The 288358-nt window shown below is 39.9% G+C and overlaps 1 protein-coding gene and 2 pseudogenes across 3 annotated transcripts; 2 read left to right on the top strand and 1 right to left on the bottom strand.

The window, feature by feature from the left end:
• The first annotated feature begins 17430 nt into the window (after positions 1-17430).
• Positions 17431-17530, top strand: LOC126057522 (uncharacterized; annotated as a pseudogene).
• Positions 17531-91456: 73926 nt separating this feature from the next.
• On the bottom strand, positions 91457-138692 carry LOC126057331 (asparagine--tRNA ligase, cytoplasmic-like; annotated as a pseudogene).
• A 13417-nt stretch (positions 138693-152109) lies between these two features.
• On the top strand, positions 152110-242316 carry SMAD1 (SMAD family member 1). 3 transcript variants are annotated; one of them, XM_049905438.1, is made up of 7 exons: positions 152110-152126; positions 190469-191046; positions 223102-223359; positions 225724-225840; positions 229872-230093; positions 236851-237107; positions 240957-242316. In XM_049905438.1, exons 2-7 carry the CDS (start codon positions 190647-190649, stop codon positions 241098-241100), a joined length of 1398 nt encoding a protein of 465 aa, XP_049761395.1. In that variant the 5' UTR covers positions 152110-152126; positions 190469-190646; the 3' UTR covers positions 241101-242316. The 3 variants fall into 3 exon arrangements, with proteins under 3 accessions (XP_049761395.1, XP_049761393.1, XP_049761394.1); XM_049905436.1 differs by lacking the exon at positions 152110-152126 and adding an exon at positions 152328-152416; XM_049905437.1 differs by lacking the exon at positions 152110-152126 and adding an exon at positions 153385-153473.
• The last annotated feature ends 46042 nt before the right edge of the window (positions 242317-288358 follow it).

The raw sequence follows: 288358 nt of genomic DNA, 5'->3' as shown, positions 1-288358 counted from the left end.
AGAGAAGTATCCTATATGGCCCTGCCGAATACCACATTGCTTCTTAAAGTAATGTAAACGTTGTAGCCAGAGGTATAAATTCTACATTTGCATTCACTTCTTGTCTGTAGACTCAGAACGGGAAATATCGCAAAAGAAATATATTTAATATATCAGGGCCCCTTTCGAAAGATTTTTCCTTCGTGACCTAGATTTTCAGCTTAAACTATCAGATACACCAGATGCCGGAAGATGCTTGCAATTCAGTTAGAAGTCTTGGGATTCTGTTTCCTTATATACAAAGGGAAAAATGAACAGTGTCTTAGTTATCTAGTGCTGCTATAACAGAAATACCATAAGTAGATGGCTTTAACAAAGAGAAATTTATTCTCTCACAGTCTAGGAGGCTAGAAGTCAAAATTCAGAGCACCAGCTCTGGGGGAAGGCTTTCTCTCTCTGTCGGTTCTGGAGGAAGGTCCTTCTCATCAATCTTCCCCTTGGACGTGCTCTGCTTCCGGCACTGATTTCTTGGTGATTTGGAGTCCCCATGTCTCTCTGCTTGCTTCTCTCTTTTATATCTAAAAAGAGATTGGTTTAAGACACAACCTAATCTTGTAGACTGAGTCTCACCTCATTAACATAACTACCTCTAATCCTGCCTCATTAACGTCATAGAGGTAGGATTTACAACACGTAGGATAATCACATCAGATGATAAAATGGTGGACAGTCACATAATACTGGGAATCATGGCCTGGCCAAGTTGACATATATTTTGGGGGGACAAAATTCAATCCATGACAGATGGAAAATTATTTAATTAAAACACAGCATCACAGTTTTTTTTTTTTTTCTTTTTTCCTGAGTAATTTCTAGTAGTGGTGCATCTAAAACACAGAAAAAAATCTCAGAGCAACTGGACTTCTTCTTTGTTCTCTCTCTCATTCTCCTAATTTTCAATCCCCCTTTTTTTTTCTCACTTACACATTTTTCAACTCTTTAAAAAATTGCTTTCTTTACCCTGTCTTTTTGTCCCTAGGTTCATCAGCAGTATTACTTCCTCCTCATTACGGCAACAATGAAGAGATGTCTGAATAAGTTACATGGTCACTCACTGAGAAGCTTGATCACCGTTTAGAAACCATGATGATAAGAGTATTTTCTGATATTTTTCTTCAGAATAATGTGCCCAGACAACTTATTTCATTGTCTTTCTTCATAAATCCTTAATTTCTCCCAAATGGCTTACATGATGACGATTCTTTGATCTCAGTGTCTCCCATACCCAGCCCTATTAATTTATGATATTAGTCCTGGCTAGGGAATATCCTTTACCTCACAGCCAAAAATAAGGTGGACACTTTTGGCCCACAACTTTGGTTTAATTTATGCACAAGCAGAAACAACAGACTCAATGGGGTCCAGCTGCTCTGCTGAGGGTACTTACCCTATGTCCACTTCTCTGATCCCTGGAGAAATGGGTTCCCTACTGGGTTTTGGGTATCACCACAAATGTCTACTGGTGACTGATTAGAACTTCTCCCAGACAAAAAGAAATGATCTTTCTTTTGAATGCTGTGAATGTAAACTCATGTATAACCAAACTCTAAATCTCAATTCAAAAACATCATTTTCAAAAGTAACAATTGCTGCTTCTTAATTCTTAACAGGAATTTTCAGATAACAGCGTGAATCGGAATCATCTGAGGTTCCTTGGTACAGTGCAAATTCCTGTGTCCTACTTTGGACCAATGAAAAAGACTCTTTATGTAACCTATTCAATGTATTATTGAATAGGAATTCTCTTATTCAATGTATTATTTTCTGTTTTCTTAGTTGTCACTGTGACATTGTGAAAATGTCATGTCAGAAGCATCTGACCTCCTCATCTAACTTCACAAGGAGGAAGGAGAGTCAAGATCAACAGCCCAAGGTTGATTCCTATTAGGTGGAGGTCAGGCATGCCTCCTCTCTCCTCCATCTTTACCAATTCTCACACCAACTATTACATTCTACTGGGTTTGATAATTCATTGCAATGGCCGCAAAGAACTCACAGACCATACTCACTGTTACGGGGAGTAACAGGTTACAACTTAAGTTCAGGAATGCTCAGGATACAGTTCTCCCATCAGGACAGCCCACAAGCACACCTCTCTCTGGCCCCTTGGCCTCTGCCCTGCTCCGGCAAGTCTTACAAAGCTGTTTTCATTCTGCTGATAAGTGCCCTGAGGTACCCCACTCCACTAGTAAGCCTTGCCCCGAAGCAAAAGCACTCAGCTCTAGCTCCATGGGTCAATAAACCTAGCTCCACCCCATTCCACCAGCAAGCCTCCTGCCCAAAAACACTCAGCTTTTTCACTCTGTGGGCAGGGCTGTCTTCTGGTGGCCTCCTGGTTCTGCTGCCCCTGCTGCCACCGTTTCTCTACCACTGCTTCTCACCATCTTCAGTGTTATATTTCTATGTCTTTGGTCTCCTGGTTTCAGGAGCTTCTCAGCTCAGGGATCATGGGTGCATGCTACACTCCTGGCTCTTCTTTCCTGATGGTGGTGAGATCTTCTCCTCCTGCCACTGGGATGGCTCATTTTAAGCCTCATGGAATGGCAAAATTGACCAATCCACCTGTTAGGGTTCCATAGACCTTATTAGCATGGTCACACCCAATCATTTGGTGGAAGTTACAAAGACCATGTCTAGAAGGACCATATTAAGTAATTCTTGCACTACAGGCATAGACATCAGACAGACTTCACAATACTGACCCCATACACATACACAATCGATAAGGAAAGCAACAAGAAATCTGTAAACTCAGCTCTATAAGAACTCTGAAAAGCAAACAGAGAGTTGCAGCAATTAACTGTACACTGAAACAATAACAAAAAGGTAGTTTTTAAATGATAAAAAAAAAAAAATTTCCAAAGATCTCAACCTCTTTCCCTCCCAGGTGGCAGCAGCCTCAGTGATGGCTGCAGTGGAGACAGACCACTCACTGCACTCTCAGAGAGGGGCTCAATCTCTGACTGTGGAGCAAGCAGTGTAGACTTTTCTGGTGGACTGTTTAGTGCGTCTGTTCTGATATGTCTGGGAGATGCCTTAAGGAGTGAAGCCTTGGTTTGGCCTGATTCAGAACTCACACAGAGAGGGGGGCTAAGCGGGAAGCAACAACTAAACACCATGCTCACCCTTAATTGCCTGGGACTAAATGGTGTGAGTAAAGCAGATGATTAACTCCTAAGAACAGAACAGAACCCAGTGACGATTTCCTGCAGAAATTAATTTTTCAAAAGTACTGTATACATAGGTACACACTCATGCTTAGAGCTAACACATTGTAAAATTCTAATATCCTGGTTTCAACAATCACAAGCCATACAAAGAAACTGGAAATAATGGCCCATTCAAAAGAACAAGATGAAGGCAACAGAATTCATCTGTGTGGAAACATGGATAGTGGACAGACTACAAGATTTTAAAACAATAGCATTAAAGATTCTCAGTGAACTAAAGGAAAACACAGACAAATAACTAAAGGAAACCAGGAAAATGACACATGAACAAAATGAGAATATCAATAGTGAGATGGACACTATAAAAAGGAATCGAACAGAATTACTGGAGTTTAAAAATAAAATAACTGAAATAAAAGATTCAGTGGAGAAGATCAACAACAGATTTAAGCTGGCAGAAGAAAGAATCCATGAACTAGAGGATAACGCAATCAAAATTATTGAGTCTGAAGAACAAAAAAGAGAAAAGGATCAATAAACCTGAGAAAAGGATCAAGAAAGCTGAGCAAAGCCTAATGGATTATGGAACACCATGAGCAAAGCCTAGTGGATTATGGAACACCATCAGGTGAACCACAATACCCATCATGGGAGTCCTAGAAGGAGAAGACAGAAAAAGAACAGAAAGAATATTTATAGAAACTGACAGAAAACTCCCCAAATTTGATGAAAGATGAAAGTACACATTTAAGGAGATCAACAAACTCCAAGTAGGGTAAATCCCCAGAGACCCACACTGGGACACATTATACTCAATCTCAGAAACCAAGGACAAAGTGAGAATCGAGAAAGCCGCAAGAGAAAAGTAAATCATTAAATTCAACGCATCCTTCATCAAATTAAGCACCAATTAATTTCACCTCAGAAACATGGAGCCCAGAAGGCAGTGAGTTGACATATTTGAAGTGCTGAAAGAAAAAAAAAATCTCAACCAAGAATTGTTTATCCAGCAAAACTGCCTTTTAAGAATGACAGTAAAATTAAGACATTCCCCGATAAACAAAAACCAAGGGAGTTTGTGATGGCCAGACCTGCCCTGCAAAAGTACTAAAGGGAGTTCTGTAGATAGAATGTAAAGAACACTAGAAAATAACTAAAAAAAAAAAAAATTTTTTTTCTAGTAATCTCATGGGCAAATCTAATGGCCAATTTTATCGTATTTTTGGTTTGTAACTTTGGTAGTTACATCATACCAGAGTTGTAAAAAAAAACACAAATGCATAAAATATAATTATAAATTTATGTTATTGTCCACATAATGTATAAAGATATAATTTACGATAACAACAACATAAAGAGGGGGAGGAGTGGTATGGGAAGACAGTTTTTGTATGTCATTGAAGTTAAGTTAGTATCAATTTAAACTAGTTTCTCATAAATTTAAGACGTTAAGTGTAATCTTTATGGTAACCTCTAAGAAAACTGCCAAAAATATACACACAAAAGGAAAGGAGAAGGAAATCAAATTGGTTCAGTATGAAAAATCAACTAAACATAAATGAGGGTAGTATTGGAGGAAAAGAGGGAAAAAAACAAGGTATAAGACACATATTATGGATTGAACTGTTTCCCCCAAAAATATGTGTGTAGTAAATCCTAAGCTCTATGCCTGTGGTTATAACCCTGTTTGGGAATCAGTTGTCATTGTTATGCTAATGAGGCAGGATCACTGAAGAACATATCTTGAGTCAATCTCTTTTGAGATATAAAAGAAATTAAACAAGAAAGGTAGGAAGCAGAGACAGGGGAAGAGAGCTGTCAAGCCACATGAAGATTGCCCAGGAGAAGAAAACCAGAGGAGACAAGGACACTCCTTCAGAGCCGACAAAGAGAAAAAGTCTTCCCCTAGAGCTGGTGCCCTGAATTTGGATTTCTAGCTTCCCAAAATGTGAGAAAATAAATTTCTATTTGTTAAAGCCACTCACTTGTGGTTCTTCTCTTATAACAGCACTAGATAACTAAGACAACATACACACAAAAAAACAAATATCAAAACCACAGAAGTATGTCCTCTCTTATTGGTATTACCTTAAATTTAAAGTCTCCACTCAAAAGGCAGAGAGTGGCATAATGAATTTTTTTCTTAAAGAAACCATGATCCTTCCATATGCTGTCCCTAAGAGATACATCCTGGAACCAAGACACAAATAGGTTGAAAATGAAAGGATGAAAACAATATTCCATGCAAATAGTAACTAAGAGAGACCTGGGGTGACTATATTGATATCAGGCAAATCAGACTGTAAGTCAAAATATGTTATAAGAGTCAAAGTAGGGTATTGTATACTGATTAAAGGGTCCATTTTTGAAAAAGATACGATTGTACATATTTATGCACCTAACATCAGAGCCCCAAAATATGTAAGTTGAAAGAGAGAAATAGACTATCTACAATAATAGTTGGAGACATTAATATACCACTTACAATAACGGATAGAACATCTAGAAAGAAGACCAATAAGGAAATAGAAGATTTGAACAACACTACATACCAATAGATCTAAGACATATATAGAAAACTCCACCCAACAACCACAAAATACGCATTCCTCTCCAGTGCTCATGGATCATTCTCCAGTATAGATCATATGCTAGGCCACAAAACAAGTCTCAACAAATTTAAAAAAGATTGAAATCAAACAAAGTATCTTCTCTGATCACAATGGAACGAAACTAGAAATTAATAGCATAAAAAAAAACTGGAAAATACAGAAATATGTTGAAACCGAACAATATACTATTAAACAACCAATGGATCAGGAAGAAATCAAGAAAAAAACTGGAAAATAGTTAGGGTTGAATGAAAATGAAAGCACAATATACCAAAGCTTATGGGATGAAGTGAAGGCAGTGTTCAAAGGAAAATTTATAGCAGTAAATGCCTACGAGAAAAGAAAAAAGATCTCAAATCAATAACCTAACTTTGCAACTTGAGGAACTAGAAAAATAAGAGCAAACGAAGTTCAATGCTAAAAGAAGGAAGAAAATAACAAAGATTAGGGTGTAGACAAACGACATGAAGGAAAAAAAGAAAATGGAGGATAGCAACACATAAAACCAGAAGTTGGTTCTTTGAAAAGATCAATAAAATTTAGCTAGACTGATAATGGAGAGAGAGAGGATGCAAATAACCAAAATGAGAAATGAAAATGGGAACATAACAACCAACCCTATAGAAATAAAAAAAAGATCATAAGCGAATGCTATGAACAAATGTTCAGCAACAAATTAGATAACTTACATGAAATGGACAATTTCTTAGAAACACACAAACTACCTAAATTCACTCAAGAAAAAATACAAAATCTCCACAAATTCCCCTCCCTCTCCAAAAAAAATGGTCTGGATCAGATGGCTTCACTGGGGAATTCTACAAATATTTAAAGAAAAGTTGACACCAATCCTTAAATTTTCCAGGAGGAGGGAACACTTCCTAACACACTCTATGAGATCAGCATGACACTGGTACCAAAACCAGATGAGAAAACTACAGGCCAATATCCTTTATGAATATATATATGCAAAAATCCTCAACAAAATACTAGCAAATTGAGTCCAATATCATATTAAAAATACTATACACCATGACTAAGTGGGATTTATTCCAAGAATGCAAATGTGGCTCAACATCAGAAAATTAATCAATGTAATATGCCACATTAATAAAATGATGTAAAAGAACCGCATGATCATCTTAAAGGCATTTGACAAAATCCAATACCCTTTCATAACAAAAAGAACTAGGAAAAAGAGGGAAATTTCTCAATCCGATAAAGGGCATTTATGAAAAATCCATAGCTAACATCAGATTGGGTGGAGGAAGGCCTTAAGATCAGAAGTAAGACAAGGATGCCTGTTCTAACCACTGCTGTTCACTATTGTGCTGGAAGCCCTAGCCAAAGCAATTAAGCAAGAAAAAGGAATAAAATATATCCAAATCACGAAGAAAGAAGAAAACTATCTCTATTTTCAGATGACATAATCCTATATATACAAACTCCCAAAGAATCCACAAGGAAGTTACTAGAGCTAATAAATAAGTTCAGCAAAGTTTCAGGATACAGGGTCAACACACGAAAATCAACTAGGTTTCTTTACACCAGCAGTGAGCAACCTGAAAATGAAATTAAGGAAACAAGTCCATTTACAATAGCATCTAAAAGATTAAATGCCTAGGAATAATTTTAACCAGGGCAGTAAAAGACATGTATGCTGATAACTATAAAACATTGCAGAAAGAAATTAAAGAAGAAGTGAGTAAATGGAAATATATCCCATGTTCATGTACTGGAAGACTTAATATTGTGTTTTTTTTTTTAAGTAAATGGAAATATATCCCAAGTTCATGTATTGGAAGACTTAATATTGTTAAGATATCAATACTGTCCAAATCAATACCATTTACAGTAGCCCCCAAGAAGATAAAATACTCAGGAATAGATCTCACTAGAAATGTAAAAGACCTACACAAGGAAAACTAAGACACTGCTGCCAGAAACCAAAAGAGACCTACCTTGGATCTCCTTATGGGAAAGAATGAAATTGGACCCATACCTCACAATATATGTAAAAATTAACTCCAAATACAATCAATCAATTTTCTAAATGTAGGAACTAAAATAAAATTCTTGAACAAAACATAGGGGTAATACTTCAGGGCCTAGTTTTTGACAATAGAATCTTAGATATGACACCAAAAGCACACTCATCAAAAGACAAGATAAGTAAATTGGACCTCATCAAAATTAAACATTTTTCTGCATCAATGGGCTTTATCAAAAAATGAAGAGACAATACACAGAATGGGAGGAAATATTTGAGAACCATTTATCTGATAAGGGTTTAATACCCAAAATACATAAAGAACTCCTACAACTCAACAACAAAAAGATAACTCAATCAAAAAATGGGCAAAAGATTTGAACAGACATTTCATCAAAGAAGATATAGAAATGACAAATAAGCACATGAAAAGATACTCAATGTCACTAAGGAAATGCAATGCAAAACCACGATATGAGATACCCCTTCACACTCACTAGGATGGCTATTATCAGAAAAACTAAAAACAGATGTTGGCAAGGACATGGAGAAATTGAAACCCTCATGTATTGCTGGTGGGAATATAAAATGACACAGCCACTATGGAAAACAGTCTAATGATTTCTCAAAAAGTTAGACATATAATTATCATATGACCCAGAAATTCCACTGCTAGGTATATACCCAAAAGATTTCAAAGCAAGGACTCAAACAGATTCTTGTATACCAATGTTCATTATAGCATTATTCACAATAGTCAAAAGGTAGAAACAACCCAAGTGTCCATTAACAGATGAAAGGATAAACAAAATTCAGCCATAAGGAGAAAAGAAATTCTGATACACACCAGAACATAGATGAACCTTGAAAACATTATGTTAAATGAAGTTAGACACAAAAGGACAAATATTGTACAATCCTACTTACGTAAAATATCTAGAATAGGCAAATGCATAGAAACCAAAGTTTATCAGTGGTGGGTGGGAGAGGGAAATAGGGAGTTATTGCTTAAGGAATACTGAGTTTCTGTTAAAGGCGATACAAAAATTTTGGAAATGAATAATGGTGATGATTGCACAACATAGTGAAAATAATTTGTCACTGAATTGTGCACGTAAAAATTTTTGAAATGGAAAATCTCTTGTTATATATATTTTACCACAATAAAATTAAAAATGAAAACATACCATAATCTACTACTTAATTTTATTCTGGTATTCTAATTCGGAAACCCTGGTGGTGCAGTGTTTAAGTGCCATGGCTGCTAACCAAAAGATCAGCAGTTGGATCTCATTTCTTTCCAATCAGTGCCCTCACCAACAGAGAACACTGGAAGAGGAAATCACCAAATCAATACCATTTACAGTAGCCCCCAAGAAGATAAAATACTCAGGAATAAATCTTACTAGAAATGTAAAGACCTACACAAGGAAAACTAAGACACTGCTGCCAGAAACCAAAAGAGACCTACCTAAGTGGAAAAACATGCCTTGCTCATGGATAAGAAGACTCAACATTGTAAAAATGTCTATTCTACCAAAAGCAATCTATACATACAATGCACTTCTAATCCAAATTCCAATGCCATTTTTTAATGACACGGAGAAACAAATCATCAACTTCATATAGAAGGGAAAGAGGCCCCGGATAAGTAAAGCACTACTGAAAAAGAAGAACAAAGTGGGAGGCCTCACACTACTTAATTTTAGAACATATTATCCTGCCACAGTAGTCAAAAGAGCCTGGTACAGGTACAACAACAGATACATGGACCAACGGAACAGAATTGAGAATCCAGACATAAATCCGTGCACATATAAGCAGCTGATATTTGACAAAGGTCCGAAGTTGGTTAAGTGGGGAAAAGATAGCCTGTTTAACAAATGGTGCTGGCGTAACTGGATATCCATCTAAATTGTACATATAGGATCTGCTGAATTGGTGTATGTTTTGCTGTGTATATTCTCATCAACAACAACAAACTAAATAAAATTTAGAAAAAAAAAAAAAGAATGCTATCCAGCCATTTTGGGCTCCTCACGCCTCTGGACCAACAGGCAAAGAAGGGAGTTACTGTATTGACCGGTGTATTCTTTATTACCCAGGGGAAATCAGATTGATATTACATAATGGAGGTAAAGAAGATTATGTCTGGAATACAGGAGATCCCTTAAGATGTCTTTTATTATTATACCCTGTGATTAAAGCCGATGGAAAACTACAGCAACCAAATTCCAATATGATTGCTAATTGCTCAGGCCTTTCAGGAATGAAGGTTTAAGTCACCCTACCAGGCAAAGAATGACAACCAGCTGAAGTGCTTACTGAGGGCGAAGGGAATACAGAACGGGTGGTAGAAGAAGATAGTTCTAATTACCAGTTATAACCACCTCACTGGTTACAGAAATGAGGACTGTAATTGTTATGAATATTTCTGCCTTGTATGTGTGCATCAAATATTCTTGTTTTCTTCACTTATAAAATATAAGATGTAAACAGTGCTAGTGTGTTTTCGGTTGTAAACATGTTAGGTGCAAGTATGACTTTGTAATTGTCTTTATTTAGAGATTGTGTATGGTTTAAGGAGATGTGTACAGGTACCAAGTTAACAAGAGGTGGACTGTGATGGTTAAGGCTGTGTGTCAACTTGGCTGGGTCATGATTCTCAGTGGTTTGGCGGTTATGTAATGATGTACTTATGCAGTTAGTGATACAATGTAATCACCTCCATTTTTTTTTTTTAATGTGATCAGCCAATCAGTTGTAAGGGGCGTTTCCTTGAGTGTGTGGCCTGCATCTGATATATATGGATGTTCTGGCAAAGCTTGCTGGCTTTTGCTCTCTCTGGATCCTGCATTTGACTCGTCGTCATCTGATCTCTGGTTTTTGGGATTTGAGCCAGCAGCCTGCCATCTCACCTGCCAATCTTGGATTATCAGCCTCTGTAGCCCATGAGCCAGCAACTTGCCACCTGACCTGCCAATCTTGAGTTTGTCAAGCCCCACAGCTACGTGAATCAGGGGAAGTCTCCAGCCTGATGCCCGACTCACAGACTTGGGACTTGTCAGCCTCTACAGCCACCTGAGCCATTTCCTTGAGATAAATCTCTCTCTATATATATACATACTTCGCTGATTTTGCTTTTGTAGAGAATCCAGCCTGACATGTAGTAAACATGAAAAATTTCTTCTAAAACATTTCTAAGTTGTACTTACTGAATAACTTTCTACATACATGTTCTGATCTGTTCCTAAATATAAGACTTATTTCTTATTTACATGCATGATTGAACAATGACAATCCTGTTTGTTAATGATAAATTTCAAAATGCATAATAAAACGAGACTCCTGGGAGTAAAAAGAAGGAAAGGACATGATGGGCAAGGCCGTTTCTCGAAATTGAAAAATGCACTTGAGCAAGGCATCAAAATATGGATAATAAGGGTGGAATGGGAAGTAGCAAAAAAAAGGAAGGAGGAAGCAGCAGAGCACATCAAGTGAGGGGGATGGCATTTGCCAGATTCTCACTTACACTTATTATCTGAGGCCAAGCACAAAGAAGATGAGGAAGAACATTGACTTCATGAAGGTGATTTCCTCTCAAGGGAGGTTTCTAATCTAAAACACAGAGCTGGATTTCCCCAGTGTACAGGCTACCTACTGGAAGTTAATTAGGCGATGTTGTTATCTCCTTTAATTAAACTACCCATGTGTCTATTTTACTTGATGAAGAGTCTAATGCATACAAATTTAAGTACTAAGACTTTCTGTAGATACATTTATGCGTGTTGTTTATTTTTAATCACGCCTACATCTGTATATGTCGGATTAACTTTTAATACAATTAGCTATCATATTTTACTGTGTGTATGTATATTCAGCCTTCATAAAATTATAATTCATTCTAGTTCCTGAAAATATTAGAGAAATCCAAGTTATGTGTGACCAATTTACACCAAAAAAAAAAAAAAAAAGTGCTGATTTAACTGAATATGCTAAAATTTATTTGGCCAAAGGTATTGATTGCAAACATTCCAAAATCTTCACTTGAACATTAATTATGTAATGTGTAGCCAACAGTAATGTGATGAAAGAATTCGGAGTGGTATATTGAATTGTCAAAAACCTGTACCAGTAACGATGTAATAATGATAACAATCATGGCAATGATAAGGATGGTGATGATGGCTAAACTTATTAGCGTTTGCCGTCTACCTGGAGTGCTTTTTTATCTTGTTAGTAAGTACACCACTACATAGAGACAAATGGCTTCTAATTGTTTTCAAAATAGTGAGAATTTCTACCTTGATGAAATAAGCTAATGCATAATATGTAAATGCAGTATGCACTTATGGCCATTAATGTCCTCACTGAAGTTCTAGTGTTTGTAAGGAGGTAAAAAAAAAAAAAAAAACTGAATGAAAATCGAAGAGAAATGATTTATATGTGTGTGTGTGTGTGTGAAAATGAGGAAAATAAAAACATTGTGAACATGCACAGTCTATTACCTAGTTTCCAGTTATTTAATATATTATGTGTAATTATATATTACAATTCAAAGTGAATGAAAGACATCAGCTGTATAATGTGCAATTTTTATTTGGAAGATTTCTCTGAGCCTTAATTTTGTCATCTGTAAAATGGGAGAAAAACATTGCAAATATAAATTGATCTAGACATAACTCATCATAATACTCTCTGTACTTACTTACAAATTTGCCATGGCTATATCTAAATTTGGCTAATATTATCAGATAGATCAAGCTAACTTTAATTTATAGTTATTATCAAAAGAGCAGATGACTATGCTGTAGAAACAAACTCTGAAGATTTTGTATTAATTGGAAAAGTAATAAAAGAAATATGGTAAAAACTTAATTGCATATATTTAAGGAGGGTTATAATTGTCTTCCTATTTAGTCTTAGGCATAAAAGACCAAATACATATACAACACACACATACTTGTTCATTCATTTATTTATAATTGTGTTACTCTTATATTGTCAGTCTTTACAATTTTTTTTCTTTTCTCATTTTATTAATTCCCTAGCACCAAAGACCACAGATTTATTGCTATCACAGATTTTATCACACTAAGGTCTTCATCAGTGTCCCTTCCTTGCTTCCTACTTCCCCCTTCATTCCAACCACCTTATCTGAGGTTTGAGGCAAAGTCCCTGAAGTAGAAGCTTCCAGCTGCTTCCAGAAGAGAAGCCGCAGTATTCTGGCCACCAAAGGCCTTCAAGTAGTGATAACCGACCCATGCAATTGTGGTTGGTTTGCTGCTATGAGGAGGTTCTCTTGACCTTTCTCAGAATGCCACATTTATTAAGTTAAGGGCAGGTGGAGATGGAGCATCAGAAGGAAAATATGCTGGAAGTCCAAAGTACGGGGTGGAGATAGGGCAAGGAGAGAGGGCTTAGAAATAATGTGCTTCTGGGCTTCTTGGTTGCTCATTTAGGGGAGGAAAGGTGAAAGCAAAAAACCAGAAAGTTTAGGTTTAGAAAAGGAGCCAAATCTGTGCTGGAAATACAAGACACTGACAGGAAAGGCAGGGAGAATGCTGGGGTGCTGAGAATGGTGACTCCATTCCTTTCACAGTTCACTAAAAGAATTAAAACAAATCTCATGTTTGAAATTCTTTTAACAGAGGTCAAACCATGAGTAGGGCTGTTTGTTGTTGTGTGTCGTCAAGGCCATTCCAACTCGTAGCGACCCTATGTGACAGAGCATAACTGCCCCCATAGGGTTCCTTAAGCTGTAATCTTTATGGTATCAGATCGCCAGGTCTTTCTCACGTGGAGCCACTGGGTGTGTTCGAACCTCTAACCTTTTGATTAACAGCCAAGCACTTAACCGTTGCTCCACCAGGGCTCCTTGAATAGGCTTAGAAATGTCAATATCTACATTGATAGGCTTTTGATGAACAGCTTAGGGTTCTGAAAAGAAATGGGTGGCACACTCAAATTAGGATAAATTGACTGTTTACAAAGGTGTGGACAGGGTAGGGGAAATCTTGCAGAAGCTCGCATTTAGCAGCATCCCTAGATGTGAGGGGCTGGGTAAGAGATTCCTTACCAGAATCCAGAAGGAGAGAGTTGAGTTAGGAAGGCTGCATAGAGATGAGCAGTCACCTTTCGTTGAGGGACACAATCAGTGTGAAAGACACTTGCCAAGAGGGAGTTAGGAGAATGAATACCCCAACTTGCCTTCCTCTGTCCTTTAGTGTCCTGCCAGGGCTCCCCATTGGCTCAACCCAATTGAAAATCAGAGGGCAAGGGAACCCCTTGATGCCATCTATACAGATCTTTATAGATTTCCATTCCTTCTTTCAATGTACTGTGTTCATTTTTCCTCCCAGCTTCATTTCATGTCTGATATGATAAACATGTCCTTTATAACATTATACAAGCCACTCATAAAAATATTGACAGGACAGCATGTGGCTGGGTTGCTTGATGACTCTTGGCAGGACCAATAGAAATTATTCCATTCAGTTAAAATATGAGACTTCACTTAAAAACAATGCATTGTAAGTTCCTTGAATGCTAAGACCATGTCACAGATTTCTTTGCATCTCACATGGCAAAGAAATCAGTAAAAATCATTAAAGGAAAGCTGTGTTCTGAAATACGAAGCTGTAGGGAAGGTTTGAGAAGGTGGTACATGTATTGCCTGCAGTTTTAGGGTACTATTCAAACAGCTTCTCTGTTAACGATGGGTCTGTCATAATCCCAGATCTTCTCAATTGATATGCTAGTCCATGCTTTCCATGTGTCAGTAACACTGGTGAACATATCCCAGCTAAAATGCAGTGGACACTGGGGATCTAATCGGACACTGAGAATTTTAGAAAATAAACACATTTAAGGCAGAATTCATCATTATTAAATCAGAAATCATGCCATCTATAATGGAGGGTTTTAAGATGAGAAATATCCATCCACCACTGAAGTCTAGAAACTAGAGTAAAAATAAAGAGAAATTTGAGTTATGTCCCTAACCTCTGAGAATACCAGTAGCAGCTATTTCTATGCCATCTCTCAAAATATTGGAATACCACAACATCAAAGGGCAGCCCAAGTCCTCCTTCAAACCACATTAAAGAGCATCTTAGGATACCATAGGTTGTTAATATGGTAGGTCAGGTAGGCACTTACAGGAAAAAACATCTCTAGTTTTGCCCTGAAAAGCCTTATGCTCTGACACCAACGTTATCAGAGGTTCTACTATGTTTTATCTGACACCCGTCTGTCCGTTTGTCATACTGTGGTGGTTTGCATGTTGCTGGGTTGCTGGAAGGTATGCCACCTATATTTCAAATACCAGCAGGGTCACTCTTGGTGGATAAGTTTCAGCAGAGCTTCCAGACTAAGACAGACTAGGAAGAAAGACCTGATGATCTACTTCCAAAAATTAGTCAATGAAAACCTTGTGGAACACAAGAGAATGTTGTCTGATATACTGCTGGAAGACAAGACCCTAGACTGGAAGGCACTCAAAATACCAGTGGCTGCAGCAATGGACCTTAGCATGCCAATGATTGTAAAGATGGCACAGGACTGGCAACGATTCATTCTGTTGTACAGGTGGTCACCAAGAGCAGAGCCAGTGGTGTCACTAGGGGTTGTGGGGAGTGCAAACTGCACCAGATGACACTGCCAGAGGGGGTGACACCAAAATGACTGCCTATCAAATTTCTGTGCAATGTTTCAGCAGAAACATTACTTTTTAATAAAAATGTCCCTGTAATTAATTATAACAAAAAAATTTTTTTCCGTAAGTCCAGCTTAAATGTATCAATATACCTACAAGGCTAAAACTCTATGCTAATTTACTGTTTGAACCTTCTAATGCTGTCTGGTCAGAGCTGTCATTATTGCCCAATTACAGTGACGCTGCAAATCACACGGTTTCATCTGCAGGCGCTACCAGCACAAGCCGTTGTTTTCGTTGCTGCCGATGATCTTATAGTCTCTGATTTGTCAAATTTCCTGGTGTTTTAGCTACAATATTCTGGTAATTAGTATTTGTGAACCTGTATCGATAACTTTTCTGAGAAGGAAGTAGTAATTAAAGGAAAAGGAGGAGTGATATACGGGAATTATGATTTACAAGTAACATTAATACAAAAAAACATTACTAAAGATTCTGTATGGTCTGGTACGGGAGGAAGTCCATGGAGAGGGCATGGCACCATGAGTTGCCTCACCAGGTGACACCAACCCTAGTGATGCCACTGAGTACAGCTGACTCCAAGTCAAACAACAACAACAACTATATTCTATGTAGAATATCTTGAAGTAATAATATACAGAATATCTTGAAGTGCATTGACATAACCTAAAAAAACCCACTGCCATTGAGTCGATTCACATTGAGATAAAGAACCCTGAAAATTATGTTAACTTGAAAAATAATAACGAACAGTGAGCACTTACTGACAGGAACAGCATTGATTTATATGCATTATCTCATTTAATAGTAACAGCAATGTTATAAGAAATATTCTAGAATTATTCCCAATTTACTATCAAGTAAACTGAGACATAGAGAGGTTAATAAACTTGCTTGTAATTTAGTCAAGAGCTAAAGCTTCAGTCCAGCATTGTATAACAATCTAGTTCATTTAGACTCACTGTGTATTAGTCTTAAAAAAAAAAAAAAAAAAAAGACCCGTTGCCAGGTCTCCTGAAAAAGAGAAACTAGGACAGTATTAAATGCACAAGGATTCTTTTAGAGAAAAAGAGGAGAGAGCAGAGAGGCTGGGAGAACCATCAGAGCGCAATGCAGGTTTAACCTCGAGTGCAGGAGAGAGGGGCAGTCAGTTGAAGGTCTTCGACTGCCTCACAGTCCCAGGAAGTTTCCATACGGCATTGGGAGTTGTTGTGTAGGACTTTATCTTAGAATTAATAGACAGATACTCAGGTTTGTCATGCATAAATTCATTTAGTTTACTGCAAGATAGTCATGGCAGGGCATGCAAGTAAGACCTCACAATATTTATTCAGAACCAGAGAATCTGAATCAACAATGTTAGCCAATGGTTAGAGTCCAAATCTTTAGACTTTAGGCTTTTACCTTTTAAGAATGGTCTCGGGAGAAAGCTTGACCACAACTCGAACTTGGTGGAAGTTACTCATAGCTGGGGTCTGAAGTTGGTGGTGGCAGGTAGAATCTCAGCCGGCTCTCAGTCTTCAGAGAGAACAAGAGAGTAAAGAAAGATTCCTTTGCCTCTCTCTGCCTTCTCTCAGTGCCCAGGCCCACTGCCATCAAGTTGATTCAGTGAGTGAGCAGAAATTCAGGGTTTATCTGTGAAATTCTCACCTTGGCCCCACACAATAAAGGCCGGTGCAACCTCAAAGACAAGTATGTCATGTCTTCTCTCCAGGGTTAGAGATTAGATGAAGGTCACATCTTTTCTTCAAGATTAGAGATTAGGGGGATTGTTTAGACTTATGTCTCAAGGCTAGTTTGCAAAGATTAACTATGTTATTTTCTTCTATCACAGCATGCTAAGTCAAAGTCGACTTCAAGGTTGTTTACATTATTCACATACTTCACATACTTCTAAGTTCAGAAACTCTAAATAATTTTCTAATGATTTATAGGTTTCACTTGCTTCGGCAGCACGTATAAAATTGGAATAATACAGAAAAGATTAGCATGACCCCTGCACAAGGATGACACACAAATTCGTGAAGCATTCCATATTTTGGGGGGGAACACTGGAGGCCTAGTGGCTAAGTGTTTCAGATGCTAACCAAAAGGCTGGCAGTTCAAATTCACCAGGCACTCCTTGGAAACTCTGTGGGACAGTTCTACTGTGTCCTCTAGGGTCGCTATAAGTTGGAATCAGCTTGATGGCAATGGGCTTGGTTTTTTTTTTTTGATTTTAATAACTTATAGTTAATGTTAGAAAGCTTCAAGAAGGAAGACCATAAGTTCATATAATGAATGCTTATATAGATGGATTCTTAAAGCGTAATTGTGGCTTATACCTCATGCGAATTGACAGCCTTATGGAAACATACGGGAGTCTTCCAGCCAAATCCCGTAGTCAGAGAAGTTCCGAGCCCCCCAGAAATGAGTCTGCTGTAGTCAGTCATGGACAGGGAGCAGCCGTGGGGAGTGTGGCCTTGGTAAAGAAGCAGCAATGGAGTGGAGAGGGCAGAAGCTGGGCCTGGAGTCAGGGTCCACTGTGCACATTCACAGGCCGCTGCACACTGCCTCACGGGTAGCCTCAAAAGAGAGGCATTTAATTTGTTATTTAAGGTGTAAAATATACATCTTATCAGAAGGATTTTCATTAATCAACAAGGATAATTCAGAAGCCCCAGCCTGAGCTGCTGGAACAGGTAACTAATTCTAGAAGCTGCCAACGCAGAAGGACACCGCTCCGTGGACTCAGGGTCCAGTTTCCATAAAGAAACTGAAGGCAACCCTAGCACACTGAAGGGTATAGTTTCCTACCAGCATTTGTGATAAAATCACTTCAAGAATATCATTAAACCTCCAATGAATTTTCTTCTGATGACAGTTTCCTGGATCCTCTGAATAGGATTTGGGAGAGGAGTTTCCCTGGCCATATTCCAGAAAGTTCCCAAAGAGGAATTTCCTATGCCTCAGATCTCGTGAAAACAAGCAGAAAATTTCCAGGAATGCACCCTAGCTGAGCATAACGCTGCTAAAAACATTGCCCTTTTAATCTTCTTTTTCTCATATTTTTCATCTTGCCCAAATCAAGCCAAAATATAGTCTCTCATGAAATAAAGAAAACTATGACAGAACCTTTATTTTGTTGAAACCTGAGGAGGGTTGACTTATTTGTTCATTTTGACCACTGTCCTGCACCTACTTAGGGACTTGGCCTGAACTAAAAGGTGAAAATTTCTTTTTTCCTGGGAAACATAAGATCACTGTGCAATTCATGTGTCATTTTCCAGCCCTTAACATCTCTGTGACCACACTCAGGTCTCAGGACGTAGCTCCTGCTTCTCTCTCCTCCTCCACACAGTCCCAGGGAGCAGGTTGGAGAAGAGTGAAGAGATGGTGGGAGGGGGCAAGCAGACAATATCTGGTATGACTTCTATTTGTGCTCAACAAGAATGTAATGGCAGAAGGAGCTCAGTAGAAGGGAATACAACTGGACCCTTAGATCCCAAAGAAAAACTGTCCCAATTTCTCAACTCAGCTAAAGGCCAGCCTGTACAGCTGTGGTCCTGAGGCGTTATTCCGCTTAAAGGAATTGAGGTAGAAGGCTGACCAGAACTCTAACCAACGATTTAAGCCTTCAACTTAAAGGCATTTTTGCATTTAGTTCTACCTCTTGAAAGATGAATTATCTGGCCAAATTGTCATTTTAAAAATATATTTTTATTTATATAAGGACAGGTAATTTTTTATGATTAATATCTTGAAAGTAGTACTTATTTTTACTATATCTATAGAGCCAAAAAGTATTTTCCCTTTCATGGCATACCATTGTCTTTTGCAAAGGAGAAGGAGAGCAGAAATTTCACAGCATTTAATGCTCTTTTTTTAAAGCAGCTTTAAACCTTCCAAGTACTGCATAAAAAATGAATTTCAATCCTTCCCCATCATCTCAAATGTATTGGGATTGTGTGTGTGTGGGTGAAAGTGGAGGGGTGAGGAAAGGATGATGGCAAGGGAGAGCTTACCAGCCAGGAGGTCAGAAGCTATAAATATTTTGTGCAACAAACCAGAGGTCAAAGCCAATGCCGAAAGAGCCACAGAATTCCAGGTTGAGGGCCGACCTTGGAATGCTTGGAGTTTCTGTTCAGACATGCTTCTTTCCTCTCTTCCTCCCTCCCCTCAATCCCAGCCAGAAATTAGAGGCTTCAAACCATTTACTTAGGAGAATTTAAGAAATTCCACTAGTTCCTGGTTTTGACCAGATTAGAAAATACAGAAAAAGAAGAGTCTTAAAAAAATTATAGTTCTGGAGCTGTTGAACAAAATCAAGAAATGTAGAATAATAATAACACTTTAGCTCTTACACAGAGCTTTTCATCTTCAATGGATGCAAGAAACATAAACAAGTTTCACTGCAGTGCTATGAAGAAGGTGAGTAAATATTATTATCTCTGTTTCATGGTTGGAGGTCAGTCCATGGATGGCACAAACATTAAGTGCTCAACTACTAGATGAAAGGTTGATGGTTCAAACCCACACGAGAAGACAAGCCTAGCAATCTGCTCCAACTCTGCAAACATGGGGTCAACGTGAGTTGGCATCTACTCAAGGGCAGCTATCAACAGCAAACAATAGCTTGAGGAACTGAGACCAAGGCAAAGTAACCAGCCCACTGAGGCCAAAATGGAGATTTGGAAGATGACCTCATGGAATTTGCTGGGTATGGCTGGTCTGATCTTGCCTCCTATCTTTTTCCTCTGATGCCTAGACATGGCAGTTAGTTTAACTTTCTTTGGAATCCTCAGTTTAACAGCAGGCAGGCTCTGAAGTATATCTGCTCCTCATATGGGAAGCGGGATTGTGCAGTGGATGAGGGGACAGGCTTGGGAATGAGGCAGGACTGGGTTAGAATTTCACTTCTACCAGTTGCGTTGTGACCTTGACTATGATTCATTTTCCTCATTTATTAAATGGAGAGCCATTGCAGCTTGCTTTCCATCCTAACCACAGAAACCAAGGTTTTCTCTTCTGTCTTCCAGCCACTCCCCAAAGTTACCAGGACCCTGCCTCCTCCATTCTTCTTCTTTTCTCATTCTAAAGTCTATTAATTGGAAGGGAGGTGAGCGACCAGAATTAATTAGGCAGATCATTAAATACACAGAAGCCCAGGTCCCACCCCTGGAGAGTCTGATTCAGAAAGTGCCCTAGAATTGTATTTTACTATATTAATTTTTTAAAAAGCATCCCAGCTAATTCTGATACAGCCCACATCTGATGCAGTAACCAAGTCTCTCAGGACCCTCAGCTCCAGGGCTAAGGAACCTCTAGAAGGGTTTTCAGCACTACGCTGACCCCCCGTCTTCTCACCCACACCCCTACTCCCTCCTACAGAAACTCCTCATGCCACCACTAGCTCAGGAGCTAGTCGAGATCTGGTTTTCTTCTGAAACGTCAATGGGTACATCTAAGTGAGTCTGGTCATCTCTGAAGTCTAGCTCTTTCTGCCACTGTCCTCAGTGTGTTTAGTTTAATTGACCAGATAAAGTAGGCATTTATTGTCCTGGCCTGGAAACCTGCCACCATCATAACATTTCTATGGCATGTGAATTCTCAGTTTCAAACGTTTCATTTATGCATAATCCTTTGGAAGATAAACCCATCCACCAAGGCAGAAATTCTCAAAAGTACAAAAGCAGGTTCATTGCAACATTGGGGTTATATAGTCTTTTGGGATTTTGACACCCTATTTTATTAAAATTGATTTGTTAGGCTAGCCTCTAGTTAATCCTGTTTTCTTTATTGATAGCAATTTATGCCTCAATCTCAACTGAGTTTGATAATCCTATAGTAAAGCCCACCATATGCCAGATACTTGGAAGGCCCCGAGGAAAGAGATGGACAAGAAGTAATCTTCCCAGAAGGAGCCCTCCATCTCTCGAACCCAATTCACAATGAAAAGCTTGCTCTTCTTCTCTAATCTTTCTCTCTCTCTGTCCTCAAGAACCTCTTGAGTTCCACCTTTTTTTGCTGTCTTGTTTACTGTTTTGTGGTACATTCCATCTGAATCCCTCTACACCATGGACCAGCCTTTCCAAATCAATGCACCTCACTTCTAATCCTTATTCTCTTCTAGAATGTTGGATAGTGGAGGGAAGCAGAGTGATGCTAACTGATAATCCAGAAGAGGAAGGACTACAGAACAGAGGCATTGCTTTTGCAAGGGGAGGAGGCTCCTGTGTCAATCAAAGGACTTACGTGCACCTGAAAATAACCTTTACTTCTTTATTTGAATGTAATACAGTATATTTTCATTTAGCAAATAATTTTGAGTTCCTGTCTATGCTGGGCACAATCACAAACACCAGCGAACAAGGTTGAATGAGACAGTGCCTGCCCTCAAGGTGCTCACAGCCTAGGGAAGGAGAAACAGAAAAAACCACCAACTAAAATATGATCTTATAAGTATGCTGGAAAAAAGTGTGTATACACTGGGAAAACAGAGGAGGGAAGAATTAAGATAAGGGAGGAGAAAAACCATAGTGGATAGGATGCCACTTTGGGCAGAGACTTGAAACTTAAATTCATTAACAATGGAAAGGAATATAAACCCAAGGGAATGTATGAACAGTGATCTGGAAGCACAAAAAGGCTGGGAACACTGACCTCTCTCTTAAACCATTTGACCACCCAAGAAGCCACTTGAATAAAAGAAGCACAGAGCCTCTGAGAATATAAACACATTTAAATAATTTTTTCAAACTTTAATGTTTTAAAACCAATTTTCAGCATCACACTCAAATTCCAGAGAAATAATTTCAGTATTTCCACTTGAGGTCCTGCTTTAGTAATAATTATTAAATAATTACATGATCTAATTCCAACATTCCTCTGTCAGTTTGTCATACTGTGGTGGTTTGTGTGTTGCTATGATGCTGGAAGCTATGCCACTGGTATTTCAAATACCAGCAGTTGCTCATATGCAAGTTCAAGTTGAAGCTGAAGAAAATTAGAGCAAGTCCACAAAAAACAAAATACAACCTTGAGTATATCCCACCTGAATTTAGAGACCATCTCAAGAATAGATTTGGCACATTGAACACTAATGACTGAAGACCAGGTGAATTGTGGAATGACATCAAGGACATCATATATGAAGAAAGCAAGAGATCATTAAAAAGCAGGAAAGAAAGAAAAGACCAAAATGGATGTCAGAAGAGACTCTGAAATTTGCTCTTGAACATACAGTAGTTAAAGTGAACAGAAGAAATGATGAAGTAAAACAGCTGAACAGAAGCTTTCCAAGGGTGGCTCAAGAAGACAAAGCAAAGTGCTATAATGATATGTGCAAAGACCTGGAGATATAAAACCAAATGAGAAGAAGATGCTCAGCATTTCTAAAGCCGAAAGAACTAAAGAAAAAATTCAAGCCTTGAGTTCCAATATTGAAGGCTTCTAGGGGGAAGACACTGAACGACACAGGAAGCATCAAAAGAGGTTGGAAGGAATACACAGAATCACTGTACCAAAAAGAATTGGTTGACATTCAACCATTTCAGAACGTAGCATATGACCAAGACCAATGGTACTGAGAGAAGAAGTCCAAGCTGCGCTGAAGGCATTGGCGAAAAACAAAACTCCAGGAATTGAGGGAATACCAATTGAGATGTTTCAACAAAAAGATGCAACGCTGGAGATGCTCACTCATCTTGGCCAAGAAATTTGGAAGACATCTACCTGGCCAACCAACTGGAAAAGATCCATATTTATCCCCATCCCAAAGAAAGGCGATGCAACAGAATGTGGAAATTAGTAAACAATAATATTAATAGCACACACAAGTAAAATTTTGATGAAGATGATTCCAAAGTGGTTGCAGCAGTACATCTACAGGGAAATACCAGAAATTCAAGCCAGATTCAGAAGAGGACATGGAATGAGGGATATCATTGCTGACATCAGATGGATTTTGGCTGAAAGCAGAGAATATCAGAAAGTTGTTTACCTGTGTTTTATTGACTATGCAAAGGCATTCTACTATGTGGATCATAACAAATTATGAATGACACTGCAAAGAATGGGAATTCCAGAACACTTAATCGTGCTCATGAGGAACCTGTGCATAGATCAAGAAGCAGTCATTCTAACAGGACAAGTGTATATTGGGTGGTTTAAAGTCAGAAAAGCTATGTGTCAGGGTTGCATCCTTTTACTATACTTATTCAAACTGTATGCTGAGCAAATAATCTAAGAAGTTGCACTATATGAAGAGGAATGTGGCATCAAGATTAGATGAAGACTCATTAACAACCTGAGATATGCAGATGTCACAACCTTACTTGTTGAAAGTGAAGAGGACTTGAAGCACTTACAGATGAAGATCAAAGACCACAGCCTTCAGTATGGATTACAGCTCAACATAAAAAAAAAAAAAAAATCCTCACAACTGGACCAGTGATAAAAAGAGAAAATATTGATGTTATGAAGGATTTCACTTTACTTGGATTCACAATCAACAGCCATGCAAGCAGCAGTCAAGAAAACAAACGATGTATTGCATTGGGCAAATCTGCTACAAGAGATCTCTTAACGTGTTTAAAAGCAAAGATGTCACTTTGAGGACTGAGGTGAGCCTGACCCAAGCCATTGTATTTTCAATTGCCTCTTTTTTTTTTTTTTCACATGCAAGCAAAAGCTGGACAATGAATAAGAAAGACCGAAGAACGATTGATACCTTTGAATTACTGTGTTGGTAAAGAATATTATATATACCATGGACTGGTAGAAGAAAGAACAAATCTATTCAGGAAAAAGTACAGGCAGAATACTTCTTAGAAGCAAGGATGGCGAGATTTCGTCTCAAGTACTTTGGACATGTTATCAGGAGGGACCAGTCCCTGGAGAATGACATCTTGCTTGGTAAGGTAGAGGGTCAGCAAAAAAGAGGAAGACCCTCAAAAGATGGACTGACACTGGCTACAACAATGAGCTCAAGCATAACAATGATTGTGAGGATGGCACAGGATGAAGCAGTGTTTTGTTCTATCGTAGATGGGGTTGCAATGAGTCTGAACCTACTCAACCACACCTAACAACAACAACATGGTCCCATCAATAATTTTCTATAGCTTTTCATATCTTGTGATGTTCTTTGCTGTCATTTTTGTTGGCTATTCCTTACACTCACCTTAGAAGTTAGCATTTTTACTGGCATTTTATAGCTGAGGAAACAGGCATGAAAAGTTTTGGAGAATTTCTAAGTTTACAAAACAAGTATTATATAAGAATCAAACTAGAATTGCTTCATAATATATTCCAATACAGAAATATATTTCTGTATTCCTTAACATAGAAAACCTGTGTGAACAGATGGTTAGTTAAGAGTTAGAGGGTTGGACTTTAATTTTATTACTATTATAATCTCACTGAAAAAAAAAATCTCTTAACCTTCTTGAACTTATCTTTATAAGACGGGGCTATTAATGCTTGCTCTTGGTCCTCTTCCCAGATACACTGAAAATATAAAACCCCACCCATTGCCGGCAAGTCGATTCCAACTCACAGTGACCCTGTAGGAAAGAGTAGAACTGTCGCATAGGGTTTCCAAGGAGCAACTGGTGGATTCAAACTGCAGACTTTTTTATTAGCAGCCATAGCTCTTAATCGCTGTGCCACCAGGGTTTCCCTGAAAATATAAATGAGATATTATTGACGTGATGCTTTGTCTGCAGAAGCAAAGTAAAATATAAATACAAGGCATTATCTTTATCACTAGAAATGCAATAATACAGCTGTGCCACAGCATCAAGACTACCAGAGGCAAGATGAATAAAAAAAAAAAATTAAGATATGACTTCAAATATGAATAACAAACAGGTGAGAATTTGTATTGTTTTATTTTGAAGAACAACTAATCTTACTTGGGGCACTGGTGGCGTGGTGGATAAGTGCTTGGCTGCTAACCAAAAGGTCAGCATTTCGAATTCACTAGCTGCTCCTTGGAAACCCTATGGGGCAGTTCTTTTCTGACCTATAGGGTGGCTATGAGTCAGAGTCAACTCAATGGCAACAGGTTTGGTTTTTGGTTTTTAATCTTATTTATCTTTAAAAAAGAAAGAAAGAAAGCCTGTACTGCATTTGAAGCCTAGAAATCTGAAAGTGGGATCAGCTTGACTACCTACAAGTTATATGATCTTGGGTAGAACAGTTTCTCCTCAATTTCCAACCCTGTAATATAAAGACACACATTGTAAGGATTAAATGTGAGTGAAAACATTCCCTAAACCCAAAAGTTCTGTATAACGTAATTATTATATTGTACTTCATCAGTTTTGAAAGCAGACAACTTTAGAGGCAAAGAAACCGAGGCCCAAAGACAGGTGGAGAGTGGCAGAGCCTGAGTTAGAACCCAGGGCTCTTCTGTCCCAGCCCAGTGATCTAGCGTGGCTTGCTGCCTGCCTTTGTCTGATTATTCTGGGTTCTTAGCAAAGCAGAACAAAGTGAAGCCACTCTCGAGCAGGGTAATGCCACCATCTGAATTAGTAGTCCTTAAACAAGTTCTTCTCAGGTTGGCAGTGCCAGGAGTTTAATGATAGAAAATGGAGAAAAACAAACATTTAGTTGGGATACTTGGAAACAACCGTCCTTTTGTTTACCTGGATCTCCTTCATTCCGTAAATTATTTCTTTCGACCACCCCAGCTGACCTACTTCAGTTTACTTAATTTCTCATCCTGAAGAATGTTCTTATTATGTTGGCTCCTAAAGAAAAAAGTTCTCTTTGGGGGAAGATTTGAACGCTTCTCAGTGCTGAGTTTGGGAGGAGGGCAGAGATGAGGGTAATCTACCACCTCTACTCTGTGACCAGAATAGGCCCTTGTCATTTAGCCCAGAGCCAGGGTCACTTAGGTGCAGCTCCACACCTGCACTGATCTCCCTATCCCTAGGGTAGTCCTAGCCAAGTCAAGTTTAATGATCCAATCCCAAGAGCAGCTTTTAATTTCTGTAGGGTGGGCGGTAGCAGGGAGGACATTTGGCACAGACAAGACACACAGTCGTGTGTGTGTTCAAGTACTCATGAACAGCTGCACCAAGGAGCTGCTAAAAATCTCAATAACAAGATTTACTTAAAAAAAAAAAAAAGCTTTACAAACAGATTCCACAGAATGAGCCCATTCTGTGGACTCTCTGGGACTGGACCCACACTAAGGACTTAACTCAATTTTCCCAGTGCTGAGTCTACGTTGGTGAGATCCCAAGCCAGCCTGCCTAGAGACCTTGGAGATAATAAGCCCAGCCAGGAGTGCCAGCCAAACCTGCTGGAAGCTGGCCCTGCCACAAATGGAGCTGGAGGTTGGATTATTTCTGCTGGAATTTTCTCTTTTTGAAAGACTGGAAGGAATGCAGCAATAATTAGAAGTCTTGGAGAAGACAGATCCCCCATAACCTATGATATGATGTTACTGTTAATTCATCATTGTTATCATCTTTGCAGCACAATTATCACTGGAGATACGAGTATTGGTAACATACTAGGCATTTAAGAGTAGGCACTGCTGACCAAAATGGAAATAAACAACGAAATAGATTGCTCTTTTATTGAAACGCCAACAGTCCTTGATGTTTGTTTTTGTGTGTGGTGTGTAAGCGTGGAGCTCAGTAGTAACACATAGAGTTTAACTTTCATCCCTGAGGGCCTACCAAGTGCACTGTATAATAGTAAATTCAACCTGGACAGTGCTATGCAAGAACATAACTAAAGCATGAAAGAGCTGAAAGAATACAGATTTATCTTCTCTAAGGTCTCTGAGTTAGACGCCACTTAAGAAAAATGTGAATAAGTGATATTTCAAAAAAACTGTTCACATGGTTATGTAGACAAGTGTGTGTGATAATTCGAGTGTGGAAATTAATTTTATACACTATACTCAATTAAATTAACACAATTCTAAATCTTGTTAATCCTTATCTTTCCTCTTTCAACCTCCATTTTACCTTATTAATTCTGTTAATTCATTTTGAATATGTTTTTGGTTTTTTTTTTTTTATTGAATTGGTGGCTCACATGGAACATGTACGAAGATAGACCACATTCTGGGCCATAGAACACATGAAACAAATTTAAAAGAATAGAAATCATACAAAGGATTTTTCTCACATCACACTGGAATTAAAATTCCATCAATGACAGAAAGATAATTGAGAAATTCCAAAATGTTTAAAGATTGAACAATATATTTCTCAATAACACGTGGGTCAGAGAAGACGCCTCAAGAGAAGTTTTTTAATATTTTAAACTAAATGAAAATACAATTTGTCACAATGTGTGAGATGCAGGGAAGGCAGTGCTTAGAGAGGCATTTACACCTCTGAATGAATATACTAGAAAGAAAGACATATAATCAAGAATCTAAATTTCCACCTTAGGGAACTAGAGAAAGAAGACTAATTTAAGCCTAAAACAAGCAAAAGAAAAGAAATAATAAAAACTGAAGTCAAAATCAGTGCAATTGAAAATAGGAAATCAATTTTTTTAAAAAGCTGGTTCTTTGGGGAAAAAATCAACAAAATTGATAAACCTCTAGCCAAGGTAATCAAGAGGAAAAGAAAAAAAAAAGAGGAGAGAAAAAAGACACACTTTACAACAACAGAAATGAAAGAGGAGTCGTCAGTACTGATCCCATAGACATTAAAATGATAACTAAGGAATATTTGGGGGTATAAGGAGTCCTGGTGGTGCAACAGTTAAGTGAAACATCAGTGGTTTGAACTTACAGCCACTCCATGGGATAAAAGACCTGGAGTTCTGCTCCTGTAAAGATTACAGCCTAGGAGACCCTGTGAGACAGTTTTACTCTGTCCTATACAGTCCCTCATAGCTACTTATAGTGACCCTACAGGACAGAGTAGAACTGCCCCATAGGGTTTCCAAGGAGTACCTGGTGGATTCGTACTGCCAACCTTTTGGTTAGCAGCCATAGCTCTTAACCACTACGCCACCAGGGTTTCCTATGAGTTGAAATCTACTGGATGGCAACAGGTTGTTTTTTTTTTTTAATAGGGTCACTATGAATTGGAATTAACTCAACACCACCCAACAACAATGACAACAATCCTGTGGAGTATACAATTAACTTCACCCAAAGAATTTGGTCTCTGTCTCTGCTTTAATAGGTAATCTCTAAACTCTTGGAATTTTCCTTAATGATTGGAGTCTTTGTTATTCATGCAGGGGCTCCAGACCACACCTACCTGACAAGTTATGCTCATAAGATCACTCTTTGGTGGGGGCTGATAATGCCAAAGAGACACACCATGTGATATCAGCCAAATCTCAGTGTACGGGGGCTGGAGGTTGAGTTCAATTAATCATGCCTAAGTAATGGCACTGAGTAAAAATTCTGGACCCTGAAGCTCAGGTGAGCTTCCTGGTTAGTAAAAGACATTGATGCTGGGAAGGGGGGTGCTTCCCTTGGATTTGGTGGCTTTGCACTGGGGACCCTCCCAGACCTTGCCTAATGCATCTCTTCATTTGTGCCCTATTTGCTACAATAAAATAGTAATAATAAATTTGTACTTTCTTGATTTACATGAGTTGCTCTAGTGAATTATCAAACCTGAGGGGGTAGTAGAAATCCCCAAATTTGTAGTCAGTATGTCAAAAGTGAGAGTGTCATGAGAATTCTTGAGCTTATGTCTGGTGCCCTGCGAGAGTAGTAGGAACTCCGAAATTGTAGCCAGCAGATCAGAAGTGGGGGCATTATGGGGGCCCCTGAGCTTGTGGCTGGCGTCTGACTTCTTTGGCAGACTAGGAAGTCTGGAAGATGGTGCCATTTGACTAGTGAGATCTGACCTAACTCCTGTGGTTAGGGTCAGAATAATTGCATTTACAGTTGATGTCAGAGAGGCTATTTACAGTGTGTGTCAAAAGAAGAGACACAAAAACATTATAACTATGAACAACTCTATGCACCAAAATTTGATCATTTAGATTAAATGGACAAATTACTTGAAAAGAATCAGCAACCAAAACTTAAACCCCAAAACCGAACTCATTGCTGTGAGGTCAACTCCAACTCTTAGTGACCCTACAGAATAGAGTAGAACTGCCTCCATAGGGTTTCCAAGACTGTAAATCTTTACAGACATAGACTGCCACATCTTTCTCCTGTGGAGTGGCTGGCAGGTTCAAACCACTGATCTTTCAGTTAGCATCCAAGTGCTTTCATAACCATTGCACCACCAGGGCTCCTTAACCAAAACTTACACAAGTAGAAATAGATACTTTCAATAGGCTACCCTATCCAGCCCCTGACATGCTTGGTAAGGTAGAAAGAGGGTCAGCAAAAAAGAGGAAGAGCTTTAACGAGATGAATTGACTCAGTGGCTGCAACAATGGGCTCAAACACAGCAACAATTTTGAGGATGGTGCAAGACAGAACAGTGTTTTGTTCAGTTGTACACAGGGTTGCTATGAGTTGGATCCAATTTGATGGCACCTAATGACAACAACAACATTGTAGAAATTGAATCGACAATTAATAACCTTCTGAAAAAGAAGGCAGCTATGTGACAAAGATTAGCATCTTTTCACATGGCTGCAAGCCAAGGAATACTTGGGGCTAGCCTAGCTGGGAGAGGCAAAAAAAAAAAAATCTTCCCCAGAGCCTTCAGAGACAATCTACCCCTGCTGGCACCCTGAATTTGGAATACTATTCTCGAAAACCATGAAACAATAAATTTCTGTTATAAGCCACACAACTTGTGGTAATTTGTTATGGCAGCCCTAGTAAATTACGCGTTAACAGGCTAAAGAAAAAAAATCACATCATATATCATAAGATGTATCTATTGATGCAGGAAAAGCATGTAACAAAATCCAGCACTCACTCATGATAAAACTCTTGGCAAACTTAGAGGGGGGACTTTCTCAACTTGATAAGGAGCATCTACAAAAAAAAAACTTACACCTAACTTCTTATTTCATAGTGAGAAATGATATGTTGAACTCCTAAGATTGGGAACAAGGCAAAGATGTCCCCTCTCACCACACTTGTTTGACACCATACTAGAAGTCCTCCAGCTAGTGCAATAAGGCAAGAAAAGAAATAAAGGGTATACGTATTGGGAAAGGTGAATAAAACTATCTTTGTTCCAGATGATATGATGGCCTATGTAGAAAATCCCAAAGAATAGACAAAAGAACTCCTGGAGTCAATAAGCAGATATGGCAAGATCACGAGATACAAGGTTAATATATGAAAGTCAATTGCTTTTCTGTATGCAGCAATGAATAATTAGAAATAAAAAATTAAAATATGATGTTATTTACAGTGGTGCAAAAGAATGCTTAGACATAAATGTAACACAATATACACAAGATCTACATGTGAAAAACTGTAAAAGTCTGATGAAAGAATCAAAGATCTAAATAAATGAGGAGGTATTCTTTGTTCATCAACAGGAAGATGGTATTGTTAAGATGTCAATTCTTCCCAACTTGATCTATATAGCCAATGCAATTCTAATCAAATTAATCAAAATCCCAGCAAGTTATATTTTGGATATTGACAAACTGATCCTAAAGTTTATGTTTCAAATGACACAGAATAACCAACAGAATACTGAGGAAGGTGAACAAAGTTGGACAAATGACACTACCAGATGAAAAGTTTTACTATAAAGCTATAAATATCAAGTACTGGCAAATGAATAGACACATAAATCAATGGAACAGAATAGAGGGCCCAGAAATAGAGTTACACAAATATAGTAAACTGATTTTGACAAAGGATCAAGGGCAATTCAATGAAGAAAGAATAATCTTTTTAACAAATGGTGCTGGAACAAATAGACATCCATGAGCAAAAATAATAATAATCTAGACACATGAATTAACATCTTTCAAAAAATTAACAAAAAATAGACCATAAACACAAATGTAAAATCTCAAAACTATAAAACTTCTATATTATAACGTAGGATAAAATTTAGGTGACCTTAGGCTTGGCAATAAATTTTTAGAAATTTTTAGAAAGAAAGATCAATGAAAGAAAAAGTTGACAAGTTGGACTTTATTAAAATTAAAAATTTTAATTCCTGGGATTCTCTAGAGAAGCAAAACTAGTGTCTGTTCTGCAAAAGACACTGTTAAGAGAATGAAAAGACAAGCCACGTACTGCGAGAAAATATTTGCAAAACACACATCTGATGAAGGACTGGTACTCAAAATATAAAAAGAACACTTGAAATGCAAAAATAAGAAAAAAAAGAAGAAAACTAACAACCAACTTACAAAATGGGCGAAAGATTTGAACAGACACCTCCCCAAAGAAGATACACAGATAAGAGATAAGCATATGAAAAGACACTCAACATCATTATTCATTAGGTAATTGCAAATTAAAACAAGGAGATACTGCTACGCATCTACTAGAATGCATAAAATCCCCAAAACTCGCAATACAAAATACTGGCAAGGATCTAGAGAAACAGGGACTCCCATTCATTGCTAGTGGGAATGCAAATAGGTACAACCACTTTGGAAGGCAGTTTGACAGTTTCTTAAAAAGGTTAACTTAGTCTTACCACCAAGGGTGGATTAACCAGTATATGCAGTATGCACTGGTTTACAGTAAGCAATGTATGCACATGCTTAATCGTGCTTACTAACTAATCTGTAGTGCAATATTTCACCTGGTTTTCACCACATCGAAGAAATCTTCGGCTGGGTTCTCTAGAGAAGCTAAACGAGAGAGAGAGATAGTCATCTCCACGAAATAGCTCACGTGGTTGTGGAGGCTGACAAGTCCCAAAGTCCATGGGGCAGGCGTCATTTGGAGGCTTCTCCTGACTCACGTGGTTGCAGTGTTACGTGGTAGAAACCCCAGGTTTTGCTTGGCGTGATCCATATCGGCCAATAAATGAGAGACCAAGGTGGGAAAGTGTAAAGGTGCCTTTATTTTATTGCGCAAGGAAGGAAGCAATCAGGGCTACTGCTTCCAAGACTCCTTCAAGAGGGTGAGGGAAAAAAGTTACTTTTAATGGGTTTACAAGTGCTGAGTTCATACGAGTTACGTCAGCAACATTCTTAATCATACAATGCAGGTGCCAGGATTTCAATGAGCAGGCCAAGCAAAGGAACTGGAATTCTGTCTCAGATTTTGAGGCCGTCCAAGCAATGAAACTGAAAATGGCAAGGCTGGCCAAGCAATCTGCAGTGGAATTTTCTGCAGCCTGGGGACCTCTGTATTAGCAGTGTCTGCAAACCCAGATTCAACAGGTCAGACGGCAGGCTGCTGGCTCACAGGCTCTGGAATCCCAGAGTCAGGAGGTCGGCAACAAGCTGCTGGTTCAAGTCCCAAAAACCAGTGGTAGGATGATGATGAGCCAGAAACAGCAAGCAAGCATCAAAGATGTGGTCAAAACTAGGTGAAACCGTGCAGTTTAGATTAGAAAGTAAGCATAATTAATATGTGTAGCTTGCTTATTGGGTAATCTGTCCCTGCTTACCACACAATCCAGCAATCATGTCCCCAGGTATTTACTCTAATGAGATGAAAGCGTAAGTCTACACAAAAATCTATACACAAATGTTTCTAGTAGCATTATTCATAATCATCAAAAACTAGAACAACCAATTGTGCTTTGTTATGGGCTAAATTATGCGCCCCCCAAAATATGTGTTGTAATTCTGTTTGGAAATAGTAGGGTTTTCATTGTTATGTTCATTAGGTCACACATGTTAAAATCTAATGACTTCTGAGTTATAAAAAGAGCAGGTTAGACACAGAGACGTGCACACATGGGGGAAGACAGATGCCGTGTGAGGGTCACCTACAAGCCTAGGTACCAAGGAACGCCCAGGGCTACTGACAGGAAGCAATAGACAAGGCCAAGACCCTGATTTGTGCATTTAGTCTCCAGAACTGTGAAAAAATTAATACCTGTTTTTAAAAGCCAACTACTTGTGATATTTGCATTATAGCAGCACTAGGAAACTAACAAATCCTTCAATAGGTGAACTGATAAACTGTAGTACATCTATAAATAGAATATTATTCAGTAATAAAAAGAGATAAGCTATCAAGCCACAAAAAGATATAAAGGAACCTTAAATGCATATAAAAAAAATATACGCATAAACATATACATACATATTTTTTATTACCCTTTAGGTGAAATTTTACAGAGCAAATTAGCTTCTCATTAAACAATTAACACACAAATTGTTTTGTGACATTGGTTGCCAAACCCACGATGTGTCAACACTCTCCCCTTCTCCACTGTGGGTTCCCTGTTTCCATTCTTCCAGTTTTCCTGTCCCTTCCTGCCTTCTCATCTTTGCTTTTGGACTGGAGTGCCCATTTAGTCTTGTATACACGATTGAACTACAAAGCACATTCCTGAAGTGTATTGTTTTTTGCCCTATAGACCTGTCTAATAGGGTCTCTATGATTCAATATCAACTCGAAGGCAGCAGGATTTTTTGGTTTAATCTTTGGCTGAAGGGTGAACCTTGGGAGTGACTTTTGTATTGAGTTAAAAGGGTGTCGAGGGATGCTCTTGGTGTTTCTCCAGTCTCTGTCAGACCAGCAAGTCTGGTCTTTTCTTTGTGAATTTGAATTTTGTTCTCCATTTTGCTTCTGCTCTGCCTGGGACTCTCCATTGTTTAAATGCATATTGTTAAGTGAAAGACGCCACTCTGAAAAGGCTATATACTGATTCCAATTACATGACATTCTGGAAAAGACAAAACAATAGAGCCAGTAAAAAGAATGGTGGTTGCTAGGAGTTTGAAGTGAGGGAAGGAGGGATGAACAGGGAATTTTAAGGGTGCTGAAACTATTCTGTATGATACTGCATTTTGGGGGTAGAAGAAGGGCAGGGTATGAGCATTCTAACATTCCAGGACTCCAAGATTTCTAATAGTTATAACTAAGGAAGCTGAAGTCCACTTAACAAAGCTGTCATTGTAATGTGTTCCAAGACACTAACACTCTTCATTCCTTTGCAGAAATGAAGACAATGACAAGGACTTTAAACTCAGCACCGAAGTGTACAAAGAACGCTGCATTTGGGAGGAAAAAAAAAAAAAATCCATCAAGTAAGTTCATTTTTGTCTCATTTGGCAAGCATTTATTTTCCAGACTCTTTAGTTTGATTTTGGAGAGTATGGAAGCCTGTGGGGCTCTTAGCAAATACGCTGTTCCTTTGTACAAAGATGGCAACTAAGGCCAGTAGCTTTGTAAATCCTACTTCAAGCTATTGTTCCTCAGCTTTGTAGGACGGAAGATTCTAAAGAAGGAGTAGAAAAAAAAATTGTCAAAAGAAAGCAAAAAGCCAAACCAAACCCACTGCCCTACAGTTGATTCCGACTCATAGCAACTCTATAGGGCAGAGTAGAGCTGCCCCATAGAGTTTCCAAGGAGCACGTGGCAGATTCGAACTGCTGACCTTTTGGTTAGCAGCTGTAGCACTTAACCACTACAGCACCAGGGTTAACAAAACACCTGTAAATTTCCCCCATGCTTTACAGAGCTTCGATATGTGTTAGTGAAGGGACCTAAGTCGCCAGTTTCAAACCCACATTTTACAAATCTACAAACTAAGACTCAAGAAGTATATGAATTAGCCCCATTTCACAGAACTAACTAGGAGTATAACCACAATCCTTGGTTCGTGACTCAGGGTCACATTTCTGACACCCAGCCCAAAGGCTCTTTTCACTACCATGCTGTCTCTTGCTGCCCACAGTCAGGACAGGTACTAGATTAACTCATGATTTCCTTGTATTGACGCCATTAATACTATGCTCACAATGGCTCCACACAACACCACTGTGAGTGCAAAAACATCCTCATGGTTCCGCCTCTTACAGCCCAAGTTGTCTTTGAGATAATCCTAGTTCTAAATGGAATGTTTAAACAAAGTAGTCATTATCAAGGGTAATTATACCCTACAGCCCAGGGAAATGACCGTATTCAACATTAGAAGAAAATTTATCTATGATTCAATTTATCAACATGTCACCAAAGTTAAAAAGTGGTAAGTAAAGCATAGGATGAAATAGCATAGAGAAGTGAAACTTCGACTCACGTGAAAGAGTGAGGCTGGTTGCTGTAAAACCTGTAGAAGAATTCTTTTCAGCAAAACTCAGAAAGATTCGGCACATAATGATCCACTTATGAAGAATTTTACAATCTACACATCACTCCCAGATCCCTCCTGCCATCCCCACTGTTTTTGCCTTTGTGCAAGCCTTTGTCCCCTCTTAGTTGCTTTATTGCAGGAGTTTTCTAATTAGTCCCCTGCCTCCACTCTTGTCCCCTACCAATCTATCTGTCACATTGCCAAAAGAGACTTTTTTTAAATGCCATTCTTTCAGTGGTTCTCCATGGCCTATAGCACGAAGACCAAACTACCAACCATGGTGTATTGGAAATTCCCCATTTCCCTTCCAGATCCACTTTCCACCCTTCTCCACTCTGCTCTGACCTTGGGAGTCTCGTCTCTGCAGACTGTGTTACCTGGGCTCCCTTGTTTTCCAGCTTCCAGTTGGGTTTGGTCAATGGGAGGTGTTATGGCTTGAACTGTAACTGAAAAAATGTGTGTTGTAAATCCTAAACTCAGTGCCTGTGCTTATAATCCCATTTGGGAAAGGGTTGTCTTTGTTACATTAATGAGGCAGAATTAGTGTAGGGTGTGCCTTAAGTCAGTCGCTTCTGAGGTATAAAAAGAACAGATTGGGCATAGAGAATCAAGCAGAGATGGGGGGAAGAAAGATGCCAAGCCACATGAAAATCACCCAGGAGCAAAAGCTCGAAAGAATCAAGAACCTTCCTCTAGAACTGACAGAGAGAAAAAGCCTTCCCTTAGAGCCAGCACCCTGAATTCAGACTTCTATCCTCCTAAACTATGAGAAAATAAATTTCTGTTTGTAAAAGTCACTCATTTGTGGTATTTCTGTTATAGCAGCACTAGATAACTAAGATGGGGCCATAAACAAGAGATGAGAGGGTAAGAGAAGAGAAGTGTTGGGTACTTATTCCCCATTGGCCACCTTCCTCTGCTTAAATCTATAGTTCCTATTAGGCAGCCCCTTTCTATGTTAAACCCATTGCCATGGGGTTGATTCTAACTCATAACAAACCTATAGAAGAGAGTAGAACTGCCCCATAGATTTTCCAAGGAGAAGCTGGTGGATTCGAACTGCTGACCTTTTGGTTAGCAGCCAAGCTCTTAACCACTGCTCCACCAGGCTCTTTTCTATGCTAAATTCTGATAAGTCAGTATTTCTTACAGGGGGACAATTTTGCCCTCCCCCCCGAGGGGGACATTTGACAATGCCTGGAAATATTTTTATTGTCACAATTGGGGAAGCTGAGGGTATTTCTAAACATCCTACATATGATACACAAGATAGCCTCCTACACCAAATGATTATGCAGTCCAACATGTCAATATTGCCATCGTTGAGAAACCTTTGTAACTTGTAACTTGCCCTGGTCCATTTGGTCCTTGGAGTGTTATGGCTGACAACTATAGCTAGACTCAGGGTGCTTTAGCATACTTTATTGATTCCCTTATTGATTCCCTTTTGAGTATGCCATCTATTTCCCACAGGGCCCCTGCCTAGCTACAAATCGCAAACAAAGCCCACCATGGTAAGACCTACTCTGTTCCATCTTTCCTAAAGCTCCAGAATTCTATGCTCCAGCTACATCAAACCACTTACCATCACCAGGACATTCCAGCTTCTTTCAAGGTTTGTTTACAATGAGTTATCTGTCTGGCGTTTCCTCTACCTAGCTTCCACCCAAACTAGGCCAGCTCAGCTCAAGTGTATCTACAAAATCTTTTCAGAAAATCTCCAGCCCATACTATTCTAGGTCAAGCTGACCTTTACATTCTTGGGCTCCCACAGTACCCTAGGTGGATACACGTATCATACGTCTCAACTTTCTATTGCATGTGTGTTATTGTGTATGTTATGTTTTTGTTTTTATTTTTTATTTTTACAATTCTCTCTACTATACCCCTGGGAGTCCTTTGATTGCACAAATGGTTTCGTGCTGGAAAGGTGGAGGTCCAAACCCACCCAGGGGCACCTCAGAAGACATACCTGGTGATTTGCTTCGGAAGAGTCACAGCCTTAAAAACCCTATGGAGCAGGTCTACTCCGCACACATGGGGCCACCATGAGTAGTAATTGACATGTCAGCAACAATCAACAAAACTAGATCCCTAGCACCTAACACAGGCCCAGCACATAGTAGACACTCAGTAAATTTTGGGTGTACAAAATCATTCAATCTATTCATTCAACAAATATTTTTTTAGTGTCTACCGCGTGCCAAGGTGTACTCAGAACTGGGAATACAGCAGTGAATAAAATAGTCAAAAATACCTGCCCTCCTGAGCTTACATTCTAATGGAGGAGACAGACAGTAAACTAGATGAACAAGTAAAATACATAGTAGAAGGGAAAGGGGTATAGGAAGAGTTTGGTAGAGGTGGGAATAGGTAAGGAAGCCTGGGAAGTTCTCACAGAGAAAGTGACATTCGTGGGGATGTACCAATTGAGTTAAGACCTGAAAAGTGAGTGTTATGGGTTGAATTATGTTCCCCCCCAAAATATGTGTCAACTTAGCTAGTCCATGATTCCCAGTATTGTATGATTGTCCACCATTTTTTCACATGATGTGATTTTCCTATGTGTTGTAAATCCTACCTCTATGATGTTAATGAGGTGGAATTAGTAGCAGTTATGTTAATGAGGCAGGACTCAATCTACAAGATTAGGTTGTGTCTTTTATTAATCTCTTTTGAAATATAAAAGAGAGAAGCTAGCAGAGAGATGGGGGGGACCTCATACTACCAAGGAAGTAGTGCCAGGAGCAAAACATGTCCTTTGGAGCCGGGGTCCCTTCACAAAGAAACTCCTAGGCCTCAGGAAGATTGATGACATGGACCTTCCCCCAGAGCTGATGGAGAGAAAGACTTCCCCTGGAGCTGGCACCCTGAATTCAGACTCCTAGCCTACTAGACTGTGAGAGAATAAAGCCATCTGCTTGTGATATTTCTGTTATAGCAGCACTAGGTGACTAAGATGGAGCAACATTTTTGAGAATTATCCCATTTTAGGTGGAAGAGCCAAACGGTACAGATCTAATGCTGATCTAGTGCCATTACCCTGCACCACAACTGCCTTCCATATGAGCCAAATGGAGACAGTAAATCTGTAATTTTGCCAGTCCCCCAGGTGGCTCTCTTGCCCACCTTTAAGTGATTTCTTTCAGACATCAACTATGAGCTCAAAGAATGTCAGAGGATAGGGGAAAAATTGTTCTCCCTGAACAGGAGAAGGTTGGTAGAAATGTTCTCCTCACTTGAAAGAAAGGAAACAACTAGGTAATTACCACATACCCTTATGCAGGCTCTGTAGTTATTACAGTCATGCCTGGAAGAGTTTAATCTTTCTCTCTTTGACACAAAAAAACCCACCTAACTGGAGTTGCTCTTTAGTAAACAAATCAAAGATCAGAAGCCAAAATATGTGACTTGCTCTGATTTCTCTCTCTCTCTCTTCCACACACACGCACATACAGTACTAAATTATCACATTGGAGCATTAACAGTTTGCTTTCTATCTCCAAGAAGCCAGCTCAGCTTTGCTCTGTCTACAAGTTTCAGATGCATTAGCCTCCCCACAGGATGGGCACCAATAGGTATATTTATTTGCTGTTTTTCCTCAGGCATCGCTCAAAAATCTAAAGAAAGACTGCTGCTTCTGAAGACTTTTGAGTTTGCCTGATTGTAGATGAGTTGAGATTGTAGTCCCAGGTTCTTGAGCCCATTACCTGAAAGAAAAATTAGACCAAATAAAAAAGAATTCAGGCAGCAGTCGAGAAAATGTATTAACAAAGACCAGTACTCTTAGATGCTGCATTTTACTGCCTTTAGCTATGTTCTCGGTCAAACTGTGTCAGGGAACATAAATGCTTTAACTTATGGGGTAGACTAATGGGAATTCCATAGGCTAATATGATTCAAAGGAGTTTACATTATTCTAATGTATCAGCAAACATATATTTTGAAACAATACAGATATTAATACATGACACATCATTTTATGTTCTGTCAAAGACCTTCTCCATACTTAAAAGTAAATTTACGAGGCCTTGAGTATTCTACGATGCAGTTCTCACCGCTAGCTTTTGTACCTGTAAGGGCATGGAAGCAAAAAGATCAGCCGGGGACAAAGAGAATGCGAGTCCCCGTGAAATTGAAGTCCTGGATCCACTTCCGGGTGTCACATTACCAAACAGGAGAAGATAAAGATGGGTACTCTAACCAGGCTGGGCTAGAAGGAGCCATTTCCATGATTTGGAAAGAAATTGAGTTTGCAAAAATGAAAGTAACATAAGAGGCAAGAAATAAGATAGAGGAAACTCAATTTTCATAGTGTAGAGAAGAGAACACTTAGAGGGCATTTGAATGTGTTCTGCAAATAATTCTAAGGAAACAGAAATCTCAATAAAGTGGTTAAGATCATTAAAGGGTAGAGTGGATGATCTCAGTTTAAGGAAGTCAATATGTGAAGACACGACAAATCAAAGTTCTTGCTTAGCAAACAAAGATTTATCTTTCTTTGTCAGACAGGCTGGGTTCAGATTCCAATCCTGCCATTTGCAAGCTGTGTGACCTTGGGCACATTTGTTAACCTCTCTAAGACTCAGTTGTTAAGAGGATCAAATGAGGTGAAGCATATTTATCAATCAGCTTGGCATATAGTATGCAGTCCATAAATGGTAGCTGCTGCTGCTTCTACTACTAACTACTGTCATTTTATTATTAGTCCCCCTTAACTATAGGGTCCCTGTGACCCAGAATCGACTCGACTGCAAAGATTTTTTTTACTTGACCCTGTCCCTACCCACCCACTTATATTTTCATCCCTCACACTTTATTTAACTGCATTATAATCTAGAAGGAGAATAATCAAGTCACAAGACTAACACACCCAGGTAATGCTCAGATCAGAAAGTTTAATTGCCTCAAAATCTGGAGTTCATGTTTTTTATGATGTGTTTCTTATGAAAGAATTGTTCTACTGGAAGATGACCTCATCTCTAACTTTCTAAAATAACGAAGGTCATCTGGACATCTGGTATGAAGCTCCAACTCTTCCTTAACATGAATTTGTTTTTTAATCTCTACAATTATGTTTATATTCTTTTATCTCAGAGAAAAAAGTACTCTTCCTCCTCCTCTGAGGCTACCTTTCCCAAATGTTCTAGTGTCCTTCAGAAAATTGCTTCCACATTTTCCCTATTTTTCTTTCTAGTTGCCTTAAAAATATCACACAATGTCTTTTAAGCTTTTGTAAAAAGTTGTGCATGCAGAATATCCAAGTAGAAAAAGAGTCACCCAAAATTCCACCACCTGAATCCCTTCCATTAACATTGTATGGATATTATTTCATGAATGTCTTTATGTTTACACATGGAAAGGAAGAACAATAAATAAGTGTAGTTCCTAAAAAAACAAACTACTTTTTAATTTAAAATATTAAATTTATGTTTACTTAAAATTCATAGGTGTCTTAGTTATCTAGAGCTGCTATAACAGAAATACCACAAGTGGGTGGTTTTAGCAAACACAAATTTGTTTTCTCACAGTTTAGGAGGCTAGAAGTTCAAATTCAGTGCACTGGCTCTAGGAGAAGACTCCCTCTCTGTCTATTCTGAGGGAAGGTCCTTGTTTCTTTTTCCTCTTCTATTCCTAGGTTCCTTGGTGATCATGCAAGGTGTATCTTCCTCTCTGTGCTTGCTTGCTTGCTTGCTTAATCTGCTCTTTTATATCTCAAAAGAGAGTGATTTAAAACACATCCTACACTAATACTTCTCATTAACATAACAAATAAAACTAATTCCCAAATGGGATTATAACCACAGGTATATGGGTCAGGATTTACAATACACATTTTGTGAGGATAGAGTTCAGTCCATGACATTAGACAATATAAAAAAGAACTGCAGTGATAGATAAATATTTCCTTACTAAAATAAATACTATTTCTTAAGAAAAACTTCTAAAATTTTGAAAAAATGACAAGAACTTTGAACCATCTGCTTTTTTTATGGAATACTGTTGTTAGGTGCCGTCTAGTTGGTCCAACTCATAGCAATCCTATGTACAACAGAACGAAACACTGCCTTGTCTTGTGCCATCCTCAGGATCATTGTTATGCTTGAGCCCATTGTTGTAGCCGCTGTGTCAATTCATCTCATTGAGGGTCTTCTTTTTCTTGGACCCTCTACTTTGCCAAGCATGACGTCCTTCTCCAGGGACTGGTCCCTCTTGATAACATGTTCAAAGTAAGTGAGACAAAGTCTTGCCATCCTTGCTTCTAAGGAGCATTCTGTCTGTACTTCCAAGACATATGGAATAATAGGAGTTGGATTTATCCTCCTACTTTGAATAAATTTTTAAAAAATGAAATATATAGAACAATGATGGCTTTTAGGCATCAGACAACAGTGCAGAACAGTGATTCCTGAAAGAAGGAAAACAAATGAGGGAAGCCCTATGATTACCTCAGCTAACTTCCCAGAGAGAGATTTCGGGTACCAGCACAGAGAGGGAGCACCCAAACTTAAGACAGAAATCTTAGTGCAGAGAGGCCAAGGTGGTTAGAATTCATAGAACAGAGTCTCAGAGAGGGTAAGCCTTCTGAGAGAAAAACCTCCAGAGATCTGCAGAGGGTTTCAGTTGAATCTTTAGTTGATTACTGATCAGTGCATGCATTGAGGAAACTATCAATGGCAGGGAAAGAACCACTAGAAAGGAGCAGAAGGAACTCCTCAGAAATCACACAAGGTTGGGAATAGCGCATCTTTCCACTAGCTAAAGTGGAAAGACCCCTAACTCTTCAGACGATCAATTAGAGCTGTCAAAGGAGTATTACCTCAGTAACCAGCCAATTAGGCTTAACTCAAGGCTGTTTCAGACCCACCTACAAAGTTGCAAAGGAAGCCTCTGAAAGATCAAATGGTTTTCAGGTAACTTGCCTGCATCCCAGAACAAAACCTAATGCCCGTAGGTCAAAAGGTGAATAGATAAATTATGGTATCCATAAATCGGAATACTAGTGAGCCCTAAAAAGGAACAAACTATTGGCACATGCAACAACATGAATGAATCTCAAAATTCTTCTTCTAAGTGAAATCGGAAAGACAAAAAGAATACATACTGTATGATTTTATTTATATAAATATAAAATTCAAACTAATCTATAGTGATAGGAAACAGACTAATGGTTGCCTGAAACCAGGAATGGAAGATGAAGGGGCATGAGGAAACTTCGGTGGGTGATAGAAAAAAAAATTTTTTATTGTGGTGGTTTTTCGTCAGCGTATTCATATGTCAAATCTCATCTACGTGATCACTTTAAATATGTGCAGTTTATAGTATATGAATTATGGCTTAGTAAACTTGAAAAAAAAAAAAGGAAAAAGTAGTTCGAGTCATTTTACTTTTTACAAAATGTTTTCGTTTCAGACCTAATTATTAACACCCTCCTACGAAAGATAAAGAAATTAGTCACCATACCTTTATGCTCACCTTCTGCTTTTTGTTATTTTTGTATTGTCTAGATTTATGACATTTACATGATATTCTGTAATCATATGTTCTACTCTGGCTTTATTTTAGTTCTTGCTTTAAATGAGGATGATGCTGTCCTGAGTCTTTTTTACCATTGCTTCACCATTCCCGAATTCTTTATACTGATACTTTTCTGGCTTGATTTATTCAATCCGTATGCTGAGCAAATAATTCAAGAAGCTGGACTATCGGAAGAAGAATGGGGCATCAGGATTGGAGGAAGACTCATTAACACACTCCAAAATGCAGATGACACAGCCTTGCTTGCTGAAAGTGAAGAGGACTTAAAGCACTTACTGATGAAGATCAAAGACCACAGCCTTCGGTATGGATTATGACTCAACATAAAGAAAACAAAAATCCCCACAACTGGACCAATAAGCAACATCATGATAAACAGAGAAAAGATTGAAGTTATCAAGGATTTCATTTTACTTGGATCCATGATCAATGCCCATGGAAACGGAAGTCAAGGAATCAAACAAGGTATTGCATCGGGTAAATCTGCTGCAAAAAACCTCTTTCAAATCTTAAAAAGCAAAGATGTTACTTTGAGAACTGAGGTGCACCTGACCCAAGCCATGGTGCTTTCAATTGCCTCATATGCGTGCAAAAGAAGGACAATGAAAAAGGGAGATCAAAGAAGAGTTGACACACTTGAATTATGGTGTTGGCAAAGAATATTGAATACACCATGAACTGCCAGAAGAATGAACAAATCTGTCATGCAGGACATACAGCCATAATGCTCCTTAGCAACTAGGATGGCAAGACTTTGTCTCACATACTTTGGACATGTTATAGAAGGGACAAATTCCTGGAAAAGGACATCATGCCTGGTAAAGCAGAGGGTCCGTGGAAAAGAGGAAGGCCTTCAACAAGATGGATTGACACAATGACTGCAACTTGGGGTCAAATTAGCAACAATAGTGAGGATAGTGCAGGACCAGACAACATTTCGTTCTGTTATACATAGGGTGGCTATAAGTTGAAGCCGACTGGATGGCACCTAACAACAACAACTTGCTTGATTCAATTTTACAATCAAGTAATTTCTTTTTTTAAGAGTAAATACAAAGACTGTGACCTGATTAATCAAAATTTTAAGGAAGTTTGACTTGGTTACATTTTGTTTGATTTATTAGACATTACTTTTTTGTCTTCTGGTAATAAATATTTCTGTGGAGAAGTTTTTTTTTTTTATTCCCCTCCCCTCAGCTCTAGGTGATTAAGATTTTCTGTCTGAATGTCTGAGGAAATTTTTGTTATATTTGAATTGACTCTATGTTGATCTTTCTATATCATCTTTGGCTAAAATGTGGAGTATTGTTTTAATCTGCACCTTCATGTCTTCTATTTCAGGGAAATTTTTCTGTATTACATTGTGGTATACCTTCTCTGTGTGTGGGATTCTTCACTTTAGGAGATACCCTTATATTAGATCATCTTTGTCTCCTATATCTATTACCTTCTCTGTAATTTCTTTATTCTTTCAAAAATAACTTCTCTGTACATTCACATAATTATCACAAGTCTTTCCTACATTTTTTCTATGCCTGTACCATTCCATAGGAAACCCTGGTGGCATAGTGGTTAAGATCTATGACTGCTAACTAAAAGGCTGGCAATTCAAATCCACCAGGCACTCCTTGGAAACTCTATGGGGCAGTTCTACTCTGTCCTATAGGGTCGCTATGAGTCAGAATCGACTCGATGGCAATGGGTTTTGGTTTTTTTGGTATACCATTGCTTAAAATTTCTCGTTTATTGGTTCTGAAATAGAATTATTAATTTCTTCAATTTTTTTTTTTTCCCCTTTGCTCTTCAATCTCGGCTTTCATTTTTGTCTTGTGGTTATTTTCTGGACCTTGAATTCTTGTACTGCTGTGTTCACGTTCTTATAAGCTTCTTCACATGTGAAGTACTTATGGGGAATTATCCTCTGTTTCATGGATTACGTTTTCAACCACATTGTGTTCTTCATCTCTATTTTGAATATTATATGCCTTGTTTTCTTTTTTTTTTTTTTCCCCACCTATAAAATATTTTCAGGGTTGACTGCCGTTTTTTGTATTGTTTTGCTTTTTATCTTATTCTTACATAGGTTGGGAAGTTTTGCCAAGAACTTCTATTTATTCTGGGGGTGAATTTTCTTTTATTCCCTCTGTATTTATTTTGATAATTGTTTCGACTTCTCTTTTGTGTTCATCAAATACAATTTAGAAACTCAAGAGGAGAAGAAAAATCTATTGTATTTTCCATTACATTTACTCCTTACGGTGTTATTTCTTCTCTCAAGATTTTTTAAAATTTCTTCTTTTTAACTTTCTTTCTATTTTAAAAACCTCCTGTAGCCATTCTTTTAGAGTAGGCCTGCTGGCAACAAAATTATCTTAGATTTTCTTCTTCTGAGAATGTCTTGATTTCTCACCTTTATTCCTGAAATGTGTTTTCATGGATACAGAATTCTGGGTTGAAAGTTCTTTTCTTTCAGCACTTAAAAAATATTATGCCACTTTCTTCTGGTTTCTATAGTTTCTGACGAGAATATTGAAGTTATTTAAATTGTTTTTCACCTACCAGCAAGGTGTTGATTTTCTTGCGCTGCCTTAAAATTTTTTCTTTGTCTTTAGTTTTCAGGGATTTGAATACGATGTGTCTAGGCATTAATTTCTTTGGTTTTATCTTGTTTGAGGTTCTCTGTTTCTTGAGTCTGTAGATTTATGTCTTTGGCCAAATTAAGAAAACTTTCAGCCATTATCTCTTTTAATTTTTTTTAATTTTTATTTTTTTATTGTACTTTAGATGAAGGTTTACAGAACAAACTAGTTTCTCATTAAACAATTAATACACATATTATTTTGTGACATTGGCTGCCAACCCTGCAACATGTCAACACTCTCCCCTTCTTAACCTTGGATTCCCCATTGCCAGCTTTCCTGTCCCCTCCTGCCTTAGCGTCCTGTGCCCCTTTAGTCTCATTTTGTTTTATGGGCTCGTCTAATCTTTGTCTGAAGGATTAACCTTGGGAGTGACTTCAGTACTGTGTAAAAAGTGTGTCTGGGGGCCATACTCTTGGAGTTTCTCCAATCTCTGTCAGGCCAGTAAGTCTGGTCTTTGTTCTTTGTAAGTTAGAATTTTGTTCTACATTTTTCTTCAGCTCTGTCCAGGACCCTCTATTGTAATCCCTGTCAGAACAGTCGGTGGTGGAGCTGGGCACCATCTAGTTGTGCTGGATTCAATATGGTGGAGGCTGTGGTGTTTGTGGTCCATTAGTCTATTGGACTGATCTTTCCCTTGTATCTTTGGTTTTCTTCATTATCCCTTGCTCCAGATGAGGTGAGAACAGTGGAGTATCTTAGATGGCCACTCACAAGCTTTCAAGACTCCAGACTCTACTCACCAAAGTAGAATGTAGAACATTTTCCTTATAAACTATGTTATGCCAATTGAGTTAGATGTTCCCTGAGACCATAGTTCCCACAGCCTTCTCACCCCAGTAATTTGGGCCTCGAGGGAGTTTGGAAGTGTCTGTGGAGCTCCCATGACCTTGCCTTGGACAAGTTGTGCTAGCTTCCCCAGTATTGCATACTGTCTTACCCTTCACCAAAGTAACCATTCAGTGTTTTTCCCTTCCATCCCTCCCCTCCCTCATAACCCTCAACGATTGTTTGTTTTTGTATGTAAACTTTTTCATGAGTTTTTATAGTGTGGTCTCATACAATATTTGCCCTTTTGTCACTGACTTTTTTCACTCAGCATAATGCCCACCAGATTCATCTAGTTGTGAGATGCTTCATGGATTCGTCATTGTTCTTTATAGTTGCGTAATATTCCATTCAGTGTAATGTGCCATAGTTTGTTTATCCTTTCATCTGTTGATGGGCACCTAGGTTCCTTCCATCTTTTTGCTATAGTGACCAATGCTGCAATGAATGTGTGTGTACATATGTCTATTTGTGTGACTGCTCTTATTTCTCTAGTATATATTCCTAGGACTGGGATTAATGGATCATATGGTATTTCTATTTCTAGCTTTCTAAGGAAGCACCATATCATTTACTAAAATGGTTGTATCATTTTGCATTCCCACCAGCAGTGCATAAGCATTCCAATCTCCCCTCAGCCTCTCCAAAATTTGTTATTTTCTGTTTTTTTTGATTTGTGCCAGTAATGTCAGGGTGAGATGGTATCTCATTGTGGTTTTGATAGGCATTTCTCTAACAGTTACAGATTGTGAGCATTTTCTCATGTATCTGTTAGCCGCTTGAATGTCTTCTTTGGTGCAGTGTCTGTTCATATCCTTCGCCCGTTTTTTAATTGGATTATTTGCCTTTTTCTTGTAGAGGTGTTGGATTTTCCTGTAGATTTTAGAGATTAGACCTTTGTCAGATTTGTCATAGCCAATATTTTTTTTTCCCAGGCTGTACGTTCTCTTTTCACTCTTTTGGTGAAGTCTTTTGATGAGCGTAAGTGTTTAATTTTTAGAAGATTCCAGTTATCTAGCTTATCTTCTGATGTTTGTGTATTGTTAATTATGGTTTGTATCCTGTTAATGCCGTATATTAGGGTCTCTAGAGTTGACCCTATTGTTTCTTCTATGATCTTTATAGCATTTGGTACTATATTTAGATTTTTGATCCATTTTGAATTGGTTTTCTATATAGTGTGAGGTACGGGTCGTGTTTCATTTTTTTGGAGATGGAAGTCCAGTTTTGCCAGCAGCATGTGTTAAAAAGACTGTCTTTTCCCTTTTTGTTGGACTTTGGGACTTTGTTGAAGATCAGGTGACCATAGGTGGATGGATTTACATCTGGGTTCTCAATTCCGTTCCATTGGCCTATGTGTTTGTTGCTATACCAGTATCAGGCTGTTTTGACTACTGTAACTGTGTAGTAGGTTTGAGGTCAGGTAGTGCAAGTCCTCCTACTTTATTTTCCTTATTCAGTAGTGCTTTACTTATCTGGAGCCTCTTCCCTTTCCATATAAAGTTAACAATTAGTTTTTCCATCTCTTTAAAGAATGTCGTTGGTATTTGGATCAAGATTCCATTGTATTTGTAGATTGCTTTGGATAGAATAGTCATTTTCACAATGTTGAGTCTACCTATCCATGAGCATGGTAAGTTTTTCCATTTATGTAGGTCTCCTTTGGTTTCTTGCAGTAGTATTTTGTAGCTTTTTTTGTAAAGCAGTTTTATATCCCTGGTTAATTTCTAAGTATTTTATTTTTTAAGGGCTATTGTGTATAGTACTGTTTTCCTGATTTCCTTTTTGTAGTTCTCTTTATTAGTATATAGGAATCCAACTGATTTTTGAATGTTTATCTTCTATCCTACTACTCTGCTGAATCTTTCTATTAGTTCCAGTAGCTTTCTCGTGGAGTCATTTGGGTTTTCTATGTATAGTATCATATCATCTGCAAATTGGGACAGATTTACACCTTCCTTAGCAATTTGGATGCCCTATATTTCTTTTTCTTGCTCTAGCTAGGATTTCCAGCACAACGTTGAATAGGGGTGGTGATAAAGGGGATCCTTGTCTTGTTCCTGTTCTCAAGTGGAATGTTTTCAGCTTCTCTCTATTGAGAATGATGTTGGCTGTTGGTTTTGTATAAAAATAACAACCAAACCTGCTGCCATTGAGTCGATTCCAACTTGTAGAGAACCTATAATGACACTGTAGGACAGAGTAGAACTGCCCCATTGAGTTTCCAAGGAGTACCTGGTGGATTTGAAATGCTGACCTTTTGGTTAGCAGCCATAGCACTTAACCACTATGCCATCAGGGTTTCCTGGTTTTGTATAGATGCCCTTAATTGTGTTGAGGAATTTCCCTTCTATACCTATTTTATTGAGAGTTTTTATCGGGAATGGTTGTTTGACTTTGTTGAAAACCTTTGCTGTGTTGATTGAGATTATCATGTGATTATTTTATTTGATTTATGTGGTGGATTAGATTGATTGATTTTCTAATCTTGAATCATCCTTGCATACCTGGTATGAATCCCACTTGGCTGTTGTGTATTATTTTTTTGATATGATGCTGAATTCTATTGGCTAGAATTTTGTTGAGAATTTTTGCACCTATATTCACGAGAGATTTTGGTCTGTAATTTTCTTTTTTCGTGTTGTCTTTGCCTGCTTTTCGTATCAGGGTTATGCTAGCTTCATAGAATGAATACGGAAGTATCCCTTCCTTTTCTATGTTCTGAAATAGTTTGAGAAGTACTGGTGTAAGCTCTTCTCTGAATGTTTGGTAGAATTCTCCAGTGAAACCACCTGGGCCAAGGCTTTTTTTAGTGGGAGTTTTTTTTTTTTTTTTTTGAATTACCTTTCAATCTCTTCTCTTGTTACAGATCTGTTCTGATTTTCAACTTCAGTTTGTGTTAGTTTGAGTAGGTAGTGTGTTTCTAGAAATTTGTCCATTTCCTCTAGGTTTTCAAGTTTGTTGGAGTATAGTTTTTCATAATACTCTGTTACATCTTTTTATTTCAGTTGGGTCTGTTGTTATATCCCCCACTTCATTTCTTATTTGGGTTATTTGTGTCCTTTCCTGTTTTGCTTTTGTCAGTTTGGCCAGTGGTTTATCAATTTTGTTGATCCTTTCAAAGAACCAACTTTTGGTTTTGTTGGTTCTTTCTATTGCTTTTCTATTCTCTATTTCATTTATTTCTGCTCTGATCTTTATTATTATTATTTTCTTTCTTCTGGTGGCTGTGGGCTTCTTTTGCTCTTCTCTTTCTATTTGTTTGAGTTGTGTGGCTAATGTTTTGATTTTGTCCCTTTCTTCTTTTTTGATGTGTGCATCTATTGCTGTAAATTAATCTCTGAGCACTGCCTTTGCTGTGTTCCAAAGGTTTTGGTATGATGTGTTTTCTTTCTCATTTGACTCTAGGAATTTTTTGATTCTGTCTTTGATTTCTTCTATTACCCAGCAGTTTTTAAGCAGGGTGTTATTCAGTTTCCATGTATTTGATTTTCGTTCCTTGTTCTTCCTATTGTTAATTTCTGCTTTGATGGCATTGTGGCCAGAGATGATACTCAATGTTTTGGATTTTGTTAAGGGTTGCTTTTTGGCTAAACATGTGGTCTACTCTGGAGAATGTTCCATGTATGTTGGAAAAGACTGTGTACTTTGCTGCTGTTAGGTGAAGTGTTCTATATACGTCTATGAGGTCAAATTGGTTAATTGTGGCGTTTAGATCTTCTGTATCTTTGGCAAGTTTCTTTCTAGATGTTCTGTCCTTTATCGAGAATGGTGCGTTGAAATCTCCTACTGTTATTGTGGAACTATCAATTTCTCTTTTCAATGCCGTTAGAGTTTATTTTATGCATTTTGGAGCCCCATCATTGGATGTGTAGATATTTATTATGGTTATGTCCTCATAGTGGATTTTTCCTTTAGTCATTATATAATGCCCTTCTTTGTCTTTTTGGTGGATTTTGTTTTAAAGTCTATTTTATCTGAGATTAGTATTGCCATTCCTGCTCTTTTTTGGTAGCTGTTTGCTTGATATATTTTTTTCCATCCTTTGGTTTTTAATAAATTTATGTCTTTGTTTCTAAGATGTGTCTCTTTTAGACAGCATATTGATGGGTCCTCTTTTTTATCCACTCTTGTCACTCTTTGTCTCTTTATGGGTGCATTTAACCCATTTACATTCAGTGTGATAATTGATAGGTGTGAGTTTATTGCTGTCATTTTGTAGTGCTTTTTTTTTTTTTTGTGGTGCTGACATTTCCTTTGATCCTCTTACTCTTCTGTGCTGAATTCCTTTTGTGTATTTTTGTTTGTTTTTTTATTTTTGTAGATTATGTTTTTACTGAGATTTTATGCTTTTCTTCTTTTTTTGTGATGAGCAGGTTTGCTAACTTTCTTTGTGATTACCTTGAAATTTACCCCATCTTCCTGAGTTTAAACCAGGCTTTTATTACTTGATAATGCCGTGACTTCTTGTCCATTTGAAAGTTCTGTAGCTACACCATTTATTCCTTCTTTCATTGTTCTGATGTTGTTGTCATGTACAGACTGACATTTCCAGCTCCCTGTTGTAAATTTCTTCATTTTGTTTTATCCTTGGGAGTTCATTATCTAGGTAGGTATCCAGCCAATGCTGTCTTATGTGCTAGATTCAGATTGTTGTCTGATGTTGTTGGTTCTCAAACTGAAGGACTCCCGTTAACAATTCTTGTAAGCTTGGTTTGGTTTTTACATATACCTTTAATCTCTGTTTATCTGGATATGTACTAATTTCTCCATCACATTTGAGTGAGAGCTTTGCAAGACATATTATTCTTGGTTAGCAGTTTTTTTCTTTGAAGATTTTATATATGTCATCCCATTAACTTCTTGCCTGCATGGTTTCTGCCAAGTAATCAGAGCCTTGGTCTTGTTTTTTCCCCTCTGTATGTGACTTTTCATTTTTTCTCAAGCTGCTCTCAGAATTCTTTCTATGTCTTTGGTACTAGTGAGTGTGATTATGATACGTATTGGTGTTTTTCTTTTGGGGGTCTATCCTATCTGGGGTTCATTGATCTTCTTTGGTAGTCGGCCTTTCGTCTTTCATGATATTAGGGAAATTTTCCGTCTGCAAATCTTATTGATTCTCTCTGTGTTTTGTTTTCTCCCCCGTTCTGAAACTCTGATCACATGCAATCCCACATAGTTCTCAGAGTTTCTTCATTTTTCTTTGTTCTTTTGTCTGATTTTTCCTCAGTGAGGTATCCAAGGATTTGTCTTCCATTTTGATGATCCTGTATTCCATTGTTTCAAATTTGCTCCTAAAACCTTCTATTGCACTGTCCATTTCTGAAATCTTGTTTACCTTTTGGATTTCTAATTGCTGTTTTTTTATGATTTCTATTTGTTTGTTTATTTTGACATTTTTTTCCTGTATTGTTTTCCTGATTTGTTCTGTTGTTTCATCTGTCTTTTCCATGATTTTGTCAATTTTTTTTTCCTCATTTTTTCAGCACTTTTCTTCTTCTGTTGGAGAATCGTGGATATTAGAGTTCTGAATTCCCTGTCAGGTAGTTCCAGTGACTTTCCTTCCAGCAGAAGGTCATCTGGTGTTTTATTTTGGTCACTTTCTGGAGCCGTGTTCTCTTGGTTTTTTGTTTTAATATGTTTTGATAGTGTCTGCTGTCTCTGGGACTTTCAGGAATTATTTTTTTGATTTATTGATTGTATATTTGATTGTTTCATCCTGCTTTTTTGTTTTGTTTGCTTATGTCTGGGCAGACGAGCTGGGTGTGTTTTGTTGCTTGCTTGTCTGTGGGCATGATACATCTCACCACCTTGTCCAGGTGGGCAGGGACTGTCACTCAGCTATGGGGCAGCAGGGCAGGTGCAGTGGTGGTGGAGGGATGGTGACGGGTAGTTTGTGGCACAAACTGGGGACAACAGGGCAGGGCTGGGGGGCAATACAGAGCTGGGGCTGGGTGACTGCATTGGTACCTCTGAGGGGCATAGCAGTTGGTGCATGGTGCAGATAGGCAGGAGGGAAAAGAGAGGGTGTGATGTGCAGAGTTAAGTAGGTGGGTGAAGGAGAGAAAGAAAAGAGAGAAACAAAGGTTAAAAAAGAAGAGAAAAGGCAAAAAAGAAATAAAAAAGCAAATAAAATGGTGGTACAGTAGGATTTGGTGGGTGGGGCGAGGGCAGACCCCATGAGACCATATGCTCATGGCTCTCTAGCTGAGCAGTGTGGCTTAGTTGTCAAGAAGCATGAGTGGCCCGTGGGGCTAGGTGGGAGGGAGAAAGGAAAGGAAAGAGGGGAAAGAGAGAGAAGAAACCAACAATCAAACAAATTAATAATAAAAATGGCAACAAAAAAATATATATGGTGGTGGGGTGCCAGCCATCGGGGGTGGAGTGGAATTTGGGTGGTGGCAATCTGGTGTCTCTCTCACTGGGTGCCACACCCCAGCCTATCAGGAAGGGGCAAAGGCAGCACAAGGCCTCAGTGGGAGGGAGAAGGAAAAGGAGAAGGGGAAAGATAAAGAAAAACATGGCACTGAGGAAGCTGGCATGCGGGTGCGGTACAGACCCAGGGAGGCTGTGTGCCAGAGGTTCTGCAGCCAAGCATTACAGCACAGCCCACCAAGAAGTTGGGGGTCATGCACTGGGTGGGTGGATGAGAGAAAGGAAAGGAAGGGAGAGAGAAGAAACAATAACCAAAAAACAAAAAAGACAAGAAAAAAACAAAACTAACAATAAATAAAATGATGCTGAGGGTCAATGATGGTAGCACAGACCCATGGAGGCCATGTGCAGTGACTTTCCAACTGAACTGGGCAGCACAGCCCCTCCAGAAGGGGTAGGAGTATGCACAGGGCTGGGTGGGTAGGAGAAAGGAAAGGAAGGAAAAGAGAGAGAGAGAAGAAACAGAAGAAAAGGAAAAGAAAGAACAAAGCAAACAAATCAAATAATCACAGCTTGTCAAGAACAGGAGGGGATGGCACATGGGGCTAGCTGGGTGGGGGAAAGGAAAGGAAGGGAGAGAGAGAAGCAACAAAAAAGCAAAAAAAAAAAAAAAAAAAAGAAGAAAAGAAAAAATACAAGCCAAAAAACAAATGAACAAACAAAAAAATGTCACTGAAGGGGCCAGCTGGTGGGGACAGGGCTGATGCTGGTGGCAGTGAGCTAGTGTCTCTGTGGCCAAGCATTGTGGCCTGTTGGCAAGCAGCAGGAGCCACATAGAGGGAAGAAGGATGGGGGGTAGAAAACACCTATCCCTGGTTACCGGGTGCTCTGTCTCCTGTTGGGAGCTCTGTGAAGTTGGCTTCTTGCATCCCCTGTCTGAGTTCTTTGGTGGCTGTAGCCCAAGATGGCAAATACAGCCACATTAGCTAGTGTGGGACCTCCATTCTGTAGGTCTCCTCATTCTCTGTTCTCTGTCAATTTCTTATTCCATTCTGTTCTTGATCAAGTTCTTTATTCCATCATTTGGTACTTAGGGTACCAGGATTGATGTTTGTATCTGTTTTACTTAGTTTTTCAGGTCTTTGCTGTGGAGGGACAGTATGGTGCTTCTGTCTATAGCAACATGTTGGCTCTGCCTCTCTTTTAATGTTTTTTTTAGCCCTGCCTTCTTTCTCCAATCTTTTCGGGACTCAGGTGACATAAATATTAGACCTTTTATTATAGTCCCATAGATCCCTGAGTTGCTGTTTTTGTTTTTTTTTTTGTTGTTGTTCTCAGCCTATCTTCTCACTATTGTTCAGATTGGATAATTTTTATTGTTCTATCTTATAGTTCACTGTTTTTGTTGTTGTTTTGCTTTTTCCCCTTTTTTCTCTCACTTCTGCTGCTGGGCTCATTCATTGAGTTTTTAAAATTTTTGATTATTGCATTTTTTAGTTCTAAAATTTCCATTTGGCTTCATAGCTAAGGCTTTCTTTTTCTTTTGTTTCAACTATGTATGTAATTGTTCACTAAAGCATTTTACGGTGGCTGCTTCGAACTTTGGGTTGATGTCTGTTGATTGTCACTTCTCATTCAAGTTGAAATTTTCTTGGTTCTTGGTATGTCAAGTGATTTTGGATTGTATCTTGGACACTTTAGGTATTATGTTATGAGGATCTGAATATCATTTAAATCTTCTGTTTTAATAGGCCTCTTCTGACATTGCACTGGTGAGGAGAGATCCCACCTTGTTACTTTTAGGTGGAGGCAAAAGTCCAGCTCTTCCACTCAGCTTTGGTTGGCACCCTAGGTAGGGAAGGAAGCCTAATTATTGCTGTGCAGGGGTGGGAATTCTACCCTGGCTGGAAAAGGGAAAGGAACTTGGTTACTGCTCCCCACATGGCCTCCACTGACACTAAGGTGGGGATTTGGACACCACTGGAAAAGTGGTGAAAACCCCAGCTTTCCAGCTAATCTTCTCTGACACAAACCTATTGGAGAAGGGAAGGAATGCCTCATTACCACTGGGTAGTGGTAGAAATCTTTACTGACACCATTGGAGGGGCCCTCACTGCCCCTGGTCAAGGGTGGTAGTCTAGGCTCCTCACTCAGCCTTTACTGATGGGGATTTGATGAAGCTGAAGTTTATTCCATGGTGTCTGGTTGGAATGGGGAGAAGTGTGTCTACTCCATATTGTCTTGTTTGTCTTTCATTTAGATCAACAAGCTGAGAGCTAGATATTGGGTTTAGTCCCTTTTCTATGATCTAAGATTATGGAAGTGTGGTAGAGGGAGATCTCTGGGAAACTGTGAGCTGCCTTAATTAGAGGATCTGTAGTTTGTACTCTTTTAAGATTTTGTTAAATGTCATATAGCGGACTTTTGTCTACTTCCTGAATGAAAACTTTTGCCATTGGAGGATACCCTTGATTAGTTTCCCTAAGTGAGGATTTACATCCAAGAGAGCCTGTCCTGGTTGTTTACTTACTTTACCTAGCTCTTCCTCATAGCCTTTCCTACATGAACCCCAAAAACAACAACAAAATTTTTTTGAAGAAGTAGGTGAAGTATAAAATCCAATCAATCTTCTCTAACTCTTACAGTGCTAGTGAAGACTTTCAAAATTTTGTTGACTTACCATTACTGTTTCTGAGCTGTTGACTATTTTAGGCCAGGGTTTCTTAACCTTGATACTATTGGCTTTTTGGTCTAGATAACGCCTTTTGTGTGGGGGCTGTCCTGTGAATTATGAGATATTTGACAACATCTTTGGGCTCTACCCACTAGATATCAGTATCCCACATGCCCCCTCCCACCCTTTGCAAGACTCAAAAATTTCTGCAGACATTGTCAAATGTTCCCTGAGCAGTATAACCAGTCCCAGTTGAGAACTACTGAGTCAGAAGTAATGCTATACCATTCTCTCCCAAATCCTTTTGCGTTTATGTCAGGAGATTGCATACTTTTTCCAATTTGTTTGCTCTCAAATAGCTTTTGTGGCCTTTCTGCTGAGTTTTATTCAATTTATTTGGTACTGATGGAGGGAAATCAGGTGATGAGACTTCTCTGTACTTCATTTCTAGTTTATTCAGATTTTTACCCTTTTAACCTTTATTGCATTGGTATTCTCTAATATGCAGAATAAAACAAATTACTACATATGACCTTGCTAGCTCCTCTGGGTCTTCATGTTTTTCCAAGTACTTCAAATAAGTTGTTGAGTGGCATCTGTTATTGCCAGTCATCTTAAAGAATGTGGCTCCTCTGAGATGCAAAGGAATGCATCTGAGATACAGTCTTTAGGAAAAGTTTATTTTTCTAAATAATTTCCTAATCACAGTTAGTTCCTTAATTTTTAGCCACGGCAATGTCTTTATATCTTTGACTTCTGCCTGGATCGTAGTAATGCCTTAGAGATCTCATCTGCTTTGATAGCTTCAACTCTTACTGTAAAAATCACTAAAGGAATGTCTTTAACATCTTACCTGTGCTCTGCTTCAATTGCTCTACTTTCACAAAATATCCATATGTATACTCCAAATTTGACACACTTGAACAAAACACACTAACTTTTTCTGAAATCAGATTCTATTCTGATTTCTTTATTTCTACAATGAGCCTAGCTATTCTTTTTTATTCCCACTTCAACTACTCTAATACTTCCTTCGTCAGCTCATGCCTGGGTATCTGAAATAGCTTCCTACTTGGCTTCCTACAGGAAACTCTGGTGGTGTAGTAGTTAAGAGCTACTGCTGCTAACCAAAAGGTCAGCAGTTTGAACCCACCAGGTGTTCCTTGGAAACTCTATGGGGCATTCTACTCTACCCTATAGGGTCAATATGAGATGGAATCAACTCTATGGCAAAGGGCTTGGGTTGTTTTTTTTGTTTTTTGTTTTTTTGTCTTCCTGTAGCTAGTCTATCACATACCATCTGGTATCAGATCAATCTTACTAAAATTCTACTTTTATAATATCATATTTATGCTCAAACCAAAACTAAACTAACAAAAACTTCAATTATCATCTTCTATCATTAATTTAATTATGTCACCCAAAAATATCTGTAAACTTGGCAAGGCCATGATTTCCAGTACTGTGTGATTGTCCATCATTTTGTATCTGATGTGATTCTCATACGTGTTGTAAACTTTATGTTGATGAGATGGGATTAGCAGCAGTTATGTTAATGAGACAGGACTCAATCTACAATATAGGATTGTGTCTTGAGCCAATCTCTTTTGAGATATAAAAGAGAGAAGCAAGCAGATAGTCAGGGGGACCTCATACCACCAAGAAAGTAGTTCCAGGAGAGGAATGCGACTTTTGGATCCAGGGTCCCTGTGTTGAGAAGCTCCTAGTCCAAGGGAAGAGTGATGACAGGACCTTCCTCCAGAACCGACAGAGAAAGAGCTGGCTCTCTGATTTTGGACTTCTAGCTTCCCAGACTGTGAGAGAATACATTTCTCTTTGTTAAAGCCATCCGCTTGTGGTATTTCTGGTACAGCAGTGCTAGATAACCAAGACTTCTTCTTTTACTCCTTTAATTTCAGATTGAAGTCCCAGAAAGAATCCGTATATACACAATAGTATTTAAGATTATACTTCACAGCCAAACTAGATGGTGGATTTAAATGTTAGTGTGTAAACTGGCAGAACAATCTTCTCATGTTATTCCAATTTGATTTGCCACAAAACCACATAAACTAGCTTAGAGCAGCAGAAAGGGAATGATCACTTCTACAGTAACTGCTCTGAGTCCAAATACCATTTTAGCATTTATCCAAATATTTAGTGTTCTGAAATTATTGCTAATATATACTCACAAAGGAACATGGATAAATGGATACAGGTTGATTTGCTGGTATGTACGTGCTTGTGGTTGAAGTTTTTCTTTCTTTTATTTGGAATCCATGGAGTAGCATAGTGTTTTGTTTTGTTATATTTTTTAATAAGGAAAAGAACTTAAGAGTTAAAATGCAGAATGTATTTATATTTTCACTTTTAAGTTGGATTCAAAGGCTTGTTGTTGTATGCTGTCAAGTTGATTCCAATTTATAGAGACCCTAAATGACAGAGTAGAACTGCCTTCAGAGGGTTACCTAGGCTATAAATCTTTATGGGTGCTGAGTGCCGGGCCTTTTCTTCTGCAGTGCCGCTGGTGGTTTCAAACCACTGACCTTTTGGTTAGCAGTCAGGTGCTTAACCATTGTACAACAAGGGCTCCTTCCCCCCTCCACCCCCCATTGCCGTTGAGTCGATTCCGACTCATAACAACCTTATAGGATAGGGCAGAACTGCCCCATGGGGTTTCCAAGGAGTGGCTGCTAGATTTGAATTGCTGACCTTTTGGTTACCAGTCGAGCTCTTAGCCACTGCACCACCAGTGTGCTTTCCAGGGCTCCTTAGGAGTGTTTTATTCCATGAATGAATCTATGAATGTTTTTAACATAAATATTGACAGAGGCAGTCTACATTATCACCCAGTAAACTGTCAGTGATCAATCTTTTCTTTAAGAAAAGACATCTGATAACTTTAAAAGTTTGGCCTTGAAATCTAGTTCCAAAGAGGTCTCAAGGTCTGTCGCAGTCCCTCTCCTATAAATTCTTTCTTATTCAATCCAAAATTGAAGAGTATAAAACTAAGTGTCTTAAGTACTATGGTTAGCTGCTATTAGAGGAACATTGTTGCTTAAACTTTGTGGAGGTCTGCCTACTTACCAGCCTCATCTTATCCCACTGTCCTTCTCCATCCTTATACTATAGCCACATAGTCTTTTCAGTTCTTCAAGCCTTACAGCTGCTTTGCATTTCAAAAGAGCCTCATGCTTTTCTCATTTCTAGAATGTTCCCCCATCTGACTGTACCTTTATCATTTATTCCCACTCATTATTCATGTCTTAATTTAAGTGTCAAATCCTGATTGATTTTTTGAAAAGGTGAAACAAAGAGAATTTCTCCTCTTTCCTACTATAAGTGATTTGAAAACAAAAAGAAAAAACAAACTTTGTTTTACACATATCTAGGAGATATACCGAGTTTTTATATAAATAACGTGCACCTTCTACGTTTGTTTGCCAGCCACACCCTCCCCCCATGAGGTATTCTCGTAAGAGTGCTATCCTAATTTTTTTTTTTTTTACAGCAACGTAGTAAAAAAAATTGGCATAGTGGTGCTTATAAAAATATCTCAAGGTGGGAGGGCATGGTTAGCAGACAAACATAGAAGGTACCCATTATTTGCATAAAAATGCAGCAGGTAACCCTGAACTACAAAAAATGAGGAAGAAATGCCAGATACAGGGGCAATAAGATGGAGGTACGGAAAGATACAGAGAGATGACTTTTTAAAAGGTAATATTTATCATGCTCTTACAGTTGTGTTGAGCCCTGTTCTATGTGTTTTTTCATGTATTAACTCAAGTACTAGCCCTCACAGCATTCAATGAGGTAAATGCTATTATTACTACCTTTTTACTGTGGAACCAGAGTCATGCAGCTATTATGTGGCAGAACTATAATTTGAAGTCAGAGCTGCACTTCACTGCCTCTGCACTGTGAGTAGCTTGCAAGTAGCCAGTTTATGAAGAATTTCCTTTATTCAAAGGTGAGTACTAATCACAAAAAAATCACACTGAACCTATGCAATAATACTTCAAAAAAAAAAAAACTGTTGAAGGAATAGGAAAAACAAATAACATGAATGACAGATAAATTATATACACCAGAAGAATATTGCTATGATTCAGGAAACAATTGTGACCAAATACATTGCCATGAATTGAAAGCATTTAATGAAGGAATTGCCTAAATTTAAACAAGACCTCCAAGTAGATATACAAGAGTTTAGAGAAAATGTGCCAAGGGAACATTAAAAAAAAAAAAAAGATGAGCGGAAGAGAAAAGTAAAATCATATTAGAAATAAGGGTCACATTAAAATAAAGGAGCATGGTCCTTACAGAAAACATGGGATATGAAAGAGAAGATTAGGAAAACAAATAAAGTAAAATGTATTAAAGAAAAGACAATAGATATGGAGATAAAATGAAGACTAAACATCCGTAATTGATATACCTGAAAAACAAACAAAATAACTGAACTAAAACACTAGAACATAGATATTAATTATTTTTACATTTCCAGAAATAAAATAAGACATGAATAAAAGTCTGAAAAGGCACATTCATGCCTTCGGAAAAATTGACAAAGATGACCAATGATACCATAGTTAAGTTTCTAGATTTCAAATATTGAAAAAGGATTCTTGATTTCCAGGTTAAAGTGTTGTATAGAGCCCACATCTCCGAAAAGGCAGGTGCCAGGATGGGATTCAACATGTAAGAAACTTATTGGAGGAACACCTGTGAAAGAAAATGGGGAGGGAGCCAGAGGAGACAGAAGGAGCCCTCAGTTCATATTGTAGTTGTAATCTTTGTGAAGGAGAGAGGGAAGAAAGGAAGGAGAGAAGGAAGGAAGACCTTAGATTTTAGTGGAGTTTTAAGAAATTTTTGGCAAGGCTGATGGGCAGTACTTGAGCCAAAATTGTCTATTAGAGGAGTAGGGATCTGTATCTACTAGGAATGGGTCTGCCTTAGTATCCCTGGCACACTCTCTCATTGGCTAGAAGCAGCTGGTAGGAAAGAATGAACTCCTTACAAACACAGCTTTGGATTTCTGAGCAGCAGCTGGAGACTCCAGTTAACTATACTCCCTGCAGTGGGATCTGAGAAGTGCATTTTCATGACTGCTACAGATGGAATTATGCATTACTCTCCATTCCTTTCTAAACTTCATTAGAACAATGGTAAAGGAATAAAAAGGCAAAAATCCAGAAAAATAAAGAGAATGGGAGAAAAGGCAATAGGACAGCTTATGTCAACAATATTTTAGAACTGATAATTGACATTACCACCAGAGAACACTGAAACTTAAGTCTGTATATGTGTGAAGTTCACAGGAAACAAAATGATTTCATTCATAGTAACTCATACATTGAAAGTAACACTTCTGAAGACAGATGTGTTGGACTGATTGTAAGTTCCTACAAAGAGCACTTCAACCTCTCCATCCTCTCTCCTACACCAAATAGCCATATGACCTCCTCTCCTTTGCCTCAGCAGAAACAGATTTACTTGAAAAGACATACTGTGGACTTGGGGACATCAGTCATACCTTGAAGGTAGAGTGCCACAAGTCTACTTACTGAGAGGTGGAACCACCACTCCAATATTCTATAAAGTCCCAGAATTCTAGTAACCAGGCTTAACCCTGGCCCACTCCCAAATGCAACTGGAGGATTCCTCTTCAGCGAAATTGACTGTTACAAGAGAAAAGGCTACTAAAGAATAAACCAAGCCTCTCCTAATTGCATGCCAGTGAGGCTTACCAAAACCCACCAATGCATATAGAATCTCAACCCACTTTTCAGTGCTTCATTCTTAAAATGGACCAATAGCCAAGAATCATTATACATTTGAAGAAAGCTCTAACACAAGACAGAACAAAACAAAACAAAAATATGGGAATATAAAATGAAAGGAGCAGAAGAAATCTTCCAGAATACATTACATCCATGAAACAAGAACACGTACCTACATGTACATTTATATATGGAACATTCAGAGAACAAAAAAGAACTCCTTGAAAGGAATCATCAGTAGTAGAAATTTCCAAAAGAAAATTTAAGAAACAAGAGAATGGGGGGAAAAAAGGGAGAGATGAAACATGAAAAAGAAAACTAATAGATTGTCTAGCAACTCATGTAAAAATATTTTTATTTCCAGCAAATAAAAAAAAAAATTTTTTTTTTAAGAGTAGAGAAAATTGAAGGGAAGAAATTATTAAATAACAATATTTTTTTCCTCAGAATTGAAGTACAGTGTTTTCCATATGGCAAGGGCACTAGAAGACAACAAAGTAATTTCTTCAGTATTGTATTTATTTCCAACCTAGAGTTCCAGAGACAGCCAAATGATAAAGTGTGAGGCATACAAGGTGTCAAGAATTGTCTTCCCAAGCACACTTTCCCAGAAAGCTAATGAGACAGGGGCCTGACAAAATGAGGAAGATGTCCAGGACATAGGCACTTCAGACAGGAAAGGGAATCTCAAGGATGATGATGAGGGAAGTTCTAGGCTGAGAGCTTGGCAGAGCCCTAGAAACACACGGCCCAGACTGGAAAAGAAAGGCACTGGATTACACAGGAGATGTTTTCAAGAAGCAAATGAAGTGCGTAGGATACTTGATATGTTTGAACATATTTGAAGGAAGTTTCAGTTTTGTTAAGAGATGAGGCTGCCACATGGAAAATTACATAAACAAAAAAGCGGAAATATTTAACTCTAGAAGACAAAACAAAAACCAAAAGTTGTATGAGAGGAAATTTAATCATTGTGTACTCTATAGCTCAGCTGTGAGTAATAGCTACATAGTCATAATATGACCACTGACTATTGATTTAGCCTCAAATAATAAGGAAGAGGAGGAAAAGTTTATAGTTGTATGTACTTTTTTGTGCATGGATGCTGTGTGTTGGGTTGGGTTGTAGAAAATCAATGGATAATATCTATAACTAAAAAATTATAAATAACATCACTTATTAGTACAGAGATACACACCAAAAGAAACATTTAAAAGAGCTGAAAGTTGACACCTCAGAGTAATGGGACTTGTAAGTGGAAATAAATGGGGCAGGCAAAAATTAGCATATGAAAAATAATGAATACTTAGAAAATTTAGTTAAGAATTTATGTTAGCCATAAGGGGAAATTATCGGATGACTTCAGAACTCTCCATATCAACATATTATGGAAGGAACTGGAACAGTGCCCCAAAATGTTTAAGGAAGAAATCATGATTCAAAATTTTTATTCCCAGCTAAACTGTCTTTTGAATATAAAGGCAACAGACAAATATTTTTGAACCTATAAGAATCCAGGAGCTCTGGTGCAGCAGTGATTAAGAGCTTGGCTGCTGACCAAAAGATTGGCAGTTCAAATCCACCATTAGCACCTTGGAAGCTATATGTGGCAGCTCTACTCTGTCCTATAGGGTGGCTGTGAGTCAGCATTGACTTGATGGCAACAGGTTTTGTTTGTTTGTTTGTTTGTTTTTAATAACAAGTCAAGGAATAACAATCTCAGGAGCACTTTGAAGGGGTCAAACTTCAGCCAATCAAATGATGAGTGAAAAACTATAGCCAAAAGATTGACAGAAAGCATTTAACATACTCAATTGGTAAAACTAAAGCAAATTGTGAGGATAATGGTCCGGAACAGACTAAATATGTTATAAATCATGACAAAGTAGAATTAAATAACTAAAAATGTTGGAGGAGAGGAGGAGACAAGTTGAAAGAGAAAATTGCAAAATCATCCATCTTATGTGACCAGAGGTAAAAATGTAAAGATAATTAAAGTAATGCAAGTATATTTTACTTCAAAGTATAAAAAAAACACTAAGAAAACAGTGCAATCAACTAAAACGGGTGGTGCAGGGGTAGGAGGTAAAGAGGGAGAGAGGAAATATGCTAATTTTGTCATCACAGTGGCTTTACATCAATTTTCTAAAAGTCGCTTGGCAAACTGGCCATTCAGTAAGTTGGCTTTTGGTGAATTGGCTTGAATTCTGCTTGAATGTTGCTGTTTACCATTGAGTCGATTCCTATTCATAGTGACCCTATAGGACAGAGTAGATCTGCCCCATATGCTTTCCTAGGCCGCAATCTTTACCTGAGCAGATAGCCAGGTCTTTTCACCTGAAGAACAGCTGCTGGATTCAAACCCACGACCTTTCGGTTAGCAGCTGAGATCTTAACCATTACACTACCAGAGCTCCTTGAATAAAAGTAAATGCTGTCTAAAGAAATTGGGTATTAAATATTTTACATAAAATTATAGGTAATAATGATAGCCACTAAAAGACAAAAAAAAAAAAAAAAAAACCCCACTGATGTCAAGTCTATTCCAATTCTTATCAACCCTATAGTAAAGTAGAACCGCCCCTTAGGGTTTCCAAAGCTGTAAATCTTTACAGAAGCAGACTGCCACTTCTTTCTCCCATGGGGCAGCTTTATTTTGTTTAGAAAGTTTAAAAGACTTAAACCATCTAAGTAATCAGGTATATCACACACGCATACACACACACAAGGAAAGGAAAGAGTGAAAAATTTTGTTTTCAAACAATAAAACAAAAAGTATAACAAAATATGGCAAAACTAAACACAAATAAATACATCTGCATTCTAGTAAGTATACATGGGCTAAAAGTCACCCATTAAAAAAAAAAATTGGATTAAAAAACATTCAGCTACATCTTGGGTACAGACTCCGACAGGAGAGTTTACTAACAGTTGTGGAGTCAGGCTGCCTAGATTTAAATCTATGCATTTGGGGCAATTAATTTCTCAGTGCTCAGTTTCCTTCTTAATAAAATAGGGCTATTAACTAAACTCACAGCATTCTTGGGAAGGTTCAGCAAGTTAATATACGCAATCCACTTAGGCAGGTACCTGCCAGGTAGTAAAAGTGCAATAAACATTAGCTCTTGTTATTGTTGCATGAGAAACACTTAAACCAAAATGATTCAGAAAGCCTGAGTCGATTGAACGCCAATACATAGAAAGCAAGGGCTTGGATCTTTGTGTCAGGAAAGATTGAGATCAGAGAGGAGCTTTAAGAAGACAAATAAGGGCACAATATAATGATAATAAAGGAGCCCTGGTGGTGCAGTGGTTAACCACTCCACTGCTAATCGAAAGGTTGGTTCGAACCCACCAGCTACTCTGAGGGAGAAAAGACCTGGTGATCTGCTCCAGGAGAAGACTTCAGCCTAGATAACATACAACACAACATAATGATAATAAGTGCAATATTAATATTCATAAAGCAAAAAATACAGAAATATAGGGAGAAATTGGCAGGAACCATTAGGGTTAGGAACACCAGGTCAAGATGGTTTCTACTGGAAAAAAAAAATTGTTGCTCCCAGAGTATTTCTTTAATGTGTGTCCTACCCACCAGACTGTGACCTCCCTGAGGGCACAGACCACATCAGCCTTTTTACCCAGAACCTAGCAAAGTGTCTGGCATTTAATAGGACTTTAATAAGTATTTATTGAATGGGTATATATTAATTCATGAATGAGGCCAGTTGATCAGGATTTCCTCAAATAAAGAGAGCAAGAAAAGTTTCACAGTCCGATCAATTGTGATTTCTAAAAATAAACAGACAACTAATCCCAAAATGCAAAATAGCGAAGAAAGCATATAAATAAAGATCATTACTCTAAGGAATATACACGTCTAGCTATAAATAACTCTCCTTCTCATACTGAACTCTATTAAATCACAGCTAAGTCTAGTTCTCCAGCTTTCTTTATCTGGAGAAAAAAAGTTTCAACTATTTTTCAACTCATGGTGTTAAGATCTCTGGACCATGTTCACAGATTCAAGCACAGCGTTTGCCGTTTTACAGCTGTCTGCAGCTTCAGCTGTCAGTTGAAAAAAAAAGAAGCCTTTAATTCACAGGCTTTCTGCCGTTTGCTCTCTCCAGCTCACTGTTGTCTGTTGCTTGCAGCTTCTGCTTCCCACTGCAATTCTGTTTCTTTTCTTTTCAGATCCAAACATAACAGCTGAGGAACAGGTAGACAGAGATCACTTTCCCATACTCTTCGTGACCCCATGACTGCCTTTTCCAGTCATGAGAATTGTACCAGGTACACCATTGTTCAGAGACATGTCAATTTGTTCACCAAAGCCATTTTTTATCTCCTGGGCATACCAGTTTCCAGTTGCCATCAAGTCGGCTCCAACTCATGGCCACCCCACGCGCATCAGAGTCGAACTATGCTCCTTCGAGTTTTTAACAGCTGATTTTTTGGAAGTAGATTACCAGGCCTTTCTTCTGAAATGTGTTTGGTGATCTTTCAGTTAGCAGCCGAGACAAGTATCCCTTAGCACCACCCAGGCACTCCCCTGGGAATACATCTAGGCAATATTTCCCAGGCTCCTTTACTGTTAGGCAGACACATGACTAGTTCTGGTCAGTGGAATGTGAACAGAAATAAGGTGCCTCTCTTATGCCTTGTCTGGTGGCTGGATGCAGAGACCTGGTTACTTCTAAGACCCTGGAGGATGGTAAAGCCACAGAATTGAAAGAAACCTAGGTCCCTGACTTGTCACTTGAAGGAAAGCTACCTAGGAGAGCCTCCCAACAAGGGACACCTGCGTTGGACTGTTTCAGGTCAAAAAACAAAAAAATTATTGTTTTAAACTTTAAAATGTTGTTGTCTTTCTTACAATTCAGAAACTAATGCCTTGAAGTGGGGTACTGTCATAATAAGAACCTCAGATATGTGAGTTAGGTGGTGGATGGTGACAGAAAGAGTGCTAGAGGCTGGAATAATGGAGACTATGTTATGCAGTGGCAAGACCCTTTGAAAAGTTGTCACTGCAATAACTTGAAGGCAGACTATGTGCTCACTGAATCAGAAGCTTTAGGGGAAGTAGCTAGAAATTATTTGAGTGTTAGTGTGTGTTGGCTATAATTGGCTGTCTTTGGTAATGTTTTATAGGAAAGAAATGAGCCCTGGAATGAATTGACTGATTTGCAAGCTGAGATAAAAGGGAATACCCATTGCCAATGAGTAAATTCATACTCATAGTGACCCTATAAAAAAAAAACCAAACCCGTTGCTGTCGAGTCTCTTCTGACACAGCACAGTGGTGAAGCGTTCAGCTGCTAAACAAACAGTCAGCAGTTCAAATCCACCAGCGACTCCTTGGAAACCCTATGGGGCAGTTCTACTCTGTCGTACAGGGTCACTATGAGTCAAAAGAGTGACCCTATAGGACAGGGTAAAACTGCCCCATAGGGTTTCCAAGGCTATATAACCTTTACGGAAGCAGACTGCCACATTCTCTCCCCTGCTGAGTGGCTGGTGGGTTGGAACCCCCAACCTTTCAGTTAAAAGCTGAGTGTTAACTACTGTGCCATAGACATAGGGTAGAGGCCATTAAGTTAGGCCTTTAGGTAGAGGTCTTCCTTGTAGGCTTCTGGATATTATCCTATCACTGACAGCATTGTACTTCAGGATAGCTCTTGAAATGTTCTTTTTGACAATGAATGCAACGCCATTCCTCTTTGAGTTGTCATTCCCAGCATAATAGACTATATGATTGTCTGATTCAAAATGACAATACCAGTCCATTTCAGTTCACTAATGCCTAGGATATCGATGTTTATGTGTTCCATTTCATTTTTGACGATTTCTAATTTTCCTAGATTCATACTTCATACATTCTAGGTTCCCATTATCAATGGATATTTACAGCTGTTTGTTCTCATTTTGAGTCATACCACATCAGCAAATGAAGGTCTTGAAAGCTTTACCATCCACGTCATTAAGGTCGACTCTTCTTTAAGGAGGCACCTCTCTCCCAGTTATCTTTTGAGTGCCTTCCAACCTGGGGGGCTCATCTTCCAGCACTGTATCAGACAATGTTCCGCTGCTATTCATAAGGTTTTCACTGGCTAATGCTTTTCAGAGATAGACTGCCGGGTTGTTCTTCCTAGTCTGTCTTAGTCTGGAAGCTCAACTGAAACCTGTCCTCCATGGGTGACCCTGCTGGTATCTGAATACTGGTGGCATGGCTTCAAGCATCACAGCAACACACAAGCTCCCACAGTACAACAAACTGACAGACACGACTATTATTCAAAAACGCACCAAACACTAGGGCCAAAGATGAAGAAATAGAAGGTTTTTATCAGCTACTGCAGTCTGAAATTGATTGAACATGCAATCAAGATGCATTGATAATTACTGGCTATTGCTGATAATTACTGGCTGTTGGAGTGCAAAAGTTGGAAACGAAGAAGGATCAGTAGTTGGAAAATATGGCCTTGGTGATAGAAACAATGCTGGAGATCAAAGGATAGAATTTTGCAAGACCAACAACTTCTTCATTGCAAATACCTTCTTTCACCAACATAAACGGGGTTTTTTTTTTTTTTATACACATGGACCTCGCCAGATGGAACACGCAAGAATCAAATTGACTACATCTGTGGAAAGAGATGATGGAAAAGCTCAATATCATCAGTCAGAACAAGGCCAGGGGTCATCAATTCTCCATATGCAAGTTCAAGCTGAAACTGAAGAAATCAGAGCAAGTCCATGAAACCCAAAATATGAACTTGAGTATATCCCACCTGAATTTAGAGACCATCTGAAGAATCGATTTGATGCATTGAGCACTGGTGACCAAAGACCAGGTGAATTGTGGAATGACATCAAGGACATCATACATGAAGAAAGCAAGAGGTCATTGAAAAGACAGGAAAGAAAGAAAAGACCAAGATGTGTGCTGGAGACTATGAAACTTGCTCTCGAACTTCGAGCAGCTAAAGCAAAAGGAAGAATTGATGATGTAAAAGAACTGAACAGAAGATTTCAAAGGGCGGCTCAAGAAGACGATGTAAAGTATTATAATGACATGTGCAAAGAGCTGGAGATGGAAAACCAAAAGGGAAGAACACGCTCAGTGTTTCTCAAGCTGAAAGAACTGAAGAAAAAATTCAAGGCTCGAGTTGCAATAGTGAAGGATTCTGTGGGGAAAATATCAAATGATGCAGGAAGCATCAAAAGAAGATGGAAGGAATACACAGAGTCAATACACCAAAAAGAATTAGTCGATGTTCAACCATTTCAAGAGGTGGCATATGATCAGGAACCGATGGTACTGAAGGAAGAAGTCCAAGCTGCTCTGAAGGCATTGGCAAAAAACAAGGCTCCAGGAATTGATGGAATATCAATTGAGATGTTTCAACAAACGGATGCAGCACTGGACGTGCTCACTTTTATGCCAAGAAATATGAAAGAGAGCTTCCTGGCCAACTGACTGGAAGAGATCCATATTTATGCTTATTCGCAAAAAAGGTAATCCAAACGAATGTGGAAATTATCGAACAATTACATTAATATCACACACAAGGAAAATTTTGCTGAAGATCATTCAAAAATGGCTACAGCAGTATATCGACAGGGAACTGCCAGAAATTCAGGCTGGTTTCAGAAGAGGTCGTGGACCCAGGGATATCATTCCTGATGTCAGATGGATCCTGGCTGAAAGCAGAGAATACCAGAAGGATGTTTACCTGTGTTTTATTGACTATGCAAAGACATTCGACTGTGTGGCTCATAACAAATTACGGATAACGTTGTGAAGGATGGGAATTCCAGAACACTTAGTTGTGCTCATGAGGAAACTTTACATAGACCAAGAGGCAGTTGTTTGGACAGAACAAGGGGATACTGATTGGTTTGAAGTCAGGAAAGGTGTGCGTCAGGGTTGTATTCTTTCACCATACCTATTTATTCAATCTGTATGCTGAGCAAATAATCTGAGAAGCTGGACTATATGAAGAAGAACGGGGTATCAGAGTTGGAGGAAGACTCATTAACGACCTGCATTATGCAGATGACACAACCTTGCTTGCTGAAAGTGAAGAGGACTTGAAGCACTTGCTAATGAAGATCAAAGACCACAGCCTTCAGTATGGATTACACCTCAACATAAAGAAAACAAAAATCCTCACAACTGGACCAATGAGCAACATCATGATAAACGGAGAAAAGATTGAAGTTATCAAGGATTTCATTTTACTTGTATCCACGATCAACAGCCATGGAAGCAGCAGTCAAGAAATCAAAAGACGCATCGCACCGGGTAGATCTGCTGCAAAAGACCTCTTTAAAGTATTGAAGAGCAAAGATGTCACCCTGAAGACTAAGGTGTGCCTGACCCAAGCCATGGTATTTTCAATGGCATCATATGCACGTGAAAGCTGGGCAATGAATAAGGAAGACCGAAGAAGAATTGATGTCTTTGAATTGTGGTGTTGGCAAAGAATATTGAATATACCATGGACTGCCAGAAGAACGAATAAATCTGTCTTGGAAGAAGTACAGCTAGAATGCTCCTTGGAAGCAAGGATGGCGAGACTGCGTCTTACATACTTTAGACATATTGTCAGGAGGGATCAGTCTCTGGAGAAGGACATCATGCTTGGCAAAGTACAGGGTCAGCAGAAAAGAGGAAGACCCTCAACGAGGTGAATTGACACAGTGGCTGCAACAATGGGCTCAAAGTAACAACGATTGTAAGGATGGAGCAGGACCGGGCAGTGTTTTGTTCTGTTGTGCATAGGGTCTCTGTGAGTCCGAGTCAATTCAATGGCACCTAACAACTAGGTGGAGGACAAAGGTAAAGAAACAAAGAAATAAAGGTATTTTTAAAATTATGGCTAAGAACTTTGGGTGTGATCACTGGTACAAAGAACTGAAGACAAACTGAAAGATCAGGTAATTATTAAGTTTTTAAGGAATCTTACTATCAAAGAATCCATGACCATCCAAAAAAATGTCTTTGTTTGAGCTGTAAAACAACATCTGATCCCCAAACTCGCTCCAACAGGAAGCAGTCTAAGCAGCTGTGAAGGTCCTACGGAGAAATATTCACCAGTGCCCACTTCTGATGTAGCTACAAAGAAGATGATGACAAGACAGAGCCTCTAAGGGGGTTGAGCCAGGGACCATGAAGAACAGTGGACAAGAGAGTTCCCAACAGAACTGAATTGGGTTTAATCAAACAGGGTAGAGAACTTTCAAAAGGTCTGCACAGTGGGATTTCAAAAATGCGTGGGCCAGTGCCTGCTTTGTGTCTTCCATTCTTTACCTTTCCAAATAAACTAGTTGCTGCCCAGTCAATTCCAATTCACGACGCCCTCATATGTGTCAGAGTAGAGTTGTGCTCCCTAGGGTTTTCAGTGTCTGATTTTTTGGAAGTAGATTGCCAGGCCATTCTTCTGAGATATCTCTGGGAGGACTTGAACCACCAACCTGTTGGTTAACAGCCAAGCATTTAATGGTTTGCACCACCCAGGGACTCCAGGGCACAGGTCCCCAAATAGTATATGGGCTTATTGCTTATGTCTGTTTTCATGCTACAGAGCTGAATAGTTGTGACAGAGACCATATGACTCACAAAGCTTAAAATATTTACTATCTGGCCCTTTACAGAAAAATTTGCCAAGCCCTACCTAGGAAACGACAGAACCACTGGATAGTAAGAGCCTGGCTCCCTCAGTTACCTCTACCACTTGGAGGAGAGCCAATGGACCAGGAACATCTGTGTTGAATTATTGCCTAAGCTAGAAATAAATTTTTGTCATAGTAAGCCATTGACATTTGAGGGGTTACTTGTTACCACATTTCATTCACCCTAATACAATCATGAAGGCGTATGTTGCCTTTCTGAGTAAAATTTAGCTTGCGTAGGAAAGCTGAAAGATTACCTTTCACTGCAGCACTTTGGAACATGGCTTCCGCCATGATTCAGTTATACATCAAGGCATCCATCCATTCATTCATCCTCAAGCATTTATTGAATATTTATTATGTGCCAGCACTGTGCTGAGGATACAGTGATAAGTAAAAACACACACGAACTTTGCCGTCATAGACAATGGCTAGAGTGGGCAGCCACTGCACCCTTTAGATGTGACGTAAGCTTTCCCACTTCACTATAGTCCCCATTGAGTCTGCTTCACTTATTTACCTGTCAGGTTCCCATAGCATTTATGATTTTCACTCCACACATTATAATCAATGAAAGGACATTATAGCTGGAGTGTAGCAAATGAAGGGGAAAGTGTGGCTGGAAGTGGCTGAAGAGGTAGTTACAGGAAAAAGAGAAATAATAATAACAGTAACCGTAATTAAGGAGCTCTGGTGGTGCAACAGTTAAGCTGAAAGGTCAAAACTCATCAGCGGCTCCGTAGGAGGAAGCACCTGGTGATCTGCTCCCGTAAAGATTAGGGCCAATGCAGACCCCAAATCCTCATAAAAAGACCAGACTTAATGGTCTGACTGAGACTAGAGGAATCCCGGTGGTCATGGTCCCCAAGCCTGTTGGCCCAGGACAGGAACCATTCCCAAAGACAACTCATCAGACTTGGAAGGGACCGGACAATGTGTTGGAGAGAGATGCTGACGAAGAGTGAGCTACTTGTATCAGGTGGACACTTGAGACTGTGTTGGCATGTCCTGTCTGGAGGGGAGATAGGAGGGTAGAGAGGGTTAGAAACTGGCAAAATCGTCACGAAAGGAGAGACTGGAAGGAGGGAGCGGGCTGCCTCATTAGGGGGAGAGTAAGTGGGAGTATGGAGTAAGGTGTATATAAGCTTATATGTGACAGACTGACTTGATTTGTAAACTTTCACTTAAAGCACAATAAGAATTGTTTAAAAAAAAAGTAGGAAGACATTAAAGATAAAAAAAAAAAAGATTAGAGCCAAGAAAACCCTATGGTGCAGCTTTACTCTGTCCTGTAGGGGTCGCTATGAGTCAGGATCAACTTGACAGCACACAACAACAACAACGGTAATTAACTCATTAAACAAACGTTTAGTGAGCCAGGCAATAAGATCAGCTCTAACAAGCTGAACTGTGTCTTCAGATCTTAATTCAGGGTCTGCTTGGTTTTTCCTCAGTTGTTTCGTTCCTCAATTTGTATTTAAGGACCACTGAAAAGGAAGTATGGCAGCCCTGGGTTCAAATCTTGACTTTATTTATTAGCTCTATGATCTTGGAAAGCTAATTTTCCATCCAATAAATGATGGATGGTTGGATGGATGGATGGATGGATGGATGGATGGATGGATGGATGGATGGATGGATGGATGGATGGATGGATGGATGGATGGATTTCCCCATACTTTTGCCCATCACACTTGACCTAAGAGATAGTGTTTTCTTGCTTCACCTATGGGCTACAAGATCTTGGACGTGACTTGCTTACCAAGACCCATGGGTAGTCTGGTAATTCAAATCTACCTACTCCTTATCACAGATCCTGGACTCTCCTTGTGAAATTGAATCTGTGGTATTTACTTTTCTGTATCAGTTAAACTGAAGGCCAAAGCTCAGGCTTTGATTTTCTTCTTCCTAGACCGCCAGATTTCCTAAGTATTTTCTATTTTTTTTTTCTTCCCACCACCACTACCAGTAGCCTACTCCAGCCAACATCACCTCTCGCTTGATTTCCCTGAAACCAGTTTTTTTCTCAACATAGTTGGCAGTGTGATCTTCTAAAAACAAACCCGTTGACATCAAGTCTATTTCAACCTATAGTGACCCTATACTGAAGATTTTATCATGTCTTTTCTCTGCTTAAAACCTTTCTATGATTTCCCTTGGCTCTTAGGATAAAGCCCACACTCCCTAAATGATCTTCAGGATTATGCAGGTGCTAGTAGTTCACACTTACAGAGGTGGAGCACATCAGGTATTAGGAATTTTTTAAATCTTCTTGAGCATTTTAAACACATGAAAAAGACAGATTTTTCAGTATAGTTCCTTTTTTTAGCTGCACAAGAAATGCAGAAATATTAGAAAATATAAATGAGCAAAAATAAAAGCATGTATTAAACTAAAACTAACCAAAAATCCAAAACACCCAGAAAAAAACCCAACTATTAACACTTTGGAGTCCTGGTGATGCAGTGGAAGAATTCAGCTGCCAACCAGAATCAACCAGGTGCTCCTTGGAAACCCTACGGGGCAGTTTCACTCTGTCCTATAGGGTTGCAATGAGTCGTGGCTCCATGGCAACTGGTTTGGCTTGGTTTGTTAATATTTTGGTGTAGAAAAATTTATATTTCTACCCAAGTAAATATAGGCACGGAGCCCTGGTGGTGCAGTGGCTAAAAGCTCGGCCGCTAACCAAAAGGTCGGCAGTTTGAAACCACCAGCCACTCCTTGGAAACCCTATGAAGCAGTTTTACTCTGTTTACAGGGCCGCTGTGAGTTGGAATCAATGGCTAGGAACAGGTTTAAATATAGGAATTTTTTAAGAATTGGATTATAGGTTACATATTCTTCTATAATCTTTGCATCATTTAATATATTATGAAAATTTATCAGCGTCAGTAAGAATCATGTTTAATGGCTGTGGAGTGTCCCATTGTATGGCTACACTAGAATTTAACTAATCCTGTTGTCGTGTGGCGTCGAATAGATTCTGACTCATAGAGACCCTATAGGACAGGGTAGAACTGCCTCATTGGGTTTCCAAAGCTGTAATCTTTACAGGAGCAGATCGCCAGGTTTTTTTCTCCCTAGGAGCCATTGGTGGGTTCAAACCACCAACCTTTCGGTTAGCAGCCAAGCCCTTAACCATTGCACCACCAGTGCTGCTTAAACTAATCCTCTACTGTCAGGCATTTGGATTGTTTCCACGTGTTGTTGCTGTTAATTTAAACAGATACATTGTCTAATCCAAATATTTCTAACTTATTGTTTCCTTCAGATGAATTCCTAGGTTCTAGAATTCCTGGGTCAAAGGACATACATATACTACATGTTGCCAAATCGAACTCCAAAACAGTTGTAAAAAAAATGAAGCAGCTCTTAAGTAGAGATATGTAAAAGTGACATCTAAATTCCTGGTCAATGTGTCTCAACTTAAGTCTCTTAGGCAACTGCTTGGTTTTCTCCAAAGTATGATTTTTTAGGATTGATATCCTGTTCGGCCAGGTGAAAAGATTAGGAATTCACTGGGGAAAAGTCCTCCTCCTATCATTCTTCCAGCTTTCTGGCCAGGGAGCAGCTCTGCTTAAGCAGTGCCCGGTTTTTCACTAATGTCTCCAGGGCTCTTGCAACATCCCCAGCTTTCTTTTGATTAGTCAGCAATTTCCTTGAAATGGTATGAAGTCAAAGCAGAGCTACTACCAGGCTGCCAGGACTCTGAAACTAGGAGAAGTAAAATCAATGAAGCTTAGACCTTAGAGTTGGAAGAGAATTCAATAAACGACTTGGCCCAGTTCTCTGGCTTCTGGCAGATAAGATATTCAATTTTGCAGAAGAGCTTTAGAATATCTAGGTCACCTTTGTCAAGTAATGGTATCTCTCTTTGTGTTAAAATAAAATAGAAAACATTGCATAAGGAATATAAATTGCAGAGAAAATTAAAGTGTTATGCCTGTGAAGGAATACCCTGCAGAGCGGTAACCACGTCTACACCAGACTTTTCCCTGTTCATCACCTTGTTCTCTAAAATTTGCCTCCAGTCCCATATCTTTTCCCCATAAACTGGGATACCTTCACCTAACATAAGGTGTCTCTGATTATTCCTAAGGTGTAAAAAAAAAAAGTATTTGTTTTTCATATTTTAATTTTAAAATAATTTTATTTTCACTACAAAAAGAATGTTTAAAAGATAAATAAGGAAAATCCACCATCTTAACATATATTCCACTGTCTTAAAACAACCACTGTCAGCATTTTGGTACATTTCAGTCTTTTAGCTATATTTAAAAAAAAAAGTTTCAATTACAGTATACCTACGCAGTATTTTAGGTTGCTTACTTCACTTAATATTACTTCATGACAATTGTTATGTGATTACATGATACATCTTTAAAACTATTATTATTATTTTTTTTTTAATGGCTGCAGAATAATATACCATTCTGTGGCCATACTATAATTTACCTAAACTTTTCCTTTCTAATTATCATAAGTAACATTGTGGTAAATGTTTCTGTGCATGGAACTTCCTTCGTATTTTGGATTATTTTAATAAAATGGATTTCTAGAAATTAAATTTTCTTGTTTACCACATTGTTGTTGTTAGCTAGTAAAGAGGCACCCTACATACAACAGGATTGGTCCATTGTGATCCATAGGGTTTTGTTTTTTTTTTAAATATAATTTATTTTTGTTGTTATTGAGAATCTACATAGCAGAACATATACCAATTCGACAATTTCTACATGTACAGTTCGTGACATTGATTACATTCTTTGAGTTGTGCAACCATTCCTATTCTCTTTTTCCAAGTTGTTCCTCCCCCATTAACATAAACTCGCTGTCCCCTAAGTTTCCTTTCTAATCTTTCCAGTTACTGTTGTCAATTTGATCCCATATAGATAGATCTTAAAATAGCACAATGCTCAAGGCAGAAATCTTTACTAGTTAAGCTAAAGTATTGTTTGGTTTTAAGAAGACTTCATGGATATTTTTGGCTTAAGGTTTAAAGATTATCTCAGAGCAATAGTTTCAGAGGTTCATCCAGCCTCCATGGCTCCAGCAAGATTGGATTCCTTAAGAATTCGAAATTTCATTCTGGAGAAACTGGATGGTGTCTGTCGACCACTACTGAACAGTTTGATCAGCGATTCTACAGAAGAATTCTGATCAGAAGGGGGGAAAGGTGGAAAAGAATTTCCATTGGGTTTTCACTGGCTAATTTTTGGAAGTAGATCACCAGGCATTTCTTCCTTGTCTGTCTGAGTTTGGAAGCTCCACTGAAACCAGTTCAGGGTCACAGCAACATGCAAGTCTCCACTGCACTTGAGTCTCATTGGCCAGAAATGAAACCTGGCTTTCCTACATGGAAGGTGAGAAGTCTACCACTGAACCACCACTGCCCTCATTTAATGCGTATGAACAGTTTAATCATATTCAGTGACAATACGTGTTTCACCCCAAAGTAGAGATTTTTCCAAGTGAATTCATTTTAGGACATCCAGGGGTAGAAGTGAATTGGGGCAGTACAGTTATAAATATAGAGAAATAAATACATTTTCTGAATGATATTTTCTATTGATAAATAGGTCTAGCTATAGAATTACAAAAAAAAAAAATTGTTGTATCTTCTGGAGCTGCCTTAGCTCCTTTCCAGCACTTTCAGTCTGTATAAGGTAGAGTTGGGATGATACCACCATCACTCCTTCTTACTCTCTTTTTAGGTTATGTGACATAGAGAGCACTGTGCCTGGTACTTGGTGAGTGACTAATTAGACTCGGTTAAAAGAGTAAATAAAAGAGCATATATAGGCTTTGAACCTAGTCAGAAGGGGGTTCAAATCCTGTTTCTGCCACTTATTAGCTGTGGAACTTGTTAAACAACTTTTATTGTGAGCTCTGGATAAAATCCAGAAGTCAGTGCCAAGTTCTTTTGTAGTTTTCTTCTGTGGAACCTTATATTAAATTCCTAAGTGGAAATAGTAATGCCTGAAACATATCTCAACATGAAATCTAAAGGCTACAGTGTGATATACTCAGGGATTCTTTAAGGTAGGCAACTGCTCCTTCTCCAGAATGATGTTTTAAAAATCAGCTTTTATTTTGTTTTGTTGTTGCCAGCTCTCACAATCGCTGACCCCTTAAATGCCAACTCACTGAATGACCTCATCTACTGAGAGGGGCGGCAGGAATTGTGGAATGGACACCATACTGCACTTGGCTTTTGATAAGATGAATTACCTTGGCTCAGCAAATAACTGCTGACCCGTGGCACTTCTTTCTTTCTAATATTTCTCTAGTGTCAGCATTTTCAGGTACCTAACAGGGGAAGCAAACAGGCAACATCTTAGACCCAACTGCATTTCAATAAGGTGAGTATTTTAAAAGGTGTGTGTTATAGGGAGCAAGCAAAAGAAACCACAAATGACAAGTTATTTTTGGCTTCCAAGGTTACTATTAATGGGTCAATGAACTAAATTTCTGAAGGTTGGTTCATCTATCAAGAAGAAGAACCTCAAAGCGAAGAAATATTATAGGCATATTTTGACTTTCAACCAGGAAAACTCATTTTGTGAGAAAAATAATTTCAGGAACATATAGGGGGGTGGTTTTCAGTCACTAGAAAAGGACATTATGTTTGGTAAAGCAGAGGGTCAACAAAAATGAGGTGAACTGGCAAAATAGCCACAATGGACTCAAACATACCAACAATCATGAAGATGGCACAGGACTGGGCAACATTTCCTTCTGCTATGCATAAGGTCATAATGAGTCAGAGCCTCCTTGATGGCAACTAACAGCGATAACGGCATAGGAGAACGGAGTCTGTGGAGTGGGGAAGGCAGAAAGAGCGCATGCTTCAGTAGTTCCACACAGTCAAGTTCCACTCTACGGGTTAGTTGGTAGGCTGCTTGCCCAATTGTCCCACACACAGTTCCGGAGATGAAAGTTGCGAATGAAGGTGCGTTCAGAAGCTTGGGCAGAGCACGAGAATGATACTTATAGCATCAGACGCCATCTCTTTTGGAAGTAAAAGGGGTACGTTTGTCCTTCAGCCTAAGAATCCTTTTTGCTCTAGTAGAACAGGGGGCCCAATTAGTCTTCTGTCCTGTCCTCTTCCCCTAAGGAAGAAACACAAGGCCCATGAGAATCACCCTCTCTCCCATGAGACTCACCCCCAACTTCCACTCCTTTTACCTCGCTTTTGTTAGTACAGGATGAAAGAAGTTTGTAGGACGGTGTATAATGTTATATATCTCCTACTGGTTCCATTTCTCTGGAGAATACACGCATACAAAGAGATATATTTCAAGGAATCGGCTTAAGTGAGTGTGGGAACTAGCAAGTCTGAAATCTGTAGGGCAGGTTCAGCAGGCTGGAAACTCTTGGGCAGAAGCTGATCTGCAAAATTTCTTCTTTCTCAAGAAAACCTCTGTTCTGTTCTTAAAACTTTACAATTGATTGGATGAGGCCAGCCCAGATTATGAAAATAATCTGCTTTATTTAAACTTAATTGGTCGTGATGTTAACCACATCTACAAAATACCTTTATAGCAACACCTAGGTAAGTGTTTAGTTGAATAACTGGGTACTATTGCCTAGCCACAATGACACATAAAACGAGCCATCAGAGATGGTTTTAGGAATATATACACATTTTTAATTGAGCTATGAGATGGTACACAAAGTGGGCTAACACCTATAGTAGGGTGAAATTTGTTTACCTTTCTTCTACCTTCTTTCTTCACTCATCTTCTCCTGAGCCCTCTTCATCAGGACTTCTCTCACTTCTGGGCATACAATAACTTTATGCCACTCCAATGATCTACAAATGTCCTCCCATGAGGCTACTTTTTCTCCCATGTCACGCATCAATCCATTGGCAAGCCTTGTCGACTCTCCCTTCAAAACACAGCAGTGGACTCATCTCCTTTCCACTATTATCCCCTGGTACATGCCACCACCTCATCTCTTTAAAAACCTCTTCGCCAGCTAGCTGGTTTCATTCTATCCTCTTCCAATCCATTCACCACAGAGCAGCCTAAGACGTCAATTTAAAATTAAGTATGATGTGTCACTCCACTGTTTAAAGTCCCCCATAATGTTTGGTCAATAAAATTCAAACTCTTTATCGTGCCTACAGGGAGGCAGTGGTGGTTCAGTAGTAGACTTGCCTTCTACCTGGGAGACCTGGATTCTATACCCAGCCAATGTACTTCATGTACAGACACGACCTGTCCATCTGCAGAGGCTTGTGTGTTGCTGTGATGCTGAACAGGTTTCAGCAGAGTTTCCAGACTAAGACAGAGTAGGAAAAAAAGCACTGGCCAATTACTTCCAAAAATCAGACAGCGAAAACCCTATGGATCACAATGGTCTGATCCACAATCAGTCATGGGGATGGGGCAGGACAGAGCAGCATTTGTTCTGGCATACATGGAGCCAACATGAGTTAAGGGCCAACTAACAACAACAACCACGGCCTGCAGAGCCCAAGGTGATCTATCCTGTCTACTTCTCCATATTTCCTCAGCCTCTCCTTAACTCCACTGTTCACCCACTCTGCTCAAGGCACCCTGACTTCCTTGCTGTTTCTCAAAGATGCCAAGCTTGTTCCTTCTTTGGAGCCCTGGTGCTAAACATTTCCTCTGCCTCTGTCTTAGTTATCTAGTACTGCTATACCAGTACTTTCACAAAAAGAAATTTATTCTCTCATTATTCAGGATGCCAGCTCCAGGGGAAGGCTTTCTCTCTCTGTCAGCTCTGGGGGAAGATCCTTGTATCAATCTTCCCCTGGTCAAGGAACTTCTCAGCACAAAGGCCCCGGGTCCAAAGGATACACTCTACTCCTGGCTCTTCTTGCTTGGTGATAATCAGGTGCCTCTCCTCTTTGCTCACTTCTCTCTTTCATGTCTCAAAAGAGTGACTCGAGATACAACATAATCCTATAGATTGAGTCTTGCTTCATTAACATAACTGCCTCTAATCCTGCCTTATTAACATCATAGAGGTTAATATTTACAACACACAGGGTAATTACATCAGATCACAAAACGGAGGACAACCACACAATACCGGAAATCATGGCCTAGCCAAGTTGACACACATTTTGGGGGAACACAATTTGATCCATAACAGCCTCCAAGGCTCTTTCCTCAATTCTTTATATGACTGGCTCAGGTCTCAACTCAAATATCACCCAATCACAGAGGCCTTCCTAGGCCATCTAATTTAAAGTAGCCTGTGTACCACCAAGATCAGCCCAGTCACTGGTGTCTCATTCTGCTTTGTTTACTTCCCAGTACTTATCATTCTCTGATGCTATATTTTCATGTACATTTTTAATTCATTGATTGCCTGTCTGCCCATAGGTTCCTTGGGCAGTTCCTTGAAAGCAGGAACTTTCTCTGTCTTGCTCACTACTAGATTCCCAACACATTGAACCCGCACTATAGTAGGTACCAAAGTAAACATTTATTTTTACTTACTAAACACTTAAATAATAAGTTATTGAATTTACTGGCTAAATAATGAACAAATGTACAAACAAGGCAGAATATCTGGAATGGAGACACAGGAAATGAAAACATCTGATTCACATATTCACGTCCCAAAGTTCTTGCTTCCTTTGTTCCCCATCGAAACTCTTGTTTTCTCAAATTTTGTTTTTAATCTCACTCCCTTTTTAAAATGAAATAAAATTAATTTGTGCTAAAATGTAATTGACTGATATCTCCTCTTGGCATCCACCAGAGAAAGTTACAAATTGAAACAGTTAAACTTATTTCGTCAAAAGTATATTTAATTATCGAAGAATTTCAAGTGGTGTGACTAACTGAAGGATTTCATCTGCTTCACCCAACTAGGTCTTCCTAAATTATGGGAATTTGGATTTCTTCAAAGCATCTTCATGCCCCTACAAATATTGAATACACACGTTCACTGACTTTCTTGGATCCAAATCAGTTTCTTCAGGCTACTCCTTAGTGGAGTATTTCCCAGACTTCAGAGTTAAAAAAATGACCTTAAATGATGGTAAACTTCCAGATCCCAGCCCCCCATTCCCAAAGATGCTGAATCCGTACATTTAGGTATAGCTAGGAATCTGCATGTTTTACAAACATCCACCCTAGTTGACTCGGCCTATGTGAAACATTGTTCTAGGGTAAGACACAGATGCTGCTTGAGACCCAACCAAAGGAATACTGTCTCCAGTCCCAGTTCTGCTGAGAGCTTCCCTGGGAACTGAAGTGGGATTAAGGAAAGAGCTGTCAGCTACTCCTTCCTCCAGATACGTCAGGGATGCTGGGAAATGTATGAGAAGGTTAGGCTTGAAGCTGAGAGACAATAGGTAGATAGCAGATAGATATTTTAATATTTCTTCCAACAGCAGTGGTCTACCTCATTTAAGCATAGGTGATAGCCTAAATAATGGATGCTGCTTGCCTCTTTCACTTTTAGGCAATATTTGTGGCAAAAGCAAGGCCTATGGGATGGCTGCTAACTAAAAGGTCAACAGTTCGAATCTACCAGCTGTTCGCTGGAAACCCTACGGGGCAGTTCTACTCTGTCCCATACGGTTGCTATGAGTCGAAATCAACTCGACGACAATGGGTTTGATTTTGGTTTTTGTGGTGTAGGTCTAGTTTAGCCACCAGTGCACTCTTTACTGCCTAAATCTCATTTCCACACTCTGTCCCTGCACCCCCATCCGTCCCGTCCATCCCTGCAGGTTGCATTGTAGCACTTGAATGTGCAAATATCTGACTTGGTAGACTCTTGACCTCTATGTCTGAGTGGCGTGCAAACCGTTTTGAGGACATGGACTGTGACTTATTTACTCTTCTATCCCCAGTGCCCAACACAATGCCAGGCATAAAATATATGCTCAAAAATTCCAATATCTTCGTAGTCTGACAGGAAGATAATGAAGGAACTTTCACTTTCTGCCAAGGTAAAACATCTGGGAAGGCTTCTGATGCAATAGCTCATGTCAGAGGAGAAGTAGTCATCACAACACATTTCATGCTATAAATCACTAGGAAGAAGCTGGCCTTCTTCTTGCTCTTTCTAAATTACAGAATTTGGGTTTAATCCTGAATAATCTCAATATGTGGAAAAGCTGTATTTATTCAAACTTTCAAATGTGAAGGGACTTGCCGTGGACAAAATGTAAACAGACATTATTTTCAATTATATTCATGAAGAATTCAGAGACAAACTTGTAAATTCCCATTTGGTTTAAATGATGCCAGTGCCTCCTACTTAAGTCAAAAATGTAGAATTCTGAGACACAGGACTTTAGGAATAAAGACATGTATTTTGCCAACATTTCCCCCAAGTTGGTATTTGAGGAAAGAAAATCGACTCTACTTTTGGGAAATGGGATTTTTTTTTGTTTAGTAAAAGAGTTGCCTAAGAAAAGTTATGTAATTCCCAACATGTCCATTTTTAGCTGGGGAGGAAAATCTGATGGAAAAGAACTCAGATTCTGTGATGAAAAGGTGATAGGACAGGGTTAGAGTGTTCCCTAGGTAACAAAAGGGCTCCCAGGAAACACAGCTGCTCAAGTCAGCATGTGTTCAGGGGACAGTGAGAAAATAACTATTCTTACTAAAAAAAAAAAAAAGGCTCATCCTTTCTCAAATGCCAAGAAACAGTCAAATGTTTGAGCCAATTCCAGCTCCTTTGGGTCAGTCCTCTCCCACCTCTTGTGAATGTTCTTTTAGCAGTAAAAAAAAAAAGTGGGATAGGAGATGAGCCCTCCAGGAAGAAAAGGGAGTGAACATACCAACAGTTCCTTGGTTAGGTGTGGTTTATGCACTGATTCTCAAATACATAGAAAAAGGTAAACTTAAAGATCAAGAACATAGACAGCACTGTATCTTATTTCTCCCGACTGCATTTGATATATCTTTTTCAATGACATTTTATTGCTGTTTCTTAGAAGAAATATAAAATATAAAATTATCTTGATCTTCATAAATAGACTACTGTATTTTCACGCAAATACTTGCTGTCTGTTTACCATCCGCTCCCTCAGCCCGTGAAGTATTTTCAAAAGCATCTTATGCTAATTGTTTTTCTTTTTTTATATCAACATATAAGAAAAATTGTCATAGCAGCTCATATGGAAATACCTCCCAGGGGAGGAAGTGATTGGCAAACAAACATAGAAGGCACTTGTTATTTCAGTAAAAAATACAGTATTCATGATGAATATTCAAGATGAATATTCTAGAACAGGTCCCAGTTTTCATCTTTCACATTAATGAAGAAAATACTTTTATTCTTCTTCCAACCTTCAAGCATAAAACTTGAATCTACAGGATCCCCAGGCATGAAAGTTTTGAGCTTCAATCACCAAAACAAAGTTAGACAAAGTGTATTTTATTAAGTGATATGTAATTATTACATGCATGTGTGTTTTTATTAATTAACAGTGATGCAATACTGGGAACATTTCTCAGTAAGTTACCAATTACAATAAAGAATATTTTTTAAAAGTGGAAAAATGATGAATTTTCACAAATCATGCAAAGTCTTCTGGATATGTGGACAGTAGAGAGTACTGAATAAAAATGGAAGCTTTTATATTAGAAAGTGAGATTCTATCCTGGAGGGACATTAGAGGGGTGAAATTCCATGCTTAGACAAGTTATCTTAGAACCTCAGGATGCCTGAAGTAGACAGGATCAGACCATACTTAGAGGGAATTGGTGGCCATGTACCTGATGTGATGATCTAAAGGACACTGAAGGACTGTCACCACAGACTGTCAAAATACCTGGAGTTCCACCTTCAAAGTCATGCTATGGCCTCCAGAAAAGCCATATTAATCTACAAGTATTTTACCTGAAAGAAGTGTCGCATTAGCTCATTAATTTCACACTTGGCATGAGTTATGGATTCAATTGTGTCCCCCCTCAAAATATGTATTGAAATCTTGGCCCCTGTACCTATGGACGTGACTCTGTTTGGAAATAGTGTTGTTATTGTTGTTATGTTAGTGAGGTCATACCAAAGTATGGCGGGATCTAAACCTAGAGCAGAATAGACACAAAGACCCACACGTACAGGGGGAAGACAACACCATGTGAGACCCTGTCTATAAGCAAAGGAACAGTAAGGATTGCCAGCAGACACCAGAAACTAGAAGAGGCCCACAAAAGTAATCAACACAGCCAAAACCTTGATATGGACTTTTAGTCTCCAGAACTGTGAGAAAATAAATTTTTGTTCATTAAATCCTTCCACTTATGTTAATTTTTGTTACAGCAGCATTAGGTAACTAAGACAGCATGGACAAGATAAGCAAATCATACTGGAACCTGGAGAAATGGCTTAGTGGGAGAGGGACTTTGAAGATGAGAAAGGGAGCTGCAACGGTCCTGAGACAGGTGAGAGGACACTGAACTGGGGCAGGTAGAAGTTAGAGAAGAACAAGGACAGAGTCTGTGGGTGCTGGTCCACTCTGAATCACTTGATGGTAAATTCTGCCAAGGGAGGGTGGAAGGTCTTAGATTCTGGAAACTGGGAAGATTGCTCACCATCTGGGTGAGGCTTAAAGAAAATTCCACTTTAGGGAGCAGAGATGTTGCTCTTGGTGAGAAGGTCATCTTTAGGGGAAACATTTCCATTGTCTCTGTTAACAAGCGCAAGAGCAGTGTTTCCAAAAGAGTTGAACGTAAGCCACTGTGGAAACAGATGGATATTTTTATTTTAATAGCTTTATGTATTTTATATCTATTAGAAAAATGTAAGTAGCACATCAACCTATGATTCCATGAATATTATTACTTAAAAAGAAGCTAATGTAAAAGGAAATGGAATCAAGGTTGGATGGGAAGCATAGGGGGCAGTGAGATTAAGATAATGTCACTGAATTGTACATGCAGAAATTGTTGAAATGGTTTACCTTTGGCTGTGTATACTTTCACCAAGATTTTAAAAAAAAGAAAAACAAAGAAAGAAAATGAGTCAATTTAAAGAAAAATATTAAGTAGATAAGGAAAAAATTAAGACGCTATATTAATGACTGACCACTCCTCATCTGTCAGTTTGTTGTACTATGGTGGCTTGCATGTTGCTGTGATGATAGTAGCTATGCCACCAGTATTTCAAATATCAGCAGGGTCACCCATGGTGGATAGTTTTCAGCAGCGCTCCAGACTAAGAGACTAGGAAGAAAGGCCTGGTGATTTACAACAGAAAATTATCCAATAAAAACCCTATGGATCACAACAGAATATTGTCCAATATAGTGGTGGAAGATGAACCCCCAAGGTTGGAAGGCACTACATAGTGACCACAACAATGGACTCAAACATGCCAATGATCATGAAGATGGAGCAATGTTTTGTTCTGTTGTACATAGGTTACCATGAGTCAGAGCCAACTTGATGGCACCTGGCAATTAATGACTGAAGCATGGAAAACACTATTTTAGAGATATTTAGAAATAAGCGTACCACTAAACCAATTGCCACCGGGTGGATTCCGACTCATAGCAACCCAATTACACAGAGTAGAGCTGCCCCATAGGGTTTCCAAGGAGTGGCTGGTGGATTCAAACTGCCAACCCTTTGGTTAGCAGCCAAGTTCTTACCTAGCTGCAACACCAAAATTCCAGAGGTGTCTGGGTGGTGCAAACGGTTTGTACTCAACTACTACCCTAAAGGTTGGCAGTTCAATCCCACCCGGCCGTGCTGTGGAGAAGCCTAGAGATCTGCTTCTATAAAAGATTACAGCCAAGAAAATCCTATGGAGCAATTCAGCTCCATAACATGGGGATTGCCATGAGTTGGAGCTGACTCACGACAGGTGCTTTTTTTTTTTTTTTTTTTTAAGTCTGGGAGTATATACCTAAGAGTTAACAAATGGAGTCATTTATCTTAAAGGCAAGATGACTGGGAAGAAAATGGAAGTGGGTCTCCAAATGATAGCACTCTGATTTCCACACGTTTTTTGGAAAGTAATCAGTAAGCAGGACTTCTGAGGAAGTATTGCAGGGTCATTAAGCAGAATGCAGTCTTTGGGGTCTGGGTATGAATTTTAACCCCACCAATTAGTGTGTGACCTTGGCTAGGGCACTGCATCTCTCTGAGACTCAGTTCATGCACGTCTAAAATGAAAATCATATCTCCTTCTACGGATGATTGTAAGGGTTAAATGAGATGATGAATGTAAGGCGCTTAGTAGCGTTCCTGAGAAGTAGTACGATCTCAAATATGGCTGTTTTCATATTCTTATTATCCTTTTCTTCTTGAGTCTTTTTCCAATCTTTTTTCCTAAGTACTTTTAATTGACCTTTATCACGTCTCTACAGACATTACACTTAAAACTGTATACTTTGGTTTTAAGTGTCATCGTATTAGCGTAAAAGATCCAAGAAAAGTGCTGGTTACTTCCAAAGGAATCCCTGATTGCCTCCCTGGGTAATGCAACCTTGCCCATTCTTTGCTTTTGATGTACTTTTAAACATTTTGGTTCTGTTCTTAGAGGATCCCCATCATCTACCTCCTTCTCTTGCCAAAATTCCAGGAAGGTTTCAAGATGATCCTTCACCATTTGATCCTTTCAGAACAGCAAATCGACCTCGCAACTATGTGACACATTCTTTAACTTGTGGGTCATCTGCCTCTTTTGGAAAGACATTTGAAATGGAATATTCTGTTTCTTTATCTAGACACAGTGTGTAGGTTGCCAGGCCCACCTAATACCAGGAGAGTTTCAAAAGGAAACATTCCTGAAACAACACTTTCTAGTGTCAAATTGACTAGCCTTAGCATTCCAAAGCTAAATCATAACACTCATTGTCTAACGTCTTAGGCCAACCTAAGAACAGTAGCCTAAGACACCAGAGAAGCCAGACAAGGCTATTTATGCTATTTCAAAACAATCTTCTAAAATTTTTTCAGTGTTTTCATAATACATTTTCTGTAGTAAAGACATACCTCATCCATCATTATGATGGTGCTGCTGCTGGTCAGCAGTCACCAGTTTGGTCAGCATTTAGAGCTTCACCCTGAATGGGTTCACATTGTCCCAAAAGATCAAATCAACATGCCTATGTGATCACGTCATTAGCAATAGCAAGTGACTTAAGAATAATGAAGAAAATTTCTCTGTCTTTATATAAGTATATGAGTGTGTGTATGTCTATTTCAAGGAGCTGTGCTGGCGCAGTGGTTAAGCGCTTCGCTGTTAACCAAGAGGTCAGTGATTTGAACCCACTGGGAGAAAAGATCTGACAATCTGCTTCCGTAAAGATTACAGCCTAGGAAACCCAATGGGGCAGTTCTACTCTATTCTGTAGGGTAGCTAGCAGTTGGAATCGACTGGATGGCACATAACAGCATGTATATTGCATTGTGTGTCTGTGTGTGTGCATATAATCATTGATTGCAACATTAGTATCAGTACATTGTCATCCAGGACCCACCTGGATAATTATTATTGGTGTCTTTGAGATGATTAACCATGTGTTCAAGTTCAGGAATCATCGTTGTGATGTATGACTTGTGATAGGTGTGCTAATATTTGCTTTAAGTTTTAAGAATTTTTCATCAAAATAGCTGTGTTAAGTAAAAAGGCAAGGATAGCCTTAATGTTCTTTGTGTGTGTGTCAATTTTATTGAGGTATTTACTTACAATAAAATGCAATAGTTTTAAGTGTACACAGTATGATGAGTTTTGGCAATGTAGAGTCATGTAACCAGCACGACAATCATGATAGAATATTTCCATCATTCCAAAAAGTCCTTTGTACCCACTCATAGTCAATCAATCCCATACCCTGAACCCTACCACCTGAGAACCACTGACCTGCTTTTCTATCACTGTCGTTTTGTCTTTTCTAGAATTTCATGTAAATGGAGTCAGGCAGTATGCAGTCATTTGTGTCCGGCTCCTATATTTATTTTTTATTACTGCTGTAACAAATTACTACAAATTTAGCAGCTTAGAACAACACAAATTTATGTCACAGTTCTGTAGGTCTGAAGTCCAAGTCCTGTGTGGCTCAACTGGGTCCTCTGCTTAGAGTCCCACAAGGCCAAAATCACTAGCAGGACTAGGTTACTTACTGGAGGCTCCAGGGAATAACCTGCTTTTAAACACAATCTGATTGTTGGCAGAATTCAGTTCCTCGCAGTTGTAGGATCCAGGACCTTGTTTCCTTGTGGCTGTTATCAGAGACCATCCTTAGTTTCTAGAGGCCTCTCTCCAACCCTTGCACATGTCCCTCCATATCTCACCCCCAGTGGCAGTACATCAAATCCTTCTCACTCTTGAAACTTCTTGGATTTCTGCTGCTGCTGCTGCATCTTCCTGACTCCAACCAGAGAAAGTTCTCTGCTCTTAAGGGGTCACGTGAGTAGACTGAACCTACCTGGATAATCCAGGGAAATCTCTTTAGGTTAAAGTCCTTAACCTTAACCATATCTGCAAAGTCCCTTTTGCCTTCAATGTGTACATATCCATAAGTTCCAGGGATTAGAGTGTGGACATCTTTGGGGGAGAAGGGTGGGTCTCCCCGGACAGCGAACTCTCTTCAACTCAGCGAGACCACTGGGCTCTGCTTGGGTTCCCTTTCCCTGTGCCACAACCTGGCATCACTCACCAGTGAGATGGGACGTGAACAGGGCTCCACTCATTTATTTCCCTGCTGTCAAGAGCCACTGTCCTGCTCTGCCCGTTGTCCAGTATTTGAAACTGTTGTTTCATCTATTTTGCACACTTTTATATCTGTTTAAGGTAGAGAATAAATCTGTAATATCCCATTACATTTAGAAGCTGAAGTTTTTAATGTTGTTGAGACCACTGTTGAGGAAAGTCATTTGTCTTATGCCCTTAGGATGTGAACAATAATTGACTAGGAAAATATTTAAACTTATCATACATTGGGTGAATTCTAGCTTGGTGAAAACTTACGTTCAATATGACTGAGGAAAAAGATAAGATTATATGATCACAAAACAAAAACTGACTATGTCTTAAGAACTGGAAATTTTTGTCTTAAATACAGTGGACATTTTTATATCACTATTTTTTTCCTCATTTTATTCTCCACCACAGTCACTAAATTCCCATAAGGTGGATAGCATTTCCTGCATTTGAACTCCTGCTTGCCTCAAAAATATGCCTGTGCTACTGGAAGACGTTTTAGAGGGCAGGTGTTCAGCTCTTCATTTGCAAATGCTAGCATGGTTTCTTACAGGAATCCTACGGGTAGTTTCCCTACCTTGGTTATTGTGGTTATTGTTAGTTGCCATCGAGTGATTCTGTTCCAACTCACGGTGACCCCATGTGTGCAGAATAAAAGTGCTCCATAGTGTTTTCAAGGCTATGACCTTTCAAAAACAGATCACCAGGCCTGTCTCTCCAGGACCCTCTGGGTGAGTTCAAACTGCTAACCTTTCAGCTACTAGACAAGCATTTAAGCATTTGCACCACCCACAGACTCCTGTCTATGGTTGTTATTTTTAGGCGCCATAGAGTTGATTCATGCTAGTAGGGACCACATGTGACAGCCCTATAGGGTTCCCTGGGATGTAATCTTTGTAGGTCACCAGATCTTTCTCCTGCAAAATGGCTGGGTGGGTTGGCGCCACCAACCTTTCTGTTAGCAGCTGAGCACTTAACTGTTTGTACCACCAGTCTCCTCTAGCTATGGTTACCAACCAAAACTAAACTTGCTGCCATTGAGTCAATTCTGACTCATAGTGACCTTATAGCACAGAGTAGAACTGCCCCATAGGGTTTCCAAGGAGCGGCTGGTGGATTCGAACTGCTGACCTTTTGGTTAGCAGCCAAGTTTCAACCACTGCACCACTAGGGCTCCTGTCTATGGTTAAACAAAACCCATTGCTGTCAAGTCGATTCTGAATCATAGCGACCCTATGGTTAAAAAAAAATTTTTTTTAGTACCTAATAAATGTTTAACACCTCAAGGCTTATCATCCTGAAATTGATACTGAAAAGAGCTGTAAAAAAAAAAATCTCCTTTTGCACAAAAGCATTATTTGTTTATTTGAGATGAATGTACGTGCTTATTGTTTACTACATGGTAAACTTCTTTAAGGAAAGGAGTGTGTCTTACTGGCATACCTTGGAGATATTGCAGGTTTGGTTCCAGACCAACACAATAAAACAAATATTACAATAAAGCAAGTAACACAAATGTTTTTTGTTTCCCAGTGCATATAAAATTATGTTTATACTATACGGTAGTCTGTTAGGAAACCCTGATGGCATAGTGGTTAAGAGTTCAGCTGCTAACCAAAAGGTCGGCAGTTCGAATCTACCAGGTGCTCCTTGGAAACCCTATGGAGCAGCCCTACTCTGTCCTATAGGGTCGCTACGAGTCAGAATCGACTCAACGGCAATGGCTTTGGTTTTTGGTATAGTCTATTAAGTGTGCAAGAGCATTATATCTAAAAAAAAATTGTACATACCTTAATATAAAAATCAGTTATTGTTTAAAAAATGCTAACCATTATCTGAGCCTTCAGTGAGTACATAATCTTTCAGCTGGTGGAGGGCCTTGCCTTGATGTGGACGGCTGCAGACTGACAGATCAGGGTGGTGGTTGCTGAAGGTTGGGGTGGCTGTGGTAATTTCTTAAATTTACCTTAAAGATAAGACTTGCTTCTGAAGTATGTATTTTCATGGTATTGTATTAATTTAACCCACTGAGCTAAATTACGTTTCGTAATCACGAGTCTTTCTTACACATTTTGCGAATCTGCATTTCACAACTAAATTTTTATGAAGGAAGAAGTAGTAAATATTTTGACAACATTTTAAAATGTTTGCTGAACTTGGCTTATTAGCAGCTTGCCATTGCTATGTACCCTGTGTCCTTTTAACCAAGTCCAAATTTCAAAGAAAACAGCAGATGTTCAGTTAATTATTTTTCCGTGTGTGTGTGTGTGTGTGTGTGTGTGTAGTGTGGCTGTTTTCCAAAGACATCAAACATAGGCATTGCTTACTGACAATCATCTTTTTTTGTTCCAGTCTAATCAACTGGCGAAACAAATGGATCTCACATGCAGCACTCGGATACCCATTGTTTCATCACTATTTGTTCAAAAAACTATCCTTTCTCCACTGAAGTACCTTTATATTTTGTCAGGAATCAATATATATACTCCTATTCCTCACTTATCAGCTATCTCATTATGCATTTACGACAGTTGTAAAAAACCTACTATCTACTTTGCACATTAACAACTATCCACCCAAACGCCCTTGCCTCGAGCATAGGCACTGGGAGCAGGGCATGGGCGGCTCTGGCCTCTGTCCCCTGGCTGAGGCCCCCACGAACTACCCAGCCTGTGCCCTGCTCCACTTCCGCACCAAGCGCACCGCAGAGCCCCGAGCTGGGACACCGGGCGGCTGAGGATACCCAGCGAGCAGCCTGCAGCATGGATTCCGATTCTGGCCAGCAGAGCGAGGGCAAGCCTGTGACCACCACAGGTGCAGAAGGGCTGCCCGGCTGCCCAACTGGGAGGGCTGGGAATGGGGAGGAGGGGAGATCAGGGCAGGAAATTGAGAGTTTTTTGCACAATGCCGATTTTCAGCTAATGACCTGGCCTTCAGAACCGAACCAGATCAATAAATGAGGAGTATATATACACATACGCATATTGTTGTTAGGTGCCATTGAGTCAGTTCTGACTTATAGCAACCCTAGGTACAACAGAATGAAACACTACCCAGTCCTGAGCCAACCAAAGCCCATTGTTGCAGCCATTGTACTAATCCATCTCGTTGAGGATCTTCCTCTCTTTCATTGGCTCTCACTCTACCGAGCATAATATCCCTAGGGATTGATCCCTCCTGATACCATGTCCAAAGTAGGTGAGAAGTCTCATCATTCTTGCTTCTAAGGAGCATTCTGGCTGTACTTTTTCCAAGACAGATTTGTTCGTTCTTCTGGCAGTCCATGGTATATTCAATATTCCTTGCCAATACCATAATTCAAAGGCATCAATTCTTTGGTCGTCCATGTTGTTGTTAGATGTCATTGAGTCGGTTCTGACTCGTAGCGATATACATCTCTGGGCTCTCTACTCTGTTCCGTCCATCTATGTATCTGCCATATGGCAATTCCCCACTGTCTTACTTACTAGAGCTTTTAAAGAAGTCCTGAAGTCTCTTTTTATTAGTCCTCAACCTTGCCCTTTTTTTCAAATTAGTTCTGGCTCTTCTATGACTTATATAAATTTCAGAGTCAGTTTTTCAGTTTCTACAAAAAAGCCTGCTACTACAATGTTGATCAGGATTGCATTGAGCATATAGATAAATTTTAGAATTGATGTCTATTATGGATTGAATTGTCCCCAAAAAATACGTATCGACTTGGGTAGACCATGATTCCCAATATTGTTTGGTTGTCCTCCATTTTGTGTCCTGATGTAATTTTCCTATGTGTTGTAAATCCTAACTTCTATGATGTTAATGAGGGAGGATTAGAGGCAGTTATGTTAATGAAACGGGATACAATCTAAGAATTGGGTTGTATCTTGAGTCAATCACTTTTGAAATATAAAAGAGAAGCAAGCAGAGAGGATAGGAACCTCACTACCATCAAGCAAGAAGAGCCTTTGGGCCTGGGGTCCCTGTGCTGAGAAGCTCCTAGACCCAGGGAGAGATTGATGACAAGCACGGACTTCCCCCAGAGCCAACAAGAGAAAGGCTTCCCCTAGAGCTGAAGCCCTGAATTCAGACTTCTAGCCTCCTAAACTCTGAGAGAATAAATTTCTGTTTGTTGAAGCCATCCACTTAAGCTATTTCTGTTATAGCAGCACTAGATAACTAAGACAACATCTTAACAATACGGAGTCTTTTGACCCCTGAACATGGTGTATCTTTCCATTTATTTAGATCTTTACTTTTTTACAGCAATGTTTTATAGTTTTCAGTGTTCAGGACTTGCATATTCATTTAAATATGCATATAAAAATAAGAATATATTTTTGATGCTATTGTAAATGATATTTTAAAATTTCAATTTCTGACTGTTCATTGCTAGTCTATAGAAATAAGACTGATCTATGTATGCTGATCTATTTTTCAACCTTGCTAAACTCACTCATTAGTTCTCCATAGATGATGGTGTCTTCTCCCAATGGAAACAGTTGGCTTTTTCCTTTATAATCTGTCTTTTATTCCTTTTCATTGTCTTGTTGCACTGGTTAGAACTTCCAGTACAATGTTAAATAGAAATGATGATAGCAGATATCCTTGGCTCATTCCTGATTTAAAGGGGAAAGCATTAGTCTTCCACCATTAGAAATGATACTGGCTGTAGGTTTTCATACAATCTAGAAAGTTCACTTGCATTCCTAGTTTGCCAAGAGACTTTTTCAGAAATGGATGCTAGATTTTGTCAATTTTTTTTTCTGTGTTCATTGAGATAGCCCTATGATTTTTTTCTTTTCTCGTTTTTTAATATAGTGAATTATCTTGATTGATTTTCTAATGTTAAACTAACTTGTATTACTGGGACAACACCATTTCATCATTCTGTACTATCCTTTTCATATACTGTTGAATTTAATTTGCTAAAATTCTGTTTAGAAATGTTGTATTTAGGTTTATGAAGGATGTTAGTCTGTAGTTTTCTTGTAAGATCTGTGTCTACTTTTGGAATAAAGATAAAGCTGGACTTGTAGAATGAGTTGGGAAGTATTTCTCTCCTGTTCAATTTTTGGAGAGTTTATGTAGAATTAGTACTATTTTCCAGCGAGGACTGGAGTTTTTTTTGTTTGTTTGTTTTGTTTTTTTAAGCACAGGAAAGAGTGTTAAAACAAATTCCATTTTTTAAATTAGTTATAGGTCTATTTGAGTTATCTTTCTGAGTGGGCTTTGTTACTTTTTATCTTTTAAAGAATTTATAAATTTCCTCTGATTTTTCAAGTTTATGGGCATACAATTGTTCACAATATTCCCTTATTGCCCTTTTAATATCTATAGACTCTGAAGTGATGCCAGTATCATTTCCGACATTGGTACTTGTGTCTTCTCTCTTCTTGATGTGACTTGGTATAGGTTTCTTCATGTTTCTTGTGCTTTGGATTTGTTGAGTTTCTTGTAACTATGAGTTTATAGTTTGCAGCAAATTTGAAAAGATTTCAGTTATTATTTTTTCAAATATTTTTCTGCCCCCTCCTTTATCAGGAGCTCTGGCTATACCAATATCAGGCCATTTGAAGTTGTCCCACACACTTTGGTGCTGTTTATTTCCTTTTTATTCTTTGTTCTGTGTTTCATTTTGACTGGATGGCACTGGGTTTTTGGGTTGGGTGTTTCATTTTGGATGGTTTCTATCACTATGTTTTCGAGTTCACTAATCTTTTCTTCTATAATATCCAATCCACCATTAATCCTATTCAGTGCATTTTTTCATTTCAGACATTGTAGCTTTTATTTCTAGAAGTTCAATTTTTAAAAATACCTTCCTATCTCTAGTTCTTTTTCTTAAACATATGGAGTACAGTTATAATAAATGTTTTAATGTCTTTGTCAATTCTAACATCTGTGTAAGTTCTGGAGTAGTTAATTGTTCTCCTCATTGTGAGTCGTATTTTCTAGTTTCTTTGCATGCCTGGTAATTTCTTGTTGGATGCCAGACAATGTGAATTTTACCTTGTTGAGTGCTGGATATTTTTAAATTTCTGTAAGTATACCTGATTTTTTTTTTTTTCTGGGGTGTTGTTACATTACTTGGAGACAGTTTGATTTGGGGGTGAGGGTCTTACTTTTACAACTTGTTAGGCAGGTCCAGAGCAGTGTTTAGTCTAGGGCTAATAATTCCCCACTACTCAGGGAAGACTTTTTTGCTTCATGAATTATGAAATTTTCAAGCCTGGCTGGTGGGAACAGATAGTTTCCCAGCTCTGTGTGAGCTCCGGGTACTATTTTGTCTAATTTTTTCAAATGGTCCTTTTCAAGAAAACCAAAACAAACCCATTGTCATTGAGTCAATTCTGACTCGTAGTGACTCCATGGGACCGAGTAGACCTGCTCCACAGGGTTTTTGAGGCTGTAATCTTTACAGAGGCAGATTGCCAAATCTTCCTTCCATGGAGTGGCTGGCGGGTTCCAACTGCTGACCTTTGGGTTAGAAGCCAAGTGCGTAACTACTGTGCCACCAGGGCACCTTGGTTCTTTTCTCAGTCTTGGGTAATTTCCTCACATGCATTCAAGCATGTCTTTGGAGTTTTTGCTCTGTGATGTTCTCTCTTTTCTGGTAGTCTGTCCTAAAAATTCTAGCTATTTTGATCAACATGAATTCTCAATTCCTTGTTCTCAGCTCAGGGAGTCCCCTGGGCTCCAACCAAGTTCACCTTTCCTATGTCACAGCCTCTCTCAAGTCAGTAAACTGAGGCAATTGTAGGGCTCACCTTTTTATTTCCCATGTCTTAAGGATCATCTCCAGTGTCTTAAAAATCATGGTCTCATATAGTTTGTCTTTTTTTTTTTTTTTTTTGGTTATTTGAAGTGGGAGGGTCAATTGTGTCCCCTTTTCTCCATCTTGACTGAGAGCAGAAATCTGACTTTATTATGTTTTAAAGGACTGCAGTAAAAAAAAAATATATATATATACGCCACTAAAATGTATATATAAACTTTATTATTCCACTATAACAAAGAGGAACCTAAAATAGATATGGAAAGCCCAGTAGTTATGTCTTATGCACCACTGCATCCTTAGTATCTATCACAATTCCAGCCTGTAGCACATAGTAGGTACTTAATAAATTTTTAAACAATTAATCATGAGTGAAGTAAAGAGAAAAGTTATTAGAGGGATATTGCATTCAGGTATTGTCTGAGTGACTTCTGGGTTCTCTCTTTCATTGTGTATATGTGGTTTTTATTCTTCCTTACACAGGAGGCTTACTCCATATATAAAGCAAGACGTTTCCAAGTAGCTGCATGTTCACATTCTTCCAGCTATGTGACTCTAGAGATAAGCCCCTTTTCTCGCTCCAAATGGAAAACTCCAAAGGAAGGACTCCAATCTACCTAGATTGAGTCATATGCCCACCCATGTGTCCAGGGAGAGCAGGGTACTGAGTTATTTTTTAACAAAGCATACCTCTTTGCTGGACTGAGAAATGCTGTCTCTTTAAGAAATCCAGAAACTTTTTTGGTCCCATCATCAGGCTTGACTCACCTGTGTTAAGGAACACCTGTATATCTTCAGGGTAGTTGCTTTTGAACACTTGTGTAAACTAAAAACTTGCCTCTAGGGATTTCAAAGTTCTGTGTCAAAAGTTACAATAAAGGAGAGAGTCTCAGAAAAGCAGGTTTCTTAGTTCTGGTATGACATAGGGCTTATGATACAGGCTTTTAAAATAAACCACCAATTTCATTTTGATGAACCATTTACCAATGTTTACTGAATACAGTAGTCCCCCCTTAGCCATGGGGATACATTCCAAGACCCCCGTGGATGCCTGAAACCGCAGATAAGTACCAAACCCTACCCACATATACTATGTTTTGATGTATATGTACATGCCTATGATAAAGTTTAATTTATAAATTAGGTACAGTAAGAGATTAATAACAATAACTAATAATAAAATAGAACAATTATAACAATATACTGTAATAAAAGTTATGTGGATGCGATCCCCGGGCGGGACAGAGCAGGATGGCTTGAGATGTCATCACACTACTCATTTAACATTTCGCACTGTGGTTGACCTCGGTAACTGAAACCATGGAAAGCGAAACTGCAGATAAGGAGGGGTGGCTACTGTACCTACTTTGGCCTTAACACTATACATGCTGCTTCGAGCATCATAAAGGAAGCGGACACGTGATTCCCACTCCCCAAAAGCAAAAGATGGGTCAACCTGGTGAGGTTAAGAAAAATGGGTTACCTAGATTTCTCAGCTTTGGTATGAACATACAGTTGGAGACAGATGCCAGGATTCTAAAGTCACAAATCCTAGGTTGATGACCATTCAGTGCAACAAACTTGTATTTTATTACCCATCACGTATCATTCACTGTGCTTGTCCCTGAGGGTTGAACTATGATGGACACAATGTCCCTGTCCTCAGGGCCACTGCAAGGACATGAAGTGCCTTTTAACAGAGGGGATGGAAATCTCATCCAAAACCCTCTGTGTTGGGCTCTGCAAAAATGTGTCTTCTTTTGGCTGGCCAATTGGAAAAAGGTCCTCTCTCTGGACAGATTAATTAGAAAAAATGTGGCTCTCCTGCCTGCTGACACTGCCCTGAGCTAAGCAGAGAGGTAGGTGGAATTTGGCTTCCACTCACACCCATGACACAATCAATATGCAGCACCTTCCACCCTCTCTGTTCACAAGGCACCTGCAGCTTGTTCTTCTTTGCTCCTTACATTTTCAAATCTAACCAAACCTAGCTCTTTAAGCCAGGTAAACAAGGAATGCTGTTACAGATGTGGAACTCTGCTGCCTCGAGTTACTGTTAAGATTTCTTATTAACCTCTTGGATTGCCTTCAGATTCCCCAGTCCTGGTGCTATACTTATTATTGCAGGAAATATAGGTATCTCTCTTTTTCCCTCATATTGTTAGATATGATGGCAAGAGATCTGAAGGGCTTGTCATAAGAAGCCCTGGGCAGCTGGAGCAGTTTTTGCCAATACATGCATTTCAGTGCTATGACTTATGAGCAAAGACAAGAGGGTTAGAGTACCTTTGAGCAAATACACAATCCTCCAGTGACCCCTCTGGCAATACATCAGAGATTCTGCAATATAGCTCCAGGCAACAAATTGAGGCCAGCCAGAATTGATGGGAGAGCCTCTGTTGTGCTCAGCTTTTAAAAATACCTGCATTACACACAGTACAGGCCAACTGGCTCTGGTTTAAGTGCATTTGGGACTCCAGATTGGGCCTGATTGATATTTAGGCTGGACTGTCCCTGGGAGTGCTTTGGGAGATCACCATTGTTTGCAAAATGTTCTTTTGAATCAGGGTTGTCTCAAGGGTGTAACTAGGGTGTTCCCATAATTGATGCCAAATAAATGGAAGCTTAATGCTAAGACCATCAGCCTTTTGACAAGCCTTGTTATAAATTACCTGAGATTTGTTGGTACTATCAAGTATACTAAACTTAGTATCTTGAAAACAAACATTGTTTTGTAGTGCTGTTATCCTTTGTTAGAAAATAAATGGATTTATAGCCCTCCTTTTTGAGGGCAGGTGTCCAACGGTTATTTGGAAAGCAAGAGACCTCCCCCTCTTTCGTCTGTACTTGTTTGTTCTACTCAACCTTCAATAGGTAAACAATAATCTCACCAAATTATAAAGATAGTCTAGGCTCCCAGAAAAAGAATCAGGTTGTTCTTTGGTGCTGTATTTGTAGTAGTGGTGAGTTGGAAGTAACTCAAGATCCAGTACTGGGTAGCGAATACATGCCAAGGAATATTGTGCAGTGGTTAGGAACAATGCCTTAAATGGACACATGGTAACATGGAGGACACTTAGCCAGATAGTACTTAGTGGGAAAAGTAAGAAACAGAAGTATATAGATCACAATAACATTTGCATAAAATATATGCATACATGGTAACAATACCTATATTGCAGGAATACATACAAACAAACATTAGAATTGTTAATACATCACCAACATTAGAAAGGATGGTTATGGAGGGCAAGAGAGGAATGGAAGTGAGGTATGGTACAAGCATGAGAGAGAATAAATTACATAAGAGCTAGGCGTTGCACAGACTGATAATTAATTCAACTTTCTGCTCCTGAAGGGCAAGGAAAAATAAAAAGACTTCTAGTCTTCTCCCCTGGAGAGTTTCAGAGGGTTTGGAGGGGGTCCCGGGAATCTGTACCTGACAAGCATTCTTGCCTTCTGATAAGAAAACTTTGAGGAATAGTCTTCTAAAGTCTAGATAAAATACAACCTACAACACCCACTTCTATTAAATTCACCTCAAAGCAATCATTGGAAGACTTGATAAGAGCCTCTTGAGAAAGGTGCAAAGTGCTCCTGAGGCTCACCCTCCACCAAAGACTAGACAGGCCCATAAAACAAAAGGAGACTAAAGGGGCACACCAGCCCAGGGGCAAGCACTACAGGAAAACTGGTAATAGGGAACCTAAAGTCAAGAAGGGAGAGTGTTGACATATTGTGGAGTTGGTAGCCAATGTCACAAAACAATATGTGTACTGTTTAATGAGAAGCTAGTTTGTTCTGTAAATGGACAATAATAAAAAAATTAAAAGCAAAAATAAAAGCAACAGCAGCAACAAAAACCTTCCTAAACCTAGACTTCTTTGCCCAATGAAATTACTTTTCAAAATTGAAGATAAAAAATAAAAATGTTTTCTCACATAAATAACTGGTAGAATTTACCACCAACAGACCCACAGTAAGAAAATACTCAAGATAATTCCCCCAAGCAGAAGGAAAATTATCCCAGAGAGAAAAATAGAAATGCGGGAAGAAATTTAAAAAAATAAAAAAGGTAAACATGTGAGTAAATGTGCATGAATATTGACTGTAAAGACAATGTTTTATGTAGAGATTTTAAATCCATGGTAAAAAGCAGAAGGGGGAATAGAGTTGAAGTATTGCAACATTATTGCACTGCCTGAGAAATGGTAACTGTATTAAATCATACTACACTTGTATAAATTGTAAACTCCAGAGTATATACGAAATGAAGAGGAAAAAAACTTGTGAATTTTAGCTAAGAATATGGAAATGGAATGACACAAAATGTTTGATTAATCAAGAAGAAGATAAAAAGTAAAAAAGAAACCAAAGTGAGAGAACTCCTGGACAGGTGGGGTAAGAACTGTTCCCCCATAAAAGCAAAGAAAGTGCTGTCAAATATTGTTTAAAAAAAAAAAAAAAAAAACTTTTTCAGAACTCTAGAAATTAACCAAAGTTTGGCAACCATCTAAAAAGTGTTTGTTCAAGAAAACCAGCTAAAACTCATTAAGCACAGAGAGAGAACATAGCCCTGCTGACACCCTGAATTCAGAAGACTAGCCTGCACAAATGTGACAATAAATTTCTGTTCTTTAAAGCCCCCCCAAAAAAAGAAAGAAAGAAAAGAAAGGTGCAAAGTGCAGTGGGGGAAAACCTAACCTGTTGCCCCAAGTCGATTCCAACTCATAGAGACCCTAAAGGACAGAGTAGAAGGGCCCCATAGAGTTTCTAAGGAGCACCCGGTAGATTTGAACCACTGACCTTTAGGGTTAGCAGCTGTAGCTCTTAACCAGTACGCCACCAAGGTTTCCAAACTTGTTGCCGTCGAGTCAATTGCAACTCACAGCAGTGGGGGAGAGGGATACAAAAGAAGATCCAGTCCTCGCCCTCAATGAGCTAAGGCTCACACACTCAGAGAAAATATGGAATGAGGACGCTGAGACAGTTTGGAGAAAGGAGATTCGGAGTTGGCTAGAACATGGGGGAAAGCTAGAATGTCTGGTGTTCTCCGTAGGATAGGTAATATGAAGAGTTAGAAGGAGAAGGTGTCGGCGTTCTAGGAAAGAGAATATTAAGCCCAGTTTCATGGATGTGGAGTCGTATGGAGTAGGCAGTACAGAACGAGGTATTCAACATAGAAGGTGCCTTCTGGATTGGAGCGGGGAATGCAATTGAACAGACATACTGAAGAAAGATTATGGAGGATTTTGAAATCCGGGGAGAAGGATTAGACGAGCCCAGAATAACAATACATGTTGTTGTTGTTGGTTGCCATTGAGTTGGCCCTGACTGTGGCAACCCCATGTGTGCAGAGTAGAACTGGGTTCTCAAAGCTGTGACTTTTCTGAAGCAGATTGCCAGGCCTATCTTCCAAGGCACCTCTGGGTGGGTTTGAACCACCAACTTTTGGCTAGTAGTCTAGCACTTAATTGTTGTGCCACAAAAAAACCAAAACCCATTGCCATCGAGTTGATCCTGACTCATAGCAACCCAGAGTAGAACCACCCCATGTAGCTTCCAAGGAGCTCTTGGTGGATTCAAACTGCCAATCTTTTGGTTAGCAGATGTAGCTCTTAACCACTACACCACCAGGGTTTCTGTTGTGCTTTAGGGACCATGTAAGAGAAAGAAAGCTAGGGAAGGAGTCTGAGGCGGGATAGCCAGAAAGATAGGAGAAAAACCTAAAGAAGGGTATTTCAAGAAGGTGTGGTCAACTGTTTGGAATGCTGCTGAAATATTAAGAGGAGGACTAAAAGGTTTCTATCAGGTCACTGGGGACATTCGTAAGAGCAGTTTGGGTGTGGTGATCAGGACAGAAGCCAGGGTGGAGCGGATGAAGATTAGCAAGGCTTTGCTTTTGGTAGGAGCTCTATCCTGCATGGGACACATTCTCTGAGGCATCACTGGTCTCAAAAGAATTAGGTCAGATCTCCAAAGTTCACCTCATAAAGAAGTGAATTGAGGCAGAGTAACAGGGAACAGGGGGCTGGAGAGAGGTTGACTGGCCCTGATGGCAGATGTCGGCAGCAATATAGCCATTAGGGTCCTGAGCCTAGGCCCAGCATGAGGTAGGGAGGTGGGGAGGCTGGAGACTTCTGGAGGAAAATTTCTTCAGTTTAGGCCCTGTGGCAGAAGAAACTTCTAGGCCCTATGGAAATTCATTCTGTCTTTTCTTCCTAGGCAAACAACTAAACTACATTCCCCAGCTTCTTTCTGCTAGGTATGGTCATGTGGCAAAGCCGCTGTCAGTGTGAATAGTAGTGCTGAGGGCAACTGCTGCTTCATTTTCTTAAGGGATAAGCCCTGGCCCTGGAGGTCCACTCTTATCCCCTTTGCATTATCTGGAATGACAATGACTAGACTCATCTTGGAAGCCAGGTGTGGAAGATGGTAGAGCCTCTGTTGGTCTGGTCTCTGAAGAATTGCATGGAGCAAAGCTGCCCACCAGCTCTAACCATTCACCTTGAAGTTGTTATGTTATGTAGGAGGGATGCTCTTGTAGATGCCTGTCTCTTATAGGAGAGAAATAAAGTTCTTTTTCTTTAAGACACATTATTGTTGAGTCTCTTGATATAACAGTTTAGCCTGTTATCCGAGTAGAAATTCTTACCTTGAGTGTGGTGAGTGTGGTGGCATCAAAACAGAAAGCTAAAATATGTTGCATTGACTTAGCGTTGAGAACATAGATATTGCAGTCTTGAAAGCTGGTGGCCTTTTTTATATCTTGGCAAAGCATTTAGTAAATTTTCACCAGCAGTAGGTGTGTATAGCTCCAGAAGAAGCGGTGGGAGTACTGGCTTCTTCCCAGAGGTGGGTTTACCATGAAGCTATCAAAGTTTAAGCTTTAGAGACCATCCCTGGCATGGGCCCCTTTCAATGGGAGGAACCTGAGCAAAGTGTTCACATAGGCATATGCTTTTGTAAATTATTTCAAAAGTAAGATACTATATCCATAATCAATTCAGACAATTCTTTCCTTCTAATCCAACTTCCCCTAGATCACATGTCCCCTCTCTTCAGGTGATATTGGGTACCTGCATTTTGGGGCCTGGTAAGAGAAATTTGAATTGGTGATTGTGGTACAACAGGTTTCCTTTTATGTGGCTTTCCTGGCCCTGGGTTTGTAATTCTCCCAGGATGATTGCTCTGGCTGCAATCTGCTAAAGAATTGGTCTGCATGCTAGCCAAATAAGCACCTTGCAAGGGATTGGTCAGCTTGCTATTCACCTTTACCAGAATTGGCTGAGGGGCTCTGCCCAGTCTGACCTTTACCCAGATTGACTGCGGGACCCTGTCCAATACTTGACCTTTAGTAGGATTGGCTGGGAGGCTCACCCAGTGACTGATAAAAAACCCTAGAATGCAGTGGCTCAGATGGGGACCTGATCAACAAAAGCCTGGAAAGCAGCAGTCCTTTGGAGCTGGGGTCCCTGTGCTGAGAACCTCCTAGTCTCAAGTGGAAGGGCTGTAACACTGAGCTGGTAACACTCACTGAGCTGATAATGCTGAAGGCTGAGAGAAACCGCAGCCAGGAGAGCAGAGCCAAGCGACAGAGAGACGAGAGGCAGTGGTGGGTACGGCAGGAACCACAGGACCAGCAGACGGTAGTAGTGGGCAAAGTCAGCCCACCAAGCGAAGCTGGGCACCCCTGGGCAGGAGGTTGCCAGTGGAGCAGAGGCTTGGTCATATACCATACAGTGGTTGCCCCTAAAAGAGCTGTTGTAATGCTGGCCTAATTGTGGCACTGGCCCAGGATTGTCCCAAAGCTGCTGGTTGATAGCTGTACCAGCAAGCACAGGGGCCCAGACCTGGCCAAGAAAATCTCGGAGAGAGAGAGAGAGAGAGAATGAACACAGCCACACCACAACTGACCAGAGTGATGGCGGAGAGAAAGAGATACCTGCTGACACCTGATCCATGGGCCTGCCCAGTGACACAGAAAAGAGCATATGTAATTTGGGAAGGGTCCCTTTTAGATGTAAGTGGGTTCACCCCCTACAATACTAAGATACTCTTAGGGGTGGAAGGAACTGGTTCACCTCAAATCTTTTCCTGTTGTTTACTGTTTGCTTTCTATAAATAGAGATAATGGTTTCAATTGCTAACGCTGAGTGTCTTATGTGCATAACCCATTGGGATCAATATAGTCCTCATCCTAAAAAAAGCAGCTCATAATTGCTTGGGATTTAGAGTACAGCCTGTGAGTATACACATGTATACAGTTCAGTGATGCGTTCAGTTTGGGTCAGGTAAGATATATTTATACGGTTTGCTATTACATTCATGTGTGATCAGGTTATTGCTAGTCATTCCAGTATAAGAATGGCTTCCAAGAATATTTCTACTACCTGCTGGGCCATCTCACCCAGTGTCATGACAGGCAGAGTTTGCATTACTGTATGGATGAATCCTATGGCATTTAACAGCCTGAGTAAGTGAGTACTGCAGTAAAAACAAGATTTGAAATGTATGAAGCCAGAAGCTAAAAACCAAAAAATCCCAGTGCCGTCAAGTCGATTCCAACTCATAGTGACCCTATAGAACAGAGTAGAACTGCCCATAGAGTTTCCAAGGAGCGCCTGGTGGATTTGAACTGCCGACTCTTTGGTTAGCAGCTGTAGCACTTAACCACTATGCCACCAGGGTAATCAATGAACTTGTAAAATCATGAGTACAATATAGCCATGTTTGGTATGGATAATTTAGTGATTTGTACATTTAATGTGCGTTTTTTGTAGTTATATTATATGTAATTAAAATTTAAAATACTTGTAGGTCGAAGATTGCAGGAGAAAGATGTGGCAGTCTGCTTCCATAAAGATTTGCAGCCTTGCAAACCCTACGGGGCGGTTCTACTGTCTGTAGGGCCTCTATGAGTCAGAATACTACTGGAGCACATTGGGTTTGGTTAAGCAAAAGACTTGATTCTTAACAGTGCGTAGTCAAAACTGAAATTCTCTCCTGTTAGTAATATTCTTAATAAAATAATCCATACAATTTTGAATGCACCATTCTTTTTCTTTTTGGTTGGAAATACACATGTGGTGGCCATGAAAGTGCACTACTCAGATCACCTGCTGTAGAAGGCATAATTGACTGACTGTTCCAACTGCTGTTCTATTGGATCCACCACTCTGTTCAAGCCAAGGTCATGCTTCTTGCAGCCTGGTTCCATCCAAAGAGTGAGCATGGCAGGGATACCAAGGCAGGCCCATTCCAGTGAGATATGGAACTCTTCTAACAGGTAACTTTGGTTTAAACATTCCCACTGGCTTAATTGACCCTTCCTTGGAACTGTGAGATAGTCTGAGATTCTGCCTTCCCTCCTTCCCTCTCTTCTTCCACAGATGTCAGATCTACATTACAATCGAAGGCTCTCCTCACCTTGTCCATCTCCCTCCCTCAATAAACTTCTTTTATGTCTAACCTCATCTTGGCATCTGTTTATCAGCAGGTCTAACTGACACACTGTGACACAAAATATATCACAATGTAGTACTATGCGCTGTGCTACAAACAACAAGTCTGACTATGGGAGGCTGTACATTTTATGCATCCCCTTGGATTGTCTCTTAGTCTCCCTGACGCTTCTGGTTCTGACAAAATCTGGCAGTCCCAGATGAAAGTTTCCACCAACTCAGTGAAATAACCTGAAGACGTGAGTATTCTAATGAATAAAACATCTGTCATAGTCACAATAGGTCATTTCATATATTGTAAAGATAATATGATTACAAATTATGTAACTCCATGTAGTATAGTGGTAATTTTAAAATGCATTTGAAATGGCCTTGTATATACCTCAATTTCTGACTATTCACATTTTTTCAGAATTATTCATCATACCAAAATTCAAATATGATGGGAGGTACCTTAGTGAAAACCAGAAATGTAAAACAAAAAAAAAAGGAAACCAAGAAAAGTTTGAAATATGTCAACAACTGTCCTGCAATATCGTAATAAAACTAAAACCTTTTGTAACCAAAATCGTGAAAAGAAAAAGAATCACAATAGCCAAGAAAATATAGATAATGAAAATGACCAAAAAGAGTTAAAATTGACTATGACAATAAACACGCTTCCAAAGAGAACAACAAAAAAACAAAAACAAGAAGAAATAAAATTGTAAAAAACTCATAATTTCTAGATCAACAGGGCACACACAAAAGTAACCAACAGCTTTATTTTGGTTAAGTCGTCAAGTTTGACAAGAACCATGATCTTTCATTATTGTGATACTGTGAGTAATAATTTTGCTTAATATTGATTAATAAAAGGCAGTTGGATTTTTTTTTTTTTTTAAAAAACCAAGATATAGTCAATCAAGTAGAACATATGATGGACAAAAGGGGTTTCTCTCAAACAAAAATTTTGAAAAAAACTTTAGAAATGGTGAAGTAGTGATGACAGCCTGCTTAGTTTACTCCAAAACTAGAAGTTATATATTTTGTTTTGTTCGTGAACTGTTTTTAACAAAATAGACAGAGCTTACCTCAGAAAGATTTTAGACAGAGTTTACACTGAGAACCCTCAAAAGTCATTTGGATTCCATAGAACAAAAGAAAGCAAGTACACTTGGATTCCACATCAATTAAAATAAAGCTCTACTGGACAGATGAACAGACAAGAAAGAACAGTCAGTATTATTTGAAGTAAAAAGGGTAGTTGTAGTCATTAAATTTTAAGTGAAAGATGTTTGCCTTTCAGAGGTTACAAAGAAAAATGGTATGCTCAAACACTGGAAATTTCATGGATCTCAATGAACCAGTTGCTGAACTTTGTTTTATTTTTTCACGGACACGTGGAAACATGTCAGAATGAAAAACCAAATGGGACTTATGTATCCAAAACAGTTTCTAAAGAATTAATAAAAACAGTGTAAAAAAGATGTATAAAATGACTGACATGGCAAATTGAAAAATTAACCAGACAACAAATACAATTTCATTCTTACAGATTTCCACACTAGCTGTGACAAATACTAAACAGATGGTAATTATCCTGTGACACGGTTATGATGGAAAGCCCTAGGAGCTATTTTTAACTTTTTTGCCAACTGAAAATCGTCTTTCCTTTGCTTTATTTCACAAAGCGAAGTTCCAGTGAATATAATCTGTCATTGAACATCAGTCATTGTGGCTCCTATGAAAAGTGTTGTGAAAGTGAGGACAAAAAAAAACAAAAATACAAAAAGTGTTGTGAAAGTGAGGACAAACAAAAAAACAAAGCATGCTTAAAAACCTTAGTAAGCTAACATGTATGCCATATAAGGCACATTCATTTGATTTCATCGGTGTTTTACAAAAGTTATGTGTCTTTCAGGGTTGGTCCATAGTTGGACTATTTGAAACATGTATGCTGACTTTGATCTTTCTTCAAAGAAACTAAATGCAATCAGATGGTCCGCCCACTCTAAGGCTGATTATTTTAAAGATTCTAACCAATATTGTGAAAGATTTGGAAGAGAACCCCACATCCAAATGAGATGTAAAATATTTATGTAAAAAATTGATAAAACCAGTTTGTCACTTTAATTGCAATTTGAATAGATATTTGAGCACACTAAAAATGCCTGACTTGGACATATATGAAGGGTATTTCAACAGCAGAGGGGAAATCCAGTTAGGATTAATGGAGTGTGAAACTGATTAAGATGATCAGTAAAACCAATAGAAATTATTTTGACATCAGTAAAATTGTGATAAAAAGTGTTTAAGTCATACCAAAAGCCATAATTTGTTAAGAAAAACAAATACTTTTCAAACAGAAGTAACAAATAGCCTCTTGAGTTGTTTGATAATGCATTAATGAAGAGAAATGATGCATATGAATACACTGGGAAAAATATAAATAGCTTACTGACTTGACAAAATTCTGATATCATCTAACAAAACATTAAATTCATAATGCCCTTCCAAACAAGCACATCTGTCTTCTACGGCCAACTAGTCATTGAGTGTTGTCCCATCAAAGACAGTTTTGAAGTTCAGGGAACTTGGAATGCTCTGAAATCTTACAACCTACACGTGAAAGAAATGTGATCATATTCTCCCAAACAGGACAACAATCCTAAATATTTGTGAGCCATTATTGATAACAAAAATGTAAATAAAAATCCACATACATTTAAAAATTTAAAATAGACTACTAGATCATGGTTAAAATGAAAAAGTCAAAATGAACATTGAAAAACACTTAGAACTAAATGATATTTGTGGGACAAAGAACTAAGTTTGGCTTTCTGTCTCTGGTTTTTGAAAATAGCCTGAGCAGTTAAGGCGTTCTTTGTCTTTCTAAAATAGCAGGCTTCACACCCAGCTAACTAACTTCAGGAAGGGAGGGGGCATGATGCTGTAATTATGCATATTCATTGAAAGACATTAAAAAAGAACTAAATAATTTGAGAAACATCTCATATTCACAAACAGGAATACTCAATACTCTAAAGATGTAAATACACTTCAAACTGATTTGTAATTTTGGTTATGCGGTGCTGCTGTGACACATACCATGAGTATGTGGTTTTAATGAATAGAAATTTATTTTCTCACAGTTTAGAAAGCTAGAAGTCTGAAATCTGGGAGCCGACTCTTGGGGAAGATGTTCTCTCTCTGTCAGCTCTGAGGGAAGGTCCTTGTCTCTTCCAAGCTTCTGTTACTCGATTCCTTGGTGATCTGCACGTGGCGTAGCATCTAGCTTCCCCTATCCGTGCTTGTTTGCTTGGTTGCTCTTTTTGTATCTCAAAAGAGATTGATTTAAGACATACCCTAAACTAATACTGCCTCATTAACATAACGAAGAAAACTCATTCCCAAATCGGACTATAACTACAGGTATAGGGATTAGGATTTATAATACATATTTTGGGGGGACACAATTCAATCTATAACAATTTCAATGCAACACAAGTAAAACTCCAGCACTGTTTTTGGTGGAGCTTGACAAAACCAGTTGCCATCGAGGCAACTCCAACTCCTGGCAACCCCGTGTGTGTCAGAGTAGGACTATGCTCCACAGGGTTTTCATGGCTGATTTTTCAGAATTAGATTACCAGGGCTTTCTTCCAAGGCACCTGTGGGTGGACTTGAACCTCCAGCCTTTTGGTTAGAGCCTGGCACGTTAACAGTTTGCGCCACCCAGAGACACCAGAACTTGAAAAACTAATGCTTAAATGAGTACAGAACAGCAGTGTGCCAGGAATGACCAATACTCCTAGTGAAGAGAAATAAGGTGGGGGTACTTGCCCAACAGATATTACAATATTATAAAACTCTAATAATTAAGAAGTATAATCTTGGAGCAGGAATAGACAAATTGACCAGTGCAACAGAAGCCAAATGCTCAGAAACTGGACATTTGATACATGGCAGAGGTTAAACTGCAGCTCTGTGGGGATAAGATGGAGTAGTCGATAAGCATGTTAGGAGAATTGGTTATTCGTAAAAGAAGTTGGATTCCAGCTACATACCATTAAAAAGAAAAATCTAGTCCAGACAAATCAAAGACTTAAATGTGAAAGACAAAACTTTAAAACTTACTAAAAGTGAACATAAATACAAAACAACAGATTTCAGACATTGGACAGCAGGCAGCACAGGACAGCAGTCCCTGAGAAAATGGAAATTAACCCTAGAATTGCCTCCAACTTATCGCTTAAGGAATGTTTCCAGGCTGTAGTACAGGATAGAGGAACCGACACAGAGCCTGGTGGCTCCCAGAGTTAAGAAGACAGAGGTGAGGATTCGGAGGGCCAATGTGGCTCGAATGTGTAGGTCAGAGTTCCAGAAAAAAGATTGCTGTGCAGAGAGGAGTGAACTGCACCAAGAGAGTGATGGAGGTCTTCAGAGAGTTCCCCTTGAATCTTCAGCTGAGTATTTGTTGGTTCATGTATCTGCTGAAAGCCTGGGAAAAAATCGCCACAAAGGAACAGGTGGAATAATCCCCAGAGATCACGCAGGGCTTGGAATAATTCAGTCAGAGTGTAATACACAGGGCAACAAATAGAGCACTCAGAAAGGTATTGCTTTCAGTTATGGGCCAAAATAACTCTAGACTAAAGGCTGCTCTGGTCCCAGCTAAACAAGCTTAAAAGCAAACTTTGAAAAGATCAAATTGTTTCAGAGTGACTTAACTGCATTCCAGAAGAAGTTTCAAGAATATTTAAAGGAATTAAGAAATATCCAGCATGCAATGATGTGAAATTAAGTGTCTGACATCCAACCAAAAATTGCTAGACATATAAAGAAGAAGGAAAATATGATCTATAATGAGAAGAAAAAATTAATCAATAAAAACAGACCCAATAAAATAAACCATAGAATTAGTAGGTAAGGATGTTAAAACAGCTATTATAAATACACTCCAGTAGGTAGAGGAAAATGTGTTAAGAAGAGGCAAGATACAAAAAAATAAAAAAGCCAAATTGATCTGCAAGAGGTGAAAAATACAATGTCTGAGATGAAAATGACACTGATGCTGAATGGGGTTGACAGGATATTTGACACTGTGGAATTAGAAACTAGTAAATTTGAAGACACACCAATAGAAACTATACAAAATGAAACACCAAAAACCAAACCCAGCACCGTTGAGTCAATTCCGACTCATAGTGACCCTATAGGACAGAGTAGAACTGCCCCCCGTAGAGTTTCCAAGGTGCCCCTGGTGGATTCAAACTGCCAACGCTTTGGTTAGCAGCCATAGCACTTAACCACTATGCCACCAGGGTTTCCAAATGAAACACGGTGACTAAAAAGAACAGAGTGTCAGCATCCTGTGTACCAGTGTGTAATTGAGCTTCTGAAGGAGAGGGGAGGAAAAGAAAAAGGAATTGAAGAAATAATGGCCAAGATGTTTCCAAATTTATTTAAAATTATAAAATACCAATTCAAGAAGCGCAATCAAGGTCCAGTGGATTCTCTCTTGAAGCCCTTCGAGACAACCATCAGAAACTGCAAACGCAGATAACCAAATTTTTTTATGCATAAAAAAAAGAAGACAGTAATTTGTGGTTAACTATGAAGAGAAAAACAGAGAAGGATTCATACAACTTATACGAAATATTGGAAGTGGCAGGTCTTTCCCATTTCTTCAGAATACAGATGATTTAATTCCAACTCATTGATGATTTTAGATCCTGAATGACCCCCAGAGATCATCCCATCTCGTTTCCTCTGCTCATAAATGCAAGAACTGAGAACCAAGAAGTTAAATAACTTGTTCAAGATAACATTAAATATTACAGAATTGACTAGATTTAAGCCTTCTGTTTCCCAATCTAGAGAGCTTTCCAGCAAATTAGACAAAAATGCTCATTTTATTTTTTTCTATTAAATCCCTATACCATGGGCCAACCATAGAATACTCCCAATGTATGCACTGGAAATAAAGTTGCTTGATCAAAATACTTATTTCAGAGAACAGGCATGAAAATGTGTTTAGGGGATACAGAATATGTAGTCTGGTTGAATTGCAGTATGGGGGTTGGTTGAGGAGCAATGAGAGATAAAGACATAGCAGTGGTTCTCAGTGTGTGGTCTGGGAACCTGAGACACTACCAAAGGGTCTGTGAGGTCAGGTGATTTCCCTAATAATACTGAGACATTATTTGCCTTTTTGTAAGTACACAATGGAGTTTTCCAGAGGCTACATGATATGTGGTATCACAGCAGATTGAATGGAGATTCAGCTAAGAGAATACAGCTGTCTTCTATTAAGTCAGTCATTACAAGGAGCTGCAAAAATGTAAAACAATGTCACATTTTTTTTTGAAAATGTAACTATTTTTTAAAAAATATATTATTTATATTGACATGTAGTAGGCTTATTAAGGAGCCCTGGTGGCACAATGCTTAAACACTCAGATGCCAACTGAAAGGTCAGCAGTTCTAACCCACCCAGCCACTATGTGCCAGTTCTAACCCACTCTGTGCTAGAAAAGGCCTGGCAATCTCCTCCCATAAAGATTGTTGCTGTTGTTGTTGAGATTTTTATTGTGTGCCTTTGAGTTGATTCCAACTCATAGTGGCCCTATAGGACAGAGTAGAACCAGTGGGATCACTAGAGTTGGTTGGTGTCCCATCCCCTTCTCTCCCTCCCCGGCCCCCCACCCGCACCATAGACTGCTTTCTGTACCAGACCATACAGGATCGTTAGTAACAGTTTTTGTACTAATGACTGTTACTTGTAAATCATAATTCCCATATATCACTCCTTCTTTTCCTTTAATTAGTACTTCATCCTCAAAAAGTTATTGATATAGTTTCACAAATACTAATTACCACAATATTGTAGCTAAAACACCAGAAAATTTGACAAAATCAGAGACTGTAGAAACACTTGGAAAATCTTGTTTATAGACTCGACAGTGATGTTTAATTTTTTATGTTGTTTTATAGAAGCACCAGCAGCAACAAAAATAACAGTATGTGGTTGCAGCACATATAGACGAAACCACATGATTCAAAGTGTCGGTGTAATTGGGTAACAATGGCATATCGGACCAGAGCACATTAGAAGGTTCAAAAGGAAGTTAGCATGGACTTTTAGCCTTGTAGGTGTACTGATACACTTAAACTGGCCTTACAAAAAATGTTTTTGTTGTTATTACTAACTACAGGGATATTTTTATAAAAATTAATAAATTTCTGCTGAAACATTGCACAAAAATTTTATAGACAGTCATTTCGGTGTTACCCCCTCTGACACTGTCACCCAGTGCAGTCGCCTCATCAACCTCCTCTCCCCCACCCCACCCCCAGTGCTGCCACTGAATAGAATTACCCCATGTGGTTTCCTAGGCTGAAATTTTTACCTGAGCAGATTGCCAGGTCTTTTCTTCCGTGGAGCAGCTGGTGGGTTTGAATCACCCACTTTTCAGTTAGCAGCCAAGCACTTAATCACTGTGCCACCAGGGCTCCTAAGATGGAAGAAAAGGAGGCAAAAAGATGGCTGTGTAGCATTTATGGGAAAGACAGTTGAAGGCACACTGGAGAGGAAAAAAACCAATACTTTGCCCAATTGACGTAAAGAGAGGTGGTACCATTAACAGAAAATAAGGAAGTCGGGAGAAGGACATGTTTTTAGGTAGTATGACTTTAAGTTTTGATATGTTAACCTCGAGGTAAAATTGTGAATATGAGCAGCAGAGAATTGGAAATGTGACATTTGGCAGAGGTCAGCTAGTGTTGAGTATGTGAAGCTGAGGCGATGTTTGAGGTTGTGGGAGATGAAGAAATTTCCCAGGGAGACACTGAAGAGAGAAAAAGAACAAAAGACCCTGCAGACCAGCAATATGGCAGGAGAGGCACCAATTCAAAAGGGAGAACTAGGATTATTCAGTGTCTCAGAAGCCAGGGGAAAGAGTGCTTCTAAAGTAGAGGGAAACTCTGGTGGTGTAGTGGTTAAGAGCTATGGCTACTAACCAAAAAGTCAGCAGTTCAAATCCACCGGGTGCTCCCTACAGGGCAGTTCTACCCTGTCCTATAGGGTCCCTATGAGTCGCAATTGACTCGATGGCACCAGGTTTGTTTGTTTTGTTTTAAAGTACAGGAGAGTTAATACTACAGAAAAGTCCATAGGGGAGGAGCTAAGAGAATTTCTGTGATTGAGAGATTCCTCAGGAAACTGCAAGTGTAATTTTATTAGAGTGGTTAATGTGAGCAATGGGTTTAGGAATGAGTGCGGTTGAGAAAGTCCAAAAGAAAGTTTGGCAGCAAGAGAATACCGTGAGAGAACACGGTAGCCTGCCCCGAGAATTGGTGAGCTCTCTGAGGAAGAAAATATTCAGAGAAAAAGCAGAGATCCCAGATATGCTCACTGCTTGGAGTCAGAAAGAGGAGGCTTGAAAAAGAGGAAAAGGATTAGTTAGTGTCAAAAAAATGTGGGGAAAAAAGACTGGGTAACAGCGTTGAATCAAAGGGCTAGGAACACCTGTGGAATATCAGGCTCACGGCACATGCTAGAATTCCGTTTCTGCCTGAAACAACTTAGACGTATAGAAAACTTCTGCAAGTTTTACAATAACAAGTTTCAAGAGCAGTTTCCCCTGAAAAGTGGGACTGGGGAGATTATAGTTTTGTATTCTACGTATAGTTGGAAAGGTTTCAAATTCTTTTATCATGAGTCCGTGTTTCTTTTATAAAGAAAAATATCCATAATTTCTAACAATCTGTCAAGGTCCATAATTTCAAACAATTTGTTTCTGGGGAGTAAAAAAAAAAAACCTGTTACCATCGATTTGAACTGCCAGCCTCTTGGTTAGCAGCCGTAGCATTTAACCAGTACATCACCAGGGTTTCCTTTTGGGGCATAAAAGTAAAAAACTACTTTTTTGGGGGGGGGGCATAGGAAGTAAAAATTGAGACAGGCATCTTTCACATCTTACTCTGTTTCCCTACACTTCAGAATTCTTAATGTTTTACAATTTAAGATTTCCAAAATATTGTCTCAAAGGGAAAAAATAAATAGTTGGTGCTTTATCTTATACTCTTTAAGGCTTGGTGTTGGGCGTGAGGGTTACAAAGTTCCTGCCCTCAGAGAGTGAAAAGTCTAGCAGGGAGAAGGGACCAAAGGCAAGATGGCTTTTCAATCCCAGCCCAGTGTACAGACTGCAAATGTCTTGGGGCAAATTAAGAAAAAAGTAACTGGAACTGGACGGTGGGTAGGAGAGAGATGCTAATGAAGAGTGAGCTATTTGTATCAGGTGGACACTTGAGACTGTGTTGGCATCTCCTGTCTGGAAGGGGGATGGGAGGGTAGAGAGGGTTGGAAGCTGGTAAAATTGTCACGAAAGGAGAGACTGGAAGGGCTGACTCATTAGGGGGAGAGAAAGTGGGAGTATGGAGTAAGGTGTGTATAAACTTATATGTGACAGACTGACTTGATTTGTAAACGTTCACTTGAAGCTCAATAAAAATTTAAAAAAAAAACATTTGGAGATCAACTTTAAAAAAAAAAGTGTTTTGGACAAGTGTCTCACGTATTCACTCATTTATAGCTCTGTACTGAGTGTTTAGAGTCCCTGGATGGTGCAAAATGTTTAATGCACTGGGCTGCTAACAGAAGACTGGAAGTTGGAGTCCACTCAGAGACATCTGAGAAGAAAGGCTTGGCAGCCTACTTCCGAAAAAGCAGCCACTGAAAACCCTGTGGGACGCACTTCTACTTTGACACACATGGAGTTGCCATGTGTTGGAGTCCACAGCAACTTTTCGTCTTTTTTACTGAGTTTGCCTGGTTGTATGGGTATACAGTGTATAGTATGTGTGTGAGGGAGGCAGAGAGTATGATAAAAAGGACATGCAGGTCACAGTAGACTATGAAGAAGAACATGCCCTATTCCTTGGTCTATCCAGCATCTCTCCGTGGAGGAGGCTACCGTTCAATAAGACTATGAAAACTCGGAATGTGTGAATAATTTTTTCAATGACCTACAGTTAGTAAGTGACTGAGCCAGTAGCCAGGCCTTCTGCATTTTTTCATGAGGTAATCAATCCTGCATTAGCTTGGAAAGGAATTATTAAAATAATGGGGCCTAAAGGAATTGTTTATATTAATGGAAATGTGTGTATCACAATATCTCAGAGGATTTCAGATACATTGATATTTTACTCTGCAATTGTTTTTTGTCATGAATGGTCAAACTTTTTAAACTCAATTAACTGTCAAAAAAAAAAAGTAACTGGAAACTTTCAAGAATGCAGTCAATAGGCTTCTGGAGACTAAAACAGGTGTGAGAAGTTAAGGAAGACTGGATGGTATTGAAAAGGAGGCATGGGGGTGCGGATAACTCATATGAGATCATCGCTGGGACAAAAAGCTCTGTATAATCTAGTGGTTAGGAGCGTATTCTCTGGAGCCATACTGCTAGGGTATGAATCCTGGCTCTATCTCTTTGTTTTTGTGTAGTTTGAGGCAAATTGTTGTTGCTGTTAGATGCTTTTGAGTTGTCCCCCTCCCCACTCATGGCAACCCCATGTGCAACAGAAGGAAACACTGTCTGATCACGCACCATACCCATGATCAGTTGCAGATCGCACCGTTGTGATCTGTAGGGTTTTCGTGGGCTGATTTTCAGAAGGAGATCTTCAGGCCTTTCTTCCTAGTCTGTCTTCATCTTGAAACTCTGTTGCAACCTGTTCAGCATCATAGCAACACACAAGCCTCCACTAATAGACAAGTGCATTGGCAGGAATGGACCCAGGTCTCCCACACGAAAGGTGAGAATTCTACCACTGAACAAGCAGGGATAGCTGCAGTACTTGCTATATAAAGTTTCATGAGAATTAACTAAGATGTTATACATAAAGCATTTAGCAGGGTGCCAGGCATATGGTAAGTGTTCAATAAATATTAGCTATTTTTTTATTATTATTACTCATTAAGTTACATTTATATCTGTTATGTTACAGAGTATAAATGTTGTGACCCTGGGCCTGTAAGAATTTAATGAATATTTACAGTCTACTCCCAATTATTTATGCTAATGGTACATTAACATAACATGAATATATGGATTCATTATCAATAAACATTTCTTGAGAACACAATGCCTGCATATAGTGACCATGTGTCAGGGATGAGAAAATGAGTATGATATTATCCGTTCCTTAAAGGCTAATTGGCAAACAAAACACTAAAAGATAAATAGCAATGCAGGACAGCTTATGCCAAATCCCAAGTGTGTGCTCCAGACCAAAGTGGTTTATTAGTTTGAAGATTAGGGCAATCACTGAGGACAGGAGCAATTAGGAAAGACGCTGAAGAAATAAGACTTGAATGGACCTTGGAAAATAGGAAGGCGGTCTTATCACTAAAAGGCAACACAAATGACACACTGACATTTTAATGTTTTTCTCCGTTATTAAAATGCTAAAATGCTAATGCTCAATAAACTACCAGATCATAGGGGGGAAGCAGACAGCCTAATTAACCCTCTCCCCATTTTTTTTTTTTTTTTTTTCATGAACAATCAGGCCCTGAATGATGACTGCTTGGCCTCACTCAATATCCGTAGTTCTAGAAGCAGACCTTTATGACGACTTAGGGTTGTGACGAGGTGCCCGATTTCCGTTTGTCAAAAACAGTCCCCTGGGAAGATACTGCTTACATTTTAGGGAATCATTTAAAACACCCTCCAAGTTATGAAAATTTAAGGCAAACCGACAATCCTCACCTATGACAGTTCTGTACGTGTGTATTCGTGTATCTGTGCACGTGTGTGTGTGTATGTATGCATACACGGCCATGTGTTTGTTGTCTAGCAACATCCGTCTTTCCCCTTTTGTATGCAACCAGGAGATCCCTTGGATATGACAAGGTGGTCCAATGGCAGGAAAAAGTACCAAACCAGGAGAGTAGAAGGAGTCTAGATAGGAGGGGGCTGAGACACATTGCAATGGCCAATAAGAATTAAGGATATTATGGGTTGAATTGTGTTTCCCAAAAAGATATGTAGAAGTCCTAATCCCCAGTGCCTGTGAATGTGACCTTATTTGGCAACAGGGTCTTTGAAGATGTAACGAGGTTAAGATGAGGTCCTTAGGGTGACCTCTAACTCAATATGACTTCTGTCTTTGTAAAAAGAGAAGAAGAGACACAGACGCACACGAAGGAGGACACCATGTGAAGACGGGGCAGAGATGTGAGTGATGCCTCTAAAGCTGAGGAATACCAAGGATTACTGGCCACCAGATGCTGGGAAGAGGCAAGGAAGGACCGTCTCCTAGACCCTTCAGAGGGAGCATGACCCCATCGACCGGCACCTTGAATTCAGACTTCTGGCCTCCAGAACTGTGTTGTTGTTGTTGTTGTTAGGTGCCGTTGAGTCAGTTTTGACTCATAGTGACCCTGTGCACAACAGAACGAAATATTGCCCGGTCCCTTGCCATTCTCACAATTGTTGCTCTGCTTGAGTTCATTGTTGCAGCCACTGTGTCAATCCATTTTGTTGAGGGTCTTCCTCTTTTTTGTTGACCCTCTACTTTACCAAGCGTGATGTCCTTCTCCAGGGACTGATCCCTCCTGATAACATGTCCAAAGTATGTGAGAAGTACAGATGTTCACAATGGTGAGACAATAAATTTCCGTTGTTTTACACCACCCAGTTTGCGGTACTTTGTTGGTGGCCCTAGGACACTAACACAGTGGGGAGATTGGATGGAGCATCATGGTAGGCTATGGCTGGGTTTTCCTCTGGTCTTAGCCCCTCAGCACAGTACTGAGCACTGGGGACAAATGGCTGAATGTGTGCCTATGATATAAAAGAGATGTGGTCTCAGAGCTCCGGTGGGACACTGCTCAGATGATGAGAGGAGCTGAATGAACAAGGCCATGGCTGAAACTGTGGATCAATGCCCTGATATCAGAATGTGCAGGGTCCGTCTTTAACCTCATGTGGTCATGCAGTAGTGGACTGGTTACACTTCAGGTCTTCTCTCTCTTCCTGGATTGTTGTGTCAGGGCTGGTCTCCTTTTAACTGGGGAAGAACCTAGTGTTCTAGACCAAGTAGGGTACTTGGGAGAGGTCTCAGGAAATAAGGAGACTTTGTCAGTAAGAGCTGGTGAGTTCTGTGAAAGTAGAAGTAAAACTTAGCAGGTAATAATATTTAACAATTTGTATGTTTTTCCTTGTTAGTGAAAAAAACAAAACCCATTGCCACCGAGTTGATTCTAACTCATAACGACCCTATAGGACTGAATAGAACTGCTCCATAGGGTTTTTAAGGAGCAGTTGGTGGATTCGAACTGCCGACCTTTTGGTTAGCAGCCATAGCTCTTAACCAGTAGTGAAAGAACCATTTAAATGTGTGAAAAACAATTTTGCCAAAGGAATATACTGGTAGTGAGGTGGTTTTACACAACTGGCATTATTGACGTTAAGAAAACGTAGACAGGGAGAGGAAACCCTGGTTGCACAGTGGTTAAGCGCTACAGCCACTAACCAAAAGGTTGGCATTTTGAATCCATCAGGCGCTCCTTGGAAACTCTATGGAGCAATTCTACTCTGTCCTATAGGGTCGCTATGAGTCGGAATCAATGGTAATGGGTTTGGTTTTGAGACAGGTAGAATAAAGTCAATTAAATGATTACATGTATTTGGCATACTTTTCTGTTTTTATTCAATGTACTATTATATTAATAAATGTTTCACCATAAACAATATAATAAATATTTAACAACACTGACCTAGATTCCCACCCATTCAGATATATTCTATTTGAATATAAATTAGCACCAGGGAAATTAATTCATTTACAAATATTTACTGAGCACCCCTTGTGTGGCAGATCCTGTGCTAGGTGTTTTAAACACAGTTGATGAATAAGGCCCAGGTAACTGTCTTTTTTTTTTTTTTTTTTTTAAACTGTCTTCATAAACTAGTGAGGCAGTGCACACACAAAGATAATAAAAATAGGTAAACACTGGGTCTTACCAAGTTCCAGCACTATATTAAGTGTTACACGTAATGCTCACAAGCTTATCATGTTGATGTTGTCAGGTGCAATCGAGTGGGTTCTGACTCATAATGACCCTATGCACAATAGAATGAAACACTGCCCAGTCCTGGGCCATCCTCACAGTTGTTGCTATGCTTGAGCCCATTGCTGCAGCCACTGTGTAAATTCTTTCATTGAGTTTCTTTCTCTTGTTCACGGACCCTCTATTTTGCCAAGGATAATGCCCTTCTCCAGGCCCTGATACTCCAGGCCCATAACATGTCCAAAGTATGTGAGATGTAGTCTCACCATCCTCGCATCTAAGAAGCATTCTGGTTGTACTTCGTCTAGGACAGATTTGTTAGTTCTTTTGGCAGTCCATGGTATATTCAATATTCTTCATCAACACCGCAATTCAAAGGCATCAATTCTTCGGTCTTCCTTATTCATTGTCCAGCTTTCACATGCATATGAGGTCATTGAAAACGCCATGGCTTAGGTAGGTGCACCTTACTCCTCAAGGTGACATCTTTGCTTTGCAGTACTTTAAAGGGATCTTTTGCAGCTGATTGCTGCAAACCAAAGGGTCCACAGTTCGAATCCGCCAGGCGCTCCTTGGAAACTCTAAGGGGCAGTTCTACTCTGTCCTATAGGGAGTCGGACTTGACTTGACAGCACTGGGTTTGGTTTGGTTTGCTTTTGCAGCTGATTTGCCCAATGTAATGAGTTTTTTTCTTTTTATTTCTTGTCAGCTGCTTCCATAGGGGTTGATTGTGGATCCAAGTAAAATGAAATCCTTGACAACCTCAGTCTTTTCTCCATTTATCATGATATTGCTTATTGGTACATTTGTGAGGATTTTTGTTTTCTTTATGTTGAGGTGTAATCTCTCCTGAAGGCTGTGGTCTTTGATCTTCATCAGTAAGTGTTTCAAGTCCTCTTCACTTTCAGCAAGCAGAGTTGTATCATCTGCATAACACAGGTTGTTAATGAGTCTTCCTCCAATCCTGACGCCCCATTCTTCTTCATACAGTCCAGCTTCTTGAATTACTTGCTCAGCATACAGATTGAATAGGTATGGCAAAAGGATATAACCCTGAGGCACACGTTTCCTGACTTTAAACCATGCATTATCCCTTTGTTCTGTTCGAACAGCTGCCTCTTGATCCATGTATAGATTCCTCATAAGCACAATTAAGTGTTCTGGAATTCCCATTCTCCTCAATGTTATCCCTAATTTGCTATGATCTACATAGTCGAAGGCTTTTGCATGGTCATTAAAACACAGGTAAACACTTTTCTGGTATTCTCCGCTTTCAGCCAGGATCCTCTGACATCAGCAATGATATCCCTGGTTCCACTTCCTGTTCTAAATCGGGCTTGAATTTCTGGCAGTTCCCTGTCGATATACTGCTGCAGCCGCTTTTGAATGATCTTTAGCAAAATTTTGCTGGCATGTGATATTAATGATATTGTTCGATAATTTCAACATTCAGTTTGATCACCTTTCTTGGGAATAGGCATAAATATAGATCTCTTCCAGTCAGTTGGCTAGGTAGATGTCTTCCAAATTTCTTGGCAATACTTTCAGCGCAGCATCCATTTGTTGAAACCTCCCAGTTGGTATTCCATCAACTCGTGAAGCCTTGTTTTTCACCAATGCCTTCAGAGCAGCTGGGACTTCTTCCTTCAGTACCACCGGTTCCTGATCATATGTTACCTCCTGAAATGGTTGAATGTCGACCAATTCCTTTTGTCCTGTGTATTCCTTCCGTCTTCTTTGATGCCTCCTGCATCGTTTAATATTTTCCCCCATGGAATCCTTCACTATTGCAACCCGAGGCTTGAATTTTTTCTTCAGTTCTTTCAGCTTGAGAAATGCTGACTCTGTTCTTTCCTTTTGGTTTTCTATCTCCAGGCCTTTGCACATGTCATCATAATACTTTTTCTTCTTGAGCCACCCTTCAAAATCTTCTGTTCAACTCTTTTACTTCAGCATTTTTTCCTTTTGCTTTAGCTACTCGCTACAGCTGCTAACCAAGAGGTTGGCAGCTCAAATCCACCAGGTGCTCCTTGGAAACTCTATGGGGCAGTTCTACTCTGTACTATAGGGTCTCTTTGAGTCGGAATCGACTCGATGGAAGTGGGTTTGGTTTTTTGGTTTTACTCAACATTCAAAAGCAAGTTTCATAGTCTCTTCTGACATCTATTTAGGTCTTTTCTTTCTTTCCATCTTTTTAATGACATCTTGCTTTCTTCATGTATGGTGTCCTTGATGTCATTCCACTAATCTGGTCGTCGGTCATCAGTGTTCCATGCATCAAATCTATTCTTGAGATGGTCTCTAAATTCAGGTGGGATATACTCAAGGTTATACTTTGGCTTGGTGGACTTGTTCTAATTTTCTTCAGTTTCAACTTGAACTTGCATATGAGTAATTGATGATCTGATCCACAGTCAGCCCATGGCCTTGTTCTGACTGATGATATTGAGTTTTTCCATCATCTCTTTCCACAGATGTAGTCGATTTGATTCTTTTGTATTTCATCTGGCGAGGTCCATGTATATAATCGCTGTTTAGGTTGGTGAAAAATGGTATTTGCAATGAAGAAGTTGTTGGTCTTCCAAAATTCAATCATGCTATCTCTGGCTTCATTTCTATCACCAAGGCCCTATTTTCCAGCTACCGATTCTTCTTCTTTGTTTCCAACTTTTGCATTCCAATCACCAGTAATTATCAGTGCTTCCTGATTGCACGTTCAATTAATTTCAGACTGCAGAAATTGGTATAACTCTCCAATTTCTTCATCTTTGGCCTTAGTAGTTGGTGGGTAAATTTGATTAGTACTCAAATTAACTGGTCTTCCTTGTAGGCCTATGGATATTATCCTATGACTGACTGTGTTGTACTTCAGGATAGATCTTGAAATGTTCTTTTCGATGATGAATGCAACGCCATTCCTCTTGACATTGTCATCCCTGGCATAGTAGACCTTATGATTTTCCAATTAAAAATGACCAATACCAGTCCGTTTCAGCTCACTAATGCCTAGGATATTGATGTTTATGCATTCGATTTTGTTTTTGATGATTTCCAATTTTCCTAGATTCATACTTTGTACATTTAAGGTTCCTATTGTCAATGGTTTGATTGTTAATTGATGTTTGCAGCTGTTTCTTCTCATTTGGAGTCATGCCACATCAACAAATGAAAGTCCCAAAATCTTGACTCCATCCACACCATTAAGGTTGACTCTACTTTGAAGAGGCAACACTTTGAGTGCCTTGCAACTTGCGGGGCTCATTTTCTGGCACTATATCAGACAATGGTTCCTCTGCTGTTCATAAGGTTTTCACTGGCTAATTCTTTTAAGAAGTAGATGACCGGATCCTTCTTCCCAGTCTGTCTTAGTCTGGAAGTTCCATTGAAACCTGTCCACCATGGGTGATTCTGCAGCTGTTTGAATGCCGGTGGCGTAACTTCCAGCATCACAGCAACATACAAGCCCCTACAGTACAACAAACTGACAGACGTGTGGCTTATCATGTAGGGATTATTAATTCACTTCATAGATGAAGAAGTGAAGAGTATGAGTTTCTTGCACAAATTCACATGGCTAATCTGGCTTGAGAACCTTTGAAACATTCTTCTGTTTATATGTGGTGTATACAATGATGGACACACACACACACACAGTATTATCAAATCACAGAGGTAATGCTTCTCACTTGGGTGGAGATACAATAAGAGAAATCTTTCTAGAAGTCAGGCCAGAATTAAACCCTAAAAGAAGAGTCAGCGTTAAGCCTGTGGTTGAAACGAAATAGGCAGAGGCAAATCATGGAGAGCCATGTATGTCCTTCCATGGAGGTTGGACTTTTTCCTGTACTCAGGGAGAAGCTACTGAAAATTTTTATGCTGGAAAAGGACAAGGCCAGGGTTGTATTTTAGACAGACCTTTCTGATAATTTTTACAGCAGTGTATCTCAAACTTTATCATGTACATCAAAATTGCCTTAAGTGCTTTTAAAATAGTTTTCTGGGGCCACATTCCCTGAGTTGCTCATTCAGGAGATGTCTTAGTTATCTAGTGCTGCTATAACAGAAATATCACAAGTGGACAGCTTTAACAGATAAAAATTTTTCCTCTCACAGTTTAGAAGGCTAGAAGTCTGAATGCAGGGCACCAGCTAGTGGGGAAGGCTTTCTCTCTCTGTCAGCTCTGGGGCAATGTCTTTGTCATCAATCTTCCCTTGGTCTAGGAGCTTCTCAGCACAGTGACCCCAGGTCCAAAGGACACACTCTGCTCCCAGCGCTGCTTTCTTGGTGGCATGAGGTCACTCTCCTCTCAGCTTTCTTCTCTTTTATATCTCAAAAGAGATTGATTCAAGATACAACCTAATCCTGTAGAGTGAGTCCTGCCTCATTAACATAACTGCTCCTAATCCTGCCTCATTAACATCATAGAGGTTAGGATTTACAACACATAGGATAATCACATCAGATCACAAAATGGTGGACAACCACACAATGCTGGCAATCATGGGGGACACAATTCAATCCAAAACATGAGGTCTGGGGTGGGGCCTTAGAATTTGCATTTCTAGCAAGATCCAGGTGCTGATGCTACTTCTGCAGGGACCACCCTGAGAATCACTGTGGTGGAGGCTGTACTTGAAGGAGGCAAGGGTGGAGTCCACTTAGGAAGCTATACTAGTAGTTCATTGTTGTTGTTAGGTGCTATTGAGTCAGTTCTGGCTCATAGTGACCCTATGTACAACAGAAAGAAACACTGCTGATCCTGCACCATCCTCACAATCATTGTTATACTAGAGCCCATTGTTGCAACCAGTAGGTTAGGAGAGAGAAAGGGAACATCAAAACTAGAATCTAGAACTAGAACATAAGCTATAAAGAGATTTTGTCCATTTTTCATAATTCTGTGTTTCCAGAACCTAGATCCATGCAGGGCACATAGTAGGTGCTCAATAAATATTCACTCAAAGAATAAAAGAAAAGAAGGGATAGATTCAAGAAATACTTAGGAGATAAAATTGACATTACCTGATGATGCGGGAAGTGAGGGAGATGAAACATCAAGACTGGCTTCTAAGTTCCTAGCATGGATGAGTATGAATGATGCCAAGAATAGTGGCAGTTACTACAGGATGAAGGGCATGTTTGGGTGGAAGATGATGATCAGTTTTTGATATGCTGCATTTGAACGATACATGAGACTTCCAGGAGACTAATATTATTAGGTGTTTGGATGTGAGAATCTGAAGCTCAGGGAGGGAGGTGCTCTGGGGCGGAGATATCAGTTTGGAAACTACTGGCAAATAGGTAGTAGTTATAGCCTTGAGATTGCTGAATGAGGTAGCTCAAGGGGAGCACGCCAAGTGAAAAGAGCAAAGGGCAAGGAACGAAACAACTTTTATGGGACAGGCAAAGGAGAAAGAGCAATTGAAAGGATGAGAGAGGAAATGGTGATAGAGGTAGGAGAGAACTGGAGAATGCCGTGTCATGAAAGTCTAGGGTTTTATCTGTTTGTTTTACTTTTTATTATATAAAATTTCAAACAGGAAAAAGAGTAGAGAGGATAGGATAATGGCCTCCATAGAGCTGTCAACGATGATCAATTTGTGGCCTATCTTATTTCATTACATCTCCACCCACTCCCTCCTGCCAACTAAATTGTATTGTTTTTGAAACAAATAGTAGGCAAGATATTGTCGCATTTGGTAAATATTTTAGTATATGTTTCTAAAAGGCAAGAGTTCTTTTGAAAAGGCATCACAACTGTATCATTATCGTACTCAAGAAAATGAACAATTCCTTGATAAAATCAAATTCCCAGTAAATGTTCAAACTTCTCTGATTGTCTAATAATGTTATTTTTACAATTTTTTTCTTATTGAAGCAGGATCCAAACAAGGTCCATACATAGCAATTCGTTGTTATGCCTCTTAGGTCTCTATTAATTTATGGTGCCTTTCCCTACTTTTTTCTTTGGCTATTTATTTATGAAAGAAACAGGGTTCTATAGAATTTTCCATATTCTGGATTTGGTTGATTGCATTCCCACGGTGTCATGTAACATGTTCTTCTATTTACTATATTTCCTATGAATTGAAAATTTAGATCTAGAGGCTTGATCAATTTAGGTCCCATTTTTTTGTCAAGAATACGTCACAGGATGCATTGTGCATAAAAGAAGTTATCTCTTTTTGTGATATAGCAGCCATTGATGGTGTTATCTAGCTCTATTATTTCATTAAGGATTTAGTATAGCACTACTCTGATTCTATCATTCCTTTTCATTTATTAATTGGAATACTTTTGTAAAAAGAAGCTTCTCTTCGTCAACTATTTGTTTACCCCGAGGTATAGTTTTACAAGAGACGAAGAATAAATGCTTGGCTTTTTATTTACCGTTTTCAACATAGTAACTTGGTTCTCCAACATCTTCAAAAAGTGATCAATGAGAGATGCTTTTAAAGTGTTATTATAAAGTAATTTATTTAGAAAATTTTGATGTATTTCAATCTATTGCATTTGTTATTATTAAAACCAGAAAAAACCAAACCCACTGCCATCAAGTCGATTGCAATTCATAGCTATTGTTATTATTATTGATGTTGAAATTGTCCTATCTTTGGACTGTAGGAGATTCTTCAAGTTGGTTCCTGAGTCTTTCTAAAATAACTCTAGTAACATTCCATAGCTTCCTTGCTTTCTGGTATGACAAGATAATCCATGGCCATCTTGGACATTTCCTGCTCCAGATCTGGAACAGTTATTTCTCCAAGGAGTCCTGCTTCCTTTTAATGGAAGATAGTATTTAAAGACTCAATTTGGGTGCTAAAAGTGTTCATTGCTATTGTGTTGGCCCTTGTTTCTAGGACTTTTCCTCCAAGAGAACTAGGGAGTATATATTTTTAAGCAAAATACATCACGAGTTCATACTGATATTTCTCAATTTAAGATTAAAGTATTTTTATTTAAATTTATATTTGTATTGCTTTTCTCTTATGCTGAAGATCTTGATTTGTAACAATATTAAAATAATTACATTTTTAACATATTTTTATGACAGTTGCAGAATAAAAATGTGAAATAGTATTACTAACCATTTGACTTCCAAAAATGTTTAAGGGTTTTTTGTAAAGCTTTTTGGTTGTTTTTGTCCCTATGTTACATCCCCCTGGGGATGTACAGTCAGATTAGTGTATTTTTAAAGTCACTTGAAATAGTACTGTCTGTGTGTTTGTGTCACAGATTTGGTTCACAATTAAGCTCATTTGTTTCACTTTACTTTTTGTTTTTACAGTTTTTTTTTTATTATTATTACTTTTGCTTTATGTATAGGTAAAACAGTTCCATGGTTCCAAAGTCAAACCCATAAAACATGGTATATGCAGAGAAACAGAGCTTCTATCTCAGTTCTCTATGCCTTATTCTCTCCCTCCCCCATGCAGGTATTTAAGTTTTGTTTATCCTTCCATTTCGTTTTATTGGGAGTATATATACTCATAACTATATACTCATAACTATATACTCATAACTATATACTCATATATATACATATATGTTGTTGTTAGCGTCAACGAGTTGGTTCTGACTCATAGCGACCCTATGTACGACAAAACGAAACACTGCCCAGTCCTGCACCATCCTCAAAATTATTGCTATGTTTGAGCCCACTGTGGCAGCCACTGTGTCAATCCATCTCGTTGAGAGTCTTCCTCTTTTTTGCTGACCCTCTACTTTACCAAGCATGATGTCCTTCCCCAGGTACTGGTCCCTTCTGATAATATGTCCAAAGTACGTGAGATGAAGTCTTGCCATCCTCTCTTCTAAGGAGCATTCTTGTTCTACTTGTTTCAAGACAGATACATATATATGAATGTATATTTAAATTGTATATTCATGAATATATATATTTATATTATATATTCATATTTACACATACATGAATATATATATTCACATCCTTCTATATTTTTCAGATATATAATAACCTACTATACATACTTTTCTCCATCTTATTTTTTTCACTTAACAATACATCCTGGAAATTACTCCAAATATATGGACAATAGTCCTGAATCCTTATTCCAACTCCAAAGTACTCCATTGTGTGAATATACCATAGTTAATTCAAGTAGTCTTCTAGGGTTATATATCTGGGTTGTTCTCAGTCTTCTACAAAGCCAAAGTTTTTGAGAATGGAGGAATGACTAGTAGTATTCCATAAACACGAGCCATTGAATAAAGTATAGAAAACTATTCATTGGATTTGGCCATATGGAGGTCAATAATGTCTTAACCAGGGCTAGATTGTATATCCATAATCTATCCAGCAGTATGCAGTGACCCTGATTTAGCAAGAAGAGTTTCAACGGCATGATGCAAACAGAAGTCAGATTATAACAGGTTGTAAAGTGAATGTCAGATAAGAAAATGGAGACAACAGAAAGTTTAGGCTACTGTGTTCAGGCTATTGTGTGGATGGGAAGGAACAGAGAATGGAGGTAACTAGAGAAATATTTGGAAATAAGAGGGGTTTTATTTTTGTGGCCGCATTTTATGTATGTAAATGGGTGAATATGTGTTTTTAGGACAGACGATACTAGAACATGTGTATTGTTTGGGGGAAGCCAGTAGAGAGGAAGAGTGAAGACTATAGGAAAATAAAAAGTATTATTGGAGGGTTGTCTTAGACATCTAGTGCTCCTATAACAGAAATACCACAGATGGATGGCTTTAACAAAGAGAAGTTTATTCTCTCACAGTCCAGTAGGCTAGAGGTCCAAATTCAGGGTGCTGGCTCCAGGGGAAGGCTTTCTCTCTTTGTCAGCTCTGAAGGAAGGTCCTTGTGATGCATCAGTCTTTCCTTGGTCTGGAAACATCTCAGCCCAGGAACCTCACGTCCAAAGGACAGGCTCTGCTCCCTGTGCTGCTTTCTTGGTGGTATGAAGTTCCCAACTCTCTGCTTGCTTCCCTTTCCTTTTACCTCTCGAAACATGAAAGGTGGTGTAGGCTACACCCCAGGGAAACTCCCTTTACATAGGATCAGGGATGTGTTACAATTCCACCCTAATCCTCTTTAACATAAAATTACAATCACAAAATGAAGGAAAACCACAGAATACTGAGAATCATGGCCTAACCAAGGGGATACACACATTTTGGAGGGACATAATTCAATCCACGACAGGGACAAATACTGTAGTTTTTCATTTTTTAAGAGAAGTCTCCTGAAGCTGTTGGGAATATGGTTGGAAAATACAAATCTCCTATCCTTTAAAAAAACATGTTTTCTGAAATTTACAGGAACTCAACTCAAAAACCAGGAACTCAAGGCACCATAAAAAGGCAACTTTTCACACTGGTTGATCCTTGTCCTCTTGAAACTTATAGTAAAAGAAGCAAGTATTCTTAACTGTTTTAGTTATCTAGTGCTACTATAACAGAAATTCTACAAGTGGGTGGCTTTAACAAACAGAAGTTTATTTTGTCACAATCTGTTGTTGTTGTTGGTAGGTGCCGTTGAGTCTGTTCCGACTCTTAGCAGCCCTACGTACAACAGAACGAAACACTGCCCAGTCCTGTGCCACAATCTTTGCTGTGCTTGAGCCCATTGTTGCAGCCACTGTGTCAATTCTCTCATTGAGGGTCTTCCTCTTTTTGGCTGACCCTCTACGTTACCAAGCACGATACCCTTCTCCAGGGACTGATCCTTCCTGATACCATGTCCAAAGTGCGTGAGACATAGTCTCGCCATCCTTGCTTCTACAGAGCATTCTGGTTGTTCTTATTCCAAGACAGGTTTGTTCGTTCTTTTGGCGGTCCATGGTATATTCAGTATTCTTCACCAACACCACAATTCAAAGGCGTCAATTCTTCTTTGGTTGTCCTTATTCATTGTTCAGCTTCTGCATGCGTGTTAGGCTACTGAAAACACCTTGGCTTGGGCCAGGTGCACCTTAGTCCTCAAGGTGACATCTTTGCTTTTCAATACTTTAAAAGAGTCTTTTGCAGCCATCTTACCCAACGCATTGTGTCTTTTGATTTCTTGACTGTTCCTTCCATGGATGTTGATTGTGGATCCAAGTAAAATGTAATCCTTGACAACTTCAATCTTTTCTCCATTTATCATGATGTTGCTTATTGGTACATTTGGGAGGATTTTTGTTTTCTTAATGTGGAGGTGTAATCCATACTCAGGGCTGTGGCCTTTGATCTTCATCAGTAAGTGCTTCAAGTCCTCTTCACTTTCAGTAAGCAGGGTTGTGTCATCTGCATAACAGAGGTTGTTATTAAGTCTTCTTCCAATCCTGATGCCCCATTCTTCTTCATGTAGTCCAGCTTCTCAGATTATTTGCTCAGCAGACAGACTGAATAGGTATGGTAAAAGGATACAGCCCTGACACACACCTTTCCTGACTTTTAACCATGCAATATCCCCTTGTTCTGTTGGAACAACTGCCTCTTGATCCATGTACAGATTCCTCATGAGCACAATTGAGTGTTCTGGAATTCCCATTTTCCCCAATATTATCTATAATTTGTTATGATTGACACAGTCTAATGATGCCTTGGCATAGTCAATAAAACACAGGTCATCATCTTTCTGGTATTCTCTGCTTTCAGCCAGGATCCATCTGATATCAGCAGTGATATCCCTGGTTCCGTGTCCTCTTCTAAATCTGGCTTGAATTTCTGGCAGTTCCCTGTTGATATACTGGTGCAGCCACTTTTGAATGATCTTCAGTAAAATTTTGTCTAGTATTACAGAAGTGTTGATGTGTGACTTCTAGGGCTAGATCACAAAAGAGAAAATTTTTTCTAGTCTAGTACACTAGAAGCCCAAATTCAGGGAATCAACTCCAGGGGAAGGCTTTCTCTCTCTATTGGCTCTAGGGGAAGGTCCTTGTCATCAATCTTCTCCTGGGCTAGGAGCTTCTCAGCACAAGGACCCCAGGTCCAAAGGACATGCTCTGCTCCTGGCACTACTTTCTTGGTGGTATGATATCCGCCTGTCTCCCTGCTCCCTCCTATATCTCAAAAAAGATTAACTCAAAATACAACCTAATCTTGTAGATTGAGTCCTACCTCATTAACACAACAGCCACTAATTTCACCCCATTAATGTCATAGAGGTAAGATTTAAACACGTAGGAAAATCAAATCAGATCACAAAATGGTGAACAATCACACAATACTGGGAATCATATCCTAAGCAAGTTGACACACATTTTGGAGGGGCACAATTAAATCCATAACACTTACTATAGTACTCTATCCTCTTCAGTCCATCTCTGTCACTATCCCCTAGTTTAAGTCACTATCTTCTCTTATCTTGACCACTGCAGAAACTTCCTAACTGTCCTTCCGGCTTTCACTTTTGATTCTTCTTTGAAAAAAACAAAAAAACTCAAACCTGCTGTCATCGAGTCAATTCCAGCTCAAGGCAACTGCATGTGTTACAGAGTAGAACTGCTCCGTAGGATTTTCTTGGCTATAATCTTTAAGAAGCAGATTGCCAGACCTTTCTTTTGAGATGCCGTTGGGTTGGTTTGAACCACCAAGTTTTAAGTAGTAGTCAAGCTCAAACCATTTGTGTCTTCCACCAACCTTGATCCTTCTTTTGCTGTTTTTGTTGTTAGGTGCTGTCAAGTTGGTTCTGACTCATAGTGATGCTATGTATGACAAAATGAAACACTGCCCAGTCCTGTGCCATCCTTACAATCATTGTTATATTTGAGCGCATTGTTGCAGCCACTTTTAGTTCTCCCTTTTTCTATAGCAGCCAGGAAAATGTGACCCAGATCCTGTTTCTCCCCTGCTTAAAGACTTCCAGTGACTTCCTATTGCACTTATAATAAAATCCAAAGTCCTGGTGAAGGTCCATAAATGATCTTTCTCCATCTTCTCACTGCCCCCATCTCAGTTCAAAGGTCTCCCTTTACAGAGGCCTTCCTTGGCCACCGATCTAAAGCAGAACCCTGCCTACCCTCTAAAGTCTCTATCTGTCACATTACTCTGTTTTATTGTCCTCATAACTTAAATGATCACATCTTAAACTATCTTCTGTTTCTTTGTTCATTGTCTATTGCCACAACTAGAATGTATGTGCCAACCTAAAGAGATAACTCCTTGTTCAGTGTTGTAACCGGGTGCCCAGAGAACTGTGCCCAGCACAGAGTACCAAAAAAAAAAAAAAGATTGCAGTCAAGTCTATTCCACTCATAATGACCCTACAGGATAGAGTAGAACTGCCCAAGGAGCAGGATTCAAACGGTTGACCTTTTGGTTAGCAGCCAAGCTTTTAATCACTGGTCCACTGGGACTCCAAGCACACAGTAGGCACTCAATAAATGTTGCCTGATGTTGTTTTCTTACTTTTACCAGAGCCTTCTATAATAAACTTTCCATCCTTTTACTTATTATTTTCTTTCCAATGGTCTTCAACAAAGCATTTCAAATTAACAGCCCTGAATTTTGGTGTAGATACAACTGCAACAATTTTGAAATGGACAAAATTGGACTTTGAGCTCCTTAAAAACAATATGCAAACTTTAGGGAGCTTAAGGCAAAGTGGAGCATCCCCGGGTTAACTGGGAAAAAAACCTGATCACCTTGTCTCAAATGGAAAAGGGAAACATTAGCCTTTCTTTTGAAAGATGAGATAACTCAGGGTATACGCTAATACAGAGCGCAAGAATCCTTCAGGAAAACAGAAGGACTTCTCCGTGGGAGAGTGGCCCTTTCCATCTACAGTTATACAAGGAAAGGGCATCCCAGGGCAGTCCTGCTGTGCTAGTGCCTAAGATGCTCTATTTTGGAGGTAAAATGTTAGCAAGCCAATTTGGCCCCAGGCCTAAGGTCAAATCTCTCAATCTGCTTTGTAGATAATGAAGATCATATTTTGACTCTCATCTGTCCGACTTCTGGGTCTGGCTCTTATTTGGGCTCCATACTCAGTAGTGGAAGTAGGTGTTATTTATTTACTGAGCGTTTTCCCAAGCCCCCCACAGATGTGCTTAAATACGTATAATTTGGTTGGACACACAAGCCTTATAAATGGAACCCTATGAATTCCCCACTGTTTTGACTTTCAGATAAGATTGTCCATCATAATTGCTGCAGTTGAATAACACTAATGAAAGTAAGTCATGCAAACAAGATTTTTTAAAAGAAACATCTAAAGTACATTTTGCAACCCTGATTTATACATGCCTTCGTTTCCACTGCTCATTTTGAAATACCATTAGCAATGGACTCAAACACATTAAGACCGTAAAGACAGCACAGGACCAGGCAACGTTCATTCTGCATACATAAGGTTGCCATGAGTCAGAGCCGACTGAAGGGCAACTGACAACAACAACAAATCCCATCTTAGAGGCAAAACTCCTTAGGTCTCTTCATGGTCATGAGCCCCTGAGGCTTTCTTCTTAGTTTTTGGTCTTGGGTGCCCAGCTTCAGCAATCGTTCTTCTTTTTGCCTCTTTTCAAACAAAAGAGAAGGCATGCTTTTTTTTTTTTCTCCCTGTCAATGGTATGCTTTTGTTAGGTGGCATGGAGTCGAATTTTGATTTATAGTGACCCCACGTGACACAGTAGGACTGCCCCATAGGGTTTCCAAGCCTGAAATAATGCCTTTGAATTATGGTGCTGGTAAAGAATATTGAATATACCATGGAATTCCAGAAAAATGAATATGTCTGTCTTGAAAGAAGTACAGCTAGAGTGCTCCTTGGAAGTGAGGATAGCGAGACTTCGTCTTACGTACTTTGGACATGTTATCAGGAGAGACCAGTCCCTGGAGAAGGACATCATGCTTGGTAAGGTCAAGGGCCAGTGAAAACGAGGAAGACCCTCAGTGACACAAAGACTGCAACAAAGGCCTCAAACATAGCAATGGTGTTGAGGATGGTGCAGAACTGGGTAGTGTTTCGTTCTGTTGTACACAGGGTCACTATGAGTCAGAACCGACTTAACGGCACCTAACAACAATAACAATCTTTGCAAAGCAAATGGTCAGGTCTTTCTCCGGTGGAGCCTCCGGGTGGGTTAGACTCACCAGCCAACCTTTTGGTTAGCACCCAAGTGCTTAACCACTTCACAACCATGGCTATGTTCAAAAGAAAAGGGTAAAAGACCTACCTAGGTAGTCTCATCCTTGAGAGTAAAGAAAGCATTGACTCTTCCCCATAACCAGGAAGAGACAACATTCTACTATACTGTTTCTCCAGGGATAATTTTTTTTTTTTATCGTACTTTAGATGAAGGTTTACAAACAAACTGGTTTCTCATTAAACAGTTAGCACACATATTGTTTTATGACTTTGCTTAACAACCCCACAGAATGTTAACATTCTCCATTCTCAAACTTGGGTTCCCTATTACCAGCTTTCCAGTTCCCTCCTGCCGTCTAGTCCTTGCCCCGGACTGGTATGCCCCTTTAGTTTCATTTTGTTTTGTGGGCCTATTCAGTCTTTGGTTGAAGGGTGAACCTCAGGAGTGACTTCATTACTGAGCTGAAAGGGTGTCCAGAGGCCATACTCTCAGAGTTTCTCCAGTCTGTGTCAGACCAGCAAGTCTGGTCTTTCTTTTTTGAGTTAGAATTTTGTTCTATATTTTTCTCCAGCTCTCTCTGGAACCCTCTATTGTGACCCTATCAGAGCAGTCAGTGGTGGTGGCTGGGCACCATCTAGTTATACTAGACTCAGTGTGGTGGAGGCTGTGATAAATGTGGTCCATTAGTCCTTTGGACTAATCTTTCCCTTGTATCTTTAGTTTTCTTCATTCTTCCTTGCTCCCGAAGGGGTGAGACCAGTGAAGTATCCCAGATGGCCACTCACAGGCTTTTAAGACCCTAGATGCTACTCACCAAAGCAGAAAGTAGAACATTTTCTTTATAAACTCTGTTATACCATTTGAGCTAGATGTTCCCCGAGATCATGGTCCCCACAGCCCTCAGCCCACCAATTTGTTCCTTCAAGGAGCCTGGATGTGTCTATGGAGTTTCCATGACCTTGCCTTGTACAGGCTGTGCCAGCTTCACCAGTATTGTGTACTGTCTTGCCCTTCCCCAAAGTTACCACTTATCTATTGTTTCAGGGATACATTTTGAAAGTAGAAATTATTTTAATGTATTTCTCTTTCTCTCTCTTTTTTTTTCTAATTGTGGTAAAAACATACGCACCAAAACATCCGCCAATGCAACAACTGCCACATTTACAACTCGATGGCATTGATTACATTTCATGTTGTACCATCATCATCCTTATCAACAAAACACTCCATCACCATCAACAGAAGCTCAATGCCAGCCCCCCGAAAAAAACCTCCCTCCCTCCCACGCCTAGTAGCCATTAATAATTTTTGGTTTCTAAAATAAAAAAAAAAAAAAATTTTTTTTTTTTTTATATATGTGTTTAATGTATTTTTATCCCGCATTAAAGTTTATCTTAACTTAGGAAGCATAATCTGTTTAGCAACTCCCGTAGTGATGGCCAAATATCACAAATTGCCTTGGATACAGCATCGAGAGACTATTTCCGATCATATCTGAATCTCACCAGGCTGGAATACTTTTAAATCAAAATTTTAAAAATTCCTTAACGGAAATTTACATGTTTTTTTCAACCTTTAACTTACTACCAAATAACAATTTGTACATTCTCTGGGAAAAGAATAAAACTCTTTTAAATGGATACCTTGAACACTTTTCTGGAATAAGAGAAAGAGGATAATAATATGCCTAGTACTTTAAAAAGATTACCTGCCTAAGTGTTAACAGTCTAAACCATTGCAGTCAGCGATAACTGACAAATGTAATAAGGCAAAATAAAAAGCCTTCTGTGGCAGGATCTCCTAGTAATCTATCCAATATTTAGTGGTGTGCTCTCAAAAAAAAAATTTTTTTTAAGCCTTATTTTGTAGCCTTTGCCAATTTTTGTGGTGTAAATACTCTTGTAGTGACCCATTTCAGGCTATAAAATTGTTTAACAACTGGTTCTCAAAAAAATCTGAAAGTTTAGCCACGAAGCCAACGTGAGCCATTCAGAGCACACTACCACATTCATCCTCACCTTCTTCCTCCCTGGAAGAAATACTATTTTTGTTATTGTCCCGGAGGATTTTATCTTAAGAATAAATTTTAAAAAAGCCCAGATTTGTCATGCACAAACTTGTTTAGTTTATTGCAAGATAGTCGTGGCAAGAAACACAAGAACTCAAGACATTCGTTTAGCATTGGAGAATCAGAATTGACAACTGCAATGTTAGTTTAAATGTTAGAGTGCAAATCTTTAGACTTCAGGCTGGAAAAAGGCCATTTAATGAATGGTCTTGGGGGGGATACTTGACCACCCCTTGAACTCAGGGGAGGTCCCCTGTACCAAAGGTCCGAGGTCGGTTGTGGCGAGCAATATCTCAGCAGGCTCTCAGTCTTCAGAGAGAGAGCTAGGGAGACCTTTTGCTTTTTATTGTCTTCTCCAAAAATGAGTAGAAATCCATGGGTTTGTATACCATGGGTACTGTCATGTTTACATAATTGGTATATTTTATTGTCAATTGGAGCCTTGGTGGTGCAATGGTTAAGAGATCAGCTGCTAACCAAAAGGTTGGCAGTTCGAATCCACCAGCCGCTCCTTGAAAACCCTATGGGGCAGTTCTACTCTGTCCTATAGGGTTGCTTTAAGTCAGAATCGACCCGATGGTGACATGAATTTATTGCCAATTAGGGGCTTGGTGTATAATATTTATGTTCTGCTAATTTATAATAGTTTGAATTATTGCTAATTAAGGACTTGCTGCACGACATATTTACATTCTTGTTTACTACATATGTTTCAAGGCCAAAGTAATTAATTAAAATGATGGAATTTTTTAGTGACATTTAATGCTTTGTTAATTTAAAGAGATTTGATTAATATTATATTCCAACCTCACAGACTTCAGGTGCAAAGCTCATTTTAGGGAAATTATTTACAACCCACTTCACATGCTCTTATTATCTATTTCCAAGGTTAGAACAAATTTCTAAAGACTTAGAGTTAGTGGTTAAAGAGTATTATAGAAATATATGTGTTTCTATGTCTAAGTTCAGAAATTCACAATTTTTAATCTGACATTTTAAGTGAGTTATACATAGGTGTTTAAAAGCAATACAAAAAAGCATCATAAGAGTGTAAAAGCCTTATAGAAGCATACATAATAGTGAAGTGATTTGAGAACATTACAAAAAGTATACATCACAGTTGTAGTGGCAATTTGCCCATATTAAAAGCAAAAACTGACATTTTCAGCCACCCTTGCAAATAGGAGAGGCCTTACGACAGTTCTCATCAGTCAGATGTAGGCAGATCTTCTGGTGGTAGCAGGGATGACCTAGCACAGATGGTGGGGTGGTGTTGTCCCAGAGCTTTCCTTAAAAGGGCTTCAGACGCTTTTTGTCTTTGATCTTTTCTTTTTTCCCTGCCTGGAATGCAGATATGATGACTGAAGCTCCTGTTAGGTGCCGTCGAGTCGATTCCAACTCATAGCAACCCTGTGCACTACAGAATTAAACACTGCCCAGTCCTGCGCCATCCTCACAATCCTTGTTATGCGTGATCCCATTGTTGCAGCCTCTGTGTCAGTCCACCTCGTTGAGGGCCTTCCTCTTTTTCACTGACCCTCAACTTTACCAAGCATGATGTCTTTCTTCAGGGACTGATCCCTCCTGATAACATGTCCAGAGTATGTAAGACATAGTCTCACCATCCTTGCTTCTAAGGAGCAATCTGGTTGTACTTTTTCCAAGACGGATTTGTTCGTTCTTTTGGTAGTCCACTTTGCATTCAATATTCTTCCCCAACACCACAATTCAAAGGTGTCAATTCTTCTTCAGTCTTCCTTATTCATTGTCCAGCTTTCCCATGCATATGAGGCAATTGAAAACATCATGGTTTGGGTCAGGCGCACCTTAGTCCTCAAGGTGACATCTTTGCTTTTCAACACTTTAAAGAGATGTTTTGCAATGCACTGGACAAATCGAGGGTATAAGCACACATTTGGGATGTGATACCTATTCAGAATCCAAGTTAGGAATCATTCTAAGCCCAAGCCATATCCTCCATGAGGGTATTTTCTCTGATCCATATACCAACAACAGGGAGTGGGGTCAATCACTTCTCTTTTGTAGCCTGCCAACATCTCTTCACTATCCCAAATACACATGGAGTCTCGCACAATTTTACCAACATTAGACAGCAACACTTCAACAGATTCAGTAAGGCAGGAATCCTCAGGACATTGCTGCATGTAGAAGGATTTGATCTCTACTGGAAATCGACACAGCTCATTAATGGTGTTTTCCATCAGTCTCTCAGGAGCTTCTGGGATATTGTCTCCAAATTCACAGAAAGTTCCATCTTCTTTCTTTATATTGTGTTCTTTTTGCCACACAATGGCATCTGAATAGTTCGTCTGTTTAAAAGGCCATTTGGGGCACTTGAAGTTCAGGTTGAGGTCATACGCTATGCTTGCTGTGGGGCATTTAAGACTCTGTCCACCACATCACAAATCAAGTCCTCCAGTCAGGCCAGGAGCTCCTCAAAGGCCAGGAAAGGGCACTCTGCTTCTATGTGAGTGTACTCTGCCAGGTGCCTTCATGTTCTGGATTGCTTTGCCCTGTATGACTATGTGATGCAAAACTCTTCTCCAAGCGCTGGGATGCAGGTCTCCGGGTACAACTGAGAGGACTGTGTCAGAAATGCCTCTTCCCCGAAATAGCCAAGCTTGAAGAGTGTGACACCACATTCTATTCGTGTTTGCACTAATGTTGGATGAGTAACTTCATAGTACCCCCTGTCAGAGAAGTAACTTCTGAAGAGCCTGTTGACCAGTGACTGGACTTTCAGGATTTTTGGACTTGTTTTCTCCTCACGTTATCATGTGTCTGTTGTTGAGCCGGACATTGACATCAGACTCCTTGTTAATCAGGTTATCGGCTCCTCTAGCAGGGGCCAACCCAATTAGTTCCCAGCAGTCAAGCTCAGCTTATGGCCCCCTGGAGTCTGCTTGCCCTCTGGGGTAAGGTTTAGCATTCCATACACTGCATCACTACTCTCGGTGGACAAGATCACTGCATTGTAACACTGACGCCGCTCATCTGACAAGACTTCCTGGAGATATCTTGTACCATCATGCAACACCAGAAACGTTAAATTCTTTCCTTGCCTACGCAGCCTGTAGACCCAGCCAAACACCTTTACTCTTTGGCCTCTATGTGTTTCTAATGCATTAATCTTTGCATGTTTTGGCTTTGGAAGACTTGCATCATTTTTAATGGTAATCTTCTTTGCTTCTTCCAGGTTTTTTTTTTCTCTCCGGAAATTTTCTTTTGCCCCTTTCTTTTCCTGGGATTCACTCTTCATTTGTTCCTTTTGCCACATTTTTCTACTGTTCTTCATCTGTGATTTAGGAATAAAATCCCACCTCTCATTTTCTTTTTGTGAATCTACGTAAAATGGTTAGGAAACGGTTCTTTTCCTACTGTCCTCAAAGTCTTTAGACCTGTTTTAAAAGGTTTCTCTTTCGTTCTATCACCTGTAGCATCATTTCCCTCTTGATCTGAGACATATAGCTATTCTAGTACCATCCTGGAAATGCTGATGGTGTGGTGGTTAAAAGATACAGCTACTAACCAAAAGGTTGGCAGTTCGAATCCACCAGGCACCCCTTGGAAACCCTATGGGGCAGTTCTACTCTGTCCTATACGGTCGCTGTGAGTCAGAATCGACTCAACAGCAATGGGTTTGGTTTTTGGGTTTGGAGTACAATTCTTGTGGATGCCCTGGTCACCTCCAAGGACATCACCTTCAAAACTGCTGCATCACCCCAACTCGCGCTTGAGGCTTCCTTGATTCAGTCGTTGCGTTGGTCGCCCGTCTATGTTTAACTTTTTGAGGATCCCTTAAATATATTCATAATTACCAACAGCTGTAACTTCTTTGGAGGAAAGAATATGATGAGAGAGCAAGGGGATCTCAACAACAAAGATCAATAATTTACACCTTTTTCCCCACTACAGTTATCACTGAAGCATTCCTTTGTAAAGGGGTAGATGCTACTACACCAGTGACCCTTGGTGGACATATTCCAGGGAAAGGGGTTCACTTAAATTTGCCATGGAAGCTGATGCTTACAGGAATTCTAGTTTACATCAACTTTTCTAATGACTAGAACCATCCCTTAAAATAGGTTTTCCAGTTCATATTTTGCACATACAGACATAAACGATCAGTGCTTAGTCACACGTGTGTGTGTGTGAACTAGTTAAACAGCATAGTTAATTTTTCTTCAGTTCCTTTACATCTCCTTTCCTTTTAGAATCTAGTCCGCCTCCCTACTTCAACCATCTACTTTCTCTAGTCATATCCTGTATGGGTTCCTGAGGCTGCCATAAAAAAAAAAAAAAAAGTCACCACAAACTGAGTGGCTATAAAAACAGAAATGTATTGTCTCATAGTTTTAGAGACTGGGAGTCCAAGATCAGGGTGCTGGCCATGTTGATTCCTTCTGAGACTTTGAGGGAGCATCTGTTCCAAGACTCTCTGTTGGCTTCTGGCAGCTACAGGCATTCATTGGCTTGCAGCTGTAGCATCATACGGCATCTTTCCTCTGTTCTCTGTCTCTGTGTATCTTCACCAGTCATATAGGATTGGACCCGTCCTACCCCTATATGACCTCACGTTAACCTAGCTGATAACATCTTCAAAGACCCTATTTCCAAACAGGGTTACATTCACAGGTACAGGGGTTAGGACTTCAACGTATCTTTCGGGGGGGGGGCACGATTCAACCCGTAACACACCGCTTGATCTTGGCATTACTCAGGTCTGTCCCAGCTGTATGATTTCAGTTTCAGTCATCCCCTTCTCAGATGACTCTCTAGCTTTCCAGTCATCCCCTCTGGTACCCCAAGTCCAGCAATTCTTGGAGCACACTAGGGCCTTCAATCCATTGATCCTATCACCTTTCTATCATCCCACAGCACCTCGTACCCTAATCTCCCTGCTTATCACAGCCCCCCATAGTCACTTCCTTGCCCACAGCCTCCTCTCTCTATCTTTTCTTCCATCACACCTACATGCAAAACCCCAGCCCTAGTTAACTCCAGCTCTGCCTCATCCGGCCGACAGAGGCTAGAGAAAGATCCACAGTCATGCTGACTGATCTCACTTTAAATTCATGACCACTAACCACAAATGGGCACTTAATAGCGCTGCCTGGCAATCCTACCACATTCCCGTAGTTCATTCACTCTCACGCTCTCCCAGACGATGACTGTTTCATACCTGCTCCTCTTTCTTCCCACCTCCAGTATCTTGCCTACTCTCCAATCTCAGGAAGTGCGGTCTTTGGCTATTTCACCGAGATAAGACAAGCAATGAGAAGAGAACTTCCTGTGTTCCAGCCTCCCAGTCGCCAGCTCCTGTGCACCTGTGCCCACACACCCTGCCTTCTCTGATCACTGACTTCCCTCTACTCCAGCCAGCACTGTCCTCCTGACTCTTCCTTGAATAGGTGAAGTAGATCCAGCTTCAGCGTCTTTCCGTTTCCACTTCCATCTGCTTGGAAACTTTCCTCCCAGATGGTGTGGCATGTACCCGCTCTTCCTTCAGGACCCATTATCAGTGAGATTTTCTCTGACCTAAAAAACAGCAGAGGGCATTGGTGGTTGAGTAGTAGAATTCTTGCCTTCCATGAGGAAACCTGGGTTCGATTCTTGGCCAATGCATGTCATGCGAAGCCGCCACCCATCTGTCAGTGGAGCCTTGCATGTTGCTACGACGCAGAACAGGTTTCAGCAGTTTCCAGACTAAAACAGACTAGGAAGACCTGGTGATCTACTTCCGAAGATCAGCCAGTGAAAACCCTGTGGATCACAACGGTCCAGTTCCCAACTGATCACGCAATGGTGCAGGACTGGGCAGTGTTTCATTCCCTTGTGCATGAGCCAGGTGATGATGTGTCAGGGTGACTCAAGGAGGCTGACTCAGTGCCAGCTAACAATGGCATAGAAATAGTGGTTTTCCTGTTTACTATCCCCCTTACCCTGCTTTTTCCAACACATGTAACACCACCTAACATATTTGTGTATTTGTTATCTGTTTTCTCTGGATGAAGGCAGGGACATTTTTGTTTGTTTAAATTTTGTATTGTGCTTTAGGTGAAACTTTACAGAAGGCGGCAGAGACTTTTATATGTTTCGTTCACCATCGTGACTAGAACAATGCTTGGTTCATTCATTCTCTCATTCCTTCATTCAAAGGGTGTTTAAGGAGCTCCTATCAGGTACGTGCTGGACACTGCTATAGGCACTGAGGCTATAGCAATGAACACCACTGCGGCTGTTGAGTTGATTCCCTCTGATGGTGATCTACATGTTACAGAGTAGAACTATTACACTGGATTTCTTGGCTGTAATCTTTACAAAAGATTTTGTACTGCAGCCTTCATTCTGCAGCACTGCTCATTGGGTTCAAACCATCAACTTTTTGCTTAATAGCCCAGTATTTAACCATTGTGCCACCAGGGCTTCTTTAGTAAAAGGGTAGCGGTAAGTGAGACATTTCACTTTGTTCAAGTGAAGATATGTTCGAGTGAAACATATCTACCTGCAAGCATTCAAATGAAATGGAACACTAGAGGATAGATATCCTAGGTGTTGTTGCAGCTGTTAGGTGCTGTCAAGTTGGCTCTGACTCATAGCGACCCAGTGCCCAATAGAACCAAACACTACATGGTCCTGTGTCATCTTCACAATTGTTGCTATGTTTGAGCCCATTGTTGCAGCCACTGTGTCAATCCATCTCATTGATGGTCTTCCGCTTTTTCACTGACCCTCTACCAAGCATGATATCCTTCTCCAGGGACGGATCCCTTGTGACAGCCTGTCCAAAGTATGTGAGATGTGTTCTTTGCCATTCTTGCTTCTAAGGAGCAATCTGGTTGTACTTCTTCTGAGACACATTTTTTCATTCTTTTGGCAGTCCATTGTATTTTCAGTATTCTTCACCAATTCTTCTTCAGTCTTCCTTATTCATTTTCCAGCTTTCACATGCATATGCGGCAGTTGGGAACACCATGGCTTGGGTCAGATGCACCTTAGTCCTCAAAGTGACATCTTTGTTTATCAACGTTTAAAGAGGTCTTTTGCAGCCAATTTGCTCAATGAAATCCCACTGCCATCGACTCAATGTGTCTTTTAATTTCTTGACGGCTGCTTCCATGGGTGTTGATTGTGGATCCAAGTGAAATGAGATCCTTGACAACTTCAAACTTTTCTCCATTTATCATGATGTTGCTTATTGATCCAGTTGTGAGAATTTTTGCTTTCTTTATGTTGAGGTATAATCCATACTAAAGGTTGTGGTCTTTGATCTTCATCTGTAAGTACTTTAAGTTCGCTTCACTTTCAGCAAGCAAAGTTGTGTCATCTGTATAACACAGATTGTTAATGAGTTTTCCTCCAATCCTGATGCCCGGTTCTTCTTCATATAGTCCAGCTTCTTGAATTATTTGCTCAGCATACAGATTGAATAGGTATGGTGAAACGATACAACCCTGAGGCACACCTTTCCTGACTTTAAACCACGCAGTATCCCCTTGTTCTGTTGGAACAACTGCCTCTTGATCCATGTACAGATTCCTCGTGAGCACAATTAAGTGTTCCTGAATTCCCATTCTCTGCGATGTTATCCATAATTTGTTAAGATCTGTACAGTCAAATGCCTTTGCATAGCCCATAAAACACAGGTAAACATCCTTCTGGTATTCTCTGCTTTCAGCCAGGATCATCTGACATGAGCAACAGTATCCCTGGTTCCATGTCCTGTGCTAAATCGGGCTTGAATTTCTGGCGGTTCCCTGTTAATATACTGCTGCAGCTGATTTTGAATGATCTTCAGCAAAATTTTGCTTGCATGTGATATTAATGGTATTGCTCAATAATTTCCACATTCGGTTGGATCACCTTTCTTGGGAAAAGGCATAAATACGGATCTCTTCCAGTTGGTTGTCCAGGTAGCTGTCTTTCAAATTTCTCAGCGTAGAAGAGTGAGCATTGCATCCATTTGTTGAAACATCTCAGTTGGTATTCCGTCAATTCCTGGAGTCTTGTTTTCTGTCAATGCCTTCAGTGCAGCTTGAACTTCTTCCTTCAGTACCATGGGTTCCTGATCATATGTTACCTCCTGAAATGGTTGAATGTCAACCAATTCTTTTTGGTATAGTGATTCTGTGTATTCCTTCCATCTTCTTTTGATGCTTCCTCCATCCTTTAATATTTTCCCCAAATAATCCTTCAGTATTGCAACTCAAGGCTTGAATTTTTTCTTCAGTTCATTCAGCTTGAGAAATGCCGAGCTTGTTCTTCCCTTTTGGTTTTCTATCTCCAGGTCTTTGCACATGTCATCATAATACTTTGTCTTCTCGAGCCGCCCTTTGAATCTTCTGTTCAGCTCTTTTACTCCATCATTTTTTCCTTTTGCTTTAGCTACTCAATATTCAAGATCAAGTTTCAAAATCTCTTCTGACATCCATTTAGGTCTTTTCTTTCTCTCCTGTCTTTTTAATGACCTCTTTCTCTCTTCATGTATGGTGTCCTTGATGTCATTCCACAACTGGTCTTGTCTTCAGTCATTAGTGTTCAACTCATCAAATCTATTCTTGAAATGGTCTCTAAATTCAGGTGGGATATACTCGAGGTCCTACTTTGACTCTTGTGGACTTGTTCTAATTTTCTTCAATTTCAACTTGAACTTGCATATGAGTAATTGATTGTCTGATCCTCAGTTGGTCCCTGGCCATGCTCTGACTAATGATATTGAGCTTTTCCATTGTCTCTTCCACAGATGTAGTCGATTTGATTCCTGTGTATTCCATCTGTCCATGTCCACGTGTATGGCCACCGTTAATGTTGGTAAAAACTGGTATTTGCAACGAAGAAGTCAATGGTCTTGAAAAATTCAATTATGTGATCTCCAGCATCATTTCTATCACCAAGGCCATATTTTCCAACTGCCGATCCTTCTTCCTCGCTTCCAACTTTTGCATTCCAGTCTCCAGTAATTATCAGTGTTTCCTGATTACATGTTTGATCAATTTCAGACTGTAGAAGTTAATAAAAATCTTCACTTTCTTCATCTTTGGCCTTAGTGTTTGGTACATAATTTTTTTTTTCATGGTGATTGTATTTATTTTTCAAATTTCTGTATCCTATTGGTTTTTCTTAAGTAATTTCTAAAGCAGTTGCCTCCATGTAAACCATTACCAAATTTTCTTTCTTTCTTTTTGATTTTAATGTGCTTTAAGTGAAAGTTTACAAATCAAGTCAGTCTTGCATACAAAAATTTAGGTACACCTTGTTATATACTCCTGGTTGCTCTCCCCGTAATGAGACAGCACGTGTCTTCCCTCCACTCTCTATTTCCGTGTCCAATCAGCCAGCTTCTGACCCCCTCTGCCCTCTCATCTCCCCTCCAAACAGGAGCTGCCCACATAGTCTCATGTGTCTACTTGATCCTATATGCTCACTCTTCACCAGTATCATTTTCTTTCCCCTAGTCCAGTCCAAGCCCTGTCTGAAGAGTTGGCTTTGGGAATGGTTCCTGTCTTGGGCTAACAGAAGGTCTGGGGACCATGACTTCCGGGGTTCTTCTAGTCTCAGTCAGACCATTAAGTCTGGCCTTTTTACAAGAATTAGAGGTCTGCACGCCACTGCTCTCCTGTTCTCTCATGTGTTCTCTGTTGTGTTCCCTGTCAGGGCAGTCATCGGTTGTAGCCAGTCACCATCTAGTTCTTCTGGTCTCAGGCTGATGTAATCTCTGATTTATGTGGCCCTTTCTGTCTTTTGGGCTCATAATTACCTTGTGTCTTTGGTGTTTTTCACTCTCCTTTGCTCCAGGTGCGTTAAGACCAATTGATGCATCTTAGATGGCCGCTTGCTAGTGTTTAATATCCCAGACGCTACTCTCCACAGACAGATGCAGAATGTTTTCTTAATAGATTTTATTATGCCAATTGACTTAGATGTTCCCTGAAACCATGGTCCCCAAACCCCTCCCCTGCTATGCTCACCTTCAAAGTGTTCAGTTTATTCAGGAAACTTCTTTGCTTTTGGTTTAGTCCAGTTGTGCTGACCTCTCCTGAATTGTGTGTTGTTTTCCCCTTCACTTAAAATAGTTCTTATCTACTATCTAATTAGTGAAAACCCCTCTCTCTCCATTCTGCCCCACTCTTGTAACCATCAAAGAGTATTTTCTTCTCTGTTTAAACTATTTTTTGAGTTCTTATAATAGTGGTCTCATACAATATTTGTCCTTTTGAAACTGGCTAATTTCACTCAGCATAATGCCTTCTAGGTTGCTCCACGTTATGAAATGTTTCACGGATTCATCATTGTTGTTTATCGATGCATAGTATTCCATTGTGTGAATATACCATAATTTATTTATCCATTCATCCATTGATGGGCACCTTGGTTGCTTCCATCTTTTTGCTATCGTAAACAGTGCTGCAGTGAACACGGGTATGCATATATCTGCTTGTGTAAAGGCTCTTATTTCTCTAGGATGTACTCCAAGGAGTGGGATTGCTGGATCGTATGGTAGCTCTATTTCTAGTTTTTTAGGGAAGCACCAAATCGATTTCCAAAGTGGTAGTACCATTTTACATTACCACTAGCAGTGTATAAGTGTTCCAGTCTCTCCACAACCCCTCCAGCATTTATTATTTTGTGTTTTTTGGGTTAATGCCAGCCTTGTTGCAGTGAGATAGAATCTTATTATAGTTTTGATTTGTATTTGATCATGAGCATTTCCTCATGTATCTCTTAGCTACCTGAATGTCTTCTTTAGTGAAGTGCCTGTTCATATCTTTTGACCATTTTTTAATAGGGTTATTTGTCTTTTCATAGTTGAATTTTTGCAGTATCATGTAGATTTCAGAGATCTGATGCTGATCGGAAATGTCATAACTAAAAACTTTTTCCCAGTCTGTAAGTAATCTTTTTACTCTTTTGGTGAAGTCTTTGGATGAGCATAGGTGTTTGATTCGTAGCAGCTCCTAGTTATCTAGCTTCTCTTCTGCATTGTTAGTAATGTTTTGTATACTGTTTATGCCATGTATTAGGGCTCCTAGCATTGTCCCTATTTTTCCTTCCATGATCTTTATCATTTTAGATTTTATATTTAGGTCTTGGTGTGTAAATTTGAATGTTAGTTGTATTAACTGCTCTTCCTTGTAGGCATATCCTAGGTGTTAGTGAGCTGAAATGGAGTGGTATTGGCCATTTTGAATCAATCATATGATTTGCTATGCCAGAAATGACAAACTGAAGAGGAATGGCACCATATTCATTGTCAAAAAGAACATTTCAATTTCTATCCTGAAGTACAACACTGTTAGTGATAGGGTAAGATCCATATGCTTACAAGGAAGACCAGTTAATAAGAGTATTATTCAAATTTACGCACCAACCGCTAATGCCATAGATGAAGAAACTGAAGATTTTTACCAGCCTTTGCAGTCTGAAATTGATCAAGCACGCACTCAAGCTGCATTGATAATTACTGGTGATTGGAATGCAAAGTTGGAAACAAAGAAGAATCAGTAGTTTCTGAAAATATGCCTTAGTGATAGAAACGATGCTGGAGGTCACATGATAGCATTTGGCAGGATCAATGACCTATTCATTGGAAATATCTTTTCTTAACAGCATGAACGGTGGCTATACACGTGGACCTTGCCAGATGGAACACACAGGGATCAAATGGACTACATCTGTGGAAAGATAATAATGGAAAGACTCAATATCATCAGTCAGAACAAGGCCAGGGGCCAATTGTGGAACACACCATCAATTGCTCATATGCAGGTTCAAATTGATGCTGAATAAAATTAGAACAAGTCCATAAGAGCCAAAGTACTACCTTTTGTTTATCCCACCTGAATTTAGAGACTATTTCAAGAATTGATTTGACGCATTGAACATGAATGACTGAAGACCAGACAAGTTGTGCTAGGACATCATACATGAAGAAAGCAAGAGGTCTTTAAAAAGACAAGAAAGAAAGACAAGACCAAAATGGATGTCAGAAGAAACTCTGAAACTTGCTCTTGAACATCAAGCAGCTAAAGCAAACAGAAGAAATGATGAAGTAAAAGAGCTGAACAGAAGATTTCAAAGAGTGGCTAGAGAAGATGAAGTGAAGTGTAACGACATGTGCAAAGACCTGGAGATAGAAAACCAGAAGGAAAGAATATGCTTGGAATTTCTCAAGCTGAAAGAACTGAAGAAAAAATCCAAGCCTCAAACTGCAGTATTGAAAGATTTTATGGGCAAAATATTGAATGATGCAGGAAGCATCAAAAGAAGATGGAATACACAGAGTCACTGTACCAAAAAGAATTGGTCAATAGCCATTTCAGGAGATAGAATATGATCAAGAATGGATGGTATTGAAGGAAGAAGTCCAAGCTGCACTGAAACTGCAAAAAACAAGTCTCCAGGAACTGATGGAATACCAATTGAGATGTTTCAGTTAACGAACAGATGCAACACTGGAAGTGGTCATTTGTGGATGCCAAGAAATTTGGAAGACAGCTACCATGCCAACCAACTGGAAAAGGTCCATATCTGTGACCATTCCAAAGAAAGGTGATCCAATAGAATGTGGAAAGTATCAAACAGTATCAAAATATCACACGCAAGTGAAATTTCACTGAAGATCATTCAAAAGCAGTTGCAACAGTATATTGACAGGAAACTGTCAGAAATTCAAGCCGGATTCAGCAGAGAACATGGAACAAGGGAGGTCATTGCTGATGTCAGATGGATCTTGGCTGAAAGCAGAGAATACCATAAAGACATTTACCTGTATTTTATTGACTATGCAAAGGCATTCCACTGTGTAGAACATGACAAATTATGGATAACGTTGCAAAGAATGGGAATTCCAGAGCACTTAGTTGTGCTCATATGAAACCTGTACATAGACCAAGAGGCAGTTGTTTAAACAGAACAAGGGGATACTGCACAGTTTAAAGTCAGGAAAGGTGTTGTATCCTTTTGCTGTACTTATTCAATCTGTATGCCGAGCAAATAATCTGAGAAGCTGCTAAAGAAGACTATGGCATCAGGATATGCAGTAGGACTCATTAACAACCTGTGTTATGCAGATAACACAGCATAGCTTGCTGCAAGTAAAGTGGACTTGAAGCACTTACTGACGAAAACCACAGCCTTCAGTATGGATTACACCTCAACATAAAGAAAACAAAAATCTTCACAGCTGGACCAATAAGCAACACCATAATAAACAGAGAAAAGATTGAGGTTGCCAAGGATTTCATTTTACTTGGATCTACAATCAACACCCATGGAAGCAGCAGGCAAGAATTCAAACGATGTATTGCATTAGGCAAATCTGCTATAAAACACCTCTTTAAAGTGTTAAAAAAGCGAAGATGTCACTTTGAGGACTAAGCTTAGCCTGACCCAAGCCATGGTATTTTCAATCGCCTCGTGTGCATTTGAAACCTGGACAATGAATAAGAGACTACAGAATTGATGCCTTTGAATTGCGGTGTTGGGGAAGAATATTGAATATGCCATGGACTACCAGACGAACAAACAAATCTGTCTTGGGAGGTGTACAGCCACGATGTTCCTTAGAAAGAGGGACGGCAAGAATTTGCCTCACGTTTTTTGGACATGTTGTTAGGAGGGGCTAGTCTCTGGAGAAGGACGTCATGCTTAGTAAAGTAAAAAGTCAGTGAAACAGAGGAAGACTCTTGATAAGATGGATTGACACAGTGGCTGCAACAATGGGCTCAAACACAGCAACAGTTGGAAGGATGGTACAGAAGAGTGTTTCCTTCTGTTGTACATAGGGTAGCTATGAGTTGGAACCAACTCCATGGCACCTAACAACAAAAGCAACAAGTGAAACATCCATAGACAAGCAGGAAAAGAGGATATAAAATATGTGTGTGAGGGGTCGGGAGGGTTGCTGGAGTGGCCAGGGCAAGCATCACTGAAATGGGGGCAGTTGAGTAAAATCTTGAGGTGAGGGAGTGAGCCAAGTGGCTGACTCTGGTAAGCACTTTCCAGGGAAGGAACAGCTAGTGCAGAGGTATTGAGGCGAGGGTGTGCGAGGGTCGTTCCAGGGCTAGTGAGGAGGACAGACATACTTGAGGAACTCATCAGGAGTAGGACACAGGTCAGAGAGGTAAATAGGGGTGGGGATTGAAGATCATGGAGGGTCTTGCGCACATTGTGAGAACTTCTACATTGAATGAAAGAGGAGCTGAGAGACAGAAAGAGAAAGACAGAGAGAGGTTGTTTGTTTTTCGATACAATGATGTTTAACAGACAGTCCATATTCAGGTATTCACTGTTGTTCCAATAATGTCCTTTCCAAACATGTACCTGAATGTTTACTACCACTTGAAGAAATAACTTTCACAATGTGCCAAATCAAATTCCATAGTATTTGTAGTATTAATAGCTATTATTTGGGATTACTAGTGGTGCACTGAGAAAGGCCGTCCACAGGTTAGAAAAAACATGAACAGCTTTATAATATGATTTTATCGCTCTTCCCCTCAATCCAACATACAAGCGAGCACCATATGCTGCATTTAGTTAAGTGTTTTTTAACAGTTTTATTGAGATATAATTCACGCATTTAAAGTATACAATTCACTGGCTTCGAATATAGTAACAAAGTTGTGCAAACATCACCACAAACTAATTTGAGGACATTTTCGTTACCCCCCCAAAAGAAACCCTATACCCTTTAGCCAGCATTCCTCCAAACTCACCTTTCTCTCAGCCTTCCAACACAACAACCAACCCACTACCATCCAGTCGATTCCCACTCACAGCGATACAGGACGCAGTAGAACTGCCCCATGGAGTATCCAAGGAGTGCCTAGTGGATTCAAACTGCTGATCTTTTGGTTAGCAGCCATAGTTTTTTACCACTATGCCACCAGGGTATTTCCCCCCTGCCTTAGGCAACCATGCATCTACTTTCTGTCTCTACGGATTTGCCTGTTTGGAACATTTCATATAAATGGAATCTGGAATCATACAATATGTGTCTTTTGTGACTGGCTGCTATTACTTAGTGTAATGTTTTCAAGTCTCACCAAGTTGTAGCATGTGTCAGTACTTCACTTCTTTTATGAATGAATAATATTCCATTGTATGGATACGGAGCTCTGGTGGCACAGTGGCTGCTAGCCAAAAGGTAGTCAGTTCGAATCTATCAGTGGATGCTTGGAAACCCTACGGGCAGTTCTACTCTGTCCTATAGGGTCGCTGTAAGTTGGTATCAGCACCATGGCAATGGGTTTGATTTATCAAGGATTTTTATCACATTTTGTTTATTGAGGAAGGATTTTGAGCAGAGGAATGACCTGATTGGACTGGCATTTAACTAGGCTTACTCTGGCTGTAAGTAGCCCTGGTGGTGCAGTGGTTTCAGTGCTTGGCTGCTAACTGAAAGCACACGTGGGTTTGAACCCACCAGCCACTCCTTGGTAAAAAGATGTGGCAGTCTTCCATGAAGATTTACAGCCTTGGAAAGCCTATGGGGCAGTTCTGCTCTGTCCCACAGTGTCGCTAATAGTCGGAACAGACTCCAAGGCAGTGAGTTTGGTTGGTTTTGACTCTGGCTGTTGTTCTAAGGAGCAGAGAGTGATCAAGTGTGTCAAATGCTGCTGGTAGGGAAAAGAAGATGAAGCCCAAGAATTGACCAGTAAGTGCTCAAATAGTTTAACAAAGAAAGCAATTAAGTTAGCAAAAGTATTCTGCTATTTAATTTATAAAGGGTATTTTATGAGTTTTATGGAATTTGTTGCATTTCCCTTGAAAAATTAAAATGGAATGAAAAATAATAATTATTAAGAAGAATTTAAAATGGTATGCCAGATTTCATAAGGGCATATGAACCATTGCAGAGTATCACTTATTTATGTAAGTCTTTGGTATTTTCTTTACTGTAAAAAATGGTGTAGGAATTCTTTTGGTTCATGTGAAGCTTATTCCTCAGAATAATTATTTTCCTCTATGCTAACTCAACAATATGGTAATTATCCAAGATTTTATGCCAGCTTCTAGAAGGTTGGCCAAGAGAAAAACTGACTCTTAAGAAAAGATACTTTCAATGTCTATGCAGGTCAGGTGGGTTGTGCAGATCAGGTAGATGAGAGCTAGTTTTTCTTTGCGGGGCGGGGGGGAGTTGTGTGTTCTAAAAGATAGTAGAAATTGGACCAAACAGACTTCTAAACTCCTTTCAGGCATCTGTTATTATTTGGAGCCAAGAAGGTGAACTATTCAAATTATTGGACCCCAAATTGGCACAAAACACATCTTTTGATTTAGGGTTGGTATGAGCGGAATCGAGGGCACTGGGTGGGTTACGAGTACATGGCCGGAGAAAGATGTGGCAGTCCGCTTCCCTGAAGATTACAGCCTTGGAAACCTATGGGGCAGTTCTGCTCTGTCCTACCGAGTCGCTGGTGAGTCGGAATCAACTACATGGTAAGTTTGGTTTTGGGTTGTGAGCGCATGCAATAGTTACTCGGTCATCCAAGTTTAGATACCCGCAAATTCTGAGGCCTGCAAATCATTCGGGAATGAGGGGCTATGAAAACTTGACCTAAGAAGAGGTCTCGGGAGATAATTGCCAAAAATACACTCCACGTTTACAGTGTGGTTCGGTGGGTGCGGTGGATGTGTTAATGAGTATTTCAGAAAATAAACACGCAGAACACTGAACTTCGCTAGCAGAGAATGCACTAAGACCTCAGCAGCTGGATTAAAAGAGGTAGGTTCAGGAAAGCCAGCACGCAGCGTTCTTTTTCCTTCTTGGGGCGTGGGGCTGGGGGCGGTCGCTCGGGCCGCTTCCCCGCGCTGTCCGCGGGCCCCGGCGCCGCTGCGCTCGGGCCGGCCCAGCCGGGAATTTGGAGAGGATCCCTGGTCGCGCGGCGGAGGCGGCGGCGCGCGAGTGCGCGTGTGAGCGAGCGAGCGGGCGGGCGGGCGAGTGCGCCGGGTATTGGCAGCGGTGCAGTGGAGGCTGGGCGGCTCCGACTCCCTGACGCCAGCGCGACCAGATCAATCCAGGCTCCGGGAGCAAGCGGGCGGGAGGAGGAAGGAGAAGCCGAGCGCCTTAGCCCGGGCAGAGGAACAGGGAGGCACCCTGCGAGCGGAGCGCGGCGCAGCGCCCGGCCGGCCGGACCCGGGCGGCGGGACCCCGCTCGCCCGGCCATTCGTGCGCCCGCACGGACGGGCGCGCCGCCAACCCGGTAAAACGAAACAGAACCGAACCCAGCTTGCCTTGCTGCCGTCTCCCCTCCGCGCCCGAGGTTTCCCAGAGCCGCCGCTTGAGCCGGCGCGGACGGCACGGGCTAGCGGGCGGGCCGGGGTGGTGCGGGGTCGGCGGCGCGACTGCCGAGGGGAGGGGGTTCTGCGCCGCGTGGGGCGAGCCGGGAAGCGGCCCCCTCCCCCACGAGGGCGCCTCCCCGCCGCTCGCAGGAGAGAACCTGCCACCTCGGCCGCCGCCTCCCTTCGCGCCCAGCCGGCCGGGCAGGGCTCCGCCGGGGTTCCCCTCGCGTCTTTGTTGGGTCTGCGCCGGAGAAGCCGCATTCCTTGGCCTTGGAGCCTCGCCCCCGGCCCTGCCCGCGGCGGGACCTCTCCGGCCGCCCTCCCCCTCCGCCTGTTCCCGGTTTCTCTTTCCCGGTCTGCAGCCGGGCCGCGTCCGTGTGCGCGGCCCGCGGACCCATTGTGTCCCGCGCCGGCAGGGCAACCCTTGCGGGAGTTGGAGAACCGGCGCCGGCGCTGCCGTTTACGGGCTCGGGGAGCGGGGCTCGCGGGAGGACGACACGGGTGCCCTGGCCCCTCCGCATCGCAAAGGGTTGCCTTGTCTGTCCCAACGAGCGCGCCTTTGGGGTCGAGGTCAAGGAAAGTTCGCACCGAAATTCTAATTTATTCAAAGGTTTGGCGGCGCGTAATTTTTTTTTTTTTTCGTCTTCCGCCTACGCCGCCTGCGTCTTCAAGTGTCGTCTCATTCCTTTCCCTTTACTGGATTCGATTGCCTCACTGCATGTGTATTTGTGAGTTCGCTGTGGAACAACTGTTCTTTTCCCTGCTCCCTGCCTTTGTTAGGTGTTCTCGGGGTTGTTTGTATTGGAAGATGGGGATGGTGGGTGTGAGAGAGACAGATGTGGGCTTGTTTTTCTAGTTGCTGAGTATATATGAAGGCTTCCAGGGAGAGCGTTTCCTTGATGTGCTTAGGAAGGGAAGAGGAACAAATGCCTGGCGAATCTTACAACTCCAGTAGCTGCGGCTCCTGTTTCTTTGGAGGTACATGCAGTTTTTAAATACACTGCGCAAGATAATCAGGAAGGCGCTTTCCTTCTGAAAACTGAGGCCCGTCTCAGAACCATCTCCTGAGGAAAGCAGCGTTTTCGTGAGTGCTGTGACAACTGGCCTTTTTCTTTTCACTCGTGTTTTTTTTTTCTTAATTGCCATTGTATCTCAAGTTTCTGAATATGTGGAATGATACAGAAGTTGCATGATTGCTGTGTGTCTTCTGTGGCTGAAACGCTTTGCACCTAAATCACAGAATGCCTTTATTTCAAAACATCTCTCGCTCAGATCGTCTCTCGTGGATAACATGCCCACACTTCAGTAACACAGTGAGAAAACTGTTCTCTGCCTGTGTTGATTTTTCGCCTTGTTTATAATTACCACTCTAAATTTTATCGGAGGTAGGTGAGCCGTATTGGAGGAACCACTACTTAAAAAGAACTGAGGCAGAACGGCTGTTCACCGCCCCAGAATTGGCATACATATTTTTGCACCAGTGTTGTATGATTCTGATGTAGATGCAAGGCCTGACTGTGCTGTTCTCATGAAAGTGTTTATCCTCCCTCTGTCTTTCCCATTTGCAGTTATTTGATATTTCTGTGAGGTGGTATACCATTTGTGTAATACTGCAGTTCTTAGGAAACGGTAAACGGGGTCGTTCGAGATGGTTTTCTGGAGATGGGTGATGTTGGAGCCTCTAGAGGATCCAGGCGGGATCAGGTTTCTTCTAAGGGTGGGGATTTGTCCTTGATTTAGTTTTGACCCTTCCAACCATAGGTATGTAACCAAATACGTTTTTTCTTCTGCAGTATCTTTTATACTCTTGAAAACCTGATGACCTTTGCATTCTAGAGAAATGACAGTTTTTAAGGAATTAACAGTGTCAGCCTCTTGCACCTTTTAGAATTGAAGTAAAAAAAAAATTTTTTTTTCTACTAAGTTCAGATGAAGCATTAAAAGGAAGTAAGGCACATTTTCCTAAATATATTTATGAGTTCCGAACTAAATTTCAGTTTGTAATTGCAATTTCTAGTAATTCTGGGTCACGGATAAAATTAATAATTTGGTAGACTGGGAAAAGAATAAACTTGATTCTAATTAGACGAGTGTATTTGAGCTGCAGTAGCCTACTTAATCAAGGCCAAGTTGTGTGTATAAAAGGTCTCATTTGTGTAGTCTTACAAGGCTAATGGAGGCATCACTGAAGCTTTATAAATAATGTAAGTTGTGTATAATGTAGAGTCTCAAGAGACGGCAGAGAAAGCATCATTACCAGCCTTTTCAACCTGCTTGAGATCTTAAATTGATTTACAGCACTGAACTGGTGCAAAATGATACATCAGGATGACTTGGGGTCAGCCTGTAAAAGTCTATGATGTCAGCCTATTAGTTCAGTCATCATAATTAAACCATATTACGGGGGCAGCTAAGCAGGAGTCTGGCGTTATCCTTCAGATATGGGTGGTGCATGAGTTTTGTTTATAGTGCAAAAGACTAAATGGCCAAGAACCCTAGTGTGTCTGAAGGAGGGGGAGGCTTATGGAACTCTGAATTTCTGAAAAAATTGAAAGTAAATGCAGAGATGTTCAGTCAGCATAGTATAAGTAGCTTTCTGTTTGGTAGTGGAGAAATAGATGCTTTGAGGGTACTGGTAAGGCAGGACCGCAGCAGCTCTGATCCGTGTACTGAATCATGCTTCATGTGAGCTGGAATTTAACTTGGCCTCGGGGACTTTCTAAAATACCAGCAGAACCCATATCTCTTATCTTATTAGCATGGGTTCTCACTGTATCGATGTATCAGCTGACATGTTATTTCTTTGACTAGTCATAATTACTAGGACTCCACTGAAACCAAACACTTGAACATATGAACAATTCAGGAAAAGAAAACTCCTGTTTTTGCTTAAATTTTTGGTAATCCTTACTCAGTTCGTGGATCATCTATGACTGTGTTGCACAGTAAGGTAGCCACTAGCGAAGAATATTGACTGTACCGTGGACTGCCAGAAGAATAAACAAGTCTATCTTGGAAGAAGTACAGCCAGAATTTTCCTTAGAAGCGAGGTGGCGAGACTAGTCTCACATACTTTGGACATGTTATCAGGAGGAATCAGTCCTTGAAGGAGGACATCATGCTTGGTAAAGCAGAGGGTCAATGAAAAAGAGGAAGACCCTCAAGGAGGTGGGTTGACACAGTGGCTGTAACAACGGGCTCAAACATAACGATTACGAGGATGGCGCAGGACCAGGCGGTGTTTCGTTCTGTTGTACACAGGGTTGCTGTGAGTCCCACCCGTCTTTGACGCCCCTAACAACAACAGCAGCTACGTGTGGCTGTTTAAATTATTTAGTATTAGATAAAAATTTATTTTCTCAGTAGCAGTAGCTGCGTTTAAAGTGCTCCGTAGCCACACGTGGCTGGCGGCTGCCCTATCAGATAACGTATATATAAAAACATATCCATCACTCCAGAAGGTTCTACTGGACAGTGCTGCTCTGGGACCTCTGCCTCTTGCTCCCTTTACTTTTTCGGTGGCTTCTTTGCTTGTTACCGCTACTAATGATTTTGTGGGATCAAAGAGAAAGACAAATCAACTAATTTTGTTATTAGTTAGTTGCTTTTGTAAAAATAAGCAGTTTAGAAGTGACAGCTGAAGCTTCTGGATAAAATGAGGTTGACTTTTCTCCGGATCTTATTTACCATTGGCCTCATGGATCCTTATTTGATTAGCGCTTTGGGTAAGAGAAGTAATGGTAGCTTTTTTTTTGGTCTTTACTATGTGCTAGGCATTGTTTTAATATGCATAGTATCTCATTTAAGCCTCAAAGTTTCCCTAAGTACTATTGTTAATCACATTTCACAGGTGAAGAAACTGAGGCCAGAGTGATTTAGTGTATTGTCCCAGGCTCCATAGCTAGTAAATAAACATGGTTAATAATCTCAGCTGGGATAGGAGCAAGGCAGTCTGACTCCAGAGCCTCACTCTTAACTGTGTTTTTTTTTTTTGTATTTGAGTCTAGAATACCCAGATAGTCATTGTTTGGCTGTGCTATACTATGTCACTATAGACATGACTTTGCTTTTATTTTTTGTACTTTCAGACAGGTTTGTCCTCTGTTGTGCTTTTCTGGGCTGCCTTCTCCTGGAATAATGTTAACACTTTTCTAAGCAGAACATAGTTGGAAGAATAGATCTGACATAAAAGTAGTGCATTTCAAAGGCAAATTAGTCGAATCACCTTCTTTTCTGGATCACTCCTGCCACTTTCTCCTGTTGTTGTCTTGTACATCACAAGCTGATTGTACTGATGAGGAAAGTACTAGTAGTTCAGTTTATCTCTTCAAAATTAGTCTTGCGGGAGCTGTTAAAACACTGCATCTTGAGATAAGAATAGTTCATTGTAAATTCCCAAAGATTATTTTTTTTTTAAATGTTTAATGTCTATACTTTGTGTAATGTCTTACAATTCAGTAGTTTTCAACTTTTTGGGGGGATGGGCAGGGCTGTTTAAGAATCTAATGTAACTATGGACACTATATCTTCTCCTCACTCCTGTTCTCTTGCCCAAAAATGCTTATGTGCCCTCTTGAGCTTGTGTGTGCACATACGCAGATCGCAGGTACGTCAGGTGAGTTATATTCATGGACTGCCTCGTCGGGTGCTTTCATAAACATTAAAGATTTGTGATTTCCTTTACAGCGAATATAGACATTTAGTGTTCTAGAGATTTTCTAATGAGTTGGTTCACATTAAGATGAGAAATTTGAGGCCCGGAGAGGATAACCAGCTTGCCCAAAGTTATCCCTCCAGTGATTGAACGAAGGGAAGCTAGAACCTGCCTCTGTCTCTTTGTGTTTAAATACGGAATTCATTTCTTGGTTTTTTTCTACTCCACTATATTCCTGAGGTTTTGGTCTGAGCATAGCAGCATAATTTGGCAAGAGAAGGAAAGAAGAAATTTTTGGCTTGATGGTGACTTTTTCTACCCAGCACTGTTTGAGCTGAGTAGGAATCAAGTCTGACACCTGCAGAGAGAGGTTCGTTTTTTTACAGATTAGTATTGATTTTTTTTCTTTCTAGTGATAGAAAAGAAAAGCCTTGCATCCAGTTTAATAAATGGGACATTACTAGAGAATGGGAGAGCCGAGATTGTACAAAATTCAAAGTAAGTCATAATGCAGATATACCCTTCAGGCAGGCAATTCTGATATACAGAGCAAAACACAACTCTCTTTTGAATCTTAAAAACAAATCACATTCCTAACCGAAAGCTGAAGTTTGGGAGATTAGGGAAGGAGCTAGAGGTTCCTGGGAAGAGAGCTGGAAAGGTCTGAGGAGAAAAAGGGATAATTTAATGTAAAAGATGGAGAAAATTGTCACTAAGTCGTAAGATAAGAGGCTAATGAAATACTCTGTCATAGTATTTCTACATGTGGTTTTCCTTTCTGATGCCAAGATTAGCAGGGTGTACTTTGATAACAACAAATAGGAGTACCTCCTGTTTGTCCCAGACTGAAATCTCATGACTCTTCGTGTTCCTTTTCTGTTATCTGGTAGTGCAAATATTCAGTCTCATCTAGTGCGCTATCAACTGATTTGCAGCAAAAACTCCTGAAGTATCTGGAGTAGTTTCCTTAAAAAAAAGAAAAAAATGGGCAGCTGCAGCTAACTAGCATGAATGTAATTACTTCAAATCTAAAATGAAATCTTTGTTTTGGTGTGTATTATTAAGATGGGGTCAGCTTTAGAGATGCACTGCTAGTCCTATAGGCAAAAAAAGTAACATTTACAGCTATGGCTGGCTGACATGCAGGTTCTGCAGGACATTTATTTGTATAAGGGAAGCTCTTTTTCAGACAAGAAAAGCTAAACATTCATAAACAGTCGTACTCCAGTGAATACATCAGAATTTCAGGAAGATACTGGAAGCTGCAGTGACTGAACAGTTTAACAATTTTTGTAGTAAACTGAAATCTTTAGGGAAGATTTTAAAAACTTTAGGGAAGACTTGCTTTTGCAAATAAGCATCAAACCCTTTAAGGTTTGAGAGAGTCCTTACCTGCTGATTCTCCCAGATCTCTTCTCTGCTCAGTTCCTAGTGTTTTGATGAGGAGCCTTATTCCTTTTAAGAATCCGGGTCTGTGGTATGGTGAATTGATTTCTGAACTCATTTTTTAAGATAACAAGCCCGAATTAAAAACAAGCACACCTACAAAGAAGTTAATTGTGTACGCGTATGCTTTTGAGCTCATGGTGTAAATAAATGTTCCCTGTGTCATGGTGGTGTAGTGGTTAAATGCTATGGCTGCTAACCAAAGGGTCAGCAGTTCGAATCTGCCAGGCGCGCCTCGGAAACTCTGTGGAGCAGTTCTACTCTGTCCTATAGGGTCGCTATGAGTCGGAATCGACTCGACGGCACTGGGTATGTCATGCTTGGAAACCCTGGTGGCATAGTGGTTAAGTGCTATGGCTGCTCATCAAAAGATGGGCAGTTCAAATCCACTAGGAAATCCTTGGGAACTCTATGGGGCGGTTCTCTTCTGTCTTATAGGGTTGCTATGAGTCAGAATCTGCTCGGTGGCAGTGGCAGTGTCAGGCTCGGTCTTCTGTCTATTGAGTAGAAAATATATTTATAAACATGATTTTTTAATGCCTTATTTGTAGTTTTTCCCTTAACTTTAGGGCTCCTGTATTATAGATATTTTTTTCTTCTGATCTGGGATTGTTTATATAGGAAACCCCGGTGGCATAGTGGTTAAGAGCTGCAGCTGCTGACCAAGAGGTTGGCAGTTCAAATCTACCAGGCACTTCTTGGAAACACTGTGGGGCAGTTCTACTCTGTCCTGTAGGGTCGCTATGTGTTGGAATTGACTCCATGGCAACGAGTTTGGTTTGGTTTTCTCAAGCTATTCATTTATTTTGCTCTCCTTGCCCATCTTTTGTGGTTTCTTTGTGATGTGCTTATACAAAGTGGAAGTATTTCAGATCTTTGTAGCTTCTTTCTTTCAGTTTTAAGCATTGTCATTAGTTAGTTAGATAAACTCAAGAGCTTTTGTTTATTTAGAGTGAAAGAAAGCATGCCTTTGTGATGGATATTAAATATGCCCTCATTTGATAATTTTGATGTATTATAGTAAGCGAGGAGCCCTGGTGGCACAGTGGTTAAGCGTTCAGCTGCTAACCAAAAGGTCGATGGTTCTAATCCACCAGCTTCTCCGTGGGAAAAAGATGTGGCAGTCTGCTTCTGTGAAGATTTACAGCTTTGGAAACCCTATGGAGCAGTTCTCCCCTGATCTCTTAGGTTGCTATGAGTCAGAATCAACTCAACTCCGGTTTTTTTAATTACAATAAGCAGGAGTCCCTGGGTGGTGCAAACAGTTTAGTGCTGGGTTACTAACTTAAAGGTTGGTGGTTTGAACCTACCCAGAGGCACCTCAGAAGAAAGGCCTAGCAATTTGCTTCCGAAAGGTTACAGCTGTGCAAACTCTGTGTTGTACAGTTCTACTCTGAAACACATGAGTCACCAGGAGTCAGAATTGATTTGATGGCAGCGGGTTTGGTTTTGGTTTATTATAATAAGTATATGCTTCATTTAGTCAATGAATATTATTTCTAAGTGACTAAGTTGACCCAGTAGCTGAACAGTAGGCTTCAAACATAGCAACAGGGGGGCACAGGACCGGGCAGTGTTTTGTTCTGTTGCAAATAGGGTCGCTATGAGTCGGAACCACCTCTATAGCACCTAACAACAGCAAAGTGACTCAGTAATTAGTGAGAAGATACGCAAAAAAGAAAAATGCAGCAACCTTGTAAGAGTTGTCACAAGGTAGTACAGAGTGAGTTGTACAGACAGCTCACGTGAGGACCACTGTGGCATGTAGAGTTTGGGGAAGGAGTGAGCAGAAACTTGAGCTGGAGCTGGAAGGACATGTGGTTTGGATGGGAAGAAGGAAAGAGGAGCGCTAGGCAGAGTAATGGCAGGGGAACTGAGGAGGTGGGCGTGAGTGTTGGGCAGCACTGTCCAGTAGAAGTTTCTGTAATGATGGAGAGGCTCTATATCTGCTCTGTCCAATACAATAGCCACAAGCTGCTATTAAGCATTTAAAATGTGGCTAGTGCAGCTGAGGAAGTGCATTTTTATTTTTAATTAAGTCATGTTTAAATAGCGATATGTAGTTGTTGTATCAGGCAACAGAAATGTAGAGGCTAGCGAACAGCTCTGCCTGACCAGAGTGACTGTTCCTAAGCGTCCTAGCGTGGTGAGGTGGTGGAGATATTCAGAAAGATTAAGTTGTGGTAAGAATCTTGAGGGCCTTAGAGTGCCAGAATAAGGAAGAATTGGAGAGTTACCCAAAATGTTTTAATGTGCAGCTTGGATTGGAGGGGGTAGAATCTGGATGCAAGGAGATTAGTAAGAAAGCTGTTGAGTTATCTGTGTGATGATGTGGTGGTTGTTAGCCTCAAGTCGGCCCCCCAACTCATGATGACCCCCATGTACAATGGAATGAAACACTTCCCGGTCCTGCTCCATCCTCATGACTGGTTGTGCATCAGACTTTTTTGTGATCCATCAGGTTTTTCCTAGCTGATTTTCAGAAGTAGATTGCCGGGCCTTTCTTTCTAGTCTGCTTAGTCTGGAAGCCCCACTGAAACCTGTTCAGCATCATAGCAGTACGCAGGCCTCCACTGATGGACGGGTGGTGGCTATGCGTGAGGTTGCATTGGCTGAAAATCAAACCTGGGTCTCCTGCATGGAAGGTGAGAATTCTACCACTGAACCACCAATGTCCTCAATTTATGGTCAATTCCTGGTAAAGGTAGAAGTGGGAAGATAACTTTTTTTGTGGATAGAGAAACTGAAGACTTGGTGATTATTTGGCTGTAGGGTAATGGGAAAGAGAGAGAGGACAGAAATTATCTCAAGTTTCAAACCTGGGTGGAAAATTAATACTGTTGTTACTTTAGGAAAGAATTGATTGTAGAAGGAATTAGGATTGTGCAAATAACAAATTAGAGTTGGTGTGTTGAAGTTAAGATGTATCCTACCGGCAAGTTGGAACTATATAACTAAGCCTTGGGGAAGGGCTCAGAGCTTTATATAAAAATTTTGGCAATCATCTACTAGAAATGATGGTTGAACTTCTAAGAGTGAATTGGTAGTCTGAAAGAATCATAAAGAGAGAAACCAAGAGCTGGTGGGTTGAGCCTTCCGTTAAAGCCCACAATAGAAATGGTAGGGGAGAGAAGCAGGTTTGAAGTAGACAAGAGAATGAATTGAAAGAAAAATTGTAGGAGTGGTAAAACCAGGAAGCCAAAGGAAGAGAGATTCCAGAAACAGGTTGGGAAGGGGATATGTCGTATGGTTCAGGGTGAAAGAGAAAGAGTCAGAGTAATCAAGTGAGTTGCTGTGGCAATGAAGACACAGGGTATGAAAGGTGTAGCTAGATGTTTACCATCAAGTAGAAGATAAAAACAAATATGAAGAAAAGCTTTTGAATCCTTTGTGGAATGAAGCTAGGTATAAAGAAATGAGAAATAGGCTTGTATACTCCCTTATCTTTCAGAATAGATGAGACCTCTTCAGATTTCAAGGTTGAGGGAAAGAAGTTAATGAAGAGAGACCAATTAAAGTTGACAGAGTTAGTGATCTGGGGCACAGGTGACAAAATATTAACCATGGTAAGGAGATAGAATTGTCTGAGAAAGAAGAATGGGGTCCAAGGTAGAGTGGAAAGCAGGTGACAGAGCTCGTGGTAGCTTGCATTGATTTTTCCAGTAATACAGCAGGCAGATGTCTTCATTGGGATGGTGAGATGGGATGAGAATCAGCAGATGGTATTGGAAGTGTAAGAATAACAGAAGATTTGGAAGAACCATTGTAGGCTGTATGCCAGGGAGTGTATGTAGAATTCAGAAGAATTAATAAGCCTGAGGTGAAGTGTGATGTGGATGTATAGTAGAAGAGGCAATTGTTACTCTCTTAGTTTGATTTTGTGGCCCAGTAGTAAGATTGGAGAGAAATGATGGTAGAGGTGATTTGGGCCTGGGAGTAGCAAATTGGTTAAGAGATGAGGTTCTAGAGTCAGTCTGCCTGGGTTTGCATCTGAGCTCCAACACTTACTTCCTTTGTAACCTCGGGAAAGCTACCGTTAACTTTGGACCTCACTTTTCCTCATCTGAAAAACAGATTATAGTATCAGCCTCAGGATTGATATTAGGATAAAGTGAATTATACGTCCATGTTTCGTCTAATCTAGGATGCTCTAATTGTGAGACATTACTTCACGTACTACTGAGGAAAAAAACTCAAACAGGACACAAACGATTGTAAAACTTCCTGATTTCAGAGATGTTAAATGGGGTGGTGGTGGGGGAGTACATTTTATAATTCATGAAGTGTGGAATATATAAACGGTTTAGCATAGGACCTGGCACATAATAAACATTCAAAAATGGTTAGCTATTTATAAAAATCAGTGTGATTTTAGAGAATAAATGTTAATGAGGGCAATATGGAATCCAATTTAGATAAGGAGTCACAGGTTACAAGGAGCCTAATGGACTAAATGAATTGAGAAGAGTTAATCAATGGGAATACTGGTAATGAAATTGTAAAATACCAAGTTTGGGAATTTGTAGATAGAGCATTTCCCTGACAATTCTAGATAAGGATTTTTAAGAAAAGTATAGTAATTGAACTAAGAGTCAAAGTATGCCCTTTAATGATTTAAAGAAGTTATTTGAATTGCCAAAAGCTTTTAAAAATAAGTATTCTAAATTTATTCTCCGATTTTTCTTATAACATTCATTAGTGTTTTAAAAAATTCTTTATCATTAAAGCAGCATGTGCTAGTGCAGAAAGATTCTGGTGTAGGCTCTTGGCATAGTGCTGGAAAGAAAGGGAGAGATTGATTTAAGCCGTTTCAAGATATGGGGGGTTGTTAACAGCCAGTTTACAGAGCTTTTCTTCACAAGACTCCAAAGACCAGGATCATAAAGGAAAATTTCATAGGTTTGACCCAGAGCATTTGTGTTACCTAGCACACAGTCACAGACACAACATGAAAGACATAACACATTTGTAACAAGTTATTGTTCTTTGTAAGAAACAATAAGGAATACCACCCCATAGAAGAATTGGTGAAGGACCTGAAGAAGCAATTAACAAACAAATGAAATGCAAACTACTAATAAACATAAAATGTTCTGTTTCATTAGTAATCCAGAAATGCAAATTAAGGTTGATAACTTTTTTTTTAACCTATCAGATTAAAATTTAAGATGATAACACAATAATTTATTAGTAAGGGCTTGGAAATTGAACACTTGTATACTGCTGGTGGAAACCACGGTAGCGTAGTGGTTAAGAGCTGTGGCTGCTAATCAAAAAGGTCAGCAGTTCGAATCTACCAGGCACTCCTTGGAATCTGTATGGGGTAATTCTACTCTGTCCTATAGAGTCGCTATGAGTTGGAATCGACTCGACAGCAATGGTTTGTTTTTTTTTTTTTTAATACTGCTGGTGGAAAAATATTCTTGTATAACCTTTCTGGACATATAGTTTGCCAGTAGGTATCACAAAAGTCTAAAATGTGCCTCTCTTTGGACCTGTAATTCCACTTACAGGAATTTATTTTAAGGAAATTATCTGGCAAGATTTCAGGGATATATGAACAAGGATTTTATGAAAGTGTTTTTATACTTTCAAAAAGCTGTCAATAGTGTGTGTCCAACGTACAGAATACCATGTAATCATATTTAAAATGATAGCATGGATCCATTTATGGCTGTGTGTGTGTATTTTTTTTAAGAAAAGCTATAGTATAGAATAGCAACTAGTATAATCTCATTTTATTAATGGGTCTGTCTTTCTAACCACCACTCATCAGTTTGTCATATTGCAGTGCTTGCATGTTGCTACGATGCTGGAAATTATGCCACTGATATAGCAAATACCAGCAGGGTCACACATGGTAGACAGGCTTCAGCAGAGCTTCCAGACTAAGACTAGGAAGAAGGACCTGGCTGTCTACTTTTGAAAAAATTGGCCAGTGAAAACCTCATGAACAGCTGCAGAACATTGTCTGATGCACTGCCGCAAGACGAGCCCCTCAGATTGGAAAAAAAACAGATGGGAAGGCACTCAGAAATACCACACAGTGGCTACGACAGTGGGCTCAAACAAAGCAGTGATTGTGAGGATGGCTCAGGAATGGGCAGTATTTCGTTCTTTTATACATAGAGTTGCTATAACAACAGTCTTTCTAAACTGTTTATGTGTGTGTTTAGGTGTGAATTGGTACATATAAATTTATGCATATGTGTTACACTTAGGAAGATTCTGTAATATCTCTAGCTAGTGGAATTATAGATTGTCTTTTTTTTTTTTTTAATCCTGTTCAGTTATAAGCTGTCAGTATTCGGTTGACTTCTGTGTATGAGTTATTTGTGTAATAAAAATATCCAATAAACGCATATGTGACCCATATAAGATTGAGGAAGTGTGTATAAGGACATATGTGTGCTAACCACTTAGCTGTCAGGAAGAGGTAACTAATTCTCAGTAAGCCTTTCACATTTGAGGGAAATAGTTTCTCCCTGCTCTTTGCTCTCTCTGCTGGTGCAGGCTGAAAATAATCACCAGTTACTGGACAGCCCGTTCACCACTGAGAAATGTGATGTGAAGACTCTTTGGGTTGTTGTATCTGAATTAATAATGAAATGCCAGTTTGGCTATAGTTCATGTTATTTCATCATTTCATCATAGTTGGTGGTTTTAAAGAGTTGGCCTGTTTAGTAAAGTGCCATGAAAATGGGAATTCTGGAGCGCCGGTAGAAGTTCAGAGCAGCCTTGTCACCTTGTAAAGACAGATAGTGACAGCAACTGGGGAAAGGGAAGGAGCTCATTCCTTTAGAATATTTTAATAAATACTTTAATTTCTGTTCTGATACTTGCGGTGAAGAGAGAGGAAGGATAATCCTTGTCTTTAAAATGGCAGTGATTACTTTTAGTGTTTACTGAAATTGTGGGAAAGCATTCTTGGACAGCTTTGACTTGCTTAAAAGTAAAATATAATCAATAGAATTTTTTCTGTAAGAGTTCTTTTGTGTTTCTATTAATTGAGTCTATTCTAATTGGTTGAGAGTTGCTAAAGTTTATAGCCTTGAGTTACTTTGTGTTTTGGGATACCTGGTTTGTAGGCAGTATGGCCCTAAGCTCTGTGAGATGCTGTGTCCTATATCAGAGTCTTCACTGGAGTGGGTGTGTTGGTCTTCCCATTTACTTCGTTTTGATACTCTGTGGACCAGAGTCAGTCTGGGGAAACTGGGCTTTTCTCATTGAAAGAAGGGAAGTAAAAACTTCCCAGCTGCATAAGAGAAGCTGGAGTTAGAAGGAGGTATAAGATATATAAGCTGGAGTTACGAGAGACAGCCTTCTCTATCGTATTTGCTTGACATTGCTCTACTACCCTCTGTGATAAAATTTTGGACTAGAAGTCTTCGTATTAGAATGTGAGTTATTCGTAGTCCTTTCTGGGCTATTGATTGTACACAGGTTCTCAACCAAGTGGCCATGATTGATGAACCTTGAAGACACCCAGTGTGTCATACCAAAAAAAAAAAAAATGAATCCCGTTGCCGTCGAATTGATTCCAACTCATAGTGACCCTATAGGACAGAGTAGAACTGCACCATACGGCTTCCAAGGAGCACCTGGTGGATTCGAACTGCCGACCTTTTGATTAGCAGCCATAGCTCTTAACCAGTTGCCACCATAGAGCACGTTAAAGTGGGCCTCTCTCTCTCCTACCTGAGTTACAGTATTAGATTTTATAGTGGTATTAACTTTTTTCCTGATGGCTACGACAGCGAACTCAAATATACCAACAATCACGAAGACGGTTCAGACTGGGCAACGTTTGGTTCTGGTTTACCTAAGGTTGCCATGAGTTGGAGCCCGCTCGACAGCAGGTAGCAACAGCTTAGTCATGGGACATACAGTGATGGTCTTAGAATATGGTTTCGATTATTGAGATGGAATAGTTTATGAGGTATAAAATAAAGTGAGAAAAGTTTTCCCACGTAGTAAAACTTCTTATATAGTGGGGAAAAAAAAAAAGGGCTCAGTATTTAATCTCCCAGGTTTTCTCTTACGGATAACAGTTAATCGCCATAGGTTGAAAAAGGCTTTCATGTGGTGACCGTTAGGGGACTCACGTGCAGCATCCTTATCTAACTGAATTACGTTCGGTCCTACTTCAGCATTAAGTGGGTCTTTCTAGGCACTAGACAAAGTCAGAATTTGTCAGCATCTTCTGACTCGTCATGTCCTTGCTTTTAAATGGTATGCAGATATTTTAAAGTTAGCAAAAAACAAAATAATACTTTTAAATCTCAGCTGCAGGCTCACCACTTGTCCTTTTACCATCCCCTACCCATGTTTAAGTCCTTCCTGAATGATGATTGACGGAGAGGAGAGCCCTGAACAAGCTGTGCATTGGTCAGGCCTGTTTCTCAAACTTTATAAACCAAGCTTGGAGGAATGGTGAATGATGAGAAAATCCGTCTTAATTATCAAAGACAATAGCTTTTCATGAAAGGGAACATTAACGATGCAGTGAATTTTGCTTTAGAAATGAGACCTTTATTTCGTATTAAAGCTCTTGAAAGCTGATTTGTATGTCGCTTGCCATCTCATCTGTTAGCTTCCTGTTTTGCTTTTTGCCCATCACTGGCTTTGCAATCTGGCATAATTAATAACAACCTCTTTATTTTCCCTGCATTCATGTTTATGTACTCAGGACTCAAGCTTAGCTTGTTAAGCTTGTGGGAATGTTTGATTGGTTTGCAATGTTTGTTAACTGTAAACAAAACTAACGTGATTATCATTTAAGTGATTGGTACAAAAAAAAAACTGTGTTTATAGCATTTATTTGCATTTAAACACTGAGGAGTTTTGTCTTGTCAAATGATATAGCCGAGAAGTCAATCTGTATTCCAGGAAACCTCCTTGAAAAAGGGTGTTCTGCTTTTCGTGAGTCAATTCAGCAAGTATTTCATGTATTCCTACTGTGTATCCAGCATGTGTTGGATGGATAGAGAAATGGGTCAGTTTTGCCTTGAAAAAGCAGTCTGACTGGTAAGGACAGAATAGAACCGCCTCATAGGGTTTCCAAGGCTGTAAATCTTTAAGAAAGCAGACTGCCACATCTTTCTCCCACCGAGCAGCTGGCAGGTTTGGAGCTCCTGGTTAGCAGCTGAGCACTTGACCACTGCGCCACCAGGGTTCCTTAGGACAGACTGTAGTAATATAAAGGCTAGGTCACAAGCCATTTTTACTAAGAATCTTAGTTTGAAGACATTTATAATTGAGACGGTTTTTTAAAATCAAGGGAGTGGGAAAGAGGTATGATCTGATTAGTAGAGCAGTTGCTTCCTGCCTGTTCTGTTTTAGTTCATTCTTTCAGCAAGTTTTTGAGTGTCTGTGCTTGTAATTATATTAATAGTATGTCTCATACAGCTTGATAAAGTCAGAATAAAAAATCCCATTGTCGTGGAGTTGATTCCGACTCATAGTGTCAAAACTGTCCCATGGAATTTCCAAGGAGCGGCTGGTGGTTTTGAACTGCTGATTTTAGCAGCCGGGCTCTTAACTAAAGAGTCATAAATGTAGGACTTTCACTGAGGATCTTAGAACTTTGAGGAACAATACAGGCATGCTTGACTAGCTTCTGTTTAATAGCGTTTATTGTAGTTGTTAACTCTTTATTCGTACAGAGTTACTTGAGGTATGAACAGTGTCTTATGATCTCTGTGTCCTCAGTGCCTAGCATGGTGGTTCTCACACTCTTTTTGCACATCAGAATCACATGAATGACAACCACCACAAAGAGGCCTGGGCCCTGCCCCTAGGGGATCCTATTCAATAGTTGTGGCCTGGAGCTTTTAAAAAAGTGCCATAGTAAGTCGAATGTACAACAGGATTCAAAACTGTTGGCCTGACATACAGTAGGTACTTGATGAATGATTTTTTTTATTTTGATGTTTTTAAAAACATGTTGGGAAATATGACCTATGGTATGTTGTAAGTTCATTGTGGTGTATGGTGTCTTTTATACGCAGCAGCACTTGGCACTGTGATGCCTGTTGTAGATTTTGAAGACATACCAGTTAATTTTGAGGACTGACTGTTTTGCTACTCCGATTTTTTTTCTTGGAGACAAATAGAGATAGGAGTAAAAGGTGTATGTGTTTGCTATTTCTCCCTTTCCCTTGCTTAAAGGGAGTAGCAGTTCTTTAGTTATAGAATTTAAAGTCTACCTAAGTAAAGATGTTGAGTTTGAGGCACTTAGAAGACAGACAGAAAAAGGGGAGGAAGTTGAGTAGAACAGATCAGTGGTTCATTTGAGAATGTCTGGAGACTTTTTTGGCTTTCACAACTTGGGGTGGTTGGTTGCTACTAGCATCTAGTGGGTAGAGACCAGGGATGCTGCTAAACATGCTACAGTGCGCAGGAGAGGCACCCCCCTACACACACACACACACACACACAAAATTATCTGGCCTAAAATGTCAACAATAGTGAGGTTGATAAACCTGGGAACAGAGGATAAGAAAGGGACTTAGGGGACAGGTTTGTTGTTGTTGTGTGCTCTCAAGTGGATTCCGACTCATAGCGACCCTATGTGTCAGGTAGAACTGCTCCATAGGGTTCTTCCTAGGGCGTAACCTATAGGGTCACTATGAGTCGGAATTGACTCGACGGCACTGGTTTTGGTTTTGGTTTAATCTTGATGGGAGCAGATCACCAGGTCTTTTCTCTGCTGAGCAGCAGTCGACAGCTTAACTGTTGCACCACCCGAAGTGGTGATGTCACTGACCGATGTTTCTGCCACACCAGTACATGGTTTGCTTTATCTCCTCTACTCCTCCCCTCATCCAGACTCTTCAGAGTTGAGTGCTGTTTTTTGCCATTAAAGAAAAACCACTCTGTAGAAAGCATTGTGACTTCTAGCTGTGTGTTAGTCACTAACGTGAATATTTTAAAACTTCACCTGTATTTAAATATTACTGAAAGAGTCCTTTAGTTAAATTTTCTTCGTTTCAAGAAAAAAAATGAACCCTTAATTTTTTGTTCAATTTTCATGTATGTTTTTGGTGAAGGACCTTAAAAATAACCAGTGGAAATGTAAAGGAAACAAATTTCTTAACAGAAGTTTAATGTTCCACAGACTGATTAGCAGAGAATATTAAGAGATGAAGGCATGCACAGGCAGTTGTGTGAAGTCCTGTAACAGTGCTCATCTCCTTATGTCTTGTTGAATTATGGTTTGTGTCTTCTTATCCTTATTCTGAACTATTTGAATTAAAATTAGTTTGCTTTTGTCGTTGCTACCCTGATCAAACTTTTGGTTTTCTCCATATTGTAGGAAAGTGGGGTGCTATCAAGAAGGAAAATGAAAAAAAAAATTGAGAAGGGAAGGCATTGGAGGGATTAAAATAAAACTGTAAGCAAGTGCTCGTTTGTCAGTCTTCTGCCTTCTGTGCCAGACAAGGAAGGAGGTGGTTCAGGAGAAGCAGAATTGTCTAGGGGTGACCTTGGCAAGTTAGGTGACCTTTCTGTGCCTCGGTTTCATCATCTGAAAATAGTACTTACAGGATTCTTGTAAGGATTGAGAGAGTTAATATGTGCGCCTCTTGATGCTGCATTGCTACGATGATGATGATGATGTTGATATGAGAATGATATGTTCAGGATTTCGAACTAGTTATATTCATTTCGACCCCAGATATACTGAATCAGAAGCTACACTTTAACAAGATTCTTAGAATCACTTGAGGATCTTGTTAAAATGTAGATCCTGATTCAGTATACCTGGGGCTGAACCAAAAATAAGTGATTGAAAGCCCTGGATTTACTATACTGAATACTTGAGCCATGTTGAAAATTGATGGGAGACCCCTCTTTTACGTGGAGTTTCCTGTAGAACTCCCTGAGTGACAACGCTCCCTTTGAAATTGGTGGTGAAGGTGACAGGAGTGTATTGAGTTCTCAGGCTGCGATGTTTCACATGTTCTGGAAGGGCTGTCTCTTGCCTATAGTCTGGGTTTTGAGAGGAGGATAGAGTGACCTATATGATAAAAAGTGTTTGTTTACTTTTTGCAATTTTAATACAGCTATTCTTTTTTTTTTTTTTATTCTAGTTCATTGTGCACTTTTGATTTTCTACAGCAATTTTTGAATTTCGAACAGGCATCTCTTTAGAATTTACTATGTTCCTAGGGTATAGAATAGCTTTATTATTAGCCTAAGCGAGATATAATAAGGAGTTAAATGCCTTTTTTGTTAAAGCAGCATATCCGTTGCTATTGAGTCTATTCGGACTTATAGCAACCCTATAGGACAGGGTAAAACTACCTCATAGGGTTTCCAAGGAGCACCTGGTGGATTCGAACTGCCGACCTTTTGGTTAGCAGCCATAGCTCTTAACCACTGGGCCACCAGGGTTTCCAACAGTTTTTATTATGGCTGTTTGTATTATTCATTCCATTGTTCACACCCTCTGATATGACTGACAGTCAGTTGAACTCCATTTAGATTCCCATTCCAAAGAAACTAACACAAAACTCGGGATGCATCGCAAGGAATACGGCACACATCGTTGGCCACTCTCCCTGCGTGTGTTTTTCCTCTTTAGATAAACAGCCTGCACGTGTTGTTGTGTGACTTATCACAGCCCACTTTAGAATGATTCCCCCCCCTCCGCCCCACAGACACCTTTGTAAGCTTGGCAGTACTAGGAACTGTGTCGTCCTCATTTTCCTTCTATAGCACCTTTATGTTGGTGATGAGCACGTAAACAATTTGTTCAATTAGGTAGTGAATGAATGGCAATAAAGCTCTCAGTAGTTGGACATGTGAAGGAGAACTTGGATTCTGAAACCTTCCAAGGACACTTTAGGTTTTTCCCTTCTGGCTGGTAAATAAGTTACTGTGGGGAGGTTGAAAGGAGCCCTGGTTAGCTCCTGTCTGGAAGGGAGATGAGAAGGCAGAGGGGGACAGGAACTGGCTGAATGGACATGGGGAATACAGGGTGGAGAGGAGGAGTGTGCTGCCTCATAGGGGAAGAGCAGCTAGGAGTACGTAGCAAGGTGTATATAAACTTTTGCACGAGAGACTGACTTGATTTGTAAACTTTCACTTAAAGCACAACTTAAAAAAAGAGGAGCCCTGGTGGCGCAGTGGTAAAGCGCTCAGCTGCTACCTGAAAGGTCGGAGGTTCAAATGCATCAGATGCTCCACACGAGAACATCTGCTTTATAATCTTTTTAACCTTTTTAGATTACAGCCTTGAAAGCCCTATGGGGCAGTTATGAGTCAGAATCGACTCAATGGCGGTGGGTGGAGAGGTTAACAATAGGAATGAAAAAGTGATCTGACCCCTGGACACCCATGTAACTCAATTCTGAAGTTGCTCTTGAGGTTCACCCTTCAGCCAAAGATTAGACAGGCCCATCAAACAAGACGAGACTAAATGGGCACACCGGCTCAGGGGCAAGGATGGGAAGGCAGGAGGGGACAGGAAGGCTGGTAATAGGGAACCCAAGGTCGAGAAGTAGAGAGGTTGATGTGTTGTGGCGTTGGCAGCCAAAGTCACAAAACAATGTGTGTTAATTGTTTAATGAGAAACTAATTTGCTCTGTAACCCTTCATCTGAAGTACAGTTTAAAAAGTGCTCTGAGGCAGAAAGGTCGGGACTTAGGGTACAGGTTACACCTGATGACATAGGTGATGCTTGTTTATATCTAAAGCAGTAGTTCTTTAAGCCAGTGAGAGACTTTGTGTTTGCTTCTTTTAGCTCTTATGTGGAAGGATCTCCCACTGTTCTGGAAGAAGCCAGCTGCTGTTTGTTCCATTTCTCCTCTGAGGTGGCCAGGTGAAGGGCTGTAAGTCTAGTCCAGTTTTTGGCCGATTGAAAACAGACTGTCATTGATTGGCATGTGGAGGAGAGTGGAACCTGGCAGATCTCAGTGTTTGTTTCAGTGGGTATGTAAACTCTGATTTGTGGAAGCTACTTTACTCTTTCCAAATAGCATTTACATACCTGGAAAAAGGGACAGGACAAAGTTGCTCTAAAAGATATTAGAGTAATACAAAACATTTTTTTGCTACAGAATTCATGCATTGAGACATTTGAAGAATATTTGAATTATTAATTGGAATAGAAGGAAATTTTTTGTTATATGCCATTTTTTTTAATTGAATTTTTTGATATTGTGGATGAATTGGTTAATAAAAACTGCATTCCTATCTATATCATGTTCACTCAGAATTAGATCATGTATTCTAACCCTGTACACATGAATAAATTTCTCTGTAGCATTCCAGTTCAATGATATTCTATTCTCTGCAGAAACATTTTCAGTTTTTTTTCCTTTATAAAGTGATAAATCTTGCTGCCTCTTGGTCATATGTTTTCCTTCTGGAGTCATGCAAAATAAATCTCTTACTTTCAGTGTTTAGTTTTTTATTATTAGAGCTTTAAAATTGAAAACAGCAATTGGTTAAAAGTAACCAATTACCCCTTGCTGGACTCACCTGCTTCCCAGCTCACTCCCAAAAGGTAACCACTGTTCAGTTTTGTTTATATCCTTCAGGACCTTCAATAATGTGGGGGCGCGCGCACACACACACACACACACACACCTTTTCAGTTTGCATCGAGTCAATTCCAACTCATGGCAACCCCACGTGAGTCAGAGTAGAACTGTGCTCTTATAGGGTTTTTAGTGGCACACATCAACAACAAGATTGAGTTCATTTTGGTTTTGAAATGAATCAAAGTAACTGTATGATTTATTATAGCAACTATCAAAATTCATATAATTGTTCTTAAGTATATTTTAGTTGCTGTCTAGTTGATTTTAACGCATGATACTCTACGTATGTCAGAGTAGAACTGTGCTCTACAGGGTTTTCAGTGGCTGATTTTTTGGAAGTAGATTGTCAGGCCTTGCTTTTGAGGTGCCTCTAAATGGGCTTGAACTTCCAGTCTTTCAATTAGTAGCCAAGTGCATTAACCATTTGTATCAATGAGAGACTCTTTCTCTTTATATATGCATATCACACGCACATACACATATGCAGCTTTTGTTTGGTTTTAAAAAGGGATCATACTATATGTATTGTTCTACAACTTTTTTTTCCTGAACAATTATGGTATGTTTTCTTTCCATGTCAGTGCATGAAAGTCTGTTTTCTTTTTAATATCAGTGTCAAATGTATCATAATTTATTTCATCAGTCCACTGTTGTTAGACATTTAGGTTATTTACAACGTGATTTTCTTTGAACATACATCTTTGTGTGTACTCACCTGAGGATGCTGCCTCCCTTGCAGCTTCTGAAGTGGTGGCCCTTTTCTCCCTTATAACCCTGATACCACAGAGTCTGGGGTGGGAGGGGGGTCCTTTTCCTCCTCCAGACCATTCTTCCGGCATCCTCCATAAAAACGCCCAGCCCTGAATATCATGACATCAGGTTGTGCCACTCACTGTCCTTTTGTGTTAGTTGTTTGCTGCTTCATCTCCCATTGTTCTTTGATTCCCAGAAGATTTTAGCTTCTAGCTCCTAGTCATTGCTCCCTCTGTGCTTCTGCTGTCATAATTCACAGACCATTTTTCTCCCAATGACCTTGTCTTTGACCCCACCCCCACCTCAAATACTCAGTCCCACAGTCCCATAATACGGGATTTTGCCCTTTCAAAAACGAAACAGGTCTCTCCAACTTTATGACTAGTTAATTATTTTCTTTACGTAGATAAGCAATAAAATTTTACAGCATTGGTTCATGGGTATACCTTCGGGATATATCCAGAATCTGACCATTTCTGCCACCCTGGGCCAAACCTTTATCACTTCTTGCCTCAGCAATTGCCATAGCTTCCTAAATGTTCTCCCTACTCACTGCTTCCATCCTTGCACCCTTTCCCTGTGTTCTCAACCCAGCAAGCCACAGTAATCCTGTTAAACTGTAAAAAGTCAGGCTCCCTGCTGCTCAGATCGCCCAGTGATTCTCATCTCAATTTGGAGTAAAAGCTGAAGTCCCTACAAGTAAAGTCTCTGTATGTCTGCCCTGTCACTGCTCTGACCTCATCTCCCCCCACTCCGTCCATTCCAGCCACACTGGACTCCCAGCAGTTCCTTGAACATTCCAGGTGCATTCCTGCCTCATAGCTATTGCACTTGCTGTTCCCTCAGCCTGGAATGCACTTCCTCCAGATAGCCACGTGGCTCAGTCCCTCACCTTTTCAGAGTGCTACTTGAATATCACCTTGTCAGCATGGCTTTCCCTGACCACTAGAATGTAGGCCACAGAAAGGAATTTTTTTATTTTTGTTTTTTAACTTTATTTTGTTCAGTGCCATATCCCCAGTGCTTAGAATAGTGTCTGACACATAGTAGGTGTTTGTTGAATGACTTGAATGACTGTAGCAGTTGTTGGCTTCTTTTTTATTGATATAAAGTTAGAACTTCACCAAAAAGATGGAAACTGGAAGGTAAATTTTTGGGGGGGCCAATAAAGCATTTTTTTTTTTTTAATAAAGCATTAAAATTATTATTTTTTTTACTTGTACTGCTTTATTAATAGCATACTTCATGTTCCTTAGCATGGTACAGTTTTCAGATCAGTTTTACATTTTCGTATTTAATCCTCATAAAAACCCAGTCTGTAGTTGGTGGTATCAAACTTTTATGGGAAAGCAGATGGAGGCTCAGAGAGGTGGCTTTATTCAAAGTACAGCTAGTAAGTGGCTGCAGTTCAAACCTACATCTTTCATGTCGAGTTAAGGGCTCTTGTTCTCTAACATAAAATGTCTTAAAATGACAAAAAAAAAACTAGAGGTTTTATTTGAAAGTCTAGAGAATGTGCCCTGATTTCTCATTCTGGGTTTGGTGTTTCCATTTTGAGAATACTTAAAATAAATGGTTAACTTTAAAATTCCTGACAATGACAAATCAACAAGTTTTATTTCTCTCACCTGTGGAGGAAGTGACCTCCACCCAGTTTTACTGAATTAGGAGGGAAGTGATTTTTTCAAGTGATAAAAAGAAATAAAATTCCATGCTCTCCCCAGAGGAGGAGTTCAACAATTGGGAGAGTGGCGTGAGACCATATGTTGGTTTGTAAAAGGATATAACTTGTAAAGATGTTTCCTTTGATGCCTGTTGATGAATATGGATGTGTTTCCCTTCTAGAGGGTCCTGATTAAATTATGCAATTAAAAGCTGCTCTGAAGGATCTAAATATAGTGAGAAGGTTTGGGCGGCCCCGCCTGTGTGTATGTCACCTCACCCTCGCAGATGTGCGTGTTTGCTGTCACAAACAGCACCTGTGAGGTCAGTGGCGAAGAGAAGTATGTTCCAAAACATGAGATCCAGCAGGATTTTTAAATAAAAGGGATAGTTACTTCCTCTTGTAGCCCGTTCCATTTTCAGCTGTGAACTTTTCATTTGAATTTTTTTTTTCCCCTGATTAATGGACTTTATCAGTACTGCATTCGAAGGTGGATCTACCATGTAACTAGATATAGTCTGGAGAAAATTATTTGACCTCTAGCCTCACATTTATTAATAATAATGATACATACTTCAAAGGATTGCAGTGAAGAGTCAGTGAAACAATGTTTGTAAAAAAAACATGGTGATTGCTTAAGGTAATAGTTCAGTTAAAAGCAGTTTACTTCATTTGTTAAGGTTGAACCACTCATAAGTGGCCGCTGGGAAATTTACTGCATTTCTCATTCCTTGCAGTCTGTAAAATTGCTATTCTAGGAAGAAGTGACTCAAAGAGAATAGTTGTCCATCCCCCGCTCCACCCACCTTTTATGAGACAACTACTGAAGACTTTTTCCTCTTGTAGCCAATAAAATTAACTTTAAAATGCCTCTGGTCTCCAGCTTTTCCTGTGTCCGAGTAGAGAACACTTGCAGACCAGATGACCCTGCACGTTTTTTGAATTGAGGTGAACATGGATGGACTTTACAATGGTGAGGTCGTTTTCGTTAGTCCCTGGATATCTGCAAAGGTTGCCATGCACTGAAGGACATTTTTCCATCATAAACCTGAGTTTGAGAATGGGGATTCGGTGGGATTAAGCAATGTGGTGTGACTTTTAGAGGGGATGGCAAGGAGACATAGAAAGAGGCCAAGTTTGTTCGTTGAAGTTGGAGAGAGTAAGAAGACTTTTCAGTGCGTTGATTCTGCTTCTAAATGAGTAATCAGTCATCTGATGAATGACACAAAATAGAACTGAAAGCTATTTTGGGAGTCTCTGTGACTAAGAAAAATTAACCAGTTGCCCCATAAGCAGTGTAAATTTGTCCTGATGAAGGACGTGTGTATGCAGAACAAACAAGAAAGAGTTCATGTCCTTAAGAATTTTCATACAGCGACGATATATTGAACAGCATAAATCCAAAAAACCACTGCCGTCGAGTCAGCATAGAAACAGTTATATCCTTAGGTACTCATGGAATTGTGACACCAATAAATTTCTTGCTTCCTTTTTCTCAAGATGCTACTTTTGGAATTATTTGGCTGAAGTGTTGTAGTTTACAACGAACTTACAAGTACTAAAAACCCATTGCCATTGAGTTGATTCCAACTTACGGTGGCCATGTAGGACAGAGTAGAACTGCCCCATAGACTTTTCACGGAGCAGCTGATGAGTTTGAACTGCCAACGTTTTGGTTAGCCTCTGAGCCCTTAACCACTACGCCATCAGTGCTCCAAGTACTAAATGGTGAGCTGAATGGAAATTGAAGTCTGCATCGTCATTCCTTATCTCTTTGATTCTTAAGATTCCTTCTGAATACTCCGTTGAGAGACCACGTAGAATCCCTTGTTGGCTTGTCACTTAAGTCACTGCTGAGAGACTGGAAGATGGATTGTTAGTGCTCATGCTTCAGAGGCAGGCCCAGTGTAAATAGGCTTTTGAGAGCTTGACCTGTCTCCCGCCTCCATCCCCCCAATTTCTCCAGATTTGGAAAATTAATCTCTGAAAAAAAATTTTTTTTTAAGGAAACAGTGGCAAGCTAGTCATTGTTTGTTTCCTCTTAAACTTTGGTTCTTAACTTTTATGTGTCATCAATATCATGTTTAGAAAGTTGGAAAATGTTGAGAAGCAACCAAGACAAGGCTCAATAATGAGCAGCTCGGTAAGGTGAAATATGACTTCTAGGTATTTGTGACAGTAAGACTTACCTGCTGCTTTGAACTAAGACCTGCAGAATGCCTCCGCGGTCTCTAGTGGATCTTCAGTTGGCTTTCTTGTATAGGAATTTTGTTTAAATACATTTTCTGAGGACTCAATTGAAGTAGAGTTTGTTTTTAGCCCAGTTTTCTAGCAGTGGACTAAGAGTTTATAAAATGCTTTAGGTTTTGTAAAAGACATGGAAAGGGAGAGTTTTTAACCAGCCTCCCTTTTCTTCTTCTAGGATTTTTTTTCTCTTATTTGGTTAGTGGTGGGTTTTATTTCATTACATTTGACCCAGTAAGATTGAGAAAGGTTGAAAACTGAGGGCTGACTGCTTTAAAACAGGAAAAGAAACGCAAAGGCAGTTTACCTGTGCTTTCCTGTAATACAGTTATCACAACACCAAGTTGGTTCTTAGAGTAACATAGGCCAGAAGCAGCATTTGGCCAGATGATTTCTTGAAAGCAAATCACAGAGCATTGTTACTTGGGAGTATTTTCTTAGGCTGCAGTAGAGGAAACTCATCTCTGTTTTTACATTCATTTTAACAGCATTTTACAACAAATTTCATCTTTTTCTAAGAGTAAAGATGTACCATTTTCCTTAAGGACCTGTCTGTGCAATAGTCTTTTATACTTTTTACGAGGAACTTTTAGAGTTCATACCACTTGTAGTTATGTTCCACTTGTCCTAGAATACTGTCTCCACCTGTCTTCCATAGGTGTTTTCCACAGCTGTTGCTCAAAGGATTCTCAGTCTGGAAATGTGACTGTGTATGTGTGCCGTTCCTCCTTCAGCCCTCCTGCTGGCCCAGTCTCTGTGTGGGTTGTCTGCAGTTCCACTTTTAAGTTATAGGTGTGTAGGTTTGTCGTGATGTTCGCATGTTCTTATTTCTTCAAGGCTTTTGAGTAATTCAGTAGCCTCATTTTATTTAGGCCTAATGACTGACTATAATTATGATTCTTAATAAAAAAAAATTTTGGGCCATTTTGTGAATTCCCCACATTCTACCAACAAAGCTCGTTCCAACGATGGATTGCTCTTTATGTTTTGAAATATTTACTGGCATTAAATCTCTGCCATATTTTTCTTTGTGACCTTCATCTTTTTTTAAGCATTTGTAACCACTTTTTAAAACTAGTATCTAGTCTTCTGTGTTGCTATGGTTTCCATGAATGTCAAGGATTTTTAGGGTGTTGTTTTATCTTCTTTGGAAGTTGGCGATCTGTTTTGACAATTCTGAGTTTGTCAGGAATGTACAGTTGATTTGACAATTCTGATTTTGTTAGGAGTAGACAGTTGATTTGAGCACCTCAGTGAAATCGAACAGGTTAAAAAAAAAAAGTCCGTTGTGGAGTAATGAAAAGTTACATTGTGGGTCCCTTGGCATGTTCACTTTTGACCTTTTTTGATGTTTTGATTTAGCTAAGCCCTTAGAGGAGGCGAGAATTTTAATCTGAACAGGCCTTGAATCCTGTCTAAAATAGGATGTTAGGATAAATGACATCTGTCTTTCCATAATACTAATTAATATTGCCACCAGTCATTTAACACACCACATTTCTGAGATGTTTTCCATCTCCATGGCGTTCTAACAAGGAATATGGTGAAATGATTTTATGTATGAAAACATAGGTAACTCTGGGAATCATACAGTTTGCCTATGATCTCACTGAAGCCCCAACATAGGTATATTTTCTCTGTTCATTCATAGGATCAGTCCATCAGTTTTAAGAAGAAAGCTGGTGGGATGGTATAAGTCGAGAGATTTGTTCCAGGTTGGATATGTAAAAAAAAAATAATTAGTTACCTGGAAATACTTGTTTCCAAAAAATGATCAAACGGTTTTGGAAAGATCATTTTTTGAAGTTGTCTTTTTTTCTTGAATAGCTTATCCAACTGTTAAAACCGTTTCAAAGCGAAGTTAATCAGTACCCTGTACTTTCAGTTCCTTAATTTTTTGGATCTTTATGCCATGGTTTTTTTTACCATTGGAGTTAATACAGAGTAATGAGCCTGAGAACAAGAAGTGGAGGAAAAATGGTTTGCTCGCTTCGTGGACAGGAGACCATTTATCTCCTGTCAGTTGCCTTTTTTAAGGTCCCAAGAGTCTTTGATTTTTTTTCCCCCCGGTCAGGTTTTGGAGCCTAAATTTTATGTTTATTTTATTGTATAGTTACTCCCTCAATATTTAATGGGGTCATTTATTTTGTCTAGTCCACTGAATTCCATGTCAGTGCAAGAATCATGAAACTGTCTCTAGTCCAAAGCTGATAACAGAGGACGTTTGACTATTCTTTGCCTCCCTCCCATTCGTCCTAACATTAAAGGTACTTGGTTGGTTGTAACACTTGAAGGCTATCTTTTTTTTTTTTTAATTGTATTTTCAGATACAGTTGTTTTCAAAACTTCTGTGGAAATCTGGAATCCGTGAGGTATTGAATGTCAGAGTATTTTTGTTGATGCTCAGTAGTTGGATGATTACATGTTTCTGTACTAGATGAGTCTGAGATGGAGAAAATGCTCATTGTTGTGCAATTGGTTAATTAGTTTCCTTTAAATATCAAGTAAGTAACAAAGCTGTTAAGGGGAATTTTAGAAGTTTTTGCCCTTTGAGCATGAGCAAATACCACTAAATTGCGAAATTAAATAGCCATGTCAAGAGGAGGATTCTAAGGGTATTTTTCTTATATGGCATCTGGTAGTCAGGGGTGTAGCAAGGTAAGGAACATCCAGGGTCACTCTCTAAGTTGCACCCCCCCCAATTTGAGCACTCAGGGTCAGTCTCTAAGTTGCACCCCCCCCCAATTCGAGTACCCAGGGTCACTCTCTAAGTTGCATCCCCCCCCCCAGTTTGAGCACCCAGGGTCAGTCTCTAAGTTGCACCCACTCCCCCAATTTCAAGATGACTAGACGTTGATTGCAGTGATGCATCAGCAGAAACACCTCCCACCCTCGTCTGGCTCCCTCAGTCAGGCGCCTTTCATATTTGTGGCGCCTCAGAATGTCATTCCATGCTTTACCTGGCGCCTCCTTGGGCTTGTGTCTGGGGCACATCCCTCCTCTCTGCAATATCTCCCCCACCACCACCCCAGCTACACCTCTGCTGGTAGTCCTCAGAAAAATCCTTCCCAGTGGTGAGACTCCGTGGAAAAAGGGTTTACACTTGGAACCATGAAACTGCGTTTTTATTATTTCCAAAAAGGGATCACACCCTAAGTCCAACCTGACTTCTAAGTAGAGTTTATCTGTGGCTCAGGCTCACAAATTGATAAGAAAAAAACCCAAACCCACTGCCATCAAGTTGATTCCGACTCAGTGACTGCCCCATACAGTTTCCAGGAAGAGGCTGGTGAACTTGAATTGCTGACTTTCTGGTTAGCGGCGGAGCTCTGGAGCTCTTAACCATCACACCACTAGGGCTTCGTGAATTGTTAAGAGGCTTTTGTGATTAACAGGAAGTATTTGCATGTTGTCCTTAGCTGCATGACAACCCCATACACAAAAGAATGAAACACTGCCCAGTCCCGCACCACCTCCATGGTTGGTTGCAGATCAGACTGTTGTGATCCGTAGGATTTTCACTGACTGGTTTTCAGAAGGAGATTGCTGGACTCTTCCTCGTGTGTCTTCTGGAAGTTCTGCTGGAACCTGCCCAGCGTCATACCAAGACGCAAGCCTCCACGGGCAGACGGATGGAGGCTACACGTGAGGTGCATTGGCCAGAAACTGAACCAGGGCCTCACATATGGGAGGCAGCAAGGATTCTACCACCGAAAAACAACACCCGTTGCTGTCGAGTCAATTCTGAGTCATAGCGACCCTAAGGACAGAGTAGAACTGCCTCATAGGGTTTCCAAGGAACGCCTGGTTGGATTTGAACTGCCGGCCGGTTAGCAGCCATAGCTCTTAACCACTATGCCACCAGGGTTTCCCTACCACTGAAGGATCCAAAAAAACCCGCTGCCGTCGAGTCCATTCCCGCTCATAGCGACCCCATAGGGTTTCCAAGGGCAGTCTCTGCAGAAGCAGACTGTCTGCTGCATCTTTCTCCCTTGGAGCCACTGGTGGTTTCCAACCGCTGACCTTTGGTTTAGCAGTTGATTGCTTTAACCAGTGCTCCACCAGTATTGCGTATAGAGACTTAAAAAAAATTGAAAATTAGAAATTTCTCGTTAAAGAATGTTTGAGAACTTCAGGAAAGTAGGAGATACATTACCAATCTTCCCAGCCCAGCCACCATTTAATATTTTGATATATTTCCTTTACACACGTGTTCATGTTATATGCACCGTTTATTACATAGTCCTTATGAATATGGTTTTTAAGGGGTACGTAGTAATTCACTGGATGATGTACTAGAGCTTACTTAGTATTTTCCTATGGTTAGGTGTTTCCTTTTTTTTTTCTGTTATAAATAGTGCTCTGATGAAAATCTTTGTACAGAAACTTTTCTCCCTTACTAGTTAAGAACATTTCCTTAGAGTAAATTTCTAAGCGTGAAGTCATTGGAACAAAACTCTCAATATATTTTAAGCTGCTGTGGGGAGGGAGCAGTTCTTTACTAGATGAAAGCCCTTTTTTTTTTTTGTCAGTGAAATGTTTGTATTTGGAGAAGAGGGAAGGAAATCTCTGTTTGCTGACTCATGTTTTTATTTTGCACTTTAAACTGATAAGGCCACTTAACTTTCGACATAAACTAAGGCAGGAAGTACAAAAAAAGGGGCAGAAAAAAAATGAGCTGTCTTGCCAAGGTCACAGTGTCATGGACTCATTTGAGTTCCTGATATGAGATAGGTTACTTGTTTGACTTGTATTTTAAAAAACATTAGCTAGGCAAAATTCAGTCACCCGCCTGCAGTTTGTTTTGTCCATGTACAGGGTACAAGGTTCGTGATCTTGTCGTTTGAGTTTTCTGAATGGCGTGAGGCATCTTGCACCACCACGTGGCCCCTGCAGTGTGTGAAGGCAGCAGTTGTGTTTGCTCCCTGTAGGGGGAGGTTCTACTCTGTCCTATAGGATCGACTGGATGGCAACATCATCAATGGGAAGGTCTTCCTGTTTCGTATTGAGAGCATTAGCTTAGCTGCCTTTCTGAAACAGATTTGTTGACAAATTCCATTTGTCCATAGACTAAGATGTATCATAGGCCCTTCACAGTCTTACCCTGCCCTTCTTATCAGCCTGCTTTGTATTGGCAGTTTGAACGCACCCAGAGGCACCTCGGGAGACAGGCCTGATGACCTGCTTCTAAAAGGTCACAGCCTTGAAAACCCCAGGGGGCAGTTCTACTCTGCACACATGGGGTCGCCATGAGTTGGAACTGACTTGACAGCAACTAACAAAAACATTGTCTCCAACCAGATTGAGTCCTAGCATTTCTATTGTGTGTGTATTAGAACTAGCAACTTAGAAAAGTGGCTAAAAAGTACAGGGTCTAGAGCCAGACGACCTGGATTCAAATCCAGGCTTTGCCACTTACAGCTAGGTATGTAATCTTGGAAAGGTTATTTAACCTTTCTTACTTCATTTTCCTTATCTGTGAAATGAGGAACTAGTTGCCATCCAGTGGATTCCAACTTAGAACAGTGCAATGAGCACTCAGACTGCTGGCTCTATTGTTTTGCAAAATTCTGCTCATTCTTTAAGGCTTTGGGAAAAGTACCTGAAATTCCTGGAATTAATCATTCTTTTCTTTTCTGCCCTTATATATATATTATTGCTTACACTTGTTGTATAGCTTTTGCCACACTGTATTATAGTTAGTTAATTGTGAGCAATGCGCAATACCTGGGTCTCCGTATATTCCTCTGCCCATGGTCAGCGTGGGTACAGCCACAGCATTTCTTCTGGCTGAGGCCGTGGAGATGGCCCAGTTAGACTTCTCAACACAGTCCTTCAGAGTTAGTGTGCAGGAAGATGAGTTTGCTTTATTGAAGTTAGTTATTAGTTCTTCTGTTAGACTAAGAGCCCCCCAGGGATGCAGACTCTATCCCCACGTATCCACTGTGTCTAGCACAGTGCCAGGTGCTTAGCAGTACTCAGCACAGCTTTGCCGGAAGAATGTCAGTTGTAATAGTTAAGACAGAGCTTTGAAATGGTGGTTCGTAATCCCTTTTGTCCATCCTAACACGCTTGCCTAATGTAGCACGCTTCCAGCAGTGATAGAGCTTGAAACAGCTCAAGTGATGTGACATATACACTTATCCCCTCCGTTAGAAAATCATCGTTCAAAGTATATGGAAGCCATTTCAGGGCAGAAGAAAAGGACATGTAGTATAAGGAGAAATATATTTCCTCAATAAATTGTGACTAGAGGTCCCCAAAGATGTTGTCTTTCATGTTCTTTTTTTGCAAAAACCTTTACCAAAAGTAAATGATCGTATCGATAGGTACACTCGGACCAAATGTAAACTTTGGTAATGATATATTTTTTCCCCCTTTTCTGTTAAATGTATGTAAGAACCCCAGAAGGACTGGTAAATTTGGATAAAACTCTTTATTTAAAAAAAAGAACTTCCCACATATTGTTGTGGTTAGGTGCTGTCAATTTGGTTCTCATCACAGTGACCCAGGGAAAAACAGAACGAAACACTGCCCACTTCTGTGCCATCCTCACAATCGTTGCTTTGTTTGAGCCCATTGTTGCAGCCACTGTGTCAGTCCATCTCGTTGAGGGTCTTCCTCTTTTTCGATGACCCTCTACTAAGTATGATGTCCTTCTCCAAGGATCGACTCCCTCCTGATAACATGTCCAAAGTACGGGAGATAAAGTCTTGCCATCCTTGCTTCTAAGGAGCATTCTGGCTGTACTTCTTCCAAGACAGATTTGTTCATTTTTCCTGCAGTCCATGGTATATAAAATAATCTTTACGAACACCATAATTCAAAGGCATCAGTTCTTCTGTCTCCTTTATTCATTGTCCAGCTTTTGGATGTGGATGAGGCGATTGAAGATACCATGGCTTGGGGTCAGGTGTCCCTTAGTCTTCAAAGTGACGTCTTTGCTTTTTAACACTTCAAAAAGGTCTTTTGTAGCACATTTGCCCAATGCAATACATTGTTGGATTTCTTGACTGCTACTTCCATGGGTGTTGATTGTGGATACAAGTAAAATGAAATCCTTGACAACTTCAGTCATTTCTCCATTTATCATGTTGCTTATTGGTCCAGTTGTGAGGGTTTTTGCTTTCTTGATATTGAGGTGTAATCCTTACTGAAAGCTGTAGTCTTTGATCATCATCAGTAAGTGCTTTGTGTTCTCTTCACTTACAGCAAGAAAGGTTGTGTCATCTGCATATTGCAGGTTGTAGATGAGCCTTCCTCTGATCCTGATGCCACATCCTTCTTCATATAGTCCAGCTTCTCGGATTATTTGCTCATTTTACAGATTGAGTAAATATGACAAAAGGATGCAACCCTCATGCACATCTTTCCTGATTTTAAACCATGCAGCATCCCCTTTTTCTGTTCCAGTGACTCCCTCTTGATCTGTGCACAGGTTCTGCATGAGCAAAACAATATAGCCTACTGAATAAAGTTGAAACTCCACAGCTGGCCTTCTGAGTTCTTCAGTGAGCTCTGTCGTTCTTCAGACGTGACTGAGAGTCTGCTGTGTACCGGGTATTATGCTGTGCCCCCAGACAGGAAGATGCTACGATAGATCCCTCACCCATCTTCCTGTAGTGAGAAGACAGACGTGTAGACCATTACGGTGTAGCTTAAACAAGCACGGCTTGCCGTGACAGCTGTTCATAATCATTGTCGTTTTAATTTCTGAGGATCACTAATAACTAATGATACCCCCCTTTTATTCTTGTTACTGGTAATTTATGACTTCTTTTTTTATTGATCAGTTTTGCCAGGAGTTTATTAGTGTTTTCACAGAATCAGCTTTGGATTTTAGAGGTTTTCTCTATCATACGTTTGGGTTTGTTTGTTTTACTTTGTTTTTACTCTTCATTTTCTTCTCCTTTCCTTGGGCTTAATTTACTTTTTATTGAAGTAGAAAAATAGAACATTAGTTTTCCCCTTTTTTCTTTTTAACGTTTGTAATTAAGAAACCAGTTGCTGTTGAGTGCATTCTGACTCGTGGCAGCCGTGTGTGTGTCGGAGTATAACTGTGGCTAGAGGATTATGAAGAAGTTGGCTTTTTTGTTCTTTTTGTAACTGTGCATAGGTTTTTCAATGGGTGATTTTTGGAAGTAGATCACTGGACCTTTTTCTCAGGGCACCTCTAGGTGGACTTGAACTTTCAACCTTTTGATTAGCAGCTGAGGGACTCCAATATATGTATTTAAGACTATAAATTTCTCTCTGAGCATGGCTTGAGCCACATCTCACAAGTTTTCATGTGTCATATTCAGTTAAAAATACTTATTAATTTTTACTGTGATTTCTTTGACCCATGAGTCATTTAGAAGTGTGGTTGTTTTCAGTAACAATACTTTCGTCATTGACTTCTTAGTTATACTATGATCAAAGGATGTACTCTTTATGATTTTATTCCTTTGATGTATGTTGAGATTTGCTTTATGTTCCATTATATAGTCAGTTTGGGTACGTATTCCATCTATATTTGAAAATACTGTGTATTCTGCAGTTGTGGGTTCCATGATCTATGTAGATGAATTGGATCAACTTTGTTAAACATGATGTTAATCTTCTAGATCTATTGATTTCTGTTTGCTTGTTTTATCTCTGTGTTAATCTCTTACCAGGATTGTGGGTTTGTCAATTTGTCGTTTTAATTCTGTCAGCTTTTGCTTTTTGTGTTTTATTTTGAGACTGTTATTAGTTGCATAAAAATTTGAGATTGTGATAATATTCATGGCAGATCAACTCTTTTAACATTATGAGATGCTCCTTTTTTTATCCCTAGTGATGATTCTTAGAGCTATTAGCATTTGCATATCATTTCCATCTTTTTCCTTTCAACCCTTCTGGGTCCTTAGATGTGTAATGTATGTCTCTTCTAAGCACCATATGGTTAGGTAGTGTTCCCCACCCCCATTTTTAATTGCCATGTTTAGTCTGTTTACATTTAATTAATTGCTGATACTTTTAGGATTAGATTTAAATCTTACTATTTATTTTCTATTTGTCCCATCTATTACTTGCTCCTGTTTTCTCCTTTGCACTCTTTGGATTATTTACATTTAAAAATTAATTTCATTTTAAAACTTCTATTGTTACGTATTTTTAAAAATTATTCTTTCAATGGTTACTTATGACACACATTACTGCTGTATGTTTTCCAAATAATGGGACCGTGTAAATAAGGCGCCCACACATATAAAGTGGAAACTGGCGTAGCCTGCTTGTGAAAGTAACACTGGGGGACGGGGGTGGGGGGGGCGGGGAGGTGTACAGTTGGCAAGAAACATATAACATGCACTTTATTTGTGTAAAAATATGATAACTGATTATAATCAGTAATAAATTAATGCTTTCACCACAGCCTGGGTAATGCAAGGACCTTAGAACACTAACTTCATTTCTGCTTTTTCTGCTGTTGTCATGCATTTCAATACTACATATATTTTGAATACCATAAGACAGCTCAATTATTGTTTTGTAAAGCCAGTGTTTATTTAACCTTACCCACATGTTTACCTTTACAGTGCTCTTCATACTTCCCTGCAGTTCTGTGCTGCTTTCTGGGATCTTTTTCTTTATGCCTGAATAATTTTGTTAGTATTTCTTTTATTGACAATCTTCTGGCAAACAGTTCTCTCAGATTTTGTTTGTTGGAAAGCATCTTCGTTTCCCAATCATATTTGAGCAATTTTTTTTTTTTAATCTAAGCAGAAATAGAATTCTAAGTTGCCAGCTATTTCCATTTGGCATGTTAACCTTTTTGTTACTACATTTTTTTCTCATATATGTATATATATTTTGATGACACGTGTATTCGATATTTGAATGCATGCTTACTAGTTAAGTGTGTTTACATTTTTGATTAGTAATACGGATTTTGAGAAATACGATCTGGTAGTACAAGCTGTCAATGAGGCGAATGGGATTCTGGCGCTCAATATTACCAATTAGAGCTAGATAAGGAATTTATTGTGGGCGCCTTTCCATTAGGTTACATGGGGAACCTCTGGTTTCTAAACATGACAGAGAAAAATGAAAACAAATCCATCAGGGCTCCCTAACTATCACACAGGAAAGCTATAATTATGCACACAAGCTTTGTCTCACATAAATGAAAAGAAAAAGGCAAAAGTTTACAAAGCTAACATCCAGGAAGCATCACCTTATAGAATGCTCAACCTACACAACAATAAGGCTCAAATTCTGATCTGCTGAGCTTCATGCATTTCAAAAGGGGCCACCTTGACACTAAATGCATTAGAACCAGCATAAGGCCTTACCTCTGAGGTCCAGAGTCATAAAAAGTGGCTGCCATACAGTTTATGCCAATGGTGATGAAAAAGTTAAAGATGTCGTTTAATTGTCTTCTTGTATCCATTGTTTCTGTTGACAAATCGACTGTTAGCTTTATTGTGCTTATTGGATGGTAATGTTTTGCCTTTTCTGACTGCATTAAAGATTTTAAGTTTTCAGCAATTTTACTGTGATATATCAGAATTTTTTGTTTGTTTCTTTATATATATCCTTCTTGGCATTTGTAGGGCTTCATGAATCTGTGACTAAATGTCTGTTGTCAGTTTTGGAAAATCCTATGGCTTGTACCACAATCCTTTTCCTCTGGGACTCAAATTATATGATGCTAGTGCCTTTTATCAAATTTTATGATGCTTCAATTTTCTTTTTCTTTATTTTCAATCTTTTTTCTCTCCGTGCTTTAGAATGGTTATTTTTTACTGATCTATCTTTCAATTCACTAATCCTTTCTTCTGCTGTAACTAATCTGCTATGAAATCCATCTATTTAAGTCTCCAAGTTACTATATTTTTCAGTTGTAGAATTTCATCATTTGTGGATTCCAGTTCTATGGTGAAATTTTCTGTCTTCTGTTTCCTTGAACATATTAATCAGTAGTTATTGATATTTTTAAGTCTGTATTTGATTACTATGTGGATCACCTCTTAGGTCTGTTTCTCTTCTCTTTTGTTTTGGTCATTTGGTCCTGTCTCCTGGCATACCTCGTAAGTTTTCCTTGATTGCTATACACTGTGAATACAAAATTGTAGAGGCTAAGGATGGTGCTGTCTTCCTCTACAGGGGATTTTTTTTCTGGCAAGCTGTTGAGGGCCCTGGTGGCGCAGTGGTTTAAGTGCTTGGCTGCTAACTTGAGTGGTCAGCGGTTCAAACCCACCAGCCTCTATGTAGGAGAAAGATGTGGCAGCCTGCTTCTGTAAAGATTTACTGCCTTGTAAACTCTATAGGGCAGTTCTGCTCTGTCCAGCGGGGTCACTACGAGTTGGAATTGACTCGATGGCAACGGGTTTGGGTTTTTTGTTTGTTTGTTTTTTAAGGAGGACGCAATCATCCTCTGTAGAGGATTTATTTTTCTTCTGGCAGGCTGTTGGAGGGACCCATCACCTTGATCAAGTCAAGGATGGAGAGGATTCTAGGCTGGCTTTCACTGTTGGTAAAGATGAGTCCTTTTCAGGTTTCCTCTTACACTAGGCATACCCCTTCAGGGGTCTCCACAGAAACCTGGGGTATTTCTTTCTGTTCACTAGGCCCACACCTCGATTTTTTTTTTTTTTTTTTTTTTTTTTGCCTCAACACTGATACTACGGAAAACTCTTCGCAGTTTTTTTAGGCTTTTAGTTGCCACTTTTCATTTGGCCGCTAGGCCCATTACTGCTTGTAGCATAAGCCTTGGCAGGTACCTTGAAAGGAAAAGCAGTAAAGAATGCTCAGTTCATTGCTTTTCCCCTCTATCCAGGATCTTGGCCCGTCAAGTCCTGGCTACCTTGGTTGAGCTCTGTGATGTCTTTAAAGAGTTGGGTTTTTAAATTTGTTATTTTACTCCACTTTTATAGTTACTCTTGGTAGGAGGTTGGTCTGACACATGTTACTCCATCTTAACCAGAGTTTGTATAAAGTTAACCTTTCTTTTGTGTTTTTATCGGGTGAAGAACAGCTAAGAGGTTTAAATTAGACACCTTAACTAAAGAATTTGGTAGATAGTATGTGTCCAGGTGTCTTCTTTTCATATCTATAAAAGCAAATTAAAAAAAAAAAAAACGGGGGTGGGGGAGTAAATTTCCCACCTTACTTCCTTAACCCAAAGGCTCAGGCTTGTTTACTGAATAGCCCCTAAAATGTTGCTACATTTATATAGTAGAAACATAACTACCCTTTCTTTTAGCATGAAAATGCTGGAAGAATAAACCCAAAGCCCAAAAGATGTTAGGACTAATGTATTTTTATCATTTCTTGTTGCTTTCAGTTTTTCTTGATTGAAGTGTGTTTTGGAATGTATTTTTAGAGGTTATAAATGAATTAAATACACAGCATTGCAATATCCGTTGAGAACTTCAGTTTGTTTTCACTAAGGTATCTTCTATTCTATCCCAGTACTCATGTAAACGGTGACACACTCTTTAAACTGTGTCTCAGTTTATTCATCTGTAAAAGGGCAATAGTTGTGTTACCTAGTACAAGTAATTGTTAAATGAACTAAAATACCATAATACATAAAAGCACTTAAAATAGTACCTGGCACTTAGTAATTGCTTAATAAATGGAAGTTGTGTGATAGAAATGATTTTTTAAAACGTTTTCTTCTTTTTTTCTTTTGTAGGTGGTGACTTTGGGTTGCTTTGTGAAACGCTGGGAATGGTAATTTCTACTTTTCAGGACCTCAGAACAAGCTAAAAAGTATCTTATGCAAATAAAGTGAAGCGTAGTCTTCTATCTGTTTGCATTTGGAGACCCCTTTGTTTCACATCCCTGAGGCGTGTATAACAAGTGCCGTCATTATGAACGTGACAAGTTTATTTTCCTTCACAAGTCCAGCTGTGAAGAGACTTCTTGGGTGGAAACAGGGTGATGAAGAAGAAAAATGGGCAGAGAAAGCTGTTGATGCTTTGGTGAAAAAACTGAAGAAAAAGAAAGGTGCCATGGAGGAACTGGAAAAGGCCTTGAGCTGCCCGGGGCAACCAAGTAACTGTGTCACCATTCCCCGCTCTCTGGATGGCAGGCTCCAAGTGTCCCACCGGAAGGGACTGCCCCATGTCATCTACTGCCGCGTGTGGCGCTGGCCCGACCTCCAGAGCCACCATGAACTGAAGCCACTCGAATGCTGTGAGTTTCCTTTTGGGTCCAAGCAGAAGGAGGTCTGCATCAACCCGTACCACTATAAGAGAGTTGAAAGCCCTGGTGAGTGAGTCCTTTTATATCCATGTGGATTTGTGTGCCAGTAGCAGATTTGGGTCTTTTCAAATATTACAAGAATCCTTTTCCGTGTTTTTAGTTGTAATTTTAAAATATCATGGGAAGTTACATATTTTGTCAGCCCTTCAATGTTTCATACAGACTAACAGTGAAGTCCATTTGAGTTAATGTTATCTTCTAGGAGCAAGGTTATGAAAATTGTCATTATAACTTTTAATTGTTTACCTTCCAGGTTTATTTTTTATGTTTCCCCTTGGGTGTTTATTTCTCTCGACAGCATTTGGCTATGAGTTTTATTACAAGGGAAGAAAGCGGGGACAAGAAGGGAGCGGGGGTGTTGGTGTCTACGTGCCGAGGAAAGTACATCGAGAGGGCAGTATCGGTTGCTTTATACTGGAGGGCAGCATGCTTTATCCTCTCCAGTGGGGTTTACTATGACGTATTCCTTGGGGGGGATAGGAGGGAGTTATTTTTTCTTACAGCATCATTGGATACTGTTACTTTGTAAGATATTCCTAGATTTCACATGTATGACCTTTTTGGAAGTTAAAGGATATATTTTAAAACTTTATGGTTTTGCCCTCAATCAGGCCATTTTAAGCATTTAAATACACCATTGTCAGATTGGGACCAATTTTGTCAATGAATTAATGGTTATTAACAGCTATTGGGTTACCTAGATTTTAGGTAGCTGTTAGAATCACATGGCTCACCTCTCAGAAATTCTGATTGTGGGACCAAAAAAACCCATTGCCATCGAGTCAGTGATGACTCATAGTGATCCTATAGGACAGAATAGAACTGCCCCATAGAGTTTCCAAGGAGTGGCTGGTGGTTAGCAGCTGAACTCTTAGCCACTGTGCCACCAGGGCTCAGAGTCTGGTAAATTTGTATTTTTAGCAAGTACTTCACATGGTGCAGATGCAGCTACTGGATTGGTGTTTGGGAGATACTGAATTAGATCATGTAATAATGTACAGGTTTTCAAATAAAAGATTCTATTTTGTTTGTAGAATATTTAAGACATATGAAAAAAGTTTAAAGACTCAGGAATAGTACAACAAGCATAAGATTACACATAAAATGGAACCCCCTGCCTCTCTGACGCTGCTCCTTCAGTAGCCAGTATTCTGAATTTGATGTTTGTTTCCCATGCATGTCCTTATACTGTTGTTAAAAAAAAAATGTATAAATCCATAACAGTGTGTAATACTGTTTTGCGTATGTTCAAGTTATATGTAATGATATTGGAAACAGTGGTGGCATAGTGGTTAACAGCTACAGCTGCAGACCAGAAGGCTGGCAGTTCTAATCTACTGGGCACTCCTTGGAAACTCTATGGGGCAGCCCTGCTCTGTCCTGTAGGGTTGCTTTGAGTTAGAATCGACTCAACAGCAATGGGTTTGGGTTTTGTTTTGGTTCGGTTTTTAACGTAATGATATTAGAGTATGCTTCTACAGCTTCCTGTTTTTATTTTCGTTCAACATTATGTTTTTGAGATTTCTAGACTTCACATTTCAGGATGACCTTGTCAATTTCTGTGAAAAACACTCGGGATTTTATTGAAATTTTATTGATTTCATTTAAGGAGGATTGGCATAGTTATGTTATTGAGCGTAATATTTTCCTTTATTTATACAGGTGTTTATTAACTTTCCTTGGTAAGTCCTTATACATCTTTTGTCACATTTATTTCTAGACAACTTATCTTTTTTTTTTTTATTGTATCCTTTCAAAGAATATTTTGTTACAGTTGCTCTTGGTTAGGTGTGCAGTTACTTTTTCTCAGCGGACTTGCCGAACTCTTATTAGTTCTCCTACATTTTTACTGCTTATTATGCCAGTTATGACGTAGAGGTTTTTTTTTTTTTTAAGAAAGAAGGCTCAATACAGAGATACATGCTTTTATATTACAGCTGGAAATTGAGATGGGGCTCAGAGTTCAGGAGAATAAAAATCAGTGTGTATGTAATATGTAGAAACAAGATTATTTAGGTACATGATTTTTTGATCCCTATAGTATAGTGACTTTAAGAGATACAAAGTGAAGATTTTAATCCTACGCTACAGTTGATAAGGAGCCTTGGTGGCACAGTGGTTAAGAACTCAACCGCTAATCAAAAGGTTGGCAGTTTGAATCCATCAGTTGCTCCTTGGAAACCCCGTGGGGCAGTTCTACTCTGTCCTGTAGGGTCTCTATGAGTCAGAATTGACCCAGTGGCAGTGGGTTTCATTTGGTTTGGTTTTATACAGTTGATAAAGAGCCCTGGTGGTGCAGTGGTTAAGCCCTCAGCTGCTAACAAAGAGGTTGGCAGTTGGAACTCACCAGCTGCTCCACGGGAGAAAGATGTGGCAGTCTGCTTCCATAAAGATTTACAGCCTGGGAAACACTATGGGGCAGTTCTGCTCTTTCCTGTAGGGTTTGTATGAGTCGAAATTGACTCCATGGCAATGGGTTTTTATACAGTTGATGGAACTGAAGCCCATAGAAGTGAAAGTGCCTTGTATGCCAGACAACTAGAGAGTAGAGGCATTTCGACACGAGAGATATTCTGAATTCGAATCAGTGTTCCTATAGTAAATTTAAGAATCACTATTAGAAAACTCCGAGGATGTAGTATTTTCTCCATCCCTATCCCTCCACCCCCATGTGACTCCATGCTTCTACCATTTCATCTAGAACTGCATCAGTTGTCTGCTCACTGGTCACTATCATTTGTACTGTAGAGAGTGATCGTTTAAGATGCAGATATGATCACATTGTCTTCCTGTTTCCCATTGCTCCCAGAGTGTCTTACATAGAGCCCTGCATGTTCTGGTGCTTGCCTGCTGTTTGAGCTACATTTCCCACTCTTTCATACTTTGTGTGTGTGAGTCATATGAACACCCTGCGCATGTTTCCTCTACCTGGATCTCTTTTCTCCTCCCTCTTTTCCTGGCTTAGTCTTATTTGTCTTTCCCACTTGAAGCTTCATAAATGGTCAGTTTCACTGGGAAGCCTTTCTTGCGACCCCCTTTCCCACCTCCAGGTGGGTTATGTCTCCATCTCCCAGAGCCACTTGAATTTCTTCATAATTATTGTTTTGTTGGTCTTCTCTGCAAGATAGTAAATAAGCTCCGTAAGGGCAGGGACCATGTGTTACCTGCCTGTCAGTGGAGGCTTGCATGTTTCTATGATGCTTGAGGAGCAATGAATGACTTATTATGGCCCTTCTAGCCATGGTCTTTGTGACCCACGCACAGTGATTGATTGGGACTATGCCAGTAAGGTATATGGAACCCTAACAAGGAGATTGGCCAGTTTTGCAATCCTGCTAGCCTTAAAATGAGCCATCCCAGAAGTGGGAGGAGAGGATCTCACCACCACCAAGAAAGAAGAGCCAGGAGTGGAATGCATCCTTTGGACCCAGGATACCTGCACTAAGAAGCTCCTGGAACCATATTCCGAGAGAGAGAGTGAGTTATAACACCGAAGATGACTAGAAGTGGTGGCAGCAGAGGCAGGAGACAGCGTGGTGGCTTCCTGGCCCATGGAGCGAGAAAGCTGAGCGCCTTCAGTCAGGAAGCTTGCTGGCAGAGTAGGGTGACTCCAGGTACTTGGTGAGCTAGGTTTGCCAATCCATGGAGCTAGAGCTGAGGCTTACTGGCAGAGCGAGGTGCCTCTGGGCACCTATCGGCAGAGCTAAAGAGCTTTCTACCACTTGCTCTAAGTGGGGCAAAGGCCTGAGGCATGGCTGCAAAGAGTCTGTCCTGATCAAAGAACTGTACCCTGAGCGTTCCTGAACCTGAATTGTAACCTGTTGCTTCCCTAATAAACCCTGTAATTGTGAGTATAGCCCGTGAGTACTGTGTGGCCACCGCAATGAATTATCAAACCTAGCAGAGAAGTAGAGACTGCCGTGGGAGGGACAGATGGTGTCAGAATTGGTAAAGATGGCAGAGAGAGAAGAGGTATATCTAACCCTTGGCTTATAGCAATCAGCGGCTTGTGAAGTTACACAGGGAGGTCAGACGCCTCCACCATGCCATTTTTACAACGCCGAACAGGTTTCAGTGGAGCTTCCAGACTAAGGTGGACTAGGAAGAAGGCCTGGCGATTTACCTCTGAAAATCAGGCAATGAAAACTGAATGGATCACAACAATCCCCAACCGATCGTGGAGATGGCACAGCACCGGTGTTTGCTTCCATTGTGCATGGTGCCTACCTGACAACAGCTAACGATGAGCACAGCACATTACTAGTGTCTTACCCCAGATCAAGGACTTCAAAGAGCAGTTCAGCACTTCAACCGTAAGGTAGTACTACGGTCTCCCAAACTTGGTGTTCTCTGCTGAAGTCCCAACGTCTTTGGAGAAAAAATTTAACAAGAGTTGGCAGTATCCTTAAGGTTTAGAGTCATGATTTTCAATGTGGTCCCTGGACTTGCAGCGTCAGTGTCACTTGGGAACTTGTTGGAGGTTCAGATTCAGAGACCCTTGCACACATTTACTGAACAGAACTCTTGGGTTGGAGCCCGGCAATGTTTGATTTAACAAGCTCTCCAGGTGACTCTGATGCACGCTAAAGTTTGAGAACCTCTGGTTTAAGGTCTCTAGGCAGATCGTCAATCCAACTGACTAGGTGAAATCTCTTACTGAAAAGACAGATGTTGGATGAGTTAGTCTTTTAAATAATTCAGCATTTTGAATTTCACATATTGTGATACATGTAAAATGACGTGCTCTTTCTGGAATTTCCATTTCTGCTGGTGTTCATTAAGGTCAGTAAAAAAACTCCCGTAAAACGTGATAAGGTGTCTCTAAGGGGGATGGGGAGGGGGGGAGAAAGGAATGCTTTGTTATTTGACCCAATGCAAGTTTTGTAATGCTTTGTTTACTATCTTTCTTTGTTTCTTTGATCAAAAATAATTTTATGGGTTTAAGGAGTTATAATTTTTCATTAACCTGTGCCATTTATTGTGTTATGTCTAAAAATATTAGCGGAGAAAAACCCAAAGTTACTGAAACACATTGCAACAACTAGTATTCGTTATAGTTAACAACGGTACAGAGTGTGTGAGAGAAAGGACTTCCCTTTTATTGAAAGGTGCTACCTTGACCAATGCTGAAAAATGCCATTTTGGGGAAAGTAGAAAATGCTGTCAAGGGTTCCTTTTAATGCAAATGTCTGGATAGTTATAAGAAATCGAAACAAAGTTCAGGTAGCTTTGGAAGACTGTGACCCTGCTGGTAATGTAACAGGTGGACTGTTTACCTGGGCTTTTTACTGGTCTTCATAACCACTTCATAACTACTTATTAGTGGTTGAATTAAATGTAGCCTTTCTTTTTTTTTCTTCACCGAAGTAAAGGCTGACAGTGGTAACCGTAAGCCATGTAACCGTGGTATTGAAACGACCATTCATTTGCGATCTGCTGCTATTAAAATGCCTGAGTAGAGACTTCCTGCCATCTGGCCTTATTTATTTATTTTGTTTTTCACGTGGTTCTTGAAAATTATTCTCTTCACTTTGAACTTAATCAACTTAAAAGGCCGTATTAAACCTGAACTTGAAATTCTGAGATTTCCATTTCGATGTCTAAAGTAACCACCCGGAGCTTGCTTCCAGGTGCTTTCATTGTCACCATGATGGCTGCCAGCTGTTTCAAATTAAAATACACCTAACATCCACTTCACCTGTTGTCGGAATGTGAGTTGTGACTCTCGGGCTTAGTAAATTTTACCTTAAAAAGAAAGTCTTGAAATTATAGAAATGGAGAGCAGATTAGGGGCTAGAAAGGAGGGAGGGCAGAAGGACTTGGCAACATGATAAATCCTTGTGGTGACAGCAATGTTCTGTTTTCCTGACGGTATGCGTATCAGTGTCCTGATTGTGATGCTGTACAGCAGTTTTCCAAGATGTCACCATTGGGGGAAGCTGGATAAAGGGCACATGGGATTTTTCTGTATGTTTCTTAAAACTGCATGTGAATCTACAGTTACCTCAATTTAAAAGCAGCATTCCATGAAAAATCAGCCAGTACATACAGCCCACAAGTCATCTGCACGCGTGCGTTTCCTCCAGACAGCCATTGTAAGCGAGGATGCAGCACAGGTACTGTCTGCGTACTTCCTGTTTTGTCACCCAGAATAGTCAAAAGATGTATACGCAAGGGTCAAGGTTTAATAAAATCGATAATTGCTTTAAAAAAAAATCAGAAATTCTATTTTTTAAAAATGTGTTAACTTCACTATATTGTGAATGTGTTTTTATATGAGCCAGTGATAAAAACTTTAACCCAATGAGTTTTTCAATCTTTTATTTATTGTAGTAAAAGATATATAACATAAAATAGACCATTTCCACCATTTTTAAGTGTACCATTCAGTGGCATTAATCACATTCGCTATGTTGTAAAACCATCACTACTATTTCTCGAATGAATCTTTTTTTAAATGAGTAGTGATTTGTTGAGCATCTTTCATGTGCTTATTGTCATTTGTGTATCTTCTATGGAGAAATGTCTATTGAAGTCATTTGCCCATTTTTAAAATTAAGTTGTCTTTTTGTTTTGAGTTGTAGGAATTCTTTATATATTCTGGAAATTAAACACTTACCAGGTAGCAAAACCAAACCCGTTGCCTTCAAGTTGATTCCGACTCATAGCAACCTGGTAGGACAGGGTAGAACTGACCCATAGGGTGGTTTTTTTTTTTTTTTTAAGCCGTACATTATTACATGCATTTGGGGGTGGAAGCGTAAAAGTATTGACTTTTCCTTCACGTTTATCTGAGTTGGGGATATCTTGTGCATGAGTCTGATAACTGAAGTTGTACGCCAGATACCAAGGTTACGATCATCACAAGTGTTTTGAAGACTTCGGATTAATTAGCAACGGTATTAACTACAAAAACTAAAATAAAACATGCGCTATGTTCATGTACATCTAAATTTCTCTCCAGTCATTTATGGTATCTAAATGACTTCATGACTGTGCCTGCTCAAGAAAGACTGGCATGTAAATCATTATATAGCACAGTGCGTTAAACTGAATAGGGGTGTGGCAGAGGATGTAGCTAACTTTTTTTTTTTAATATTTTATTGTTTTTGGTGAAAGTTTACACAGCACATTAGGTCCCCATTTGATAATTTCTACCCAGGTTGTTCCATGACACTAGGTACATTTTTCACACTGTGTCACCATTTTGATTCCTTACTGGCTGTGGTGATGGCTCCGTAGTTTTGCAAGATGTTACCACCTGGGGGAAGCTGGATAAAGGGCACATGGAATTGTTCTGGTTCTGGTTGTTCTGTTTCCAGGACTCTGGTTTCCCTGTCCCCTTGTCTTCTCATGTTTGCTTTAATTATTGACCTTTTGGTATCATGTAAAAGGAATTTAACAGAACTCCGTACTCATGGTAATATCCTTTATTTTTGTGTGCCAATCTATTATTTTGCTAAAAGGTGACCTTAGGGGGTAGTTTCAGTTCCAATTTTGAAGAGTCTCTCAGGACTATAGTCCAGGGAGTCCTCCAGACTCATTTGGCTCAGTAAGTCTGGACTTTTTAAGAATTTGAGTTCTGTTGTGCATTTTTCTCCTCTTCTACCTGGGTCCATCTATTGTGGTCCTGATCAGAACAGTTGGTAGTGGTACCTGGCACCATCTAGTTCTTCTGGTCTCAGAGTAGATGAGTTTGTGGCTTGTGTAGGCTGTTAGCCCTGTAGACTAGTTTCCGACCTGAGGCTTTGGTTTCCTCCTTTGATGTAGGCTCCAGGACTTCAAACCAGTTCATTCCTGCTTTGAACCCCTGCTGAGAATTTGCTTGTAGCAAGTTCCCAGAAGATGCTAATACTCTCGGTTAGGGAGCAACACTAATAGAGTAGTGGTTCTGAAGATTTATTTATACATAATCACATGGAGATCTTGTTAAATGGTAGATTCTGACCAGTATATCGGGTAGAAATGCAAATTCTCAGCAGGGGTTCAAAACGGAATGAACTGGTTTGAAGCCCTGGATGCAGCTAACTCTAGCAAACCTGAGAGTAGTCAGAAAAAACTCACTTAACACACCTGGACGTTGTATTCCAGCCTGTGTGGTAGTGCAGACAAAGATATATACACACATATATACATGTATTTGTATAAAGAATTTAAATCAGTTTGTAAGACAATATGCAATAGAGAAATACTACTAATAAAGTAGACCAGGGGGGAAAACAATGGAAGGTCAAGACTAGGAGGAAAATTAGCATTAGCATTCCATAGGAGTTACTATAATACAAAAATACTGCTATGTATATTCCACAGTGTGAGTTACTATATGTTTGTAATCTTAATCTGGATCTTTAATTCTTTTGGAGTGGATGGGAGATGTGTATAAAATTGAGATGAAGGAAGAGTACATTAAAAGCTTTATAAGAGATACAAATCAAAAAGCATTTGTTCCTGAATGGTGGGTGGTGGGGAAGGAAGAGCTGTTAGAAGCAGTTTGCAGAGGCTTCCTGCAGGAGGGATGCCTTCAAGGGCAACGAGGATGTCCCAGCCTTAGCAGTTGCTGTTCCACAGTCCACTCAGGGCGCCATCTTGGCCCACGTGGCAGTCATTCTGTTTTGAAAAAGCACTTGGTCACTACTTTTCTCCATTCTTGACTCACAGCCAAGTGGACGTGGGGTTTCATCACTGGCATTTGGTGTATGTTTTATAATTTCATCATATTATAATCTATAATACTGCTAGAATGTTAGTCTATAATATTATATAGAAGCCAGTTGAAGTAATAGTCATGAGTAGGATTTTATACCTTGATCTTTTAGTGGCTGTCATACTCTTAAATCTAAGGCAACGTGGGAGGGTCTCTGATTGAAGAAAAAAAAAAAAAATTTCCTGAACTGTTTCTAGTGCATTGTTTGAGGTTATTTGTTTTAGGTTATTTATTGATGGAAGGTCTCTGCAGTTACTGTATATTTCTACATGAATTGTATTGAAGCATCTAGACAGCTACAGTGTAGTTTCTGGGTGGGGTTTTTCTTTTGTCAGATCTACTCCAGCTTGAAATTTTTTACTCTAGCTTGAAATTTTAAGACAGTGGCCTACAGATTATACAAAGTTTCTTTCTCCTATTTGGGCTTTACTGACCTTTATCTCCCACTTCATTGTTTTTCCTCTTTATCTCTGAGGCATTGGGTAGGCAGGGGCAGTATTTTCAGACCTTCCCGACTCATACAGGGCTCCTTCACCTGCACTTCCAGTTCAGAGGGCAGAAGGCCTCTATGCCAGCTAAAAAAAAAAAAAAGAAGCTGTTAAAACCAAAAACTAAAAAAGGCTGACGAAGAAGTAATTTTGAAAGCCCTAGAAAAACATTTGCCTTAATAAATGAAAAAATTATTGTGTATACTGATTGCAGTTGTGTGAAAATAATTTTTAAGTTAAAAAGAAAAAAGCCTGGCTGAATCTTGTAAGACTAACTTTGGGTGAAAAAATACTGAGACTTCGAGAGTTGTGTTTTTTGGTCTGTGATCTCCAAAAGTGGATCACTTTCAAACAGTGGTTTGAGGATTTTCTGTATGTTTGGGGACAGGGTCAGAGGTGGCTTGCCCCATGTTGGCCGTGCCCTCTGGCCTTGAAGACACGTAAAGAAAAGGAAGAGGCATAGAGGAAAAGGTTGGCTTTTGTAAGGCTCTTGGGTGATTATCTCAGTTTTACTTTTGGCCTCCTCAGCGCTAGATAGCACAAGAAATCTGGAGCTTCCTTTTCTCCAAATGTATACCCCATTCCCTTGTCTTTTCCCACTTCAGAATATAAATTCTCCTGAAAGACTAAGCAATGTGACTCATAGTCATGAATTACCCAGATCACCAAAGCTCTGTCCTGGTAATTAGAAAAATGAGATTTCTCTGGGGAAGGAGAAGGGGAAGCGCAGAGGTGGGGGCTTTGGGGCAGCGATAGAACACCATGAACGCTGGGCTAAACATCCAGGAGGGACAGAAGCATAGTAGAGCTACAGAACCCACATTTTGTTAGTTTGCCAGTTTGGCTGGGGATTAGTGTAGTTGTCAGATATGGGTGTTAGGACTAGTTTGAAAGGCTGCAGATTTCTGTTTCGCCCGGGTTTGGTCTAGTCTGGTCTGGCCTTTCATTTCTGTACAGTTCTTCCCCGTTTGTGGGCAGGGCCACATTAACCAGTAATCAAGATAGGCACTGGTTTACTTGTGTTTACCTACCAATCTGTAGTGAACAATTCCACATGGGTTTCACCTGTGGTGAAAAACAGGTGAGGTTCACTACAGATTAGCAAGCATGCACAAGTAAGCCCACGTGTGCCTCACTTATTGGGTAATCCTGCCCTGTTTGTGAGAGAGGAGGAGATTAACACTTAACTTCCACTTTCCCAATTACTAGTGCTCTCTGTATGATTTCTCTTTATCTGTGACCTTTGGCATTGAAGCCTGCCCAGTAATGTTCTATTACCAGTCTGCCTTTCCTAAAACTGCTACAAACCACATGGTTTGTCATCTTAGCTTCCTTGCTAAGAGATTTAGAGTTTGGAAACACACACAATGGTTTAAATAAAAAGATTTAGGTTGACAAAGGACTGCTTGGCAGATTTTCCACCCGTTCTTTAAATAGCTTTTTTTTTTTTTTTTTGCTCTGGAGCCTTAGCAGACCTTACAAAGGAAAATCAGGTTTACGTTATACTACATCACTAGCTCAGCCCTAAAACAGCTCTCCAAGGGATGCTGCTAGCCTTGATTCTTCAGTCTTTTACTAAAATAAAGCCATTTCTTATCTAAGTGATGATGATGTGGTTTATATAACCACTCATCACCTTCACTAGACTGCCTGCCTGCTTGCCTGTCTGGGATCTTCTGTCAGAAGAGGTATTCGGGCAGTTTTTTTTTTTAACTGCAGTTTTTGTAGATGTTTACATAGCAAATTAGGTTCCCGTTTAACAATTTCTGTACATACTGTTCAGTGACATTGGTTACATTTTTCACAATTTGTCAGCATTCTCTTTTCCATTCTGGTTGTTCTGTTTCCATTAATCTAGCTTCCCTGTCCTTCCCCTCCCCCCTTACCATCTCATCTTTGCTTTAGAGTAAATAATTGACCATTTGGCTTCATATAGATGATTGTTAAAGGACCACAGTACTCACTGGTACTGTTTTATGGGCCACGCTATTATTTGGCTGGAAGGTGACTTTCAGGAGTAGCTTCAGTTTGAAATTTAAAGAGTATCTCAGGACGGTAGTCTCAGGGGTTCCTCTAGTCTCTACCTGTCTATCAAGTCTGGCTTTTTTTTTTTTTTTTAAGGAATTTGAGGTTTGTTCTATATTTTTCTACTCCCATTCTGTCCAGGATCATCTATGTGTCTCTGGTCAGGATGGTTGTTAACGGTAGCCGGGCACCGCCTCATTCTTCTGATGTCAGGAAAGATGATGTGGCCATGGTTCATGTGGGCTGTTAGTCCCATAGACTAGTTTCTTGAGTCCTTGGTTTCTTTTTTTCTCTTTTGCTCCAGACAAGTACAGATCAATTGTTGTACCTTAGGTGGCTGCTGCAAGCTTTTAAGACAATTAGGATGTAGAACAGTATTTTTATGAACTGTTATGCCACTTGACCAAGTTTTAGTCTGAAACTATGGTCCTAAGCCTTCAAGCCCAGTGAACCAGCCCCAAGAAGTGTTTGGTTGTGTCTAGGAAGTATCCATAGCTGTGCCCTCTGCATGCTTTATTATATGTATGAATATATATGTAGTACACACAAACATGTATATACATATGTCTGCAGGTACACTGGAAACCCTGGCGGCGTAGTGGTTAAGAGCTACAGCTGCCAAACAAGAGGTCAACAATTTGAATCTACCAGGCTGTCCTTGGAAACTCTATGGGGCAGTTCTACTCTCATAGGGTTCCTATGAGTCAACTCGATGGCAACAGGTTTGGTACAGATAACACCTGTACATGAACACCCATATACTCACATGTGCCTTCCTATATACATATAGGCATACCTGTGTAACTATACACATAATTTTTGGTTGTTATTACTTTCATTGCAAAATTGTATATGTTCATTGCAAAATTGTATATGTTATAGCATTTACCAAAATTATCTGTTATTCTTGTGTACTTAGTGTCGTCATTTACTTTGGTCAAATTGTGCTGACTTTTACCTTGGTCAGATTGTGCCGACTTCACCCACATTGGGTATTGCCTTTCCCATCACCAAAAATAACAAATGTCTACTGTCTAGTTGGTGGTTTTCCCTCCCTTGCCCTTGCATCCCTGCTAACCATCAAATAATGTTAACTTTATATGTGTAAACCTTTTTTAAAATTTTATAATAGTGGTCTCATACAATATTTGTTCTTTTGTGATTGACTTATTTTATTCAGCATAATACCCTCCAGATTCATCCATGTTATAATGTTTCAAGGACTCGTTTTTCTTTATAGCTGCATAGCATTCCATTGTATGTGTGTACCATAGTTTATTCATCCATCTGTTTATTGGCTCTTAGGTTGTTTCCATCTTTTTGCTATTGTGAGCAGTGCTGCAGTGAACACAGGTGTGCATATGTCTATTCATGTCACTGTTCTTATATCTCTAGGAAATATACCTAGGAGTGGGATTGCTGGATCATAAGGTATTCCATTTCTAGCTTTTAGAAACACTTTACATTTTGGAAACCATTTTAGAAACCATTTCCCATAGTGATTGTACCATTGTACATTCCCACCAGCAGTGTATGAGTTCCAGCCTCCCCACAACATCTCCAGCGTTTGTTGTTTTGTTTTTTGGTTTTTTAGCTCAGTGCCATTTTTGCAGGGGTGAGATGGTATCATTGTAGTTCTGACTTCCATCTAATAGCTAATGATCATGAACATCTCTTCATGCATGTGTTTATTAGCCTCCTGAATGTCCTCTTTGGTGAAGTCTGTTCCTTTGCCCATTTTTTGATTGGATTGTTTATCTTTTTGTTGTCAAGTTGTTGAAATTTTCTATATATTTTTAAGACTAGGCCCTTAACAGATACATTGTTCCCAAAGATTTTTTCCCAGTCTGTAGGTTCTTTTATGAATCAGAATCCAACCAACGGCAGTGGTCTTGGTTTGGTCTTAGGTCCTCTTTCTATTCTTTCAGTAAAATCTTTTGATGAGCAAAAGTATTTAATTTTACGAGGTCCCAGTTATCTAATTTGTCTTCTGTTGTTCGTGCACTTGTAGTTGCGTTTGTCTGGCAGCTTTTTGTAACCTACAAGTATAAACAAGTATAGCAGAGTAAAATTGCCGTGTGTGCTTTTTTTCCTTTGTTTACTTATCAATTCTGTCTGTCTGTATCTATCCTTGTAGCAGATTTGGCAATATTTTTTTCTGTGGTAGTATCTTTCTTTGAGCATCTAAAAAGTTTACTCAGGGACAGTGCTGGGATAGTCAAATTAGGAAACAGTTGTGGATACCTACTTTTGAAACATATAACCTACAGCTTTTAAGTGGGAAAAAGATCAGCTCATTTCAAAATGAGTCACTCTGTAAAACAAAACAAAACAAAACATGATAGGAGCATGTTATAAGAACACAGGGGTCAGTAAGAATGGAACTAATTATAAAACGATGTGGGGGGGCAGAGGGGGAGAAGATCCGTGACTCCCTACTGAGCAAGACTGAATGAGCGAATGAAAGAGAGCGATGTCCACACAGACACTGGATGGCTCCTGCTCACAAACCCAAACCAAACCCACTGCCCTCGAGTCCAGTCGATTCCGACTCACAGTGACCCTGTAGGACAGAGTAGAACTGCCCCATAGAGTTTCCAAGGAGCACCTGGTGGATTTGAACTGCCAGCCTCTTGGTTAGCAGCCGTGGCACTTAACCACTACGCCACGAGGGTTTCCCTCCTGCTCACAGTAGAATGCAAATTGCCTATGGGGGAATGTGGAGTTGAGTTCTTCAGGAAATCAGGACAAATAAGATACTTAAAGGAGATATTTATTTCCCTTTAGCGGCAAGGTTGAAATACGGTGGAGAGAATCTAGGGTCAAGACCTGGACTAAACCTTTGGGACTTGAATAATTTTGACCTTGGGCCTGTCACTTGTCATTTAGCTTGTGTTTGCCAGCCTATGAAATGGGGAATTGCGAGGATTAAATTAAGAAAACGTCTGCATTGTACATATTCATGAATTCTTGAAATGTGGCTAAAGTGGTAGTACAAGGAACATAACTTCCATGTGCATCATCTTTGGAATAAAAACATCAATTTGTAAAGTAAGCAAGTTTATACTAAACAGATACTTGGAAAACTAATGATAATCGTCTCAGAAACAATAAAAATGGCTACTTTTATGCTTACTCATTTTTTTTTTTTTATGTGCCAGGCACTGTGCTCATCACATGTATTCTCATTTAATCCTGCTGACAACTGTTAGAAGTAGCTACTAACCGGGGCCACGGAGATGGGGAGAGTCTGAGTTGTCACACAGCTTGTAACTGGAGAGCCAGGGTTCAAATTGAAGTCTAACTCCAGACTCCAGGCTGCTGACCGCCACACTGAACTGCTTCCCAAAACAAGTGGGGTTTTCCCCCTTAAATTAGCTTTCTCTATTTAACAAAGGGGGCACCCAATTTTTTTTCTTCTAGTAGCAGAGCATATAATCTGAAATACATAGGTGCTCCAGCTATATAAATTTGGGATTGATAGTGGTACATTCAGAGAGTCCATACCCGTGCTTCACATGTTTATGGAGGCTTTATTTTTATTTCCCATGTTCAGTAATCTTTATTATTGCTAGCAAGTGCCTTGGTTTAGTGAAATGCTTTTAATGCAATCAAATTTGAACAACTCAGAATGGGAACTAATTACATTTAGCTGCAATTAGAATTGCTAATTAAGCCAAGCTGCCTGACATGACACCTGGGAATAGTCATTCCCATATCAATACGGTTTAACGGGTAGTTCAGCACTCTAGGCCTACAGCTCTCTGTGTAATAACTATTGACCATAGCCCAGGAACTTTGTTAAAACAAACTTGTGCGGATCTGAGACAGAGCATAACACAGTGGTTAAGAGTGTAGATTCTGGAGCCAGACTGCCTGGGTTTGAATCCTGCCTCCGCTGATTCCTGGTTATATATTTTTGACCAAGGTACTTAATCTCTCTGTGTAACTCAGTTTCCACTTCTGTAAAGTGGAGATAATGATAAAAAACCAGTTGCCCTCAAATCAGCCCTGACTCCTGGCTACCCCATGTGTGTCAGAATAAAACTGTGCTCTATAGGGTTTTCATCGGCTGATTTTTGGGAAGTAGATTGCCAGGACTTTTTTCTGAGGTGCCTCTGGGTAGCCTTGAACCTCTGACCTTTTGGTTAGCAGCTGAGAACATTAATCACCCAGGGACTCTGGAGATGATGACACTGCCTACCTTAGTTATTAGGAGGATTAAATGAGTTGATCTTTGGTACAGCTTGGTACAGTACTTGGCATATAAATACTATGTAGATATTAAAAAATAATAAAATTTAAGAGAACTACTATTATTTCCATTTTACTAATAAGAAAAGTAAGAGGTTTAAAGAGTGAATTACCCCGTTAATTGGCTAGTAAAAGGGGCCCTGGTAGCGCAATGGTTAAGCGCTCAGCTGCTAACTGAGAAGTTGGTGGCTCAGACCCACCCCACTGCTTCACAGGAGACAGACCTGGTGATCTGCTCCTGAAAAGATTACAGCCTAGAAAACCCTATGTGGCAATTTTATTCTGTCACACAGGGCCACTGTGGATTGAAAATCAAGTTGACAACACCTACCAACAGCAACAATTGGGCGGTGTCAAAGAGAAAAATTAATAACAGACATCCTACTTTGATTTTAGGGCTTTTCTTACCCACAAAACCAAATATTAACCAAAAAAATTCCTGACCAATTCCTGCTAGCAGCTTTTTTTTTACCCAAAATTGCTAATTTTTTCTTTCCTGTTTGAAGCCAGGCTTACTTAATTTAACTTCAAATAATACAGCTGTAGATGGGTGGAGGGCCAGAGACCACCTTGTGACCTGATAATCAGTTGATCTCAGTAAAAGGGGGAGCCCCCCCAAATTCCATTGCTGTCGAGTTGATTCCAACTGACAGCAACCCTCTAGGACAGAGAACTGCCCCAGAGGGTTTCCGAGGCTGTAATCTTTACGGAAGCAGACCACCACATCTTTTCTCTCCTGGGGCAGCGGGTGGGTTCAAACCACTGACCTTTTGGTTAGCAGCCAAGTGCTTAACCACTGTGCCGCCAGGGCTCTTAATACGGGGAGAGCAAGGTTCAGTCGGTCATGTTAAGATTATCCAGTGGTTGATCTTCTATTCTCCTCCCTTCTCTGTTTATAATCTTCGTTGTAACTATAGCCAACTTCAAGCCGTTTGCTTTTTTTGAATCAGAATCGTCTCCCTATATGCATATAAAGTGACTGCTTGGAACAAACCTTATGTTGCAATTATTTTGAGTTTTGAGTATTTTTAATATTAGTAAATTGTTGAGCAGGGTTTCCAGCTTCGGAAATCTAAAATTAAAACCTGCCTCTTAATGCTGTCATACTCCATGAAGGATTGCGCATGTGTGTGTTGTGTGCCTGCACGCACGTGCGCTGATATTCTTAGCTTATACCCTTTGTTTTTCCCACCTGTGACAACTTATGAAGTCTTTAATAACATAGCCCCCTCCTTCTGTGGAAGTGAAGCACGTGAATATTTGGTAAAGGACAGGAAACTAAGGTAAGGGTAGGAAGAGAAAGGGCAGGAGCCAGCCAGCGTTTGGGAGTCTGCTGTGTGCCAGCACCTTGTGGCCAGCCTCTCGTACACGGTGCCTCACTTGATCCTCACAGTGCTGATGAGGGGCTTGTTCCATTATTCTTATGTGGAAACTGAGGCAAGAACTCAGTGCCTAAATTCACACAGCTAGGACCCTGCGCTGTTGTGGTCCAAAGCCAATGCATTTCCCATGGCACCATATTGCCTGCCCAGAAATACTGGACGCTAGGAATTTCCCTGTCAACTTTGTATAAGGCCCTTCCAGTCTTCTCAACATCATTCTAATTTCAATATATATACTACCCAGGAATAGGGACCAACATTGTATAGGGTTTTAGAGGTGAAAAGAATAGTATCTAGACGTTTGACTTAAAATGGGAAAACTGAAGTTCAGATTTCACAGCTAGTGAGAGGCATAGACAAACAAACCTAGTGCTCTGTCACCAGTGCACATAGCAACTGCTTATCTTCCTTCTGCAGGAACCCTGGTGGTGCAGTGGTTAAGAGCTCAGCTACTAACTGAAAGATTGGCACTTCGAACCCACCAGCCACACTGCGGAAGAAAGATGTGATTGTCTGCTTCCGTAAAGATTTACAGCCTTGGAAACCCTGTAGAGCAGTTCTGTTCTGTCCCGTAGGGTCACTAGGAGTCAGAACCGACTGGATGGCAATGGATTTGTTTTGGTTTTGGGTATCTTCCTCCTCCTAGGCTATACTCACTCAAACTCTGGTTAAGACTTGGGTTTCTGAACAATTCAGACTGCTCTTTGTGTGTTGAGTTTTGATAACCCCTTGTATCTTTATATGCTACATCAGTGGTTCTCAAACTTCAAGGCACACAGGAATTACTGGGGAGCTTTCTAGAGCACAGATTTCCAGGCCTTGTCCCTGGAGGCTCGACTTTATTATGTCTGGGAGGAGGTGCAAGAATCTGCCCTTTTAAACACCTGTCTTGCTTATTCAGACAGAGGGAATCTGAGGACTACCCTCTGAGGAAGGCTGGTCTACATTAATCAGCATATAAGAAACAGTTCAGCAGGAGGGGACAGGAAAGCTGGTAATAGGGAACCTGAGGTCCCAAGAAGGGAGTGTTGACATGTCCTGGGGTTGGTAACCGGTGTCACAAAACAGTATGTGCACTAATTGTTTAGTGAGAAGCTAGTTTGTACTGTAAACCTTCATCTAAAAAAAATAAACAGTTCAGGAATAATAATATACTTCAAAAACATACATTATTTTAAGAAAACAGACACTGGAAGAAACAAAAGAATTAAAACCCAGTTGTAATGAAATCATGATTTAAATCCTGTTCTTCAGCCTAGCAGCTGTGTGACCTTGGGTGGGGTACTTAGCCGAGTCTCCTTCCTCATCTGTAAACCAGAGATTCTTGTGTGGATTAGGTAAACTCCACATGGGCAGGGACAGTGTCTGTCCTGTTGACTTCTTTATCTGCAGTGGCTGGCACAGAGCCTTGCTTGTGGTAGGTGTCTAATGGACATGTATAGTGTATTCCGTGGATGTTAGTTAATATCTCACACCCTCCCTTCCAACACCTCACCACAAATAAGCAAACAAACCAAAAGGTGAAGTGCCACCACACGTGTATTTGGCTGTAGTATATTGTCATTAATATTAATCTTGATTAAGGTTCCGAGAATCTTTTCTTCAGTGTAAAGTTTCCATGACAAATCATGAGGTAAGGAATTTTATTTCACAAATTCATATACTCTTCACCTTTAAGCGGTCTTACCCTCTCCACCACCTCATACTTAAAGCGTTTCTGCACTGCACGTGCAGGCAATCTTAAAGGCGGGCCTAGATCCCAAGCAGCCACAAGATTTCTAGGGATGAGGACCCCAGCCAGTAGCAGTAGTAGTAATTCCGTCATGGGTACTATGTCCATTAGGTTCAATTGAGTCCCACACACAAGGCATTCACAGTGTTTGCAAAGTGAAAGCCACTTACTAAAAGAAGGCCACTTACTTTCATTTACAGATAACATCAGCACAAGTAACCATCCTCAATGCATAGTCATGATCAGTGCCTCGTTACATATGCATGATTGATTGCATCATGCTCCCCTCCCTTCCTGAAGTTATCTGTCAGGTGTGGTCTTTGGGAGAGGAGCCCTGGTGGTACAGTGGTTAAGCGCTTGGCTGGTAACCAAAAGGTCGGTGGTTCGAATTCACCCCACCAGCCACTTTGTGGGAGAAGAATGTGGCAGTCTGCTTCCATAAAGATTTACAGCCTTAGAAACCCTATGGGGCATTTCTGCTGTGTCCTGTAGGGTTGCTAGGAGTCAGCATTGTCTTGATGGCAATGACTGGGTTTTGGGGGCTCCCACTACATTTGCATATGTTTACGTGTTGTCTAGCTATTTTACATAATAAAGGTACCTCGATTGCTGGCGAATTTCAGGCGTTATTTTCAAAGGAAACCAGAAATAAAGACCGAAACAAATTCTTTGTTCCACAGTTTATGTTTAAAAGGTTATTGTCCACAAAACCTTTCAAGCCTGTCCCATACTGGAAGGACAGCGATCTAGGTATTATATTGGGCACAGCTGCTTTGGCAGCTTGACTACTCCCCCTCACTACCTGTTTAAGTGAGAATTGCTGCAGCTGGACTTGCTCCTGGGATGAGCTCTTTAACTGGCTGTTTGGCTGTTGGTCACCTCTCAGCTCTTAAGTGACTTGTCGGAACTGTCCTGAGACTCAGCTCAGAGGCTGTTGTGACTGAACTGTGTACGTATCCTGTGAAAGCCCAGATGTCTGTAAAGCAGCACTATTATCAGTCCGAGAACTTCGGAGGAGAAGGGCCTTTTGGAAATCATGCCCCTTGCTCTTTGGAGTGAGGAAATTGAGACCCTGAGAAGTTACATCATTTGCTCTGTTAAAACAAAAATCACATTAAGGCAATAATATGAGTCGATTGATGTTTATTTAAATTAACATATGCAAATTAAGGTAATATTTTAGTCAAAAATGTTCCAAAGAGAAAAGAACTTCCAAAGACTCTTAAATACTACCTCTTATCCACATTGCCATAGAAAAGGGTCAGGGATCAGTGTTTACATAATAACGTTTTACCCTAAAGCTTCCAGTCAGGCTCTGGAGTTTGTTTCCCAAAACTATTAAATTCTTCAAAAGAGCATAATGCCCAAGTCAAAAGGGGCTTTACTAATTAAGTAGCAAGACTATTGTTTGACTTAAAGGAGATCTGTCTGCTCGAGGCTCAAAGTTCAAAAGAAGATCTCAGGGCAGTGGCTTGGGTAGGTCACCCCAACTCCATGGACCCCAGAAATCTGGATTCCGGGAGAATTAAAAACTTTCTCAACGAACTAGGAGGTAGAACAGACGCACTAGACACGTTATCAGGTCAGTTAACTGGGATGTCCCGTGAAACTATGACCCTAAACCTTCAAATAAAGGAACGAAATCCCATGAGGTGTTTGGTCGTACATAAACAGCCTCAGCAGCTACTCTTTTTTTTTTTTTTGGTCGTTGTTGTAAATATGTCTGTCACACAACTTTGGCAAGTTCAGCTTTTTACAGGTGTACAGCTTATTGACAGAACTTAGAATAGTGCAACCCTACCTTTAATCAATGCAATTTTTCCATCTCCGTAAACTGAAACTCAGTACATAATCTACAAGCAATGACCCCTTCTTTCCTTTTCCTTCCTGCCCCATAACCAGTAATAAACTTTGGTCTCTATACATTTGCCTTTTCTTATTTTGCTTTTGGGTTTTCTTTTACTGTAGTGAGCCATTTTGTTTCCCTTGATACTTTCTTAGTGGTTACCATGAAAATTATATTTAGCAGCTTGTATTTATAACATCCTAGGGTAAATTAGAAACCCTCGTGGTGAGTGGTCAAGAGCTATGGCTGCTAACCAAAAGGCAGTTCGAATCCACCAGGTGTCCCTTGCAAACCCTATGGGGCAGTTCTATTCTGTCCTAGAGGGTCGCTGTGAGTCGGAATCGACTCAATGGCAACGGGTTTGGTTTTTTGGTTTTTGGGGTAAATTGGTACCAACTTAATGTCAGTAACCTGCTATTTTAAGAACTATATGGGATCAAATTGACAACAGCAACTAGAAAGATTGGGTAGGAATCTTAGTGGACCGGAGTTGATGTTAAAGGGGAAGGAAGAACTCAGAAAAGGAGAGTAAGGACGGTTACATAACTCCCATAATGTGGTCAGTGTCCCTGAGTTATACTTGTAGATATGTGTTTTGCTGTGTATGTGCCCAACAACAGAATAAAAATTCAAAAACAAGAAAACTGTTTCTCAGCTCAGAGTCACAAAGGTAGTTACTATCAAAGCCAGGACTAGAACTCAGGAGTCTTACTTCTCACCTAAATACCTTCTCCAGCTCTTCAGAGCTAGAAAGCTTGTATGTACCTCAGGAAGCACCTGGCTTGTTTGCCCTTATATCTATTTAGGTGGACAGAAGCAGGGGCCTCTTTGTTATCAGGCCTTTTTTTTTTTTTTTTTTAAATGTCCTTTTTGTGAGCACATGGCTAGACTAGATCATGGTAGGGATTGGTCAGCCCTAGCCTCATGTCTCATTACCAGACTATTTTTACCACTGATGACTTGGTTATAGAAATTTCAAGCTGCATTTCAGAACCTTGAAAAAGCTCACAGATGTAGGGGGAGGGTGTACTGGAACCCTTTCAGGAGGTCATCCCCGCTTTCCAGTTTGAGCTGCTGCTTTTTCATTCCTTTTTTTCATGCCTTGGCAACTCAGAAGAGCCAAGTCCAGTAGCAAAATCACACATGTCTCCCAAAACTCTTCCTTCTTGTTTTGGCTTCCCTGTTGTGGAAAAGGGATTTTATTTTTTAACCAAGCAAGATGCACAGGTGGTTTGAAAAGCCGAGACACATCACACTGAGAAAAGACAGCGTGCTGAAGCTTCTCCTGAGAAGTCAGGAAGATAAGGGAAGATAGTTTCTACCTTTAAAAGACATCTAGCAATTGGTGATTCTAAAAGGGAGCTGTAGTGAGATCCCTCAGGGGCCTTTTTTTTCCCAGAATACACCTGGGGTGGGTGGTTTCCGAACTAGCCCAGGGTTCAAACTCCTGGAACAAGGGAATAACCCAACACAGTCTGATTTTTAAAAGACTCAAATCATAAATTCACGTGAGTAAAAAAAAAAAAGTGTTCTAACATTGGGCTCCTCTTTCAAAGGATATTCTTGTATTTGAAAGTAACCAGTAGGAGCAACCTTTAAAGAGAAGCCCAAACTATAGTCATTCTTTGAAATTGCCAAGTAGAAGTGACCTTATCAGTACACCAAAGAAAATGGTTCCCGTGTGGAATCAGTACTCCTTTACTTCTGTTTTCCCGTAAAACAGAAATAGCCTGAAACATGTAGAAATACGTAGTAAAGGAAGGCACTGGCCATGCTTTCCCCCATCCTGTTTTCCACCTGAGTTAAGCGTAGAGTTTACAGATTCATTTGGTTATTCGGCCTTTCACCCAAGAATTAAGAATTGCATATGGAAAGTGTGTTACAGAAATATTTTAAACATACTTCATGGATATTTATTCTTTTTCTTCCTCTAATAGAAAAGAGATATCTTAAGTATTCTTCACCTGAAATACTGCTGAGAATGGGAGTAACAAGGACTGGAAGTCAAAGACATCTTGGAAAGACCAACTGCGTTGTCCTTCCGGATTCCGCACTTGCGGGAGGCACCCAGGCCATTTTAGAGCAGCACATGTGTGGGCTTAACCCTGCCTAACTGGCTTCCACGTGCCTCTTCTCTCATAGTAACACCTCTTTCTAGGGCTGGCAGCTCTTCCAGACCTCTGTTTCCTAAAGTGAATTGTTAATTGCTAGTTGCCCTCGAGTCTGTTCCGATTCATGGCAACCCCTTGTGTGACAGAGTAGAACTGCTTTATAGGGTTTTCTTGGATGTAATCTTAAGCAGATTGGCAGGCCTTTTCTTCCCTGGTAATGCTAGGTGGTTTCGAACCGCCAACCTCTAGGTTAGCAGTCAAGCACAAACCACTCGCGCCACATAGTGACCTTTGAAGTTAATTGGTTATTACTTGCAGTTAGAATGATCACGTAATTTATTGTCCAAACCAGGACACTTTGGAGAGTGGAAAGGATTGCTGTTACCAGTTACATCAGACAAGTGCAAATTGGGACTGTCCCAAGCAAGCCAGAACATATAAACACTACTTATAAAGTCTTTAAACTATACCCAGTGCCGTGGAGTACAGATCTCATTTTTATAAAGATTCATTCACTGTACATTATCAGAAAGTTAGGTACTTCTCATAACCAAACTTATTAGGCTGGAGTTTTCTCCTTTACATTGAGAGACCTTAAACATTAATTGATCCAGAAACACTTTCGAATTTATTCTACTCATCCATGCCTTAAACAGACTGTGTCGTCGTCGTTACATGCCGTCGAGTCAATTTCGGCTCACAGCAACCTCATGACAGAGTAGAGCTGCCCTGTAAAGGTTTTCTTGGCTGAAATCTTTACAGGAACAAATTGCCAGGTCTTTCTTCTTTGGAGCTGCTGGGTGGGTTCTGTTTTAAAAATAGAATTTTCACAATATTAAATTTGTGTATGAACTCCTAAGCATTGTGTTTCAGTTCATGAAACAGGGACTGTCTGGTGTGGAAGTCAGACAAGAGCTCCTAAGCGAGGTACAAGCAGAAGGGCTTTTGTAACAGTAGACAAACGGGAACAAGGAAGCTATACTGAGCAGTTTTCCAGTTGGCTAGCAGGCATTTTCTTAATTTGAGGTTAAGAGGGAAATTTTGAACCAGGTTAAACTGATCAATCAAGTCTTAATTGGCTTATGTAGGTTTCCATTTCCAAGAGAGTCAATTGGTTGACTTATGGGAAGGTTAAAACCAAAAGCCAGTCTTGTTGCTCTCGAGTCCAACTCATAGCAACCCTATAGGACACAATAGAACTGCCCCATAGAGTTTCCAAGGAGCAACTGGTAGATTCAGCTGCCAACCTTTGGTTAGCAGCCAAGCTCTTAACTGCTATGCCACCAGGGCTTTCGGTTTGCAGACGTTGGGCTCAGCACAAGTGACTACATTTTGAGGCTGGTATAGTCAGGTTGTTAACAGTTCCAAGTGCCAACCTTTCGGTGAGCAGAATAGAACAGAGGAACAAGCAGAGCTGAGGGAAGAGATATGTTGAAAAATACTGGAAAAATGTCTCTCAGAGAGATTCTGAGGGTAATTTGAGTGGGTTTGAAGCCCTGATTGTAGATATTCATTAAGGGTTAAACTGAACTTTTAGTATACATGACAAAAAAATCTCTTCCATAAGTGTGTAGGATCTCTGTTTATTTTAGTCTTGTAGTTCTGTTTATTAACTTGAGTGGCTCGTTGTTATTCCTGTTGTTAGCTGCTGTCACGTTGGCCCCTGACTCATGAAAACCCCACCACGTTATAAATCTTAATTGTTATCACCACTTTAACTTGAGGCTTCCTTGTTCTTCACTTTTGATACTTCAGTTGGTTTTTACTGTATGAGCTGATGTATCTCTGATAACCCATTGCTGTCAAGTCAGTTGCAATTCACAGCAACCCTATAGGACACAGTAGAACTGCCCCATAGGGTTTCAAAGGCTATAATCTTCATGGAAGCAGACTGCCATGTTTTTCTTCCGCAGAGTGGTTGGTGGGTTCTAACTGCTGACCGTTCAATTAGAAGCCAAGAGCTTAACCACTGTGCTACCAGAGCTCCGTATCTGTGATAAAAATCCGTTGCCATTGAGTCAGTTCCGACTCATAGTGACCCTGTAGAACAGAGTAGAACTGCCCGTAGCATTTCCAAAGAGTTGCTGGTGGATTTGAACTGCTAGTCTTTTTTGGTTAGCAACCTGAGCTCTTAACCACTACACCACCAGGGCTCCATGTATCTGTGATTTAAAAAAAAAAAAACTGTTGCTGTCGAGTTGATTTCAGGTTCATAGCAACCCTATAGGACAGAATAGAACTGCCCCATAGAGTTTCCAAGGAGTGGCTGGTGGATTGGAACTGCTGACATTTTGGTTAGCAGCTAAGCTTGTAACCACTGCTTGATAGTCAACTGAAATTTCTTTCCTGGATAGGGAGTCTGAATCGGGAGATTTTCCTTTTGTGACCCATGCAGTAGAGGTAGTAGGATAAAACTCATTTGGTTGGCAATATATAACAGAAGAGTTACAGAGCTCAGAATAGCGGTTCACAAACCTTGACTGTGAGAGTGGAGAGTGGAAAAGGAATGGGTAATTAAAATTTTTGCCCATTTTTTAAAAAATTTGTAAAGGATAATTTTTAATTATTCACATTAGTTTTTTTAAAGCTTCATTTAAGAATAATTTGCAGAGAATAAACCATACATATTTAAAGTATATCCTTTGATAAGTTTTCACATATATGTGAAAGTATCACCACAATCATGAAAACGAACATAACTCATCACTCCAAAAAGTTACTCTTGCACCCTCATAATCCCTCCCTCCAGCTCCTAAGCATGGAATCATATAATATGCATGTACTTTTTTTTGGTCTGGCCTAATTATTTTGGTTAGTAGCTGATTGATGTTGCACGAATCAATACCTGATTTTTTTTATTGCTAAATAGTATTGCATTTTATGGATATGTCATAATTTTTTTTATTCATTCATCTATTGATAGACATTGGTTTGTTTCTTGTTTTTGGCTACCATACCACTCTTTGTATGGATGTATGTTTTCATTTTGCTTGGGTAAATGCTTAGAAGTGGAATGGGTGGATCATATGGTAGGTGTATGTTTAACTTTGTAAAAAACTGCCAAAACATTTTCCAAAGTGGTTGTGCCATTTTACATTCCCACTAGCAGTGTATGAGTGTTCCTGTTGCTCAGCATTCTTGTGAACACTTGGTATGGTCAGTCCTTTTAATTTTAAACATTGTTATAATTATGTATTGATACATCATTTTGGTTTTAATTTGCATTTCTCTACTGGCTAATAATTTTGAGCATCTTTTCATGTGTTTATTTGCCATCTGTTTCTAGTCTTTCATGAAGAGTCTATTGAAACCTTGCCTGTTTTTTAATTGGATTTTTTTTTATTATTATTATTGAGCTTTATGAGCTCTTTATATATAGTTGGAATTGACTAGGTGCCAGCTGGAGTATAGTCAGGACACAAATTCTTTATCAGGTACATGATTTGCAAATATTTTCTTCCAGTCCTTGGCTTGAATGAGTTAAGTATAAGACAATACTTCAAAACAAATTGAATATTCTCAAAGAAGAATTTGGGAAGGGGATAGAAATTCAAAAGCTGAGTTCAGAAACAGAGAAAAATGGGAAGAAATCATTGAGAGTTGATGGAACTCAGAAAATAAAAAGACAGAACCATTTCATAAATAATAAATTACAGCATGACAGAGGGAGAATAGGTTTGTTTTAAAACTTAATACAGTTCACTGAAGAAAGATAAATGACTAAGAAAATGAAAAGGAGATAAGCAAAAAGGGTCAGAGATAAAGTGATTGGAATGAAAAACAGGCAGAGAATATCCAACATATGTATAATTGGAGCTCCCGGGCTTCTAGCCCAGGGATAGCAGTAGGTGGGGTAAACAGTGAAGTAGAACTAGTGTTTGAAACTATAAGCTAAGAAAACTTCCTAGAAATAAATGAAAACCTAATTCTACATATTGAAATGACCTCCCTTTACCTGTAATAATCAACGTTGAAACATACCTTTTTAAAACTATTAGACTTTCAAGACAAAATTCCTCCAGGCAAAAAGAACACATTTGCTTAACAAAGGTTAAGAAAGTAAGGTTGGAATCTGACTTCTCAAAAGCATCAGACAGAAATATTCAACAGTGAAAAAAAGTGTTTTGCAAGAAACTTAGGCAAGTGCAAGCCAACCTGTCCTTCAAATATCAAGATTACAGAAAAAGTTTTAAACATGCTGTTTCAGTGCATTCCTGCTGTTAACCATCTAGGAGATGACCAGGGAAGCCTTGGCAAAGGACTGTGATGAGCATTTTATGTATTTAATAAACATATAATTGTAGAGACAAGACTAGAAGAAGAGTTGGGGACACGGATGAGGGAGTAGTATGTAAATCTTACATGTTCTGACAAAGTAGTAAGAGTGCAACTTTACAAACTGGAATCAAAGCAGTAATGAAAAAGCAAAGTAGATTAAAGTTATTGATTATTGTATCAGTAATAGGTGGGAGTCAAAGGATACCATTTAAGACTGACAAACCAGATAGGATAATGTTAAGGGAAAATATAAGGGAAAAAAGGAATTGAAGACCCAAAAAGGTACAAATACAAAAATAACCTTAGAAGAGAAATGCAAAGCTATATTTAGAGCTTCTTTAAAAACAAAAACAGAAGACAAAGAGAAGTTATATCACAGAGAAATTCAGAAAAAGTAATATAATACGGTAACTATAATGTGTAATAAAATGGCAGAGTTGAGACCAAACATCAATCAATCATATCAATAAATGTAAATGGGCTTATCTCACCTGTTAAGAGGATCTCCAAATTGGGTCTTAATGCAAAACTCAACTCTGTGCTGTATTCAAGAGACCCAAAACCAAATCCATTGCCCCTGAATTAATTCCACCTCATAGCCACCCTGTAGTACAAAGTAGAGCTGCAGTAAATCTTTACTGAGGCAGACTGTCAGATCTTTCTTCTGTAGAATGGCTGGTGGATTCAAACCACCAACCTTTTGGTTAGCAGCTGAGCTCTTAACTAGTGCGCTACTAGGGCTCCTATAGCCACCCCCGCAAAAAAGTCATCTAAAAGGCTTAAAATAAAGGAATTAGCAAAAGTACCAGGCAAAATAGAAACGAAGGTAAAGGTTGAAATTCTGATAGCAAACAAAATACAATTCAGGCCAAAAAGCATTGACATACATATATACACTTTATAATGAACATCTATGTACCAAATAACACAGCAACCACCTATATAAAGAAGAAACTGCAGGATATGTTGGAAAAAACAAATAGAAACACACTAATAATAGGAACTTTTACATGGCAATCTAAATACGAGACAGGTCATGTAGGAAAAACGTAAGTAATGATACCAGAGACAGGGAAACTGTAGTCTGCAGGCCAGATCTAGTTGCCATCTGTTTTTGTAAAAAATGCTTTATTGGAACATAGCTATGCCTATGTGTTTATGTATTTTAGTGGCTACTTTCTCACTACAACAGCAGAATGAATGAAGGAGACCATATAGCTTCCAGAGTCTAAAATATTTACTCTCTGGCCCTTCACAGAAATACTGTGCTGACCCCGATACATTATCAGTTAAAAAAAAAAATGTAAGGTAGCTCTTAATAGATAAATATTGAACACTGAACCATGATTAAATAGAAAATGTGCCTTTTTTTCAAATGTACAAAATGTACAAAGAACATTCACAAAAATATATCACATTGTAGGTCTCAAAGGAAACATTAATAAGTTTCATACAAAGTAGAAGTATTACAATCAACATTCTTATAATGATGCCATAAAAGTAGAAATTGAAAGCAAATAAGCTCCTCCACTGGGATATTTTTTAAATTTTTCTATTAAATAACTCGAATGAGAAAATAAAAGCAAAAACTACAGGATTTCTGGGAAATAATGATCACAAAGAACACCTACATATCTGTGGGATACATTTAAAGCAGTGATCAGAATAGTTTATCATGACCAAGTGGGATTTATGCCAGGAATTCAAGCATAATTCACCATATTAATTGGTATAAGAAGAAAAATCGTAGTATCTCCAGAAATGCTGAGAAAGCTTCTGACAAAAATTCAACACCCATTGATAATTAAAAACACTCAAATACAGGAATTAATAGATACTTCTTTGAGAGAATATGTATGTATTTCAGCCCTAATGGAAACCATGGTGGCGTAGTGGTTAAGTGCTATGGCTGCTAACCAAGAGGTCGGCAGTTGGAATCCACCAGGCACTCCTTGGAAACTCTTTCAGGCAGTTCTACTCTGTCCTGTAGGGTCGCTGTGAGTCAGAATCGACTCGACAGCCGTGGGTTATTGGATTTCAGCCCCAATGGGGAAGCACTGGAGGCGTTTTCATCAGGGTCAGGAATAAGTCAAGGAGCCGCCATCTCTGCTGCTTTTTAACATTATTCTGCCCCCATTAGCCAATGCAATTAGACAAGAGAAAACAATGGGAAAAGGAAAACCATACCTACTTGGAAACCCTGGTGGTGTAATGGTTAAGTGCTACGGCTGCTAACCAAAGGATCGGCAGTTCAAATCCGCCAGGCGCTCCTTGGAAACTCTATGGGGCAGTTCTCCTCTGTCCTGTAGGGTCACTATGAGTTGGAATCGACTCGATGGCACTGGGTTTGGTTTTTTTTTTTTTTTTATATCTACTTGTTTGTGCCATGATCATATACTAGGAGAACACTATAAAGAATCAATGATAAAACTAACCTAAACAACAAAAGAATTCAGCCAAAATAATAGGATATAAAAGTAACGTGCCAAAATGAGTAACTTTCATATTTATCAGAAGATACAATGAGAAAATTCCGTTTAAAATATCAACAAAAATGATAATATATGTAAGAGTAAATTTAACAAGAAATATATAATATCTGTATGAAGATATGTGGGAGGAAGATATAGCAGTCTCCTTCTGTGAGGATTACAGCCTTGGAAACCCTATGGGACAGTTTTCCTGTCCTGTGGGATCACCATGAGTCAAAGCACTGGCAATACAAAAAAAAAACAAAAACCCAAACCCATTAAAACATGGGCTGTGGTAATAGAATCTGCATGTGGGGTGAGGGGCCCTCCAGAACGGTTGGGGAGATGGGAGATTGATTGGTTCCAGTTGCTGTCTGGCACTGCGTTTGTGGGGAAGGTTTAAGGGCCATTGTTTGCCCTCTTTTATTTTTTTTAAGGATAAGAGTCAGAATTGAGAGATGACCGTAAAAAGGCAAGTTGGAAATTGGTAACTAAAGCTGCAGCAGCTAAAAAAAAGAGTTTCTGATTATATAGGAAATCTAAAGGTATTAGACTTTTATAGCATGTATTTATTTTAAAAATACAGATTTTTATTGGAGTACAGGGAGTCTTTATGACTTTCAGGGTTTTTTTCTTCACAGAACAAAGTAGGTTACACTTCAGATGGCTATTGAAAGGTAGAAGGAGAAATTACTATGCTTTGAAGAGCTGGTTTGGACAGATTCCATCACTATGCTAAAAAGAAAATATACTTGTTATACTAAAAAGGTTTCTTTCTAAGGGATCAGATAACAGGGAAATAACAAATCTTATTGATACAGGATTATGCAGAAATTTAAGATACAGCATATGGGAAATTTCACTGTCTTCAAAACCTATTTTTACTTAAAAGAAAAACAATTTTCATCTCATAAATAAATGATATTCCAAGTGTTAGAACACATCCTCCCATAGATCCCATAGAAATGATATAAATTATGGATAGATTCTGTGGAAAGCCCTAAAAAGTTTACTTAATTCCTAATACTACTGAATATTATTTCCTTGGGAAGATACATTCGGGCACTCAACAATATAACAGATTTTAAATCTCCTCCTCGCTCCTCCCCTGCAGTTTACTAGCTGGTGTGTTTTTCTCTTCCTAGCTGGGCCACCAGAGAAGTAGGGCTTCCAATGACCTTTGTGATCGGGAAGGGCATTCTGGCCACCCCAGTGAGGAGAGTAGGGTCTGGCCCTGGGTAGGGCTGTGACTGTTCCCCCACCCTTTCCTGCTGTGAGCATTAAGTTTATAGTGGCTTTGCCTCCACCGTGAGGTTTCAAAACATTGGGTTTCTGGAGGGTGATGACCATGCTAATTATTAACTCCTTAGGTTCCTAACATACAGAGTATTTAGGAACAACATGAGAGTTGGTTTCCTAGCTTCTCAACAGATTCTGAAGAAAAATGTGGTTGCATGACCTGTTTGTTCCTTGGTCTATCAGATTGTGAGGAGTGAGTGAACATTAAGGCCCTTAGAGAAAAGATTTTCGTAAAGCATGACTAATGGGACACAACACACATTCTGTCCTACAAAATGTCATATCTTGTCTGATGAAGCATCTTCATTGGCATTTGAATTTTATACTGCTTGCTGCGTTTACCCCCTCTACTTCATTTACTAGAGCCCTGGTGCAGTAGTTAAGTGCTACGGCTGCTGACCAAAAGGTCGGCAGTTGGAATCCACCAGATGCTCCCTTGGAAACCCTATGGGGTAGCTCTGTTCTGTCCTGTAGGGTCGCTATGAGTCAGAATTGACTCGATGGCAGCGGGTTTGGTTGTTACACTACCTTTTGTTTTAAAGTGTTAGTGTGTCAGTTTAAAACATTTTGTGGTGAATAGTTCATATCATTCAATAAACGTTGCTGTAAGTTGCTGCCCAGTCAACTCTAATTCACGTGACTTTATGTATAAACAACGGAATGAAACGTTGGCCGGTCCTGCACCATCTTCATGATCTTTGATATGTCTCAGCCCGTTGTTGTCGCTATTGTGTCAGTTCTTCTCATTGAGGGTCCTCCTCCTTTTCTCTGACCCTCTGCTTTCCCAAGCATGATGCCTTTTTCTAGTGATTGGTCTTTCTAATGACATGTCCAAAGTAAGCCAGCCAGTGACTCCATCCTATTTCTTCTAAAACTATTCATAAATATTATTAGCACTTAAACGTAAAATCTTTATCAGCCAGAGCTGCAAACTGGAATTGTCAGTGATGATCTGTATCATTAATTGTGTTTTTGTTCTTAAAAAAAAAAAAAAGAAACCTGCTGCCATCGAGTTGATTCCAACCATAGCGGCCATATGGGACAGAGTAGAACTGCCCCATAGAGTTTCCAAGGAATGCCTGGTGGATTCGAACTGCTGACCTTTTGGTTAGCAGCCGTAGCACTTAACCAGTACGCCACCAGGGTTTCCGTTTTGTTGTTCTTAGTGAATGAAAAAATTAAGAATGGGGGGACATTAGCATTCTTAACCTAAAAGAATATATTTTGTAAGACTTGCCAGCGACAGCTTATCAAGGCGGCATATCTCAGGCATATGTCACTGACGGTTCTAAAGAGTCCATATTTGTTACTGAGTGTAAAATGGCGTCTCATCTGAATAGTGCTTTTGAGTTACCAGCAAGACAGTTCAGATAGTCTGTTGTCACAGATCATGTGTCAGCTTTCTTGTACGTAATTACAGATGTTAATCATTCTCATTTTTGTCTCTCTTTTTCTCTTCCCCTTTTTCCAGTTCTTCCTCCAGTGCTGGTTCCACGCCATAGCGAGTATAACCCTCAGCACAGCCTCTTAGCTCAGTTCCGTAACTTAGGACAAAACGAGCCTCACATGCCACTCAATGCCACTTTTCCGGATTCTTTCCAGCAGCCCAACAGCCATCCGTTTCCTCATTCACCCAACAGCAGTTACCCAAACTCTCCTGGAAGCAGCAGTAGCACCTACCCCCACTCTCCCACCAGCTCAGACCCAGGAAGCCCTTTTCAGATGCCAGGTACGTTGGAATGCTTAGTGCGTGCTGTGGTTAGATCAGGCTGGGTCATCGCAGTGCCGGGGAGACGCGGGGTGATCTGGAAGGGAGAAGGCTAGTCCTGGTGTGTGGCACTGTGCTCTAGTACTCTTACAATGTGACTTTTGGCGAAAGAAGACCCGGTAGCCGAGTAAGCAAACTTCTTGTGTTATTTGTCAGGCACAGGTCCTTGAATAAGCTGTGTATTTTTCCTGGATTATAAAAGGTTTTGAAAGAGGTCCATCATTCTGGAAGTGATACAATGGTCATAGTCTTTGCTCTCTGTAAAAGAGAGGAAGAGAAAAATAGTACGTTACGCACATTTGCTGCTATGAGAAACCCAGTTGTACGGTCAGCCTCAGAAAACTTAACTTCCTGAGGGGTCATACCCCCCTACTTAATTAAATTCACTTAAATGGTGATGTAATCCCAAGAAACATACACTTCAGCATCAAAGGAATTGTAACAGAAGCACTGGAAACCATCTGTTTAATTTAGCAAAGACAAAGGCAATTACCCTCTTTTTTAAGATAGAACCAATGGTGTAGTGTTTATCAAATGATTAATTAGAACATTATATTTTTCAAGTTATAGGTTAATAAGCAAGCATCTCAGACAAAAAAAAAATAATAGTGCCAAATTGCTTGCCAATAGAACTCAAGAAGGATATGCTAAACAAAGATATACTTCGTATCTGTTAGCATTTCAAGAAGGGAGAATGACTGGGCCACGGTGTCATTTGGGCCACTTGAAATGTTTTTAAGTAAATTTGAATTCAACATCAATGCTGGTATGTCCTGAGAATTTGAAAAGTCGTCCAGGTTTGATATTGCTTGCATGCATGTATTGATTGATTGCTTCTTTTATTTTAAGCCTGTTTATTTTGCATTGTTTTGTTTGTTTTTCAGTGCAGAGCTGTTTAGGATGAGGCTGGGACATAGATTAGTTTAAAAGTCCAGCTAATATCCTGCCTACTGATTTTTCCTATCTAACCCACTCTCTCCTAAACCCAGTGGATTTGCTAGGTTAGTGGTGAGGAGTTTAGTTTTGGCAAACCCAGGGTGGTCCCAACAGTGAAGGAAATGGAAGATTATCACTTGAATTTACACTTTGTCCCTAGCTGTCAGTGATTAAGTCATAGGCCAAGTAGAGCAAGTATGGAAAAGAGAAAGTTGCAGGGAGTAGGAGGAGCTTCTTAAGGCAAGTAGAGTGCTAGCCTTGATTGTCTGGTCCCTCTCAGTGGTGCTCATGCCGCAGGTTGCCCATGAAATATCCACCAGCTGGTTTGCAGAAATTCATTGCATGTGGTCTCAGAGGAGGCTCTTTGTCTTCATTCCTGGCTGGAGGTAAATCAGAGTCAGCATTACAGCTGTAGGGAAGAAGCTGAGTTCAGAGAAGCTCAGGAAAGGGTGAAAAAGGCATCCAGATAAGGTCCCCATAGTCCAGTGCTTTGAGTCATTGCTTGTTAGCTATGCCTTTGTTAGCAGCTAGTTGGTGGGAGTTACCGAGTTATGACTCAGCTGAGATTCTGACATGGAAATCACTGAGAAAAACTAAAGCAGCAGTACTAGCTATTTGTAGTCAACATTTACCCTGAATAGTCTAGAGCGCTCATCCCAGTTATCCATGAGTCCCTAAGGTAAAAATTTGTTCCCGAGCCTCGGCCATATATGCCAGATGGGTTTTTATTTGCCAACTGGCTATGTGCTTTTCAGGAAAAAGAAAAACCTAACTTCTGAAATAGGAGATAGCTGTGATAAACTGATTTATTTCCTTATTCTGTTACGAGGATTTCTAAAGTTAGTGATTGGCGAAGTGGGTGGGGGAGTAGATCGTCCTAACAGATTGCTTGAAGTCGTGGAAAAGTAGCAGTGTGAACCAGTAGGCTGTAATGAAACTCAGCGGTAGATTCCTAAGTGCCATGGATTTCATGCAGGAGACCTTGAAGCTGCTTTTCTGAAGTCCCGTGTGGCATTCAAAGGTTGTCCATCTGTCTGGACAATGCAGAGGTCCTGTCAAAGTGGACTGCATGAAAGTGTGGTTTAAATGCTATTCAATTGTTTCAAAATGTCACGATCCAGGATAGGCAGACAACTTCTAGAACTGGTATATAGTACTTTTCCTCCCACCGAATTTTCACTAAAGATGTATAAGATTATAGGGTAGTAGTTATTTTTAGAAATCATATGTCAAGACCCATGTCCATGGTAGCCAGTCTTCTGACAAGGAGATCAGCCAAGTTGAAATGATAACATGATCTCCTAAAAATTTCAGCACAAAAGAGAATATATGTTTAAGCCTGTGTGTTTATCGAGGATGAAGAATTCATTTTCCTTTTAAAATTTGTAGCAGATACACCCCCGCCTGCTTACTTGCCTCCTGAAGACCCCATGACCCAGGATGGCTCACAGCCCATGGACACGAATATGATGGCGCCTTCACTGCCCTCAGAAATCAACAGAGGAGGTAAAATGATTCGCCACTGACTCCCTTTTTAGAGGCTGAAGTTTACCTTTCCAAATGTTCATTTCTCTCACGAGTTTTATTAATCTTTAGAAAGGTAGCTTTTTTGAGGAAGATGGAGCACAATGATAAGAAAAGTGCAGTAGAAAGAAGTCTTTGGACAGCAAGTCTTTTATTTAAAAAAAAACACATTTGACTTAATGAGGGCTTGAGTATAATTGTGCAGTCTGTATAGATGTATAATATGTGATAATTTTGAGTTGGTGATAAATATAGTATTTTTAAACGAAGGACAGAGGGATGCTGTGAAATAATGAGCAGAATAATGCTAAAGTTGAGTTTTTACTAGTGATTTCCAGAATCGGAAGTTCGTATAGCTGGGCTTTCCAAAGGGTTCCATTTTTGGTTAGGATAGATTTTCATAAACCTCATTTATTTTCTCTGCCCATCTGTGTATAGGTGCAGCTGGAACAAACTGATGGCATTTGTTTCTTTTTTGCTGTATTTATTTATCTCTAACCTCATTGCACAATGGTTTAAATGCTCAGCTGCTAGGCAAAAGGTCTGCGGTTAGAACCCACCAGCAATTTCATGGGAGAAAAGACCTAGCAATCTGCTCCTGTAAAAAGTATAGTCTAGGAAACCCTATTCAGATAATACAGGTATCTGAATTTCAAATGTCAAACAAAAAAACTGCCTATGGGGCAGTTCTCCCCTGTCATATAGGGTCGCTGTGAGTCGAATCGACTTGATGGTACACAGCCTTGTTGCCAAAAAGGTTTTGAGGTACATGTTTTTCCTGTTCTTATCCTGCAGACTTTATAAGCAGAACTGAAAATTTCTTTCCTTGTCTGGTAGGGCCTTTGTTCCCAGCTCATTATCTCCCCTGGAAGCAGCTGAAGGGAAGATGGCATCATTCTTCCAGGTCTGCATTGGGAAGTTGAGTAGGTTCAAGTGAGCAGAAAACCCGGGTAAATGAGTTTGGGAGAATCCTTGAGCGTCTATATGATGTCATGACCACACTGTTGGAGAAAGTACTTCAGTAACGCACTTAACCTGTGGCGTGGACCGTTCAGTTCGTATATAGTTTATGCAAATGGAAGTTAACTACAATTTGATTACTTAAACCAGGAAACCAGTTGCTGTGGAGTAGATTCTGATTCATGGTGACCCCACGTGTGTCAGAGTAGGAACAGCGCTCCGTAGGGTTTCAATGGCTATGACCTTTCAGAAGTACATTCCCAGGCTTTTCTTCCAGGGTGCCTCTGGGCGGATTTGAACCACCAACCTTTCGCATAGCAGCTGAGCATGTTAACCATTTGCACCACCCAGGGACTCGCAGGTGTGTCATATTGCATTAGGAGAAAATTTAGTCTTTGCTAGAATTGCGTATATTTTTTCAGTGCTTAAAATTTGAGCATGAACTCAAAAAACTGTTCTTAGGTGTGCAGTGTGGTAAAATAGAATGTACGCGTTTCTACCTGTAAAATTTTATTCTGCGATCTACACTGATACGGTTTGGGGAATTCTGTCCTTGTGCTCCCTCCATCGGAATGAGCTGGATCGTATACCAGAGGTATACCTCTTAGTATATGGCAGCTCCATAGGCAGAGGCAGTGTTTTTGTATCCCTTTTTATTGGCTCTGTATTTTATGCTTCCTGATCATCTCTTAGAACATGTGATTACAAGCCAACAGTGAAAGACTTTGGTTGGGGAAAGTAACCTCTATCTCACACATCCTTGGAATCTGCACTTGGGGGACAGTGTAGCAAAAGAGGGCACAGCCATTACTCTACAGTTAGGAGCATGTGGGCCCTGTAGCTATTGTTCCATTCTATGCCAATTTAGTTGTTATGCCTAAAATGGCCAACTTTGAGAAATAGGCATGTCCTTTAAATAGCCTTTAAAATTTTCTCCACTAGACACAATAGAGGGTCCCAGACAGAGTGGTGGGAAAAATGTAGAATAAAATTCAAATTCACACCAAACCCCCGCCCCCCGCAGAACAGGCTTTCTGGTCTAGCAGAGACTGGAGAAACCCCTAGCGTATGGCTCCCAGACACCGTTTTAACTCAGTACTGAAGTCACTCCTGAGGTTCACCCTGCAGCCAAAGATTAGACAGGTCTGTATGGCCAACAGTAACAGATGTGAGGGACGTGCTTCATAGCTGAGTCATGGATACGAGACTAGTGGGTGCAGGAGCCCAAAAGCAAAGACGAGAAGGCAGGAAGGGACAGGAAAACTGGACGAATGGAAACAGGGAACCCGGGGTGGAGAAGGGGAGAGTGTTGACACATTGTGGAGTTGGCAGCCAATGTCACTTAACAATTCATGTATTAATTGTCCAATGAGAAACTAATTTGCTCTGTAAACTTTCACCTAAATCAGAATTTTAAAAATCTTTTTTTTCTTCGCTAGAAAAAGTTTGCAGTTAATATTTTCAGGAGGAAGGAGTATTGACCCCTTTTTAAACAAGAACAACAAAAAATTTTAGTGGTTTCCCTAGATTAGACAGTTTAGCAAACTAGTCCGCAGGCCAGTTCAGCCCTCTGTCTGTGTTTGTAAATAAAATTGTGTTGGAACACAGGCTCGTTTATTTATGTTCTCTATGGCTGCTTTTGGTGCTACGTGAGCAGAATTGAGTAGTTACAGTAGAGACCATATGGCTCACAAAACCTTTCTGGCTTTTTACAGAAAATTTTTTCAACCCTTGTGGTAGATAAATAGTATTTTGAACAATCCTGATAACTGATAAGAACATTTTATTAATGACACTGAAGGCTTCTTCAAGATTTCACAGTTGTAAATCATTAAAGTTTTGCTCTTGGAAATTTGTGTTGATATGGGAGAGGTATTTAGCAGATAAGGACACTAGTGTGTGTTTGTTTGCAGCTCACTTGTTTATCAAACAACTAGTGTATGTGTGGATTTTTAAATGATCGTTTTCCTTGTTTTCTGAATTTTAAAGTAAAATGCTTTTTAATATTTGTGGAATTGATTTAAGAACACGGTGGTAATTCTCCCTTATCAGTTTTAGCCCATGCTTCTGATGTGGATTTCCTTCCTTTCTTTTTTTTTTTAATGATTGTTCACCAAAGACTTCATAAACCTCCGATCATTACATATTGGCACACTGGATGTACAATGGGTTGTATTCCTGGAATCTCTAAAAGCAATGCTATAAGAGGTTTTACTACAGAAGGAACTTATCTTTAAAACCTTTTAGCTGCAAATGTTTAGAAGCATGTTCTGTTTGGAGATTTGTTGGTCTTAAGAGATTTGACTTAACAAGCTGCATCCTGTCAGTAAAGTTGGGTAATTTCCATTGTTGGCCCATTCTGGTAATGGAGAGACAAAACACACCTGCTCTGCATGACTTAAAGCAAATATAAGGAAGTTAGCATGAAATCTGGATGAGAGAGATATGATTCATTCTGTAGGAATGGCCAGCTGGCAAGGTTTCTTCCTGGGTTTGAGAACTGGAGCAAAGCTGTAGCAGTGATAGTTATTGGCAACCAAATGTGAAGTAATTTCTTATCAATATTAGAAGCTGATTCTCATTGCTTAGAAAAAGCGTAGGCCTACCAAGGCTTTGCCCAGAGTATTCCTGTTATGCCAGCACCTCTCGAATATTTCCTCTCCTCATTGTTCTCTTCCCGTTTGTTTTTTCCCTCGCTACTTGTTGCATTTCTTTAGATGGTGAGCCGGGGTCTGTGGTGAGCCTACTTTCTACTTCTGCACACTACATAGCAAGTAGCATATTGTTGGTGTTCAGCATATACTGTTGCTTGCTTAGCTGGCATTTTGGCTACCTGATAGTAGTTGGAGAAACTTCCAGTTACAGGGGAATGTCAGTCACACTTAGTAAGAAGTACCTGCTTTAGACATCATAGATAAATTACATACATTGTATTAGCAGTTGATCTCCTGTATCTTCATTCCATGGTCCTGAGCCAAGTTTACAACACAGTTTCAGTTTTTGAGAGCTGGAGGCACTAACGCTGATTGATTGTAGCCTTTTCTTTCTTGCAGATGTTCAGGCAGTTGCTTATGAGGAACCAAAACACTGGTGCTCTATTGTCTACTATGAGCTCAACAATCGTGTGGGTGAAGCGTTCCATGCCTCCTCCACAAGTGTGTTGGTGGATGGTTTCACTGATCCTTCCAACAACAAGAACCGTTTCTGCCTTGGGCTGCTATCCAACGTTAACCGGAATTCCACTATTGAAAACACGAGGCGGCATATTGGAAAAGGTGAGTTCTCCCTGTGGCCTTTTTTGAGTGCAAATCTGCTGGGTCCCTGTCCCCTCTGATGAGACTGAACCATTCATCATTCCTGTGGCAAACTAGCATAGCAAACAACACCAGGTAATGCTCACTTGCTACAATGGGTAAATATTGTTTCCCCTAGTTTGTATTATCAGGAAGTTCTTCATGTTCCAAACAGTGATTTTTGTGATTTTCTATCAGTGTCCGTAATATTGATATAAATTAGCTAAAATAGTGATTTGCTGTTTGTGGGCACTATTCTGTCTTATGTATTGCCACAGAGTAAAATAGCTGTTAAAGAATGAGTTACAACCTAAGAACTGAAATTAAACTAAAGCAAATAACCAAATTCTATTTCAGATGAATACCCTAACTCACTGTAAAGAAAGAACTAATCCAAAATAATTTCTGAAGGTAGTATTTGACTATATACCTTTAGTAGGGGCCAGGTGGGTAGGAAGAGCTGGGGAGGTTTTGCAAACAACTCCTGAACTCTAGTTAGTAGACCTGATGATTGTGGAGTCATGAGTGAAACAGTTGTGGAACTTACAAGGTTAAACAAATGAGTAAATGTGTGGCTGTTGTTGGGAGCGTAGGTTTTCACTGTGGAAGAAGAGATATATAAATATGGAAGACTGGGTGGGGAGGGAGGATCCCATGGAGATGGATGAGGTGTCAATGTGAAATCATGTTTTTAATAGTGTATGTGTGACCCAGGTCCGATTCCTGGCCAGTGCACCTCAAGCTTAGCCTCGGCCCGTCTGTAGTGGAGGCTTGCATGTTGCTATGATGCTGAATAGTTTCAGCAGAGCTTCCCGGCTAAGACAGACTAGGCAGAAAGGCTGGTGATCTCCTTCCAAAAATCAGCCAGCGAAAACCCAGTGGATCAAAACAGTCACATCTGCAGTCAGTCGTGGGGCTGGAGCAGAGCCTGGCAGCATTTGTTCCATTGTGCATGAGGCTGCCATGAATCCAGGGCTAACTCAACAGCAGCTGACAATAACAGCAGCAACAGCATGTCTGTGTGTCTGTTTATGTTCTCATATATAGGTACCTGCGTGTTTATATGTACATGTATGTATATATGTAAATACACGTGTATAGTTTCTACATCCGCCACTGAAAGAGCCGAGAAGCAAAGACACCCAATAGTAATAAGCAAATCCAGTGCTCAGGTCTCGGTCTGTAACATCATTTCCAGTTGAAAGAAACCAGGGTATTTTGGAGAATGACTGACTCCAAAGCTGGGCAGGTAGGCACGAGTTGAGCCTAGAATACCTTGTTACGCCCATGAGTAAAGAAACGCCTGTGAAAATGATGGGGGCATGTCAGCAGAGCCAACTTGGAAGGGCTCCCACTGGCCACCTCCGGGACAATTTAAACACCAAATTAAGTAAGTATGGTAATGAACTTGAAGGAGCCCTGGTGGCATAGTGTTTAAGAGCTCACCTGCTAACCAGACAGGTCAGCAGTTCAAATCCACCAGCTGCTCCTTAGAAACCCTATGGGGCAGTTCTACTCTGTCTTGAAGGGTTGCTATGAGTTGGAACCAACTCAACAGCACCTAACAACAACAACAATGAACTTTAAGTCATTGAAAAGCAATAGTCTTCGTGAGCCCACAGCAATAATAAAGGGATAAATAAATGAATGGGTAAGGCTGATTGCTAAGTGTAGAGGGAGTGCTACCGTGAGAAAATGATCATTTTGCAACCGTCATACTAAGGATCAGGCAGGAGGCATTAAACCAAAAAAACAAAACCCATTGCCATGGAGTCAGTTCCGACTCATAGCAACCCTGTAAGACAGAGGAGTACTGCCCCCACAGGGTTTCTGAGGAGCGGCTGGTGGATTCGAACTGCTGAGCTTTTTGACTAGCAGCCGTAGCTCTTAACCACTGCACCCTAGGGAGAAGCCGGGTATTTGCATGGTGTTAAAGTGCCTCCTCATGGGCTACCTGTTAGCTACAAGGGAGAATCAAAAGCAGTAATTATATAATAGTACAGAAATTGGACAGCACCTTGACTTAGGATCAGAATTAACATTACCAACGAGAGACAGACCGCCATCGTGTGTGCCTCCGGATGTGATGCCTGGAGAAGGATATACCTCTGCGTGTTCCAGCTGAGAATGCAAATTGGAATCTCATTGTGAGGAAACAGCACACAAACCCTCCTCTATGAACATTCTGCTAAAAAGGGTGAGGGGGTGCTGTATTTTTCCACAATGCCAGTGTCAAAAGACAAACCTTGTGGAAAGGTTCCAGATCAAAGTAGGTTATAAAGATATGACTGTGTGCAGTACCTGCGCCTGGACGTGCAGCTGTACTGGACAAGGAAAAAGTACTTCATGGTATTTAAAAGACATTATTGGGGTCAGTAGGCAGAATTAGAATATGAATGTTAGATTAGATAAATCAATGTTAATTTTATCAGTGTTAAATTTGCTGGCATTGTTACCCTTACGGTGGCTATGAAAGAGAATATCATTTTTCTTAGGAAATGCACGCTTAACCATGTAGGGGTAAAGGGCTGGAAGAAATGGTTCAGGAAAAATTATGTATATATAAAGATTTATCTGTCTATCTATCAAACAATCCTGTGTTAGAATCTGTGTTGAGAAAGAGAGAGAGAAAGAGGGGTGGTAGAGAGGGAGGGCCCCAATGGTAAAGCAAAGGGAACAAATGGTCACAATAGAGGAATCTGGAGAATGGGTGTATGGATATCCTTGGTTCTGTTTTTCTGTGTTGTTTGTTCTATTTCAAATTAACAGCTTTCATCGCATTTACTGATGCTAGAATTTAGGTTCTTAACATGCATAGATAGATGCCTTTCCACAGCCTGCAAACCACTGAAATTGTTTATAACACAATTTTGCATACCTTTGGGGCGGAGGGACATATTTTTCATCAAGTTCTAAAGATAATCATTATTGTAAAGTCGTTAAAAACCATTGTACTCTGAGGATTCTAGGAATACCATTATTTAAAATTATTCCAGACACCCTGACAAGCGTTCTCAAATGTAGAATTACAGATAATGGAAATAAGCCAAAATTAGCATTATTTGTAGGTGATATGATTGATTATATTCTTGGGAAGTATTCTTGAAGTGAAATTAGTGGGTCAAAGTTCTTGATAGACCTTGCCAGGTTACTTTCCAGAAAGCCTTTCCTAGTTTACACTCAGACCAGAAGCATACGAGTGCATTTCATACTTGCCCGTGCTAGTACTGCATATGAACGTCGTGTCTGTTCAAATGATAAGATTGTTCACCTCAAAACCTCTAAAGGACGTTTTTTAAAATTTACGTAAGTCAGTTTCCTTTAATCTGGCAGTCACCAGTTAGAAAATACAGTGAAGAGAGAAGTCCCGTTCTGAATAAAATCACTGCTGTCGAGTGGATTCCTGTTCGTAGCTACCCTATAGGACAGAGTAGAACTGCGCCATAGGGTTTCCAAGGCTGTAATCTTTATGGAAGCAGACTGCCACATCTTCCTCCTTCAGGGCATCTGGTGGGTTCGAACCACGAACCTTTCATTTAGTGGCCGAGCGTTTAACCCGCTGTGCCACCAGGGCTCCTTCCATTCCGAATAGCAACAGAAAACAAATTTCTTACAAATAATCTGAACCAACAATATGTGAGAATTATGTAAAGAAAACAAAATTTTACTGAGACAGAAAATTTGAACAGATAGGCCATATTCTTTAAAGGGAAGGCGTTTTAAGAATATTAGTTCTACCTAATTCAGTTTATAGTTTTAAAACAATCTCTATCAGAATGTGTTGTTTTTTGAAAGTTAGAAAATGTATTCTGAATATTACCTGGAAGAATAAATGAGAATAGCTAAAATTTTAATAAAAAAGTCAAAGAAAAAATCCTTGACTTTAGGGTTTATAAAACTACAATTAAAAGTGTGTAGATAAAACAATAGACTAAATTAAACTCACACTGTAATATATATAAAAATTTAAGTGGAGCATAACAAAATCAGTAGAAAAGAGTTTTCTAATGGTCTGTCAATAGGTGGAAATAGAGGGAAAAACTCTAGCCTCATACCATATGCCCAAGTAGATTAACGACATGAGTGTTTTGGTTTTTTTAAAAAGCAGATCGTTAAAAAGGCAGAAGAAAATATATTTGATCTCAATGGATAGAGATCAGAGAGGGAGAAATTTTCTCAGTTTAAAGAGCAATGGAAAAGATCACATGAGATTTGAATACTTAAAGATTTCAGACTTCTGTAGGTTAAAAAAAAAATACTGCGAACAAAATTAAAAGACAAAGGGCTAATGGGTAAACAAATAAGAAACAAATTATTTACATCCTCCCTATACACTCAGCTCATAAAAAAAATAATAAAAATACTAGGATCCCAGTAGTATAAGTGGAGTCCCTAGGTAGCAGAGATGTTTTTAAGTCTCAGCTACTAATGGAAAGTTTGGTGGTTCAAATCCACCCAGAGGCACTGCAGGAAAAAGTCCTGATGATCTACTTCCAAAAGGTCACAACCCCGAAAACTCTGTGAAGGGCAGTTCTACTCTGAAACGTGTGGGGTCACCGTGAGTCAGAATTGACTCGACAGCACCTGATTGGTTTTAGTGGGATAAATGAGTAGCGAATATGAACAGTGAATTCGCAAGAGAAGTACAGATGGCTAATAAACATATGAGAGCGTACCCAGGCTCACTGGTAATCACGAAAATGAAAACTGATACTATTTTTCACCCATAAGTTAGGACATAATGTTTTAAGTGCCAGCACTGACACAGGTGAAATGAGAAAAGGCACCCAGTCATATAGTGCTGGTGAGGGTGTACATTCATTCAAGCTTTCTGGAAAGTGTTTGGCAAAGTGAATCAAGAGCCTTCGATCCAATAATTTAATTTCCAGGAACCTCTCCTAAGGATATTATCAAAAATTGTCCGAAGACATTTATCATGGCATCGTTAAAATAGCAGAAATGGTCCAGTAGTGGGAGAATAGTTAAATAAATTGTTACATCCATGCAATCACACAGATGTTTTAAATGTGTTCAAAGAAATTTTAATGATTCCCAAGACTGAATACAGTATGTGTGTCAAACTGTTAACAATCTTTGCCTCTAGGTCACCCAAGGAGTGATAATATGTTCTGCTTCCTTATATTTTACTTTCTAAATTTCCTAAAGTGAAAATTCATCATTTTAATAGTCAGGGAAAAAAAAATTTGTTTTCTCTCCACCAGGCAGAAAAATGGACTTCTGCTGCAGCAGCTCTCTAGTTGAGTTACAGAAGTCTTAGCCATTGTGCAAACACATGAGCACAACACGTAGCATTTTGTATGAGACAGTAGCTTGAGCACTGACTAAACCGTGCCAGAGTTAACCTTTCCCTGCGAGGTGTGTCATTTAAAGCCACATGGGATGCGACTGTTTACTGGGTGGCCTGTCTAATCTCCCCTGATGGTATGGGCTTTGTCAGAACGTTGGGTGTTTTTTTTGTTTTTTTTTTTTAACTCCTTTCCTTTTTTTAAAGCATGGATAATATCAATTTCCTACACTCTTAGTACTTAGATCTCACAGGAAGATGTTTGGAGCAGGTGCTAGTTCAGTGAGATCAGATTTCACATAGTATGAATTATTTTTGCAGTTTTTTTTTAAAACCAGACCTTACATCTTACAGCTCTGAGCAATACTTCCTCCACCTGTGGCTTTCTCGTTCCTCTGCTCCCTCTACTTCTCTCTATCCTCCTTTCTTTTCACCCTGAAATTTCTCAAACAGCCTAACTGCAGAATAAATGCAACAGAACTTAAATGATGAATCATACAGGATTCTGTGATAAAGGCCTAGGCTTTACAATGCTGATTTTTTGAAGTGGCACTACTCTTAAAATTCGTGGCTAAACAGAGCATTAAACTCTCATCAAAATGAAACTGCTGTATTTTGTTATTAGTTTTTAAATGTTTTTGCTAAATTATTTCCTGGAAACCTACTAGACATGCATGTTGACATTCAGACATTGTATTAACTAATACAGTTCACTAAGATTTTGTCAGTTGTGCGGGACTTAGAGAATATTTATCTACCTACCAAAGTTTAAATCCATGTACATTTATATTTCTATATTGAAATAGCACAGATGCCCCACCCTGCCTGGAGCAAGGGAAAATGAAGACACAGGGAAAGATTAGTCCAAAGGGCTAATAGACCACAACTACCACAGCCTCCCCCAGACTCAGTCCAGCACAACTAGATGGTGCCTGGCTACCACCACTGACTGCTCTGACAGGGTTCACCATAGAGGGTCCAGGACAGAGCTGGAGAAAAATGTAGAACAAAATTCTAACTGACAAAGACCAGACCTACTAGTCTGACAGAGCCTGGAGAAACCCCAAGAGTCTGGCCCCCAGACACCCTTTTAACTCACTCCTGAGGTTCACCTTTCAGCCAAAGATTAGACAGGCCCATAAAACAAAATGGGACTAAATGGGCACACCTGCCCAGGGGCAAGGATGAGAAAGCAGGAGGGGACAGGAATGCTGGTAATGGGGAACCCAAGGTTGAGAAGGGAAGAATGTTAACGTGTTGTGAGGCAGGCAACCAATGTTACAAAACAATATGTGTATTAATTGTTAAACGAGAAACCAATTTTCTCTGTAAACCTTCATCTAAAGTAAATTTTTAAAAAAAGAAATGGCACGGGTGACTTTAATTATTAAAAAAAATTGTAGTGGCTAAATCGTATACTTTATCTCCCTACAGGCGTTCATCTTTATTATGTTGGCGGGGAGGTATATGCCGAATGCCTCAGTGATAGTAGCATCTTTGTGCAAAGTCGGAACTGCAACTACCATCATGGATTTCATCCCACCACGGTTTGCAAGATCCCTAGTGGATGTAGTTTGAAAATTTTCAACAACCAAGAATTCGCTCAGTTACTGGCACAGTCCGTAAACCATGGTTTTGAGACCGTCTACGAGCTCACAAAAATGTGTACGATCCGCATGAGCTTTGTGAAGGTAAAGGAGTGCTGATTTCCTCTGGTTGGGGTTTGACACGCTGTCCTGTGCTTTCTCCCAATACAGAAATACACGTCCTCTTCATAGGTGTCCATAGAAGCCAACTTACCAAGGCATTTTCAGACTCTAACAGGATGTCCATTGTTAGGAGACTGTCATTGGAACGGAGGCATGTTTGTGGTAACCGTCAGGCTTTCATAACCTTTTTGTTACTCTGTTTGCACTGTTTTAGCTATTGTAATGCTATTAGAATATGTTATCTATTTAACATACATAACTTAAACACATGGTTGTCTCAGTTCAGTTCAACAGACACATTTCTCTTCATTTTTTGTTTTTAATACTTTAATGATGGCAAGGCTTGAAGCCTTAGTTTCAAGAATAAGCAGGCAACCTTTATGTAAAAATACACGTCCATCATCCAGGAAATGGTTTTTGATTGATCAGTTTTTTTTTAGTGGTTCCTGTAAACCTCATGATTTTCTTACAGTCCAAAAGGTTTTTGCCCAAAGATAGTATTGTGAGATTTGAAGAGGGAGAAGGTTAAAGACATCGATCATAATAATTGATCTCTTTGTTGCCTCATCTTTTGCCTCTGAGAAATAAAAATTTAAAAGATGCCACTGAAATATCAAATAAATATTTAAATATCTGAATAGATGTCATGAATCAGTTCCTGAGTCTGGTAACTGACTGACTTGTCCCTGCATTCTCGAAGATAAATACTGATTCTCTGTTACTCTGAGAAACAAATCTAATTATATATTTGGGTGAGGCAGTTTTCGTGTTCTCTCTTCAGAAGCTCACCTAACTTGTTTTGAAAGCTGTTTTGTAATTTTTGTAATGTATTTATGACTGAGGATAATGGTAGAACCTTACTTTGTTCATCGTCCTTCAAGTTAAAGGTCATCTTTCCCTGCACATTGTTTTTCCTTACTTCTTGGAATCATATTAGCAAAGTTTCAGAGGATTTTTTTTTAGTGTTTTTTTCTGAGAGATCACTCCACAGTTCTTTGTAGCTGATTATGGTACCTCTTTAGTATGAAAGGAGGCCTTTTAAAGAGGTTGACCTCTAGGCTGTGTATATATGAGACTATAAAGACCCTTGTCATTCATTATTAACATTCACTCTTAAATATTTGACTAAGCATTTGGCTAAAATGAGTCCGATGACTTGCCAGAAGTGCTTTTTTTTTTGTTTGTTTGTTTGTTTTGCATAGAGGAAAAATACTGCCTTAGGAGTCAAGAGATGCAGGTTCTAGTTCTGTCTTTACCCTCTTAAATGTGTGATTAAGACACAGGGATTCTTCTCTGATCCTCATGTTCATCATCTCTACCATGGAGATGGGGTGAGGTTGGAAACTGGTAATGATGCTGAAGTCCCCTGACCGGTCTGTTGTTATTAAAGGACCACTCTAGAAGAATTTATAAATCAAATGCTCCAATTGGACTTTCTCCTCAAACTCATTTTCATCTTGATTATCTGACCAATTTTAATTACTTATTTTATATACAAGTAAAAACAACCTTTACACTAATAAAAAGGTTTTTGTTTTTTTTTATAATGCAATGATGTACATTGAGAATTTTATTATTGTTGTTGTTGTTGTTAGGCACCGTCAGGTCAGTTCCAGTTGTAGCTACCCTGTGTACAACAGAACAAAACATTGCCCAGTCCTGGGCCATCCTGACAATCGTTAAGCTTGAGCGCATTATTGCAGCCACTGTGTCAGTCCATCTCATTGAGGGTCTTCCTCTTTTTCGCTGACCCTTAGCTCTACCAAGCATGATGTCCTTCTCCAGGGACTGGTCCCTCCTGATAAGATGTTCAAAGAACTTGAGATGAAATCTCACCATCCTTGCTTCTAATGAACATTCTGGCTGTACTTCTTCCAAGACAGATTTGTTTGTTCTTCTGGCAGTCCATGGTATATTACCGTATTCTGTGCCAACACCATGATTCAGAGGCACTGATTCTTCCTTATTCATTGTCCAGCTTTCACATGAATTATGAGGCAATTGAAATTTTATTAGATTTCATTTACTCAGCAAATATTTCTAGTACCACCTCAGAGAAGTAATACAAAAAAGAAAAGGCACCTAAAGTTTTATGCTTCAAGAGCTTATGGTCTAGTTACATTTAATTACAGTATAGTAAGCACTCTAGTGGAGGATTGTACATGATTTGAAGCCCTGGTGACATAGTAGATCTCGGCTACTAACCAAAAGGTAGGCAGTTCGAATCCACCAGCCACTTCTTGGAAACCCTATGATGCAGTTCTCTTCTCTCCTGTATGGTCGCTATGAGTCAGAATCGACTCATAGCACCAAGGTTGAGTTTTTTTTGTTTTTTTTAATATATGATTTAGTGGACAGAACTGGAAAGCTGGATTGGAAGAGTTAAGGATAAACAAATCTTATTACAAACTCTGCTGACAAGATAAAGGACAGCTGGTTATCATAAACTAACATCAAAGAATTTGCACATTTTTTATAATGTCCTTTGATATTATAAGGATCATGTACTTGACCCTCTTACACTTAGCATCTTAGAGAAATGATATGAACTGTTAATAGCCAAACTTGCTCTGTTTTTAAGATGATCATTTTTGGACTTTAATATAAAACATTTTATAAATTACTTGCAACTTAGACTCTCCTGTATCTGAAAAATCCAAATCCGTTCAGCTGAACAAGTATGGAGCTCCTGCTCTCCTAATCACTGTGCTAAATGTTGGAGATTAAAGATAAGTAAGATCTGATCACTGCCTTCAAGGGATTTACTGTTTAGCAGAGGAAATATGCACATAAACAAGCCTTTAAACAGTAGTTCGTTGATGTATGTATAAATGCATGGGGGTGTATATATATATGTAGTTCATATATCACAACTTTTTCCTGAAAGTTCTGATATCCAGATGTATTTCTTGAAACTGTTGGAGTAGGTAGGTAGCAGAGATGTATAAAGCCCAGTCTTCTCTGATATTCTTCATGAAAGAAAAGTTTATCAGAACTTCACATTCCATTGTCCACCCACGTCAGTGAGTTTTTTGATCCTTTGCAATAACAAAATCGCTTTTCTCTTGTGCATAATGACTTCCTTCTATGGACCCTTCCTGTCCTAATTCAGCAGTTCCGAAGATGTCTGGCAAACTACCCTCTTGTACAAATGAACGATGGAATCTGTTGATTCTGGGCGATGGTTATGTGTCAATAATAGCTTTCTGGATACTTAGTGTACGCCTGCCAGTCTTGCTTAGAGATGCAAAGATCAAGAGCTTTGTGTTCATAGGAGGACCTTCGTTGCCTGAACAGAGAAGGAACTGGATGTCAAGTCTGTCTAACACACCTTTTTCTTTATTTTCTTGATGATAAAATGAGAACTTAATAGGTTTTTGAGAAAAATAAATAACATCACAGGGAATTATCATATCAAGTGTAAAGACACATCCAAATTCAGGAAGTTAAAATACATGATAGTACGTACACCTTTGGATTATGAAGCCAACTCTGTGGAACGTAATGGGCAGTGAAGATGAAAGTTAAAAGCGTCTTAATTAAAACAGCCTTGTAATATATTTTAAACCTTTGATTGCCCAAGACCAGGAGTTCTTAATCTGGAATCCAGGGAGGCACTATGAACACACACAGCATCCTAAAACTGCCTGCCAAATTGTGTGTGTATTTGTGCTTGTGTGCACATGCCTGTGTATTTTTCTGTTGGAAAGGGTCCCTAGCTTTAATCAGAGACTCTGATAATGTGAACTGTTTTTACTTCAGCTTAACCACTTTTTTTTTTTTAACCACTAAGTTAAACAAGTTAAATGACCTTCAATGTGTTGTTTCTAGGGCTGGGGAGCAGAATACCACCGCCAGGATGTAACTAGCACCCCCTGCTGGATTGAGATACATCTGCACGGCCCCCTACAGTGGCTGGATAAAGTTCTTACTCAAATGGGTTCGCCTCATAATCCCATTTCATCTGTGTCTTAAATGGTCTCAGGCTTCTGCCTCTTGGAAGCTATTGAGCCTTGCATGTACTTGAAGGATGGATGAGTCAGACAGAATTAAGAACTGAAAAAGGAGCCTTGATAATACTTGACCTCGTGACCAACTGTTGGATTCCGAAATCTAAAAAAATTTAAAAAAAAGAAAGAAACCTTGGTAACATACTGTTGATATCAAGAACCTGTTTAGTTTACATTGTAACATTCTATTGTAAAATCAACTAAAATGCAGACTTTTAGCAAGACTTTGTGTATAGCTAAAGGAGACATGGCCAAGCCAGAGACAAATTATCTATTGGAAAAAATGATCCTAAAAGATTCTTTTGTGTTTGGCACTTTAAGGTCATCATGTGGCAGAAGCTTAGCATTAACGGTTAGTCTTTCTGAAGTGTGTTTTTATCAGGTTTAGAGCCCATGCTGAGTCTCCTTTTCATGGGTTTTCATAATATTTTAAAACTATTTGTTTAGTAATGGTTTTTGATTTTTTTTTTTAAGTAAAGGTTTAATCTTGATGATATACACAGTAATCTTTCTAAAATTGTATGCTGACCATCTGCTGTCAGAATAATGTTAGCCGTATGCTCTTTGCTAAATATGTATGTACAGAATATTTGAAAGTTAAGAATCAATTAGACTAGAAGATCTGGGTGTATTGGAGGGGGCGGGGGGAGAGGGAAATGACAACTGCAAATGTAGAATATACTGCAAAATTCCAGTTTGTTGCTTTAAGGAAAAACTGACATCTGAATTTTGCTGTGTTTCAATTTTTTAGAGTTTTTATCCTACTTTTTTTTTCCCCCCCCTGCATTCTTCTGTCTCATACCCTCCAGAAAGCAGTTATGCAGCTGGTTAATTCATATAACTGTGAGAGCAAATGAATACTTCCTGCTATCCTGAAATTGACTGCCTGTGTGTTTCAATACCAATTGTATGGAGTGCTTAAATTTAATAAGCAGTTTTATGGCGTTTACATTACAGAAATAGGCTTTAATTTTCAAGTGAATTATTTGCCAAACCTAGTAACTCTGTTAAATATTTGGAGGATTTAAAGAACATCCCTGTTTAAATCCATTTCAAACTTTAAAAATTTTTTTGTACTATGTTTGGTTTTATTTTTCTTCTGCTAATCTTTTATATTCACTTAAACGCTCTAGTACATTGAGTACTTTTATTCCAAAACTAGTGGGTTTTCTCTACTGGAAATTTGAAATAAACCTGTCATTATTGCTTACTTTGATTAAAAATCTGTTGTTTCTTTGCTTCATATACCAGATTTTAGGGTCAGTAAGATTTGCTCCTCTTTTGAGAGTGTTTTGGTCAATATTCTTTGCCAAGCACGTAACAGACTAAATTACTAATACAGAGACAGGGAGACAGAATCATGTACAGAGCAGAGTCACTTTACATCAGAAAAGAAAGGACATGTAAAACTTCAAAAATTAAAAAACTAGCAAAATCTGGAATTCCAGATCGAAATATAGGGTCGCTATGAGTTTTATGAGTATGATCAGCTACAAAGTCTCTTGGAATTTTTTAATTAAAGGAATGAAAAGTCAAAACAACTATTTGTTTAGATTACTAGGGAAAAAAATATAACTAATTTGTACAAAAAAAAAAAGGTGAACTGTTTCATAGTAGACGTCTTTTCTGCCGACCAGCATCCAGTAGCACCCTAAAGCTACTGCCTCACTCCATCACTTAATAGCTGTTGGATATCCAGCAAGTTTAACTTTTCTGCACCTTTTTCCTCGGCTATAAAAAGTGGGTGGTAAAGCTGCTTCATAGGGTTATCAAGAAGATTAAGTAAGTCAATGCACACAAAAAACTTAGAACCTCTTAGTAAACATTAATGCACTTAATAAAATTTGCTCGGGAAGTCAACCAGAAAGGAGTTTGACGCAACAGACATTTGGTGAAGACTCACCTTTAAAGTTTTTAGTTTAATAAGCACAGTGAGAAATCTTGTCTTAGCCAAAATAATTCCATGTTCACAGAAGATTTAAAAGGTATAAGATAAAAAAAGAAGAACCTGAAGTCACCTGTATTAACCACTGCTAATTAAATTAGTTTGTTCTTGAATTGGTTGATTATGACAACCTTAAGCACTGGGCTGCTAAATGAAACGCCAGTGTATCGAACCCACCAGTGGCTTCACAGGGGAAAAGACCTGGAGATCTGTTCCCATTAAGATTACAGCCTAGGAAATGCTACGGGGCAGTTCTACTGCGTCATATAGGGTTGCTATGAGTTGGAATCAACTGCATGGTATGCAACAACAGCATGGAAGTGGTGGTTTGGTGGTACACCAAGTGTTCTAGTTAGTACACCAAGACTTGCCCCCGTTGCCGTTGAGTCAATTCTGACTCATAGTGACCCTATAGGACAGAGTAGAACTGCCCCATAGAGTTTCCAACAAGCGACTGGTGGATTCAAATTGCCGACCTTTTGGTTGGCAGATGTAGCTCTTAACCACTATGCCACCAGGGCAAGGGATAGGTAGGAGGAAATGTGTACAGGTAGAAGTGGCCGAATATACAAAGGCCTGAGTGGGATATATCTGCACCTTTGGGAAGAGCCAGTGATTTAGGTAGGTGGAGTATAGGCCAGTTGGGGGTGATAGAAGATAAGGGAATGAAGTGGATAGGAAAGGGCCAGGTCATTAAGGATCTTGCATATGTCATATTAAGGAGTGGGATTTTCCCCTACGATTGTAGTTCTGAAAATGAGACCACAAAGGTATCAAACAGGCCAGGGTCCAGGAGGGAACCTATGAAGCATACCCATCAGAAGCTAGCAGGAGTAGGAAAGAATCATAGAAGCTAAGGGGGGAGTTTCAACAAGGAGGGTTTGATTTCCAGTGTGAATGATACAAGGTAAAGAAGGGTGAGAACTTAGAAAAGGTTTAGATTGGGTAACTAGGAGGTCTTTGATGACCTTAGGAGTGTTGTGTGCTGACAAGTCGATTTTCAACTCTTATCGACCCCCATGTGACAGAGTAGAACTGCTCTGTAGGTTTTTCTAGGCTGTAATCTTTACAGGAACAAATCGCCAGGTCTTTATCCCATGGAGCCACTGGGTGGGTTCAAACCACCAACCTTTTGGTTAGCAGCCAAGTGATTAGCCATTGCATCACCAGGGGCTCCTTAAAAGTGTTGAGGGGAGCGTAAAGCTAAATTCTAACAGTTTGGACTGAAAAAGTGGGGGCAGAGTATTTTTAATTCTAGGTGAGGAGAAAGAGGCAGACTACATATGGTAGCTGGGGAGGTGAGTAGATGTGAAGGAAGGGTGTGTTAGAACAAGGAGTTAGGTGTATGCCTGTAAAATGATGTCTGCCTTTGTGGTGAGGTCATCCACCAAAAGGGACTAGGCTAGAGAAGAATAGGAAGGTCAGAGCAGTTGCTATGAAGAGGAGTCAACTAGTAATAAACTAAAGCATTGTCAAGAAGTATCAGTGGCACAGTTGAGGTTGGGTGGCATGGCTTTGAAATGTATCCAATCCACATGGTTGTATAAAGACTCAGGAATTTGGGGACAGGGTCAGAGAAAAAGGATATATTTCTAGAGTGGAGGATTGACAAAGCAAAACTGGGGAAATTCTAGGGGACTAATGACATTCATTAGAGTGATGGCTCTAAGGACCACAGATGTGGAACATTTGGATGTTTTCTTGGCTGATTTAACACCAGCTGAGTCATTTGGGGGAAACCCTAGTGGCATAGTGGTTAAGTGCTATGGCTGCTAACCAAAGGGTGAGCAGTTCAAATCCACCAGGCGCTCCTTGGAAACTCCATGGGGCAGTTCTACTCTGTCCTATAGGGTCGCTATGAGTTGGAATCGACTCGACGGAACTGCGTTTTTGGGGTTTTGAGTCATCTAGAACAGCAGGTGTTTCTTAAAAGAATATTTTATTTGTTGCCTGCATTGGGTCTACACAGGGCTTTGAACTGATTTTACCCCCTGCTTAGAATTTGCATCTCTACCCCCCAGATATACTGAATCAGAATCTGCATTTTACCAAGACGTACACATAAGAATCAGCTGGGGGGTTATGAAAATGTGGATTCTGATTGAGTATAGCTGGAGTGGAAATGCAAATTCTCAGAAAGGGATCAAATCAGACCAAACAGGTTCAAAGCCTCTAGGTCTGTGGCATTTTCTTATACTAGCCAAACCAAACCAAACCCAGTGCCATCAAGTCGATTCCAACTCATAGCAACCCTATAGGACAGAGTAGAACTGCCCCATGGAGTTTCCAAGGAGCGCCTGGTGGATTTGAACTGCCCACCCTTTGGTTAGCAGCCATAGCACTTAACTACTATACCACCAGGGTTTCTTCTTGTACTAGCAGGAGTTATTAAATAGAAATGATTTACCGAGTGCCTCGTAAGTGTACCAGATTTAAATTTAATTATTCTGTGGTTTCACCCAGCACAGAAGATGGCCATGATGTCAGCTGGTTTCTTTGTTAAATATACATTTCTTTGTCTCCTGGGAGAATTGAGATTGTACAAATCGTAGGCAGTTTGCTGAAAAAAGTTTTTTTTTTTTTTTTTTAATTAAGTCTGATGACTGTAACAGGTACAGTTTTGTAATTCTTAAGTGGTCTTTAAGGCAGTAGTCCCCAAAGAGCATGCTGTAGGGAAGCTCACCTGCAGTTGCCACTGCTAGAACTGAAAGCCACATCAACAGACCTGGAGGCTCAGTGCCAACATTTGGAAGGTCGTAACCTGTTCCAGTCTAAATGTAGCATGATAATTGAAAGGCAGGGGCCTATTGTATTTTGAAGTTTGGGGGTGTCTTCTCTAAGGAATATTACTTGTGAAAAGCTGACAATTTGTAAATCCCCACCTTGATCCAAAAAGCAAACGGACACACTTCCTTATCCCTAAACAAAGTTTTAGAAAGGGGCAAAAATATTGAAAAAATGAGATGCTTGTTGCTAATTAGGAGTAGACACTGCATGTGAACAAGAGGGAAAAAACATTTATCTTTCCACTGGTTTGGGGTCATTTGGAGACTAGAGAGTCACCTACATGTTATTTCCATCCCATGGATGGACAATTATTTTGCAGGTGTGTGCCTGGGCACTTGAGTTATATAGACGTGGTTTTTAATCCTAGCTCTACCGCTTTCTAGCTGTATCATCCTAGCAAGTAAGTGAATGTCTGAGCTCCAGTCTCATCTGTAAAATGGGAAAATAACAGTCACTGTCTCATAGGTGGTTGTGAGGATGCAGTGGTGTGATGCACATTAAATACTGGGCACAGAGCCAGATGCATATAATAAACACTCAATTTTGGGGTTTTTTTGATGGGCTGAGATGATGAGCTTCTAGTGAGCTCCTGGTGACACAATGGTAAAACACTCGGCCGCTAACCGGAAGGTTGCCAGTTCAAACCCACCCCGCAGCTCTGTAGAAGAAAGACCTGCCAGTCTGCTTCCATAAAGATTAAGAAAACTCTATGGGGCAGTTCTACTCTGTCACACGGGGTCTCTATGAGGTGGAATCAACAGCACCCAAAACAACAACAAAAAACAGTGAGCTTAATAAGTGTGAGTGGTGGGGTATGCAAAATGCTTGGGGTATGGTAGATGATTTAAAACCCAGTAATAAATTAACCCCCCCACCCTGACAATAATAAGCATTATAATAAAAAAACACTGAGTTCTGGCAAAGCAAAAAAAAAGTTCAGCGCCCAGCGCGTACCCATTGCCGTCGAGTTGATTCCCACTTTTTAGGACATCTCTTGCCCTACCATTGTAATTGCCAATACTAAGATAATTTCTTCATCTCTGGTTGAACCCTGGATTATTCGGCTCCGAATGTATGTCCCACCTGCTGTCAAACCCATATCTTCCACTTCCACAAAGGACTTAGATGACCCTTAAGTTCTTAATCTTTCACCCAGATTCTGCTTCATCTGGTGAAAGGTAATGCCAGGAATCCTTGCACCCATTTGCAATTCGCACCCAGTATAGGCCTTCACCACAACTTTTGCCATTCTGGATATTTCTAAATTCCAAGTCCCTGTTTTTTCCCTTTGTAGGGAAGGATTTATTTTGGTAGTGTGATTATGTCTCCTGTTCAGGGCACTTGGTGTCTCCTAGTCGGCATCTGGAAGTGTCTGATTGGTAACTGGGTGAACTGGCAGCCACTTTGCCCTGGGTGTCTGCCTAAATAAACAGCAGATTCTCCCATTACCAGTCATGCTATATTAATAACTCACTTGTATCTAGTAAAATCCATTAACTCATGTCCCTATCCATTTTCCTACCCCACCCCCTACACTTGCCTGTATATATTTAGAAACTTAAATTAACGTAGATTCCTGGGAGAGGAAGGGAGACAAGATAGATGAGTCTAACATTTATAGGATATGTAAGTCCATTTAGGCCTAAGGCATAACACCACTAAGAAATTTCTTTGAAGTTAATCCTTATATGACAGGAAAACCCTTTAAATTTTGAACTAGCAAGACACCAATACCAGTGGGCTGTGACATTGATTTATCTTTCAGATGGGTGGAGAGTTTCTATATATTTCAGATTCCAGCTTCTATCTTTCAGGAGACTAGGGGCAGGAGTCTGTAACGGAAAGAGAAAAGACTTCAGGTCAGAGAGACCGGAATTCAATCCTGGCTCCTGTATGCCTTCAGTGGATGATCCCTGGGAGGTTCTCCAGATCCTTCAGCCTGAGTTTTCTCTCTGTAAAATGGGAGGCACACTTTTCAGAGTTGTCATGAAGATTGGGAACAATTACGTGCCCAGTGAATAGTAGTTGCTATTATGTTTGGTTAAGCTGGTGGGGTGATTTATTTTTTAATTCTCTTTGAAATGTCTCTTTGAAAATTTACCATAACTACCTTCAAATTAAAAACCATTAAAATTGTATAGTATGGAAATTATACCTCAATAAACCTGTAAAAATAAAGATTAAAAAAAATTAAGAATGGGATCCATCAAATTCCCTGAGAAAATCTGAAAGTAATTTTTAAACTGAGAAAGTCTCAGTGCCTATTTTGTAGGTGACCAGTAAGTATTGATTAATGGACTTTATCTCTAATATTTCGTATGAGAACATGAGTCCAAGACCTTCCTTACTTAGTTTGCCCTTAGTCCAAACATTAGCTACTGCTTTTTTAATTACAAGATTGTTATGATAATTATGCTCTAGGCATCTGGAAATAACTTCAAATTTTAAGGAAGTCCATCTTCATGTTTTGATAAATGAGTATAATTAGTTCAAAAATTTTTATTCATAAACCAAAACTGGTGTCATCAATCATTAAATATTCCCGTTAAAATTAATGTAGACACTTGAGTGTTTCTCTTAATGGACAAATTAATAGAGCAGAATGCCTCATTTAATAGTGTAGGAGGGCCCCTAGGCTCTGTCCTGGCAACCCTTCTCTCCTCCATCCACCCACTCTCCCATGGTGACCTCATCCAGGCTCCAATCCCATGGCTCTGGACACCTTCTATGGACCATTGCCTTCCAGATGTGTCTCCAGACAGGGCATGTCTCCAGAACTCAAGACTCATGCATCTGACAGCCTGCTTGACATCTCCACATGGGCTTCATCTTAAACTTCATGTGGCCAAAACTGAACTCATGATTCCCATGCTGCTCCCCACCCACCTACCTGCTCCTTCCCTTCTTGATAAATACTACCATTATTCACCCAGTTGCTGAGCCAAAAGTCTTTTCCTCAACCCACATCAATTCCATCAGTATTTATGCTCAAAACACATCCTGAATTTATTCATCTCTTTCCATCTCTGCTCCTTCCACCCTAGCCTAAGGCACCATCATCTCTTGCCGGGACTACTACAATAGCTTCCTGGCTTTGGATAGAAATGCCTTCATCCTTCAATGGATGAGCATAATTTGTTCCAAAGTTTTTGCTCATAAGCCCAAACTGGTATCATCAATCAACCATTCTTGTTAAAAGAAATTTATAGCAAAATATGGAATTTGTATTTCAACTTGTAATGCTCGGGCAGGACCCCATTAGAAGACATAGAAGTAATCAGATGATTGCCTGTTTAGTAGAATCACGAGGAGGCAGTGGAGGTTCAGTGGTAGAATTCTCACCGTCCCGGACAACACACCTCATGCACAGCCACCTTCCCTCCTCAGTGGAGGCCCGAGTGTTGCTCTGATGCTGAACAGGTGTTAGTGGAGCTTCCAGACTAAGACACACTAGGAAGAAAGGCGAAAGAAAACCCTATGAATCACAGAGGTCCAATCCGCAACCCATCACGGGGATGGCCACCATAGGGCAGCATTTTATTCTGTTATCACTAGGTTGCTATGAGTCGGGCAGACTCCATGCCAGCTAACCACAACAAATGTGTGTGTGAACACATGTCGTTTTAATGACTCAGATACAAGCAGTGTATCTTCCACCACCCTTGCTCCTGCAACAATCGATTCTCTACATAACATCCAGGACAATTTTTGAAAAATGTGGATCAGTTTATGTCTGATAAGGTAAGATCTTTCAGTGGGTTCCCATAGTACTTAGAATAAAATCCAGCCTTCTTCCCATGGCTCATGAAGCCCTGCTTTAGGGTTCTCATTCCTAGGGAGTGCTTGGAATTTTATGGGAACATTTTGATTGTCAGTGATTGGGAGGGAGGGGCTGCTACTGGCATTTAGTGAGCAAGGTAAGGAATGCTAGCCATCGACAATTGTGGGGATGGTCCCTCATAGCAAAGAGCTGCCCTACATCAGGCACAACTTTCAAACGTCTAGTCATGAAAAACCTGTTGATAATTATCTGAGCCTAGATCCTGAGTTGGTGTTATAGTGAAATGCAAAGTGTTGTTAGGTGCCATCGAATTTGTTCCAACTCATAGCGACCCCGTGTACAACAGAATGAAACACTGCCCAGTTCTATGCCATAGTCACAATTGTTGTTATGCTTAATTAAGCCCATTTTTGCAGCCACTGTGTCAGTCCATCTCACTGAGGGTCTTACGCAGATTTTTCCAGGGAAGTAACTACCTTGTCAATGTAGAAAGGGATGTACTTGTTTTGCTTTGAACTTCATCTAGCAATGTTCACCATTTCAGAAAATCGCCTCACCCCTACTGAAGCCACTGCCTCTGTGTGAGTCATTAATGCAACATATATTCACATGCACAGTGATTCTACCTAAACGGAAAATCATCTCTTCACTTCTCATGTCTTCTAATGGAGTTGTGCCTGACCATTTACATGTTGAAATGCACATTATTTCATAACAAATGACTTTTAACAAGAATCGGTGGTTGATTGATGATACCAGCTTGGGTATAAATGCAAAAGTTTGGGAACAAATTACATTCACTCATCCGTTGAGGGATGAGGGCATTTCTACATGAAGCACATGTTTTCCCAGTGCGTGGGGTGTGGTTGTCATAACAATCTTATGGCACGATAAACAGTAATTAATGTGGGCTACCTACGGGAGATCTTACTCTGTTGTCCTCACAAGAAAAACTGTTGATGAGTGTCAGTTTATTGGCCACCTATAAGCTAGATGCTGGAATTTCAGTTTTAATATCAATTTCATGTTTTCTAGGAGAGTTAGATGGCTTTTGTCTTCTTAGTATGCTTTTAAATTTAAAAAATGGTTAAGGTGAAAATGGAAACCCTGGTGGTGTAGTGGTTAAGTGCTATGGCTGCTAACCAAAAGTCAGCAGTTCGAATCCACCAGGCGCTCCTTGGAAACTCTATGGGGCAGCTCTACTCTGTCCTATAGTGTCACTATGAGTCAGAATCGACTTGATGGTAACTTTTTTTTTTTTTTTTAGGCGAAAATAACATCTATGAATTTCATTTTAATGCAACACCAATGGCATTACAAAATATTTTTGTTTGTGTTTGCATCTGAAAGGGTTATGAGCCACTGTCCTGTGTGCTGTGGCTCCTGCTTACCTCCCCCACCTTACCTCATCCCACTTCAATCCAAACCCTCCACGCACTAGGTTCGTTCCCACCTCAGGGCCTTTGCACCAGCTTACTCATTTCCCTTCCTACCCCTTCATCTGCTGTTTGCACAGATGGCTTCATGTTAAGTGCTACCTCCTGTGATGGTTAATGTTTGGTCAACTTGGCTAGGCTGTGATTCTCAGTGGTTTGGCAGGCACTATATCACCTCCCATTTTGTGGTCTGATGTGAGCAGCCAATCAGTTGGAAGAGGAGTTTCCTTGGGGGTGTGGCCTTCACTCATGATATAAACGAATATTCTGGCAGAGCTCACTCTCTCTCCATCCTGCATTTATCTCATCATCCTCTGACTTTTTTGTTCTTGGGATGTGAGAAGTCTTCAGCCTGCTTTTTGACCTGCAGATTTTGGGTGGGTTCATCAGCTCCTGCAACCACATGAGTCAGGAGAGGCCTCCAGCCTCACCATGGATTTGAGACTCATCAGCCTCTGCAGTTACGTGAACCATTTCTTTGAAATAAATCTCTCTGTATATTCTCTCTATATATACATTCACTTTACTGGTTTTGCTCCTCTAGAGAACCCAGCCTAAGGCACCTCCTGTTATGAATTGCATTGTGTCTCCCCAAAAATATGTATTGTAAATCCTAATCCCTATACCTGTGGATATAATCCCATTTGGGAACAGGACTCCCTTTCTTATGTTAATGGGGCCATATCGATGTATGGTGTGTCTTAAACCAATCACCTTTGAGATATAAAAAAGAGCAGATTAGGTGCAGAGAAGGAAGCACAAACGGAGGGGAAGGTACACAGCACATGAAGATCACCAAGGAACCGAGGAACAGAAGCTAAAAAAGACAAGAACTTTCCCCTAGAGCCGACAGAGAGAAAAAGCCTTTCCCTAGAGCCAGTGCCTAGAATTCAGGCTTCTAGCCTCCTAAAGTGTGAGAAAATAAATTTCTGTATGTTAAAGCTCCCCACTTGTGTAGTTTCTGTTACAGCAGTACTAAGAAACTAAGACACATGCTTAGGTCTTGGCTGACCACTCTAGCAGCAATGGTCCTGAGTCACTTATCATTAGCTGATCAAGGTCCTTTCCTGGGATTATACAGCAGTGTTTCCTTGGTGCTGCCAACGTTACCTGGAATATAGTAGGGGTCCAGTCACAATATGTGTAATGAAAGAATGAATAAGGTAAGGTGAGGTCAAGCATCCTGGTGGTAATATGTACATGTGGTTGCTGTTGTCAGCTGCCCCCGAGTTGGCCTGACTCGCGGTGACCTCGCGCACAATGGAACAAAACGCTGCACCGTCCTGCACCATCCCCATGACGGCTTGGAGATCGGTTTGTTGCACTCCGTAGGGTTTTCATAGGCTGGTTTTCCACAGTAGATCACTAGGTCTTTCTTCTTAGTCTGTCTCAGTCTGAAAGCTCTGCTGAAACCTATTTAGCCTCATAGCATCCATAATTCTGTAATATACAAAACTGTGTAACTTTGCATTATGAAATACAATGTTAGAACATTTGAAGCAATGTGGTGGCATCTACGGCACCAAAAAAAATCAGCCATTGAAACCCTGTGGAGCACAAGTCTTCTCTGCCACACTTGGGGTCGCCATGAGTTGGAACAAACTCAACCACAACTGGCTAGTGTTGAACAAGATGCTCACTGTCTCAGAGATCCTGCAAATTCCTGTAACATTCACAATATATTTGCAAGCTCTCTTTCTCCAACTAGATATGATATTTCTTAGATAAAGTACTGTATTTGTGGGCACATACAAGGGATATAAAAGCTCCTATAGGTGATGGGGTGGTCAAACTGGGGTTAGAAATGAAAGCATAAATGGACAAACATGAGGTCTGATGTCCCCAAGCAAACCTTGACTGCCAATAAGAAAAAATATGGTTGTCAGCATGAAAAAATGGCAAATAAAGGAAAGGCTAAGAGAGTGGAAACTATTGTCAAGAGAGTATACAAATAGACGTGTACTTAAAGAGTATTAATCTGCCTCCAGCCTTCCCCTACTCCAATCCATCCTCTCTCTATACCATCTGTCATGGATTGAATTGTGTCCCCCAAAATATGTGTCAACTTGCTTAGGCTATGATTTCCAGTATTGTGTGGTTGTCTTGCATTTTGTGATTGATATACTTTTCCTATACCTTGTAAATCCTAATCTCTGCCTGTGGTAAATAAGGTAAGATTGGATTATGTTGAAGAGGATTAGGGTGGGATGTAACACCCTTGCTCAGGTCACATCCCTGATCCAATGTAAAGGAAGTTTCCCTGGGGTGTGGTCTGCACCACCTTTTATCTTACAAGAGGTAAAGAGAAAGGGAAGCCAGCAGAGGGTGGGGGACCTCATACCACCAAGAAAGCAGTGCTGGGAGCAGAGTGTGCCCTTTGGACCTGAGGTTCCTGTGCTGAGATGCTCCCAGACCAAATGAACACTGATGACAAAGACCTTCCTGCAGAGCTGACAGAGAGAGGAAGCCTTGCCCTGGAGCTGATGCCCTGAATGTGGACTTCCAGCCTACTTTACTGTGAGGAAATAAATTTCTCTTTGTTAAAGCCAACCACTTGTGGTATTTCTGTTATAGCAGCACTAGATGACTAAGACACCATCCTTCTAAAATACCAATTACTGTAAGTCACTCTGCTGTTAGGTGCCATCAGGTAGGCTCCTGGCTCATGGCCACCCCCAACTCATGGTGACCCCTGACCCATGGTGACCCCCAACTCAAGGCAACTCCATGCACAATGGAACAGAATGCTGTCCGGTCCTGTGCCACCCCCAGAGGAGTCTGGAAGGTCCACCAAAACTTGTTCAGCATCACAACAAGACACAAGCCTCTACTGACAAAGAAGCATGGCAGCACTGAGGGGCATAGACTGGAATTAAACCTGCGTCTCCCACATCCCTATATCATGCCACTCTGGAGAAAATCCTTTAGTAAGCCCCATCACCCATATATGACATGTATAACAATGAGACCAAGCACAGTGAGGTCCTTCACAGCCTGGCTTCTCTCATCTCCTCTTAGCTCGTGACACGCGGGGCTGAGCTCCAGCCACCCTGGACAACTGTCATCCTCACCCATGCTTTCTAACAACCACTGGCTCTTACACATTCCTCTGTCTGAGAAGTCTTTCTGCTCCCTGAAAAATTCTAACTCATCCTTCAAGAAATATTTCAGATGTAGCTTCCCTGACGCCCATCTTAGGCAGAGGTGGGGTCCCCTCCAATACACACCCATGGCACTCTCAACATACCCCAACGCAATCAGTGAACACTCCTAGTGCAAATTTCTAGTCACGTTACCCCACTCAGCTTGGATACAGGGTTGTGTGGCATTTATTTCAGGATCCCCATTTATTACCCCAGTGCTTGAAACATAATAAGCAGTCAATAAATGTTTGTCTGAATGAAAGAGTAAATTCATGTAAAGAGTTCTAACTCTTTTTACCTGAGTAAACTGATTGTGTCCTTGGTGGTACAAATGGTTAAAGTACTTGGCTGCTAACAGAAAGGCTGGAGGTTCAAGTCTACCCAGGGGCAACTTGGAAGAAAGGCCTGGTATCTACTTCCAAAAAATCAGCCACTGAAATCTTGTGGAGCCGAACTCTACTCTGATACACATGGGGTCACTATGAGTTGGAATTGACTCAAAGGCAATTGGTTAGTGTTGAACACGATTCACTCTGAGTCTGAATGTGAGACCTGAATTTTTTTTCCCTTGGTTATTTTTATGTTCCACCCCTTGAGAATACTTGTTGTTGTTGGGAGGTGCTGTCAATTTTTGATTCACAGTGAGTTCCTGAGACAGAGTAGAGCTACCCCATAGGGTTTTCTAGTCTGAAATCTTTATAGGAGAGAATCCCAGGTCTTTATCCCATAGAGCCTCTGAGTGAGTTTGAACCGCCAACATTATGGTTAGCAGCTGAGTGATTAACCGTTGTGCTACCAGGGCTCCTTCTTTAGAATACTGTTCAGTAAAAACACAGATTCATGGAGGCAGGTAAATTTGTCTACACTAAATTCAACACGTTTTTATTAAGGATGTTTGTGACCATAACACTATAGTGGAGTTTCCAAAAGAGTGGAGGATGTGACCCAGTCTGGTTCACCATTAAGCTACAGTTATAGAAGGAAAGAGCTTGAGGGACCAGGGTACGTGTGATCCATGTGTGAGCTTTAGGGGGAAAGGCATGTGCCCCTAAAATTGTGAAATGTTTTGTATAAGTACCAAAATGTATTTTTCCTGCAAGGGTGGGAATGGAAGGGCCCATCCATAGCTTTGATTAGATTCTCAGAGACATCTGTGATGGATAAAGATTAAGATATAAGGTTAAGATCTAGCCCAATATTTAGCCCGCCCTCACCTTTTACGTAGAAAACTGAGGCTAGGAGCAGTTAGGCAGTTAGTCTGAGGTCTCACTGCACCTTGGTGTCACAGCTGTGTCTAGGATCCAGTCTCTGAGCATCGTCACACTGCTTGGCCATGTTGCCATCCATCAGAGAAGTCTAATGCTTCTGGCAATTTCCTCAAAAAGGCTTCATAAATTGACAGAGTATTCCATTTGTCCTCCCCTCTAAGTTAAATACAATACCAAAGGGTACCACTTTAAAACTGAGGCTAAATAATATGCTTATTGCATTTGATCTCTGTTTTACCCCAGATGATATAATTGAACTCTGATGGAGTGCTATTTGGTACTTCCATTTTCCCACAAACACACTTTCAAGACACTTTAAATTCCTTTTACATTTGTACTCTAGGTCAGAATGCAAATCTCATAATGAAATTACTGAGCTGGGTTTGAGCTTTTAAAATTGCAGTTTCATAAGCTCTTGGCTTCTGAAATAATGATGACTTGCTTTACTTATACATGAGCCAAGTTGCTTAACTCTTTTAAAGGACTATGCATTTTATTACTTGGTTTTCTCCAGAGGAAATGACAATCGGAAGTTCCCTGGAAAATTTTTGTTTTGAATCCTTTGGAAAAAGAAGCGTTATTGCCCTTTGGTTTGAAGTAGAAAAAGAAAAAAAAGAGGGCATGCATTTCTCTTCCTAATGGAAATATGCCCTCTTTAGAGTTAGCACCTTGAGGGAATTGCTGACCGAAAGAGCGTATCACCCTGTATCCTTCTTGCCTTTCAGTAACACTCAGGGAGAACGGGAGGTGCTTCCTGGGTTGCACAGCTGCCTAAGGTGATTCAGCTTAAACTTGATATTGCTGAGGAGTCCCAGTGGTGCAAACGGTCAGTGAGCTCTGCTGCTAACAGAAAGGTTGGGGGTTGGAGTCCACTCAGAGGTGCCTGGGAAGAACGGCCTGGTGATCTACTTCCAAAAATCAGCCATTGAAAACCCTACAGAGCACAGAGCTCTGCTCTGACACACATGGGGTCACTAGGAGTCAGTGTCAACTCCATGGCCACTGGCTTTTGGTTTAACGACTCACAGCAAAAGAAAAGAGAGAAGAAAAAGACTGTCTGCCTTTTATCGTCCCATTTCCCTGCAGTACCCACTTCACGCTCCTACCAGCCACCCCTACCTTCAAAAGATCCTAGAGATACCAGCTTGCTGACCTGCTCTTTTCCAAGCTCCTCTTGGAAGCTTATTCCTCCAGCTTTTAATCATTCATTCATATATGCAAGCATTTATTTAGCAAATGTTTATTGAGAATGACTTCTGGCAAGAGCCAAGATTTCGTCTAGCCTTGGAAGCAGGACTGCCAGGAAATTGCAAGGAGAAAGTAAAAGGTGACATTTCCAGCAAACCAGGAGCTTGAACAGCCTACAACGTGTATTCACGGGCAAAATGCTTCCTTCTCCCCAGGTTCCTTCACATGGTGGTCAAGTTGATGTTTTCTTTGAGCTTTGTATGTTAAATAGGAAAGCTTGGCGCGGGGAGGGGGGGAAAGCAGATGGCCTGAGGAGCCAGGAAGCAGAGACAATGCCCTTTGATACATTGACTAGGGATCAGATCTACCACCTGTCTGCCAGCTTGTAGCACTGTGGTAGCTTATATGTTGCTGTGATGCTGGAAGCTATGCCACCAGTATTTCAGACACCAGCAGGATCACTTGTGGTAGACAGATTTCAACAGAGCTTGCAGACTAAAAGAGAATAGAAAGAAAGGCCTGGTGGCCTATTTCCAAAAATTAGCCGATAAAAACCGTATGGATCACAACAGAATATTGTCCAATATAGTGCTGGAAGTTGAGTCCCTCTGGTTGGAAGACACTCAAAATACACAGTGGCTGCAACAATAGCCTCGAGCATACCAACTGTGGCGAAGATGGCTCGCAACCGAGCAATCTTCTGTTTGTACACGGGATCACCATGAGTTGGAGTCTACTTGATGGCAACTAACAAAAAAAAAGGGGGGGAGGGGTCCAATATTAGATATTAGGTTATTGCCACATGGTACTTGACTTTTTCTCAAGTACCCTTCCCCAATCTCTAGGCCACCTGTGTGCCCTACCATACTCAACTGCCAAGGTGGTCTCCAAACATGAATCTTGGTGGGGCTTCATTGCAGACACAGTGCAGCAGTGGAAACCTGGACGGGAACCCTGGATTCCTGTTGTAAATAACGTAATTAGCTATGGTGCTCTGTTGTCTAGCTTTCATCTTATACATATCTCACTCTGCTCTTTGTTTTTGTTTGGGATTTTTTTTTTTTTCAAATACAGTTGTTTAAATTTCTTTTTTAAAGATTACATGCACATGATTAATTGGCAATCAATAGTACAGAAGAATTTATGATTTACAATCCTGGACTCTACTCTCCCTTTTCCCAATTTTGCTGCCCTGAGGCAGCCATGGTTGTTATTAAGTTATTGTTTTTCTTTTGGTTGCCATCTCTATAGCTCTAAATAATAAGCTTATACTGCTTTTTCTTGATTTATTGCATCCCTATGATAGAGGGTTAGCTAACATCCCCTTTCTACCTCCTCCCAGCATAGTTTTTTTCTTGATTCTTGTTTCCTTTTTCATATTTCCAAATCTTAAATCTCCATTCTTGCTCTGCGTCAATTGGAGACAGCTTCTCATGACTGCTCACACTGTGAGATGAAGACATAAGTGTTCGTACCTTGACTTTAAATTCTCCAGTCACCCTCCTAACCTGAATCTTTATTGTACAATGCCAAGGTTGGTAGCATTTATGCTGTGTGCATAGTGGCATCTACTGTGATTTGCCCACAGTTTGAGTCTAAATATTCCAAGCCAGTAAACAGTAAGTTGTGTCCATCTGGAGCCAAATGGTGAGCTCTAATTACCCATTTTCCTCCATAGTTCCAATGTCACTACTCCTGTGACCCTCAATTGAAAATGTCGCTGGAATCAAGTTTAAATGGATTTCCCTTTTGTGTATGGTACCATTTAATCCCCCTGTGTGTCTGTCAGTTTGTCATACTGTGAGGGCTTGCATATTGCTGTGATGCTGGAAAGTATGTCACCAGTATTCAAGTACCAGCAGGGTCACCCGTGAAGGACAGGTTTCAGCAGAGCTTCCAGAAAAGACAGACTAGGAAGAAGGACTCAACGGTCTACTTCTAATAAGATTCAGCCAGTGAAAACCTTATGAATAGCAGCAGAACATTGTTTAACATAGTGCCAGAAGATGAGCCCCTCAGGTCGGAAGGCACTAAAAAAACTATTGGGGAAGAGCTGCCTCCTCAAAGTAGAGTTGACCTTAATGACATCATTGGAGTGAAGCTTTTGGGACCTTCATTTGCTGATGTGGCACAACTCAAAATGAGAAGAAACAGCTGCAAACATCCATTGATAATCAGAACCTGGAATGTGTGAAGTATGAATCTAGGAAAATTAGAAGTCATCAAAAATGAAATGGTACTCATAAATATTGATAGCCTAGGCATTAGTGAGCTGAAATGGACTGGTATTGGCCAGTTTGAATCAGACAACCATATGGTCTTCTATGCCAGGAATGACAACTTGAAGAGGAATGGCATTGCATTCATCGTCAAAAAGAGCATTTCAAGATCTATCCTGAAGTACAACACTGGCAGTGAGAGGATAATATCCATACACCTACAAGGAAGACCAGTTAATATGACTATTATTTGAATTTACGAACCCAACTCTAAGGCCAAAGAAAAATTTTTGCCAACTTCTGCAGTCTGAAATTCATTGAACATGCAGTCAGGATGCATTGATAATTACTGGAGATTGGAATGTGAAAGTTGGAAACAAAGAAGAAGGATGGGCAGTTGGAAAATACGGACTTGGTGATAGAAATGATGCTGGAGATGGCATGATTGAATTTTGCAAGACCAACGACTTCTTCATTGCAAATACCTTTTTTCACCTGACGGAATACATGAATCAAATCGACTACATCTGTGGAAAGAGACGACGGAAAAGCTCAATATCATCAGTCAGAACAAGGCCAGGGGCTGACTGTGAAACAGACCATCAATTGCTCATATACAAGTGCAAAATGAAAATGAAGAAAATTAGAACAAGTCCACGAGAGCCAAAGTATGACCTTGAGTATATCCCACCTGAATTTAGAGACCATCTCAAGAACAGATTTGATGCATTGGCCACTAATGACTGAAGACCAGACAAGTTGTGGAATGACATCAAGGACATCATACATGAAGAAAGCGAGAGGTCATTGAAAAGACAGGAAAGAAAGAAAAGAACAAAATGGATGTCAGAATAGACTCTGAAACTTCCTCTTGAAGGTCAAGTAGCTAAAGCGAAAGAAAGAACTGATGAAGCAAAAGAGTTGAACAGAAGATTTCAAAAGGTGGCTCAAGAAGACAAAGAAAAGTGTTATAATGACATGTGCAAAGACCTGGAGATGGAAAACCAAAAGGGAACAACATGCTCTGCATTTCTCAAGCCGAAAGAGCTGAAGAAAAAATTCAGGCCTTGAGTTGCAATAGTGAAGGATTCTATGAGGAAAATATTAAAAGACTCAGGAAGCATCAAATGAAGATAGAAGGAATACACAGTCAGTATACCAAAAAGAATTGGTTGATGTTCAACCATTTCAGGAGGTACCATATGAGCAGGAATCAATGGTACCGAAGGAAGAAGTTCAAGCTGCACTGAAGGCATTGGTGACAAACAAGGCTCCAGGAACTGATGGAATACCACTGGAAGTACGCACTCTTCTATGCCAAGAAATTTGAAAGACAGCTACCTGACAACCTACTGGAGGAGATCCATATTTATGCCTATTCCAAAGAAAGGTGATCCCACCGAATGCGGAAATTATCGAACTATAACATTAATATCACATGCAAGTAAAATTTTCCTGAAAATCATTCAAAAGCGGCTGAAGCATTATATCAACAGGGAACTGCCAGAAACTCAAACCGGATTCAGAAGAGGATTTGGAACCAGGGATATCATTGCTGACATCAGGTGGATCCTGGCTGAAAGCAGAGAATACCAGAAAAATGTTTACTTGTGTTTTATCGACTATGCAAAGGCAATTGACTGTATGGATCATAAAAAATTATGGATAACATCACGAAGAATAGGAATTCCAAAACACTTATTTGTGCTCCTGAGGAACCTGTACGAAGATCAAGAGGCAGTTATTTGGACAGAACAAGCAGATATTGCATGGTTTAAAGTCAGGAAAGGTGTGCATCAGGGTTGTATTCTCTCACCATACCTATTCTATCTGTACGCTGAGTAAATATCCAAGAAGCTGAACTACGTGGAGAAAAATGGGGCATCAGAATTGGAGGAAGACTCATTAACAACCTGTGTTATGCAGATGACACAGCCTTGCTTGCTGAAAGTGAAGAGGACTTGAAGCACTGATGAAGATCAAAGACCACAGCCTTTAGTACGGATTATACCTCAATATAAAGAAAACAAAAATCCTCACAACTGGACCAATAAGCAGCATCATGATACATGGAGAAAAGATTGAAGTTGTCAAGGATTTCCTTTACTTGGATCCAGAATTGACACCCATGGAAGCAGCAGTCAAGAAAACAAAAGACGCATCACACTGGGCAAATCTGCTGCAAAAGACCTCTTAAAATGTTAAAAAGCAAAGATGTCACCTTGAAGACTAAGGTGCGCCATGGTGAAACCCAAGGCCATGGTGTTTTCAATCACCTCCTATGCGTGTGAAAGCTGGATGACAAATAAGGACGACCAAAGAAGAATTGACACCTTTGAATTGTGGTGTTGGAGAAGAATATTGAATATACCATGGACTGCCAAAAGAACGAACAAATCTGTCTTGGAAGAAATACAGCCAGAGTGCTCCTTAGAAACGAGAATGGCGAGACTACGTCTCACAGACTTTGGACATGTTATCAGGAGGGATCAGCCCCTGGAGAAGGACATCATACTCGGTAAAGCAGAGGGTCAGCAGAAAAAGAGGAAGACTCTCAACGAGATGGGTTGACACAGTAACTGCAACAAGGGGCTTAAGCATAACAGTGATTGTAAGGGTGACACAGGACCAGGCAGTGTTTTGTTCTGTTGTACATAGGGTTGCTATGAATCAGAATCAACTCCATGGCACCTAACAACGACAATAACAACAACTATTTAATGAAAATAACATTTTCATTTTAGATTGCTTTGTATTAAGACCGTAAGTTTCTGATGGGATTTTGTTTTTCTTGTAGCTTCCGATTCTCTTTCTTTTCTTTTGCCTCCATGTGGTGGCTTTGGTGACATGTCACCTTGGCTAGGCAACAGTCCTCAGGTTTTCAAACACTAGTTAATCTAGATGGTGTTATTGTTAGGCGTTGTCGAGTTGGTTCCAACTCATATAGACCCTATGTACAACAGAACAAAACATGACCCTGTTCTGAGCCATCCTCAAAATCATTGCTATGTTTGAGCCCATTGTTGTAGCCACTGTGTCAATCCATCTCACTGACGGTCTTCCTCGTTTTCACCGGCCGTCTATACCAAGCATGATATCCTTCTCTAGGCACTGGTTCCTACTGATAACATGTCCAAAGTATGTGAGGCGAAGCCTTGCCATCCTTGCTTCTAAGGAGCAATCTCGCTGTACTTCCAAGATGTATTGGCTTGGTGCTACCCAAAGATCACCAGTTCAAATCCACCAGTTGCTCCATGGAAACCCTATGGGGCAGTTCTACTCTGTCCTATAGTGTCGCTATGAGTCAGAACTGACTCAAGGCAATGGGTTTGGTTTTCTTTTTGGTGGAAACCCTACGGGGCAGTTCAACTCTGTCTTATAGGGTCACTTTGAGTCAGAATCGACTTGGCAGCAATGGGTTTGTTTTTAAGGAAACTAAAAAACCAAACTAGTTGCCATGGAGTCTATTTCGACTCATGGTGACCCCATGTGTGTCAAAGTAGAAATGTGTTTCATAGGACCCTATTTCCAAATAAGATCACGTTCAGTGGTACCAGGGGGTTAGAACTTCAATATATCTTTTGGGGGACCACAATTCAAACCATAACACTCAGCATGAATTGTTTTTCAATCACCAGCATACGATGATCGCCATTTAGCCAACAAATTGTTATTTAAGCATCTATGTCATGCCAGATACAGGGTGTTTTGGATATAATCGTGAGCAAATACAGACATAATCCCTACTTGACTACTAACCCAAAGGTTGGAGGTTCAAATCCACCCAGCGACACTGCAGAAGAAAGGCCTGGCAATCTACTTCCATAAGATTACAGCCACTGAAAACCCTATGGAGTGCAGTTCTACTCTGAAACACATGGGGTCACCATGAGTCTGAATCAGCTTGATGGCAAGGGGTTTGTTTTTAATTATCTAATTGTATATATAGATATGCCTATATGGGGGGGGGTGAGGGACTGAGGAAGAGAGAGAAGGGAACAACTAAGCACATGTGAATAAAATCATGAGGTCATTTTAAGTAAAAGCAGAAATATACATTCTGTATTGACAAGTAAACTTCGTTTCCGGGAGATGTGTCAACAAAGAACAGGGCTTCTATCAACAGTATTTTTTGAATGTTAATTAGATATTCCTTTAGGATCCCCAGTGGCACAGTGTTAAGAGCTCAGGCTGCTATTCAAACGGTCAGCAGTTCAAATCCACCAGCTACTCCTTAGAAACCCTGTGGGACAGTTCTATTCTGTCCTATGGGGGTCACTGTGAGTCGGAATCGACTCAATGGCAACAGGTTTTTTTTTAATGTCCTTGCAACTAGACAGAAGCTTGTGAGTATGCATGTGCGTGCGTGTGTGTGTGTGTGTGTGTGTGTGTGTGTGTTTAGTTTAGTTACTGGTAACAAAAGCACTCTTTGGGGGAAACACAAGATCTATTTTCTAAGTCTATAGAAATATCCTTAGACGTGGAAGCATATCTGAGGCTGGCTTGAATGATTTGGCAAATTAGAAGGGGAAACTTACATGTGACCAATAATCCAAAACAGTTTTTAGAACTAGGCCAGCCCTGTTCTTAAAGTGTGTGATCTTTAATCCTTTGTTTATCAATTTGTGCTTATTCTTGTGCCTGATTAGAAATGTGTATGGTTTGGAAAAAATAAGATCTTTAAGTGAATTGCACATGTGTTGTTTAAATAATGATACAAATTTCCATCTTTTAACTTATGTTCAAAGTCTTCTTGATTATGTTCAAAATTTTCATTTCTAATTTGGAGTAAACACTCTATCCTTCAGGAACGTTGAGCTGGTCTCCACCTGGCTGCAAATTTACATGAGTTCGTTATTTCATCAGAGAAGGAGTCACTCTCTCCACGGACAAAGGATCAAAACTCAGGTGCATTTTAGCTAAACTCACAGAAAACGTTACGTCTGCAATGATTTCTTGGGGCGGTATAGAAGCAATAAGAAAAAAAGAAAAGGGACTGAAAAGTGGAGGAGAACCCTCATTTGGGGTCACCGAAAAGAGCTTAAGGAGCAATGTCTCCGTAGGCAGCATTCTTTCTTGCCTGGGAAACAGTGTGTTGTCCAGCCGAGTACAATCCTCAAGCCCTTTTGATCTCCGAGGGCCTTTGAAATATAAACATAATCACAACTAGGGTTTGGGTGGCACATGGTAATACTTAGATAGCATCGTCTTTGGGAGAGCGCTGGTGCTCTCTACATGTTTCACTCTGAAAGCCAAATTCCTTCCTGGAAAGAAGCTTTGTGTTTTTCCCATTTTCTGTAGTGAACTTCGTATTTCAGTTGCTAACCGCCATTTAAGGTCCAGAGAGCACAAGGAAACAACAATCAATGCAGAAATAAATGCATATGAGCTGCTAAGCAAAAAAAAAAAAAAGCAAGAGTCTCAGAAATAAGGCATTTTTCAGTATTCAAGAATGACCTTATAAACAAATACGTTATTGACACACATAATCTTGATATGGCCCTGGCTGTACGGGTATAGTGAAAATGCAGCTGTAGAGGGATGAGGAAGGGCTCATCTATCATTGCCTGAAAGCTGCCTTAAAAGGGCAACACAAGAGAGATAAGATGGATAAGACAGGTACGCATGTCCTAAACCTACAAAATCTGAGCCAATAGTTGCCGGTTGCCATTGAATCAACTCCGACTTACGGAGACCAGCGTGCTGCAGGGCAGAACTGGACTCCATAGGGTTTTCGTGGCTGTGACCTTTCAGAGCAGATTGCCAGGCTTGTCCTCCAAGGCACCTCTGGGTAGGTCTGAACCACCAGCCTTTCAACTAGTAGTCAAGCACTTCACCGCTTGCGCTACCCAGGGGCTTCTTGCCAATAGTTAGGACCTGCTTTTTAGTATTATATCAAAACTATATTTAAAAATGAGTGTTTTTAGCCGTTAAAAATGATTTTGTGGTGCTGACACATTGCGGGGATTGCAACAAATGTCATAAAACAATTTATGTATAAAATTTTTGAATAAAAAAATTGAATTGTGAATTAATATGTATTGACATGGGTAGAAGTTTGTAGTAGATGGTTAACTTAAAAATCAGGTTACAAAAAAAATACAACTAATGTGACAAACCAATATGTATGTTAATTGCTTAATGAGAAACTAATTTGCTCTGTAAATCTTTATCTAAAGCACAAAAAAATGTGTACTGAAGGTTCCATTGTAAATAAATGTGTAGATAGTTATTATAATAACAGAGCTGAATTGATACATAGTTGTTAACAGTGATTACCCATAGCTGGTGGGATGTTGGGTGTTTATTTTAATCTTTTTCCTGTTCTGTATTTCCTATTTTTTTCTTCAATAAAATTGCATTTTTAAAAAATTTTTTTTCTTTCAACATTTATTCAACAATTTTTATTGAGCGACAGTATATGTAAAGTATTGGGCTAGGTGCTGGAGTTACAGTGGTGTTAGAAAACATATAGTCTTTGCACTTAGTAGAAGATGTTTCAAATTGTTTTTTAATAAGAAAAAAATAAGTTACTTTAAATATGTTTTATAGCAAAAAGTGTTCCGATCACTTGACAGCAATGGATCCACTGATGTTTGCAGTAATCACACAAAACAGAGGCAAGAAGCAAGTAAATGCCAACATAAATGACACATTAGGACCAATCTCCTCCAAAGTGTGCTCCCCAGAGCACACAACCCATAAAATGCTCTCTGAAGAACAAAAAAATGACGTTGATTTTAAGACCTATCACAATGTCAGAAACATTTGAAAAAATGAAGAACCCTAACCCTAACTCTAATGCTTTTGTTTATACAAAACGCTCTCTGGAAAATTCGGCAGTGGAGTCCTGTTGCAGCAGTTTGCAAACTTACTTGACCACAGACCTCCTTTTTTTCTTGAATACATACTAACATTCCATGGCTCCCATTTAGGAAATGCTGCCTTCAGGTACGGAGCTCTGGTGGCGCAGTGGTTAAGAGCTCGGCTGCTATCCAAAAGGTCAGCAGTTCGAATCCACCAGCCACTCCTTGGAAACCCTATGGGGTAGCTCTACTCTGTCCTATATGGTCACTGTGGGTCTTCAGGTAAGTTCAAGGAGACCTTCTGTCTTTAAGTCCGAAAGAACTCTTATTCTGATTACTTTGCTTAATGAATGAGCCCTGGCGGCATACTGGTTAACACTCAACTGCTAACTGAAAGGTTGGCAGTTTGAACCCACCAGCCTTTCCCTGGGAGAAAGATGTGGCAGTCTGCTCCTATATGTTCACTAGAAGTCGGAATTGACTCAACGGCAATGGTGTTTTGGTTTTGCCTAAAGAAGGAATTCCAGAACCAAGGCTTACACCTTAATATGCCTGATGAATTAATGTACAAAATAAATACAGAACTATCAAACAGCAACAAATGTGCTTCAGTAGCCTGACACTGGACATGCCTACCACAGAATTCCTGGTAGGAAGAAAGCTCTTTCTCCACGGGGAAAAGGAGTGTAGATCCTCCCAAGGCAAACCACAAGGAATTCCCCCTTTCACTTCCTGTCTTAGTTACCTAATGCTGCTGTAACAGAAATACCACAAGTGGATGGCTTTAAAGTATAGAAATTTATTTTCTGTTTAGGAGACTAGAAGTCCAAATTCAGTTCACTGGATGTAGGGGAAGGCTCTCTGTCTCTCTCTGTCAGCTCTGAGGGAAGAGCCTTGTCTCACCTTCTGTAGCCCTGGCATTTCTCAGCTCCTTGGTGAACTTCATGTGGCATCTATCTTCCCCCCAATCATACTTGCTCCTGTGTCTAATCTGCCCTTTTTAATGACCCAGAAGTGATTAGGTTTAGGACACACCCTACACTGATTAGGCCTCATTAACACAACAAAGAAAGCTATATTTGCAAACATGATTGCAGACGGGCTAGGTATAGGGGCTAGGATTCCAACACATATTTTGGGAAACACAATTCATGACACCTCCTGATCTTAATGCTTTAAGGGTTGCCCTCCTTTTGGCCTTTTCCAGTCCACTCTCACTTCCTCCATTGTGTAGAATCGACACTTCCAAAGTCCCTAATGAAGATTTCCAGAGCTGCCTTCCAGCATCCATAGACCATTCATTAGGTGTTTGGCACATACAAGACTAACAATTTGGGATGTATTTAAATAAAATTTTATTTTCTTTTTTATATACCAATAAAACATTTTAATTAATGATGAAAATTATTTCTTATCAGCGAAAGGGATGATATTGTTTCCCCAGCACTTCTGAAAGCCTCTAGAAGATGCAGAGCTTGAAGCACTGGTTAGAATCTACATCCAGTCAGTTCCTTTTCTTACTCTCTTTCTGTTGTTCTGAGTTGCCATCAAGCTGGCTTGACTCATGGCAACCCATATAAAACAGAAAGAATGACACTTTGCCCCGTTCTGTACCGTCTTCACAAACACTGGTATGCTCGGGCCCGTTGTGGCCATTGCGTATTTTGAGTGTCTTCCAACCTCAGGAGCTCATCTGCCAGCACCATTCTGTTATGATCCATGGGGTTTTCATTGGCTAATCTTCAGAAGTAGTTCACCAGACCTTTTTTCCTATTATCTCTTTGTCTGGAAGCTCTGCAGAAACCTGTCCGCCATAGGTGACCCTGCTGGTGTTTGAAATACTGGTAGCATAGCTTCTAGCATTAGAACAACATACAAGCCACCACAGTACTACAAACTGACAGACAAATGGTAGACTCTATTTCTATTGAAATAGAAAATCCTTTTCACAATTTTTGGTCATCAGGGTTGGCAAAGTTGTTCAGGGCCTCTGTCTGATAATTCCAAATATATAGCTCAAACATTTACCCAGAAAATATGGTATGATTTTCCATTTAGTATTAAACAGGTAGTAAGTTGGAAAACATTGCACTTATTCTCTGGAATGTTCTCTGTCCCAACCTCAGAGATGATGCAAAAGAGTCCTACGCCACTTTGATTTCATTTGACTTTTGGAAAGTGTTTCTGTTTGGATTCGTTTCTTTTTATCTTTTTTTTTGATATGACATCCCATAATGTCATTGATTGTTTGATGAATCAAAAACATCAAGTGTTGAGAAAAATCCAACTTGTGGATCAAGCTATTTGTACCAGAGTTTGGTCTTCTTAAGAAATGCTGATCACCACACCATTAAAAATGATAATATTTATTCTCAAGTGATAGACTGAAGCTATTAAAAAATTAGAATTATGTCATGGCATCTGCCACTTGAACAAACAACTTTGCTTTCTTTTTTTTTTTTTAACTGTCCTTACTGGTTTCATGAAGAAATGCTTTTATCTCATCCCTGATTTCCAAAACTTGTGTAAACATTTTTCATCTCAATAAACTGTTTATTTCTCTGTGGAAAAGGAGTCTTATGCTTGCTGCCAATTTCTTCACAAAGCGTTCTTAAAAGATAAACACTCGGTGGCCACAGTTTGAATGTGTTAACTGCTCTCACCAACTATTTTCCAGGAATAAAGCTATGGGTAAAGGGACAACCCTTTTTATTACTATCTTTTCCAGCCTACATCATGGCTTACAAAGTAAGTGCTAACTAAATGAAAAATCTCCTCAAGCATGGAGTTGCAGCAATGAACCAACCCATAAGTCACTGAGCCCTCTTCTTTCTGCCAAGCGCTGATAGATGCTCTGCTCATCTGTGATTCCTTCCGAATGTAAACGAAATATCTGCTGGCATGTACTCATGATAGAAACTGCTCTTCCATGCTGTATGTCATTAATATCACATGATGTACAACAGTCCACTTTGATTACAAAATTTCACGGAGCTAATGAGATTTCTTCCTAAGTATGGTAATCATCATTAACCTTGTAGCTGGCTCTAGAACTTTTCAGTGCTAGTGTGGCAAATACAGCATTGTTGTTTGGAGTACAACTTTGAATAATGTTTCCTTAGTTTGGGTCTATTCTCCACTGTTCAATGACAAAAATTGTCAATTTCATATTAGAAAGCATTATTTTGTCCTTGTTCAGGAAAAACTCCATTGGGTTATCAGAGAGGTCACTGTACTTTGAAAACAATGCAAAAGGTTCTGTGGCTTCTTGCCATTCTTTAACAAAGTTTCATAACAGACAATGCAATAGAAACTAGAGGCAAATTGATTGCTGGTCCGATAAAATCCAATTTTCACGTATTCATCAAGATCCACTTGTTCTAGCAAATACAGCTTCACATTCAACATTCACATTGGACTCTTGCTCACTGTTTACATTTACAGTGCTGTTCTGTTACATAATGTTACATTTGTACACTATTTTTCATCGCTACATTTTACAGTACAATTTTTATGACCACTTTTACACCTCACTCCTTTTCAGCTACAGATTTCTTTCTGTGAGTTAGCCTTCACAACACACAATAAAAAATGTAAACTTGACAGCTGTAAATAGCATTTAAATACATACAATTCAATAGCCAAACCAAGTACACACTTAGCTGAATGTTAACTGAGATGAACAACTTTTAGGAACATAATGATTATTTGAAAGAGCCCCTGGTGGCGCAGCAGTTGAGCCCTTGGCTGCTAACCAAAATGTTGGAGGCTCGAACCCACCAGCCTCTCCGCAGGAGAAAGAGGTGGCAGTCTGCCCCTAGGGGCAGGGACAGTTCTACACTGTCCTATAAGGTCCCCATGAGTCAGAATTCACTCAAGGGCAATGGGTTTGCTTTTTTGGTTTATAGACAGACTAGGGAACCAATGATCCAGGGTTACCTGTGAAGCATCATTTCATCAGTAGGTAAGACCATCATGGGGTTAAAGAAATTCCTCCTTCCTGGCAATACTTGACTGTAACCTGATTGAATGCTTTATCATATTAAAAAAAAAAGGCATATATCAATCAAAACTGGTGATCAGGAATGCAAGAGATGAAATCCTAATATGGAACTGGGTGTATTAAAGTGTTACAGATTGATGGTGCTAGCCATTAATATCTAATGTTAACTAACTCTTCTGATTGAAGTTTGGCCTCAAACTGAGATTCACTGGGAGAGAAAGAATTATTGACAAGTGCATGTTATTTTTACAACCAGTTAATAAATTGGCTTCTGGTCACATACGTTAGTCTTTGTGCGTGTGGTTAACTTGAGTCTCTACCTGTTGTTGTCAGCTGCCGTCAAGTTCTCCCCAACTCTTGGTGATCCCATGTGCAACAGGATCAGACTGTTGTGGTCTACAGGGTTTTCCTTGGCTGATTTTCGGAAGTAGGTTGCCAGGTCTTTTTTCTGAGTCTTTACCTGAGACATTATAAATCAAGTTGTGAGCCTGCTGGGCTGAAGAATGGACTCTGGATGGAGTGTGGTGCAGTTGTCAAGATAACGCCCATAGGTGGGCTGGGTGACCAGCTGGCTTTCCCATTGAGATTACCAGTTTTTAGCATAAGTTTCCTTTCTAATCAGCAATTTGAACTAATCAATAATCTCGGGGTATTTGGAGGCCCAGCCCCTGGCTGGTGCAAACAGCTAACTGGCTTGGCTGCTAGTCAGAAAGTTGGAAGTTTGAGTCCACCCAGAGGTGACTCAAAAGAAAAGCCTGGTGACCTACTTCTGAAAGTTCAGCTATTGAAAATTCTATGGAGCACAGTTCTACTGTAACATACATGGGGCCATCATGAGTTAGAGTCGATTCAATGGCAAGTGGTTGGTTATTCTGGGGGCATCTCATCAACTACCCCCAGATTGGACATAATGATTTAGGATGTGAGGTAGGAAATGGTTATTTTTAAGACTCATGATAAACCATTAAAAAAAAAAAAAATCAGCTGATATTCCCAAAAGCTGTCAAAATAGGCTAGAAAATGCAGAAGCAATTGAAACCACAACTTTTGACCCTTCTGTGAGTGCCACTGTCAATAAGAAGACAGGCTAACACAGCCAATGGGTTCATTTTAATTAAATAAAGAGACATTCTCATTTATTCTGAGAAGCTGAAATAGTACATAAGATCAAAAAGAAACCCTCAGCAGTTCAGTCTCGTCTCCCTTTCTTGCAAAATTGAACAGAAACAAAATAAGCACATTTAAATCTGGTGTAGAAGGGACTCAGAATAGCTATCACAGACAGATGAGTATTAGTCAAGACCAAAGCCACTCTTTTCAAGTTCAGGAAAAATTTACAAAGAATTTGATAAATATTGAATTATGCTTCAGGGCAACTGCTTGTATGTTTTATATAATCTGTTTTCTTCATTAATATTATTTCTTGCCTTCTACTTTGAAACAGAACTTCATCACCAAAAACAATTTAAAAAATACATTCAATTGCTTTTTGTCTCAGCTTGAGAAAGAGTTTTACTTGCTTTTATACCATAACCTTTAGCAATTTCTCTCCTGAGTGGGAAGAAAGCAAGCTTGAAGATTTCCAAAGAAATGTAATAGAAAAACAAACTACCAGCAAAGTAATGGAGTCATGTCAGATATATTGCACATATTACTGTCAGGTTATCATGGTGTTGACTAAGAATATTGAATATTCTATGGACTTCCAGAAGAATGAACAAATCTGTCTTGGAAGACGTACAGCCAGAATACTCCTTAAATGTAAGAAAGGCGAGATTTCGTCTTATGTACATGTTGGACATGTTATCAGGAGGGACCAATCCCTGGAGAAAGACATCATGCTTAGTAAAGTGGAGGGTCACCAAAAAAAAGGAAGACCCTCAACAAGATGGATTGACACAGTGGCTGCAACAATGGGCTCAAGCATAATAACCATTGTGAGGATGGTACAGGACCAGGCAGTGTTTCATTCTGTTATACATAGGGTCGCTATGAGTCGGAACTGACTGGATGGCAGTGGGTGGGTCCTTTTACAACCAGGTAATCCTAATGTTCAGTCAAGTTTAGAAAAATTGATCAATACTTTTAGGTTCTAAAATATTCTCCAGCTTACACAAAGCTCCATAAAATGAATGAAACAGTTCCCCCAAATAATTGCTGTCATCTAATTTAATGTCTTTCAACACATTGTCTTAACTTGACTGTTGTTGTGTGCCATCGAGTCACTTCTGACTCGTAGAGTCCGTATAGGCCAGAGTAGAACTGCCCCATAGGGTTTTCAAGGAGCTCCTGGTGGATTCAAACTGCCAACGTTTTGGTTAGGAGCTGTAGCTCTTAACCACTATACCACCAGAGTTTCCAGTTGCAAGGAGAAAGGAGGGGAATTCTAAAAAAAAAATCCCTATGCCTGAGTCCCACCCATGAAGTTTTAGCTCCTTAGATGATTATAATCTGCAGTCAAGGTTAAGAAGCACTGTCCTAAGATAGTAATTGTCATAATGTAACCATCAAAGTTCTATAAATTCAAAATGCATGTAGGTTAGGTTTACCAGATAAAATAAAAGGTGCCTAGTTAAATTAGAATTTTGGTTAAATAATGAATACATTTTTAGTATAAGTATGTCCCAAATATTACATGTTATTGTTAGCTGCCATTGAGTCAGCCCCCTACTCGTGGCAACCCCATACACGACGAAACAAAACACTGCCTGTTCCTGCGCCAGCCCTATGATAAGCTATGAATCAAACAGTTGTGATCTACAGAATTTTCACTGGCTGATTTTTGGAAGTAGATCACCAGGCCTTTCTTCCTAGTCTGTCTTAGTCTGCAAGCTTCACTGAAAGCTGCTCGGCATCATAGCAACAGACAAGCCTCCACTGGCAGATGGTGGCTGCACATGAGGTACATTGCCTGGGAATCGAACTCAGGTCTTCCATATGAAAGGCAAGGATTCTACCACTAAACCACCAATGCATCATAAATATTTTATAGGCAGCCTATATTTTTATAATGTTTTTTAAATTTTTTTGCAATAAAATATATATAACAATAATTTTGCCACTTTAATAATTTTTAAGTGTAAAATTCAAGTGACATTAATTATAGTCACCACTATCTATATCCAAAAGTTTTTCCTCACCCAGAGAGAAACTCAGTACCCCTTAAGCAATGGCTCCCCCTTCTGCCCTCCCTTGAACCCCTGAATGCCACTGCTTAACTTTGGTTTCTATGCATTTGCCTATTCTTGATATTTCATGTAGGTGGGAATGTACAACACTTGTCTTGTGTGTGTAGCTTATTTCACTTAGCATCGTGTCTCCAAGGTTCACCCATGTGGTAGTGTGTATCAGAACCTCATGTCTCTTGAAGGCGGAATAACAATCTGTTGTATGTATATGCTACATTTTGCTTTCTTGTCGATGGACACTTGGGTTGTTTCTGCCTTTTGGCTATTGTGAATAATGCAGCAATGAACCTTGCTGTATACCGTATATCTTTATTTGCTAAATCCGTCAACCCTGGGGAAGAGCCAGCCGCCTCCTCAAAGCAGGGTCAGCTTTAATGACCTGGATGGAGTAAATCTTTCAGGATCTTCATTTGCTGATGTAGCATGACTCAAAATGAGAAGAAACAGCTGCAAACATCCATTATTATTGGAACGTGGAATGTACGAAGTACGAATCTAGGAAAACAATGGGCTCAAACACAGCAACGACTGTGAGGCTAGTGAAGGACCAGGCAGTGTTTTGTTCTGTTGTACACAGATAGGGTCGCTAGGAGTTGGAAGCTACTCTACAGCACCAAACAACAACAACAATTTAGGTTCTCTTATTGGCTGAAGGACACCCTGGTGTCATAATGATTAGGAGCTATGGCTGCTAACTGAAAGGTCAGCAGTTCGAATCTACCAGCGCTCCTTGGAAACTCTGTGGGGCAGTTCTACTCTGTCTTATAGGGTTGCTATGAGTTGGAATGGACTCAACGGCAGCGGGTTTGGTTTTTTGGTTTTACTTGCTTAAACATTCTTTGGAAAAAAGCTATTCACCAACCACTGGAGTTCCTTACAAACAAAGCCTTCCGCTGATTTAAAAAAAAAAAAAAGAAAAAAAGAAAAACCCAAACCTGTTGCCGGAGAATAATCCTGTGAGACAGGTAACATCACATCCGCATCACTATGATAACATGAGTCTTAGACAACTTGGAGTTAACCACAGACCAGATGCAAGGAGAGGCACCACTCCAGGTCCAGCAGGATGCCACCTCTGTGGCACTAAAATAACACAAAAAATAGGTATTAAAAACAAAAGTTAGCTGAATAACACCCAGATCTGAATGCGTCAGAACTGCACTAAGGATTATTAGTGAAACTCAGCATCTGCCCTACCAGCCTGCTGGGATTACGTCGACAGCTTTTGTTTTTTTTCTTTTATGTAAAATTTTAGAAATTTACTGTTCTGGATTGACTTGAGTCCCCTAAAATACGTCTTGGAACCCAACCCCTGTACTTGTGGCTGTAATCCCATTTGGGAATACGGTTTTCTTTTGTTATGTAAATGAGACCATATCATTTCAGGGTGTGTCTTAAACCAACCAATCTTGAGATACAAAGAGAACAGCTCAGACACAGAGGGAAGAACAGATGGGAAAAGATCGATGCCTCACCACGTGAAGATCACTAAAGGACTGAGGGACAGAAACTGAAAAGAGACAAGGACCTTCCCCCGGAGCTGACAGAGAGGGAAAGCCTTACCCTAGCTAGAGCGGGCACCCTCAATTTAGACTTCTAGCTGCCTAACTGTGAAAAAATAAATCTCTATTTGTTAAAGTCACCCATTTCCTACTTGTGATATTTCTGTTACAGCAACACTGAGACACTGAGACATTTACCTCCAAGGAGATTTCTTGGTGTACGTGGAAGCTAAGCAAGTTACATGGCATAGATAGGCTTTACAGTCAGACTGGGATTAAGTCCAGATTTGCCATTTACTAGCTGCATGACCTTGAGAAACCCAATTAATCTTTCTAAGCCTTAGTTTTTTGGTCTGTAAAATTAACAAAATAATAATACCTACCTCACGATGTTATTATGAGAACTAAAGGAGAAAACACGAGTAGTTGCATATGTTTTTAGCTGCCGTCATGTCAGCCCTTGACTCATGGCAACACCAAGCACAAATAAATGAAATGCTGCCTTGCGCTGCACCACCCCCGTGATAGGCTGTGGATCAGACCATTGTGATCCATAGAATTTTCATTGGCTGATTTTTGGAAGTAGATTGCCAGGCCTTTTTTCTTAGTCTGTCTTAGTCCGGAAGCTCTCCTGAAACCTGTTTGGCGTCATAGCAACAGGCAAGCCTCCACTGACAGGCGGGTAGTGACTGAGTGTGAGATGCTTTGGCTGGGAATTGAACCCAGGTCTCCCACATGGAAGGTGAGGATTCTACCACTGAACCACCATCGCCCCCACTTGCAGATAGTAGTACTCAATCAATGTTGTTTATAGTTGTTAATTTTAGCAAAGCTTAAGTATAGAAATAAGGATGCAGGGAAGCAATAGACATAATACATAACCCCTGCAGACACACTGAATAAAGCCTGTATCTTAGCAAGACCCCCAGCTGATTTGTGTGCATACTAAAGCTTGAGAAGGACTGGATGGCCTCTCCACCTCCCAGCAGTCTCATATTTCCAGCCTGCTAGATTATATACTTTGTGAGGAGTGAGATGACGTCTGCCTTCTCTATAACTTTTGCTCCGTTCTGGGCACGTTGCCTAACATATGCTAAGTATTCAGTAAATATGTTTTAAATTGAGTTTAATTGACTTGAATTGAATGAAGGTCAAAATAAACTTTATATTTTGGGGTAATTATAGATTCACATGCAGTAATAAGAAATAATACAGAGAGATGCCGTGTCTTCTTTACCCAGTTTTCACCAATGGTGGAGTCTTGCACAGCTTGAGTTTGTCACAGTCAGGATATTGACATTGATAGGATCCATTGATCTTGTTACCAGTTCCCCGGTTTTACATGTGCATATGGAACACCACAAGGAGCCCTGGTGGCTTAACGGTTAAGCACTTGGCTGCTAACATAAAGATGGGCAGTTTGAACCCACCAAGTGGCTCTGTGGGAGAAAGACCTGACAATCTGCTTCCATAAAGATTAGAGCCTAGAATACCCTATAGGACACTTCTACTCTGTCCCATGGGGTTGCTACGAGTCAAAATAGACTTGACAGCACCTAACAACAACAACAACATGCCCAACCACAGTCAAGATACAGGACAGTTCCATCACCCCAAGGATCCTTCTTGTTGTTCTTCTTTAACAACACACACCTTCCTCCTGCATTCTGCACCCCCCATCTTCAACCCTGCCAACCACTAATCTGTTTTCTATTTCTAAAACTGTGTTCCTTTACATACATTATATAAATGGACTCATACACTGTGCAACCTTTGGGATTGGCTTCTGTCATTCCCTGGAGATTCATCTAGGTTGTGTGTGTCAGTGGTCTGTTCCTTTTTATTGCAGAGTAAGGATTCCATGGTATGGATGTACCAGTTCGATTAACCATTCACCTGTTGAAGGACATCTGGGTTGTTTCCAGTTTGGAGCTATCAAGAATAAAGCTAGTATAAACATTTGTGTATAGTTTTTTTGTGTGAGCAGAAGTTTCTTCTGGGATAAATGCCCAAGAGTACAACTGCTGGGTCATGTATTAATCGCCTAGTTAGTTTTATAAGAAAATACCAAACTGTTTTCCAGTATTAAAAAAAAAACCAAACCTGTTGCTGTCCAGTCATTTCCAACTCACTGTGACACTGCACAACAGAGTAGAACTGCCCCACAGGGTTTCCAAGGAGCAGCTGGTGAATTCTAACCGCTGACCTTTTGGTTAGCTCTTAACCACGGTTGTACTATTTTACATTCCCACCAGCATTGTACCTAGTCTTTCCACATCCGTGCCATCATTTAGTGTTGTTACCATATATTACTTTAGCCATTCCTATAATTACTTTAGCCATTCTTATAGGCATGCAATTATACCTTATTGCAGTTTTAATTTGCATTTCCCTAATGGTTAAAGATGTTGAACATCTTTTTATATGCTTATTTGACATCTGTATATCCTGTTCAGTGAAATATCTGCTTCTGTTCTTCCCTCTTTTCTAATTGCTTGTTTGTTTTGTTATTGCTGAATTTTGAGAGTTCTTCATGTATTGTAAATACTAGTCCTTTGTCAGACGTTCAGTTAGCAAATATTATCTCCCAGGCTGTAGCTTGTCTTTTTGTCCTCTTAATAGGGTCTTTCACAAATCAGAAGTTTTTAATTTTAACGAGGTTCAATTAACTTTTATTAGTCATGATTTTGGCATCAAGTCTAAAAACTTATAATTTTTTTCTAAAAGTTTTATAATTTTACATCTAAGTCCTTGAAACATTTTGTATAAAGGGTTGAGTTTGAGGTTCTTTTTTTTTTTTTTTTTTGCCTATTGATGGCCAATTGCTCCAGCACAATGTGTTGAAAAGGCTATCCTTCCTCCATTGAATTGCTTTTGCACCTTTGTCAAATATCAGTTGGCTTTCAAAAAAAGTTTAGAATAAGCTTGTATATTTCTACTAAAAAAAAAAAAACTACTGAGATTTTTGTAGGAGCTACTTTCAACCTATAGATCAATTTGGGGAGAACTGACATCTTTACTATATTGAGTCTTCCAATCCACGAAAACAGTATGTCTCTCCATTTATTTATGTCTTTGATTTCTTTAATCACAATTTTTCTTTTCTCATTTTTAGCATGCTGATGCTGTATATGTTTTGTTAAATATAAACCTAAGTATTAATTTTTTGGAGCAATTAAAAATGACATTATACCTTTAATTTCAGTTTCCATATGTTCATTTTTAGTATATAGAAATGTGACTGGCTTTTGTGTGTTGGTTTTTTATCCTGCTACCTTGCTGTACTTACTTACTAGTTTTAGGAATTTTCTTGTAGGTTCCTTATTTTCACAATCAATCACGTCATCTGCACATAGGATAAGTTTTATTTCTTCCTTTGCAATCTGTATGCCTTTTATTTCTTTTTTCTTATTTTATTGCTCAAGCTAGGACTTCCAGTACTGTGTGGAAGAAGAGTGGCAACAGTGGACATCTTTGCCTTATTCTCAATTTTAGGGGGAAGCATGATGTTAGCTTAGGTTTTTGTAGATACTCTATCGCGTTGAGGTAGACCAAAAAAACCTGTTGCTGTTGAGTTGATTCCAGCTCATGGTGACTGTATAGAAAAGAGTAGAACTGCCCCATAGGATCTTCAAGGAGTGGTTTGTGGATTCGAACTGGCAACCATTCAGTTAGCAACCAAGCTCTTAAAACCCACTTGCTGAAAAATTTTATCATTTTTATCATGAGTGAGTGTTGATTTTGTCAAATATTTTTTTCTACATCAGTTGATCATATGTATGATTTTTCTCTCTTAGCCTGTTGATATAGAGGATTTTACAGGCTAATTTTTAAATGTTGAACCAGCCTTATGCACCTGAAAAAAAATCTTACTTGGTTATGGTGTATCATTTTTGTTTTAATACATTGCTGGATTTCATTTGCTAATACTGTTTCATGATTTTTCATCTAAGTTCATTAGAGATATTGTTTTGTAGTTTTGTTTGTGAGTGTATGTGTGTGTGTTTGTCTGGTTTTGGTATCAGTAATACCGTCCTCATAAAATGAGTTGGAAAGTGTTCCCTTCTCTTCTATTTTCTAGAAGAGATTGTATAAAATTGGTGTTAATTCTTGGTTAAATATTTGCTTGTGTTTTTTCCCCTGTCTTATGCAGGAGCCTTATTGACATAGTGGTAAGGCGTAGGGGGAAGGGAAGGGTTCTATAATCCTATGATTGGCTCTCATTCTAGTGAGCCTTGCCCCTGGATTGTGACTTTCACATGTTCTTCTCAACTTTTTTTTAAGAAAGAAAGGCTAGAGAGGACAGAAGTTGGTTATCTCCCTTCCCTCACATTGAAGGTTACAAGGGGCTGGAGTTGGGTTATTTCCCTTCCCCAAAGTCAGTTATGCTCTGGTAAAATAGTTCTCCTTGAGAGTTGACCGTTGTTAAGGAGAACAGAACATTCTGGACTTATTTCAGGATGGTTACTTTTCTCCTCCCCTGCTGGAAGCTCAAGGGGATTTTTCTTTATTTTCACCTTGGGAACCTGATGGGGCTTCTGCTCCCAGTAACCTGTGGTTCTCTATATTTATTTGTCTGTCTCTCCAGTTTTAGGGTGGCGGTTTGCCCTGTGACCTCAATTCTCTGATGGATCTAAAAAGAGTTGTTCATTTTCAGTTTGTTCAGCTTTTTTCTTGTTGTCAGGACAGGAGTGACGATTTCCAAGCCCTTTACATGTTGAACTAGAAAAAGACTGTGGTTGCTATCTAAAGAAGGTCTCATTAATATTGTGACATTTAAGCACAGACCCAAAGACAAGAGGGAGTGAGCCATATTATGAGGAAGAATATCCCAGGCAGAGGAAACATCAAGTGAAAAATCCCTGAAGTAGGAACCTGCTTGGTGTGTTTGAGGAACAGCAATAAGCCCAGTATAGCTAGTGTAGAGTGAGGGAGACGATGGGATGACATAAGGTGTGGGGGAATATCATGTAGGGCCTTGAAAACCATTGTAAGCACTTTAGTTTTTATTCTTTGAAATGGGAAGATTTGGGCTGGGGCCTGGGGACCATAGTTTCAGGGGACATCTAGGTCAATTGGCATAACAAATTTTATTAAGAAACTGTTCTGCATCCCACTTTGGTAAGTGGCATATGGGGTCTTAAAAGCTTGCAAGCGGCCATCTAAGATGCATCAATTGGTCCCATCCCACTTGGAGCAAAGGAGAATGAAGAAAACAAAAGACACAAGGAAACTATTACCCCAAAAGATAAAGGACCGCATGAACCACGGACTCCACCAGCCTGAGACCAGAAGAACTAGATGGTGCCCGGCTACCATCAATGACAGCCCTGACAGGGAACACAACAGAGAGTTCCAGATGGAGAGGGAGAAGAGTGTGGAGCAGAACTCAAATTCACATAAAAAGACCAAACTTAATGGTCTGACAGAGATTGGAGGAATTCCAGAAATTAAGTCCCCTGGACACTTTCTTAACCCAGAACTGAAACAATTTATCCCCAAGTCAACTCTTCAGACAAAGATTAGATGGGACTATAAAACAAAAAATAATACACACGAGGAGTGTACTTCTTAGTTCAATCAGATGTATGAGACCAAATGGGTGGCTCCTGTCCCGAGGCAGGATGAGAAGGCAGGAAGGGACAGGAACTGGCTGAATGGACACAGGAAATGCAGGGTGGAAAGGGGGAGTATGCTGTCACATTGTGGGGATTACAACTAATGTCACAAAACAGTATGTGTATAAATTTTTGTATGAGACATTAACTTTCACCTAACACAATAAAAAAAAGAAAAGAAAAGAAATGGGAAAATTTGGGAAGGTTTTGAGCGAGGAAGGTCATCTGAGTTATCCATTATAATTTTACTCTGGTTGCTATGTGGAGGGGACAGGCTGAAGGGGGAAGTGGTGGCAGCAGATTAACCACTTAGAAGGCTGCAATAATGCAATTGAGGAATGGTGATGGCCTGGACCAGGTAGTAGCAGTGGAGATGGTGAGAGGTAGTCAGATTCTGGATATGTTTTGAAGGTAGAGCCAACCAGATTTGTGAATAAATTGAATAGAAACTTTGTTTTGTTGTGTGAAGATCTATTTTTGTCCATTGCCCATCTTCTTTATTGGTATACTATTATTTTTCTTGGCTCTTTGTCATTAAGGAGACATCCCAACTTTCATTTGTCATATTTGTAGCAAACATTTTTCCTAGGCTGTCATTTATAGTTTAATTTTGGTTTTCTTTTTATATACAGAAGCATTAATTTGGTTTATATACTAAATCTAGCAGTTCTTTCCTTTGTGACTTCTTTACATTGTCTTAATGCTTGGAGCATCATTCCCTATCTGAGGCCTGATAGATATTTAGTATATCTTCTCAATTTATTCTAGTTTTCTTAAATCCGTGGCCTTTGAGCCAATTCTGACTCATAGCAACACTGTAGGACAGAGTGGAACTGCCCCACAGAGTTTCCAAGGAGCGCCTGGTAAATTTGAACTGCCACCTTTTTGGTTAGCAGCCGTAGCTCTTAACCACTACATCACCGGGGTTTCCAGTTTTCTTACAGTTCTATTTAAAAGTTGACTCTGTGAAATCCTCCAGGGAATTATTATTGCATAAAGTTGGAAGTGGAAATCTAAACTTCTCTTCAAGATAATACACCAATTTTTCTTGGACCATTTATTAAATAATGTTTCCTTTCCATTTATGGTGCCACCTTCATCATACATAAAATTTTTGTTGGTTCAGCGAATCTCACATTTTTTGTTGTGATTTATAACTGGGTTTTGATGTCATCAAGGAAATTTATTAATGCTTATCACTTTATATTTAGTATTCTTAGTAATCTTTCTACTTAAGGAGTTGTCACCTTGTCTTTGGCTAGGCCTTATTTAGGTTCTAAAATCTGGCCATAGTGAGGTGGAAATTTTATGACACCAGGAAAAAGAGATCTATCAAAAGGTTTGAGTCTCCTTTTATTCCTTATCAAATACAACCAAAAAAAAAAAAAAACTTGTTGCCATTGAGTTGTTTCTGACTTATAGCAACCCTATACAACAGAGTAGAACTACCCCATACAGTTTCTAAGGAGCGCCTGGTGGATATGAAATGCCTAGCTTTATGGTTAGCAGCCATAGGACTTAACCACTATGCCACCAGCGTTTCCAAATACAACTAAGCAGGGTTTAAATGTTTTTCTCTTTGCTTCCAGACATTTTTTCAAATGTCATCGTGAGGGCCACTGCCATACCCTACCTGGTCCCTGTTATTACCTCCTCCCTCTACGTCAAAAACTGTATGCTCAAGTTACATCGAGTTTCAGTACTGTCATGGATTGAATTGTGTCTCCCCAAAATATCTGTCAACTTGGCCAGGTCATGATTCCTGGTATTGTATGATTGTCTACCATTTTGTCCTCTGATGTAATTTCCCTATGTGTTGTAAATCCTATCACTATAATGTAATGAGATGGATTAGTGGCAGTTATATTGATGAGATCTACAAGATTAGATAGTGTCTTAAGCCAATCCCTTTTGAGATATAAAAGAGAGAAGCGAGCAGAAAGAGGGGGACCTCGTACTACCAAGGATGCATTGCTGGGAGCAGAGCATGTCTTTTGGACCTGAGGTTAATGCACAGAGAAGCTCCTCCACCAGGGAAAGATTGATGACGAGGACCTTCCTCTAGAGCCAACAGAGAGAGAAAGCCTTCCCCTGGAGCTGATGCCCTGAATTTGGACTTGTAGACTACTGGACTGTGAGAGAATAAACTCCTCTTTGTTAAAGCCATCCACTTGTGGTATTTCTGTTATAGCAGCACTAGATGACAAGACAAATACTTTCATCATTAAGAAATTTTCAGTGATGATTTACTTTTAACTCTAATAGTTTTTATCAAATAATTCCTTAATTTTTTTACTTTTGTCTTTCCTATTTCTTTTCTCATGAATGTTCTTGAAGGAGCCCTCTTTCTAACTCACTGAGTTGAGTGCTTAGTTCATTTACTTTCAGGCTTGCCTTTTTAAATAATAAAAATATTTAAGTAATGAATTTTTTTAGCTGTTGGATTTTTTAATGTTTACTTCAAAATGAAGTGATACCCTTTCATAGTTTCAAGGACTGAATCATTCCAGAATCCTTATTGAAAACATAGCACCTTGAGGTAAGACAGTACACAGTACTGGGGAAGCCAGCACAACTTGTCCAAAGCAAGGTTGTGGAAGCTCCATAGACACATCCAAACTCCCTAAGGGACCAAATTGCTGGGCTGAGGGCTGTAGGGACTATGGTCTTGGAGAATACCTAGCTCAATTGGCATAACAGAGTTTATAAAGAAAATGTTCTACATTTTACTTTTGGTGAGTAGCATCTGGAGTCTTAAAAGCTTGTGTGGGGCTATCTAAGATAGTCCACCGGTCTCACCCCTTTGGGAACAAGGGAGAATGAAGAAAACCAAAGACACGAGGGAAAGATTAGTCCAAAGGACTAATGGACCACAACTACCACAGCCTCCACCATACTGAGCCCAGCACAATTGGATGCTGCCAGCTACCACCACTGTCTGCTCAGAGAAACCCCTGAGAGTATGTTCCCCGGACACCCTTGAAACTCAGGAATGAAGTCACTCCTGAGGTTCACCATTCAGCCAAAGATTAGACAGGCCCATAAAACAAAACAAGACTAAATGGGCACACCAACCCAGGGGCAAGGATGAGAAGGCAGGAGGGGACAGGGAAGTTGATAACAGGAAACCCAAGGTGGAGAAGGGGAGAGTGTTAACACGTCGTGGGGTTGGCAACCAGTGTCACAAAACAATATGTGTATTAATTGTTTAATGAGAAACTAGTTTGCTCTGCAAACCTTCATCTAAAATACAATTAAAAAAAAATTAGGAGGTGGGGCCAAGATGGAGGAATAGCCAGACGCTTCCTGCAATCTCTCGTACAACAAAGACCCAAAAAAGTAAGTGAAACGATTATACTTATGAAGAGCTGCAAGCCCTGAACATCAAAGGCAAAGTTAGAAAACAGACTGAGTGGCAGGGGTAGGGAGAGATGGTTCAGAAATGGAGAGAAGTTACCACACCTGAAATGCGGGGATCCCTCAGGCACCTTTCCTGGAAGCGGCTGCGGTGGGCTGGTGGTAGTGTTTGGCCATAGTCTCCTCAGGGAGAAGCAGCCAGCCACACAGCCTACTCACACCTCCAGAACCAGAGAAGAGCAGCACTCTCGGCAAAAGCTAAGTACTTGCATATACTTTACTGTACCCCCAGCCCCCAAACTGGCTTCGGTGGCTGTTGATTTCCCTGGGTCTGAGATAAGCTGTGTTGAGTGCCCTGAGCCATTCTCCCGGACTTGAAGTAGGAATAAATTGACAATTGGGGGAAAAGATAATTTGCCAGCTCCACTAACTGGGGAGCTCAGGACAGAAGTGGCTCCTGTCCATGCATAAATGGTCTGTGGACTTTGAACACCTCCCCCACCCCCGTTGGCAGATTGCAACCATTTCAGCTGTGCGGTGAAGAGGTGGGTGTTTGATATTTGACACTGCTTTGCCTATTAAACAGGGTTTTCACCTACCCACATCAGGGCCATAAGGACTGGTGGCTCCACTCAGGTCACCCAGCCACCCATGATAGGGGTCCAAGGATAATTGGTACTTCCCAGTCCTTACAACCAAAAGCATTGGGTGCCCATGGTCCATCTGCCCAACCATCTATATGCTGTAGGGACCAGGGAAGTGCTTTCCTCACAGACACTTGGGGGACAGTTGTCAGCCCCCTGCCTTGTTCAGAGCTTGATCCCCTACTGCAACCAGATTCCAGTACCTACACCAATCACCCCTGCCCCTCTAAGACTGTAGAACAGAGCCTGTACCACACACTTGATGACCAGCTACCTGGACACATAAGCTGAATTCATACAAGAAAAGTGAGCGGGCTTCTAGACTTATATACCTGAAAACAGCTCTAGCCATCTGGTGACAGGGCATCAGAGCTTCAAAGGTGAAAATAATCAAGGTAGCTCACTCAAGCAACCCATATGGGCATATCAAAAAAAAAAAAGCAAGAAGCTAGGATACAGTAAGCAAACATAAAATAAACTAATATGTAACTTAAAGATGGTTCAAAGACAACAGTCAGTATCAAGTCACATGAAGAAACAGGCCATGATCACCTCAACAAGCTCTCAAAACAAAGAAGCAATGAATCTTCTGGGTACAGGTACCTTCCTGGAATTAACGGATGCAGAATTCAGAAGATTAATATACAGAACTCTTCAAGACATCAGGAACGAAATTAGGAAGGACATCAGGCAATACGCAGAATGAGCCAAGGAACACACAGATAAAGTAGTTGAAGAAATTAAAAAGGTTATTCAAGAACATAATGAAAAATTTAATAAGCTGCAGGAATCCATAGAGAGACAGCAATCGGAAATTCAGAAGATTAACAATAAAATTACAGAACTAGACAATTCAATAGAAAGTCAGAGGAGCAGAATTGAACAAGTGGAAGGCAGAATTGGTGAGCTTGAAGATAAATCATTTGGCACCAATATACAAAAATATATTTGAATAAAAATCAGATAAAAGAATTTCAAAAAATGAAGGAAACTTAAGAATCATGTGGGACTCTATCAAGAGAAATAACCTATGACTGATTGGAGTACCAGAACAGTGAGGGATAACAGAAAATACAGAGAGAATTGTTGAAGATTTGTTGGCAGAAAACTTTCCTGATATCGTGAAAGATGAGAAAACATCTATTCAAGATGCTCATCGAACTCCACATAAGGTAGATTCTAAAAGAAAGTCACCAAGACATACTTTAATCAAACTTGCCAAAACCAAAGATAAAGAGAGAATTTTATGAGCAGCTAGGGATAAATGAAAAGTCACCTACAAAGCAGAGTCAATACGAATAACCTCGGACTACTCAGCAGAAACCATGCAGGCGAAAAGGCAATGGGATGACTTATATAAAACATTGAAGGAAAAGAAACTTGCCATCCAAGAATCATACATCCAGCAAGACTGTCTCTCAAATACGAAGGTGAAATTAGGACATTTTAAGACAAACAGAAGTTTAGGGAATTCATAAAAACCAAACCAAAACTACAAGAAATACTAAAGGGGTTCTTTGGTTAGAAGATCAATAATATCAGGTATCAACCAAAGACTAGAACACTGGACAGAACAATCAGATGTCAACCCAGACAGGGAAATCACAAAAATAAATCAAGATAAACATTCAAAACAGGGAAACAGCCATGTTATTATGTAAAAGAAGACAACATTAAAACAACAAAGAGGGACTAAGAAATGTAGTCATAGATCTTTCATATGGAGAGGAAGACAAGGTGATATAAAGAAATAAAAGTTAGGTTTAAACATAGAAAAATAAGCGTAAATATTAAGGTAACCACAAAGGAGACAAACTATCCTACTCATCAAATAAAATACAAGAAAAAAAAGAGACGCAGCAGAAACAAAATCAACAACAATGAAGAAGAGGAAAAGACAATATATAAACAAGTCAGCACAAAAAATTAAGTGGGAAAAAGACACTGTCAACAACACACAAAAAAAGACATCAAAATGACAGCACTAAACTCATACCTATCTATAATTATGCTGAATGTAAATGGACTAAATGCACCAGTAAAGAGACAGAAAGTGGCAGAACGGATAAAAAGACACGATTCATCTATAAGCTGCCTACAAGAGACACACCTTAGAGAGAGAAACAAACTAAAACTCAAAGGGTGGAAAAAATATACCAAGCAAACAACAATCAAAAAGAGCAGAAGTGGCAGTATTAATTTCTGACAAAATAGACTTTAAAGTTAAATGCACCACAAAAGACAAGGACACTATACAATGATTAAAGGGAGAATATACCATAAGATATAACCATATTATCTATGCATTCAATCACAGGGCTGCAAGACACATAAAACAAACTCTAACAGCATTGAAAAGTGAGATAGACAGTTCTACAATTATAGTAGGAGACTTGAACACACCACTTTCGGTGAAGGACAGGACATCCAGAAAGAAGCTCAATAAAGACACGGAAGATCTAAACGCCACAATCAACCAACCTAACCTCATAGACATATACAGAACACTCCACCCAACAGCAGCCAAGTATGCTTTCTTTAAATCAAACACTTGGAAACTGAACAATACCCCACTCAAAAACTACTGGGTCATAGACGACATTAAGGATGGAATAAAGACATTCATAGAATCCAATGAGAATGAAAACACTTTCTATCAAAACCTTTGGGACACAGCGAAAGTAGCACTCAGAGGTCAATTTATATCAATAAAAACATACATACAAAAAGAAGAAATGGCCAAAATCAAAGAGTTATCCCTGCAACTTGAACACATACAAAGAGAGCAACAAAAGAAACCCTCAGGCACCAGAAGAAAGCAAATAATAAAAATTACAGCAGAATTAAATAAAATAGAAAACGGAAAAACAATTGAAGGAGTTAACAAGACCAAGAGCTGGCTCTTTGAAAAAATTAACAAAATTGATAAACCATTGGCCAAACCGACAAAAGAAACACAAGTGAGGAAGCAAATAACCCAAATAAGAAATCAGATGGGTCATATTACAACACACCCAACCAAAATTAAAAGAATCATATCCGATTACTATCAAAAACTGTAACAAATTTGAAAACCTAGAAGAAATGGGAGAATTCCTGGAAACACACGACCTACCTATACTGACAAAAACAGAGGTGTTATTTGTTGTTGTTAAGTGCTGCTGAGTCATTTCTGACTCATAGCGACCCTATGCACAACAGAACGAAACACTGCCCGGTCCTGCGCCGTCCTTACAATCGTTGTTATGCTTGAGCTTATTGTTGCAGCCACTGTGTCAATCCACCTCGTTGAGGGTCTTCCTCTTTTCCGCTGACCCTGTACTCTGCCAGGCATGATGTCCTTCTCCAGGGACTGATCCCTCCTGACAACATGTCCAAAGTATGTAAGACGCAGTCTCGCCATTCCTGCTTTTAAGAAGCATCCTGGTTTGTGCTTCTTCTAAGACAGATTTGTTCGTTCTTTTTGCAATCCATGGTATATTCAATATTCTCCGCCAACAGCACAATTCAAAGGCATCAATTCTTCGGTCTTCCTTATTCATTGTCCAGCTTTCAAAACGCATATGATGCCATTGAAAATACCATGGCTTGGGTCAGGCACACCTTAGTCTTCAGGGTGACGTCTCTGCTCTTCAACACGTTGAAGAGGTCCTTTGCAGCAGATTTACCCAATGCAATGCGTCTTTTGATTTCTTGACTGCTGCTTCCATGGCTGTTGATTGTGGATCCAAGTAAAATGAAATCCTTAACAACTTCAATCCTTTCTCTGTTTATCATGATGGTGCTCATTGGTCCAGTTGTGAGCATTTTTGTTTTCTTTATGTTGAGGCGCAATCCATTCTGAAGGCTGTGGTCTTTGATCTTCATTAGTAAGTGCTTCAAGTCCTTTTCACTTTCAGCAAGCAAGTTGTGTCACCTGCATAATGCAGGTTGTTAATGAGTCTTCCTCCAATCCTGATGCCCTGTTCTTGTTCATATAGTCCAGCTTTTCTATTATTTGCTCAGCATACAGATTGAATCGGTATGGCCAAAGAATACAACGCTGACAAACACCTTTCCTGACTTTAAACCAATCAGTGTCCCCTTGTTCTGTCCGAACAACTGCCTCTTGATCTATGTAAAGGTTCCTCATGAGCACAATTAAGTGTTCTGGAATTCCCATCCTTCACAACGTTATCCATAATTTGCTATGATCCACATAGTCGAATGCCTTTGCATAGTCAATAAAATACAGGTAAACATCCTTCTGGTATTCTCTGCTTTCAGGCAGGATCCACCTGTCATGAGCAATGATATCCCTGGCTCCATGTCCTCTTCTGAAACCAGCCTGAATTTCTG

This window comes from Elephas maximus, chromosome 13 (assembly GCF_024166365.1).
Source record: "Elephas maximus indicus isolate mEleMax1 chromosome 13, mEleMax1 primary haplotype, whole genome shotgun sequence".
In the NCBI taxonomy this organism is placed as follows: Eukaryota; Metazoa; Chordata; class Mammalia; order Proboscidea; family Elephantidae; genus Elephas; species Elephas maximus.
This window is presented reverse-complemented; position numbering and strand designations above follow the sequence as displayed.

Coding starts and splice junctions, on each gene's coding strand:
- SMAD1 (XM_049905438.1), top strand. CDS start 190,647: ATGAACGTGACAAGTTTATTTTCCTTCACAAGTCCAGCTGTGAAGAGA. Junction 223,360..225,723: donor AAGCCCTTTTCAGATGCCAG/GTACGTTGGAAT, acceptor TAAAATTTGTAG/CAGATACACCCCCGCCTGCT. Junction 237,108..240,956: donor TCCGCATGAGCTTTGTGAAG/GTAAAGGAGTGC, acceptor TGTTGTTTCTAG/GGCTGGGGAGCAGAATACCA.